This window comes from Phocoena sinus, chromosome 20 (genome assembly GCF_008692025.1).
Source record: "Phocoena sinus isolate mPhoSin1 chromosome 20, mPhoSin1.pri, whole genome shotgun sequence".
Classification (NCBI taxonomy): Eukaryota; Metazoa; Chordata; class Mammalia; order Artiodactyla; family Phocoenidae; genus Phocoena; species Phocoena sinus.
The window spans coordinates 51,506,961-51,735,723 of NC_045782.1; the positions used below are offsets into that span (position 1 = coordinate 51,506,961).

The 228,763-nt window shown below is 55.4% G+C and overlaps 10 protein-coding genes and 1 long non-coding RNA gene across 30 annotated transcripts; 3 read left to right on the forward strand and 8 right to left on the reverse strand.

The window, feature by feature from the left end:
• Positions 1–9,152: 9,152 nt before the first annotated feature.
• Positions 9,153–43,019, reverse strand: SAP30BP (SAP30 binding protein). 2 transcript variants are annotated; one of them, XM_032617690.1, is made up of 11 exons: positions 42,874–43,019; positions 41,318–41,427; positions 38,855–38,902; positions 22,409–22,451; positions 16,992–17,080; positions 14,793–14,884; positions 13,903–13,963; positions 13,470–13,521; positions 12,009–12,067; positions 11,091–11,175; positions 9,153–10,821 (listed from the first exon to the last, which is right to left on the reverse strand). In XM_032617690.1, exons 1-11 carry the CDS (start codon positions 42,977–42,979, stop codon positions 10,640–10,642), a joined length of 927 nt encoding a protein of 308 aa, XP_032473581.1. In that variant the 5' UTR covers positions 42,980–43,019; the 3' UTR covers positions 9,153–10,639. The 2 variants fall into 2 exon arrangements, with proteins under 2 accessions (XP_032473581.1, XP_032473582.1); XM_032617691.1 differs by lacking the exon at positions 12,009–12,067 and having other exon boundaries at positions 9,171–10,821; positions 42,874–43,000.
• Positions 36,276–38,169, reverse strand: LOC116746309 (deoxycytidylate deaminase-like). Its single transcript, XM_032617692.1, is given in 1 exon segment — positions 36,276–38,169. A coding segment is annotated over 1 exon segment (855 nt). The 5' UTR covers positions 37,183–38,169; the 3' UTR covers positions 36,276–36,327.
• Positions 43,020–43,166: 147 nt separating the features above from the next.
• RECQL5 (RecQ like helicase 5) lies at positions 43,167–81,948 on the forward strand. 2 transcript variants are annotated; one of them, XM_032617689.1, is made up of 20 exons: positions 43,167–43,330; positions 43,833–43,969; positions 44,811–44,932; positions 46,537–47,055; positions 47,867–47,972; positions 48,513–48,624; positions 50,016–50,178; positions 59,254–59,333; positions 77,373–77,591; positions 77,843–77,942; positions 78,077–78,113; positions 78,234–78,292; positions 78,381–78,454; positions 78,817–78,910; positions 79,168–79,302; positions 79,632–80,161; positions 80,320–80,413; positions 80,618–80,836; positions 81,065–81,134; positions 81,223–81,948. In XM_032617689.1, the coding sequence occupies exons 2-20, from the start codon at positions 43,843–43,845 to the stop codon at positions 81,321–81,323; spliced, it is 2,961 nt and encodes a 986-aa protein (XP_032473580.1). In that variant the 5' UTR covers positions 43,167–43,330; positions 43,833–43,842; the 3' UTR covers positions 81,324–81,948. The 2 variants fall into 2 exon arrangements, 1 of the variants encoding a protein (XP_032473580.1); XR_004347671.1 differs by lacking the exons at positions 77,843–77,942; positions 78,077–78,113; positions 78,234–78,292; ... (6 more) ...; positions 81,065–81,134; positions 81,223–81,948 and adding an exon at positions 73,430–73,558 and having other exon boundaries at positions 43,175–43,330; positions 77,373–77,502.
• On the reverse strand, positions 61,655–75,147 carry SMIM6 (small integral membrane protein 6). 3 transcript variants are annotated; one of them, XM_032617699.1, is made up of 3 exons: positions 63,126–63,716; positions 62,972–63,045; positions 61,655–62,110 (listed from the first exon to the last, which is right to left on the reverse strand). In XM_032617699.1, the coding sequence occupies exon 3, from the start codon at positions 62,102–62,104 to the stop codon at positions 61,925–61,927; it is 180 nt and encodes a 59-aa protein (XP_032473590.1). In that variant the 5' UTR covers positions 62,105–62,110; positions 62,972–63,045; positions 63,126–63,716; the 3' UTR covers positions 61,655–61,924. The 3 variants fall into 3 exon arrangements, with proteins under 3 accessions (XP_032473590.1, XP_032473591.1, XP_032473589.1); XM_032617700.1 differs by lacking the exons at positions 62,972–63,045; positions 63,126–63,716 and adding an exon at positions 75,019–75,147; XM_032617698.1 differs by having other exon boundaries at positions 62,705–63,716.
• Positions 68,191–75,155, reverse strand: SMIM5 (small integral membrane protein 5). Of its 4 annotated transcripts, none has more exons than XM_032617697.1 (3): positions 75,019–75,155; positions 69,249–69,409; positions 68,191–68,801 (listed from the first exon to the last, which is right to left on the reverse strand). In XM_032617697.1, exons 2-3 carry the CDS (start codon positions 69,373–69,375, stop codon positions 68,692–68,694), a joined length of 237 nt encoding a protein of 78 aa, XP_032473588.1. In that variant the 5' UTR covers positions 69,376–69,409; positions 75,019–75,155; the 3' UTR covers positions 68,191–68,691. The 4 variants fall into 4 exon arrangements, with proteins under 4 accessions (XP_032473588.1, XP_032473586.1, XP_032473587.1 ...); XM_032617695.1 differs by having other exon boundaries at positions 69,249–69,483; positions 75,019–75,154; XM_032617696.1 differs by lacking the exon at positions 75,019–75,155 and adding an exon at positions 71,794–73,423.
• On the reverse strand, positions 81,935–114,850 carry MYO15B (myosin XVB). The gene is given in 63 exon segments (XM_032617515.1): positions 81,935–82,397; positions 82,567–82,707; positions 82,820–82,953; positions 83,134–83,267; positions 83,527–83,642; positions 83,806–83,951; positions 84,131–84,227; positions 84,363–84,440; positions 84,542–84,636; positions 84,729–84,844; positions 84,946–85,019; positions 86,335–86,411; positions 86,791–86,863; positions 86,954–87,017; positions 87,186–87,331; positions 87,719–87,873; positions 87,964–88,075; positions 88,301–88,442; positions 88,513–88,631; positions 88,825–88,943; positions 89,077–89,152; positions 89,727–89,786; positions 90,011–90,123; positions 90,594–90,813; positions 90,928–91,018; positions 91,113–91,368; positions 91,446–91,550; positions 91,721–91,799; positions 91,999–92,211; positions 92,310–92,425; positions 92,574–92,672; positions 92,875–92,959; positions 93,079–93,149; positions 93,247–93,347; positions 93,587–93,748; positions 94,217–94,289; positions 94,504–94,682; positions 94,767–95,002; positions 95,106–95,201; positions 96,452–96,582; positions 96,795–96,852; positions 97,158–97,214; positions 97,881–97,974; positions 101,758–101,915; positions 102,156–102,273; positions 102,701–102,825; positions 102,963–103,008; positions 103,098–103,213; positions 103,403–103,480; positions 106,535–106,660; positions 107,417–107,548; positions 107,800–107,895; positions 109,018–109,150; positions 109,226–109,284; positions 109,398–109,511; positions 110,250–110,411; positions 110,805–110,868; positions 110,993–111,096; positions 111,359–111,481; positions 111,779–111,857; positions 112,012–112,121; positions 112,351–112,414; positions 112,794–114,850. Coding segments are annotated over 63 exon segments (9,270 nt in total). The 3' UTR covers positions 81,935–82,100.
• Positions 114,851–121,762: 6,912 nt separating this feature from the next.
• On the reverse strand, positions 121,763–155,235 carry LLGL2 (LLGL scribble cell polarity complex component 2). Of its 9 annotated transcripts, none has more exons than XM_032617318.1 (26): positions 155,129–155,235; positions 144,233–144,325; positions 135,084–135,181; positions 133,802–133,883; positions 133,392–133,507; positions 132,872–133,030; positions 130,712–130,874; positions 130,445–130,577; positions 130,075–130,129; positions 129,319–129,473; positions 127,414–127,631; positions 127,268–127,335; positions 126,977–127,130; positions 126,783–126,887; positions 126,112–126,404; positions 125,863–126,013; positions 125,366–125,516; positions 124,592–124,708; positions 124,311–124,477; positions 123,676–123,940; positions 123,281–123,434; positions 122,999–123,027; positions 122,738–122,785; positions 122,485–122,527; positions 122,319–122,357; positions 121,763–122,112 (listed from the first exon to the last, which is right to left on the reverse strand). In XM_032617318.1, the coding sequence occupies exons 2-26, from the start codon at positions 144,305–144,307 to the stop codon at positions 121,818–121,820; spliced, it is 3,333 nt and encodes a 1,110-aa protein (XP_032473209.1). In that variant the 5' UTR covers positions 144,308–144,325; positions 155,129–155,235; the 3' UTR covers positions 121,763–121,817. The 9 variants fall into 9 exon arrangements, with proteins under 9 accessions (XP_032473209.1, XP_032473205.1, XP_032473206.1 ...); XM_032617314.1 differs by adding an exon at positions 144,922–145,009 and having other exon boundaries at positions 127,268–127,631; positions 155,129–155,213; XM_032617315.1 differs by lacking the exon at positions 155,129–155,235 and adding exons at positions 144,922–145,009; positions 147,503–147,599 and having other exon boundaries at positions 127,268–127,631.
• Positions 155,236–156,329: 1,094 nt separating this feature from the next.
• On the reverse strand, positions 156,330–164,123 carry TSEN54 (tRNA splicing endonuclease subunit 54). 3 transcript variants are annotated; one of them, XM_032617741.1, is made up of 11 exons: positions 163,273–164,123; positions 162,775–162,939; positions 162,613–162,676; positions 162,445–162,528; positions 162,018–162,116; positions 160,982–161,034; positions 159,336–159,437; positions 158,508–159,154; positions 157,773–157,833; positions 157,348–157,464; positions 156,330–156,840 (listed from the first exon to the last, which is right to left on the reverse strand). In XM_032617741.1, exons 4-11 carry the CDS (start codon positions 162,508–162,510, stop codon positions 156,690–156,692), a joined length of 1,296 nt encoding a protein of 431 aa, XP_032473632.1. In that variant the 5' UTR covers positions 162,511–162,528; positions 162,613–162,676; positions 162,775–162,939; positions 163,273–164,123; the 3' UTR covers positions 156,330–156,689. The 3 variants fall into 3 exon arrangements, 2 of the variants coding, with proteins under 2 accessions (XP_032473632.1, XP_032473631.1); XM_032617740.1 differs by lacking the exon at positions 163,273–164,123 and adding an exon at positions 163,083–163,189; XR_004347676.1 differs by lacking the exon at positions 163,273–164,123 and adding an exon at positions 163,083–163,172 and having other exon boundaries at positions 156,821–156,840; positions 157,761–157,833.
• A 169-nt stretch (positions 164,124–164,292) lies between these two features.
• On the forward strand, positions 164,293–178,144 carry CASKIN2 (CASK interacting protein 2). The gene is made up of 20 exons (XM_032616149.1): positions 164,293–164,426; positions 165,573–166,121; positions 170,157–170,208; positions 170,730–170,827; positions 171,230–171,375; positions 171,478–171,573; positions 171,652–171,782; positions 171,969–172,077; positions 172,454–172,562; positions 172,755–172,849; positions 173,308–173,569; positions 173,692–173,813; positions 173,913–173,973; positions 174,087–174,178; positions 174,377–174,487; positions 174,566–174,667; positions 174,757–174,895; positions 175,033–176,508; positions 176,600–176,822; positions 177,263–178,144. Exons 2-20 carry the CDS (start codon positions 166,028–166,030, stop codon positions 177,351–177,353), a joined length of 3,609 nt encoding a protein of 1,202 aa, XP_032472040.1. The 5' UTR covers positions 164,293–164,426; positions 165,573–166,027; the 3' UTR covers positions 177,354–178,144.
• On the reverse strand, positions 177,954–212,669 carry TMEM94 (transmembrane protein 94). Of its 3 annotated transcripts, none has more exons than XR_004347424.1 (32): positions 212,541–212,669; positions 202,522–202,651; positions 191,683–191,802; positions 191,220–191,347; positions 190,473–190,609; positions 189,708–189,910; positions 189,201–189,352; positions 188,715–188,817; positions 188,413–188,499; positions 188,037–188,153; positions 187,593–187,649; positions 187,187–187,291; positions 186,894–187,058; positions 186,504–186,713; positions 185,523–185,838; positions 184,900–185,073; positions 184,406–184,508; positions 184,067–184,284; positions 183,213–183,394; positions 182,980–183,118; positions 182,617–182,732; positions 182,393–182,492; positions 181,942–182,050; positions 181,558–181,747; positions 181,237–181,314; positions 180,863–180,983; positions 180,521–180,602; positions 180,105–180,253; positions 179,927–180,021; positions 179,740–179,833; positions 179,395–179,565; positions 177,954–179,217 (listed from the first exon to the last, which is right to left on the reverse strand). XR_004347424.1 is itself a non-coding variant. In XM_032616147.1 (32 exons), the coding sequence occupies exons 2-32, from the start codon at positions 202,543–202,545 to the stop codon at positions 179,145–179,147; spliced, it is 4,083 nt and encodes a 1,360-aa protein (XP_032472038.1). In that variant the 5' UTR covers positions 202,546–202,651; positions 212,541–212,669; the 3' UTR covers positions 177,954–179,144. The 3 variants fall into 3 exon arrangements, 2 of the variants coding, with proteins under 2 accessions (XP_032472038.1, XP_032472039.1); XM_032616147.1 differs by having other exon boundaries at positions 180,863–180,948; XM_032616148.1 differs by having other exon boundaries at positions 179,145–179,217; positions 180,863–180,948; positions 183,213–183,391.
• On the forward strand, positions 211,806–225,595 carry LOC116745428. The gene is made up of 3 exons (XR_004347427.1): positions 211,806–211,922; positions 223,521–223,580; positions 225,541–225,595. It is a non-coding gene; the product is annotated as an uncharacterized LOC116745428 (long non-coding RNA).
• The last annotated feature ends 3,168 nt before the right edge of the window (positions 225,596–228,763 follow it).

A 228,763-nucleotide genomic window follows, 5' to 3' on the forward strand; every position in this document is an offset into this window, starting at 1 on the left:
CGAGCTGGACCCTCTCAAGTTGCTCCCTGACCTCAACTGGGTGTATTTCTCTGGCCCCACCTGCCAACAATGCTGGACAAAACCCGATTGCTGGCAGCCCCCCACCAGCCACCAAGCAGCTTCAAGCCAGCATGCTTTTTGCAACCTGGGGCTGTTTTGCACCAGGCTGGTGCCTTTGCTTGGGATCCTCCCACCCCCACCCCAGCCTGGTTTATCCTCCTTATCCTTGAAGGCATTGTGCTGATGTCACATGCTCCAGGGAGCCTCCTTGACCTCCTAGCATGCTGGATTATGTCATGCGTACCCCTGGGGCATGTTTTTTTTCATGTAATTTGCCACATTGATTTGAAATGATCTGTTTGGGGGTCTCTTCCCCGTTGGACTGTGAACCCCAAGGACAGACACAGTCTAGCACATCTTTTGATCCCCAGCACCTACCTCAGTGCCTAGCACATAGCAGGTGCTCAATAAACGTGTGGCTGACCCAAATGGGATTGCCACATCACCTCCCTGAGCCTCGGCACTCTCCTCTGTAAACAGACGCATACACCACCAACTCTGAGTGACCATGGGAGCAGCTGGGACTGGATGCGGACGAGCTGTGGACACCAAGTGCTCACTGCAACTGGGCGAGCCACAGACACCACTCGACCACCTTGCCCAGTCATCTGAGATCTGCTCTGCACGGGCCAGGAGCTCAGAGAGGCTGCCTCCTGGATTCGGGAGCTCTGTGGCAGGAGCCCCAGTTTGGTTGGGGTACCCAGGTCGTGCCCTGTGGACCTGAGTTACTCCAGCAGGCTGGAGAATACGGGCTCAGAGAGCAGCCTGTGACACCACCCATTAGAAGGTTGGGGTAGGGGATATGCACCCCACTGTGGGGGGCGGCTGACACAGCCTCCTAGAGAAGGAGACCCTGGCCCAGAGGCAGCAATGCCACAGACCCCACTGGGCTCAGCAGCCCCTTCCTCTCCTCATTCCAGACCCTTTTAAAAGTGACTAGGGAGACTTCCCTGGAGGTCCAGTAATTAAGACTCCAAGCTTCAAATGCTGGGGGTTCGATCCCTGGTCGGGGAACTAAGATCCCACGTACCCGTGTGGTGTGGCCAAAAAATGAAAAGTTAAAAAAAATTTTTTTTAATAAAAAAAAAAAAGACTAGGGCGGCTGAAGTCTGGTATCTGCTGAGATGAGACATGCACCCCTGGGAGGCCCATAGAAGAGAAGCCGTGAGTTTCTTTCTTTCTTCTTTTTTAAAAATAATTTATTTTTGGCTGCGTTGGGCCTTTGTTGCTACATGTGGGCTTTCTCTAGTTGCGGCGAGCGGGGGCTAATCTTTGTTGCAGTGCTTGGGCTTATTGCAGTGGCTTCTCTTGTTGCAGAGCACGGGCTCTAGGCACGTGGGCTTCCGTAGTTGTGGCACACGGACTTCAGTAGTTGTGGCTCGCAGGCTCTAGAGCACAGGCTCAGTAGTTGTGGCGCACGGGCTTACTTGCTCTGCGGCATGTGGGATCTTCCCGGACCAGGGATCAAACCTGTGTCCCCTGCATTGGCAGGCGGATTCTTTATTTTTTTAAGATGTTGGGGGTAGGAGTTTATTAATTTATTTATTTTTGCTGTGTTGGGTCTTTGTTTCTGTGCGAGGGCTTCCTCTAGTTGTGGCAAGCGGGGGCCACTCTTCATCGTAGTGCGCGGGCCTCTCACTATCGCGGCCTCTCTTATTGCGGAGCACAGGCTCCAGACGCACAGGCTCAGTAGTTGTGGCTCACGGGCCTAGTTGCTCCGCGGCATGTGGGATCTTCCCAGACCAGGGCTCGAACCCGTGTCCTCTGCATTAGCAGGCAGACTCCCAACCACTGCACCACCAGGGAAGCCCCGGCAGGTGGATTCTTAACCACTGCACAACCGGGGAAGTCCAAGCTGTGAGTTTCTTCAGGTCTCTTTGAGTCTGGAGTTTCATTACCTGGAACCTGTGTGTGGACCTTGGGGGTCCATGAACCATTTGAGATCATGTGCAAAACTCAAGGTGTATCTGACATCGGAATGTGGATTTGCTGGCAAGAGGATCCTTCCCTTACACTGAATTCCCAAATAGGTACTGGCCCCCAAAGGGTTAAGGAGCATTGTACTACATATTAATTTTATAAAAAAATAAGACAAAAAAACCCATTGTCTCATTCTGCAGCCTTAGGGCCAGAGTGAGCCCGGTAGGTAGTGGAGTTTCCTTCTGCAGGCTTTGCCAAATAGCTGAGGTTCCTGGAACAGGATGGAGAAGCCCAAGAACCTCAAACTGCAGCTCCTACCTGCCTGTCTCATCCTGTGGCCTCTGGCAGGCCAGACTTGCTCCCTCATTAGTTCAATCGTTTATTCATTTAACAAGCATTTAATGAGCTCTTATGCCAGGTGCTGGGGATCCCCAGAGGAATGATACACACCACCTGCTTGCTTCACGGAGCTCAGTTTAAACCATGGACCTGCAAAGCGGGCTGCATATTCTCCAGGGATATGCCACATGATCCACTATTTTTGGCTTGACAATGTACATCACTTATTGGCACAGTGGTACCCATTTCTATAAATAAACAACTTAAATGATAAATAGACAGTGGATGTGTGACCAGAACAGTTTGGTGACCCGTCTAGAGACCTTGTATCAACCCTCACTACATCTGATTGTTTTATCTTTCTTACTCCTAAGACAGTGTTTCCCCGACCCACCCCCCCAAAAAAATTGACCTTTTATTTTTATTTTTTAAAAATTAATAATTTATTTTTTTGGCTGCGTTGAGTCTTCATTGCTGCGCGCGGGCTTTCTCTAGTTGCGGCGAGCGGGCGCTACTCTTCATTGCGGTGCGTGGACTTCTCATTGTGGTGGCTTCTTTTGTTGTGGAGCACGGGCTCTAGGTACGCGGGCTCAGTAGTTGTGGCTCGTGGGCTCTAGAGCACAGGCTCAGTAGCTGTGGCGCACGGGCTTAGTTGCTCTGCAGCATGTGGGATCTTCCCGGACCGGGGCACGAACCCGTGTCCCCTGCATCGGCAGGCGGACTCTCAACCACTGCGCCACCAGGGAAGCCCTGGACTTGATTTTTTAGCCTCCTGTAAACTGGAAGTTAAGTCTAAAAGCCTGATTAGATTCAGTTTAAACTTTTTTGTTTAAAAAGGATGGTCAGAGGTGGTGCTGTGTTTCATTGGTGGCGTGTGATGTCAGCTGCCCCCTGTTAGTGATGATTGAGGAAGTGACCACCATCTCTCTCCACTGTAAAAATACATTTTCACTTTATGATTAAGAAGTAATTAAGAGGGCTTCCCTGGTGGCGCAGTGGTTGAGAGTCTGCCTGCTGATGCAGGGGACACGGATTCGTGCCCCGGTCCGGGAAGATCCCACATGCCACGGAGCAGCTGGGCCCGTAAGCCATGGCCGCTGAGCCTGCGCATCCGGAGCCTGTGCTCCACAGCAGGAGAGGCCACAGCAGTGAGAGGGCCGCGTACCGAGAAAAAAAAAAAACAAGTAATTAAGAGGGGGTAATGATGTTTTGTCACCCCGCCCGTTTCCCAACAAACTTTCAACTGAATGGGTTTTAGCATCCATTGTTGATCCTTGCTTGAATCAATTATTCTTTGGGGGTTGAAGAGTAGTGATATTCCATTTCTACGTTTAATAGAAGGTATCCTTCTAATTAAAAAAAAAAAAATAGGGCTTCCCTGGTGGCGCAGTGGTTGAGAGTCCGCCTGCCGATGCAGGGGACGCGGGTTCGTGCCCTGGTCCGCGAAGATCCCACATGCCGTGGAGCGGCTGGGCCCGTGAGCCATGGCCACTGAGCCTGCGCGTCCGGAGCCTGTGCTCCACAGCAGTGAGAGGGCCGCGTACCGCAAAAAAAAAAAAAAAAAAAAAGAGGTTTCCTTCATCAACTGGGAATGAATTATGTGCCTCCAAAATACACATGCACAAAGGGTAAATGCTTCTTTTCTTCTTGAGTTATAGAACTTTAAAAAATTACAATGATTGCTACAAAGCAACCCCAAGGGACTTCTTCCCTGGTGGCGCAGTGGTTAAGAATCCGCCTGCCAGTGCAGGAGACACAGATTTGAGCCCTGGTCCTGGAAGATCCCACATGCCGCGGAGCTACTAAGCCCATGCTCCACAACTACTGACCCTGTGCTCTAGAGCCCGCGAGCCACAACTACTGAGCCCGTGTGCCACAACTACTGAAGCCCACACACCTAGAGCCCATGCTCCGCAACAAGAGAAGCCACCACAATCAGAAGCCCACGCACCGCAACGAAGAGTAGCCCCCATTCACTGCAATTAGAGAAAGCCTGCGTGCAGCAATGAAGACCCAACACAGCCAAAAATAAATAAATAAACTTAAAAAAATAAAGCAAGGGCTTCCCTGGTGGCGCAGTGGTTGGGAGTCCGCCTGCCGATGCAGGGGACACGGGTTCGTGCCCCGGCCTGGGAAGATCCCACATGCCGCGGAGCGGCTGGACCCGTGAGCCATGGCCGCTGAGCCTGCGCGTCCGGAGCCTGTGCTCCGCAACGGGAGAGGCCACGGCAGTGAGAGGCCCGCGTACCGCAAAAAACAGAAAAAACAAAAACAAAAACAAACAAACAAACAAAATAAAGCAACCCCCAGAAATGTTTTTACATTGTGCTAAAAACATAACGTATGGACTTCCCTGGCAGTCCAGTGTTTAAGACTCTGTGCTTCCACCACAGGGTACACGGGTTCAGCCTCTGGTCGGGGAGCTAAGATCCCACATACCGAGCGGCACGGCCAAAAACCCCAAAACAAAACAAAAAAACCCACCATTACATAAATATTACCATCTTAATTAGTTTTCTTTCTTTTTTTAAATTTTTTTTAATGTTTTGGCTTGCGGGATCTTTGTTCCCTGACCAGGGATGGAACTCAGGCCACCACAGTGAAAGCGTGGAGTCCTAACCACTGGACCACCAGGGAATTCCCTTAATCTGTTTTAAGTGTGTAGTTCAATAGTGTTAAATATGTACACATTGTTGGGCAACAGATTTCCAGAACTTTTTCATTTTGCACACTGAAACTCTATACCCATTAAATAGCTCCCCATTTCCCCCTCCCCCCAGCCCCTGATTAATTAGCATTCTATTTTCTGTCTCAATGATTTTGGCTACTCTAGGTGTCTCATGTGAGTGGAATCATATACTATGTCTTTTTGTGTTTGGCTTATTTCACTTAGCATAATGCCCACAAGGTTCGTCTGTGTTGTAGCATGTGGCAGGATTTCCTTCCTTTTTAAGGCTGAATAATATTTCATTGTATGTATAGACCACATTTTGTTTATCCACTCATCTGTTGGTGGACATCGGGTAGCTTCCACCTCTTGGTTATTGTAAATAATGCTGCTATGAACATGGGTGTGCACCATACCTTCCAGACCCTGCTTTCAATTTTATCGGACATAAACCCAGAAGTGGTGGATCACACGGCAGTCCTATTTTTAATTTTTTGAGGACCACCATGCTGTTTTCCATAGCAATTGCATAATTTTATAATCCCATCAACAGTGCGCAAGGCTTAATTCTTTTGACTATGAATTTCAGAGTAAAGAGTTGATATATTCAACTCAAAATTTTTTCCTTTCTTTTTTCAAATACGATGCATGCGTGGATTTTCATTTGTTCAATAGTTTACAACTGTGATGTTGTGATATAATAAGTAATACCTATTTGGTCTTCGTCCATGGTTTTTCCGAACAGCTCCGGAGCAATAAAGGTGAAAGGAGAGTCTTTGTTATTCATAACAAGCCCCTTTCAACCACACCAGAGTTTATGTTAATGAGGTGACTTTTGGAAAGCCACTAAGGTTGGGGGGCACTGGTTGTCAGGGGAACCAACCACGTGATTAGAGAGTTGAAACTTTCAGCCTCAACACCGCCCCACCCTCACCCCAACCTCCACCCACCTCCAGAGAAGGGGGATGGGCTAGAGATGGCGTTTCATCGCCAATGGCCAACGATTTAACGAATCATGCCTAGTAATGAAGCCTGCATAAAAATCCTAATCAAAGTGGGTTCAGATTGCTAAATACATGGAGTGCTAGGAGGGTAGTGTGCCCAGAGAGAGCACGGAAGCTCCACACCCCTTACCCCATACTGTTCCCTATGCATCTCTTCCTTCTGGCTGATCCTGAGTTGTATCCTGCTGTAATGAACCAGTAATCTAGTAAGTAAACGGTTTTCCTGAGTTCTGGGAGCCATTCTAGCAGATTATTGAGCCCAAGGAGGAGTCATGGGAACCTCCAATTTATAACCAGTTGGTCAGGAGTAGGGGAGGCCCAGACAGGCAGTTGGCCTCTGAGTAGGGAGCAGTCTTGTGGGACAGACCTGTGGGGTCTGGGCTAACTCCAGGCAGCTGGTGTCAGAACTGCTTGGTTGTGGAAAACCCATACATTTGGTGTCAGAAGCGTTTTATGATGTTGTGAGTAGCAGTGTATAGGAAGCAAGGGAGTTTTTCCTTTTTCACAATAATTGGCCAGTGGGAGATCTCTTCAAACCTGCTCCTTTGACCTTTGAAACACTCCTTGCAGTCCTCCCTGCTTTCTGGGACAAACTGGCCCAGTCCCACTTAGATTTCTAGATAGGCCATTTCTCTCCAAGGAGCCCTGGTTCCTTTTAGTGGGGAATGGTATTAGATATCAAGATTTGGGTGCTACATGTGCTCGTTCCTACTGGGGGCCATTGCTTCTGGGTCCTTTCAAAGGACATAGCTGGGACTTTTTTCTTATTTTTGAATCGTGAGTTCATCATCTTTTTTAAAAAAAATATATTTATTTTATTTATTTATTTTTGGCTGCATTGGGTCTCCATTGCTGCGCATGGGTTTTTCTCTAGTTGCGGTGAGCGGGGGCTACTCTTTGTTGCGGTGCACGGGCTTTTCATTGCGGTGGCTTCTCTTGTTGTGGAGCACGGGCTCTAGGCACGCGGGCTTCAGTAGTTGTGGCATGTGGGCTCAGTAGTTGTGGCTCGCAGGCTCTAGAGCATAGGCTCAGCAGTTGTGGTGCACGGGCTTAGTAGCTCCGCGGCATGTGGGATCTTCCCAGACTAGGGCTCGAACATGTGTCCCCTGCATTGGCAGGCGGATTCTTAGCTCCTGCCAAGATACTTCGTCCCTGAATCATGGGTTCATACTGATGTTTCCAATTCAAATTTAAAATGAAAGATTTTTCTTGTGTCTCTTTCCTCTATTTTTTGTTTTGTATTTCTTCCCTTTCTTACACAGAAGCATATTCTATGTACTGTTCGGCACCTTGCCCTTTTCATTTTCTCTCTCCTGAATATCACGCCAAATTTGGCCACAGAGATCTTCCTCATTCTTTTTTTTCTAATTTATTTATTTTTGCTGTGTTGGGTCTTCGTTTCTGTGCGAGGGCTTTCTCTAGTTGCGGCGAGTGGGGGCCACTCTTCATCGCGGTGCGCGGGCCTCACACTGTCGCGGCCTCTCCCGTTGCGGAGCACAGGCTCCAGATGCGCAGGGTCAGAGGTTGTGGCTCACGGGCCCAGTTGCTCTGCGGCATGTGGGATCTTCCCGGGCCGGGGCTCGAACCCGTGTCCCCTGCATTAGCAGGCAGATTCTTAACCACTGAGCCACCAGGGAAGCCCCTTCCTCATTCTTTATGGTTCAAAGGACCTTACTTTTTTATATTTTTTATTATAGAGATTTTAAACATACATAAAGGCACTCCTCCTCATTAGGGAGGACGCCCACACCCTTTCTCTCTGGGTGTGTATCTTTGCCTTGCTTCTGTCTTGAAAAAAGTTTCTCTGTGTGCTCTCCAAAACAAAAAAACAAACCCACAAAGTTAGAGAGTACCCATCACTGAGCCTTATCAACTGCCAACATGTGGCCAATGTTCAGCGGGAGGCTGTGAGGTTGGCACATGGGTTTGGAATTTTCAGTCCAGTGGCCATGGGGGCAGGGACCACTGCTCCCTCCATCCCTCCAAACACCTGGGCACTTATCTCACACCAAGCACTTGGGACACAGCTTTGTTGGACTGTGTTGTTTCCGCTCATAAGAGAACCGTGTCTCAGCCCAATGTGTGGACAGAAGTGTTAAGGCAGTAGTGTTATCAGAGATGTGGGAGCCCTGAGAAAGGAGCAACTAACGCCCAGGAGAGTCAGGAAGGGGTTAAGAAAATCTGAGCTGCATCTTGAAGGTATCTGGGCACAGGTAGGGAGTGATACAAGGGCAATGGTGAGAAAGTTGGGAGAAGCCAAGGATGGGGGCGTGGGCAGGGTCAGCGGCGGGAGGGGTGTGGAGGCGGGAGACTGGCGAGGTGATGAGAATGCTGGTGGCCTTACCTGCCAGGCTGAAGTGGAAGCTCCTGTGGACAGCGGGAGGGCACATGACGTGGCCAGAGCTGGGATGCAGGAAGATGCTCCCCAGAGCCGGACTGGAGCTTGGATGGGAGTGGGAGAGTGAGAAAGACAGCAGATGAGGCCGAAGCGATCAGTGAACCGAGGCAGCAATAACCATGGTGGGGGAGGGGTTTCTGAAGTGACCCATTGGTTGTGGGGTAGAGCACAGGGGTCCAGGATGCAGCTGTGAGCCCTGGATGACCATGATGCCATCACCCAAGATGAGGACCATAGGAGGAGGGTAGGGGATGTATCGGTGGGTGGGAGTAGGGTTCAGCTTGGACAGGCGGTTTGCAAGCAGGGACAGAGGACTTTGGACCCGCGTGCTGGGGACACACAGTCTCCAGAGAAAGCTGATAATCCGCCCCTGTGGCACCCTCAGTGGAACTAAGGTGGGCAGGCACCAATCCTGTTTTACAGGATAAACTGAAATTCAGCGGTATTAAAGACCTTCACCCCACTCACAAGGCTTCTAAGTGGAACGACTGTCAACTCTGGGCTGCCCAACCCCAGACTGTGTTCATTCCCCAGGGCCCCAGCGGCTGGGCCCCGCGGGGGAAAGTCATTACTGATCCCACCGGACAGCTTGACGGCCAGGATGGGGGTGCCCAGAGCACAGTCAAAGGCCAGGACCCTGGCCAGTTTTATCATCTCGGGAGTTTGCTTCCCTCCTTGGTCTAAAACAAGAAGGAACTGGATCGGCCAACAACAGACATGTGTAGAGTACTTTAGAGTTAATACAACTTTTGCATAAATCATGTCATTGATTCTCCACAACCACCTTGAGAAGCTTTATTACGGTGATCTGACAAAGAAGGCTTACAGAAGTAAGGGCCCAAGACACGACTCAAACTCGTTTTAAACTGGGATCTAGAGCAGAGGTGCTGACCCCGCTCCTGCTGTCTCCACGGTCCCACGCTGCCGCCCACACAAGCTCCACGGTGCCCTTGTGGAATGAGGGGCCCCTGTCGGAGGAGGCTGCAGGGCAGGAAGCCCCTTCTGACCCGGGGGACAGCAGCCCCTCTCTTCAGGGTTGCGATGTCTTCACAAAGGACGAGAGGGGGAGAACCGACCTCTTCTGGTGCCGAGCGTGTGTTTGTGGGGAGGGGGCGAGTGTGACTCGATCTCTATTTTGGGGACCACAGGGCAGGGTTGTCACACCCCTCTGGTCATGCAACAGTATCAGGCACAACCTCGGGACCACCTAACCCCCCGCCCACCTCAGGGAAGCAACCCTGCTCTTCACAGCCCCGCTTCCTTCTCTGAACACAAAGCCCTCCCGCTGGAGGAGGGAGCTGCCAAAGCGCAGGCAAGGCAGACCCGTTCTCTCCAGCCTCGGCCTCGGCCTCCAGGCCTGGCAGCGGCTGGGAAATCTGTTTTGGCCCCAGAAGGAGCCCGGCGGCCACTGGCGCTGCCCGGGTGCTGCTGTGGGGCAGAGATAACCGGCACAGGAAGGGTGGGGTGGCGGGAGCCTCCCAGGAGCCGGGTTTCGCGTAAACAATGAGTGGCTGCCCAGCTGTGCCAGGAGGTGACTAATCTCCCCACACTGGGCCTGCTCACACCTCGCCCCCTCCCTGCATGGGCTGGGGGTCAACCCCAGCCCTCCTGGTCACTGGCTTGACTTCAAAAGCCAGGGTGTGTCCAAGAAGTGGTCTGAGGAGGGCCCAACTGCGCCCAAGGGAGTAGAGGCCTGGGCTCCTGCCTGAGTTGCAGGGTCAGGGTAGCAGACAGTGGGAACTGGGGCCTCCCCTGCTCTCGGGACCCTGCCCGCCCACGCCAAGAGACGTTCTCCGGGAATGACCTCAGTGACCTCCTGGGCCCCCTTCTCTGGGCAGCACCGCAGGCTCTGGTCATCCCAGTCAACCCTGACAGTCCCAGCCAAGAAGATGGGGAGGACACTTGAGCTTTCACGTTTGCCTGAAAACAGACTGTAGAAGAGGCCAGTGCATCCGAGATGCTGAGATGTAAGGATACGGTGCTTTTAACAGGGCGGCAGACCCCACAGCATGGAGGACACTGTCCACAGCGCCCCCCTCTGCTGCAGCAATGTCTCTTCCAGCTGGAAGGCTGCACGGAGTCTCCTCTCGGGGTGGCACCCGGGGAGCAGGTCCCAGTCCTGACATATACAAAGTGGCGCCTCCCAGTGGGCATAGGTCACCGGGCTGCACAGTCTCGTCAAGCCCCAGAGTGGCTCCTCCCCCTGATGGAAAGGAGAATGTCCGAGCCACCCCGAGCTGGTCCCTCAGGTCACTGCTTGGCCTTCTTCACGATGGTGCCCACGGCAGAGATAACGGTGGTCTTGGAGCCACTGGCACTGGTGGTCACTGTGACGACAGCGGGCAGGGTGGCCGTAGTGGTGAGGATGGTGGGCTGGGCTATCGTCGTCACCGGGATGGCCGAGTCCCACTTGCTCTTTCTCTTCTGGGCGTCTGGGGTAAGGCAAGAGAGAAGCCAGATCAACTCCAACCACAAAGCAGCAGCCCTTCCCAGTAGGCCGGCAGTCAGAGCCCAGGGGGCAGACACTGCAGGGCCCCTAGCCTCAGAAAGCCAAGGGGCAGCCAGTGGACCGGGACCCCACCCCAGGCTCCAAAGCGGGCTCAGCACAAACCACAGTGAGGCCAGGCCCTGTTCCCCAGAACAAGGGAGGGAAGCCCTCGCTCCGTCCGTGGAGTAGCTGGGAAGCGGAGCCGCCGTCTACCTGCAACAGCTGTGCTGGCCGTGGCGGTGGTGGCGGCCGCAGCGTTGGTCGTGGTCCCTTTCTTGGTGCCCGTCACAAACTCTATCTGGAGGGCGAGAGACAAGCGTTAAAACCCGTGTAAAGCTGTGTCTCCATATCATTCTGCCACCTGTCTGCTCCCAGGGGACAGGAGATTGGCACCACACAGGAGGCACTGAGAATCAGCTCTGCTCTGACTGTCCGGGGGTAGAGAGGTGCGGGGGAGGCACTTGAACGGGGTTTAATCCCCTGAAGAGAGCTTCCCCAACAGACATCGGGCCCCTCCCAGCACCACTGTGTCTCTGCGCTCGGGCACCCCTGCCCGCCGCCCCACCTCAGGCCCAGGCCCAGGCCCAGGCCCCCGCCCTCACACTCCGTGGGAGGCGGTGCTGCTCGGGAAGCAGCGTACTCAGGATCCTAAAAGGAGGGGTCGCCGGGCCATGAGACATGGGACCTACAGGGAAGCACTAAGGCAGGCTGCAGAGGTCAGCTCTGGAAGCCAAGAAAGGCACAGACCAGAGCGCTCTGGGAAGGAAATCTCTGCCTCCGTTCAGGCCAAGAACACCTAACTTATGACGACAGAGGGAGAAAGCCCCCAGGGGTCTATGGCTGTAACGTGTGTGTGTGTGTGTGTGTGTGTGTGTGTGTGTGTGTGTGTGTGTGTGTAATGCAGCTGATAGATGCCAAGAAACCAAACGGAAGCAAATGGAAAGTGTCTTCAAGCTGACTTAGGGAGCCTTCAAATCCAGCACAGGGCACACCTAAGGCTGCTCAGAGCATCGTCAGGCGATGAACCAGTGGTTGTGGTGAGAGCAGCCTGGACGTCCCAGGACTTAGCCAGCAGGACCCATGCGCTCCAAACAGCTGCTCTCTTCATCAGGACTGCCAGCCACCACTTACTTTGGTTCGCTCCTTTTTGGCCTTTTCCAATTTGTCCATTTCAATCTTCTGGGCTTTGGCTATGAAGACAAGACGGGCAGTTACACAAGCAGCCGAAACAACTCCCACACGAGGAGGTACTTCAGGCCGAAGGACTAGCACCTGCTGCTTCCCCGGGGCTCTTGTCTGAAGCATCCCTTTGTGATGGGCACAGTCAAGTGCCAGCGCCCGGCCAGCAGGAAGCAGGGGCCTCAGCCTCAAAGGCCCCGAGGCTGGGGCTGTGCACGGCCGTCCGGAGGGGTCAGCCGTTCCCAGCTTCGGCTGGCTGGGAGTGCTGGCCTAGCGTGACTACCTTCTCAGCGACCAAGAGCAGCCAGAACCTTGGATTTTTATTTTTTAATGTACGCATTTTTTTATGCATGTATTTTAAAAAATAAATTTATTTATTTTTAATGTATTTTTGGCTGCGTTGGTTCTTTGTTGCTGCGCGCGGGCTTTCTCTAGTTGCGGCGAGCAGGGGCTACTCTGTTGCGGTGCGCGGGCTTCTCATTGCGGTGGCTTTTCTTGTTGCGGAGCATGGGCTCTAGGCGTGCGGGCTTCAGGAGTTGTGGCACGTGGGCTCAGTAGTTGTGGCTCGCGGGCTCTAGAGCGCAGGCTCGGTAGTTGTGGCGCACGGGCTTAGTTGCTCCGCGGCATGTGGGATCTTCCCAGACCAGGGCTCGAACCCGTGTCTCCTGCATTGGCAGGTGGATGCTTAACCACCACGCCACCAGGGAAGTCTCTTAATGTATTTTTTTAATGTACGTATGTATGTATTTATTTGCTGCATCACGCAGCCCATGGGACCTTAGTTTCCTGACCAGGGATTGAACCCACGCCCCCTGCATTGGAAGCTCGGAGTCTTAACCACTGGACCGCCAGGGAAGTCCCTAGATTTTTAGATAAAACGTTGTCAACTAATTCAAATTAGAGCAAGACAAAACTCGTATGGGCCAAACAAAACACACCTACAGGCCAGATCTGGCTCACAGGCTGCTGGTTTGGGACCAGGCATCCGAGGAAATGGGCCCTTTGAAATTCCTCCCAGTTCTCCCAGATGCGCCCCTTCTGAGATTGCTGCACTCCCGCTGGCCCCTGCCTGGGACACCGTCTACACCTGCTCGGCCAGTCTCTGTGCACCTTCAAACCTCGCCTCAGACCTGGTTTCCTCAGTGAGGCCGCCCCACCCCTGGCCCAATTAGGTGGCCCTGCCTGCACGCCCACCATCCCCACACCTGTCATCGCTGGGTCACTCCTTTATTCCTGTCTTCTGTGCTGTACTGTGAGCCTCATGAGTCAGGGGTGGGGTCTGGGCCTTTCAGGGCTGTATACCCAGCTCCTCAGACATGGCCGGACATGGAGGAGACCCTGATATCTGTGCTGCCTGATGACTGGATGGATATACAGACGGATGGGTGAGCAGGCAGACGGACAGCTACGCACCTAATGCCTCATAGTAGGAGTCTTCGGACCAGCCATGGGGGTCAAACATATCCTGAAAAAGAAAAGGTTAAAGCTGCAGTAAAGGTTAAAGTGCCTTCCCTGAGTCTTTCCATGGATCTTCCTGGCCTGGAGTCTCCTGCCTTCAAGAGCACAGGGGCTCAGCTGTCATCCCTGGTCTCTAGCCAGTCCTCCTGAGGATTATGAGGGCAAAGATGCATTTGTGCACAGGCTGTTCTGCAGGGCACAGCGAGTCCACGCTCAGGCCCTGGCCGATCAGAGGCCCCGGGACGCAAACAAGAGAGGCGGGGACTGCGCTCCTCAGCGGACAGTGCTGCAGAGTGGACCTTTCGGTGGTGCCAGGCTGGATCCAGCGGGATGAGTGCAGGGCCCTGGGTACCCTCTCTCACCCTCAGCCTCTGTGGGCGGGACATACCTTCGGGTAGTTGGTGCCGAGCTCATCAATCGCACAGAACTGGATGAGCTTCTCATAGATGCTGAAAGAGGAAAACCACAAGGCGCTGAGCAGGCCTGAGACCCGGGGCCCTGTGTGGCACCAGATTTCAAGAGATCAGAACCATTTGGTGCCTGGGCTCAGGTGAAGCCTTTAAATCCGGCCGAACTGTTCTAAGCAAGCTTCTGGATGGAAGGGGAAATGTCCACTGGCTTGACATTAAAAGTCACTTCTGGCCCTCCAGCCTCCCAGAGAGATGGACTGGGGCCGGCGGCCAGGAAGGATATGGTGTCGAGGTGAGGGCTGCAGTGTCTGTTCTTAACCAGACATCTGACCTTCAGTGTGTGTGGTTTGGTCGGGGCCACCCCACTTAGGCCCAAAGGGGCCAGGGCAGGTCTCGGCTACCCGCACACGAGGCTCTTTCCTGGGTGTGTCACTTGCTAGAGCACTGGACGGAGTAAGACCCAGACACAGTTCTGTTTCTCAAACCTCTCACCTGCGCACAGAATCAACCGCTTTCTAGAGGTGGAAGGGCCTGGGGTGATCATCTGGTCCAATCCCCTCATCGAACAGCAGCGGACACTGAGGCCTTGAGAGGCCACGTGCTTTAGGAGCAGAGTGGGAAGGAGAACCCAGCCAGGCGCCCCCGCCCAGCCCAGGTCTCTCGGCTTCCACTCTGCTTTACGTGTTCAATCTGGCTCTTCCATGGTAAACGGTAAGCCTCGGCGAGGGTAATGCCGAGTGGGTGATGGCGCTTTTGGGCTCAGGTGTGATCTGAGCTGGGCCTCTCCCTGCCACCTCCATGGTGGCGCCCCCGTCCCCCGTCCAATATCAACCACCCAACTGACCCTGCAGGCTCGTGGGAAACTCACCTGGGATTCCGAAATTCCTTCTTCCTTTGGATAATGTAGTTCATATCCATTCCCTCCTTTATCTTCCGCTCATAAAGCTTCTGGATCTTGTCCTGTGGAAGAGAAACAGAAGAATGACTATGACAGAACCCCACTGCCTAATGATCCCAGTCTGTGGTCACACGTGCTGTGTGGACATGAGGACCCAGGAGAGCCACAGAGCCACGTGAAGCCCTGCTCTGGCCATACGGTCTTTCACCACCCAGCCTGTGACCAGCACCGAGCACAGATAAGATAGATGGAGACCAATCTGCTTTTGCTTTGCTCTCTTCTGACCCCCTTTGGGTGGTTAGTAGAGGGAAGAATAAGAAGCTCAAGGCAGAGAAGCCACAGAGAAGACAGTGAGCAAATCCCCACTTGGTTAATCAGTTCCTGAATCACCTGAAGAGGTTTCAGGCTTCAGTGCTGATGGGCAGGGCTGAAGGCTGGTGTTTAATTTTACCATGGGCATGAGTCCTCAGCAGGAGATCCAGGAAGGCGGGAGTAGAGGTGTCACAAGCTTCCCCAGTGTCCTTTGAGGGGCGGCTCACAGATGGCCGGTCCCCACCACTCTATCAAGAGGCACCGTCAGGGGTCAAGAGGTCATTTTTCATCCAAACTCCCCTCCAGCCCCTACCCTGGCTCAATGGGAAACAGAAGAACCACCTGGCAGTGATCTGGGCCAGTGCCACAAGTGTCCCCAGGCCCACAGAGATGAAGTCCACAACAGATGGCATCAGGGCTGTCTGGCGCGTGAAGAGGCCCCAGGAACCCGGGTCTCAGGGCAGAGCCACCTCTGAGGAGCAGTCTTACCCAGGAAGGCTGGCGCTGGCCCAGGTAAGGGTCACTCGGCTGCCTCCCCCACTAGCGGCAGCTAAACACAGACCGTCCAGAAGGAAAACATTTGGGGCACTCTTCACCTGCAAGAGGAGGCGGGCAGGCTGGGAGGGCCTGAGCGAGGCCCTTTGGGCACATCAGGAGAGGTGACCCATTCCCTCTGTCGGAAGCCAAGAATGGCTGGAGGAAGCACTGAACTGCAGAGAGAAGTTCGTGACACATTTACCAGGGCAGGGAGAAGCCAGGTGCACCACGCCTCCATGCTATCTCTTTAAGGGTGACGGAGGGCAGCCTATCCAGAAGGCTCGGCAGATGGAGGAAGATCTGTATTTTACACAAGACTTTTCTGTGTCTCCCGGGCCGTCAGACGGGTCCTCCTGTTTCAGGTGAACTAAAACGTTTGCTCAGTGTCATGGTCTCTACCACTAGGAGGATCGAAAAAGGAGCAATACTCTGGTCTTGAAGGCTGGGCCGCCTGTCTCTGCCTGGTGGACTGCTGGAGAGTTCTTACAGGCTGTGGACTGTTGCCTGGCGCAGGGGTGACTCGATGCTGGGCGGGTGGTAGGTGGTGGTGGTGGGGGACGACCTCAGCAAAGGCAGGAGACTTCCGGGAGGAGAAGACACAGTGATCCGCATCTCCAGCCCCAGGTCCCTTTAGTCACCCGTCCACCAGCGTGCTGCGGGGGCTTGGGGTGTGGCCAGAGGCACCAGTAGAACCTACAGGATCAAAGGTAGAGCAGGTGGACCGGGCACCACTCTGGGGGCAGCCGTGCACGTCTGCCCTACTGTCACAAAGTCTCCTTCACAGCGGAACGTGCAGAGGGACAGGGAGAAACAACCACCGAGGCTGACCAGGAGGTGTAATCCCACTGTCCCCTGAGGTCCTGCTCCCAAGGGAGTGACCGCACTCAACGTTCCATCTCCTCAGGTCAGGTCTGCACCAGGTTTCGTCAAACAAGAAGCCAGTGACGAGGACTGAAGTTTATGCATATCCGTGCTTGTACTTTTGCACTTCTATTTGTTTATTTTACATTCCGACAATCCCTCAGTTTCTTAGCAAAGTTCCTTCCGAGATGGTCCCATTGGCTCAGGGTTGCCCAGAAGAGGCATGTTGTTTTCTCTGGTTAGGACATCACTTAGGGCAGCTAGGGGCCCCGGCTGAAGCAGCAGAGGGTGGCGTTGTGTACAGAGCAAACTCCTGAGAGCAGCCTAAGGGAGGTCACCAGGACTGCAGACTCCTTCCCACTCGGGCTGTCCAGAAGCTTCTTAAAGTCAGACCGAGCCAGACACCTGTCCCAGGCCTCCTGGGCTTCATGGGCCTCAGCAGCCGAGCGCTGTGCTTACCTGTAAGTGATTTGAGCATCTGCCGGGGGGCTCGGGCGGGATCTTGATTTCATCAGGTGACATGTTCCGGACTCTTTCAGAAAAGGAGGCTGTGGAAGGAACAGAGAAGAATTCTGTGGGTGGGTGGGAGGGTTAAGGTGGCGGACAGACATGGACAATAACCCCCCCCCAAAAAAAAGGCCGATAAGACATTTTCGAGGAGGGATACACACTATGAAACAGTAGAACAGGGTGTTTGGAGTAGCACTCCGAGGGGGTGCATGTGAGTTGAGATCAATTGACCAGAAGGAGCCGGCACGTGCCAACCCAGGGGAAGAGAAGGTCAGGCAGAGGGCACGAGCATAAAGATGGCGTGTGGCCAAAGGCTATGTCCTGGGGTGCGCTGGTGGATGTTTAACATCCAGCTGGGAGGTGGGGAGGGGCACAGCCACGACCTGCAGCATCTGCCCATTTCTGTGGTGTAAATTCTCCCCATGGCTAATGTCAAGCTACCAATGTGAGGTCGCTGAACTTGAGGCTGGGAAGAGATGTGCACACCACTGGCTCATAACGTGACCAGCTCCAGCCCCCCAGGGGCTCTGCCCCTGAAACACCCTCCCAGAATTCCGGAAACTCAGAGTTGCTTGGCGCCATCCTTCTCACCTCAGGCTCTCCTACCCAGGCTACAGGAGCAGTTCAGGGTTCCCTAGGCTTCGGGACTCAAAGCACTCAATACTGCCTTGTGCATAGATGACATTTACAAAAGGACCTGTTGGTTATTAGCTCAGGGCCCTTTAATGTTTTCTTAAATTAATTAATTAATTAATTTTCGGCTGCAATGGGTCTTCGTTGTTGCACAGGCTTTCTCTAGTTGTGGCAAGCAGGGGCTACTCTTCGTCCCGGTGCGCGGGCTTCTCATTGTGGTGGCTTCTCTTGTTGCGGAGCTTGGGCTCTAGGCGCACGGGCTCAGTAGTTGTGGCACGTGGGCTCTAGAGCGCAGGCTCAGTAGTTGTGGCGCACGGGCTTAGCTGCTCTGTAGCATGTGGGATCTTCCTGGACTGGGGCTCGAACCCGTGTCCGCTGCACTGGCCGGCGGATTCTTAACCACTGCGCCACCTGGGCAGTCCATGGCCCTTTAATGGTAAACCAATCAACCCGCTCTTGGTCCACTTCGTTCTTGGGAACAAAAGGTCTGATTCTGAAGTGAAGAACCACAACTCCCAGGGAGCAATTCCCTTGGAGATCTGCCCCTGCCCACCCAAGCTTCCTTCTCTCTCCACTCCCCTCCGTGCTGCCTCTGGCCACCCTTGCGACTGCAGAGTTGTGCTCTGGATCACTCAGACAATGCGCTGTTTGTTGTAAGATTCTGTATGTGCTTTTAAAACGTTCTCTCATGAAAAGGACTATACAGTGAGCAAACAGCAGGCGGAGCGGGGTGGGGCAGGATGAAAGCAAAGAATGCAGAATCCAGCACCAGTGACACCCGGCAAGTACTGACTGGGTACCCGCCGTGTGCCTGGCCCCAGGCGAGACTTCTAAGCCCCAAGTGGCTGCCTGGACTGCCTGGGGATGGCCTAGCGAGCCTTCCCCTTCTCTCCCAAAGCTGGGTTAATATTTTCTTAGCAGATAAGGTGCTTTGATTCCTGCTTCGAGCTTCACTAGCCTCAGCTGCTGCCCAAGGAGCCTGCACACACTGTAAACACTGAGGCTGGGGCCCAAGCCCAGGGACAGTCTCCTAACCTGGATACACGTGCCGATTCTCACTGTTGGTGGATTCTCACTGGATGTGCCCCAGGAACAGAGTACTAGATCTGCCATTTTGAGTGAAGGGACGAGGACAGAGACTGGGTGACATATCCTGCTGTGGACTGAGACACCAGTGCAGCCCGGGAGCAGTTTTCACCACAGAACCATGCGCTTCTCTTTGCCTAGCACCCTCCTCCTGTCTCCTGTCTCCTGTCTCCTGAAGCAAGGGACACCCAGATCTGGCAGGAGTTCAATCTCACCCTCACTTCCTCCTTCCTCCCAGCTCTGGGAGAGGCAGGAGGCCTAAGCCTGAGGCTCAAGCAGGCTGCAGAGGCCAGCGGAGAGCGGCATCAGCTGGGGCGCGCCGGTTCTCGCATTTCCTAAGCATCAGCAACAGAAGCGAGGGGGGCTGGGGCAGGCTTTGGGCCGCAGCAAAGAGCGTTAAGGCTTCCCTGGGGTGCAGAGTGTGTGTGCATGTGACAGAGAAGACAAAGAGTGCCCTCTGCCATTTGCCAGGAAAGCCTTTTGGAAAAACAGGGTGTGGCACTGTTGCCATTAGCAACCCAGCCACACTTGGGCTCAAATGGTATACAGTGACAGGGAGAGGGAGAGCCCCTCCTGAGCTCGTGGGCTTGGAACTGGGCTAGGAATGAGAAAATTCCTCGGGAGTAGCTGGCAAATGAAGAGATACATTCAGGAAACTTGATAAAAGTTTACCTCACAGATTTCAGGAGCAATCTTTCTGTGATTCTGCCTTTCCTAAGTCTCAAAATGAATCGAAAGCAGAAGACATCAGACCCACATATATGGCTACTGAGCAGCCAGCCTCAAACCACTTTCCCTGGAAACACACCGAGATGTGTATCCAGGCACATGGGGGCAGCTCGCGTCTGCGGCTGCCTCCCTGGTGGCGCAGTGGTTGGGAGTCTGCCTGCCAACGCAGGGGACACGGGTTCGAGCCCTGGTCCAGGAAGATCCCACATGCTACAGAGCAACTAAGCCCGTGAGCCACAACTACTGAGCCTTGTGCCACAACTACTGAAGCCCGTGCACCTAGAACCCGTGCTCCACAACAAGAGAAACCACCGTGATGAGGAGCCCGCAAGCAGCCACGAAGACCCAACGCAGCCAAAAATAAATAAATAAATAAATAAAATTTAAAGGAAGGGAAAAAAAAAAGGAGCTGAGTTCAGGCAGAGGGGCTGACAACCACGGTCCCATGAGCAGAAGCCACTCTGCACAGGTCAACTACTACCTCCTCAGTGAGAAATGGGAAGAGAAATCCAAACTCTGAGGCTTAGAGCTCCACCTGTGTCCTCTGTGGGTGACTGGATTCAAGAAACTGTGGTGGAACTCTACAACGAGATAATATTAGCAAAAAAAAAAAAACACTATGGATATTCTCAAGGACGTGGATGGGTCTCAAAAACACTATGGGAGGGACTTCCCTGGTGGCGCAGTGGTTGAGAATCTGCCTGCCAATGCAGGGGACGTGGGTTCAAGCCCTGGTCTGGGAGGATCCCACATGCCGCAGAGCAACTGGGCTCGTGAGCCACAACTACTGAGCCTGTGTGTCTGGAGCCTGTGCTCCACAACGGGGGGCCGTGACTGTGAGAGGCCCGCGCACCGCGATGAAGAGTGGCCCCCGCTCGCCGCAACTGGAGAAAGTCCTCGCACAGAAATGAAGACCCAAAACACAGCCAAAAATAAATAAATAAATAAATAAAAAGGTAATGTGAAGTTCTTTAAAAAAAAAAAAAAGTCTAAGAAGTTTATAAAAAAAAACCAAAACACTATGGGAAGTGTAAGAAACTAGAAAAAACAAGGAAACAAACAAAAAAGCAACAGAAAACCCCCCAACAAACTGTGATTCCATTTGTATCAATGGTTCTCAACCAGGGGCGATTCTGCCCCCCCAAGGCTACATCTGGCAGTGTCTGGAAACATTTTTCGTTGTCGTATCTGGCAGGACGAGGGGGTTGCGATTGGCACCTAGTGGGCAGAGACCAGGGATGCTGCTAAAACACTGTACAGTGCACAGGCCAGGCCCCCACTGCAAAGAACTATCCAGCTCGAAATGTCAATCGTGCCGAGGCCAACAAATCCTGATTTATAAGAAATCCTAAAAAAGACAAAACTACAGTGAAGAAAGTAGATCACTGCTTGCCTGAGGCTGAGGGAGGAAATGTCTGCAAGGGGAGGGGTACGGGGGAACACTCTGGAGTCATGGAAATGCTCTACGTCACGACTGTGGTGGGAGTTAACACTAAAAGCTGACGAATCTTACTCTATGCAAGTTACACCTCAACAAAGTTATTTTCAAAAAGTGACAAGGAGAGGAAAAGTGAAAGCTGGCTGTGGAAGAAGTCGGGGCTGAGATGGCTGGTGCCCACACACTTTCCACCGCTCGCTAAGCGCCGCCAGCAAGAGTGGAGGGCACTGCCTTGTTGGGCTCCTGGGCCGGCGCCTCTGACCCCACGCTCCATCCGCAGCGTCCTGGTGGTGAACAGCAGGGACTGGAGGCAAGAGGAGGCTGAGGCTCCAGTCCATCACCCACTTGGAGAAGGCCACGGGCTGCCTGGTGAGGCTGTGCTCTGTTCTCTCTGCCCGTGAAGCCAACTGGGCCACCCCTACAGTGCCATTTTCCAAGAGCAAACTCTAAGGTTTTAGGAAAATTTGGGGTTTTATAGGGTAGGAAAGACTCATACCCCACTCATCAGAAAACTCGGAGATAAAGGCAGGATCCCACTGAGCACTTGGGCTGCTCAGTGTGGTCACGCTGCTACCCAATCCTTCCTCAGAAGACAAATATAATGAACAATTTTCAGTTCTTTCAGTCTGGAAAACCAGAATGGGTCCCTATCTCCCATCACTGGTGAAGGGATCCTATCCGGAGAAAGGTCAGGTTGGAGGGGCTGCAGGAAGCAGCATTTCCAGGCGGAGTCCAGGGCCTCCCAGGGCAGGGTAAGCATGTCTCAAAGGCTCCGTCTGGAAGCAGAGGAGCGGGCTCTGCAGGCCGCCTGAGAAGCAGGAACCTGCTTTGTGAAGACAAGTGGAGCAGGTGGAGAGAGACGGGCACAGTCGCCACAGAGAGGGAGGGCCAATCCCCTCGCCGTGAGGCCGGGCCAGGCCCTGGGAGAGCCCCTCACAAAGTCCGCCGCCAAACTGAAGGGGCTGAGAGGCTTCCTAAAAGGATTAAGAGGCTGAGGTTAGCACGGAACTGGGATGACACGTGTGTCATTTTCCAGAAATGTAACTGCCCTGGCCAGTCCCACAAAGGGCCCCAGACCCCGGGGCTGTGAGGCCTGTTCCCTCCTGGGGACAGAGCAGGGTGCCAGCAGAGGCCACATGTTTGCTCCTTGAGCCCGTGAATATGCCAGCGGAGGGGGCAGTGGGGGGACAAGGCCGGAGGATGGACGCAGGGCACAAGGGAAACGAGCTCCCAGCTGACGGGGGCCCTGAATCCCTCCTGACAACACTGGCAACCGACCAAAGCCCAGTGAAACGCTCCGTGAATCTGTCAAAGAAGAATTGTTCCCTGGGCGTCTTACCCAGACGTCTTAGAAAATGCCAAAGGCCCTGTGAGAGCAGCAGAGCAGCTGCCTTGGCCGAAGCAGAGAGAAGCCACCTGCGTGGCTGGAAGCCGGTTGGTTCTGCGTGAGGCTCCCCGCCCCCCGCACCAGGATACTCACCAACTAATTCCTGGGGATCTCGCTTTTCTACTTCTGGGTTATCCTGCAAAAGAAAAACAGAAACACAAGGAGTAAGCCCGGGCCTGCTGACCCACAGTCACTCTCCTCACTGACACCACTCAGGACTTTTAAGGAAGGAGAAAAGGTGAAAGCACAGTAAAGAGCCCCGAGAGTGAGCGGACACTTTGGGGGATCCTGGGACCCCTGAACCTCCGAATACCCCTTCTTCCTTCATCAGAGCAGCTGGGATGCTCCACACACCTGCTTCAGTCTCTCCTCCACGGCCTCCAGCAGTGACCAGTACCCCTAACGCTGAGGAGAGCAAACACCAGCCATGCGACAGCTGCCCATCTGGATGGACCCTGCTCGCTGCTCTCCCCGGGCCCGGCCAGCCGCCCCAGAACACCAGCGCCTCCAGCTGGTGCCCAGGAAGCAAGAGGTGGCTACTTTACAACACGAGAATCGCAAGACCAGAACGCAAAAGACTGTCTGCTCCCAAGAGATTTTTCTTACTCTCAGTTTCAGCAGAAAAAGAGAGGCTTTATCGCAAGGGGGTAGCTCGTGGAACCCGGGGGCAGGCAGGCAGCGGGCCTTCAACAAGTCACGGCACTGGCCCCAGGAAGGCCCGGCTTGGAGGCAGCCTCACTCTGGCTCTCGCTGGCCCACCTGTCAGCTCTCCTTCCGCTGGCTCACGGTCTCGCCAAAGAAAAGCTTTCTCTGACCCTTCCTGCAAACCCCGGTCCCCAGCACCCACTCCCACACGTCCTTCAGTTCTGGCGGCGTGCAGAGCCCTAGGAGCAGAGGTTTCTCATCGGACTGCTCTGGACTTGCTCTGGATTTCACCGCTCAGAGCAAATGCTTCATCTAAACCAAATCAGCCCGGAGAAGGCACCGTCCCCGTCGTGGTCACACACCCGGGCGCCTCGGGCAGGAAGGCCTTTCCTTGCTTCTGCTGCCCCAAATGCTTCATCTAAACCAAATCAGCCCGGAGAAGGCACCGTCCCCGTCGTGGTCACACACCCGGGCGCCTCGGGCAGGAAGGCCTTTCCTTGCTTCTGCTGCCCCAAATGCACAATGGCAGAAACCGTTTCTGGGGAAACCGAGCCCCTCAGACACAGTTAGGTCAGGGGTCTCAAGTGCCATAACACGGTAATGATCACAGTGGCAGAAGCTGTGCTCATGAGATTGTTGGATCTCACGGCCCACCCCCCCACCCCCGCCTCTGGCTGGTGAGGGAGGAGATAAGACAGTAAAAACTCTGGACCCGATGGGCACATGGAAACGGCCGTGGAGCTCTGTGCACTCCGCTGACACGAAGCAATGTTACACTGAGGTGACGTCTCAGAAGGGAAGGGGCAGGAAGACCACCCTCCCACCCCGGGCTCCACGCCAAGACCAGAGCAGCAGTTCTTAGCCCCCTTCTCCAAAAAGTCCCTTCTGGTTCTGGGACGGGCCAAAACCCCCTCATTCTTCGGCACACTGCAGTTATTCATTCGACCTGGATGGGCATAATGCCCAGGCCAGGTTGCTTAGCAAACGTCTCCTCCAGCCACCCGCCCCCTGCCGATCAGGTGGGCAAAGGAGAGGTGCACCCGAGGGCTGCCGTGCCAAATTCAGGCTGGTTATCCATCAGCTGCTCTCCAGAGAGAGCTGGTCTCCACGGGTCCCACAACAGTCCCTTCGTAGCTGTGACTCTGGAGGAACCGATGTTAAAGAGCATGGCAGTAACAAAACGTTGGACTGTAAAAGTTCCTTAAATTTTCCCTCTAGGGGACAGCTTTCTGGGTGCTAATTGTGGGAAAGTATCAGTTGGGTACATCCTTCCTCCCCTCCCGGGCCATTTGGCTGGTCGTACAGGACTGACCCGTTAATTCTTCAAAGGCCCCCTAGAGCTCTTTCCCAAAGCACTGCCCCAGCCCCTTTCGTGGCCAAAATGCAGAGCAGCGAGGAAAGAGGCAAGATATCCATGTGGGAATTCAGCACATCTGCTCCAGAGGCACAGGAAGTTAGTCGCCAAACAGGCAGCTTCTCTTCAAAGGGGAAAGTACTTGTTCACACCAGGGGCTCCTTGGTGAGACTAAAGGGTGTGAGGCTCCCTGGGGCTCTCCTGTGCCCCAGCGAAGGGAGGGGGAGGGGGAGGGAGAGGTGGGGATTCCTGCGTCTCTCAAGGCCCTGGCCTGGCTTAGCTGAGGTCTGTTTAGTCACGTCTCTGGGAGAAAAAGAAATGATGGGGCAGAGTCACAAACAGGAAGTTCTCTCCACTGCTTTCAGTCTTTCCTTTTCTGGCTCGGCTCCTCATTTCCCCCCAAGTTTATCTTTCTACACACGCCACAAAACAAAAAAAATTAACTGGGTAGTTGGTTTCAACCTGCCAACTAGTCTAGTCTCTGGTTTTCTGCCCTCACAGGGCGCACACACACACACAGACACACATACAGACACACAGACAGAAGGCGGCAGGTAGTGCCCAGAGTGCACCCCAAGTCCCCTGGGGCTATGGCCTCTTATCAATCCCAAACCCAGCACCCACAGAAAGAAGTCGCACCCCACCTTCCCAGCAGCGGAATCCAGCTCCACACTATCCCCAAGCAAAGTATCGACCGATGGGCCATGGACCCAACCGCGAGAAGATTCTCCTGCCTTGAGAGACTCCTGAAAGCTAAACGTATAAATTAGCCTCCACAGACTGGAAGCCATACAATTCTGCACAAAGGTCTCCTGGAAAGACTTTGGAATCTGTCGCTGTTCAGATCCCCCATTCGTGTCACATGTACCCGTGTGACTCCTAAGGCCCTGGAGAATCAAACAATGGGACTCTGTGACTCTTGGTGGCCACACCTTGTTACACTTTAGAATGGAATTCCTCCGCCCTCTGACGTGAACAAGCTGGCCGGGGGCCTGCTGAGCTCCTGGGCATGTGGTGTGGTACGGTACTTCCGGATCCTAAAGCAGCCTAACCCCCCCACCCCCTGCCCTGACCCCGAGAAGAAGGGCTTGGCTCTGCCCCACAACAAAGGGCCTGAGCCACAGCATCACATGCTCTTGGAATGGAGTTGGGTGCAGGACTTCAAGTGATGCTGACGAAAGCCCAGCAAGGAAGGAGAGTCGGGGTGTCCAGTGAGACCACTGAAGACAGGGGTCCAATACCCCAAAGATGCTTTTTAGAACCATTTATGCTCAACCGTCCACTGAAGCAAGTTTCATCCAATGAAAGCAGCCTTGCGGGGAGGAGGGGGGGGGGGGTCCACATTCAAGACAAAGACCCAGAGACAGTCATGCCTCGGATACCAGGAATTCGGCACAAAAATGAACAATGCACCCCGTGATAGTTATCTCGGAAGCCAGCCATGGTGTCAGAAAAAACAACGGATGAAGTATTTAAAAGGACAGAGCTAAGGAGATGGAAGGTTCACACCATTAAACTGCCAGTGGTTCAAGAAACTGGTTTTACAAAACCTGCTATAGAGAGTCTCAGCATGTCCTTAAAGAGGCAGAAAGGGAGCAGCAGAGCGGATACAAGTAAAAAGCAACAAGAACCCACTCTTCCTTTTCTTCCCCCAAAGCGGTGTTTCTGAAGGCACACAGGACACCTGTCCTGACTTGCGTGAATCCACCCTCCCTGGCCTCCAGGTGGATATTCAGTTCTTCAAAGAAATGAACTCAGCCTGGAGATCTATTTACCAGACGGTTGGATGTCTGCGTCAGCCGGGAGGCATGAAGCCCACAGCCCAGAGACCTGGCCAGACCTGGACGTGACAGCACACGCCCCTCAGACACAGCAGGCTGAGCGCTTTTCTTGCCTAGGAGAGCATCTCACATAGCAGTTCCTAGGAGAAAATACCAGGTAAATCGTTTCTGCTCTCTAGTTCAAGTCCAATTAAGACACAAGGAAAAACAAAGCAAAACAAAATCCACATCTTCCTAAGAAGCCTAGTGAGAAGATGGGAAAGGGAGGGGAGGAAAGAGAGCTCTGAGGCTTCTTCAGACTGTCTGCACCCCTCCAACCTCCCTGGGCTTCACTTCAGTCCCACCGACCGGGGCACGAGTGGCTGCTGCGGGCTGGGGGTCGTCCCTGGAGGACTGTGGTCTGAACCCAACACCGTTGACTTCTTAATCAACTGTGCCTGAGACGTGGAAGAATCTAACGGCCATGGAAGGGGCCTTGTCCTCAGGAATTACAGAATCTGAAATGTCGTTCCCCCTGCAGAGAATATAAAAGTCCAGCCACCGGCAAAACTATGACTGGAGCAGAGGAAGGAAGGAAAAACAATATGGCTCCATGAAGCAGGACAAGCTGCCATGTGAGCTGGGAGGATTTACTCAGCAGAGGAGTAGCAGCTTCTAGTGGGGAGAATGGAGGTTTATTTACAGCCAACAATGCTTCATCAACCCTTCCTGGAACCAGCCCCACCAAGTGCACTCAAAGGTCCGGCGTCCAACTTGAGACAAAGCAACGTAGCTTCCGGCAGCTGGATTCTGCCAAACCTCAATGTCGCCTTTTCTCCCCAGTTCTGGGAGCATTAGGCACAGAGAAAGCACTCTGAACAGGGGAAAGAATGCTACAGACTTATGTTTTCTGTTGGATGATGTAAAATCCTGCATCTTAAAACTAGGGGACAGCTGGGGAGGCAGATTAGCAAAACAAAGCCTCCCAAATCTTCTGTCCTCTCAGACCTGGGGCTGCCCCAGGAGTTATAACACCCTAATGACATCTCACTTCATGAGCAGGGTACCCACTTAAAAATGAACCCTCACTGTGGCCTGAGGCGCCGGGGGCTCCCTGCCGGCCATTTCAGCACTCTCCCCACACCCGGATCCTGGCAAAGCTGCTCCCTGGATCATCCCCTCCCCACTCCTGCCTAGTAAGCCCCATTCAGACTTCAGACCTTGGTTCAAGGAAGCTTTCCTCCACCACACCCACAACTGGCCAACAAGACATCTGCCCTATTCTGTGCTCTCACTGTCTTGTTTACCACTGTGTTCCCAGCACCTGCAATAGTCAGTGCCCTGCCCACAACAGGTGCTCAAACACTGATGACAGACAGACAGACACACAAACTTTCTCCCTCTCTCCTTTCTAATCGGTTAACTGCCCAGTGGTCAGTTTTTCTTCAGTCCAGTTTAGGGTTTCAAAGCCACCATCATCTGTAGTGCATTAACCCCCAGACTCCAAACCTGTTCAAGTCCACAGTTAATTTCAATGTGTGGACTCGATATAAGAAAGGGAGGCCATTGTCGGGCTTCCCTCGTGGCGCAGTGCTTGAGAGTTCGCCTGCGGATGCAGGGGACACGGGTCCGTGCCCCGGTGCGGGAAGATCCCACATGCCGCGGAGCGGCTGGGCCCGTGTGCCATGGCCGCTGGGCCTGCGCATCCGGAGCCGGAGAGGCCCGCATACCGCAAAAAAAAAAAAAAAAAAAAAAAAAAAAAAGGAAAAGAAAAGAAAGGGAGGCCAGCGGAGGAGCTAAATAAAGGGGCTAGAGCTGCAATAAAGGTTGATATGGGACAAGCAGGAAGGTGTGCATGTGGAGGCACCAATGCTGAATTAAAAAAAATCCCTTAAATCTACCTTGTTGCTCCTAATCTTAAGACAAAAAAAGAATTACCGTATAGTTCTTAAATAACTTATCAAGCATTTATTATGTACCAGGCAATGGGCCAAATACCGGGCATGTGGGATGAACAAAATTCAGTCTAGGGGGATAAGTTTAGGGATCACGCTAAGCACTTCAGTGAACGATCTCATTTAATTCTCACAACAGGCTCATGAAATCGTGGGCAGACAACCCTGCTGCCCCAGAAGCCACTGGTGCGCCCAGGAAGCCCTCCTGAAAGCTGCAAGCTGATGGTCAAATGAGGTTTTCTGAGGCACATGTGAGTCACTTCAGGTTGCCAAGAAAGCAGCAACTCTGGAACTTTTGTTGAGATACCTCCAAGCTCCAGAATAAAATTACTGTCGTTTGACAGACACGGTTGGGGGCGTGGATCGAGAGTGGCAGTAACCCAAGACTTAGTGGAAGTCACTGAACCCAGTGCCGCGTGGGGGACAGCCCACCCGTGGCACAAATGCCTGGTGTGGGTTGTTCTACCCACACACCCAGGAGAGCCCTGGAGAAAGCCCATCACCCGCACATTTCCTTCGGCTGTATCCTGTTGGTCAGGATTGGGCCACTGCCACGGCAGGCTGCCTGCCTGGGGATGGAAACACTCAACTTATCACAAAAATGGGCGGAAGTCGGTGGGGCCACTTTGGATGCAGTGGACTCGCCTTCACTCCCAGCTCACTGCCGGGAAGGCTCAGCGCCCCAAGCAGAGAGGTTTCTACAGGAAAAGCGTTAAACAGGCATCTGCCAAGACAAACTAAGCCAGCTCTAGAGCTGGCCTTGAAGACTGAAGCAAAGGAGGGGAAGGGGAGAGGAACAGTCTCTCTCCGAAAATCCTGCCTCCAGTGATGCCCACAGGGCTCAGCATGGCGCTGATGCTCTGTCACGTGGAACCAACCAGAATTCACGTGAAGGCAAAGCTCTGGCTGGAGCCACTTCTGAAGGGGAGACTTTATTATCTGACTATAGCAAGCGTAACCACAGATTTGATTCAAGACCCCTGAAGACCCTGAGTTTCTTGAAAGCTGTAGAAGATGCTCAGAGAGGGCCATTCCATTTCTCTCTCTCCCGCCCAGCGTGTCAGGTGGGCTGTGCCTGAGCAGAGACGTTACCTCACGTCAAGGATTTGAGTCAAGTCCTCAGTGGTGAGGCCAGGCTGCACTTTCTTCTTAAGGGTTTTCCACAAAAACAGTGTCTCTATGCTTTGAGTTGGAGAGCTTGGAGCCAGACAAGGACAAAGAAGACAGCTTTGTGAGGCTGAGGACAGCAAAGCCAAGTTTTTGAGACACACCTCGACAGTGCCACCCAATTACGAAAGCATTATCTTGCCTGGGGGGTCAACCGCCAAGCTGCAATGTTAGATTAACATCGGGGCAAAAAGCAGTGAGATGCTAGAAAGCCAGGAGTGTGGACATGCACACTGGTCCTCACGTACATACTGGTAGGAAGAGGATTAACTATCTACAGGGCCAGAGGGAACGCCAGAATCTTTAAGGCACTGCTTAGGGAAAATTTAGTTTTCAATTGTATCCCAATGTTAAGAATACAAACGAGTAAAATCCTGTCAAATCCAGAAATCACACAGTAACATCTCAAGGGACATGGACTGAAACACAGAACGAAGGTGAGAAGTGCTGGATCCCTAAAGACAGGCAGCTTGCCTTCTGCATCATAAATTTCAAAAAGATAAATCATCACTGGGGAAGGCCCCAGCCACGCCTTGGTTAGTAATCCGTGGCATGTAGTCCCGTAGGGAAGGAAGTCTGTCAGGGCTTGCACGGCTGATGGGCAGGCGGACCGGGCACGTAGCAGCTCCTTCTTGGATGGAGAACCACACAGAGGCAGGGTGGGGCTTCTGGGGCTTCAGCTGACTGGGAGCGAGTACAGTCAAGAAGGCCCTGATGGCAGCTGCGGTGCAGCCAAGAGTAGGGGTTAGAGGGAGAATAATGGTCCTTCTTGCTCTTTGCAGGAGACCACAACTTCCAGCAATCACAACATTTCTCCCAGCGGTGTTCAGCTACAGATATTAGCCAGGCCTTCTTCGGGAGGTGGCAAGACAAAGGACCTACCTTGGGTTTCTTTCAATCTGGACAAGACAGCTATTTCCACAGCCCGCCCTGTCTCTGTCTTTCTGTCTGCTGCTCAGTTCAGATCACCACCCAGACAGACTTGTAGACCCCGGCCTGGGGTGGGTGGGTTCTCCCCAGCATGGAAATTCCGTGTCACTCACTCTGCAAGGGCAACCAACACCCGCCTTGCTAAAGACCAGGCCTAAAGAAGGCCACGTGGCTATTCACTGCGGTGAGAGCAAGGAAATGCCAATGTTAAATAAGCCTGGGCATTTTCAACAGTTCAAAGGCCTAATTACAATAGCCAGAAGTTAAGAGTGGATGTGGCTCATCTGTTGCATATTGGCTGAGTGCAGCTTTTTCCATAAATTTTGCACACGCGTATGCACTAACCTGAGTGGCTGCCTAGCAGTCACAGGCGAGAAGATGTTCCACTGAATGTTCAGTTGTTCCCAGGGGCTTTCTGGGCTGTTGCCAGGATTCTGTAGCCTGTAATCTGGGTGGTTATCTCTTTGTAAATGTACATATAACTCAATCACAATAAATACATAGTACTTCCAAAATTCAAAAAAAAGAGTGGATGGCTCACAAGCCAGCAATGGTCAAGGGCCATTTCCTTCTCTGGTCCTAGGTGAGTCATGCTGTCATTTTTTTTTTTTTTCTAATAAGTACTCAAAGGATCATGGGGTATGGGGGGGTGCGGAACATGGGGGGCAGATAGGAAAATAAAACCAACATTGAGGGACCAAGCATATATTCACACTCTAAACAGAACTCAGTAAAAGCTAACATATGTTATTCAAGTCTCATAAAAACCCCATGAAGCAGATTTTATTATTTCCCTTTTACAGACGAGCAAACTGAAGCAAAATACAATGAAGCAGTTTCTTGCCCAATAAATGGCAACGTTGGAATTCAAGCTCCAGCCTGACTCCGAAGCCTAGAGATACCACTTCCCAACTTCTCACTTCCTCCCTTGAGACCAGGAGGCTGTGAATAGTCACAGTTTCTTCGAAGCCCTTGTTTCAACCACTGGGGAAGCCAACATCGAATACCAGAGGTAAAAATTCCTCTCCAGGAATGACTCCATAGCAGATCACAGGCAAAGCAGGTGTTAAACCCTTGACTTTTACCTTTTAACTATAACGATCAGGGGAAAGAGCTCAAGAATCCATGGTGCCCCAGCGAGTAATGTCTGAGTTGACTTGAACGGAAGACAAGGTCCTGAGGACTTAATCATATACACGGTGGGTGCTGCCACCCCGTCCTTAGCCTAGAGATTTCCTGGGGGCTTACAGAAAATACGCTACCAAAACCGAATCCTACGAAGCCAGCCTCCCTTACTGGGTGAACAATCCTGCAGACTTCCAATGAGAACTGAAATTCTGAAGAATGAGTTCTTTCTTTTGACTTGTGTAAAGAGCACGGCACATTTCCTGTCCATCAGGGAATCTCACTGGAAAGAAACTGCCTACATAACACTTTATTCAATAACAGTTACAAAAACATATACACATTTTGCTACTATAATGTACCATTTTTGGATTTTACTTTAGCTATAGCTGAATATATGAGAAGAACTAAGGGAAGTGATGTGAAGAAGTGTGCTGCTACTCACTGGTATTACTGCTAGAACAAAAGCTGGTGAATCTCAATCTTTTCTTCGTCATTCCCCATTTGGAGGTATTTAGAAAATCACACAAAAAATTTCCCTACAGCAGTTTTATTGAGATATAACCCACCACTTAATTTTCAAGTGTTATTTTTTCATCTGTGTCATGCTATTATATAATTACCCAAACTATAGCAACAGTGAAGATGTTTATAATACAAATGAGAACAAAACTGGATACAAAATATATATGCTATTATACAGGTAAACCTAAAAAGACGGAAGAATGAAAATGGCTGCACTGTTATGATCATGGAATTAGGTGATTTTTTTCTTTTCTTAAATATTCAATCTTGCTTCTCTAATAGGCTGACAATAAAATAGGCACAATATAAAAACAACAAAACCCTGACAAGATAACCACTAGGAAGAGTGCTATATGACCCTTTCCATGTCAAAGACCTCTAAGAAAAAGTCCAAGTTTAAGCTCTAACAAGATAACCTTTGCTGTCCCATCCTGAAGAATAATTCTCAATAGAACATTCCTCAAGTGAGGGTTCCCCAGAAGCTCACCAAGCAAAGGCACACAACGACCCATCTCCACTGGCTGGAAAGGGCCTTGGTTCCTCTGCTGCACCCCACAATCTGCCCTCTGAAGTAGCCTTCAGGATGACTAGAACCCATGCTGCTTGTCTGTGAAAAGCTTAGCATCTCCTTTTCCGATTCCAGAGTCCTGGAGGTATAGCAAACACACCCAAAGCCCAAAGAGGAAAACATTTTGCTCTGCATGGATCCTGCGGAAACTGGCAGCCTCTCCCCTTTCGCGGTGAATTAGAGAATGGCTGGCAGGCTCCCGAAAGTGCTTCCTAGAATCAGTTGTCAACAACAGACTCCTGTTGTTGAAACAAGCTCCTCGGGCTGTTTTCGGTCTCCAGATCTTTGATTCTGACATTTTAAAAGATCAATAATAGTGCTGGGTCGGGGCAGGGGGGTGGGGAAGGGCTGGAGAGGAGAGGAAGTTTGGGAATTACCGAGTCAGTTCTTCCCAAGGCAAATCCTTCATCTAAACTCTGAGTCAACTAACAACACACGGCGATGAAGACGCTCGACCTTCTTGAGGGAATTCAGGTGTGTACGTGTAGCCACCGAAGGCAGAGGCCCGTTCACCGCGCTGAGCGAGGACTTCACCAAGCCCCACCGCTCTGGGACTCTAAGAATATCTACCAGCACAGTTCCCAAGCTGTCCATCAAGGCCCCCCAGATCCCCCCTACAAAGGTGCCGGTGATATTTAAAAATTTCAAGGGAAACAGCATTACTTGACATCTGTCAGATACCACACTAATTTATGTATTATTTTTTTCAAGTGGCTACTAAATTGTGAGGACACAGATGCTGACTGCAGGCAGCAAATTACTTAATAAACAGAATTGTTAGGTCATTTCTTTTGGCCTAGGAGTTCTGTGAAAACTTCCTGTGATACCAAGGGTGCCGTGAACTGACAAACTGTGGCAACTTCTGACCTCCAGGATGAGGGCGTAGAATCAGACTGTGTTTGGGTGAGAAGGCTGAGTACTGCTCACAGCTGCATCTTAGGCTGAGAAAAACTTGTTCCTACACGTTCTCTCCTATCACCTGGAACAGTGGGTATCATGGCCCGGACTTCAGCTGAGCTGAGCACAGTTTAAGTTATGTGCCTGTTGGCCACAGCTGGAGGGCAGCTGAGCCAGTGCTCAACCCAGGTCTTCTGACTCCAAACCCACTAGACCGGCTCTGAGTTGTGAACGCCACATTTCTGCACTTCTTTTGGGCTCGAAGGATTTTTTAAATGTTTTCTTTGAGCTGGGGTTGTACATGCCTTTTAAAAAATGCTGGCACAATTTTTTCCCCACCCGATGTCACCTCTTTGACCCAGAGACACTTTTATTTTGACAGATGTTTGCTCCTTGGGCTGAGAGGATTCTTTCCCTGGGTCAAAGCCTGGACCACAGCGCCTCAGGGGGCCGGCCATCCCACCCCGCACCGGGAAGCCGGGCCTCCCAGTCAGCTTGGCAATGGGCTGCTCCAGCTTGCCTGTGCTAGCTCATCAGTGCCCGTGTTTGTTTGCAAAGGAAGAGTGTGTCAGGGACAGTGAGTGAGTGGAAATACCTTTATCCACGGGAACTGTGGGAGTGGGGAAAAAAATAAACAAGGGGAAAAGTTCCAGGGCAACTGAGGTAAAACAAGGACAAAGGAGAGTGGTGAAAAGGGAAGCTCACAGGCCAAGGGCAAACACATGGAGGAAACACTTGATCCTTCGGGCCCCTGGCCCTGTGCTAAGGAGCTGGACAGACGACTGCCACTCCTAGTCCGACTTTTTCTAGGACAGCAGTGCCACCTTCTGCTGAGTAACTGAAACATCTGAGTCGCGCTGCTTACTGAAGAGACCAGAAAGTTGAAGTCAGAGAACAAGATACGGTGGAACAGAAGTGCTGAAGCACTGTTTCCCGTGGGACACTGCCACGTGCTCCAGCTCCTTTTCCCTAGTTTAGGGCAAACTCAGCAACCCGAGGGCCCCATCCCTGCCACCCCGGGCTGATGGATCAGGACCAAAGGCTCCCTACAGAGGGGGGTCTGGAGTTCTCATCTCTTCCTCAAATTCCCAAATATGGGACTTGGCACTCATAGGTAACCCCAAACATCAGAGTGATAAAAATAAGGGCAATTTCCAGTCTTTGTACTCTACATTTGTACTTCCTAAAGTCAACAGATGATACAGTTGGAGAATACTCAACTTTGCTTATCCACAATGCCAAGTCCTTTCCCAGAAACACCCTGGGGGTCTTAGTCCAACCCCACCCTCACATTTCTTTTAGGACATTCGTTCCTGAAAAGGCCAGAAACAGAGCGTTCACTACCTCCTGTGGCACCTTGACTCAATCCTGGCCAGAGACGAAGGGCAGCTCTTCGTTACGCGAAGGCAAACATCTCCTCGTTGCTTTGAGTTCTGCGTGGAGCTGCCACCGCCCTTCCCTCACCAGACCTTCAAACAGCAGACAGAACTTCCCACTCCCAGCTCCTTAACTTTCCCCCACGTGACGTGGCTTTAAGTCTCCTCACCTCTGCTCTCCTTGGAGCACAGTCCGGTTTAAAATGCAGAATCCAATACCCCACAACAGACCCAGTGACATGTACGACCAGCCTGGGAAGCGTGCTGAGGGGGCACTGGTCGTCGCAACTAACGCTGCTGAATGCAGACGGGCCAGACACCAGTAAGCTAAGTATTCATTACATTTACCCAGTGAATCGTCACAAAACAAACGAGGCAGATTTGATTATGCGGTCTCGGTGTCCTCCAGACGCTCTACTGCCTCCAATACGGCTCAAGACCCCATAAGGCTAACAGCTCAATGGACAGGTACAGGGCAATGAAAGCAGCTATCAAATAGTTAATATTACCAACCCAAGAGTTTTGTTTTTGAAGAACAGTAGCTCTTGAAGTTGATCTGTGGACCCCTGGGGGGTCTGCAAGGTCAAAACTGTTTGTGTAATACTAAGACATTATTTGCCCTCTCGCTGTGTTACATTTACAGGGGCAACAATGGGTAAACTTCTTGGCCCTTTAGAATAAATCAAAGCAGCGGCACCAAATTTAGCAGTAGTCATACTCTCGGTTTAAAAAAAGCAAATTTCACTTAAGAATATCCTTGATGAAGCAGTAAAAATGATTCATCTTGATCACTGAGTACATTTTAACATTTTGTGTGACTGAGCTGCAAGCTGAACTAGCTGCTTTCTTCATAGAATATCACTTTTACTTGAAAGAATAACTGACAAACTATGGTTATTCAGACTTACGTAGCTGGCAGGCATTTTCTTAACAACGAAGCCCGCAACTTCAGGGAAAACTCTCACGGTATTTACTGGCAACGATAAAATTCAAGTCCTCAAGCAAAAATTAGAATCTGGGAAAATACATACTTCCCACTGTGAGCATGACAACTTTCTGATACTTAATGGCTTGTTTGATGAGATCAGAAATGTCACTAACAAATAAGATTTTTTTTGGATACTACAGAACAAAATGTGTCAACATTTAGGAGACCTGCATAACTCGGTGAACCAACATTGTCCAAATCACTAGTGTCTGATGATGTAATATCATGTATGGGCAAAAGAGCCATTTAAAGTGCGAGAGACCCGTGCATTTAAGTGAAGCAGAGTCCAAAAAGTTCATTGATTCACATTTTCATTGCAACTAACCTTTAGGAAACTACCACCTATTGAGTTATGATGAAGCATCAAACATCCACAAGTACTTGAAGGGCTATCAAAATACTCTCCTCTTGGGCTTCCCTAGTGGCGCAGTGGTTGAGAGTCTGCCTGCCGATGCAGGGGATGTGGGTTTGTGCCCCAGTCCGGGAAGATCCCACATGCCGCGGAGCGGCTGGGCTCGTGAGCCATGGCCGCTGAGCCTGTGCATCTGGAGCCTGTGCTCCACAACGGGAGAGGCCACAACAGTGAGAGGCCCGCGTACCGCAAAAAAAAAAAAAAAAAAAAAAAAAAAAAAAGAAAGTTATGTCTAACTTTAAGATGAAAGGCATTAGCAGCTTCTTAGAAGAGGATAATCCAATCTTCTGGAGATTTAATGAGATGTAAGTCACTGGAGCTTCTGACCTGGTCTGCTGTTAATTGAATCAAAGTCAATGACAATCCGGCTGCGCTTTGGTGTGAATTTCCTGAAGGAAACCCCAGCCATTTCAAACATGAGCCTCGCGGCTATTGTCTCATTGCTGTCGTGGTATTTATCAGACACGAAAATAACTTCTTTTATCCCTGCCTGGATGATGAGCTTAGCACATTCATTACACGGGAACAAGGCGACATACATGGTACAGCCTTTCACGTCGGCTGAGTTTTTGTTCATAATGGCATTCAGCTCGGCGTGGCACACCTAAGGGTATTTGGTATCCAGTATACTCTCCGCTGTCCTCCTCCAAGGCAAGAGGTCATCACTGCATCCATTTGGCATTCCATTGGACCCAATGCCCACAATCCTGTTTTCTGCATTCACGATGCAGGCTCCCACCTGGGAATTTGGATCTTTGCTCCCCTGTGCCGATAAGAAGGCCACTGCCATGAAATACTCAGGCCATTCCAAATAGTCATCACGTTTTTTACAGGGAAATTCGCTCATGCTGGGTCCACGCGGCCCCGCCGCCCACGTGGCAGCTCCTCTCAGACGCCCCGGAGGCCACCGTGCGCCCTGCGAGGTTGACCAAGCGCCGCTGGCCCCACGCCGCTTCCCCAGCAGCACGTTGGACCGGGAAGGGGCGTCCCCGCGGCCGCCTGCTGCCCCGGCTGCCCCTCCACTCCGGGCCCGCAACCTGCAAGCCGGTGCCCGTCCCCGCTGCCGCCGCCGTCCCGCCCAGGAAGGAAAGAGGGCTGGACTTTGTGTTCTCATTTCTGAGGGCTCCCTAACAGGAACAGAAATTGTTCCTTGAGGACTTTTCATTTCACAGATTGGAAATTCAAACGACTGAATGAAATACAGTAACGCACATCAGTCAACCTCCACGTGGGACCAAGAAGGGGGAGGCTGAACACAGAACGACACTAACCAACTCCCCCATCCTACCCCCTCTCTTCCTTGGCCGTTCTTCCTCTCTCATACAGGAATGTCATTCCCAGGGGATTTGCTGTATTCCAGAAGGGGTGACAGTTAAGGGCATGCACCCTGCTCTCCAGCCAACGTCCCCAGGAGGCTTCAGCTTCAGGCGAAGGCTGGCAGCTGTACACATAAAGGCTCCAGGTCCCACAAATCCTCCTTTCCGTCTACAACTGAAGCCCTGACACTTGGCGACCCCCAAGGCTTATTTTATGCACAGGCTCCAAGGCCCAAATACCCCAAACACTAAGACAGAAGATGGACACTAACACTACTGACCATTTTCTTTCTGTGAGCCCAAGCAGAGCTGGACGGTCCTTGATGCAGGCCACGGGTCTACCCTCCTACTAGTAATGCCTGGCCAGGTTCTGAAGCCTGCATTCCTCACTAGGCACAGAAAGGAGCTGGCATTTGTGGCTTGTAGGACAACATTTCGTTTTCCTCCTGCATGCTGGTGCCTAAACGTTCTTTCTCGGTAAAATTTCTTACTGCATCATCCGCAGCTCTTCGTGAGTTTATTTCAATGGTTGGCACAGTTCTAGCCCATCACAAAATCAGCTCAAATTCGGAACAGCTCGTGCTATATTTTTGGATATACCCCTGCTTTACCTTATAATTGGGGATAGTTCTCCTAAATTCCACTAGGACACCTTAAAGGCCTCAGCTGGTTTTAAAGCAGTTTTTAGACACAAAACTTGGTCCCTATTCCCCAGGCCCAGAGTAATGGAATTACTCTTTTTCTTTGAGAAAAAAAAAAAAAGTTTGTGCCCCAAAGAATGCTTCCTCAACAGGCACATTTGTATTAATGCCCAGCACACAGTACCCAACACTGGGGGGACGGGGTGGTGGTGGTGGTGGGTGGTGGTGGTGGTGGTGGTGGTGGTGGTGGTGGTGTGTGTGCGTGTGTGTGTGTGTGTGTGTATGTATGTATATGTGTGTGCCTTAACCTTCATCACGATGGGGTCAAGGATATGTAAATTACTCTCAGCTGCTACTGGGATGGAAACAGAAGAAGAAATGACTATGTTGTTTCAAAACAAACCATTCTGTGTGGTTTACCCAAGAGTGGAAGGGCACAAGCCTGGAAAAACAAGGCTTAGGCTCAGCATCCCCCATAGCTGGGAGAGGTCTCATTTCGTCTGGCTCTCTATGGCCCTTCTTCACATCTAGACGACTAAAGAGAGCCCATGGTACATGAGGCAGCCTTTATGGCTTCCTCATTCTAAAAACATTCCCACACCTAACCCACCTGCAGGGGCAGTGACCTCCCAGAGCCCACCTGGATTCGGAGCAGAGGTGGGCTGCTGCACTTAGCCAAGCCTCTCACCTTGGCTGCGAGGCTGGAAATTGAGCTGCCTCAGGACAGTCCAGGGTAGTCTCCAGGCTTCTCTCCCCCAACTTACACATGGTTACACAGTACGTTAGTGAGACAGATCTTGACTAGACACACGAACTGAGCCATATTGTTAAAAATGCCTTGTTCGTATCCAGCCACCCCACCACAGCCAACACCAAATACCTTTGGGTCATCAGCCTCAGGTTTTTCAGTCTCTGAATCGTCATCTTCCTACAAGACAAAGAATTTAGAGGATTAAGCTTAAAGGACTGGGCCTGAGGTTCTCACATGCATAACAGGGTTTGGAGCAAACCTACCCAGCCTGGGTTGTCCCACCAAGAACCCCTCCCCTACCATATGACTCAGGCTCTAGAGAAAGAGAAGGGGAAAAAGAGATGTTGCGGGGCGGGGGGAACGACAACGGCAGCTCAAAGTTGTTATGCCAGCAGTGCCATAGCCTATATTAACGAAAATGCCTGAGTTTAAAAACCACAAACACAAAAATGGAGAAAGGTGGCAACATGCTTGAGAAAAGAATAAGATCAGGCGCCACGGGATAAAACAGAAATGGCGTTTCCAGTGAAGTATCGGTGATTTCAAACCCGGTATGAGTCTTTTTTTCCTTCTTTGCCTTTCATGTACACAAATACATCAGACTCAGAGCTCCAATAACATTGTTCGCCCCCGGAGTGCCACGACCCCCACACGCTATACCCCAACGCTTCAACCAGCAACACCTGCACCAACATGAACAGTAGGAAGGTAGGCATCAAACGACCAGGGCGAGTGAGCTGGGAAAGGCAGGACTGAAGGGCAACGCCCAGCCTGTCCTGGGTCCCAGCTGAGTGGGCCCTGCCTCCATGCAAGCGCTCACAGAACTGCCGGTGACCCGTTCCATCCAGCCTTGTTCCCTATCCAAAGGGCCTGCCTGACACAAAGCACCATGCAGGCAAGGCATTTTCCAAAGTGTGCCCTGATCTCACCCAAGCTAGCCCACCATTCCACTAAATGCTAATGAAGGTCAAAGATCAGCTACCCTGTTAGGTAGCTATAATCCATATCCGTTCCACTACCCAGCACACCCCAATACGCGGGAGCCATGATTTAACATCCAACAGAAAACTGTTTCATTTGAAACTGCTTTTTTCAATCACTTTAACCCCCAAATTAAAAAGCCTGCCAGATGTTAATATAAACACCACCTGAGAGACTTGAACTACACTGATGGCTTTGAGATTTAACTGTCCTGCAAGGCATCAGTGAGCCACAGGTTTTAAACGCAATCTCCAAAATCTCCTCCAAATGAAACCCATCAGGCCAAATAATCAGAGATGTAGCTCAGCCAAGTACAATCACATTTTAGAATGTCTATATTGGGACTGGATGCGAGGATTTTACTAAAATTTGAAATAAAGCTTAAATCTGGTAAAAATTCTATGCAAAGCAAATATAGAATAACACTTCAAAAACACACATTGTGCAAATTTGCTGAAGAAAAGAGTTATGGATGTTAAGCCACTATGTATGCACTTAAGAAAAGCAGAAAAACGAAATAACTTACAAAGCTTTTCTAAACAATTTTAGTCAATTCTGAATTATCAGCAATCATGGGGGAGGGGAGGCCTAAGGGGATAAAAAGGTCTTCCAAAACAACAGAAAATACAAAACGCGTTTTTGTTTAATTTGTAAAGCATTTTATCCCCGCCCTCCCCCCACCCCCCGCTTTTTTTGGCCGCACCTCGCGGCTTGTGGGATCTTAGTTCCCCAACCAGGGATTGAACCTGGGCCCTCGCAGTGAAAGCACAGAGTCCTAACCACTGGACCGCCAGGCAATTCCCTGTGAAGCATTTTAATGTTAACATTTAAGTATCAACGAGTAACAAAATTTTCAAACAAATAATACAGAACACTGAGCGTTTTAATTAGAGCTGTTGCTAAATAACCAGATTTTATATCGAGATTCAACTTTGTATGTCTTTGTGTTAAGCACCAGCCTGAATCCTTGTTTTTCTCCAAACTATAAAATTCTGGCCCATGATGCTCAGGTGACAGTGTACCTAAAGTCTTTCTGATTAATTAAGATGCAAGTTCTCTTTCCTTTGATAGTCAGCACATACTAAACATCAGGCAAGATTTGTGATCAAGAACACTTTGATAAAAAGTGCCAAGTAAAAAGTCAAGAAAGGAGTTAATAAGGATCAAAGCACAAATAACTGTCCTTCCTCGTCTTTCTAATAAACTGAAAAATTTGAATGAACCCCAACCAAGATTACAAATAACACAGAATTGAGTGCAGATATAAATGATACACCAATTAGGATGAATGCACTGTTACAAATGGAATAAATTATCTAAATAGGGAAAACCAACATAAAACACCCATTGATATCTGTGTTAAATAAAATTGCCCACTATCTTTCCCCCCAAGTTTCAATTCAAAGGTTAATACAAAATGGTTCAGGTGAAAACGAACTTGATTTTCAAATAGAACTACTGATATCCAACCCAGTTTCCTCAACTGATACTAAAGAAAATAAAAGTTGGGGAGGGGATGAAATTAGGCATGGAACACTGTCGGTACAGGTCAGAAGGTTTCTGATAAATGGTCCTCTGAGCAGCTCTGGATTTGGGAACAGACTTACTTACCGACTGTTTGCTATTCTCATCCTCCTCTTCTTCATAGCCATCTTCATCACCCCCGAGGCGAGAAAAATCATCCTCTCCATAGGCTTCAGATACCAATCCGCCTTTCTCCTCTGAAACAGAAGAGAAAAATAAAATGAACGAATGGGGAAAAGAATGCAAAAAAACACCACCTGAGTGATCTGAGTTGCCAGGACTATCTCTGAAGAGAAAAGGAAACCTAAGTCTCATGTAAGTGACCTTAGGCCCAGATTCTGCTTTTCGGAAGATCGCAGAATTTAGTGCCTGAATTCGTTAAAAGAACAGGGAAGAAAACCGAGTAATATTAAATTCCGTTTCTAATGCTTCCGATCCGCCTATTATGCCAACTGAAGCCTTCCCTTCTCTGAACTATTATACCATGTTGTTTAAACATCTCTTTTGAACAAACGTATGGACACCAAGGGGGGAAAGTGGCGGGGGTGGGGTGGGGGTGGGTGGAGGGGGTGGGATGACTTGGGAGATTGGGATTGACATATATACACTAATATGTATAAAACAGATAACTAATAAGAACCTGCTGTACAAAAAATAAAATAAAATTCCAGAAAAAAACCCCATCTATTTTTATCTGCATATGTCTACCTTGTATCATAGGCACCAATGAACTTGTCTTCTCATCAAGACAAGGACTCTGTCATTCTCGTTTTTGTGTGTCCTCCCTTAGGAACAGGACCTTAAATGGGGGCACCTGGAGAGGTTCCCAGTCATACCCACTTGAGAAACAAAATCTTTTCCTACGTTTAAAACAAAAACAACAACAAAGCCCCAAAACAAAACAAATTACTGGGAAACCACCAGAGAACTTCCTGACAGGCAGAGACCACACAAAACTGAGAGGATCTAACCCAGTCCAAGGCCCCCCGAACCCCATCACTTTCCAAATGAGGAAACCAAGGCCCAGACACGTTGGGTAACTTGCTGCCTCTCTATGTCCCCAATAGACCTGTTCCCATTTCTTAACACTGTGATTCTTAACCAGGGTGGAACAACAAAATCACCGATGGGCTTTAACAACTCACAAAGTAATGGAATCACCAAGAAGCCTTGGAAAGCTCACAAATGCCCAGGTCCTTCTCCAGATCTACTAAATTAGACTCCCTCGCAGTGGAGACAGGATGGATGTATTTTTAAAAGCTCCAAGATATGGCTAAAGCATATTGTTAATTAAAAGTTTCGCTCTCCCCCACCAAACAAGAAGGCCGGAGAAAATAGGTGGTGGTTCAGTAGCCTTGGACCCTCTCCACCCTTCGTCCATCCTTCTGCCCAGCACAATACCCAGCAGGGAGAAGACTTTCAGTAAGTTTCGGAAGAATAATCCAATCAAAAGAAGGAGACGGTCCATTCTTGCTACAGAGCATCTAACGCTCCGTCTATCCTAGGACCCTGAACGCCCTTCGGGGCTCCAGAGCCCGATACTTGGGGCACAATGACCATCTCTTTCCCTCCCGCCTGCTAGGGGAGCAGCATTCCGAGCAGACATCCGATTCTCCCCTTCCAGCTCCCTACTCGGGCCTCACCAGCTGCGCCGCCCGCCGTTTCAACTCCTGCTTCGCCGTCAGACTCGGGCTCTGAATCTTCCGCGTAAACTGCGAGAGACGACAGAACACTCTTCTTCCCCGCCATCTTATTCCCACAGCCCCGGCGTGGCTCACTCCTATGACTCCGAAGAGCCGACTTCCGGGCGGAAAGGCAACTACTTCCGGATCCCAGGAGACCCCGCGCCCGTTTCAGACCTAGAACCAATCAAAACGGCCGTTTCCGCGTCTGGCTCCGCCCCTCGCGCCAACGCTTGCGCAACGTCATCACTGCACGACGGACACAAGCTTGTGAGGGTTTACCTGACGTTGCGTTCCCAGCAGTTTGGCTTTTGAGAGTTACCTGTGGCTTACGGGGGTCTTCGAGTAGTTCCCGAGCCAGCGGGCAGCAACTGCCCGACAAGAGCCCCTCGCTCCTTGGGGCCCACGGCCGGCTCTGATATCTTTGGGTGAAGAGAGGGAGGCTTCGGCTGGGGAAGGGAGGGAAGAACAGATCTAGGGTTCAGAGGAGGAAAAGGGAAGAGCTCTCCTCTGGGCGCGGGGGTCGTGGGGGGAAGAAGGGGTCGGGGTCCTGGGGGGAAGAATGGTCGTCATGGCTGTGCTTATAGAGCAGAGGGTGGATCTTAGAAGAAAATTCCATCTTCTCCAAACTGTTCTGAAGACATTTGTGTTTTTAATCGTGATCTGATTTCTAGCTCTGCGCTATACCGTGGCCTGGGATAGCTGGGTGTTTTTATTTTCACCGAGCATAAATTTGGAGATAATTACCCAGGAATGTATTGCTTGAGGCTGTTCACCTGGAGCTATATTATTTGAAAATAATATAGTTTGAGTGTAATAAAGCAAACTTATAGAAAAAATAAGTAGGCTTTGAAAAGCAGAACAGAGGGTTCTCCTTGCAACCATATATGCTCATCACCTTTGCCTTAACCTTTGGCCACTGTCGTCAAGATGAGTACCAACTCTTCCTCTCCTTTTGACCCTGAGCGTCGAGTCCGGAGCACGTTGAAGAAGGTCTTTGGGTTTGACTCTTTTAAGACGCCTTTGCAGGAGAGGGCAACCATGGCTGTAGTGAAAGGTAATGTTGCCAAACTACCTGCATTTATGTTTGTGCTGGCTATACCATAGCGCTGCCACTACAGAAGGAAGAACACCTTCCTTCTGACCCTTCCTTCCTCCCCACCCTTGGGCCATATTTGGTTTTGGAGCTCTTGTAGATCTGTCACCCAAAACTTGCAGTTTTATTGGCAGAACCACCCAGCTGTTCTGGTTCTGATATTTCGTAGACAAAGCTAAGGTTGTCTTTGAAAACAGCTCATAAATTTCCATTCTCCTTTTTGTGTAGGCAGTGAGGTGGAGGTGGGGTGGGGGCATGGCAGGAATAGCCGAAGCCAGTCACCTTCTAGGTAATTCCTGTGTTGAAGATTGAGTGGTCTGGGTCCCAAATAGGGAAGGAAGGAGTAATAATATTATAAAACTGAGATATGTTGACAAATGCTGGTTGTCAAGAGGGGAGCAGCAGTGTCATGTTAATTACATTATAACACTTATAAACAAAAGCCCTCTAAGTGATGTTGTTTCCATGTCTATACCGATATGCCCACTCATCCAGGAGTATTCAGCTTTCATGGATGTTCAGTTCAATCATCCATAGCCCAGCAGACTCAGACTTCTTACCCTTGTAGTTGTTATTGCCACTACTGGAAATGGTTTGTGTGCATTGCCAGATCTCCCTGGACCGCTTCCCTTTTCGTAGAAAGGAAGGGAAGAGAATTGAGGTTATATTGAGACCCTTGTACGTGCCAGACACTCTGCGAGGAGTTTTTCCTACATTCTTGTTTAATTTTCAACAGCCTTGATGAAGGGGAGAGATTAAAAGGCAGGAAGCATTGAGATGTTGCCTTCTTGTATTTTTGCAGGCGACAAGGATGTCTTTGTGTGCATGCCCACAGGGGCAGGAAAATCACTCTGCTATCAGCTCCCTGCTCTGTTGGCCAAAGGCATCACCATCGTGATCTCTCCTCTCATTGCTTTGATTCAGGTGAGGCTCAGGGGAATGAAGGTGGCAGCCCAGAAAGTTTAGAGGAAGGTGTTTTTTTTTGGGGGGTGGTTAATAGCTGGAAATTTTACTTCTCCTTTCTTTGGTCTTTTTTAAAAAATTAATTTATTAATTAATTTATTTTATTTTGCGCTGTGTTGCATCTTTGTTGCTGCACGTGGGCTTTCTCTAGTTGCAGCAAGTGGGGGCTACTCTTTGTTGTGCTTGGACTCTAGGCGCGCAGGCTTCAGTAGTTGTGGCACGCGGGCTCAGTAGTTGTGGCTTGCGGCCTCTAGCGCACGGGCTCACTAGTTGTGGCGCACGGGTTTAGTTGCTCCGCAGCATGTGGGATCTTCCCCGACCAGGGATCGAACCTGTGTCCCCTGCATTGGCAGGCGGATTTTTAACTACTGCACCACCAGGGAAGTCCACCCTTCTTTGGTCTTTTGCCTCTTATTTTTCTTTGATTTGCCTATATCCCTCTCTGTATTGGGTTTCTGAATCACCCAAATGTGGGGTTCTCCACTAGTGCATATCACTCTGGTGGGTTATGAATGAGTCTTCTGTGTTTTGATGGCCTGAGGTCTCTCACCCTCCTTTGTAACTTTTTGCCTGGAGGAATATGGAACTGTATGTGTATGCACGTACACACTCTCGTATGTACACATGTGCACTCTTTTTTTTAAATCTTCATAAACTTTTTTTTTCCCCCTTTTTGCGGTACGCGGACCTCTCACTGTTGTGGCCTCTCCCGTTGCGGAGCACAGGCTCCGGACGCACAGGCTCAGCGGCCACGGCTCACAGGCCCAGCCGCTCCACGGCATGTGGGATCTTCCCCGACTGGGGCACAAACCCATCATCCCCAGCATCGGCAGGCGGACTCTCAATCACTGTGCCACCAGGGAAGCCCACATGTGCACTCTTGATGTTATAGAAGATGCAGGTGGATAGAGAGGTATAAATCAATATAGGGGAATCCCTGGTATATTCTGCTTTATTCTGGCGAGAGCGCAGCCATGAGATAGAAAATAAGATGAGAAACTTATTGGGATGTCGTTAACATCTGTTCTGTGCTTCTGACTATATTTAAGGCCTGCAGATGGACTGCTAGAATCAGAAATGAGGAAGTGTGGCCGTTGGTTAAGAGCCATCCACCATGAAGAAAAGGAGAGAGAGAGAGAGAGGATAGAGAACAACAGTAACAATGCTTAGTGAGTGTGTACCAGTCTCAGGCTCTGTGCTAAGTGTTTAGGGGCATTAACGTACCTTCCAAGTATAAAATTTCGTTTAATTCTTAAAACAATCCTATTAGGTAGTTTTACTCTTTTTATAGCAAAGTGAAAGAACGAGAGTGAGAAAATTGAAAGGTTAAGGTTAAGAACCAGCTGAAGAGCATGTGGTAATTGAACCGGGATTAAATCCACATTTACCTGGCTCCACACATCAACCACTTCACCTTCTGTACTTCTTTTTATGCAAAGAGAAGACACGTTAGAGGGTAGGAGAAGGATGTTTTATGGCTGTGAAATACCCCAGGGAGTCACAGTGACGTTTACCACTGAGGCCTGAGGGCCACTTATAGTCCCCTCTCCCGCTTCTGCCCTCAGGACCAAGTGGACCACTTGCTGGCCCTGAAGGTCCAAGTGAGTACGCTGAACTCAAAGCTCTCGGCACAGCAGAAGAAGGAGCTGCTCTGTGACCTGGAGCAGGAAAAGCCCTGGACCAAGCTTCTGTACATCACGCCAGAGATGGCGGCTTCTGCCTCCTTCCAGCCCGCCCTAAACTCCTTGGCGTCTCGCCACCTGCTCTCCTACCTCGTGGTGGATGAAGCTCATTGTGTTTCCCAGTGGGGGCACGACTTCCGTCCTGACTACTTGCGTCTGGGAGCCCTGCGCCCCCGCCTGGCCCACGCCCCCTGTGTGGCTCTCACTGCCACAGCCACCCCGCAGGTCCGAGAGGATGTGTTTGCCGCCCTGCAGCTGAAGCAGCCAGTTGCCACCTTCAAAACTCCCTGCTTCCGGGCCAACCTCTTCTATGATGTGCAGTTCAAGGAACTGCTTCCTGATCCCTACGGGAACCTGAGGGACTTCTGCCTTAAGGCTCTCGGACAGAAGGCTGATAAAGGGGTGAGGGCATTGAGGTTGGGGGGCCGAGGTACATCAGGGGCGGCGGGCTGCTGTGTGCGGCCTAGAGAAGGATTCTCATTTCCAAGCTCTTTGCTTTGCTAGCTTCCTCAGCCAGGACTAGCCATAGCTTCTTAAAACTCGTGCACAGAGTTGTCCCTTTGGTTTCCTGGCCTTGTCCCCCTTACTGGGGTTCCCGTATCCTGGAGTCCTCCTCTGGGGGGGCCTTTGCAGACCTATCCAAGGCTCATGGGGAGGAGGCAAGGGTTAGAAAAGTTGGGTTTTTTTTTTTTTTTTTTTTTGCGGTACGCGGGCCTCCCACAGCTGTGGCCTCTCCCGTTGCGGAGCACAGGCTCCGGACACGCAGGCTCAGCGGCCATGGCTCACGGGCCCAGCCGCTCCGCGGCATGTGGGATCCTCCCATACCGGGGCACGAACCCGTGTCCCCTGCATCGGCAGGCGGACTCTCAACCACTGCGCCACCAGGGAAGCCCCAAAAGTTGGGTTTTGAGCTGCTTTGGTCCTGCCTTGTTAGAAAGTAGCAGGGCTGTGCTAGGTGGTCTGCCTCAGAGGAGACCGTGAGCCTGACGAGAGAGAGTTAGAGCTGCTTTTAAAGCAGGGACTTCCCCGGCGGACCAGTGGTTGGGACCTGGCTCTTTCACTGCTGGGGCGTGAGTTCAGTCCCTGGTCAGAGAACTAAGGTCGTACAAGCCGCGTGATGCGGCCAATAAATAAATAAAAAGAGCAGGCTGCAGTGGGATGGGTTGTTTTGTTCTTCCCAATGCTTATTTTCTTCCCGTGTCTCCCCTTTCAGTTGTTGTCTGGCTGCGGCATTGTCTACTGCAGGACCAGGGAGGCCTGTGAACAGCTGGCTATAGAGCTCAGTTACAGGGGCGTGAATGCCAAGGCGTACCACGCAGGTAAGGGGCACCTGGGCCACGTGGCCCTCCTTACTCTCAGAAGCCTCTTAGCTGGTCTTTTGTTCCTTAAGAATCCTGGATAATCAGGTGGTCCATCATCTTTTTCCAGATACCCAGGCAGAGCTAAAGTGATTCACTTAAATTCACAAAAAGGAGTCTAGACCCAAATGAGATCTAAAAGGAGAATTGTGACTCCTGAATTCTTATTGTCACCCTGTGCCCACCCAGCAGCAGATGATGAGTTTTTTTTAGCCCAGGCATTGGTATCATGGAAAGAGCACAGGCTCTGGAGGCCAATGGACTTGGGTTTGAATCCTGGCTGTCACGTTTATGGAGTGCTCTGTGCCACACACAGGCCTGGGTCTCTATGTTTACTGGCTCAGGCTTGGTGGGTTAAGTGCCTGGCCTGAGGTCATACAGCTGGTAAGTGATGGATTCAGTGTGTGTACTGTGCCCAGCACAGCGTCAGACCCAAGGGAGACCTCAGGGGAAACCCAAGGGAAATGCAAGTTCCCTTCTTCACCTTCCCCTCTTTTCTAGGACTGAAGGCTCCTGAAAGAACGCTGGTGCAGAACGAGTGGATGGAGGAGAAGGTCCCTGTAATTGTTGCAACTGTTAGTTTTGGAATGGGAGTGGACAAAGCCAATGTCAGGTGAGCCCTTGTTCTTGTCTGACTTTGCCAGTTGGGGCCTGGCTCCGGGGGGGGGGTGGGCCTCCTGGTGCTCTGTCTGGGGAGCCAGGTCTGTGTGTCCTTCTAGGGCCAGAGGGGAAGGAGGCCCTAGGATAGAGTCCCTGGTACATAGTCCAAACGCTGACAGGTTCTGTGCACAGTTCCTCTGCTCCCTGGTGATGGCACAGCACGGTTCTTCCATCCCCCAGAAGAGGGGGCAGCATGCAGACCATCAGGCTCACCCTTTAACACAGCCCCGCTCACTCCCACCTTAGCATCTGGAGCCTGTGAGGGGGTGGAATGAGCTATCTTAAAACTGCTCCCTGTGCAAAACTGAAGGCAAAGATCTCGTTACCGTCACTCCTTGTTACTGTTTACTGGACAGTCCAGAAGAGATGGGTACATCCCAGCCTCCTAGCCCCACACTGGCCACTGTTGGGAAGTCTTTTACCTCCAGGCATGCTTGACCTTCCGGAGACATTTTGGGCTGCAGCCTGAAGCCCTTTGCTCTGATTAACACCAACAGTAATGCCTTGTGTGATTTACAGAGCACTTTTGCATACGTGGTCTTGTTAAGCCTCATAGTGACCCTGAGTTGGTCAGGGTAGGAATTAGACTGTGAACTATACTTGAGATAACGTGGACTTTGGAATCAGGGTTTGACTCCTGGGTCAGCTGTGTCTTATAACGGATCAACTTTGGAGTCAGACACTCCTAGGCTCAAATCCTAGCTCTGCTGTACCCTTGTACAAATTTACCTCTCTGAATCCCACATTCATTGTCTATAAAATGAGACTACCTCACATGATGGTGACTGTAATGATTTTTTTTTTTTTTGCGGTACGCGGGTCTGTCACTGTTGTGGCCTCTCCAGTTGCGGAGCACAGGCTCTGGACGCGCAGGCTCAGCGGCCATGGCTCACGGGCCTAGCGGCATGTGGGATCTTCCCAGACCGGGGCACAAACCCGTGTCCCCTGCATCGGCAGGCGGACTCTCAACCACTGCGCCACCAGGGAAGCCCCACTGTAATGATTTAACAAGACAAATATATACACTGGCTCATAGTAGGGGCTTCATAAGTATTATCCTTTTTCCACTTCAAAGATGTTATAAAGGACTTACCCAGCTCATAAGTGTCCTAATCTTGTTTCGTTAAGTCCGCTAGTTTTTCCATGAGCTGCTCCATGGTGAGAAGGCCTGCTGAAGGACTGCAGGGTCCTAGCCATGCTTACTCTGGGGCCTATCTCTTCCTCTCTGCCTGCCAGCCTCCTACTCCTGGTCCCTGTGGAGACCCCTGCTCCGCTGACTGGGAGTCATTTCTCCCCTCAGCTTTTCTGCCACATCTCATGCTGCTTGACCCTTGGATCTTACAGGTTTGTCGCCCACTGGAATATTGCCAAGTCTATGGCTGGGTACTACCAGGAGTCTGGCCGGGCGGGCAGAGACGGAAAGCTTTCCTGGTGCCGTCTGTATTACTCTAGGAATGACCGGGACCAAGTCAGCTTCCTGATCAGGAAGGAAGTAGCAAAACTCCAGGTAAGTCCTGGGCAGTAGGAGCCCTTCTTGTCCGAACCCACCGCTCTGCAATTTCCGAACCCAGATGGAGCTTCTGTAATCTGGAGGGGTGCTCCTGAGGCTAGAAGGTATAGCAAGGTGGGGAATGGGGTGTTGGTGGATAGCTTATAACTAGGTTAGACTTTTTTCTTTATACTTAATTGATCTTCGTACAGTCTGTTGTGTGTGTGTTATTTTACATAGTCAAGATCAATCCTGCCTTGATTTAAATTAGCATTGTTACATAAGCATTTTCCCATATTGTTGTAAGTTCTTTGATTTTAGCCTTTTTTAAAAACTGGTTGCATATTCTTTGTAGAGAACCTAGACACAGACTCAGGAATATAACAGAACTTGGTGTATGATAGGTGGCATTAGAAATCAACAGGAAAATGACGAACTGTTGAATAATTTATTCTAGAAAAAGATAAAATAGAACGCTACCTCCCATGCCATATACATATGAATTACAGGTGGATTAAAGACCTCAAAAAACTGTAAAACTGGGGAGAAAATATTTCATGGCCTTGAGGAAGGGAACAGTATGTCAAGGTTTTTTTTTTTTTTAATTAATTAATTTATTTTGGCTGCACCGGTCTTAGTTGCAGCATGTGGAATCTTCATTGCGGCATGTGAGCTCTTAGTTGTGGCATATGTGCAGGATCTAGTTCCCTGACCAGGGATCGAACCTGGGCCTCCAGCATTGGAAGCACAGAGTCTTACCCACTGGACCACCAGGGAAGTCCCTATGTCAGGATTTTTAAAAGCAGAAATCATCAAAGAAGACTTGATCTGTTTGAGACTAAATTCGAGCTAAAAATTTCTTTATAGTGACAGACACCATAAACAAAGTGAAAAAATGAGCCATTTGGGGATTTCATCATGATAGACATCATTGGCTGGCTGTATAGAACTACTGCAGGTAAAACAGTAAAAGGCAAACAGCTACATAGCAAAAAGGATGGATTTCACAGAAGGGGAAGCCAGAATATCTAATAAACATACAAAGAGAAAAAAAAAAACATACAAAGAGATGCTCAGCCTCACTTAGGAATCAGAGAAATGCAAATCAGATGACAAGCTATCATTTTATACCTATCAGACTGGCCAAAGTGTAAAACATCTTCATAGTCACTGTTGGCAAGGATGTGGGGAGAGGGCAGCTCATGACATGGTCAGGATTATAAGCTAGAACGGCTTCTTTGAAGGGAGACGAGGTGACACGTGTACGTGGAGGGGCCTGGTGCACTGCGACTCAGCAGTTCCACATCTAGGTAGACAGGGTGTCAGTGCACATGATGGACTGTACGAGGGTATACAGGGATGTTGGCTACAGCAACATAGTGGGGAAATAAAACTCTTCCTCTGTGGGTTGTGGGATAAGTAAACAGTGGGCTAGTCACACAGTGGAATGGTCCAGAGCAGTTAAAAATGAAGCAGTAACTCTACATGAATCAACATGGATTAAACCCCCCAAAACATAATGTGTGACGTTGCAAAAGGATGCACATCAACTTTTCCTTATAAGAAAGATTGAACACGAGGGCTTATTCCTGATCCCCACCAAAAGGACGATAAAAGGATGAAAAGTATATAAACTCACAGGGACAAGGAGAGAAGACACCAGCAGATAGAAATTTTAACAAATGTCTGCCTAGAAAACCCCAAAGACTCTACTAGAAATCTACTAGGATTCATAAGAAAACTTGGCAAGATGGCTGAACATAAGAGAAACATTACTGTAAATACCTAGGAATAGAAATGAAAACATGTTTAATTTGCAAGAATAAAACTTATAAAATACCTAGAAGTAAATGTTACAGGTTCTTATCAAGAGAATTTTTTTTAAACCTCCCCAGTTGATGTTAATATGCAGCCAGGGATGAGAGCCACTGATTTAGATGAGAAAACTAAAACCTCATTGAAAGAAAACAAACTCTGTACAGATACAAAAGTGATTGGGAAGACTTAAAACTGTCTTTTCTCCTCAAAGTTAATATAAGTATTTCATGAAGTCCCAATTGAAATCCCAAAAGACTTCTATTGGGAAGTAGAATCTTAGAATTTATGTGCAAGAATAAGTGCTGAAGAACAGCCAGGAAAAGTATGAAAAAGGAGAATGATGAAAGGGGTGTGCTTAACCCAGCATCAGAATATGCTGTGCTGCTACCCCGAACAAATCCATGTAATACAGTAACAGTCATTGGAACAGATGAGAGAATTAATAAGAGAGAATTAATAAGTCCTAGAAATAAGTCCTAGAGAAAACAACAAATAACATACAAGGGAACTCCCATAAGGTTAACAGCTGATTTCTCAGCAGAAACTCTACAAGCCAGAAGGGAGTGGCACGATATATTTAAAGTAATGAAAGGGAAGAACCTACAACCAAGATTACTCTACCCAGCAAGGATCTCATTCAGGTTCGATGGAGAAATCAAAAGCTTTACAGACAAGCAAAAGCTAAGAGAATGCAGCACTACCAAACCAGCTCTACAACAAATGCTAAAGGAACTTCTCTAAGTGGGAAACACAAGAGAAGAAAAGGACCTACAAAAACAAACCCAAAACAATTAAGAAAATGGTGATAGGAACATACATATCGATAATTACCTTAAATGTCAACGGGTTAAACGCTCCAACAAAAGACACAGGCTTGCTGAATGGATACAAAAACAAGACCCATATATATGCTGTCTACAAGAGACCCACTTCAGACCTAGGGACACATACAGACTGAAAGTGAGGGGATGGAAAAAGATATTCCATGCAAATGGAAATCAAAAGAAAGCTGGAGTACCAATCTCATATTAGATAAAATAGACTTTAAAGAATGTTACAAGAGACAATGAAGGACACTGCATAATGATCAAGGTATATGTACCCAACATAGGAGCACCTCAATTCGTAAGGCAAATGCTAACAGCTGTAAAAGAGGAAATTGACAGTAACACAATAATAGTGGGGGACTTTAACACCTCACTTACACCGATGGACAGATCATCCAGACAGAAAATTAATGAGGAAACACAACCTTTAAATGACACAATAGACCAGATAGATTTAATTGATATTTATAGGACATTCCATCTGAAAACAGCAGATTACACTTTCTTCTCAAGTGCACACGGAACATTCTCCAAGATAGATCACATCTTGGGTCACAAATCAAGCCTCGGTAAATTTAAGAAAATTGAAATCTTATCATGCATCTTTTCTGACCACAACACTATGAGATTAGAAATCAGTTACAGGGAAAAAACGTAAAAAACACAAACACATGGAGGCTACATAATATGTCACTAAATAACCAAGAGATCACTGAAGAAGTCAAAGAGGAAATCAGAAAATACCTAGAAACAAATGACAAGGAAAACACGATGATCAAAAACCTATGGGGGCTTCCCTGGTGGTGCAGTGGTTGAGAGTCCGCCTGCTGATGCAGGGGACACGGGTTCGTGCCCTGGTCCGGGAGGATCCCGCATGCCGCGGAGCGGCTGGGCCCGTGAGCCGTGGCCGCTGAGCCTGTGCGTCTGGAGCTTGTGTTCCACAACGGGAGAGGCCACAACAGTGAGACGCCCGCGTACCGCAAAAAAAAAAAAAAAAAACCTATGGGATGCAGCAAAAGCAGTTCTAAGAGGGAAGTTTATAGCAATACAGTCCTACCTCAAGAAACAAGAAAAATCTCAAACAATCTAACCTTACACCTAAAGTAACTAGAGAAAGAGGAACAAACAAAACCCAAAGTTAGTAGGAGAAAAGAAATCAAAAGATCAGAGCAGAAATACATGAAATAGAAACAAAGAAAACAGTAGCAAAGATCAATAAAACTAAAAGCTGGGTCTTCCCTGGTGGCACAATGGTTAGGAATCTGCCTGCCAATGCAGGGGACACGGGTTCGAGCCCTGGTCCAGGAAGATCCCACGTGCCGCGGAGCAACTAAGCCCATATGCCACAACTACTGAGCCCGTGTGCTGCAACTACTGAAGCCCGCATGCCAAGAGCCATGCTCCACAACGAGAGGAGCCACCACAATGAGAAGCCCGTGCATCGCAGTGAAGGGTAGCCTGCGCTCACCGCAATTAGAGAAAGCCCGCTTGTAGCAACGAAAGACCCAACACAGCCAATAAATAAATAAATTTAAAAATAAAAATAAAAGCTGGTTTTTTGAGAAGATAAACAAAATTGATGAACCTTTAGCCACACTCTTCAAGAAAAAGAGGGAGAGGACTCAAATTGATAAAATTAGAATAAGAAAGGAGAATTTACAATGGACACTGCAGAAATACAAAGCATCATAAGAGACTACTACAACTCTATGCCAATAAAATGGGCAACCTGGAAGAAATGGACAAATTCTTGGAAAGGTATAACCTTCCAAGACTGAACCAGGGAGAAATAGAAAATATGAACAGACCAAGCACAAGTAATAAAATTGAAACTGTGATTAAAAATCTTCCAACAACAGCAACAAAAATCTTCCCACAAACAAAAATCCAAGACTGGATGGCTTCACAGGTGAATTCTTTCAAACATTTCGAGAAGAGCTAACACCCACCCTTCTCAAACTCTTCCCAAAAATTGCAGAGGAACACTCCCAAACTCATTCTACGAGGCCACCATCATCCTGATACCAAAACCAGACAAAGATGTCACAAAAAAAGAAAATTACAGACCAGCATCACTGATGAACATAGATGCAAAAATTCTCAACAAAATACTAGCAAACAGAATCCAGCAACACATTAAAAGAATCATACACCATGATCAAGTGGGATTTATCTCAGGGATGCAAGGATTCTTCAATATATGCAAAGCAATCAATGTGATACACCTTATTAACAAACTGAAGAATAACCATATGATCATCTCAATAGATGCAGAAAAAGCTTTTGACAAAATTCAACACCGATTTATTATAAAAATGGTACAGATGAACTGGTTTGCAAGGCAGAAATAGAGACACAGATGTAGAGAACAAATGTGTGGACACCAAGGGGGGAAAGTGGCAGGGGGGATGGTGGTGGGATGAATTGGGAGATTGGGATTGACATGTATACACTAATATGTATAAACTAGATAAGAACCTGCTGTATAAAAAATAAATTCAAAGAACAAACAAACCAAAAAAGAAAAAAAAGGTCCTAGAATACATCGTTTAATATTGATGAAGCTGATAATTCAGTTTAATGGGAAAAGAATGAATTGTCTAATAGCTGGTGCTGACACAGCAGGAATAAAATAAAAGTGCCCCATTTGACACCTTATATAAAAGACAGATTAAGGACCTCATGTAAAAACTAAACAAAATTTAGTCCAGTGTGCCACCTAGGGCTGGAGATATGGTGAAGATATTTTTGTAATGAAAATTAAAAATCCAGAAAGCTGTCTTTTAAAAAACCAAATATTTGAATATATAAAAAATCTTAAGCTTCTATAAATCCTGAACCTATGGAAAAAATATACGTGGTGAAAGATACCATAAACAAATAGACTGTAGATCTGGAAAAATATTTAATATAAAACGCAAACAAAAGGTTAAAGTTGAGAATAAATAGTTTTCACCAACTGACAAGAAAAACAAAGCATATGAAAGGAAAGTTCCCAGAAAAGCTCATCCAAATGGCTCGTCTAAAGATGTTCAAATTAGGTAGTAATCAGGTAAATGCAAATTAAAGTAAAATGATTTGACACGTGTGTAAAAGAGCTCAAACTCCTGTTGCTAGTGGGCACGTGAAGGAAAGAGTGCCTACACTTCGCCAAGAGAAAAATGCAGGGTTACAGTCTTTTGTGGGGAAGCAATCTAGCAATATCTATTTAAATTTTAAAATGCAGATACCCTTTGACCTAGATATCCTATTTCTGGAACCAAATCACCTGAAATAAGAGTGGCAGTGGGGACTTGCCTGGGGGTGCAGTGGTTAAGAATCAGCCTGCCAATGCAGGGGACGTGGGTTCAGTCCCTGGTCCGGGTAGATCCCACATGCCACGGAGTAACTAAGCCCGTGTGCCACAGCTACTGAGCCCACGCACCCTAGAGCCTGTGCTCCACAACAAGAGAAGCCACCGCAATGAGAAGCCCACGCACTGCAATGAAGAGTAGCCCCCGCTCGCTGCAACTCGAGAAAGCCTGCATACAGCAAAGAAGACCAAAAAATGCAGCCAAAAATAAATAAGTAAATAAAAGTGGCAGTGCGTAAGTTTATGTGCTCAAGGGCTTGAATGGTAGAATTGATCATGAGGACAGAAAATCGGAAACAAACTAAATATCTAGCAATAGGGAGTGAAGAAGAAATGATAGTAAATACTCCCCATAGGGTAATAGGCATAGCTGGGGGCCCAGGAAATCTTGTATCTTCCTTTTTATAAAAATCATATTTATTACTGTTTCACTTTATAGGTTTGCTATATTGAAATGTAAGTTCCATGACAGCAGGAACCTTTCCTGTGTAGCTGTAATAAATGCCTAGCTCAGTGCTGGGAATGTAGTTTAGTGCTTAATAAGTGTTTATTGAATAAATGAGTAAATTTGAATGACGGGAGAGAAGGTGGATGCAAGTAGTGACTGGGAATGGAGGGGTCTTGCGAGGACCAAGGATGATAGTTTGCCATGACCTAAGGGAGTGTGATTAACTTGTCTGAAGTTCAAATTAGACAAGGAAAAGATTTCGGTAAGGTGATTACGTATAAAGTATTTATTTAAAACTTACTAACACAGTGAATTACAAGAACTCACACTGGGCTCATCATTGAGACATTTGAGATCATCTGAGATAAAGAGATGATCCAGGGGCTTCCCTGGTGGCACAGTGGTTAAGAATCCACCTGCCAATGCAGGGGACACGGGTTCAAGCCCTGGTCCAGGAAGATCCCACATGCCGCAGAGTGACTAAGCCCGTGTGCCACAACTACTGAGCCCGCGTGCCACAGCTACTGAAGCCCATGTGCCTGGAGCCTGTGCTCTGCAACAAGAGAAGCCACCGCAATGAAAAGCCCGTGCACTGCAATGAAGGGTAGCCCCCACTCACTGCAACTTGAGAAAGCCTGTGCACAGCAATGAAGACCCAATGCAGTGGAAACAAAAATTTTTAATAAAAAATAAATAAAAAAGAGATGATCCAGAAAGCTTCCAGAGGGGTGTTACATGGAGGACGGGGAGTCCAAAGAGCACCAGTTTTCACCATTGTAATATTCGAAACAAGAAACAGTGCTTCCAAATGCTAAATAAACCATCCCATCTAGAATTTCCTACCCAGCCAATCAGTTAGTGTGAAAGTAGGATAAAGACATTTTCAGACAGACGATTTTAAGAAACTTTCTCCTTTGGAGAAGCTACTAAAGGATGTTCTCCACTGCAGAGGCTGTCAACTAGGAAAGGAAGATGGAGACCTGACCCAGGAGTGAGGCAAAGGGAGTGTCCTAGGACGAGAGTGAAGGGTAGTCTCGGCTGTGCACCAGGCCTGGAGAGCAGAGGCCCAGGTCGAACATGGGGATGGAAGGCACCAGGAAGGACGTTTCCAAAGATAAAAGTGGACCTTGCCATCATTGGCCCCCGCTTCCCGAAGTGAATTTTTCATTACATCAGAACATTTCGGGGGGGGGGGTATTCATGATGCACTGAAATCTAAGGAAATGAAAAAACAGGTCAGCTATTAATTTCAGGAGAACCAACGTTGTTGAAGGATATGTGATCATGGGAAATAGTAAAAATATAATCACGCGGTTAGCTCTGAAGAATCACCTTAAGGGAAATTGTGATGTAAGAAATCGTGATATAAGTATATTGGGAGAATGGAAGTAGAGGAAGTATGTGGATTTGTGTGTTCGGGAGGTGGGAACCATTCAACTTCCAGAAGCAGAAAGAATAGAGAATGTCTTGGGTATTAGTGTCTGCTATATTTTCTTGGCTCTTCTGTATTTTAAATTTTTTCACAATTTTTTTTTAAGATTTTTGTTTTTTTGATGTGGACCATTTTTTTTTTTTTTGCGGTATGCAGGCCTCTCACTGTTGTGGCCTCTCCCATTGCAGAGCACAGGCTCCGGACGCGCAGGCTCAGCGGCCATGGCTCACGGGCCCAGCTGCTCCGCGGCACGTGGGATCTTCCCGGACCGGGGCATGAACCCGTGTCCCCTGCATCGGCAGGCGGACTCTCAACCACTGCGCCACCAGGGAAGCCCGATGTGGACCATTTTTAAAGTCTTTATTGAATTTGTTACAATATTGCTTCTGTTTTACGTTTTGCTATTTTGGTTGCGAGGCATGTGGGATCTTAGCTCCCCGACCAGGGATCGAACCCACAACCCCTGCATTGGAAGGCGAAGTCTTAACCACTGGACCGCCAGGGAAGTCCCTTCACAGTTTTTTTTTTTTTTTTTTGCGGTACGGGGGCCTCTCACTGCTGTGGCCTCTCCCGTTGCGGAGCACAGGCTCCCGACGCACAGGCTCAGCGGCCATGGCTCACGGGCCCAGCCGCTCCGCGGCATGTGGGATCTTCCCGGACCAGGGCACGAACCCGCATCCCCTGCATCGGCAGGCGGACTCCCAACCACTGCGCCACCAGGGAAGCCCCCTTCAGTTTTTTAAAAGGAAAATTTAACAAATAGCCATGTACCAAGAGGCAAATAACGTATAATCCCAACACTCAGAAGTAATGACTGTCAGCGTTTAGCACATGTCCTTCCACACATACAGGTTAGTATGTTCCTTCACATACTCGTGTATGTATTCAACCCCTATTAAATTAGGTCATATTATACAGTGATTCCCAAATGCCATTCCCCGGGCCCTTTGCATGAGAATCACCTGAGCAGCTTTTTGAAAATATAACCTCCCTGGAGCTCCAGGTTCAGAAAGTTCAATTCAGTAGTCTTGCTGAATTGGACCTCAGGTCTTTTAAAGTTACCCAGGTGATTCCGATGCATGGTCAGGTGTGGGGACTCTGTTTTGTGAATGGCTTTATTAGTGTCATTTGATATTTTTCTCTCTCACCATTTGTTGGGCTACAGGGTAGTCCAACTATGTAAGACTTTTACTGAATGGTCGTTTCTTGTCTCCAGGAAAAGAGAGGGAACAAAGCATCCGATAAAGCTGCTGTCTTGGCCTTTGATGCCCTGGTGGCCTTCTGTGAAGAATTGGGGTGAGTGACTTATCTTGTGTGTGGAAACAAGTGTTAGTGAGATCTTTTCCTCTCCCAGCACTGCTAGTTAACAAGCTAACATAGGACAGTTCTTGGGCCACCAAGGGACCCCTGCCTGCTGAAAGCCATCGTGTGGGAATATTTCCTGTCGGAGCATGGAAGTTGGTACCCTCCCACCTTTCTGTGGAAGGCCCCAGAAACTCTGGCCCTGTGAGGATTCGTTGAGTATTTTGGGTGGTCATCCACCCATCCCACTCCACCCACTTCTGGAGTGGCTGGCACCATGGGTGACTCAGTTCCGAGAGATGTGACCAGTTCTGAGCCTTTGGCATTGTGGTGATAATGTGCCACTGTGCTGTACCACTGCTTCACTTGTGGAGTAGTCACTCTCATCCCAGACCCAAGCAGAGACATGTGGCCCAGTTTATGTCTTGGGAGGGCAGGGGCGGTAATGTGCCTGGAGAGAAATCAACTTTTCTAACATAACACCAGCCTGCCTACTCGGAACCCACTTATCTATTTGATCTGAATCTGCTGGTGGTGGGGGCCGTGAAAGAGCCTGCTAGCTGCTCAGTGACAGGCAGACTGTGGCTGGGAGAGCCCTGGGCACAGCAGCTGTGGGCGCACTGTATGAGGGACACCCAGAGCATTCTGGACAAGCTCGGAGCACTTGCATTTGTGTAGCCCTTTGCTCGAAAAACCTCTTTGATTCCTCTGCTCTCACTGGTCAGATCCCGTTGGACAACCCTGTAAGGTAGATGAGGCAGAATTGATTGCTTCAGACTTAAGAAATGAACAGACCACTGTCCAGAGAGGTCGTGGTTGGGAGTTCCCTGGCGGTCCAGTGGTTAGGACTCGGTGCTTTCACTGCCGAGGGCCGGGGTTCAATCCCTAGTCGGGGAACTAAGATCCTTCATGGATGCCACTAATCCCCCATTTCCCAATTTTTTCAGCGATATGCACGTTTTCATACACATATGCTATCTTGGTTTTTGCAAGACTGGATTCTTGAAGCATGGAGTTGATTAGGTGCATGGTACTGGTGGTGCCCACCAGATGTTTGGGGCTTTCTTCTGGAAACCAGAGAGGCACTTATTTGGGCCATGTGCTCTGATTCCCACCCCCTCCTATTCACCAAGTCTGTGGCTCCTAGGCTGAAGCTACTTCCTTCTCTAAGCTGCCATGTCTCATTTGGCCTCTGTGGCAAGACCACGCCCAGCAGAGGTGGTTGGCACCCTTGCCCACAGCTATTGCAACCAGAGCCCTTTTCAGGCACTAACATAGTGAGTTGCTAAATTAGGCCTTCTTTGGTTCCTTGAGTAAAGCACTTGTCATGAAAGGGCTCAGTGTCCTTGCTAGTTGTCAGAGTCCCCTCTGCTTGAAGTCACCGTGGCTGGACTCTTGTTTGGGGTGAGTATGAGGCTCTGTGGAGCTGTCTGGAAGCTTAGCTCTGCTGTATCCCTCTGGGCTGCAGCAACTCACCAGGCAAGAGGACAGGTCCTCCCAGGGCCCTCTGCTTTCTGTCTCATACCAGAGAGCTGGGGCCTGTTAGAGTGTCAGGAGTCTGGGCATCAGTGGGCCTCCTGTTGCCCCGTGTGCAGTCTCATCTCTTCTATCTCATTTGCTACACATGAGGGCGTCAGATTCCAGGACTTCCAGGCCCTGGGACGGAGTGAACGCAGCTGGTATGGCTGGATTTGAAATTGCTCTTTGAGTAGAAAGGAATGTTTCTTCATTGCATAAATGGTATATAATACGAAGGCAAAGCCCCTTCCTCACCAGATACTTGCCCTTCTTCTAACAATAGCCTGGTTTGAGGTTGACGTTGAAGCAGCTATTTGCAAAGGGAGGGCACTTGGCAGCGAGGACAGCCCTGCTTGATGGCTTTGGCAGAGGCGGGGACATTTCTACAAGGGCTGTGTTGTAGGGTCTGGGGTGCATGGGGGCTGGGGGACCCTGTGAGGGATACCTGGGCATCTCTGGGACCAAGAGAAAAGACACTTGGGTCACATGAATGAGGCCAGCGTGGGGCGTCCAGATGGCTTCCTCTCTTCTTTGCATGCAGCTACTTTCTCTGAGCGTGGCCATGAAATGCATTTGATTATTTATGACAGGGCCAAATTTATCTTTGCGTGTAAAAGGAACAGTAATTAGGTTCAAAGCAACCTTCCTCCAGCCTAGAGGCCTCTGGACCCTGAGATGGGAAAAACAGCTTTGGTTTAGGCCTAGATTGTACTGGGCTCTGTCAACTCCTGGGGTCTCCAGGCTGGGGGAGCCAATGGCCCAGCATCCCTCTGTTTATCCATTCATTTGCTCACTCGTTCATTCATTCATTTATTCAACCAGCAAATATTGATTGATACTGGCTCTGTGCGAGGGCACATCAGAAAAGGGGGTACAATTGGGAACAGAAAGAGACCCAGCCCCTGCTTTTTGTTGCTTGGACCAGTGGGGAAGACAGGCACTTATCAGATAATCAGACATGAAAAACTGTATAATTCCAGACTGTTAGAAGGGCTTTGGAGAAAAGGTACATGGCGTTTTGAGAGTGTATAACAGTGGCCCCCCTTCTTGGCCCACAGAAAGTCAGGTCACGACTCTTCATACTCGTTGACCCTGTCGAGTGCGGGGAGTAAACCAAACACAATAGCAAACAAGATGAGAAACAGGACCGTAATGATGAACAAGCAGATCACTACCAGGCCCCCCTGGTCGAAGGGGTTCTGCCAGAACTCATCCTTCCAGGTGCGTTTTGTTAGTAGTCTGTCCATGTGAACCTGGAAAAGTGGGGACAGAGGCCCTGAGTGCAGGGGCTTCTCCAAGGCCCTGTCCCAGGTGCTACTCCCTGCCCCCAACTTCACCCTCTGGTGCGATCTCAGAGAACGGCAGCCACCTCTGTAGCTAGCAGGCATTGAAGGATGGTGGGTCATTGGGCTCAATGCCTCCAGCAAGCAACAAATGGGCTTTCTTCCTCTGTAGAAGCAAAAGCAGGGACTGGCACCAAGAGAGGGGGGTCCCTTGAGTTCTTCCTGGAGGCTGCCTCTGGCTTCTCCAGTCCTTTCCTGAACAGCCCTGCTGTGAGCAGGACTTTCTCTCCCATCCCTGAGAACTGCTCAGCCAGGATCTAAAAAGCAGCGCTCTAGACCCTTCCTGGGTTTTCCTGCCTCGGTTGCCAAACATTTGGGAAGCATTTTGAGAGATCAGCACAGGAGCCCAGGAGTGGATGGTCTCAAGCTGAGGCCTCTGTAGGCTTCCCTAGAGGCAGGTGAAAACAGAAGGACTAACTAATCTTGAAACACAGCTGAGATGGGCAGGCTGTGAGTCTGTAGCCAGTTGAAGGGAGTAAAGGCGGAGAAGGAAGGAGCCATTACCGGGGTCTGCTGTTTGTACTCCTGTGTCCTAAGCGAGGGCAGGCAGGTCAGGGTAATCCTTCAGGCCCCACGCCTTGGGGGCCTGAGCTGAAGAAGCCGCCAGGTGACCAGAGCTGCACTGTGTCAGAGAAGCAACTCTTGGGAGGAAAAGGTGGCTGCATTGCTGACTGCCCCCGACCAGACCTGCTTGCTGTCACCAGAGCAAACAAAGGTGGGCTAGGGCCCATTGCCTAGCAACCGTGTTCTCTTTCAGCCTTTCACACTTACCCCTCTGCCGCGTTCTGCCCTTTTGTGATGCTGTTTTGGGGGGCTGCTCAGGGGCGTGGGTTGAGGTGTCCTGGCTGAGAGAGGTCAGACTTGGGGTGGGTGGGGGAAGAGACTGGATCCGGGGCCCTTGCCCCAGGCCTCCCGTCCACCTCACCTGTGGTTGGGTCCTGCCCCTCCTCTCAGTCCGGATGACCCGTCTACTGAAAGGACCTGCCCAGAGGTCGGGAGGCCCCAGGGCTGGGGCTGCCACGCATGGCCGCTCACTTCCTGTGGCGCTGGGTTGATGATTAACCACAGCTCCAGCTGGCACCTCCTGGAACCAGCATGTGGGTGTTTATCACCATTGAGGCCCCAGGCTCCTGTGGAGGCCCAGCTTCCCCCTTGGTGTCTTTGTGTGCCGCTTAGGCCCGGCCGCAGCTGCTTCGTGTGGGTTCCCACCCCCTGGTGTGATGGGGCAGCCGGGAAGCAGGAGTGGGGCCTGTGTCCCTTCTCGTGGAACCTGGTGGCTGCCATTCCATCCTTGAAAGACAGAAGTCGAGTGCCCACGGTGGCCAAGAACTGCACCAGGTGCTGCGTGTCCAGTCGTGAGTGAGAGAGGCAGGCCCTGCCCTCCCAGGGGTTACATCATAGGGTACCAGTCTTCAACCCTGCCTGTTCCAGTCATCTGGGAGCTTTTCTGAACGCCGGTGCCCAGGCCCCACCTGGTAGCACAGAGATCAGCCTCTGGGCATGTCAGAGCCCTGTGCTTGGTAAACCTTGTCGGGTGATTCTCCTTTTTTTTTTTCAATTTAGTGGTTTTTTAAAAAATTTATTTATTATTTTAATTTTTGGCTGTGTTGGGTCTTTGTTGCTGTGCGCGGGCTTTCTCTAGTGGCGCGTGGGAGCTACCCTTCGTTGCAGTGCGCGGCTTTCTCATTGCGGTGGCTTCTCTTGTTGTGGAGTGCGGGCTTTAGGCACGCAGGCTTCGGCAGTTGTGACACATGGGCTCAGTAGTTGTGGCTCGCAGGCTCTAGAGCTCAGGGTCAGTAGTTGTGGTGCGCGAGCTTAGTTGCTCTGTGGCAGGTGGGATCTTCCTGGGCCAGGGCTCGAACCTGTGCTTGAGGATCCACCTGCATTGGCAGGCGGATTCTTAACCACCGCGGCACCAGGGAAGCCATCATCGTGGGATTCTGACATGCAGCCGGGGCTGGAGGAGATGATGGGAAAGTTCCTTGAAGTCCTTCTTAACTATCCTGGCTTAATTGACCTTGGCTTACCTGCCGCTTCGCATTTCCTTCTGTAAAACACTCTGACTAATGCCCTTGGCCTGCTGAATGCTCAGAGCCAGCAGGCTGGTCTCAGCGCACCCTCGGACTTCCGCTCCATTAGCTTAGTTGGTTGCTTATTAAGCGTCAGCTGCTTGTTCCCAAACCTGTTTTGTGGCAGTTGTACTTGTAATTACATAATTGCACTTAACATTACATAAAAATGAAGTGGTGATAATAGCTGAAACCCCAGTTTTACAACTGGGGAACAGGCACAGAGTGGTTAAGTAACTTACCCAAGGTCACACAGCTAAGAAGTTACTGCTTTGGGGTTTGGACCCAGCTGTTCCTGTCAAAAATAGATGTGGACAGGACAACTGTAAACATTTCCTAAAAATGCAGAAGTATTTCACGCTCAGGTTTCCTTGCAGATGTCTTCAAGTTCTTATTCCGCCTTAAAGAAATCAAAATTAGCAAATAGACAATTCAGGAACTCTGGTCGGCAAACCCACACTTGGAGAAAAGACCTCGGCCCTGCATCAAAAAGATTGACCAAGGAATGTGAGTCTGTACATTTCAAATGAGAGGTGTAGAGAACGTACGTCTCGGGTACACAAACGTTGCTTTAATTGACTTTTTCAATTAACTTTTGGCCCTGATCGGAAAATCCTTCTGAAATGATCACCACAAAGGGAATGATGTGATGGAAAGAGGTAGAGAATGCTGTTGGTGCCCATGGCATAGTCTGGCCTGGGGCCTGAGGAGACTCCCCTGGGAGGAGCGATGTTGAAGTTGAGATGGGAAGCTGACGTAGGAGTTAGAATGTGGAGACAGTGTTCCAGGGTAGGCAACCGGTTCCCAAGGAGAGCGAGGAGACTTTTCCTAAGGACAAAATTAATTTGTCTTCAGTTTTTTTTTTTTTAACTTTTATTTATTTTTTTTTTTTTTGCGGTACGCGGGCCTCTCACTGTTGTGGCCTCTCCCGTTGCAGAGCACAGGCTCTGGACGCGCAGGCTCAGCGGCCATGGCTCACGGGCCTAGCCGTTCCGCGGTATGTGGGATCTTCCCGGACCGGGGCACGAACCCGTGTCCCCTGCATCGGCAGGCGGACTCTCAACCACTGCGCCACCAGGGAAGCCCTTAACTTTTATTTTTTAAATTATTATCTTGTTATTGCCGTGCAGCTTGAGGGATCTCAGTTCCCTGACCAGGGATTGAACCCGGGGCATGGCAGTGGAAGCCCAGAATCCTAACCACTAGGCCACCAGGGAACACCCTGTCCTCAGTTTTTTATGGTCTGCAATTTGTTATTACCCACAAGCAAATATGTTGTATTGAAGATTGTTATCTGTAGATTGCTTTCAAATGTTAATGTTTGAGAAAACTGTTTTGTCTGCTCTGCCAAGTTTTGCTAATAAGATTCTTGCACCAGTGGCTTTACTGTAGTTTCTAATAAGGCGTAACATATGTACAGTAAACTGCACAGATCTGAGATGTAGAGTGAGACCCTCGTGAGGGACCGAGAGACCACAGTCGAGAGACCGGCTGGGACGCTGCGGCAGTGACTGCAGGCAGGCGCTGCTGGTAGCTTGTTCCAGGGTGGCATGGCGGTGGGAACAGAGAGGTGTGGCGGCCAGAGTCAGCCAGATGTTCTCTGGGGCTCAGACGGCCTGATGGCCGCCCCTTCCACGGTCACCACCTGCCTTGCTGTACCTGTTTATTCTTTGCCGTGATGGGGGAATTGCTGCCTCCTCTCCATGCCCATCTTTCCCAGAGGACCAGCCAGAGTACGTCAGGCTGCCCTTGTGCTGGGGCAGATCTGGTTGGTTGATCCGAGTGGGATTGGAGCCTGCCTGGGACCTGGCGTGACAACTTCAGGAGGGGAGCCATTGGTGGCGGGGCTCAGCGTGCCCCCGTAAGCCCTCCAAGGGGAGGGACAGAATCTTATTTGGGGTCAGCAGTTAAGTACTGCCTGGCCTGGAGGAGGAGAACGCGAATGAACCTCCTGTCAACCTGTCGGTGCCCAGGTCTGCCGACTTCTTGGCAGCTGGACCAGGGAGCCTGAATCTTTTCTAGAAAAGATGCTCAGCCTCAGCCACACTGAGGAAGGATGTTCTTGATGCTGATGTAACTCACGTAAGGAAAAGTCACACGAGGATCAGGCTGCTGCACCGTTGGAGCTTCTCCTGAACTGAGGGCTTCCTGGGGACCCTCCAGCTGTTGGTGCTGGGACTGGCAAGGGCGGGGCTTCACACCCTCCCTCTGTTTTTCTTCTGGGTGGGAGACATAGCTGGGCCCCACCCCAGCTCTTAACTCTTAGGGCACACCCGCTTATAGGGAGGTTACTTTGAGAAGAGTTTGGGGTGCGGCTGTTTGGGATCTGGGGTTGGTATTGTAGGTGGTGGGTAATGGAGTGAGAGCCTTATCAGTACTACAGCTGGAGGCCTGGGGCCCCGGGTGTGGTGAGCAGGGGCTCTGGAGCCAGGTGGGGGGTGCCCAGAGGCTGGCTCTGCCACTTTTCAGCTGGTCGAATTTAGGGAAGTTACCTATTTCCTCATCTTTAAAATGGTGATAATAATGGTACATTTGGCATTGAGGTGGTCATCATAACTAAATGAATTTATCTGCATCAAAATGCTTAAGACACTGCCTGAGCGGGGATGAGTCCTCAGTGAATTTTAGTTATATCTTTATCCTCACCATTGTTGCAAGTATTATTATGGTTATCATTATTTTTCCGAGTCCCATTCTTTTGTGGTGTGGTGGGGGTGGTAGAGAGTACAGACAGATTCTTGAATTTCTTTTATTTTCTATGGAAGCACTCTTCTCTGGGTCTTCAACCCAAACCAAACCCGTCAGAGAAGTCCCTGGGCACCAGGAAGTGAAACCAACCAGAGAGAGCTTCTCCTGCCTGCCTGTCAGCTGGAGATGGTGGGGCCGCAGGGGAGTGGCAGGGCTGGCATCCACTCTCCACTCCCTGTTTTCTGAGTAGATGGAGCTCTGCCTCAAGGCAGGCAGAGCATGGGCTGCATAGGCCAAGATGACAGAGGCGTATAAAAAACGCAGACTTCTTTATGGCCCCGGCGGACCAGGGTTGTATGTGTGTCGGGGCGGGTACCGTGTGAGCCTCTGCCTCCCCTGCCCTCATTCCTGGCTTTGTAGCTCTACCTGGAAAGTTCTGTGGGAGAGAAAGTAAACTGAAGGGAAAGAGGCCAGGCAGTGTTGCATGTCAGCAGGCCCAGTTTTTAAAATGAGGCCACATTGCCCTGGCTTGGCGCCCTATTTAGAGGGGCAGATAATGATGCTTCTTATCAGTGGAGGTCTTAGGATATGCCCAGCACTGTGCCAAGGTCATCTCGGTTTATCCTCACAGGCTTAGCCCAGGAGGTGGGGACCAGGATTAGCCCCATTTCACAGGGGAGGAAACATGGCTTGAAGAGGTTGAGTCACTGACCTCCGGTTTCGTAGCTGGCGGGGGTGGGAGTGTGAGGATTTGAATGCAGACAGTCCGGCACACGTTGGGGAATGGACGGAGCCGTCAGGATGCAGGTTATGGACAATAGTAGGGGCCTCACCTCTCTTACTGCAGAAGTTTGGGAAGACCCAGTGGCCTGAGCCTGGTAGGACGGGGTGTGCTGGCTCTGGTTAATAGCAGTGGTGACCGTGGCGTGGCATTCCTGAGCCCGGCACCTGCCTGGGGCAGACGCAGCCTCCGCCACTGCCGAGCAGGCATCTGGGGAGGGCGGAGCTTGTTAGCAGCTGGTGCTGGGCAGGAACGGTGCCGCAGCCCTCCCCTGGTTCCGCAGCCTTCCCTCTCGTGTGGCATTCCTGCCTGCATGTTTTTCCAGCTTCCGAGAGCACAGGGAGAGCAGAGGCCTGGCAGGGACGGTCACTGGCCATGTCCCTGGGATTCTGGCACGCTGCCCACCTGATGCACGTAACCCAGCCCAGGGAGTCTGGCACCACAGAAACACATAACCAGAAAGCTTTTACTGGGAAAGAAACAGGCAAATACTGGAATGGAACACAGACGTGTCCGTGCTCTGGGGGGAGCTTGGGACTCAGGAGCTGCCGCGCAAAGCCCCTCTCCGATTGGCCTGCTCCTCTTTGGCGTGGGAGCCTTGAGCCAGCTCCCCACACGTGCGGGCTGTTCTCCAGGTGTGGGGACCCCACTTCTGTGTTTTGTTAGAAAGCGCAGGTAGGCACAGAACCCCTGGTGGTTTTCTGTCTTAGAAACAGTCAAGTCCTCCTCGGCACCCTGTGTTCACTGTCAGGTGAGAGTTTTGTGGCCGGCACAGCCCTTATTTCCTTGACGAGGCTCCAGCTCTCAGTCAGTGTCTGGGTTCCTGGGCTAGGCCAGGGCTGGGCCCGTGGATCTTTGTCTTGAGGGTTGAGGGCTGCAGGGCCAGGCTGACGCCCTGGGTCATGGCTTTGGCGGTCTCCTCTCCGGCTCCTCCTCGGCCGCCGCCCTGGCCCTCACGGTGGGGTCGTGGGTCCCACCAGGGCCCTCCTGCCTCCCCGCTTAGGGCGGCAGCACCGGCAGCAGCAGTAGCCGACGGCCATCAGCAGCAGCAGCAGCACGGTGGCTGGGGGGTTGGGGGAGAGAGCAGAGAGCGCCGGAAACTCAGAGGCGAGGAGGAAAAGAACGCCCGCCATACTTCCAAAGAGGCCCCTCTGGGGGCCTGGAGGACCTTCACCAAGGCCCTGGTTTAGTGGTCAGAAATACCCGAGAGTCTGGGAAGAGGTGTGACTGTCCCCATGCTGGCCCCCAGAGCTTTGCTCCCTCCATCTGTGGGTTGGGGTGCCGGAGGCACCTCTGGGCCCTGGTGCCCAGCACACCTGTTTCCTAGAGCAGCATGTCAGGATTAGAGGGGATCCCCTGGCTCCCCCCAGGGGACATCTGCTTCTCCTCCTCTGTCTGGGGGACCACCCAGCCACCTCTGCCAGCCCCGTGGCTGGTACCATGGTCTCGTCTCTCCTGGATGCCAGGAAGAGCCATGGGCGCTGAGGAGACTCTGGGAGCCGCAGCTTACCTATGAAAATGACAAGGACTGAGAAGGCCACGATCTCCACGGGCTCGGCCTGGGGCAGCGTCTGCAGCTTGTACAGCAGCCTCTCGCCTATGGAGCGCATCTCCAGCGCAAGGTTGGAGGCTGCCATGTTGTGTCAGGTCCCTGCCGGGGTTCCTCCTGAGCTGCAGAGCAGGGAGAGGACCTGGAGTCCCCACGGAGCTGCCTCCAGAGAATCTGCCCTCTCACCTACCCCAGCCTGCAGAACGAGTTTGTCAGGTCTCACCCCTCACAGCCCTGGTGGCTCACAGCTCACAAGGGAGGCAGGGAGCCGGCAGGGCCCCTTGCTTACCGCTCCGCTGTGGCTCTCAGCCCCCACCTAGCTGGCACTGCTCGGGCGAGGGAAGCTGGGGATGACAGTGAGCCTGAGGCCCTGCCGCAGGAGGGGTCTGCCAGCCGGCCGAGGTCAGCCACGGTTGCTGACCGTGAAGGAGACTGCATGCTCCTTTGTCTTAGACACCACTCCTAGGTGTTGCCCAGGGTGCCTCAGATGGGCATGGCTCCCCTGGCGGCCCCTGAGTACCTCCCTGGTGGGGACATGGGGCTCCAGGATGCCAGCCTGGCACCCTTGCTTTTCATCATATGTGGGGACAGAAAGGTTGGCTTCTTCCGAGAGCAGGCTCATGGGGGCTTCTGGCCGGGGTCGGCCGTAGTTGAGAGCTGACTGGGGGCAGTGGTCTGAGCCCCCCTGGGGCCCCCCACCTCTCCCACCAGCCTCATTTCTTTACTCATACCGTGTCTTCCTGTGAGAAGGTGGAGGTGACACCGTGTCCTAGTTTTCCCCAAGGGGTCCTCTCTCAGGATGGGACCAGGTGTCCCAGGGGGCGTTTAGCCTCCCTCTCTTGCTGGCTTGGACCTGCCTCTCTGGCTGACCAGGAGAGTCCCCTCCGCTCCCCTCTCCCCCCAACACCCCCTGCCCCCGGCCCCAGGTGAGGGGCAACTGAGCCTACAGGCCCCAGGACCGAGAGCCTCCTCCTGTCTGTCGTGCCCAAGGGGCCAAAGGTGAAGGTCCAGGCCGGGTCAGTGAGTCAGAACACATTATGCCACAGACCTTCTTTCCCCTTCCGCCTCCCCGGTGGGCACGAGGGAGCCAGCGCCTCTTCAGAGAGGGATCAGGGACAGCCTGTGTCAACCCAGAATCAGCCTGTTCCCCGAGGCAGCTCTTAGCCAGGGCAGGGCTGCAGGCGGCCAGGGGCCTGAGCCAGACTGTAAGCTCTCATTACCTCCGCCTCGTCCCTCAGCCAGGCACATTCGCCCCCAGGTGGCTGCGGCCTGTGAGGCCGGTCACTCCTGGCGCCGCCATCACAGCGTAGCGTCCTTAGAGCCGCCTTGAAGGTCATCCGCTCGAGTCCTCTGCACCGCACTTGGCTCCCTGCCCTCCCTCTGGCATGCGGCCTTTGCTCGAGTGGGGAGCCCCCCTGCGGCCCAGCCCGGCCCATTCCTTCTTGGGCAGCTCTGATCGTTAGAAGATGGGATCGCCTGGTGACCTCGTCAGTCCCACCTGTGGTCACTCAGGCCAATTCCGCCCTCTTCTGCCTCACGGTCCTCCAGGGCCTGGACGGCCAGCGCGGATTCCTCCTGCATCTCCTTCCCCACAGGATAACTGCCCTCGTCGGGTCAGATGGCCCCCCCCCCCATAAAATAGCATTCAAATCATCCTGGGTTTGAATACTGCCAGCCTTCTTCCTGCTTTTGTGACACGGGAGTGGCTCCGTCTCTCTGAGTCTGTTCCTTTTCTTGTTTTCCATGAAGATGAGGTGCCCGTCTCTCGAGGCTGTCGGGAGGGTTGAGCACAGGGCCGGGCTCCGGGAGTACCCAGCCCATGTGATTCCCCTCTGGGCGGGGTCCGGCCAGCGCAGCAGAGGCCAGGCGGCCTTGGGGGGTGGTCACACCCCCACACATTCACTGTCAGTGACCTTCCTCCAACACCTTTGGGGAGTTTCGTCTGTGTCCTTCATGCCCGGGATGTTTGTGGTGTGTGAGGTGAAGGAGAGTGGTGGGGGGCCGGCTGGAGATGGGGGGGCTATGTTTTAAGTGATGATGGGGGGTAGCAGGCAGGTGATGGCTCCGTGGAGGATTAGATGGTCTCCTGTCAAAGGGGGAGGCTCCTGAAATTAGAGCCTCCCAGCTTCTCCCATGCCCCACCCCAGGGTCTGCACGTTGCTACAAAGGAGATCAGGATCCCAGTTTTCCAGTGTACTAGGAGGCATAGAATTCTAGAATGCCATGGGTCATCCACTCCTGCCTCCTTTCTTTTGCATATGGGGACACTGAGACCGGAGAGAGGAAGGGACTTCACGGTCACACTGCAGGAGTGGGGCCTGGCAGCGCTGCCTCCGCCATCCCTCCGTGGGCGCCTGTCTCAGGCAGCCTGCTCTTCGACGGGCAAGATAAGTCGGCCCAGGAGCAGCCCACAGAGGGCCTGCGATGGGCTCAGCACAGGGACCAGGGCTCTGCGTGATCAGCCCCACCCCACACGGGAGTCTGGAACACAGCTTTCATCACTCACCAGGCCACACTTGCTCTTTGAGAACCTCCTGTGACTTGTCACCAAAGGCAGATCTTGCGAGTCTTTCTGTCTCAGGCTCGTGAACTCCTTCCCAAGCATAAGACCCCTCTCCTCAGGTCACACCGAACAGACCTCCTCCCACTGACCAGTGGAGCAGGTGTGCACAGGAAGGTGGTCCCCTCCCTTGTTCTGGGGCCTCCGGGCTTCTCGCTCCCCGGGTTTCCAGGAGGACGGGAGCCCACCCGCTGGTCCCATTCCTGGAGGAGGGACCGAGGGACCGGTGGGCCGACCGAAGCCGAGGGGGAGCTTGCCCGGGGCTCAGGAGCTGGGCTGCTTTCCCCTCCCCTCTTCGGCTACTTGGCCTGGCTTTTTCAGCCTGATTGGCCCAGGGCCTGCACTGCCTAATGTAGCCATCAGAGACACTCCTTCACAGAGAAGGCGGAGGCGAGCGGGTCGGTGGGGGGCTTTTTCACCTGTGCCCCCCACGCCCAAAGACCCAGGAGGGATTGCAGAGGGTCGCGCCTCCGCTTGTGAGTGAGAGGTTGCGTGGAGACCCTGGTCAGTTGGGGCGTGATCTCCAGAGCAGGGAGGGGGAAGGTGGGGCCGGGCTGAACTGCTGTGCCGGAAAGGCGGGGCCTGTTGATCCGGAGCTTCTCCTCTAAAGTCAGCCGTCCTCCAGGGGTTAGGAAGTCTGAAAGCTGCAGACTCACGCCCAGGGGACCCGGGCCCCACTCTGGGAAGAGTGTCAGTCCACTCCAGCGGGCCACGGACGTGGACAGCCAGGGCCTCTAGGGACTTGGATTGGCCCCAGGGCTGCTCACTGCATCCTGTCTGCAGGAGTGGGGCTGCTGGACACGGCTGTTCTGCCCCAAAGGCTGAAGCCCCCTTTGCTTTTCAGTTGCTGTTTTATCATTTCCAGCTTGGCCTTGAGCAGAGGAGCCTTAGTGGGGACTGTGGGGGGCTGGGAGGGGCCTGTTCTCCTAAGAGGGCGGAGGCACATTCCAGCAGGTCCCAGGCGGGCTTTCCAGCACGCTATTTAAAGCGAGGCCAAGGGGTGCCTGACGCCTGGTGCCCGATATAACCAGCCGTCGTCAGGTGACCGTGAGGCCTGTGCCCCAGCTGTTGCGTTGTAGGGAGCCCTGAGTGTTCCCAGCTGTGGCCCAGGGAGGGTGGGCATCCTAAGGCTGGCTGCCTCTTGTTTTCTTAACCTTCCCAGGTTTGGAGAGCGGAGGGCAGGGAAGCCCAGTGGGGCTACTGGTGAATCTCTATATTTTTCCAGTCTTTCTATCTCGGCTCCACCACACTCCTTCCCAAACTGTACTTTCTGCCTGTGAATGAGGATCTCCCCCAACCCCATGCTCGGTAGCACCTCGGTTAGAAGCAGCCAGAGCAAGTGGTGGCTTCCCCTGGCCTGGCTGCCCGCACGGCCCTTCTCGGCACCTTCGGAGGGTGCTCCCCGGCTGGAGTGGCAGCCAGTGGAGGGGGAAGGTGAGCCGGGCTGGAGGGAAGGCTGGCAGAGCTGGAGGGACTAGAAAACATGCCTTTGTGTGGCATCTCCTGGCACAGAGCCGGCAGGCCGCTTGCCGGCCCGACAACTGCCACTTGGTACTGAAGCGTCCCTGTTTCCTCTTTGCAGAACTGACACTCCAACTCCAGATGCAGCTGCGTGGGGAGAGCCCAGGCAGCGGATGTGTGCTGTCTGATAAGGGTGTGTTGATGGCTCAGGGCCCAAGGGCTTCTTGCCTTGCCCTGTTATTTTGTCAAGGTGGGTTTCAGCCACCCCTGCCCCCTGGGCAACGTCTTGTTCGAGAAAGAACTAGAATGAGGCATAACTGAAGGTTGGGGGAGTCTTGCGGGGTCCGGTGGCCTAACCAGCAAGGCAGAGATGCCCACTGTGCGCTGCGCTTTCTGCCTTGGCCCCGCCTTCCAGTGGGGTCCAATGACACTTGAACCCTCAGCAGCCCCTTAGCTTCTCCAGGACAGGAGGAGGCACTTCCTGCTGCCGCTGATTCCTCCTGCAGCCCCAGAAGCTGGGCATCACCCTTCTGTCCCCGCTCAGGGATTGTGTTTGGGGGTCCCCATCCACCTGTGTCCTCTGGATCTAGGGACTCTGACCCCTGCCTGCCTGCCTGGGCCGTCTTACAGATAAGAGCCGGCAGGGGTAGCCATGGGCTCATCACTGCGTCCCTCCCTTACCCGGTGTCTGTCCCCTCTGTGCCATCACTGCTCATCGCTGCCGGGCTTTTAGTCTCCCCAGCCACCAACCCAGACCAAATCCCACAGCCTCTGCCGAGCCAAGAACACGTCGACTGATCCCTGGTTTCCACTTTAACCTGGGTGGTTGTTTTTCTAAGTAGATACTAGCTTGTTCGCTTTGGGGAGAACATCTGGGGGGCTGGGGAAGGGGACTGTAACGCTGGCGTGAGGACAGGGAGGCAGGAGGGGTAAGCAGCCAGCCTCGACTCGAGACTCTCGGGGCCCTGCCCACGGGAGCTGATCTCAGTGCACCGAGAACTATCAGCGTTCTGATGGCAGAGGGCCAAGTACGGGGCGGGGCAGCCCCTTCCCAAGCCTCACTTCCCCCCCCACCCCGGGTTTAGGGCCCTCATGCTTCTGGCGTGGCATTCAGGGAGATTTGGGGGATCCTGGGGATCTCTGTGGGCCCAGGGAGGAGCACCCGGGCCTGGCTCCGAGCTGAGAACTCCGAGACCCCCGTAAGAGGTAGCAGCTGCTGCTTTTGTCCAGGACACAATGGGCAGAGCTGCCACAGTTTCGCATCCTGGGAGGTGTGAGGTGGCCGGGCAGACCCTGCCCTGAGCCTCCTTGCCTGGGAGAAAGCAGGGACTTGATCCCCGGAAAAAGGGAGGCTCAGTGGCAGGCGATGGTTCTCCCCTAGGCCAGGCCAGCCAGATCCCTCGTTTAAGCCCCCTGCATAGGAAAAGCTTAAACTAACTTGCCGAGTAAGCAGGCACTCCAGGCCCCTCTGCCTGCTCAGCAAGCCAGCAGAGGGCTGCAGCCTCGGCCTGTGCCCCATGCTGGGTCCCAGCAAGAGAAGGGGGAGCCTGAGTTCGAAAGGGAGGCTCTCCAGAGACTACAACCAAGCGTGTCCCCCAGGACCCTCCTCTCCGTGCTTGTGGTAGATTGTGGCCCTCCACCCTTGAGACAGGGGACCCTGGCGGCTCCCTTCCCTTCGTCCCCGCCTCATCTGTGAGCGGAGCCACTCACCTGGGAGCTCAGGTGCTGGGGTTGGGGGGCAACCGCAGGTGCTGGGGAGCCCAGCAGCCTCCGCGTGCCTCTCCTCCGGCCTCCTCTCCAGCGGGGCTCACACCTCTTCCTTCCTTTGCGGACGCCTCTTTCCTGACCCGCGGCTGCTCCCCGGGTGCCTCTCCTCAGCGCAGCGGAGCTCCTGGCTGCTGACAGCCAGCTGCTGTCTCGGCCTTAGCTTTTTTGTTGTTGGTCGTCCTGGAGATTCAAGTGTCACATTACATGGGGCGGCTGCCGAAGTAGGGAGCCAATGCCACCGCTGCCCCCGCAGGCGAGGGAATCCCTGCTGGGAACTGGTCCTGCGGCTGCAGGTTCCTGCCTGCTCCCTGCCCCGAAGGTCTGCACGGCCCTCCTCTGTTCCTCCTCCTCTTCTCTCCTCCCTCCTGGCGGGTGTGGGCTGGGCCTGGGCTGTGAGCTGATGAAAGAGGAGGTCGGCTCTCACGTTCCCTGGCAAAGATGACCCCTGGGAGGTTCCACCTGAGCGGTGGAGTCAGGAGGGAGGGAGCGAGGGAGGGGGCCTACACCCCTCCCAGTTCTTTGCCTCCCGCCCCGCCCTCAGGAGCACCTTTGGGCCCATGTCCCTCAACCCCCAACCTGTCCCTCAGGCGACTCCCTGGCAGGTTCCTCTCTGTTTTCCCTGGGAAGGAAAGTAAATAGTGGGGGAGCTGCTGGACCACCCAAGCAGTCAGCCCTCTGGGGAGGCATCTTGGGGAAGAACTTGGGAGTCCCGAGTGACTTGGGAGTGGCCTGGCCTTAGCCTGTTCCTGGGGGCGGCCCCGGGAGGAGGAGAGAGGACACTGCTGATCTCGTTCTTGCCAGAGTATCGGCTGGGGCTGTCTCCACGCTCCGGGCCCGGCTGTGCCCGGAGCAGGACAGGAGCCGACCCCAGCCCGCATCTGCGAGCTGTCAATGGAGCCCTTTGAATGTGAGCACAAAACGCCAGTGAGTTGGGGCTTGGGGGAGGTGCGGGGGGAAGGAAGCCAGCCTTGTGGCCGCACCACTTGGATGCCAGAGCCTCCCAGAGGCCGGACAGGCAGCCACTGTGCGGTCGCACAGGCTTGAGCCCTGGAATGAGTTACACATCGGTTTTGGGTGTGGCGGGAATAGCGCCCTCTGGTGGCCTCCATGCCCTCCTTGCCGGCTCCAGCCGTTCTCTCCTCAGCTAAACAAGGCAGCCAGCCCGCGCTTCCTGGGGGCTGTGTCGCAACCTGTTGTCATTTCTGGAGGCTGGCCCTCGGGGTCCTGGCTCCTCAAAGTGTTTCTTGCAGCCCCAGGCAGGGCTCATGTTGAGAGGTGTTCTGGTTAGAGCAGTGACGCCCACTCTTCTTGTCTTTGGGATGTGGTGACTAGACAGCCCTACCTCTGCTCTGGCATCTCCCCTCGGGTTCCCCCACCCCGTGCCACATTCCTGCTGCAGGAATGGCTGTTTGTAACAGCCCTGATAGAACTGTGGCCCCCCGGGCCTCTGCATCTGCCCCGGTGATCGACTGTGCCCCCAGCCTGGGGGGGGTTCATTCTTCCAGCCTGGAAGGTACGACGAGGAAGACTCCGGCCACGGCTGCCTCTCCTCGCTGCCCTCACCAGTGCCAGCTCTACGGTGCTGGCCCTGAGCTGCCCAGTTCCTGCTCTCAGGCAGTCCCCCCGGTCCCGGGCTGTGTACACTGGGCTGGGTACACACAGGCTTGTCGGGGACAACAAGGAAGAGGTCACCAGGAGACAGAAGTAGAGCAGAGTGCTGAGGTGGGGTAGGGCCACTTCCTGCTGTTCTCTCCCTCCCTCCCCATCAGAAAAAAGTGAAGAGTGATAATAAGAGCCGTGTCCTGGGCACCGTGCAGCTCACTTCAGAGCGTCATCCTGGCCCTTATGCAGCCCAAGGGGCCAGTGGTCCTCTTGCACCGGCTTGTAGGCAGGAGTGCATAGGCTTTAGGAGGTCAGATGCTGTCCCCAAGGACACAGCCTCAGCAGCAGAGTCAGCGTCTGCACCCAGAGTCCGTGCTTCTTCCAGGGTGCCCCACTGCCGAAGGATGGAGAGGGGGCTGGGGCCCGGAGGAGTACTCCATAGAGAAGCAGGACAGAATGGGGTCCGTGGCCTGGCTCCTCTGGATACGTGTGTTCCATGACTTTGAGAAAGCTCTCAGCTCACTGCCCTCATCTGTAAAATGGGCACCCCAGCGATGCCTTGTGAGACTCGCATGAGATGCCTGCCACAGTGCCAGACGTGTAGCTGTGCTCAACCAGAGTTTCGGGATCGGGTGAACGAACGCTGGCCGACGTGGGTCCCTCACCCCTTGCCTGTGTTATGCTGCCTGCTCCAGGTGCCGCCACGCTGCCATCGCTAAGTACTTCGGGGATGCGCCCCCCGCCTGCACCAAAGGCTGTGACCACTGCCAGAACCCTGCAGCTGTGCGGAAGCAGCTGGACGCTTTGGAGCAAAGCTGCAGCTGGAGCAAGACCTCCATTGGGCCCTCCCAGGGGAACGGCTTTGACCCTGAGCTGTATGAGGGAGGCCGCAGGGGTTATGGGGGCTTTAGCAGGTGAGGGGCCATGAGGCCAGGGGCCCCCAACCCACTGGAAATAGTCTGGCATTCTCTCCCTGATGCTAAGGCCAGACCAGAGGCGACACAGTGCCGTAGTCCATCACCCGGCCCTGAGGGCCACACTGGGGCCAGGACTTCGGTGTTGCCCATGAGCTGCCAGGGCCTCAGAGACATCACTGTCCCGGCAGACACGTGACAGGAGGGCAGAGCCCAGACCCAGGACTGCTCATGCCCAGCCTGTCTCCTAGGTACAACGAAGGCTCTGAGGGCAGCGGGGATGAGGGCAGAGACGAGGCCCACAAGCGGGAATGGAATCTCTTCTACCAGAAGCAGATGCGCCTGCGCAAGGTGAAGGGGATGGGGGCTCAGTGGAGTCCAGGTGGCCCCCTGCTCACACCCTCTCAGCCCCTTCCCTGGGGCTGGACTGGGAGCTGTCTTGCTGTGGGGCAGGATGCCTTATGGGCCCTCATGTCATCTTCCAGGGCAAAGACCCCAAGATAGAAGAATTCGTACCCCCAGGTCAGTACAGAGATGCCCCCTGGGCTGGTCTCGGGGTATGGTGGAGGATGCCTCACTGAGGGGTTGGGGATGCCAGAGAGCAGAAAGTAGAGTGGAAGGACTTGCCTCTGCTCCCCCCAGATGCAGACTGTCCCCTGAAAGAGGCTTCTAGTAGGAAGATCCCCAGACTCACTGTGAAGGTAAGAGGTGGGCAGCTCGTCACACCTGCCCCCCCAGGATCTCCCCCCCAACCTGAGACTGTTTGACCAACTTCCCTCCCCTGTGCAGGCCCGTGAGCACTGCCTGGGGCTCCTGGAGGAGGCTCTGAGCAACAACCGCCAGGCCGCAGGTTCCACTGATGGGTGAGTGTCGTCAGGGCCGAGGAGCGGTCCCCGGGCTCCTATTCCTTTGGAGGCCGCAGGAACCCCAGCCCCCCTGGCTTATTTGGGCACCCCTCCCCAAATTGGGACTCATCTTACTCCCAGGGGGTGTGAGTCTCCACAGCCTCACCAGGGGGCAGGCTTGGCCACAAGCGAGGGGCTGCCAGGAGCTGCTGAGGGACAGTAAACCACAGGGGGCCCAGACAGTCCAGGTCGGAATCCCTGTGCCCAAGGCCGTTCCTGCCAGGCCGTTCCTGAAGCCATCTCCAGGGTCCCCAGGGGGGAATCTAACAGGGAGGGGGCCTCAGGTCTACCTGACACCTTAACCTTGTTCCTACCCTCAGATCTGACCTCCAGGCCAAGGCAGTGGAGCTGGAACACGAGACATTCCGAAATGCCAAGGTGGCCAACCTGTACAAGGCCAGCGTGCTGAAGAAGGTGGGCACGGGGCGGGGTGGGTGGGGCGTGCTCCAGGCTCTGGGTGGGAGAGGCAGCCCGCCACACAGGGCGCACTTATTCCCGGGGGAGCCTGACTTCCCTCCTTTCCCGGCTGGAAGTATTTCTAGCCAACCCCGTGTGGACTAGAACTTGTCTAGTGCCCAGGTGCCGCGGAACCCACTCGTGGGAAGCCTGGGCTGGGGGCTGTTGGGAGCTAGGGGTGCCGACCATGGCGTTCCCACCTGTCCCTGCCCCAGGTGGCTGAGATCCACAAAGCCTCCAAGGATGGGCAGCTCTACGATGTGGGAGGTGGTGCCAGGAGCTGCAGCACCCAGGCCGAGCCCCCAGAGCCCACCGAGTATGACATCCGGCCGGCCTCCCAGGTGTACTCGGTGAGTGGCGTCCTGGTGTCCCCCCCAAACCTGGGTCCAGGAAAGGCGCCACGGCCCCTTGCCCTCAGCGAGGGCATAGTCCTTGCTCTCCTGGCATCACAGCCCTGGCCCTATGGCGCACCAGGGCAGGCCTTCGCGCTTCCGTACTCTGCCAGCTACGCCTCTGCAGCCCCCCACAGCGCCTGTCTCCACAGCCCAACCCCCAAGCCTTGTCCCGCCCAGCTTTTCCCGCCCCCACTCCCAGGAGCCCCACCCACGCGGCCATCCCTGGGCCCTCTAGAGAGTGCCCTGGAGGCACCTGGGGTCAGAAGCCTCTCTCCTCCTCACAGCTCAAACCCAAGCGGGTGGGAGCTGGTTTCCCGAAGGGCTCCTGCACATTCCACACGGCCCCTCAGCTGATGGAGAAGACGCGGCTCAAGGAGCAAGACCCCCGGCCGGTGCAAGGAGACGAGCAGGAGCCGCCCGGCCAGCCTCGTGGCCGCCAGGATGAGGACCACGCTGAGCCCCTCCCTGGGCCCAGAGCAGAGGCCCCCGGGAGCGGTGCTCATTGTGGGGCGCCCTCCCCCGAGAAGAAGGCAAAAGGCCCTTCTCCGGGCAGTCCTACTGCCAAGGCCCGGGTTGGCAAGAAGCAGCAACTCCTGGCCGCAGCGGCCCTCAAGGACTCCCAGAACATCGCCCGCTTCTTCTACCAAAGGACCGAGAGCTCTCCTCCGCTCACTTCAGCCCCAGGGGCAGAAGGTGCCAGCCCTTCCCGTGATGGGGCGCGGGGACCCCTGACGGCCCCAGAGAAGTGCACAGGGGAGGAGGATGGAGCCATGGGACATTTGGCTGCCCACCCCCAGACCGAGGAGGGGCCAAGGTGAGGTCACGGGCAGTCCTGGAATCCTCTAGAATCCCCTCTGCTAACTGGGCCTCTGAAACTCGGGGCCTGTTCCCATGATGGGCTTCACTGGGCCACCTGGGCTGAGGGCGCGGCTGGCATCTGGAGCTCTGATGCCTGCTCTCCCTTCCGGCCAGTGCCTGCCTGCTGCTCAGAGACCAGAGGCCCCCAGAAGGCCAGCCCACCCCCACGAAGGAGGCACAGAGAGGCAAGCGGCCCAGACCCCAGCAGGTACTGAGAGGGGGGAAGATACCTGTCTATCAGGCTGGTGTCTGCTCCGGGTAGGGGTTTGGGAAAATCATGTCTTCTTTCCACATCCCAGGGCAGATGGGCTGGGCTAGAGGGAGCCAGGAGGTGCTGAGGCCCAGTCTTCCAGGAGGGGAGGGGCCAGTAACAGGGAGCCCAAGAGTGACCCTCCACTGTGGCCCTGCCCAGGAGAACCCAGAGAGCCAGGCTCAGAAGAGGCCATGCCCCTCAGCCAAGGTCTCCATCTTAGCTGAGACCAAGGGCAGCGTCTCAGCCAGCGATCAGGGCAGCTTGAAGCCCCAAGGCTCCTGCCAGCTCTTGGCTCCTGGCATCTCGCTGAAGGAGGCTGCGAACATCGTGGTCAAGTGTCTGACCCCCTTCTACAAGGAGGGCAAGTTTGCGTCCAAGGTAGGGTAGGTGCATGGGCTCTGTTCTCCTCTGAGCCTGGGGCACTTGGGTGCAGTGTGTGGGTGGGTAGGGAGCGTGAGCCCCAGTGAAAAGCAGGGCGGAAGCAGGCCAGTCCAGAGGCCCGCTGCCCGCTCCCTGGGTCTGCCTCGCTCTTGGGTCACAGCTGTGGGTCGCTCAGAGCAGGGTGAGGTTCTGCGCTCTCTGCTCCTCTCCACTCTCTGTCCCCAGGAGCTGTTTAAAGCCTTCGCCCGCCACCTCTCACACTCGCTGACCCAGAATCCGTCTCCGGGAAGGAGCGGTGAGTGCCTGCGTCACCGGCCAGGAGGTGCTTGTGGGGGCCCTGTAGTGGGGAGACTGGCTCTCACGCTCCCCCATCCCGAATCCAGTGAAGGAAGAGGCCCAGAACGTCATCAAGCAGTTTTTCCACGGCCGAGCCCGGTGCGAGAGTGAAGCTGACTGGCACGGCCTGTGTGGCCTGCAGAGATGACCGAGAGCTGCCCGACGGGGCCGGTGTCCTCCCCGGACTCCACTGCGGCCCAGCCCGGGCCTCGCTCAGTAACGGGGAAGGTGGGCGGCCTGCTGCTGCTGGGACATCGTCTGCTCTCAGGCTCTTCCCCCTTCCAGCCATGCCTTGCTTTGGAAATGGGCCTGGACACCTCCCAAATCAAGGTCAGAGGTCAGCCCACTTTTCTCTTTGCTCGCGAAGCCTGAGGTCCTCTTTCTCCTAGCCTCCCTGCCTCCCCGGCCCTCGTGGCTGGGTTTTCTGGGCCAGATCCACAGATCAGAAAGTGACAGGTGGTGTGGCTGCTGCCAGAGGAACAGAAGGAAGGAAGGTCCCTCCACCTCGTGTACTTAGCATGTTTTCAGCCGGGGGCGAGGCCCACCAGTCTGAGGCCTTGGGGCCTACTCAGAAAGAGCTTGGGCTGGTCCCAGGTCCGCCCCCACCACCGTCTTCCCTCGCGATGCCAGCCTCCAGCCCGGCCCAGGTGCAGAGCTCGTGGGCAGACGGGCAGCAGCCAGGCCCTGCTCCCTCTCAGCCCCTGGCCGGGAAGGCCAGGCGGGGCTTCGGCAGTTACCAGGGGAATAAAGTCCTGTTGGTTCTCATGCACACAGCCCTGTTCTCTCAGGAGTTTTATTTCCTCAGCAGCTGCTGCTCCCAGGGCTGGGCTCATGCTCGTGTCGGGCCAGGGCCCAGGTGGGCATCTCCCCCAGACTGGGCAACATCGGACGCCCAAGCCGAGTTCCTGCAGCGCCCACCCCAGGCTCAGGCCCAGGCCCACCCCAGAGGGAGTCTCGTGACTCCCAGCTGGAGTCGCTGTAGCAGCCCCTCCCCGTGGGCCAGCTGGGCTGTGCTGCGGCAGGTTCCAGAACCAAGCGGTGAAGTCCAGGCCAGACTGGCCTGACAGCACCCAAAGGAGACTGTCCGGGTGAGACTTGGCCAGAGAGGCTTCCTGTCCTCGTCTCTGCCCCTCCCCCACTCCTCTTGGGTGAAGGCCGGCCACTAAGTGGAAGGAGAGTTGCGGTCCAGCAGGAAGGTGATGGTGTGCTTCAGCTCCTGGGCCTGTGCGGGCACAGGCATGTGAGGCCAGGGCTCCCCAGCCAGCCCCCTGCCTCTGCCCCCAGCCCCACCACGCCGGAGCAGTGGGCGGAGGCCTGGGCCCAGGCTCTCGGGCACACCAGGCCTGGGTGAGGCGCTTTTGCCACCTTCTCAGGGCGCAGAGGCCACCCACCTGCGGCAGCTCAAACCAGATGGTCTGGGGGTTGTCAGCCGAGCCATAGTTGAGTTCCAGGCCAGGGGAGTCCTCAGGCCCCAGTGGGCTCAGCACGCGGAGCCGCCGCAGGTCCCTCAGGGCGATGGAGCAGCACAGTTCCTGGGGGCGGGGGGGGGGGGGTGGACAGGGGGAGAGAGAGCGGAGCTTGGTCCCTCTGGGGGAGGGGTCGCTGTAGGTGGAGGGAGACAAGCGGCCCCGGAGCCTGGCCCACCTGAGAGCTGGGGTCCATGAGGATGAGGCGCTGGCGGTTCAGCCCCAGCAGGCCAGGGCCGGGCAGGGCCGGCTTGCTCACTCTCAGCACCATGTAGACGCTGTAGCCAAAGAGCGGCAGCTCGCTCACCGCCTCTGCGGATGGGGGGTCGGGCAGGAGTTCTGACCGCTGGGGCCCTGCGACCTGCCGGACTTTGCCCCCAGGACAGAGGAGAGGGCAGGGCAGGTGGAGAGCTTCCTCAGCCCCTCCACCCTCACCCCTTCCTTGCTGGGGCTCCCGCCTCCGCCCCAGCTGCCCCCTAGCCCCAGACCCACCTATGAAGCTGATCTGCGCTTCCTGAGAGCTGCATCCTCGCAACTGCCACAGCTCCTGGCCCATCAGGCTCGTCACAGCGGCCACGTTCATCTGACACAGCAGCTGCTTCGGCAAGTAAGCCAGTAGGTCTTGCCTAGGACACAGCCTGGTCAGTCAAAGCCGGGCATACAGCAGGTGCTAAGTAGATGAGCCAGTGGCTACCGTGGGTGAGACCGGGGATCCAGACACATGAATGAGGCATGGGTTCTGCCCCTGAGGAGCGTGGAGGGGTGGGCAGGTGTACCCAGCCCCCATTTGGTTAGGGCCGCAAAGGGTACAAGTGGCCTTGACCTTGGAGGCGGGGGTAGGGGTAGTGGGGTGACAGGAGGCGTGAGGGCTGTGTTCACACTCACTCTGAGGGGGGCTCCTCGTGGTTCCTGCTGAGGTGCTGCAAGGCAGCCAGCCTGGCAAGCCGGGCATCTTCCTGGGCGCTGACCAGCAGCTTCCCCTGCAGGTAGTCCCGCAGCACCTGAGGGGGGAGCAGTGAGGGGGCAGCTGTGCCCCAAAGCCCCACCTAGTGGGTGGCTCCTGAGCCTCAAGCCCTCCCCCCACCCAGGGAGGGACTCTCCCTCAAGCTGCAGCCTAGGTTCCAACCACCAGCGGCGCGGCAGCGTGGGGCGAGTGGGGCTGACCTGGCCGTAGTGGGTGCTGACGTAGGTGGGATTATCGAAGTGCAGCGGGGTCTCCCAGCTGAGCCGCCGGCTGTGCAGGCTCACGTCCAGACCCACCACCTCGCTGGTGAGGTACTCCCGGGGCCACAGGGGCCGCACCAGCTGGCCTGCGCGGGGAGCCTGGGTCCACAGCCTGCCCTGCCGCCCGGGGCCAGCCCCGCCCACGGCCCTGCCAGCCCCAGTGTGGGAGCTGCCTCCCCCGTGGCCAGAAGAGCAGACTTGGCAGGCAAGGCCATGTCCCTGAGTCCAGCCGGGCCACGCTTCCTCCCCAGGCCAGGTGGCCTACCTTCCCCTTTGATGAGGAAGAGGGCAAATTCCTGCACTTCATGGGGGTCTGTGATGCCCATCTGCCCACACATCTCCTCCAGCACTTCTGCTGCCACCTGGACATGCGGACAGGGCCGTGACGGGGGTGCTGGGGAGGGAAGGAGGCTGCAGCAGGGGAGGGATGTGCCCAGAACTGATGCCCACGGCTTCCCTGGGTCTCCCCAGCCCCTCCTCTGTGTCCCTGTGCTCACCGTGAAAGTGTGGGTGTTGGTCTTGTACTCCACACCCCCGGGCAGGTGAATTAGGAGCAGGTGGACTACTTGTCCTTTCTGCCAAAGCAGGTACGGGGTCAGCCCCCCAGTGGGCAGAGGCCCCGGCTCCCCCACCCAGAGGGAGTCCCAGAACACCCAGCCGCCTGCACCCCCTGTACCAGGAAAGCCTGCATTTCGCCTGGGGAGGGCAGCTGCCGGCGACCCCCGTACTTGACTGTGTGCTGGAGGTGCCCCTGGCAGCGCCGGGCCAGCTCTGCAGAGAGGAGCCAGGCTGGGGTCATGAGCATCCCCAAACCCCTCCCCAAGCAGCCGAGACCCCAGCCTGGAAGCCCCTCCCACCGGCACCTTGGCTCCGGGCTGAGTGCTGCAGAAACTTGGTCACGTAGGGCATCAGCAAGGTTGATGGGGGAAAGTAGCCTGTGAGGAGGCTGAGGAAAGTCCACCCTCGAGCGCAGAGTCTCCTGCAGGGCAGAGAGCCTGGGCTTTGGGCCGGCCGGGCAGCAGCACTTTGGGCCGCCCCCGAGAGGCCCACGACCGACCCCCGCCCGTCCCCCACTCTCACGGCCGGGGGTGTCCTGTGATCTGCTTCAGGGCCTGGCAGTAAATCTCATCCCTGAGGTTCTCCTCCTGGCACAGCTGTGGGGAGAGGAAGGGCAGGGGGCAGCGGGTCGGGGGCAGAGCTGCAGTGCAGTGCAGTGCAGTGCGGTGGAGTGAGGGATGGCGTGGGATCTGAAGTCGGAGAAGTCCTGCCAGTGGCCGTGGGCTGGGGGCCAAGTCAGGGTGACAGCCCACCGTCATCTCTCGGTCTTGGTTTCACTCGGCTTAATAGCATCTGCACAGCTGGCCACTCAGTAAGTCGCCGTCTTTCCCTGCTTCCAGGCCGCGCTCGGCCCTGTCCTCTTTCTCTGGTCCCTCTGTCTTAGTCCTCTCTGCTGACCCCCCTCATCTCCCTGACTCCTAAGGGCTGCAGTGCCCTTGGGCCTCTGTCTGCTGATGACTCCCGGTGCCTGCCTCCAGCCCAGACTTCTCCCACGAAGCCCAGACCTTCCACTTGGCAGACTGGGACTTCAGACTTCACGCATCCCAAACAGATTCCTCCACCAGGCCGGCCCCATCCTCACTCAGGCTTCCTTGTGGCGACCAGCATTGCTCTGGCCTAGGCCCCCGTGTCCCCCTCGGCCCCTCGCTCTCACACCCCACGTGCACTTCACAGCAAGCCCTGCTGCTTGGGGTCCTTCTTCTCCCCTCTGCTGCTGCCTCTGGGCCTGGGCCAGCCACGTCTCACCTGGGATCGTGGCAGGAACCCTCTCCTTGCCCTTAAACTCCCAGAATCGCAAACGACCGCCAGAGCGACCCCACGAAATGTAAGCCACGTCTCTCCTCAAAACCCTCCAGTGTTTTCCCAGATCTCAAAAAATCGAAGTCCTGACAGTGGACCACAAGGCCTCCCGTGACCCGGACCCTCTGTCCCTCCTGGTCCTCGCCTCCACTCTCCCCCTTGCTCACTGGGCTCCAGCCACGCTGGCCCTGCTGGGGCTGAGGCTCACCCCCGCCTCTGCCTGCGTGTGTGCCCCCATGCCCTGCCCCCATGCATACGTGCCTCACTCCCTGGCCGCCTTCAGGTTTCTGCTCCAGGGTCACCTTGTCACCAAGCCTTCTGCACTGAAGCAGCCCCTCCCCTGCTTTATCACTCCACAGCACTCTTTGCCCTGGACACGTTGCCTCAGGGTTTACCGAGTGTCTCCTCTAATCAGGCTGCAAGCTCTGCAGGGACTCGGCCTGCTTGGTTCACTGCCCTGCCGCCAGCACGTAGGTGCTCGATAACTCATTTTGGATGCGTTGAATGTATAGTGACCAGGGGACAGGGGGTCCCATGGAGGCCCAGGCAGGAGGACAGGAAGGGACCCTCAGGGCTCACTGACTCCCCACAGCTTCCGGCTCACTTTCCTACCTTCAGCAGCCCGTAGAGGAGATCCAGGTCGTTCTTGCCCCGGGGCTTGGACTGGTCCCCCATAAACTGCATCAGAGCTGCGGGCAGGATGAAAAGCACGGTGAGCTGGGCTGGGGGCCTGGCCCTGGGCCATCTCATGCCTTGCTCTCAGAATGCGTGTGAGCCAGGCGGAGCAGCAGTCTCAGCTGTACCGATGAGGAGACAGGGTTCAGAGAGATCCTGTGGCCACCCAGGGCTACACCAAGCGCATAGCAAGCCAGACCCACCGCTGCCTTCCAGCCCAGACTCCACACAACCCACAGCCCCCTGGGCATGAGTAGAAGTGGGTGAGGGCCATGTGGTATAGGAGCCACCGGTGAGCTCTCCCGAGTCGGCGAACTCAAGGACAGAAGGCGACCAGGTGCCTGGGTCCCGGGCACTGCAGACATGGCGACCCAGGACACTGTGCCTACTTACCCTGGAAGCTTCCCACAGCCTGCCTGTTCACGTCCTCGTCACTGACGCTGATGAGTGATGCCTGGATGGGAGCCTGCGGCCAAAGAGGCTGCCTGTGGGTCTGGGGCCATGGGGGCCAGGGGCCAGGTCTGCTGTCCCGGCTCCTCCCCACCGTCCCCCTTACCTTGCTGTACTGCACCAGGCTGGCCATGGCCTTCCTCTCGGCATCTCCACCTGTCTGGCCCAGCCTGAGGGGGCGGAGGGGAGGACAGCCCTGCTTGCTCAGCCCTCCCACCCCCATCCCAGGCTGGGTAGGGAGGGTGCTAAGAGCCCTGGCCCAGTGGCTCTGAGCAGGGAGTGTCCCACTTCAGGGACACTGAGGATGGGCAGGCATGGGGCGGGCCCAGGGCACTCACAGAGTCTGGGGCTTCCGGAAGTAGCGCAGGGCAAATTCCTGCATGGTGTAGTCGGAGTCCGTGGGCAGGGTGACGCAGGCCACAGACGGGGACGGGCTGGTGGCCAAGTTGTCACTGTGTGCCTGGCTCCAGGGGTGGGTGGAGAACTTAGGAGCACAGGAGACCTCGCGCCACCCGAGTGTCCCCTGGCCTGTCCAGCGGCCCTGCCCAAGCCCCCGCCCCAGCCCAGCCCAAGAGAAGCAGGCAGAGTAGCTGCAGTGAGCACACCACCAGAAGCCGGGACAGTCAAGAGCTGTTTATTGAGCACCTTCCAGGTGGCGCTGAACTAGCTACCACGAGGGCCACACGAGAGGCAGACCGCCCAGCCCTGCTGGGGAGACAGGACGAGACATCGGGAGCGGGCAGAGAGGCGGCATCAGACCCAGCGCTGCCCGCCAGGTGTGGGGTGGCCCTCCGCCGCTCCGGGGCAGTCGAGCCCTTTCTTTCCTCCACTCCTAGTTAGGCCTCGCCTCGGCGTCTCCCGTCTTCCTCACCTCCGACGCTTTATCCCACTCCCTGTGCTGCAGCTGACTCTTGTGCCGGCCACTCCTCTGCTCCATCGAGAAGGAAAAGTCCGGAGCAGCAGCCGGCTGCACTCTGTCAGCAGGAAAGAGTCCGGACCGGCCCCCGGCGGAGCCAAACTGCCAGCCTGGGGGAAACATCCGAGGACGGTGCCTTACCCTCCTGGGCCCTCTGCCCGCCCACCGGGTGCCAGCCGCCCTGCTTGCCCCGGGGATACCTGGCTCCGGAGTGGCCACCGGCAACAGCTTGATGAGGTCCCCCCGTTGGAAGCTGAGGAGGCTGTGGTCGTCAGTGAGGTAGCTTCGCAGGGCAATGACGTAGCCGGAGTCCTGCAGGCGGGCGGGTGAGCAGCCAGCCCGCTTATGACTCCGTCCTGCCCGTCCCACCTGCCCCCCCTTTGGCGTCACTCTCCACCAAGCGCCCCCAAGTTCCAGCCCCACCCCAGGCAGCTTGAAGGAGCTTGGCTGACGGCCCCGAGTCCAGGCAAACCAGACGGGGTACGACGCAGCGGTGCTGGAGGCCCCCCGCCCGGCGCCCTGCCGGCCCGCACTTGCCTTCCTGAGCTCGCTCAGGAGCAGCTCAACCATGGCCTTGATGGCTCCCGCCCGGACTGTGTGCAGCAGCAGCTGTTCACTCTTCAGTGACAGCTCCAGGGTGGAGCCAGCCAGGCACTCTACACCCAGTACCTCAGCAAAGCTGTGCAGAGGGTGGGGCGTGAGCTGGGGGCCGTCTCGCCGGCCCACGCCACACCCCAGCCCAGGCTCACCTGTACGAGCGGAGAGTCTTCAGCTGGTCGGGATGGAAGCTGGGGCCTTGGGTCACCTTGAGCAGTCTCAGCCCCCGGTGGGACACGGCCAGCAGCTGCACGTCGCTGCCACCCTCGCCCTGCCCGGAAGGTGGTGGGCTCACGGACAGGCTCCGGGCTCTCCGCCACCGGCTAAGACACCCTGGGGCTGCTCAGGCCAGTGCTATTCTTCGTTGGTTCCACTGGGGCCCAGCCCACCCCCAGCTCTAATCCTGCTGCGGAAGGCCAAGCTGGCCTCCAGCCCCGGGCGCTGCCATCCCCAGCCTCACTGACCGAGACGGGGAAGATGCGGGAGAAGTAATTGGCCCAGTTGTCCCTGGCGGCCATCACGATGCGCTTCCTGACACTGTCCTCAGCTGTGTCCAGGGAGTCCAGGCCCACCTCCAGGTCTCCTGTTGGGCAGAAATGGCCCCAGGCCGTCCTCAGGCTCCCTCACAGCGGGGACCCCAGAGTCTACTCCCTCCCTCTGGGCAGGCCCAACCCCCAGCACTCCGGCTCCCCGACTCCAGGGCCCCTGGACCCTACGCAGCAGGTCTTTCATCCTGTGCCTCTCGTCCTGGGAGATCCGGATGCAGGACTCCGCAAAGGTGTCCCTCAGGATCTGGGGGCAAAGCCAGGCGGTCACCACCAGGTCCTGAGGCCACAGCCCACCCCAGAAGCAGCCACGCATGGAGGAAAAACTGGAGAGCCCCATAGGCACGTGGGTGGAGCAGGGAGGGATGCCTGGCCTTCCAAGCCCAGGGCCACGTCCACCCGGAGCTCCCACCTGCCTCCCCCAAGCTGCCGGCACTAGTCGGGCTGCTGCTCCTCTGTCAGCTGAGATAAGCTTCCCTGAAGGAACACGGGACTTGGGAGGGGGAGGGGGAGGGGGAGGGGGGGGCAGCTACTGTAGAACTGGGGAGAACAGACACAGGCCTTGGGAGCATCTAGAGGTGGCAAAGGGACAAGCACGAGCGAGCACCTGCTGTGTGCCAGGCCTGTGTTGGGTGCTGTATACGCTTTATTTTTAATCCTCGTCATAAGTCAAAGATGGCCCTTATTCTGAGGGATGTTGGGAGGATTAAATAAACGAAGGCAGGGCTTGAAACACACCAGCGTCCCGCAAGCGCGGCTGCTCTCCTGCCTGGGGTGCGGGCGGTCTGCCTGTACAGGGCCCAGGTGGGCTGGGCTCTCACCTGCTCACAGAGGAGCCTGAGGCAGTAGGGGTGGCTGAAGTTCTCCCGCGGGTAGAACACCTGGGCGAGGGCAGGGGCGTGTGAGAGTGCGCCCAGCCAGTGCCCCCGCCAGCCCCCCTCCCGCCCTACCTCTGCCTCCTGGGCCGGAGGAGGTGGGGCTGGGGAAGCGGCCCCCAGTGTCTGTGTGTGGAGAGGAGTTGCTGGGGCCCCAGGCTGGCGCCCCTACGGCCAGCACCCCGTCCCCCACCCAGGGAGGCCAGGCTGCGGCCCGCCCTCGCGCCCACCTCCTTGCGCAGGAACAACCTCCAGGGGGCGCCGGCGTAGGAGAAGCACACGCTGCCCGAGGGCACGAGCAGCTGGGTGGAGATCCCCTGGTCCCCCATGGGCTCCACAAAGCCTGGCGGATAGAGGGGCCGAAGGGCATCAGGCGAGGAGCTGCCCAAGCCGGAATGATGCAGGCACGGAGAGAGAAGACCCTCGGCCCACTAGGGCCCCACGTGGCCCAGCTCAGTCCACCCCCGCTGCCTCCCTCCCCCCGCTCCGTCCCATCGCCGGCCTCCATCTCCAGCTTCCCACGTTCCCCACTGTCCCTGACGTGCGTGGGCCCCCCCCCCCCCGACTACGTCAGCGGGGTCACTAAACTCCTGACGAGGCCCACGCCCCGTGACGGTCCCTCCGTGCCAGACAGGCCCCAGGGGTGCCCGCGCCCTGCCCCCCGCAGGAACGCGGAAGCTGGGGCTCCTCACCCACGGCTCCAAAGTCCGGAAGTGCAAGCAGCTGACCTCGACCGTGAGCGCTGAGAGGCCCTTGGGAATCCTGCCCCCGCCCCCCACCAAGCCCACCGCCCGGGGATATGGGGTTTCTCACTGTGCGGCTCAGCTGGAGGGGTCGCTGGGTCCAAGGGTGGAGGCAGTGGAGGTGCTGGTGGAGGCGGGGGTCTCTGGGCAGTGGGTGGGTTCTGGCCAAACAGCTCTTGAAGGGGCCCCTGCTTCTCCTTGATGGAGTTGGAGGGCACACGCCGTGGCTGGCCCTCGGGTCGAGGGGCCACAGCTGGTGGGGGGCCCTTCCCTGGGCTGGGGGACAGCGTCTGGGGAGGCACGGAGAATACACCCAGGCTGTGACTAGCGGCCAGGTCTCCCCCGGGGAGCCTCAGGAGGGCTCTGGCGTGGAGCAGCGCGCTCTGGTCAGGACGGGGCCTCACCGAGGGCAGCGAGGAGGCACCACTGATCCCCAGCTTAGCCAGAGCCTCATCCTTAGGGTTGTTTTTCTTCAGGAAGATCTGGGGGGGCTTCCTGAGAGAAGGAAGAGGTCAGGAGTCCACACGGTGGCTCTGGGCAGCAGGCAGTCCTGGCCATCCTCCCCCTCCCCACCACTGCCGGGGTGCACCTGGGCGGCTGCACGGGCACGGGCACGGGGCCTGGGCGGCTCTGGTATATGCGGATGATGTTGCGGATCTCCCTGCTGGGCTCTGCCTGCCGGGGCTCAGGGTTCGAGCTACGCACCACGGCTCTGCCCTCTGCCGGCCGGCGACCACTGCCAGGCCCCGCCTCTGTGGCTGGCTCAGCCTCAGCCTCCTGTGCAGCTTTGGCCCCATCTCGTGTCAGTGGCTTTTTCACTACTGGGGGAGGAGGAGGTGACGGCACTGACCAGAAAGAGAGGAAAGATGTGAGACCCTGTGCAGAACCACAAAGCCTGCCCCCCCACCCCGCTCCCCACCACCTGCTCTCGGTTCCTCTTCTTCCGGCTCCTCCTCCTGCTCCTCCCCCTGGGGGATCTTCACCTTGGCCGGAGGCCTCATCGTCTCCACCTTGATCTGCTGCTGCCCTGTAAATGCCCCAGATGGCCCTCGCTATTACTCTCCACCTGGCCCGCCTGTCTGGGCTCCTGGACAGGCCACACTGACCTAGAGGAACAGAGTACACCCCGCCGTCCCCTGGCCAGGATGGGGCAGTGGCTGAGTTTCTGTGTGGGATTGCCACCCCAAGGGCCCTCACCCAACTTCTGGAAATAGTCCCGTTTCTGCTGGAAGCTCTTGGGCCGCCGGGGCCTGTCTTCAGCCTCCTGTGAGGTCTCCTGCGGCAGGAGGGGAAAGAGAAGGAGCTGCCCTGCCAGACAGGTTGCCACTCAAACCCACCCGGATCCATGGGGCTGGAGCCCGGCAGCATCTTTTCTGCATCTTCCCACACCCCCCACGCCATGTCTCCCACGTCTGTGGCCCTGGAGCCTGCTGCCCCACCCCAGCCCTGCCACCTGCCTGGCCTCGGCTCTTCACCCTCAGGCAGGCACCTACCAGTTCCAGGTCACGCTCTGGCTCCTTCTGGGGGGTGGGTGTCTTCTTGGGCTTGGGGGCGATGGCTGGGGGTGGAGTCAGGGAGGCAGCTCCAGGGGCCTGGGCCTGGGCGTGATGCTCCAGGGGCTGGCTCTGGCGCTGCTTTGCCTGCTGCTCAAGGGACAAGGTCATGGCCTGGGTGGTCATCTGCTGGGCCTGACGGAGGAAGGGTGGTGTGCCAGGTAAGAGCTGGCCTAGCCTCGCCCCACAGGTCTGTACCCAGTAGGCAATCCATGGGCCCTGCCTATCCTCACCAGGATCAGCGCCTGCTGGTTGATGAAGTTCTGCTGCTGGACTGCCAGCTGCCTCGCGTCCACGCTGGGAAGCAGGGGCTGTGGCTGTGGCTGTGGCTGTGGTGGCACCACAACGGCTGCGAGTATGGCAGGCAGTCAGGGTGGACGAGCGCCATGGCTGAGCTCCCAGCCCTCTGCCCACTGTGCCCTCTAGGCCCCAGGCAACACCCTCCCTCCTCCAGTCCCTACCTGAGAAGGGACACAGTGGCTATAGTCCAGTCTTACCTGGCATGGCGGGGACCGCCCCCATTGCTGGCATCATGGGCACGGGTGCAGGCATCATGGCTGGCTGGTATCCGGGCATCTGCATCATCCCTGAGTACACTGAGGGAACAGCCCCCCCCCCGCAGGTCAGTCCCTACTTGGGCCCACAGACAGCCTCCCTTTAGCCCCAGGCAAAGAGAAGAGTACGGGCCACCAGGGTGCTGGCCAGAGCTCTGATTGCAGCTGCGTGGGGATCCCAGACCGTGCTTGCCTGTGTTGCTGGGCAGGGAGGCCCTGGATGGGTGCTCAGCCCCACACTCACCCATGGGATAGCTGCCTTGCTGCATGGGCCCCATGGCGCCCCCTCCCTTCATGCGGCCACTCAGAGCCCTGCCTTGCTCCAGATCCTGAAGGGACAAAAGTCACAGGTCCCAAGGTCAGAGCTAGAGCCCTAGGAGGGATGGGAGGGGCAGCAGAGGCCCCAGGGGCGTAGGGGCAGCAGTGGGGTGGGGTCTGCGTGCAGGACACTCACGCTGAGGCACGGGGAGAAGAGGTGGTCCAGGAAGCCATCCAGACTCCCTGAGGTCCGGGACTCACCTGTGGAGGGTTACTGTCACCTGCCTGGGGCGTGGGGCTTCTGGCACCCCCATTCCCAGCGCTCTGCCAACCTCAGTGTGCCCACTCCCAGCCTTACCTGTGCGACCCCTGCTGGGCAGAGTTGGGGCTGGGCCTGGAGGGGGACCTGGGGGCAGTGAGGGGGCCTGGATGCCAGGGGCCGGGGGGATGTCCTCGGCTCTGCAGGAGATAGTGGGCCCAGCTGAGGAGGTGCCCTGGCCGGGGGGGTTCCCAGGTTGAGGCAAGGTGTAGAAGCTGCTGTAGGGGTCATCCCCCTGTGGTGGGCGGAGGCTTGGGGGCGGGCGGGCTGGGCCTGTGGCAGCACCTGTGAACCCCCGCGGATGACAGGGTGGCTGAGGGGGTCACCTACGACAGGATAGGGACAGGAGCAGGCCAGGGGTGCTGTGGGTGGCACCTACAAGCCACGGGGGGCGATTGGGTAGCTGTGGGGACCGGCCGGGTCCCCCAGATCCTCGGTCTGGCCGATCAGGTCCAACACGAAGTCGCAGCCAGCCAAGTCCTGCCAGGAGTCCTTAGAGTGCAGTGACACAGACCAGCCACGCGGGGGCGGATCCAGGCCTCTGGGTGAGACAAGGGCATGTAGCAGAGGGTGGTCAGCCAGGCAGGCAGACGACCATCCGGAAGGGACAAGGACCTGAGGGTGGGCTGGGGGGAGGGGGTTGTGGAAGGGGACAGGAACCTGGCTGAGGACCCAGTGCAACTCACAGCCCTCTACTTTATCTGCAGCTCACAGCCCTCTACTTCTACAGTGGCTCTGATGCATTTATTCATTCAATTTGATGAGAATCTGGACCAGATCTAGCAGGTATACTCTCTACTTGCTCTCCGTCTTGAATCTACTGTCTGGACCCTGCCCACCTACCCCGACCCCTCGCCCCCATCCCGCCCCCCGGGGAGCAGGTTTTGGCCTTGGAGCAGCCGCAGGAGGTGCTTGGCGGGAGAGCGGGCTGGGAGCATGAGGAAAACCAGGAGGCGGACAGGACAATGGCCAGTGTGGGCTGCGCTCGCCCATCCCAGGCCCCGCACACCTGCTCTGCAGAATCCGCCCGGCCAGTTGCTCCCCTGTGGTCCAGGACTCCACCTCGGCCGAGAAGCACTCCTCTGCAGGGACGAGGGGTAGGGGCAAGAGTGAGGGACAGCAGGGTCCACCCGGACGGGAAGGGAATACTGTCCCGTGGCGGTTCCGAAAGCAGGAGAGCAGGGAGGTCAGGGTCACATGGGGAGGGCTGAGGAGGGAAGGGGGTCGAGGGAGGGCGAGAGTGCCGGGCAGGCTGCGGCGTGGGCCTGGGGAGGCCCGAGAGGAGGCAGGCGTCACCGGTGAAGGTGAAGACATCCAGCACCATGCGGCCCTGCCTCCATCCGGCCGTCCACTCGAGCTGGGTGGGTGGGTGGGTCCGCTCGGACCCGGGGGCCTGCTGCGTCTGCTGCAGGGCTCCCAGCAGCCTGTGCTGGCACAGTGCTGCCATGCCCCCGGGGGCCTGGTCGGACACGAATCTGCGGGCACAGCACAGGGCTGCCGTGGGTATGGGGTGGCCCGCTGAGCACACCCACGGGGCCCCCGCCTGCCGGGGCCCTTACTTGAGCAGCGGCTTCTGCAGGGTGGACACTGGGGGGAAGGCGCCGAGCAGAACAGCCAGGAGGGCCCAGCCGCGCTGCTTCTGCTGCTCGTCCGGCTGGTGCCAGAGCTGGGCTGCGAGCTGACTGAAGAGCTCGTTGCGCAGCCCCGGCCGGCGCTGCCCCTGCCGCACCAGGTACTGGCCCATGGTCTGCTCCTGCCAGGGCTCCAGGGACGCGTCCCCCAGGAACCGCAGCATCTGCAAACACAGAGCGAGGGGAGGCAGGACGTGCGGGGCTCCCGGTGCCCGGCCAGCACCCCTTGCACGGGCCCACCCTGCCCCTCCCCAGTGTGTCACTCACCACCTTGTTGATATCCAGGGCATGCTGAGGGTTCTCACTGTCCAGCCGGGTCAGGGGTTTGGTCAGCAGCTGCCCAGGTCTGGGCAGGGATGGCTCCTGCAAGGAAGGAGGGCGACACGGTACCTGAGCAGGGCCTGTTGTGTGCTGACCTGCCAGACACAGCCGCGGGGGAGCCCCACGGGAGCACGCGCCCTGCGAGAGGAAGAGGGGCCGGTGAGGAAAACCATCTTAATACATCTCGGGGGGCTTCCCTGGTGGCGCAGCGGTTAAGAACTCGCCTGCCAGTGTAGGAGACACGGGTTCGAGCCCTGGTCAGGGAAGATCCCACATGCCGCGGAGCAGCTAAGTCTGTGCCCCACAGCTGCTGAGCCTGCGCTCTCTAGAGCCCGCGAGCCACAACTACTGAAGCCCGCGTGCCTAGAGCCCGTGCTCCGCAACAAGAGAAGCCACCGCAATGAGAAGCCCGCGCACCGCAACGAAGAGTAGCCCCCGCCTGCCCCAACTAGAGAAAGCCTGCGCGCAGCAACAAAGACCCAATGCAGCCAAAAATAAATAAATAAATAAATTTATTAAAAGAAAAATACATCTTGGGACTTCCCTGGTGGTCCAGCGGTTAAAAGTCCCACGCTCCCAACGCAGGGGGCTGGGGTTTGATCCCTGGTCAGGGAACTAGATCCTGCATGCCGCAACTAAAAAGGGTCCCGCATGCCGCAACTAAAAAGGGTCCCGCATGCCGCAACTAAAGATCCTGCACAGGCAACAAAGATCCCGTGTGCCGCAGCTAAGACCTGGCGCAGCCAAATAAATAAATATTAAGAAAAAAAAACCTCTCAATCACTCCTTCTGATTAGAAAACTAAAGCTCCTGCATGCGGAAAACTCAGAAAACACGGAAAAGGATGAAGAATAAGAACCACCATTAACATTCCACTGCCAGATAAAACCACAGTTAACATTTTCGCCTCTTTGTTTCTAATCTTACTTTCTACGTGTAGGTACACACGTCATCTCCGCACCCTCCCTGTTAACAAAATTGGGATCGTACTCTACGTGCAGTTTTGAATCCCGCTTTTGCTGCCAACACTGTAGCCTGGACACTTTGCCTTGTCGTTCAACATGCTTTAACGACATGGCTTCAATGGCAGGGCAGTGCCACAGGTGTAACAAAGGTGTGGCACTGCAGATAAGCAACCAGCAACACGTTTAGGTTCAACGGTTTCCGAGCAACGCAGTTGCATCCACAGCCCCGCAACAGGAGAGGGAGGAGGGGACTGGAGACAGAAGGACAGACACAGCTTCTGCCTGACGGGGGCATCAGCCGTGTAGAGCTAAGGCCTGGGGGCCCACCTGAAAGCCGATGGAGATGAAGCTGGAGAAGGGGAATTGGTCGATGTCGGGTGGGAGGGTCAGGCTGGGCCGTGCGGGAACTTCCGGGGGCATGGCCTCGGTGATGCTCTCGGCCAGGGTGTGCTGACAGCCTGGGATGACGTAGGCGGCAGCCCAGAAACGCCCAGGTAAGGCGCCTGGCTCTGGCGCCGCCTCCACCTCTCAGCATCAGCCCCCAGCTCCAGTGCAGAGGGAGCCGGGCAGTGAGCTGGGGGGGACCCAGAGCATCAGGGGGAGGGACCACAGGGACAGAGCCTCCGCCCAGGAGGGGGTCATGGCAAGAGCAACGCCCATCAGGACTCACCTTCCGCTGTCTTCAGCATGACAGCCAGCTCAGCCGGGATCTCCAAGTGCCCCAGCTCCTAGCAGGGAGGAGCAATTGACCAGGAACTAAGGGAAGGGGCATAGGAACCCAGGGGCCCTCCTCACCCCCAGGGCTGTAAGCTTCCCCTCCAAAGACCAAGGATTCTAGTCCTGGACACTCAAACAAATAAAGCCCCCAGAGGGAAACCAAGAGCACCCCAGGCCTCTTCTTGGGGGACAATGGATGGGCCTGAGGGACAGGACCCATCTCGGCACCCCTGGAACCCCACGCTCCCCCTCAAGCCAGGCCAGGTTCAGCAGGCTCACAACCCAGCAGACACCCTCCAGCTTCCAGGCCACCTACCATGCTTGGCCCCTTCTTGGAGGCCCCGACGCTGTGCCAGCTGCACCGATGCCCAAGCTGTTGGGGGAGATGCAGGAGGAGACGATGCCCCCGTGAGGTGCCACCAGGAGCTCCCTAGGGGCCCCTCCCCCGCTCAGCAGTGCAGCTGCCCCCTCCTCCTCCCAGGAGGACCCCACACCAGTGGAGGAAGGGGTGCAGACCCAGGGGGCCAGCTGTCTGCCCCCAGCCCTCCAGAGCCCTCACTAGCCTTAGCGCTGTGGCTGTCTCTGCCCGTCTGCCAGGGTACCGGGAAGAGGAGGGAAGAAGGGAAGGAATGGTCCCAAGGGACAAAGTCCAGCCAGGGAGGGGCCAGAGAGTGGGGCAGTACGTAGGCATTGACCTTTGAGCTGTTTTATGGCCCTCAGGTTGGAGTCACAGGGCAAGAGGGGAACAGTCCAAGGGAGGCCTGGAGGGGATGGGAGGCACCCCCAGCCAGCAGGGGAGAGTCAGGCCCTGGCAGTGGGCAGGCATGAAGGAAGGCGACAGCCTCCTGGAGGCCCTAGGCTACCCTGGCCAGGCAGAGGGGGACGGAAGGAGCTCCACCAGCAATGGTCTCCGAGGCCTCGGTCCTCGTGCGGCTACACTTGGAGGGTGGACACTGTCGGGATTTGGCCAATGTGGCCGGCAAGGCTGCCTGGCTTCTCCCCTGAGCTGCCCTGGGCAGGACCCATCCATGTGCTTCACCTGCCCTCTCCGCTGTCTCCAGAGCAGGCGCCGGCCCGCCAGCAGGATGGTGTTCAGCTGCCCCAGAGCTGCCCGCCGCCGGAGGTACCACTTCCTGGAGGCCGGGAAGGGGGTTGGTGAGGAGTCCAAACTCACAGCCGATACCTGAATCCTCCAAGCCAAGACATGAATGTAAAATCGGACCCCAGTGAAGCTCCCGGCTGCCGAAGGGAAGCAACAGGGAAAGGACGCGACACTTCGAAAGACCAGCAGGTAAACTGAGATGCTGCTGTGTCCAAGGATCCAGATCTGGGACTCTGGCGCCGACCATCCAGGCTCGTCCCCCCACCGCTCAGTCACTGCGGTCTTGGATAAGTTACTTTCCCTCTCTGGGGTTTATCTGCTTTTGTTTTTTGGCCACGCCGCGTGGCATGTGGAATCTGAGTTCCCCGACCAGGGATCAAACCCGGCCCTGGCAGTGAAAGCGCCGAGTCCTGGACTTCCCTAGTGGCGCAGTGGTCAAGAATCCGCCTGCCAATGCGGGGGACACAGGTTCGAGCCCTAGTCCGGGAAGATCCCACATGCCGCAGAGCAACTAAGCCCGTGCGCCACAACTGCTGAGCCTGCGCTCTAGAGCCCACGTGCCACAACTACTGAAGCCCGTGCGCCTGGAGCCCGTGCTCCGTGACAAGAGAAGCCACCGTAATGAGAAGCCCGCGCACCACAAGGAAGAGTAGCCCCCGCTCGCCGCAGCTAGAGAAAGCCCGCACGCAGCAAGGAAGACCCAACGCAGCCAAAAATAAATAAATAAATAAATTTATTTAAAAAAAAAAAAAAAAGAAAGAAAGAAAGAAAGCGCTGAGTCCTAACCACTGGACCGCCAGGGAATTCCCTACTTTACCTCTGTATTTTATTTTCATCATCTCTAAATTGAGAAGTATTGTAATGCCTGCCCCACAATAAGATGAAATGAATAGAGTCTGGCATATTATTATTTAAGAAGCAGAACTTCTAAAAAATGAAAAAATAACATTCACTGGAAGTCTAACAGGAGATCCCGGAAAAGACAATATCTTTGAGAATTTTCCAGATATAAGAAAGACCAGACTCCTCAATGAAGGAGCCCTGAGCATGATAAATATTTAAAAATAAATCTATATATACTACTAGACATAACATAGATAAACAAGGATCTACTGTATAGCACAGGGAACTATATTTAATATCTTGTAATTACCTATAATGGAAAAAAATCTGAAAAAGCGTATATATATGTATTATGTATGTATGTATATATTTGTAACTGAATCATTTTGCTGTACACCTGAAACATCGTAAATCACTATACTTCAATAAAAACATAAATAAATCTATAGCTTTTGTACATAAAAGGACACTTTCTGGTGACACAGTGGTTGGGAATCCACCTGCCAATGCAAGGGACATGGGTTCGAGCCCTGGTCCGGGAAGATCCCACATGCTGTGGAGCAACTAAGCCCGTGCACCACAATTACTGGGCCTGTGCTCTAGAGCCCGTGAGCCAAAACTACTCAGCCCACATGCCACAATCACTGAAGCCCGCGTGCCTAGAGCCCATGCTCCACAACACGACAAGCCACTGCAATGAGAAGCCAGCACACCACAACAAAGAGTAGCCCCCGCTTGCCGCAACTAGAGAAAGCCCATGTGCAGCAACGAAGACCCAATGCAGCCAAAAATGAATAATAAATAAATTAAAATTTTTTAATTTAAAAAAGAGAATGAGGGCTTCCCTGGTGGCGCAGTGGTTGAGAGTCCGCCTGCCGATGCAGGGGACACGGGTTCGTGCCCCGGTGTGGGAGGATCCCACATGCCGCGGAGCGGCTGGGCCCGTGAGCCATGGCCACTGAGCCTGCGCGTCCGGAGCCTGTTGCTCCGCAACGGGAGAGGCCACAACAGTGAGAGGCCCGCGTACCGCAAAAAAAAAGAGAATGAAAAGACAACCCACGTAATGGGAGACTACTTGCAAATCACACATTTGATAAAGGTTTAATATCCAGAACATATAAAGAACTCCTACAACTCAATGAAAAAAAAAAAACAACCCAATTAAAAAGCAGGCAGAGGGGGACTTCCCTGGTGGCATAGTGGTTAAGAAATCGCCTGCCAACACAGGGGACAAGGGTTCGAGCCCTGGTCCGGGAAGATCCCACATGCTGCGGAGCAACTAAGCCTGTGCACCACAACTACTGAGCCTGCGCTCTAGAGCCCACAAGCCACAACTACTGAGACCACAAGCCACAACTACTGAACCCGTGTGCCACAACTACTGAAGCCCGCGCACCTAGAGCCCGTGCTCCGCAACAAGAGAAGCCACCGCAATGAGAAGCCCGCGCACTGCAACGAAGAGCAGCCCCTGCTCACTGCAACTAGAGAAAGCCCACGCACAGCAACGAAGACTCGACACAGCCAAAAATAAATAAATAAATAAATTCCCAAAGGGAAAAAAAAAGCAGGCAGAGGACTTGGATATTTCCCCAAAGAGATACACAAATGGCCAAGAAGTACATGAAAAGATGCTCAACATCATTAGTCATTAAAGAAATGCAAATCAAAACCACAATGAGATACCACCTCACACCCACTAGGATGGCTATCATTTAAAAAGCAGAAAATAACAAGTATTGGCAAAGATGCAGAGAAATTGGAACCTTCACACATTGCTGGTAGGAATATAAAATGGTGCAGCCGCTGTGGAAAACAGTTTGGCAATTCCTCAAAAAGGTAAAGACAGAGTTACCGTATAACTCAGGATTTCCACTCCCAGATAGAGACCCAAAAGAACCAAAAGCAGAAACTTAAACAGTTACTTGTACACTTGTGTTGATAGCAGCCTTATTCACAATAAGCCAAAAGGTAGAAACAACCCACTGACAGATAAGTGGATAAACAAAATGCGGTCCATCCACACAATGGAACAATTTTCAGCCATAAAAAAGACATGAAGTTCTGACACATGTTACGACAGGGACGAACCCTGAAAACGCTATGGTTAGTGCAGTAATGTAAAAGGAATTTCTAGGAGTCAACTTAGACGGCATATCTAGAATAGGCAAATTCACAGCAATGGAAAGCAAACTGGAGGTTACCAGGGGCGGGAGGGAAGGGACAGTGAGGCATCATTGCTGAATGGGTATAGAGTTCCCGCTGGTGATGAAAACGTTTTGGAAACATATAGTGGTGACGGGTGCCCCCTTCTCCGAGGCTTCCCTGGTGTCCATGGTACTGCCTTCATTTTGTTCTCAGTCCTTAAACAATCCCCTTTGGGGCAACTGGAAGCTGGTTTACTGTCTGCATCTGACTCCCCAGCTAGCCTGGAAGGCACCATCTCTGTGCCTGTGTGAAGATGCTGGCACCTTCCTCCCTGTGTTGCCAGCACCTGGCCCAGGGTAGATGGAGAAGATGGTCAACCAACAGCTGTTGGATGGATGAGTGAAGACGGGCAGTGAAGGGTGAGTGGGGATGGAGCTAATGAGGCGAGAAGGGTGAGGGGAGCATCGTAGGACCACGAAGCCCAAAGAGCCTGGAGTGTAAAATTCCTGTCTACATCGAGGCTGGAGAAGTAGGCAGGGCCTCACACAACCTGATTCACGCTTTTAAAAGAGTATTCTTGCTGCAGAGTGGAGAACAGACTAGAAAAAAGAACAGTCAAGGAGTCAAGACCGCAGGTTTGACTGGCCTAGCAGGTAATGAGCTTCTCGTGGCTGGGGGTATTCAAGCAGAGACGGCATGGTGGGGATGCCAGCAAGGAGAGTCCGGTGCTGATGGGAAGAAGGCAGACTAGCCTTGAGGCCCTATGCCCCCCCGACCCTGCCCCACCACCGTGAGGAGGCCTACAGTCTCGCCCCACTCTGCACACCTGGCCTGGAGCCCACGCACGCGAATCCGTGGTAGGAGGCGAAGGCGTTGACAGGAGAGGCTGGTGCAGAGGCCTCGGTGCAGGGTGAGCAGGGCCTGGGCGCGCTGCTGGGCCCGGTGCCGCTCCAGCTGCTGCCAGCCCAGCTCCCGCAGTAGCACCTGGGGGCAGAGGTTTGGGCTGGGGGCAGACCAGGTGGCTGGAGACCACCCTGCCCTTCTCCCGAGGCCTCAGCCTCCTCCTTTCTGCCAAACTATTGATTCTACTGGGGTGCCCGGGACACCTGGCCCACTCCATCTCCCTACCACCCAGAAGGACCACCAAATCATGAGTTGGTCCCAAAATGTTCCTCCCACTTTCCAGCCATACCTGCTGCTTCCCTGCTCATACACACCACCCACCTGGGTGGCTCCCAGGTGACAGAGGGGCGACTCAGCCCCAAACACCTGGTTCAGGATGGCGCCACATCTTTCCCGGTCAGAGAGTTCTTCCTGTCCCTCTGTCCCCAGGGCCCGGAACCTGCCCCAAGGACAGAGAACCTTGCGGAGGTCGGAACAAGCACAGCGGGGACCTCCCTCCACGCTCATTTGACCCCTGAATCCCTCGGGGTCTATTCAGTCTATAAGCAATTCAACAATGATTTGGAAAGCACCTACTATGTGCCAGGCACTAAGGAGAGTTTTGCTGAGAGGACAATGCACAGAGCCGTGGAGAGGTGTGCGGATGACGAACAGTGAAAGGAGACGCAGATGGCGGGAGAGAAGGAGAGACAGAGAGAAAGGAAGGAGGGCGGGTTGGACGTCAGGCCCAGGGTCCCTGGGAAGGTGTGTCCATCCCCCGCTCCCGAAAAAGCCCCAGGTCCGCGAGCCACTCCAGGGGGCCTTCCTAGTGAGCCCTGGCCCTGAGGTGCCTGCGCCCCGGGGCTGCCCGCATCCTGGGCCCCTACCTGGCCAGGAAGGCCTGGAAAGGCACGCGAACGGGGAAGTTGGCGCTGCGGGTACACACGGCCTCCAGGATGCCCGCCTGGCGCAGTTGCTCTGCCACGTGACCCACATCAAAGAGGCCCGGAAGCTGTGGCCACGGGGCAGAGCCAAGGAGAGCTGAACTGAGGGGCTCAGAGCTGTGGGGAAGGTGGGGCAGGGCCGAGGAGGGCTGAGGGGGCGGGCAGGGGTGGGAGGGCTCTGGCGCCAGGTGTTGGGAGAGCTCACCTTTCCCGGGTTGGGGTTGAGGCACTGGATGAAATGGACATGGCTCCTGGTGGGTGGAAGGGGCGGTCACTTGAGCACAGACTGGCCCCTCCATTCAAACTCCCTGGGGTTGAGTGTGGGGGGCCCTATTCTCACCTGCCCAGCCGGGCTAGGAGGTCCCCCAGGGAATGCTGGAAGCGAGAGGTCAGCGTGGGTTTGCCTGGTCCGTCCCCAGACTCGGGCTCTGCTTCCTGGAACAGGCTACCCACCAGCTGTGGGGTGAGAGGGGGCCAAGCCAGCTCACCTGGGCCTGTCCAGCCTGCCCCTCACCCCGACCCCCAGGGAGCCAGGATGGGCCGGCCAAAGGTTCAGGTTGCCAGGGGCTTGAAGACCAGCTCCTTGGGCAAGGCTGTCAGGGTGGAGAGGGCAGAATGGGGGGACAGGGCAGCCGGCAGGGGCACCTGGAGCTGGCTCTGGGCAAGCATTTCCACCACAGCAGGGTCAAGATGATCCTGGTTTCTGTTTAAAAACTTGTGAACCTGCAAGAGATAATGTGGGGGTGGGGGGAGGGGAAGCCAAGGAGAGAAGGCTGGGTGTGGAAGTCAGTCCCTTTGCAAAATAATCCAGCCTCTCCCCTCTGAGTTATAAGGCCACCTTTGACACAACACTGTAAATCAACTACACTTCATTAAAAAAAAATGTTTTATAAAGGCCCCCTTTGAAGTTGGACTCATCTCACACCACGTACCAAAATTAACTCAAAATGAATGGATCAAAGACCCAGATGTAAGACCTGAAACTATAAAACTCTTAGAAGAAAACAAAGGGAGAAAGCTTCATGACATTGGACTTGGCAATGATTTCCTGAATATGACACTAAAAGCACAGGCAACAAAGGAAAAATAGATAAACTGGATTTCATTAAAATGAAAAACTTTTGTGTATCAAAATACAGTACTAAGAGGGTGAAAAGACAGCCTACAAAATGGGAGAAAATATCACATATAGTGGGTTAATATGCAGATTATGTAAAGAACTCCCACAACTTAACAACAACAAAAAAATAAAACAACTCAATTCAGGACTTCCCTGGTGGCACAGTGGTTAAGGATCCGCCTGCCAATGCAGGGGGCACTGGTTCGATCCCTGATCCAGGAAGACCCCACATGCCGCGTAGCAACTAAGCCCATGCACCACAACTACTGAGCCCACATGCCACAACTACTGAAGCCCACACACCTAGAGCCCGTGCTCCGCAACAAGAGAAGCCACCACAATGAGAAGGCCGTGCACCGCAATGAAGAGTAGCCCCCTGCTCGCTGCAACTAGAGAAAGCCTGCGTGTGGCAACGAAGACCCAAGGCAGCCGAAAATAAATAAATAAACCCCAAACCAACTCAATTCAAAAATGGGCAAAGGACTTGAATAGATATTTCTCCAAAGCAGATACACAAATGGCCAAGAAGCACATGAAAAGATGCTTGACATCGTTAGTCATTAGAGAAATGCAAATCAAAACCACAATGAAAAAAAAACCCAGGGCTTCCCTGGTGGCGCAGTGGTTGAGAGTCCGCCTGCCGATGCAGGGGACACCGGTTCGTGCCCCGGTCCGGGAGGATCCCACATGCCGCGGAGCGGCTGGGCCCGTGAGCCATGGCCGCTGAGCCTGCGCGTCCGGAGCCTGTGCTCCGCAACGGGAGAGGCCACAACAGTGAGAGGCCCGCATATCGCAAAAAAAAAAAAAAAAAAAAAAACCCAATGAGATACCACTTCACACCCACTAGGATGACTATAATTTTCAAAAATGGAAAATAACAAGTATTTGCAAGGATGTAGAAAAACTGGAACCCCCAATACATTGCTGGTGGGACTATAAAATGGTGCAATCACTGAGGAATAGTTTGGTGGCTCGTCAAAAAGGTAAACATAGCATTACCATATGACCCAGCAAACCTACTCTTAGGCAGATACCCAAAAGAATTGAAAGCGGCGACTCAAACAGTTACTTGTACACCCATGTTCACAGCAGCGTTATTCACAATAGCCAAAAAGGTGGAAACAATTCATGTCCATCAGCAGATGAATGGATAAACAAAATGTGGTCTATACATACAACGGAATATTATTCAGCCATAAAAAGGAAGGAAATTCTGACACAGGCTACAACATGGATGAACCTTGGAAGCATTATGCTTAATGCAATGAGTCAGACACATAAGGATTTTGTGTGTGTGTGTGTTATGATTCCACTTACATAAGAATAGGCAAATTTATAGATACAGAAAGTAGATTAGATATTGCCAGAGTCTGAGGAAGGGGGAATTGCAGCTTAAGGTTTAATGGGTAAGTTGTTTCTGTTTGGGATAATGAAAACGTACTGGAAATGGATAGCAGTGATGGTTACACAACATTTTGAATGTAAAGACACTGAAATGTACACTTAAAAATGGTTAGAATGGGAAATTTTATGTTGTGTATACTTTACCACATTTTTTTAAAGGCCGCCTTTGTCACATACCCAGTTCTTTGTTACACTTTTGGGTCTGTTTATTGGGTTTTCACTTCTGTCTCATTGATGGGTCTGCTCCTTATCAATACCATACTCTTTTAATTGCTAGAGCTTTAAAATATGTTTTAATACCTGATAGAGCAAATTCCTCCATAATCATTTGCTTTTTATCTTATTAGCTATTCTTATGCATTTATTTTCCATATAATACTTCAGAATAATTTTGTTAAAATCCACCTCTCCTTCTCTCATAAAAGCCCCATTGGAGTATTGTCTGGAATTACATGACTTTTCTAGATTAACTGGGAAAGAGTGAACATTATAGGGCTCCCCAACAGGAATGTGGCTTTTCCCTCCATTTTTAAGTCTTCTTTTGTGACCTTCAATACAATTTTATAGTTTTCTTTAGTCAATCTCCTTCTGTTTCTTCCTTTTTTCTTTTAGATGTGATTTTTTTTGAGGTATAATTGACATATACTCCTTGTGTTTCACGTGTGGATAACTCCTGTGTAGTTTGTATGTTTTCTTCTACAACCAGAGCATGTCACCTCCTCCAGGAAGCCTTACCTGACTTGCCCCACCTCAAACCAGTCACCTGGTCCTAGCCTTTAAACCAGGCCCCCTCCCCTCAGCAGCTCTCCTCCTGGGTAGGTGTGCAGTAGTCATGAAACTCATAAAGGGGAGAGGAGAATCCCTTCAGTGAGCACCTAGTATCTGCCAGGCACCTGACCCGCCATTTCCATGTAATTGCATTAATCCTCAGGACAATGCTATAGGCTGGACTCCCATTCCCCTTTTACAGATGAGGAAATGGAGGCTCAGAAGGAGAAGTAGACTGCCTGAGGTTATCAGAGCCAGGTCCCATGCATACACTCTGCCCCTCTTGGACTGGAGGGTCCCAAGGCCTTGACCCTCCCCACCCCATAATGCCCACCCAGAACTCAGTAAGTCATGCACTAGGTGAGGCCAAGGGGCCAGGTGGGGACAGATGGCCAAGCCTTGGAAGGGGCCTCCCCACACCTACCCCTCTCACCCGTCAGGTGACTCCCCAGGGTCACATTGCCCTCACTGATTCACCCTGATACCTGGTAGGTGACGGTCCCAGCGTAATGCCGCACGGTGAAGATGGGAAGGGGCAGCTGGGGCTTGGTGTAATGCGGGTGGTCGCCGTGGTGGTAGTGGCACTTCTGCAGGAAGGTGTGGTCCGTGGCCTGAGGAGAGGAAGAGCTTCTCAGGCCTTTGCAGGTGCCATTCCCCTGCTGGGACTGTGCTTCCCTCCCCTGCCCCCGAAAACCACATGCACTGAACAGAAGGTGAGCTTTGGTTTTGGTCCCCAAACTTGTTTTTCAGGAAGAGTCACTCCACATCTGAGTCCTTATAAAGGGCACAGCTTCTATCCCAGGGACTATTTTGAACAATTGGTTCCCATTTGAGAAAAAACACAGTAGCCTTGTATACCTCAGTCAATAAGATTTGGCGGCTTAGGGGACCCTTGATGAAATCATTTAAAAGAAATGGGGCTAGGGGAACTTTAAGGCAGATTTAGCAATCACTCCTGGGAGTCTGGTCTCACAGTTACATGTGTTTCTGAACAAGTCTTTCAAAGATACTTTTTAAAAGCCATCCGGTAAGAGATTATTTTATAGTGCTAAGGAACTTATAACAACAAATACTTGGGGAAACCCTCACAAGCCCCTCATGGGGCCTGCACAGTCCCCACCACCCTGCCCCTCAGGCACAATTTTCCCCCTTCTGCAGGAGGACTCTTGGAGAAGTCGGGAATCTCACTCAGGATCACCCAGAGACAGGATGTGAAGCCAGTCTGGCCACTGCTTTCCCAAGCTGCGCTGAGGGCCTGTGGGCAGGGTCCCAGGACCTCAGCTCTTTATTGTTACCCTGGGAGTTCCTGCTGGCTCTGGCCTGGCCACCAGGGCCCCCACTCCTTGTCCCCGACACTGAGGGCTCACCTGGGACAGCCATGTCTGGGCATCCAGGATACTCAGGAGGCTGTGGGGCTGGTCTACCAGGAGATCCAGGCAGGACTCCTGTGGAGGCTGGGGGATGGGCACCCAGGGCAACAACTCCCTCCGACACTCCTCCTGGGAACAGCCAGCATTTAGTTTACAGAGACCACCCATGTTCATGGGGGGACCTCATCTGCGCCAGAGCAAGGATGGCCCTCCCACTTTACAGATGAGTAAACTGAGCCTCAGAAGGACTGAGGCGGCCCATAGCAAGGGGGCTTTGGGGCAGAGCTCTCGGTGTAGTGCCTTCTCTTTACCAGGGATGGCCTCTGTTCTGGGAAACAGCTGGGTGTCCCCCTGCCACCTCCATGCCCAGCTCCCCATACCTCCTCCTGGGCCAGAAGCATCTGGCTAGAGAAGAGCTGCAGGCGCTCGCTGGCGAGATTGTTGCACAGCTGCTCCAGGCCGTTGACCTGCAGTGCCTGGGGGGGCGCGTGGGCAGTGAGGTGGGCACCCACACGAGGTGGGGGCACAGGGCAGCTGGTCGGGGGTCTAGCACACAGGCCTGGTTCCCTTCATCCCCCTCCCACAGCTGCCCCCATTCTCCCCAGCACTAGGCGGGAGTGGTGCACTAGGGCTGATGCTTCCTCCTCCAGGGACAAGACCAAAGATCCTGACACAGCATGCAGGCCGCCTCAGCCCGGTCCCAGCCTCGATCATGCTTCCTCCCTCCAACAACCCACACCCCTGCCTTCTGCCTTAGCACCGCTGTGAGCCTTCGGGCCTCTGATCATAGCCATCCTGTGGTCTAGAAGACACCTCTTGCTACAGCCTAACTCGCTGGCTCTCAGAATGCCACATCCTCGTAAGCAGAGCTCCAGGCTGCCGCCTCCAAGAAGCCTTCCAGCATCCCTTCTGTTGGAATTACAGGCTCCTTCCTCTGTGCCCCTCAGCACTTTCCTAGTAAGCCCAGCAGAGCCCCCGCTTCGTGTAGCTTTGTACAGTTTTGACATGTTCTAAAATACACACAAGAGCACGCATGTGCGTACATGCGCGCGCACACACACACACACACACACACACACACACACAGGCAACGGTCATCCCCTCCTCAGAGAGCGGATAGTCACCAAGGGCACACTGGAGAGGAGGAGAGAGCAGAGGACTGGGCACAGTGCCCATCCAAGGACTGAGGTGGGGGCCACCTCCCCTTGCTCTCGCCCCTCCTCCCTGCCTTGAGGAAACAGGATGTTCTGGAAAGGGGTGAAGAGCTTATGAAAAACTCAGTGTGATTTGGGGGATTCCCTCTCTTCCCTCTCCTCTGGGTACACAGCAGGCGAGGCTGACCCATCCGAGGGTCTTTCATTGTCTTAAGGGCTCCCGTGAGACTCAAGGCCAAGCAGGCAGAACTCTCCAGAGCCGACGTCAGGGCTGGACAGGGCAGATGGGTGTACCTATGGAGCACGCAGCTGTCTCGTGGACCATCTTATGGTCAGAAAGGCCAGCAGCGCACGAGCGCCCCCACAAAGGGAAGCTGCTGGGCTCCCCAGAAATAACCAGGATGAGGTGGGCACCCCGTCCTGGGCCCCGCCCCCAGGGGTGACCTCAAAGCCGTAGACATCGACGACAGTGACAGTGACCACGCTGCCTCCCTCCCCGGGGGGTGCCAGCCGCACATTGGTTCTCCTCAGAAGCCAGGTGAAGAGCCGCGAGTACAGGGCCTTGGCCAGGGCGTCCCTGTGGGCATGGGGAGTGAGCCTCGTGCAGCAGGGGCCAGGCCTGCTCACAGCTCTCTCCTGTCCCCAGGGCCACCTGGCATTGATGGCACTTTCCACGGGCAGGGATCTCGAGACCCGGCCATAGGGCGTCTCCTGAGGGCAGAGGATGTGCATGTGGTACGTCAGGCCCAAGGTCCACACTAGTGCTCCCCAAGCCTTCGGGTGGACTGGTCAGGCCCCCGCCTCCCCAGGACCCCCGAGCTCACCATGACCCTCCTGGTGACAGCCCCCTCCAGGCGCTCGGGCGGCACCCGCAGCAACCGGGCTGCTGTGTGGATCTCAGCCCAGCTGGACACGGCAGCCACCTCCTGTGACTCCCTCTGGACAGGCGGGAGGGGGCAGGGAGAGCTCTGCTTGTGGACTGGCTGCTTCCCATGGGGCAGGGGCAGGGCCTTGCTTTGCCTGGCAAGGTGCCCTGTTACCCAAAGGTAGATCTGGGCAGGTAGGAGCTGGCTCCGGAGTCTGAGGGCCTGAGCGTGAATCCTGACTTTACCTCTCCACTAACTGGCGGCCCTGACAAGTCTCTTTCCTTCTCCGAGTCTCCACTGTCTTATTGTTAAAGGCGAAACAACAATTTTTATGTTATGGTGTTCTCAGGAGCAATGAATTAGAAAATATATGCAGGGAATTCCTCAGCGGTCCAGCGGTTATAGGACTCGGCACATTCACTGCCGGGGGCCCGGGTTCAATCCCTGGTCAGGGAACTAAGATCCCGCAAGCTGCGCGGTGTGGCCAAAAGAAAAAAAAAAAAAGAAAAGAAAATATATGTAGAGTGATCTACACAGTGCCAGGTACATAATAGCTGCTCGATTAATGCCAAGCATCCTCCTTAGGGTGGCAGTTTAGTGGGACAGGATCGGTATAGATGCAGAAGACCCTGGTTTCAGTTTTCTCATCTGTACGATGGGAGTTCATCTGCTTTCTGGGGCAGTGGTGAGGCCCTGATGGTGGCCCGGGGCCTTACTGTCTCCTACACACAAGTGTTTGGCATTGTTATTTCTGCCCTCGTGATGATGCAAACAAGCCACCACCAATCCAGTGTCTCAGAGGGAGCTCACCTCTGAAGAGGAGAAGCAGATGTTGCCCAGCTGCAGGACAGAGGCCAGCACAGCCCAGACGGCAGTCAACTCCACGGTGCACAAGCCCAGCACCTGCAGGGCCTTCACCAGTCCTGTGAAGTCCTGGGCATCCTCCTTGCCCCGGAGCCTGCAGGCCCGGCCCTGCAGAGCACAGCAGGGGTGAGGGGTGAGGAGTCTGGCCACCCACAGCTTCCCTCTCCTCAGACCCTCCCCTGGGCAGGCCCCGTTGTCCAGCACCGAGGGGGCCTTCCCCCACCTGGTTGAGGTAGTAGTAGGTCTCCGGCCCCTGTAGGGAGAGCCGTTCCCGTTCCATGGGGTCCAGCCCCGCCAGCAGCTCATAAAAAACATGGAAGCTCCGCTCAGCCTGGGCCTCAGGGGAGAAGGACTGGCTTAGGGGGAGCAACGGCCTGGTCCTGTGCCCCAGGGGAGCAAGGACAAGTCCTGGGGAAGGCAGGCTTGGGGGCTGAGGGACCACAGCCGCTCACAGCGGCCCCTCCCTCTTTCCCGCTCTGGGAGCAGCGGGCCAGGTCATACCTGAAACACCACCCTCGAGGTCTCAAGCAGATAATGTGACACAGAGGCTCCCAGGATGACCCCTCTGTGGACACAGGACACTGAGTGAGGGACCCACCGTGGGCTGGACCCAAGGGCAGCAGTCTCAGCTTCCCAGTAAGGGAAACTGATCATGGGTGACCCTGCCCACCTGGACCCCCGTCACTCACTGCTTCAGGCAGAGGCCTAAGACCTGGCCAAAGCGGCTGGCGTTGGCGTTGAGGACTGTCTTGGCGTGGCCAAAGCTGCTGAGCACGGACAGCACGTGGTCCAGCTGGATGGGGGAGGGGCATTCAAGTACCCCTGGGAGCAGCAGTGGTGCCCACCGATCAGGCATCCCGGCCGAGGACACTATGTCCCTGGCAGCTCTGTTGGTCCATGGAGGGGTCAGTCACCCCAGCCCTCCCTGCCCCCGCAGTAGGCAATGCCTTGGGCTGCCCCCGAGGGGAAGCCAGAGGCCTGAAGACCACCCTTCTGGCCCAAAGGAGTAGCATGGTCCCTCTTGGATCCCTGGGAAATGGCGAGCTGCCCCTCACCTGACATCCTCTGTCCCTTGTCTGCCCCTGCTCCAGGCTGCTTAGGAACTGCACAATCTTTCTGGAAGCTTCTGTCTTCCCAGAGCCGCTGTGCCCACTGCAGGAGGGAGAGGCTGGCAGGGTCTCCAGGAAGGGGCACATAGGACAATCCCATTGAGCCCGAAAGTGGGGATATGCCCACCTGGAAGTGATACCTGCCCTAGAGGAGACTCCCAGAAATGCAGAAACATAGACCTGGGGCATAGAGACCAAACAGAAAAAAGTCCCCAAGATGCCTCGTTCAAGGGGCACAGTCTTAGGAAGTCCAGAGCTGTTGCCCAGCAGTGGACCAGACAGGCAGTTTCAAATGCAGACCTCACATCCCCTTCCTCCTGGCCTTCAGTGTGGCCTGAAGGTTCAGCCAAGCAGGGCAGCCACCACTCACCCCAAGAGGATGCAGGTGCCCTGCCCAGTGCTCTGAGACAGGCTATAGGCTGCTGCCACGATGGCAAAGATGTGTCTGGGGGAGGAGGGTGGAAGCAGATGAGAAGGTTACCAGAGATGGGCATCTGGGGCCTCCTGGGCGTAGGCAGGTCGTGCCTGCCATGCCCTGGACCTCAGTCAGTGGGACATGCTGGGGGTGAGCAGAGGGCTGGTGGGGCAAATTCACGTACGGGGTGGTGTTAGGGGTCTTCCTAGGGTGGTAGCTGGCCAGGACCTCAGGTGAGAAGAGAGGCAGGGGCCGGCGGGGGTTCAGAGCGAGCAGGAGGGGCCCCCCAAAGGTCTGGGAGGAAAGTGGAAGCTCTCATCAGAACATGGAGGGAGCAGGTGATGCAAATAGAGTGGAGCTCTGATGCCCCCGGCCCCTCCCCGCTCTGCAGGACCCCAGAGAGGGTTCAGCACCCAGCCCAGGGAGGAGAGAGATGGAGGGGAAAGCTCTCCAGGGGTGCCCGGAGGGCCCTCTGATCCCTAAGGGAATCCCAGCCCACCATCCCCTCTTGGGTCTCCCGTACATAGATTCGGCCCAGGTAAAACCTCTCCTTGAGGCACAGCAGTACGGAGCTGTCGCACACCGGCCTGTAGGGAAGCAGGGTGGAGAAGCAGGGAGTTGGGGGCAGAAGATCCTGGGTTAGCGCTGCCACTGGCTGCAGAGACACTTCCACCAAGTCATGCACCCTCTCCGAGCTGGTCCATAATACAGGGGTCCGGCTGCTAAGCAAATTACCAGCGCCGTGGGCGCTACAAGTGGGACCAGGCTGCTGACCCAGCGGGAAGCTTTGTGCCAATTAGAGAAGGAAGGAGCACCTGATTCTCACCCCTCACCTGCCCCTTCCAACCAGACGACCTTGTGTGGCAAAATCCCACGTAAGGATACAATTCATAAAAGAACGGGGGTAGGATGGGATACGAGTAAGTGTGACCCAGGCATGGCAGGTTTGGGACCGCGCCCGCTCACCGCAGCCGGGCCAGGTCCTCGGTGTCTTCCAGGCCTTCCCCGAGGCTCCTGTCCTCGGCGCCGGGAAAGGGCGGCGCCTCCAGGCCCGGCCCGAGGCTCAGCTCCAGGTCCTTCTCCAGCGCCTCCTCCGTCTCATCCTCCGGCTCCCATCGATCCCTCAGGAACCTGCAGGGGCTCGGGCTCCTCTCCTGCCGCAGGCGGGTCTCCAAGATGAGTCGGGGCAGCAGTGCTTCGGTGCCAAACCCAGGGTCCTCCCGGGGGTCCTCGCCCTGTGCCCAGTGCACCGGAGCCTCGGCTCCCAAGGTCTCCGGCTCCGCTTCGCTGCTGGAGCCTCTCTCGAGTGGGGGCTCGTCGGAGGGAGTCGGGCCGAGAGAGCCGTGGCGGCGCCCGGCCACCCCTTCTCCACTCGCCCTGCGCCCCTCACTATCCCCTGAAGCCCCCGCACAAGACGAAAAGTGCCCCTCCCCAGCGGGGGCGTCCGCGGACGCTTCCTCTGAGTTCTGGCTGCTCGAGGTCCTCCCTGCCCTGTGGATCCTGGGGAACATGACCGCAAACTTGGGATCTGGAGTCGGGTCCGCGTCCTCAGAAGGGTCGTCGGGGGCTGGCCTTTCCGCAACCTGCGGGGAACTCGAGCCGCCACCAGGGGGAGCCCTCGGTCGCCCGCCCAGCCCAGCTACGCCCGCCAGGCTCAGCACTAGACCGCGGCTCAGCCCCGGCCCGCGGCCCCGCCCCTCGCCCGCCGCCCGCGCCCCGCCCGCCCGCGGCCGGAGCTGCAGCCACCGCAGGAGGCCCAGGCCCCGTGCCACCCGCAGGAGCCGGTCCTTGAGGCCCGAGCGGCAGGGACCCGCGGCCTGGGGAGCAGGCCCTGGCGGGGGCCTCGCGCGAAGCCTGCCGAGCGCCACTAGGGCCACCAGCGGCGCTGGGTCCCTGGACCCTTCTTCTCCAGCCCCCGCTTCGCTCACGCCCTCCTCCTCTTGCACCTTCCCCACCCCCTCTCCGACCTGGGTACGCTGACCCCGGGCGGTCGAGGCCTCGGCTCTAACGGCCTCGGGGCCCCTCGGCTCAGCCTCAGGCTGCACCCCACTGTTTCTCGCGTCCCGGGCCCGCCTGGGATCTCGAGAAGCCCGCGAGCTCCGGGGAACGCACGCGCGGCTGCCCTCGAGGGGACTGGAGGCCGCGGCTTTACTGGCCGCGTCAGCCTCTTCGGCCTCAGTGGACCCGCTTGTCGTTCCTGGGGCTGCCCGTAGGCTCCGTCCAGGCCCGGCTCCCTCCAGACTCAAGTCTGTGTCAGTCTCGGAATCCTCGGTTTCTCCCTGGGGCCTCGCCCCCGACGATCCTTCCGGGCTCCGGGGCCCGGCGGGGGGCTTGTCACCGCCTCTGCCGTCGCTGCCCAGGCCGTCGCTGCTCGGGCGTTCTCTCGGCGCCTCCAGCGCTGACTCCGGACCGGTTTGGGTGCTTCCCGAGCCCATGTCCGTTTGCTCCGAGTTGGGCCGCCGCTCTGGGGCCCCACCGCTCTGGCTGCCGCTCTCCAGGGCCTCGCGGGCTTCGCTGTCCGGGCAGGAGCTGGCCCCGTCTCCATCCGACGTGTCCCCATTGAGGCTGCGGGTCTCTTGGCGGCCCCGCTGAACCGAGCGTCCCCGCCCTTTTCCTCCTCTCCTGCGGCGGTCGCGCCCGCGTGTCCTTCCTCCTCCGAGGAGACTCTTCTCCTCCAGGCGCCCCCCACGGCCGTCCCCAGGCTTGTGGTTCTCCTTAGGCCGGCATCCCCGACGCCAAGCGCTGCCTCGTCTCCCCGCAGCCTCCGGTGGCGGCCCAGCCTCTGGCCGTCTGCAGTCGCCGTTCTCCTCTACGGTGGGCTTCCTGCGGCCACCGGGGGTCTCCTGGCCCCCCGCGGTGCAGGGCTCCAAGAGTGGTCTTGCCCCGTGGGCTTTACCGCGGCCCTGTCGGCGCTCCCGGCTGGGCGCGCTGTCGGCGCTGGCCGACCCGGATTCCTGCTCCCTGGAGGTCGGCCTCCCGGGTCCCTCCGGCCGCTGGGGCGTTTTGCCCTTGCTCCTGACCATGGTTTGTTTCCCGGCGTCTCCCTCCTGTCCTCTTCCCTAGGAGCTGGCTGCCCGCAGGTGCCCTCGGCAGCACATCACAGGTTACGGCTACAGGCTCAATCTACCCGCCCCCGCATCTCCCGCTTTATGCGTGAGCATCAATAATGCAGGTGGCTGCGGGTCCTGACCTCCTCGGCCAACAATAGAGTGGAGGCCACCCAGGAAAGAGGAGCTGCAACTGCGGACAAAGGCCGTGGACAGGGCAACCGTGCCGCCTGGAGTTGCTGCCGGCCAGGTCAGCCTGGCACCACGCCAAATCGAGGGGGCGCATGCTCTGCTCCCGCCTCACCGCTTCTTCAGCAGGGCGTGAGGGGGTGCCAAAAGAACCGTCCTCCTCGTCCTGGGGTCTCTAGGGGAATCCACCCTCCCTCCCCTGCATTGGCAGGCGGATTCTTAACCACTGCGCCACCAGGGAAGTCCAGGTTACCCATTTCTTGTATTGCCTTCAAGAGCTATCCACGCACAGAAAAGCAAGTATTCGTTTTCCCTTTGAGCACAGGTGGAAGCTTTTCTAGCTCATGGCTCTCCACTCTGCTTTTTCCAATCTAACAGATTAACTTGGAGATTTCATAATAGTACATAATGATCTTCTTTTTCTTTTCTTTTAACAACTGCATAATAATCCAGCAAATGAACGTGCCATAGTTTAACCAATTCTTTATTGATAGTGTGAAAATTAATCAAGGGAAACCTTACTAAAATGGAGTCCAGAGGCCAGAAGGGGGAGCTCTTACACGCTTACCCCTCCACCTCAATGCAGATCCCGAGGGAAAGAAATGTACTTTGTACTACAGCCAGCTGGAGGAAAAAAGATTTTCTCCTTGCCTGGCACAGCTCAGCCAATGAGAAACTGTCAAACTAAGACAATGAAAAGCCACTGTGCTTCAAATTCCCAATTTCCTCCAATGGTCTTTTTGTTTATAGCAGCCTTTCCCAACTTCCCCTTCTCCTCTATAAAAAAGTTTCCTCTCTGCTTTAGCAGGGTTGCGTGTTGCTGGCCATAGTCGCTATCCTGTGTTGTAATTCTTTGCTGCTCTTGAATAAACCTGTTTTCCTGGTAAAATAACTGACTTTTTAAAATTGCTTTAGGCTAACAGACTTTTATGTCTGAAACGGAGGATGCCTTCATCTCAGCTTTTGCTTCAGTTACAAACAACATTGACTCCACCTGTGTCCAAGCAGAATCAATTCCTAGAAGTAGAATTGCTGGGCCATAGGGTATGTGTATTTGTAATTTGGAGTGCTCCAAATTTTCCTCCATGGAGGCTGTATCAATTTACACTCCCACAAACAAGATAGGAGACCACCCATTTTAACATGGCACTGAGGCATGGTGTTACCTAACATTTTTGCCACTCTGAAACGTGACAAATCTCAGTGTCTTTTAAATTCATTTCTCTGTGAAAATAAGCAGCTTTCCTCCATCTTACAGCCTTTTTTTTTTTTTTTTTTCCTGAGACCTGTCTTTTCTCATTCTTTACCCCTCTTCGTATCGATGCGGATCTGTTTCTTGACGGTTATACTGTAGTTAAACCCAGGCAGGATTCATGAGCCCTTTTTGGATGGCCCCAGGGCTCCGGGGCACCCAAGATGGAGTCAGATGAGATCTCCAGCCAGGGCCTGTGACCTGCCCCGCAGGGCTCCGTGCCCCTGCTGACCACTCACTCTGGCCTCTCCTCACCAGCAGCCCCGCCCAGAACCAGAGTGGGGGAGGTAACATTCCAGATTGTGGCCCTTTCCTTGGTATGCTCTCCAGTTGGCTTGTACCTGCCTTGTACCCACCTCTCTGCACATCTCCTGGAGCCAGCCTCAGACCTGGGTGGAGCAGCTGCAAGCACTCACGTTACCCAGGAGGGCCACTCACAGCCCAGAGGCCTGGTCTGAGCAAGGAGTTGAAAGTGACTTGGCCTTTGCCGAGGAAGCAGCCTTCTAGTGAAGGAAGCAGCTGTCCCAAAGGAACACAAGCTCATGGGTAACGTCAGTCACCGTGTAGCTCATAAAACTGGTGTCTTTGTGAAAGTCTGTAAGCTGTGCTTCCCCGCCACCAATACTGACCAAGGCAAAGGGCGATGAGACTCATAGGGCTTGTTTCACCTGCAGAAAGCAGGAAGTGGGGTGATGTACTCGCACCGTGGATCATTACACAGCACTGTCAGCAACACATGTGGGTTATTTCACAAACGTAATGGCGAGTGAAGAAGCCAGAAAGAGTTATAGAGTCACTGTATGATTCCATTTACATAAAGTACGAAAAGAGCAAACTGAGCTATTTATAGAGTGGTGCCTGGGGTGGGGGGTGGGAGGTTGGTAGTGACTAGAAGGGTCACAAGGGAGCCTGTTCAGTTGGTGGAGGTTTATCGGGTTGTACTCCTATGACTTGTGCTATTCTGTATGCGTTTTATAATTTAAAAGGTAATGCAGAGAAAGAGCTCACTGTTTTGCCCTGGACTAATAATAATGATGACGATGATGATGTGCTAGGTACCGTTCTAAGTACTACACTTAATTTTTTTTTTTTTCTTTTGGCCACGCCCTGCAGCCTGTGGGATCTTAGTTCCCCAGCCAGGGATTGAACCCAGGCCCTCAGCAGTGAAAGCACGGAGTCCTAACCACTGGACCGCCAGGGAATTCCCTGAATTCACTTAATTCTTGAAAACACTCTAGGAGGTTGGTGCTCTAAGGATTCCCATTTTATGGATGAGACCGAGGCACACAGCTGAGTGTCAGAACTGGAATGCCAGGAATTCCCTGGCGGGCCAGTGCTTAGGACTCTGTGCTTTCACTGCTGAGGGCCTGGGTTCAATCCCTGGTCAGGGAACTAAGATCCCACAAGCTGCACAGCGCGGCCAAAAATAAATATATTATTATATATATATAAAAAAGAAGTGGGATGCCCACTCAGGCAGTCTGGCTCCCAAGACCTGGCAAAAGAACATGTGTGAGGAGCTACCATCAGCTACACACAGAACTTCCATTTGTCCAGCCCATTACAATGTGTCCTGTGAGCTCTGGGGGCAGAGGGAGAGCTCCACACCTGTCTCTAATCTCCTACCTTCTCCCCTGCCCTCCTCTCCCTCTGGTTGATCCAGGACAGAGCTCGGATCTCACTCAGCTCCGTGGGCGTGGCCACTTCTGATCCTCTGAGTCTCAGTTCTCTTCCCAAGCTTCATTTCATTCAAACCCCCCAAAACCCTAGGAAGGAGATATGGTCTCATTTCACAGATGGGGAAACGGCTCTGAGAGGGTAAGTGGCTTAAAGACACACAGCCAGTAAGTGAGAAATTGGGGACCCAATTCAAGGGTCCCGCTGTTCTTTTTCTTTAATTAATTAATTAATTTATTGGCTGCATTGGGTCTTCGTTGCTGCACGCGGGCTTTCTCTAGTGGCTAGCGGGGGCTACTTTCCGTTGCGGTGCGCGGGCTTCTCATTGTCGTGGCTTCTCTTGGTGCAGAGCATGGGCTGTAGGCGCGCAGGCTTCAGTAGTTGTGGCATGTGGGCTCACTAGTTTTGCTTGCGGGCTCTAGAGCACAGGCTCACTAGTTGTGGTGCACGGGCTCAGTTGCTCCACGGCATGTGGGATCTTCCCGAACCAGGGCTCAAACCCATGTCTCCTGCATTGGCAGGTGGATTCTTAACCACTGCGCCACCAGGGAAGCCCGGGTCCCGCTATTCTGCTCCATGACACTTCTGCTGAGAATTGGCTTCAGAACCAGACAGGCTTGGTCCCTCCCCTGTCCCACTTCCTGGCTGTGTGATTTCCAACAATCTCCGGGGAACTCCCCTGGACAAACCTGATAGCAGGGCAGAGGGGCCCCAGCCCCAAGCCCAGTTCTCCCCTTTGCCTCCTCCTTCCCACTCATCCCTTCATCTGCTTTGCTCACAAGGACTGTGAGCTCCTCCTCTGGTCTGTGCAAGCCCTCTTCTGACTCCACTCCACACTCCTTCCCTCCCTCCTGATCCATTTCCTCCTCTCCTGGCCTCACCCACCTCACAGTAACTTTCACCTCCTTTGGTTGGGTGTTTACTTGGAGCCAGCTGCTGTGGGATGTTACAGATTCTCATTTAATCCTTTCAGTCCTCTGAGGTCGGCCCTATTATCACAGCCCATTTTGGAGATAAGTAAACAAAGGCGCAGGAGTGAGGTCATCTATCCAAGGTCACACAGCCGGTCACAGGCAAAGCCAGTGATGGAGGAGGGTTGGATCCGCCCGACTTTCAGATGTAGGTGAACACTGTCTTCCACCGCTGGATGCCGAAGGCCCTCAGATCTAAGTCTCCAGACTGGCTGCCTGTGGTACGTCTCCAGGGCCTTTGGTTTTTTTTTTTTTTTTTTTTTTGCGGTACGCGGGCCTCTCACTGTTCTGGCCTCTCCCGTTGCGGAGCACAGGCTCCAGACGCGCAGGCTCGGCGGCCATGGCTCACGGGCCCAGCCGCTCCGTGGCACCTTCCCAGACCGGGGCACAAACCCGCGTCCCCTGCATCGGCAGGCGGACTCTCAACCACTGCGCCACCAGGGAAGCCCCCTCCAGGGCCTTTGGAATTGGCAGTGACTCCTCCCACTCACTCACCGGTCTATCTGGCAGCCATCCTGGTCAACTCAACCTCTCAATACTTCCGTTTCACCACTCCCATCACCTCTCCCTGGACACCCCACTTCTCCCTCGGGGCCAGCCCAGCTTCCGTCAATCCCCTTTCTAGAGCACGCCTATCCATAAAAATGGTTGGTCTCACACTCCTAATATGAGAACTTTTCTTCTGAACTATTTGAACCACCAGCGTAAGCTAACGCTTCAAAGCGTAGTGTACGTAAGGCAAATCTCGTCCTTAATGCGTGCGGGGTAAATCCATTTTCAAAGAGCCCTCCCGGATTTTCAGGTGCGTGTGTGCTTGTTGACTTCTTGTTCGAGCTGATTAGCTGGATCATTGCGGCAGCCACGAAGCCATGGAGGTGTTGGCTCTGCCATTTTCTTCTCATTTGTTGGCCTTTGCATCGTTACTGTGATCTTCAAGTCTTGGTTTCTTGGCAGGAAACTTCGTGTCGCTTGTCCATTAGTGTGAGGTAATTTAGGCCAACTGGATAAAAGACATGGAAGCCCCCCTAAACTGGCAGTCACAAAACCATACCTGTGTCCCTAGGTGGGGAGCCCAGCTCTCTGGGTGTGATGTTCCCACTCCTTCCTTGGCACCCACTTTTCGCGCAGGATCCTCTGACCCACAGACTGAGGGCCCCAGTGCCAACCCAAGTTAGAGAAGACATCCTATGCATCAAACTCTAAGATGTTCTCCCTGACCCTGACAGAGGGCCTCCCCCATCATTAGCCCATTGACCTCGAGGTCTCATAGGAACCTGGCAACAGATCACGAGGGAATACTGTTATCCCGTTTCCCAGGAGAAACTGATGCAGAGCAGGTAAGTAATTTGCCTGAGTGGAACTCGGCTGCCGTAGCTGCGGCTGAAGCGACAGTAGTCTTTAGAAGAATAAATCTCCTCATGGAACTTCCCTGCTTAAAGCCCTCCAGAAGGGACTTCCCTGGCGGTCCAGCACTTCCATTGCAGGGGGCGTGGGTTCGATCCCTGGTCTGGGAACTAAGATCCCACGTGCCACGCAGCGCGGCAGAAAAAAAACGTCCTTCAAAGGCTTCCGCTGTCTCAGGATGGAGTCCAGACTGTCTTGCAGAGGGAGCAGTTCTCCCCACCTCCCCCACGCCTGTGGCTTTGCCTTTATCTGCCCAGCATCCTTTCTCCACTTCTTCCCAGGACAGCATTTTCTTCCTTTGGGGAGCTGTCCCTCCCACTCCTCGCGGCTCTTGGGGCTCCATCTCAGTAAGCCCCCGCTATTCCTCTAAGGAGAAACAAGGGATGCTCGAGTGGTCCAAGTTCCAAAATGCAGCGACTCTTGAGCTGGACGTGCTGGGCCGGAGGGTGGGTGCAGAGGATGCTACCACAGTGTGTCCGTCCTGGGACCTGGGCCTCAGCTCCTCCTCTGCTCCCTGAGTAATCCGTGTCCTTCCAACAGGCCCTTTCCGCACTCAGGCCAGGGTGGGTTCCTGCGGCCCGTGGCGGTGCCCTCACCCTCACGAGGCTCCTGGACTGGCCCTGGCATTTTCAGCTCATTTCCTGCTAGCCACCCTCAGCTCTTCACTCGTTCTACGGCGAGCAGAACACTCCCTCTCGTGCTGCTGTACCTCCCCGCCCCCAGTCCTCTGCACAGAACAGTCTGCCCAGCCAGCTCCCGGTCACCTCTCCCGTCACACTTAACGTCACCTCCCCCGGCACATTTCTCACAAGCCCCCGGATCTCCCTCGTCTTAACACTTCCTGCACTCGTAAGGACCCCGCGAGGGCAGGGATCACATTGTCTTGGCCACCTCTGAACCCCAAGCACCTGGCATATAGCTGGTGCTCAGTGAAGACAGGTGAATAAAGATGTAGCCCAAGTAGAATCAAACCCCGGGCTTATAAAGACCTTAACTGCCCCCCACGCCTCAGCAGCACCCCATAGTCCTTCCCCGAAGTCCGGAAGAAGCCATCGGGCCTGAGATACCGTGTGCACCTTCCCCTCCTAACAGCAAGGGAAGGCCAGCCAGGGGCAGCTAGGGGCCTCCCACTGCCCCCCACCCAGGGATGCAGTCAGACCCAATTCAGTTAACTTTTACCACTTATTCCCAAAGAGAGAAGGCATATAGCGTTCGGACACAACCAGATACAGTTTGACCTGATTCCAAGAGCTTAAAAAACAGATTCTCCTGAGCACCAGCCTGGTCCAGGGGACGGACCCCAGGGGCAAAGGCAAGGGACCAGCTAACGATCATTTCTATTTACGTGGAAAATCTCTGCACAATTAAAAAAGTAAAGTCGTTGGGCCAGTCCAGTGAAGAGGTAATAAGGTGTTTATTAAAAACTTTTTCACCCAGAGGCAGTTAACATTTATAATTTAAAACCCAGCCCACTACAAAAAGCGGGGAGACGGGGATAAAAACTGTGCAACATTGACAAAAGGACCGAGAGGGTCAAGGCCCGAGGAGGGAGAGCCCCAGGGGCCTGGGGTCCCTCCTCTCCCAAGGCCAGGAGCAGCAGCAGGGTGGGCACTGGGGGTGCCCCCAGCCCCTGCACGGCCCAGTGTACGGGCCTCTCCAGGTGGGGCAGTGCCCCCAGGAAGAGCCGTCGGTAGTGTGTGTTCATCGTGCAGAAGGAGATAGAGCCACAGCAACTCAGGAGCATCCTGGGCGGGACGGGGGCCTCAGTCACCCGCCTGAGCCCAGACACGGAGGTTTTCGGGCAAGTGGGGGTGTGTGTCAGGGCTGGGATAGGCCTAAGGGCCTTGGGGAGCGGGGACTCCTGTCCCTCCTATCCCTCCCTAGGAGCGTGCCCCACCCCACCGTGCAGCAGCACCCAGAGCCCCTACCTCCCCCATTGCTGAGGCCGTACCCCACGGCCACTCGCTGAGAACGCCAATCACCACAGCTCCTGCGTGGGCAAAGACAGGGCCGTCACCGTCCACGGGGGCTGCAGACAAGGACCCTCATTCCCAGAGCTCCCCTGGAACGTCTCCCGGCACCAGGGGCCCAGCCCTGCAAGCCTGAGAGTCACTCACCCTCGGTCTCCCTCCAGCGTGCTCTGGATCTCCTTCAGGACTCCTGCGGGGCAGGGGGGCAGGGGTGGGGAGCAGAGGCGTGGTGAGGCAAGCTGGGGCTGGGCCAGACACCCCCCTTTCTGCCCCTTCTACTGATGGGGTGAACGGGCCTGCCCTCCTTCAGGAAAACGGCCCTCGTTCCCACCCCGGCTCCCGCCCCCCGCCCCGCACATCCCCCCTGCCAGCCAGCCCACCGGCACCTGCCCTGACTCACTCTCGTCGTTGAGCAGAGCGTGCTCCATCACAGGGCCCGACCTCCTCTCTGGAAGGCAGAGGCCAGGCCAGTTGAGCCTTGGGCCCTCCTCTGCCCCAGCTCCCTGCTTCTGCGGGTGGGGCTGCGGAAGCCTGAGCCCGGGACTGGAAGGGAAGCCCAGCCCGAACACCACCTGCTCACCTGGGATCCCCTTCCCTCCCCAGGCGTGCTCACAACGCCTCGGCCCCCACACGCCCCTGGCCGCCAAGAGGCCTGTCTTACCCTCTCCATCACTCTGGCTCCCTGAGTTCCTGTGGAGAAGAGACAGTAAGGATGGGGGGCCACTAGGCTCCCCGTTCTGGAAAGCCCTGGTCCCGTGAAGAATGAGGTCGACTGACGAACTTGCGTGGGAGGGTGGGGCATACAAAGGGGGGCAAGGAGGCAGAGCTGGGAGGGTGGGCTGAGTTCACGGGGGAAGGGGACTCTGACCAGCCCCCAGGGGGCACCCCAGGGAGGGTGGGGTGAGGAGGGGCTGGAGCAAAGGCCACCTGTCCTCCTACCCACCTGGCTTTGCCCGAGGCCTTTTCAGGGCCCGATCTGTCGCGGAGACGGCTGTGGTTCCTCGTTTCTGCTGAATCCACCAGGCACCGGGGCTCAACCAGCCACTTGGTGGAGAGAGAGAAGCGCTCAAACTCGGAGGGTGAGATCAGGTAGAAACCTGGTGGGTGGAGAAGCCTGGCAGGTGAGGCCAGCCTGAGTCTCCCAGACCTTGTGGCTGCCAACAGAGCTGCCCCCCCAGGGGGGATTAGGGGCCAGAAGCTCCCGAAGTTCTCTGCCTGAGGAGCCTGGCCTTGACCGGAATACCCCCGACTGCCCTTCCCAGCAGCCCTCGCAGCAGAGCAGGAGCCCCAAACGCAGCCCTGCGGGCAGAGGTCCCGACGTGCCCACCGCCTGCACACCTTGGCCATATTTGGTGAAGACGCAGGAGGCGATGCCGCTGACGTCCTCCCGGCGGATGCAGCTGTACCGCACCTGGGGCTTGAGCAGGGGCAGCGAGACCACCTGGATGTCGCCCAGGTTGGTGAGGACAGCCAGGTGATGTTCCCCGTAGTCCTCGGTTCGACAGCTGCCGAAGCGGGCCGCACTGACCCGCCGCACCCGCGAGCCCTCCAGGGCGGTCAGCTTCAGCTTCAGCCTGGCACTGACCTTGGGCAGCGTGAACACCTAGGGCACAGGGCAGCCGGTCATACCTGCAGCCAGACCAGTTTGCAGAGCTTCATCCAGTCAAACGAGGACTTCCCGCTTCCCTGCCCGATGCTGCCGCTGGGCCTGGCCCTCAGATGTGTGGTCGCTGCACTCAGACTGCGAGGACGCCAGTCCCTGTCTGTGTTTTCTGTCCCTTGCCCAGACACAGGTCCTGCTTCAGTGTCCCCACCACTGACCCTGGGGCCCGGGGGCTCCATCAAGACCCCGCTTCCTTCCTGTGCCTCTGCAGCCCTCACACAGCAACTACAAACACTACGTTAAGTGAGTCCCAGCCATCGTCATTTGTGCTGGGGATTCCCGGGGGACCCCACCTCCTCCCATAAGGCACCTTGAACTGCTCCTCCGACACAACAAGCAGCTGGTGGCTTCCCTGCATGTCGGGGCTCTTTGACAGGTCGTGGGCCACTTCCAGGGGCTCGGGAAGGGGCACACTGTGTCCGTCCAGCACCAGGATCCCCACCACGGGCGCTCGGTGCATTAGCTGGATCTCCTTGGCTGCAGGGACGGAGGTAGGCGACGGGGCTGGTGGTTGGGCGGAGCTCGAGGCTGGAGACACCATCCCGCTCCCAGCCGAGGCAGACAAGTGCTCTCCCCCTGGCCAGCACTCACCCTGCTCCGCCCGCACCGGCTCATCCATTCTCCGCTCGGCGGGGGGCACGCGCAGGGCAAAGGCGTAGACGGTACCTCCATTGGTGCCAGCCCACAGCGAGGGGCAGTGGCGGGAGCCTGCCAAGGAGGCAAAGGTTTACATCTAACCCCTGGCTCTGGGGGTCAGGGGGAGCCAGGAGACCTGGCTCACTACCTGTGTGACTCCAAGGTCAAGTCAGCAAACTTTCATAAACCTCAATTTCTTCCTCTGTAAAATGGAGCTGCTGTGGGCCCTGCCTACCTCCTGGGTGTAGACGAAAAAGGCTGGGAAGGCTCTCTGACAACCCAGAGCCCCATGCAGATAATCCCAAACCCGGGACAGCTCGGCCCTCGAGATGCAGCAGCAGACAGCCCTCAGCCCACCCATGCCCTGGCAGGAGAAGAGAAACAGCCAGAGAGCTTCTAGAGGGCCTACTGGGTACCAGCAGGCACGTGGCACGTCCCAACGCTCGCAGCCACTCTAGGAGGAAGCTATCCCTCCATTTTACAGGGGGAGAAGCGAGACCCAGAAAGGCTAAGTGACACGTCTAAGGTCACACTTCTAGAGAGTGGTAGAGCCTGGATACGAAGCCAGGGCCATCAGACTCGGAGACCCAGGCACGGGAGGAAAAGGGGCGGGTGAGGGCTCCAGTCTCCTCTTGCTCACAGGGGGAACCCCTCTTAGGGGTGCACCAGCCAGCAGCCTCTGACACGCCCTCACGCCAGAGGGCCCCCCACCTCAAGCTGGCCACTCACTGTCCCGCAGGTAGGTGTCAGCGAAGTAGAGGGTCCGGACAAAGCCCGTGAAGGAGTCCTCCGCCGAGCGGGCCTCGATCTTGCGCTGCACTGGCGCCAGCTCCATGTTCTGCAGGCCAGTCCTCTCTGCCCTGCTGCTCCCCTCCTGCACCTGCAGTCGCGTGGGCCAGGCCTGAGGGTGGGCTCTCTCGCCTTCCTTCCCGGGGGCATCAGATCGCTCAACAGCGAGCCTTCCGGGAAGACTGGCCACGGCCCCTGCCACCGCCTGCCTGGTAATACTGAGGACGTGGCCCTGAGGCATTACACACTTTCACACTTAGGGAAGCCGAGGCACAGAGAAGCAGTGCGACGGATCCGAGGTCACAGGGTTGGTGGGGGTCGGGGGTGGCCCAGAGCCCGTGTCTGTGGCCAAAGCAGGCGGGGCAGGGAGGGGTGGTGGGGACCTGCCGCTGGCTGCTCCGGGCTCTGCCCGGGCTCGTGGCCGGCCCCGGCCTCACCTCTCCTGGAGGGCCAGCAGGCCGCCGCTTCCTGCTGGACACCCGGCTGCGACGTATCCGGCGGAAGGACTGGCGCAGGGACTTCTTTAGGGACTTCACACGGGACAGCGGGCCCTCCAAGGCTAGCTGGTCATTGGGGTGCAGCGTGCACCTGGGGGGACGATGGGCCATCAGCGTGGCCAGGGCCTGAGGGACCTTGCCAATCCAGGCACCAATCCCAGACCCGGCCACCCCGGGAGGTCTGCTCACTTGACAAAGACCTGCCGCCGCTGCTGGTGGTCGAAGAGGCCAAAGCCGTGGCTGGTGCCGAAGGCCACGAGCCGCCACTCGGAGTGCAGGGCCAAGGAGGTGACCACAGCCGGGGGCTGGCACTGCACCAACACAAAGGGCTGGAAGCCGGGCTCGAAGTGCACGGGCCCTGGGCGGGCACACAGGCGCTCGTGCCCCTTCCAGCGGTAGCCCTCCTGGTCCTGCAGCAAGTCGGCCTCCACCTGCTCCACTGCGTGCTCCGCCGCCTCGTCATTCAGCTCCAGCACCAGCACCTGGACAGGGCGGCAGATGGGCTGAACCACCCCCCGGCACCAAGGGACGGACGGCAGCACCTCAGGGACCCTAACGGCAGGGGCGGCAAAGGACCCAAGATCCACGCCAAGGCCAAGGGTCAGAAGTGCCCAACCTCTGGCTCTTAATCCTGATTTCTGGAGGAGAAAGGCCTCCCTCTAATGGGATCAGGGAACTTCTATTCACTGGGAGAAGTCAGAGCCACAGGGGCAGGTGATGCGCCAGGGGGGCGCTCAGGAAGCTGGTTCCTGGCCCTGCTGCCCCCCAAGACTGAGAAGGAAGCTCGTGGGCCTGGATGCTGCCCAAAGTCATCTGATCGGCCCTCCCCACGGCTCCGCACGCCCAGCCTGGCCTGCTACCTGCCCTGCTGTGCCGGCCACAGCCAGGTAGCCACTGTATCTGCAGAGGAAAATCTTCTGGATGCCCAGCCGAGGATCGTCGCTGTAGGGGTCGAAAGAGCCCACCTGACAAGGGAGAAGAGCTCCGTGAGGGGCCATAAGCGCTGGACCTGGCCCATCCCCGCCCTCCCTGGTTCCCAGGCTCCGGGCCTCACCTTGCGGAGGGGGGGCCACTCGTCCTCACCCTGGGCACTGAGGCTCTCGTTGGGGTCTGTGTCGGTGAGGAACACCCGTACCGTGCTGAGTTTGTAGAGCAGCCGCAAGCAGACGCCCGAGGCATCCCAGAACCGCACTGTGCCGTCCTCGTGCCTGTGGGCAGAGCCCGCCTGCCGCCCGTGAGAAGGATGCCGGGCCAGAGGTGCCCGGGACTGGCACGCACACCCCCCGAGCTCTGCTCCCACCCCACACATCCCACTAGGCAGGAGAGTACGATCAACGTCACCTACCCCGTGAGCAGCAGGTCCCTCTGGGGTGGGGCCGGGGCCAGGCTGGTGCCACCGTCAATGGGCCACTCCTGGAGGAGATGACGGAGAAGTTCATGGGCGAGCCTGGCTCTGGGCTGGGGCAGGGCTGGGGCCGGGGCCAGACCTACCATGGTGGAGAAGTGTGTGTTCTGTCGGCTGCCAGCAGCGATGATGCGCTCCCACAGCTTCAGGGGGATGTTGGAGACATGGTGGGAGCAGGTGATGGCGGAGCAGTGCAGGGAGGCCAGGTAGGGAGGCTGGACCGGCGGCCAACCAGCCGTCTGCAGGTCAATCACGACCAGCTCCTCCTCAGCCAGCACTACCAGGGCATAGGGGTCATCAAGGGCTGTGGGGACAGGCCAAGGGTCAGGGGCTGCAGGAGCCACTGGGAAGCAGTCTGTCCAGCCTGGCCCTGTAGAATCTGAGGCTCTAGGGTTGGAGCCAGGGCATCCACATTTTAAAAGCAAGCTCCAAATCCAACAATGCATAAAAAGAATTATATGCCATGACTAAGTGGGATTTATCCCAGGTATGCAAGGCTGCGTCAACTTTCGAAAAACAATTAATGAAACCCATTGCATCAAGAGGCTAAAAAAGAGAAATTGGGAACTCCCTGGCAGTCCAGTGATTAGGACTCTATGCTCTCACTGCCAAGGGTCTGGGTTCAATTCCTGGTCGGGGAACTAAGATCCCACAAGCCGTGTGGTGTGGCCAAAAAAAAAGAAAAATCACATGATCATAGCGATAGATGCAGAAAAACTATTTGACAAAACCCAACATCCATTTATGATTAAAAAAAAAACTCTCAGTAAACTAGGAATAGAGGGGAACTGCCTCAACTTGATAAAGAATATCTACAAAAAACCTACGGCAGGCTTCCCTGGTGGCGCAGTGGTTGAGACTCTGCCTGCCAATGCAGGGGACGTGGGTTCGTGCCCCAGTCCGGGAAGATGCGCGGAGCGGCTGGGCCCGTGAGCCATGGCTGCTGAGCCTGTGCGTCCGGAGCCTGTGCTCCGCAACGGAAGAGGCCACAAACAGTGAGAGGCCCGTGTACCGCTAAAAAAAACAAAAAAACCCAAAAAACCTATGGCTAATGTAATACTTAATGGTGAGAAACGTGAAGCTTTCCCACTGAGATCAGGAACAAGGCAAGGTTGCCTCCTCTCACCACTCATTTTCAAGTACTAGCTAATGCAATAAAACAAGAAAAGGAAATAGAAGGCATACAGATTGGGAAGAAAGAAGTAAAACCGTCTTTGTTCACAGATGACATGATCATCAATATAGAAAATCTAAAAGAATCGACCAAAAACTGGCCCTGGCTCCCACCATGCTGTCAGGTAGGAGGAGGGAAGAAGAGGCTGAGAAAGGAGGAAAAGCAGGCTCAGAGTCTCCCTCCAAAGGGCCACTGGTGAGGCTGGGAGAACACAGCTCAGGGTGTCCTGAGCAGGCCTGCCTCCCTCACCTGGAGGCCTCGGGCCTGTCAGGTCAGAGTCATCTAGGGAGGAGGCCCGCCCTCCTGGAGATCTCCCGCCAGGCCTCCTCTCTAGGTTTTGACACCAGCCCTTTCTGGTCTTGCCTGTCACCCAATTTAGAAAGCTGACTCAGGGCTTTCTTGGCCTGGCTGAGTTCCAGGAGACCAGCTCAGCTGGCCCACACTGCTACCTGCCCCACCCCACAAGGAGGGCTTCACCATGTCCAGGCCAGGAGCCCTTTGCCTCAGCCAGGTGGGTGTTAAGCCCAACAGTGCAGATCTGCCCACCTTTGGGCCAAGTCCCAGCTAAGCTGGGGAAGGGCAAAGAGAGCTTGGGGTGGATGGGAGGCATGGCCAGCAAGGACAAGCCACAGGCCAGCAGGGAAGGAGAGGGAGCAGCCTCGGGGACACAAAGAAGAGGTGCAGTGGGACTTAGGGACTCAGGGGTGGCAGCTTTGGGAATGCCTGCAGGCCCTTCCTCTTTGTTTATGGATGGGGGTGGGCCGGATCCCCACACCTCCTGGTGGCCTGCCCTTCACACTCACTCCCGCTCACCTACCAGCCTCAGGGTTCGCCTCAATGAGGACAGTGAAGTCGATGACGCGGGAGGTGAAGTCAAAGGCTGTCTGCTGGCCGTTGTGGATCACTGAGATGCAGTGGCGGTCCCCATAGCTGGCCCGTGGCATGCCGCCCTGGAAGATGGTGAAGGGCAACCTGGCAGGCACAGAAGAGCAGGGGGTGGGCCGCTGATGCCGCCCCAGAAGCCAAGGGCTGAGCCAGCCGTGGGGTGGCCCTGTGACTGGCCTCTGCAGCAGGGCCTGGCATGAAGGCTGGCCTCAGTGTAAGTGCTCACTCAAGGTTCCCAGGAGGGGCTGGAGCGGACCCCCGTCTCTTCCCAACTCAACAGCCCTGGAGAACTTGGGGGCCGGCAGCGGAGCACGCGGGCTGCAGGCTTTGAGTCTCTGCCACCACTCCCGTTTCAACCAGAGTGCCCTCTGTCCCCCTTTTCTGCTTATACATCAGGTCTCCCTGTATGATTCTGTTTGAGGAAACAGGTCCAATCCTAAGACAGAGTTTAGAACCTGCTGATCTGAATCATCTCTCCAGGAGGGTAGAAGGGGAAGAATGGGAATGAGTTTTCAGGAATTAGTCGGAGAGAGGTATGAACAGCACCCCCCTCCCTTCCCTGGAGACCCGGATATGAGACCTAAAGGCAGTAACTAGGCACCATCTCCCCCAGGCAGAGGTTTGAGCAGCCTTTCCAGCTCCCCAGGAAAGCTCTAGAAAGGGAACAGGACAGAGCACTGATACCTACCCCTGCTTGGTGGTCAGCCAGAAGATTTTGGTAATAGCTTTGCAAGGAAAAGGGCCTAAAAGAAAAGGAAATACCTTGAACGGCCCTCCCGCTCTCAGAGGCCCGCGGGTCTGCAGCACAGATCCCGCAAACCTGCGGAGCAGATCTAGGCTTGGGAGTCTTGCTGTGAGCAGTTCCCAGAGAAAGTCACAGTGCGTGTCAGAAAACCCGCTGTGTGGCTTCGGACACAGCCTTCACCATCTCTGGGCCCCAGGTTTTGTTTCTATGAGTTGGACACCTACACCTGAAAGCGGGAGAGACCGACTGGGGCCAGAGAGGACAGCGCCTTGCTCACTGGAAGGCGGTCCCAGGTGGCGGGCAGAGCACTGACCATAAGGCACACAGCTGCGCAGGGGCTCCGGTTGCAGGGTGTCACTGGACACGGGCCACTGGCAGTAGCTGCCGTCAGAATGGCAGCTGACAATCAGATGGCCGTCCCGCTGCCAGCAGACGCTCTCCAGTTGCTTCACGGTGGGAAAGGAGAGAGAGTGCACGAAGGCTGGGATCAGGGGTGCGGCTCCATCGCCTGCACCCCCAGGCCTCAGACGGGGGCTGGATGTGTTGTGTGGGGCCTGGGAGAGCCATGTGGCACCCCTACCTGGCTGCTGAGGAAATGACAGAGCACACAGCTGCCCTGTAGGTCCCAGATGACGACAAGGCCCCGGCTGTAGCCAACGAGGATCTGCTTGGGGTCCCGAGGATGTTCCCGCAGAGCCTCCACCATCTCAAATGCCCGCCTGTGGCGGACCTCCTCTGGCAACCTGGGCGAGGGGAGCACCGTGAGCCCACGTCACCGTCCACCGATGGGGCATGGCTGAGAGCATGGCACAGCCATGCCCGGCATCCCCGAAGCAGCTGGCACGGAATGCGCCAGCATGGAAAGGCTGCCAGGATACATCATCAAGGGGAGAGAGAAGCAACGCATAGAACAGGGCAGCGATAGAGAAAACCCCGTAAGGATGCAAACGCAGGTGGCACAACTATAAGGAAAAGCAAGGAAGTGGTTTCCAGAAAAGTCGATGTGGTGGTTGCCTCTGGGGGAGGGAGGGAGCTGTGACAGAGAAGGGCAGGTGGGGGACCCTGGGGGGCTGGCAAAATTTTGTGTTTGCCCAGAGTTGGCTGCAGAGACGCTCACTTAACAAGAATCCACTAAACTGTACCTTCAACCCTAGTGCATTCTGGCAAGGTGTTGGTGTTTCATAAAAAAAAAGAAAGTTTTTAAGACCTACAAAACAAAACTCTCTATATCAGTTGGCCTGGCCTTGAGCCTTGACCCCCCTCCTCCTTTTCTGGGCCTGGAATGCTGATGCGAAATTTGGAGGTGCTACACCAACAGAAGACCGTGAGGTGGCAGGCACAGGACCAAACGCCAATACCGAGCAGGGCGAGTAGGAAATGGAAACAGCCTGGATCCCAAGGGCATTTCTACGCTCAAACCCAAACCAAACCCTCTACATTTAGAACAAGATTTAGACCAACAGGAGGGGTTCCCAGGGCACCCAGGCTGGGAAAGCCCAGCAGGGGCTCCTCCTCGACTAGACTCCCACCGGTGCGGGTACGGTGGGCACTGGTACCGCCACACACTGAGGAGCAGGTCCTTCCACCGTCCTGCCCACAGGCCAGGCGCCCCGGCTGAGCACCAGCTGGGCCTGCCACCCTGTAGACAGTCCTGCTCTGACCATGGTCACGCTGCCCTGACTCTACCATGCCCAGTGCTCAGAAGGACCCGGCCCCAAGCAGGAATCCTCCCAACCCAGCAATGCCCAGCCCTGCTTGACCATCACCCGGGGCCTGATGACTATGAGTGTTATAAGCCTGGTCCAGAGCCCTTAGGAAGGTCGGGCATGAAGCAGCTCCACAGCCCAGCACACTGGCCTCCTCCCTGCCCTTTTTTTTTTTTTTTTTTTTGTGGTACGCGGGCCTCTCACTGTTGCGGCCTCTCCCGTTGCGGAGCACAGGCTCCGGACGCGCAGGCTCAGCGGCCACGGCTCACAGGCCCAGCCGCTCCGCGGCATGTGGGATCTTCCCGGACCGGGGCACGAACCCGTGTCCCCTGCATCGGCAGGCGGACTCTCAACCACTGCGCCACCAGGGAAGCCCTCTCCCTGCCCTTCTTCACTGCAGAACACTCCACGGCCATCAACCTGGCTCCCGTGGGCTCCTGCTGGAGTCCTCCATCCCCTCCTGTTTTGGGCCCTGGCCCCCCTCCACACCCAGACCTGATCTGACTCCCTCTCTCCCACGGACACCACCATTAACGAGCAAAGATTCTGAAACGATCTCAAGAAACCTACAGGTCGTGGCCGCCGGGGATTCGGGGCCATGGAGCCTGCATGCAAACGAACGTGTGGCAGAGACTCCGAAGCACAAGCACCAGCAGAAGCTGATGCAGGGAGGTCTGGGCCCGTCTGCCCCCCTGTGGAGCCCCGGGGCTCTGAAAGAGGCGGTATCCGTGCCAAGAACGCTGGACCGAGAGTTGGTATCGTTGCACAATCATTTTGAGCCTTGTTTTCCTTTTAAATGAGGTGACAAGTTACTCCAAGACCCCTTTTAGTGCTGGGATGCTAACTCTTTTTTGGGGGTGAGATTCTCAATTGGGGGGACAGGTGGAGGAGAGCTGAGAGTCTGTCCTCCCATCCCTACAGACCTCCCAGGAGAGAAATCATAAGCTCCTGAGGCATAACCGGGATGGAAAGGAGAAGGCCACTCGAGGGGACAGGTTCCTTAGGGCACGAGGGTCTCCGGGCCTGGGGCTCACCGCTGCAGCACAGCATCTGAGCTGATCGTCTGGTCCTCCAGCGCGCGGAAAGCCGGCAGCTGCACCACGAACACACTGCCGCTCTCGGTGCCCAGGTAGAGCAGCTGGCAGGAGGAATGCGGCAGGACCACGGTGATCTGCGTGGCACTGGGGGAGGCCCTGCAGAGGGAATGATGGCCCGTGAGCTGGCCCTGCCCAGGCAGGGGGGACCCACAGATAGGATCCCCCACTCCCTCAGCGGCCCCAGGGAAGGCCATGCCTGCGGTGGGGAGGCAGGCCGGTGAGGTCCTTTGATGGGGTCCAGCTACTCAGGCCCGGACAAACATACTGTTTTTTTTTCTGCCGAGACAGGAGACAGATGGCAGAGAGCTGAGGCTAAGAAGCAGAAAAAAATCCCTTGGCGCCTCCCACGTAGGGGATGGGGGGAGGCAGGCCACAGCCCTGCCAGCTCCTCCCAGGGCACCCTGGAGTTGGTGCACGGGTCAGGCTGGCTAGGAGAGCAAGAAGACTGAGTTCTTACCCTGGGGGGCCACGCAGCGTGAAACTCTCATCTTCCTGCAGCTCCGACACCCCGCCTTTGACCTTCAGGCTCCACAGGTGCAGGCTGTTGTCGTCCAGCAGGGTGACCAGCTGGCACTAGGCAGGAAACGGGGCAGAAGTGTGCTGTCTCGTTAACCAGGGAGGGACAGCATTCACCGTGACCTTTACACACTGGGGAGGCCCAGCCTGTGCGGGTCATTTCCAAGAGCCCCAGAACCAAGAGACCCCCGGCTCCTGTTAGGGTGGCCGTGAACCGCAGCTGGGGAAAGGCGGGTTTGTCCCGGGTCCTCCCATCAGCACCAAACCCAGGGCCACCAAACGACTGCCTTTCCATACGTCCTTTCTGGAAGATGGGGAAGTAAGAAGGGCGCGGGGGCAGGGGGGCCTCACCTGGCCAGGCAGGAAGTGGATCTGCACTACTGCATTGTTCTCATGGTGCAACCCCATGAACTCCACCCCTGGGGCACCGTAGCTGGGAGTAGCAGGCTCAGGAAAAGCTCCACAAGGCGGGACCCCACCCCTCGGCCTGCCCGCTGGGCCCACGTGGCAAGAAGTGTAAATACCCAGCAGCAGAGAAGGGCTGCTGGGGGCGGTGGGGGGGGGGGTGTTTAGGGTGGGGAGGGGACAGCAGGGGGCCTGCCCTGAAGGCACCGGGCCAGTAACCTGACCCCTGAGGGTAAAGCGAGCCAACCAGGGAGAGCTGTCGCAGCCAGGAGGGGTGAAGCATTATCCTGGCAACTGTTAGGCTGTTCACTGTACCCCTGTCCCCCCCCACCACTGAAACCCATAACCTGAACTGCAACAGACGGTCAGCTACCACGTGGTGGCACCTGTGAGAAGACGCACAGGGCACCCGTGGGCCCACCTAGGGCAGCCATGGCTGTGAGCCTTGGTGCTGAGAATCGTAACCAGGATATGGCCGTGGCCTGGCAATGATTAACCACCTAAGGGAGGGCTGAGTCGGTGGAAGCCGGGCCTCTGCCCTCCTGTGCTGCTGACTTGCACCCCCAGGCTCCCTGTACCTGCCCTGCAGCGGTGGAGGGAGTTACAGCTTTACTGGAGGAGGTGGCGGCTGGGCTCTCCACGGGTGGTCCCCCACCTCCCAATTCCCCTAGGTCCCACCCTCGCTCACCCTGGAGGCTCAGGCCAGATTCAGGGGTGGGACTCCCAGACGCGTAGCGCAGCCTAGGCCAGAGGACCCAAGCAGCGATTCTCCATCCTGGGACCTGTGGGCTTGCCTCTGAAATGGACCCACTGGACCACGTCCAGCCTCAGGCCAGGGAAGGACCGTCCCCACCAACTAGGAGTCCACTCTCCTCTCCGGTGTGTGTGTGTGTACGCGGGGTGTGTGCAGGGTCGGGGGTAGAATCTGGAAGAGCATCTGGCTTAGCACAGCTCCTCTAACCCAAGGCCACCCCGTCTCTGGTTTGGACTGAGCCCTGGGCCCAGTCTACTGATCCTTTGGAGGTGGGGCCCATCCCCGGCCTCCACTTACTGCATTCGGGGCTGACTCCTAAAAGGGTATTTGGAACGTCCCGGGAACAAGAGGGGTCATCTGCAACTTGCTTTTCTATGGAGAGTTGGGGGAGTCCTTCCTGAATCTCACCAATGCCAAGGCCCCTGGCCCTTCCAGGGCATCCCTGGGTGGGAGCTGGGAGAACGGAAAGGATACAGCTTGATGGCTCCGGAGCGGGTGCCAATGGCCAGGATGCGCAGAGAGGGGCTGTAGCCGAGGGCGCTGGGCTGGTGCGGGAAGCCATGCTCCACCGTCTGCAACGAGAACCAGGCGGGCATGGGCCTGTAGACACGTCCCCTCTGCCCCTCCATGGCCGGGGGCAGGGGGTCAGTGCCGGAGGGAGGAGCCGCAGCAGAGAGCCACCCCCAGCAGGAAGAAGGAATTCAGTCTCGTTCAGGTGCCCACCCGGACCCACCTGGGCCCCACCCTCAGTCCATTCCTGACCCGGTCCTTGGCCACCTGATGCTCCCTGGGAGCGCATTCTCCCGGGACACCGTGCTGGCCCCTTGCTCTCCAGGAACTCTGACCTGGTTCCTCCACCACCCGTACTGTGGGCCACCCACCCAGCCCTCCTGCAGGAGTGCGGGGGAAGCTCCGGGGGGCTGGCACAGGAGAGGCACCAGGTGGCTCAGGAAGCCCAGCTGCACTGCAGCTCCAGGCGGGCCCCTGGGGTCCGACGGAACCCACAGCTGCCCTTCCCGACTCTGGGCCACCCGAGGCTCCTCCAGCACTGAACATTTGCTCTGTCTCAAGTGCCTCGTTGCCACTATGAGTTCCCTTCCACCATCTTCCCAGGGAGGAAGCTTCTGGAGTGTTGTTGCAGACACATGCCTTGGCTCAGTTCTTCTTATAGAAATACACATTGTAGAAAACTTGGAACATATAAAGGAGTTTGAAAAAGAAGACAAAATCACCCACACTCCCCAAACTGGAGTAACCCTTCCTAACAAGGGTGTGTATCCGACTGTAAGCGTGTATGGGCCTATACTTAAAAACAGACACCTCAGAGAAAGACAAATACTGTATGATATCACTTATATGTGGAATCTAAAAAATACAACAAGCTAGTGAATATAACAAAAAAGAAGCAGACCCACAGATATAGCGAACAAACTAGTGATTACCAGGGGGAAGGGTATTAAAATTTTTTTTAGATTTTGGGACTTCCCTGGTGGTCCTAGTGGTTAAGACTTGGCACTTCCACTGCAGGGGGTGGAGGTTCAATCCCTGAACTAAGATCCTGCATGTAGCGTGGTATGGCCAAAAAAAAAATTATATATATATATATATATATATATATATATATATATATATATATATATAATTTTTTAATGTTTTAAATAAAAAATATGAATAAAATAAAAACATATAGGAAAGGACAAAAAAAAAACCCCAGAGACCTATCTGGGACCATGCCACATGAATATACATACAGACACATAGCTCTGTGGTCTGTCTTTCCACCTATAGCCAGCCCAGGCTGTTAAAAGCAGTAAAACGACTTTTATTTTTCATTTTCGTCGCACGGTATCGGTATGGCTTGCAGGATCTCAGTTTGCCAACCAGGGATTGAACCCGGGCCACGGGCAGTGCCGAGTCCTAACCACTAGACCACCAGGGAACTCCCTAAAACGACTTTTAAACGGCTGAAGAATATTCCTCAGGGGGAGGTGCCCTAACGCACCAGGCCTCTGTTATTGAACATTTACTTTGTTTTCAGAGGTTTTGTAATTGCCAGTTGCATCGATGACTATTCTTGGGCTCCAATCTCTGCCTGCAACTCAGTATTTCCTTAGGCAGGTGTCCCAGGGGTGGAATTACAGATTAAAGAGGTATGGATGTAAGCACTAGAGATTGAGATTGACAAACCATCATCGGGAAGGTTTTCAGTTGTTTCTCAGTCAGCTAACCCCACTCTGCCCCACCCCATCCAACCCACCAGGGGATAATGAACCTGTAGAGCTATAGATTCGAGCAGGACAGAGGATGCCAGCCAGCGATTTCAAAGTTTGTGGTTTTTTTTTTAAACCATGGAGACTGCCCTGCAGAAAAAGGGTGTCCCAATGAGGCAGCTCTCCTTAGGCCCAAGGCTCTACTCTGGGCTTCACTTGGCCTCCAAGGAGCAGAAACAGATAAGTCCTGGTGACAGCTGGAGCGACAGCTTAGCAGACCCAACTGCTTTGCTGCCTGCCTGCCCACCCAGGCCAGTGGCTCGTGGAAGAGGGGCCCTGTGCTGGGGTTGGCCCAGGGATGAGAGCTCCAAAGAGTGCCTATTCTGGGGACACGTAGGTGTGAGGGCCCCACAGGCTTGGTTCTCTGCCAGGAACACAGTCTGCCCTGCAAATGGCTGTACCTGGAAGGGTCAGCTGGGAGGGCAGCAGCACACCAGCAGGGGCCCCCCCCCCACCCCCCCAGGTTTCTGTTCAGCTATGTAAAAAATGCAGAGCCTGGAAAAGCCTTGGGGAGATAGCAGGGTATCTGGAATGTAAACATTTCCCAGGAAAAGGAGGGCAGGGCTCCTGACTCGGTGTGGGACGAGCTTCCCCAGGAGCCCCCACTAGGCCTTGGCTGGCCCCAGGCTGCTGGGGCCTCGGGAAGTCAGAGGCCCGAGCTCCAGAGAAGGTTCGTGGGATGACAGCATTCTCCCATCATCCCCAGCAGCCGCAGCTCAGGACGACAGTGTCTGGAATTTGGAAGACTCTGGGGGAAACACCCAGCAGGAGCCTGGTGGCCAGTATAACAGCCACAAGCCGTGTGTAGATCCTGAGCACTTGCAATGTGGCAAGTGCCACAAAGGAACTGAACTTTTAATTTTATTTAATTTCTATTAACTTAAATTCAAGGATGGACCCTTAACTCAGTAATTAGAAAACTTCCCAGGTATGTTCTTGGGTTCCAAAGGAACAGGGGCTGGAGTCAAGCAGACCAAAGCTTTGAATCTCCTCTTTCAACTGTAAATCTTCCAAACTCTAAACATAGATCACATATTCCTAAAGAAAATTTAATGGCCAAATTGAGATGTGCTGTAAGTAAAAAATGTACCTTTGTATTAACAACAACAAAAAAATACTAAGAAAAAAATCTAATATCTATTGACTGCATGTTGAAACAATAATATTTTGGATATATTGGATTAAACAGAATATGTTATCAAAATAATGCTACTTGTTTAAAAAATTTTATAATGCGCTTCTACAACATTTTAAATTACATATGTCTCATATTATATTCCTATGGGACCGAGGTGCTACCCTAGACATTTTTACCTCGGGCATCAGCAGGAAAGTCAAGCCAAAGAGAAAACAGTCTGCAGCTTTTTGCCAGGTGCTCAGGCCACACGTTATCCTATCAACTCGCTGGCAGGAAGTTCTCCTAACATCTCACCTGAGTCATACCTGCTGCGGATCAGCTCTTTTCCCTAACCCAGAGGGAGACACAGGTCAGGCCCACCGTTCAGTCACTCATACTCATTCCTCATTTCTTCAGGGTCCTGAGGACACTGTGCCACCCCTCACTCCCGAACCACCTTCCTTTCCATAGGCTGGTTTAGAAAGAACAGGAACTGAGTCAGGCCCACGAAACTTAGAATCCCCAATACCACTTAAAAGGTGACAGGACGAGCTGCTTTGCCTCATTTCACGGTAACCGGGATGATGCGAAGGACTGCGCTGAGCGGGGCTGTCCTTGGCTCCAACAAGACGAGCCTCAGGACAACCACCTGACCGCCGCTGGAGGGCTCAGCTGGCCTCAAGGCGCACACAAGCCTTGCCTTCCTTCAAAGGTTCTCCCTCATGCCTTCCTTCAAAGCTTCTCCCTCATTCCCTCATATCCCTCAGGGCATCTTCTCCAAGTTGACCAAGGCTCCCTCAAAATCAAAATAAGGGGAGGGAACTTCATGGTGACCCTAACTGGCTGGGGCCAAGAGGGTGGATTCAAATGTAAATAGCGTGGTGACAGGGGATTCCCCAGGTCCTAGAGGGGAAGCGACCCGGCTTCAACATGCAAATAAGACCCACAATCCCTGAATGAGGCAACATGATATGACGTAAAGCGAGTCATGAGGTCAGGGAACTGGTCAAGAAAGGAGATGCGGGGACCCCAGGCCAGTTACGAGAGGCCCAGGGGGTCTTGCTGGGAATGAGGAAGGGAGTGATTTGGATATGGGGAGAGAAGACAGGTCAGTTAATTGAGGGGAACGGGGAGGAGCTGGACGCCCAGGGCCCGAGAAGCCTGGGGGAGCAGGAAGTTTCCACGAGGCCCCTCTGCCTGCGCTCCGGCTGCCTCCCAAGGTGGGGTGCCCTTCCCATCCCCTGGTTCCCCCTCCCTCCGACTCCTAACAGCCTTTTAAGACGTGGTTCCCCCCACTGGAGCAGCAGGTCCACGTGGACAGGGACCCCTCCAGGCTGGTTTAGGGTTTAGGCACAGTTCCAGGACCCCGGAGCGTAGAAGGTATCTGACCTCCCTTAAAGAAAGCAGCCCCCGGGACACAGGAGGTGCTCAGCCCCAGGGGGGTCCTGCTGTGGACTTCCAAGGCACACAGCGACCCCGATCAGCCCTCCGCCCAGGACAGCGGGCCCGGGTTCCAGGGCCGGCCCTCCCAGCCAGAGACCCCAGCCGCCTCCAGCTCAGGTTCAAGCTAGGAGGCTGACCAAAGTGGGGTGTCCTCCCCTACCTCCTGAGCTCAGCATCCAGCCTACCTGGCACTGCCCCCACCCTGCTACCTGGCTCAGGTGACCTCTGCCAAGGGAAGAGAGAACAATGAACTCTTTTGACAGAGAGCTGGGAAAGCAGAGATTTCTGGGAGCCGCCCAACAGCGACATTAGCCTGGTGTGGGAGAGAGAGAGCCCGTCTGTCTCACACCGGCTCCGGGACCCCATTTCAGGTTCCCGGAAGGGAGACGGCAAAGGTGGTTTGTCTGAGAGCGAGGGGGCCCTTCGTCCTGCCCCCAGCAAGGGGGGACCCTGTCCAAGATGGAGGGCTGAGGAGTCCCTAGCACTTGCTGGGGGGGCAGGAAGGAAGGCTGCCCAGGGGCACGGGGTGGGAGGGTGTGCAGGGGGTGGGCTGGGGGACAGGGAGGCACTGCCCCATACTGGGTGTGGTCAGCCCAGATTCCTGGCGGTGGCAGCAACCTGGCCCTCCCTGTGCGGCTGTCACCTGACACCAGGGGCCCAGCCATGCAAAAGCCAAGACCAAACCGCCTGGCCCTGGACGGGGCAGCTGGTCAGGAACACACTGTTTGTTCAGGGCCTGGGGTGGGGGAGGGTGGCCCAGGCAGGAAGGGCGGCCAGCGGGTTTCACCAGGGGAGGCAGGGCCTCAAGGGTATTTTCAAGGAAGGGGTTTTAATTTAACATGAGCTTAATGTCCCCTTGTCTCCTCGGAGTCACTTCCTCCCTCCTGAGGCGCCCAGTGGGTCCCGCAGTCCCCTCATTTGGTCCTCAGTGGCCCTGCTGGCACTGCCAGCTGACCTCTGTCTTCCCAACAGGCCTGAGGACCCGGCATCCGGCACAGGTGAAGAGACGGAAGGCCGCACCCTGAGGCCACACGGCTGTGGGCAGATGGAACCGGCAGCCGCATCCCCAGCTGGTGCCCCCTCCAGGTACTCAGGCTGTGCACGCCTGGAGGCCTCAGTTTCCTCACCTGCAGAGTGGGAACAGCGCCCACCTGAGTCGTCAGGAGGCTGAGGCGAAGGTGAGGCAGACCTTGTAGGGCATCAGCTGTGTGTGGGTGCCATTCAAAGCAATTTAACTCACTCAGCCCACCAATCTGGGTGTAGGGGTGATTTCAACGCCCACTTTACAGATGAGGAAACTGAGGAGCAGAGAGGTTAAGTAACGTTTCTGCAGTCACTCAGTGATGAGGAAGCAGCACAGCTGGCATCTAGACCCAGGCCGCCTGGCTCCAGGGTCCCCGCCCCAACCACTGCACCACCTGGCCCCTTTGCTGCTTGGCATGGAGCCCGTGGTGAACCAGAGCTGCCCCTCGGACAATCAGTCCCCAGCAGGGGGTTCAGAGCATCTGTCCACAGACACAGCTCCTTCCCAGGTACCGAAGCCGAAGAAACAGGACATGCTGCTCTCGGCCCGCCGGGGGCCATGTCCCTGCTCTCTCTGAGGCACCTCGCTTGGTGTGGGTATCAAGGAGTTGGGCCAGATGGTACTGGAGGGAGAGGCCCAGCTGGTGTCTGCAAGCCTCTTGGACTGGCCTATGATGGTGCCACCGTCCCACCTCCCAGCTCACTGCCCTGCAGACCGGCACCTCCGGGATGGACACTGCCTGCTTCCCCAGACGTGAGGCTTTGAGCTCCAGCTCTGTGTATCCCACTGTCTGCTGGGACCTGCCCTCACCTGAGGGTGCCAAGATTCTCCAAACTGAACCTCGAGCCAGATAACATTCACAGAGCTGTGCTGATACTGGAACCCCTAGCCACTTAGGCCCTTCAACTCATACACTAACTCGTTTAATCCTCACACCAACACTGTGGGGTGGCTTCTGTTACCCTCTCCACTTAGAGATGAGTGACTTGTCCAAGGTCACCCAGCTGGTGAACCCAGGCAGTCAGGTGCCGAGGCTGGCGCCACTCACCCCTGGGCAAGACTGCCTCTCGATAAGTGGGTGATCATAATTGTTGCTATTCTGTCGGAATCGAATGTATCACTTGCCTCAACCATGCTCCCCGCCCCTCCTGGGTTCCCCAACCCAGGGGGTGGCACCACTACCCAGCCAGGATGCAGGACAGCTGCCTCCCTTCCCTCCTACGCTCCGTCTATTACCAGGTCTCATCAACCTCTCGCCCTAAATAAGCTCTCAACCAGGGGCTATTTCACTGGCCAGGGGACACTGGGCAGTGTCTGGAACATTTTTGGGGAGGCAGGGCCAGGGATGCTGCTAGACAGCTTCACAACTCAGTGGGCCCCAAAGGCCCCAAATGTCAACGGTCAAGCCCTGCGCCCCAACCCCACTGCTGGGCCCCAGTCAGTCAATGCAACGTCTCCTAAGTGCTCTGAGCTTACCTGCTCCTGACTGAAAGGTAGGGGAAAAAAAAAAAAAGGTCCCAGAGTTACCTCCTCTAAGTCATAAATGAGATCGCTCACTCCCCTGCTCAAAACTCACCAGGCTCTGGCGTGTCAGACCCAGATTCCCAGGTTCCAGCCTCCCTTGATCCCACAGCTGAACTCACAGCCAGGGGGCCGGGGCAGGGCTGGCGTGGGTAGGACCACCCAGGCTCCCAAACCTTCCGGGATCTGGACTCACCCTCCAAGCCCAACCCTTCGGGCTCCACCATTCACCCAGAACCTAGATGAGATGAGTCTAAGCCCCACCCCTCCCCAACAGCCCCCCCAAGACATTCCCCTCCCAGGAAGTGGAATTTTAGACCATCAGCCCCCTTCCTTCCACCAGACTATAAATGTCCTGGAGGGCAAAGGTCTTGTCTGAGATTCCCAAAGCCCCAGCGCTGGGCTGTGTAGGTACTCAATGCATGTTTCTTGGAAGTGAATGGGAGGAAGAAGGAATTCCAGGAGCCTCCCCTCCCCCTCCCCAGCCAGGCCTGGGGGTGGGGCAGTCCAGTTTGGGGGCACGGGGTGGAGGGGCAGGCATGATTCTTCTGCCCCAGCCCCACCCCAGCCCCACCCTGCTGCTGCAGTTGGAACTTGGGGCGGGGGTTCATCCCTCTTCACTGAGCCTGTCTATCCGGTTTCCACTGGAATTGGCCACCTTTTGAGGGTGTGAGATCCCAGCATCATCAAGGGCAATGGAAGGCGACAGGGGTCACCCAGGCGCCGAGGCGGATGCTGTGGTTCTGAGACCCATACCCAACACCCATGGGCTGCTCCCTTGTAAGTGAGAGTGGCAGGCCGCTGGGGCCCAGAGATCCCCCATTCATAACATAGGCACGCCCACATCCCAAGGCCCAAAAGCCGTGCCCACAGCTTCCTTCCCCCAGTGGGAGGAAGTGTTCATTTAGGGAAGCCCTGATCCCAGAGGCAGTAGCCTCACAGCCATAGGTCAAGAAAATCAGAGGAAACCTGCAGAGCAGGTTGGGACCCTGACTCGCCTTGAACAAGCCCCCGGGAGCTCTCTCTCCCTGGCAGGCAGGCAGCCCCTGAAAACAGCACCTGACACTCCTGGACCACTGTGCTTAGCACTTCAATGATCTAATTCCGTGTAATCCTCATAGCAAGCCTACGCAGTGGGTGACGGGCACAGGGTCATCCAGCTTCTAAGTGGCTAAGCTGGATTTGAACCCCCCCCCAGCATGTCCGGGAGGGGTCCTGGGACCCCTGAGGGGAAGAGCACCTTGCTGCTCCCCTTCCTGCAGTCCGCCTTCCAGGGTGGAGGGAAGCTGAGGCACGGAGGCCAAGGGCCTAGATCAAAGCAGAGGTGAGAGGAGCGAATTACCCCGAACCGGCTGAGGATTGCTAGGTGGCCTCGGAGCTAATAAACCACCCTGTGTTCCTTCCCCTTTACAGGCCAGCCCCCAGGGAAGCCCCATGATCGTGGGTAAGAGGACACCCGCTTGGGGGGCCTTAGGAGCAGGTGTGGAGCTGGGGTGGTCAAATGCCAACCCCCCCCCACCCCCCTACCCCCCCGCCGACACCTTCTCCCAGGTGCCTCTCCCCACTCACCCAGGCCTACAGCCGGCCAGAAGGAATTATGTGTTCTGCCTGCAGGGAAAGCTGTGTTTTCCTTTGAGGGTAATTTGAGGAGGGAGGGAACAGCCATGGCCTGTGGCCCCAGGGCTCCAAGGAAACTGGCATCACAGGAACATCCTTATACTTCGCAGGGTTCAACGCACTTTCACCTTTCCCGGCCCTAGGCCTGCTCCATAACCCCGTGAGGAGGGAGGCAGGACAGGTCGTTTTATCCCCATTTTACAGGTGGGGAAAACTAGGCTGGAAGAGGCGGGGTGACCTGCAGAGGTCACACAGCCAGCGAGAGACATGGGACAAGGAGAGCTGACTCCTGGGCGTCCTGTCACCCTTTCCCAGGAAAGCCTCTAACCAGACCCCATTTCCAAAATCCAATTCCCAGGAGGCATAGCAGGCAGTGCCAAGTAAGTACCTTAGTCCAGGTAAAAGCGACCCCAGCGCCAGCCCCAGCCTGTGGGGAGGGTGATACCTTTTGTTTGTTTGTTTGGCCACGCAGCGCAGCTTGCGGAATCTTAGTTCTCCAACCAGGGATCGAACCCGCGGCCTCGGCAGTGGGAGCGTGGCGTCCTAACCACCGGACCGTCAGGGAATTCCCTGGGCGCGTGACAGCTTCGTGCCTGCCATAAACGCCCAGCTGGCCCTCCACTCCCCTTACCTTGTTAAACTGGAAGAGGTCCCGCTTGAGCCTCTCCCTCGCAGGGTCATGTCCCGGCCTCAGGAACCTCCTCATCTTGCTGCGCGCAGCCCCCTAGGGAAAGGGAGGCAGCTGCTGAGCACCGGCCAAAGGAGGCCCGGCACCCCAGAGCCCGACCCGGCGCCCAGGTCCGCTCGCCCAGCTTAGGCAGCCTCTCCCCAAGCACAGCAGGCGGCCGTCCCCGGGGCCGGGCCAGCTTCACCCTCGGCTTCCCCACGCCTCACGCCCCATCCGTGGAGCGCGGTTCCCTGAGAGGAAACTGGAGGGGGCTCTGGACCTGGAGGCCGGAGCTGGTTAATGCTCTGACGCTTGCTCCCGGCCACCTGTGGCCTAATAAAGCCAACAGGAGAAGCCGGGGGAGGAAGCCATTTAGCCCAGCTTTATGGGAACAAGGAGGGCCAGAGGCCCTGAGGTTTTAAAGCTTAATTGTTAACCTGTTTTCTGAAAAACCATAAAACTCTGGCTAAACAGAAAGGGCAACTTCACAAGCCTCTGTCTCCAGAGCCGGCTGGAAGGTGGGAATGCAAAGGCTGTCCACCTGGGCTCCCAGATCAGAACCCCGATGGGGGAGGGGAAATGCGCCGACAACTCCAGGCCAGGGCCCAGCAGAGCTCCCTGCGGGGGGTATGGGGTGGGGGGGGGCTGCACACCTGGGCAGATTCTTCCTTCTAACTTCAGGGAAGGCTCTCCAGCGACTCTGGGCTTAGGCTGCTCCCACCCGCCACAGCCGTCCGGAACCTGAGTGAGTGAGGCGCAGAGCACACAGTCGGGGGGTGCTGGCCCATCCCACCCCACAGCCGGGGCCCATGGTGGAGCTGGGTCCGCCCGCACGGCTGCTGGGGGTCTGTCTCTGGAAGCCCAGGCTTCCAGGCTGCCCCACCTCCCACCCTCAGCTCTGGCTCTCTGGTTCCAGCTCCCCTGGGCTCTGATGGGGTGTGCTCGGAAAGGCTCCCTTTCCCAGGGGCCCAATGGAGAGTAATCAGGAGAAGAAATCTGCTCCCAATAAAGAAACCAGCTCCAGGCCCCAAAACTGTCCTCCCACCGTAGAATGCATTCCCAATCCAAGGGGAACTATTTCTGGCTCATCCTTGGGGGAAGGGGGTGGGATCACATGTGCTCCAGCTTCCGGCTTCCAGGAGCACAACCTCCCACTGACCACAGGACACCAAGGTCCGTCCTTGGAAACACAGGGGCTCAGGCCCACCCTGGAAATGGCCCCATTCACACCTGACACTATAAGGGAAGGAGGCAGAGCCAGTCCCTGCGCTGGAGGAGCTTACTCTGGGGTAGGGGCAGGTAAAGACAGGACAGCGCACAGTGCCAAGTGCCCTGATGGGGAGGCACAGGGGTACCCGGCCCAGACTGGGCAGCAGGGGAGTGTCCTACTGGAGAAGAAGGTAGTTAAGCTGAGACCCAAAGGATGCCCTGAAGTTTCTGGCTTCTTGAAAGGTGACAAAAATTAACCATCAGGCCAGGACTTTGCATATGAATGGACCCTGGCAGGCACGTGCGTGGCAGAGTTGGAGGGACTTTCTGGCAGAGAGGCATGTCCCAGGGCGATCCAAGCATCTCCAGCTGGGAACAGGCGGAGACCAGCCCTCTGCACGCCTCACCTTCTGGGGACCCCGAAAAGGCCGCCACTTGCGAGAGGGTTGGAGAGTAGAGGTTTGTGCCTTCACATTTTGGGGGAGCCAGAGCAGAACGGGGAGCCCCACTTCTCCAAGGAACAGCAGGTAGTCGGGAAACTCCCAGGTGCTCACTTGACCCGAGGCCCCGCAGTGGGTTCAGGGAACAAACACGGGAAAGTCCCAGAGGCTCCTGGGCCTGGGAGTGAAAACAGACTCGGGGCCTGCGGCGACCTCGGCCTCCTGGACAAACAGCTGGGCTGGTGGCCTCGCATTCCAGCCATGGGGGAGGGTAGCGCCAGCTCATCAATCTGCCACCCCAGGCTCCTGGCGATGCCCCGTCTCCCTCTCCCGGCCCAGGTCACCGGGTCAGAAGCCAGAGGAGGCTGGGAGGGACGCCCTGGAGGAGGAAACAGGCCTGCAGACTCCAGGGAGAGGCCACCCTGGGCTCTGCCCCGGGGACCCTCTCAGGCTGCAGGGTGGGGACAAGCGGGCACAGGGCCATCTGTGCCAAGGACCCACACAGGCTCAAGGGTGACACCGCCCAGTCCCAGGGGGCAGACGTGCAGGTAGGAGGGAGGGAGACAGGATGCAGAGCTGGGTGGGAGAAAGCCCCACTCGGGGAGGGAGGGCGGGCACTCCATCTACCCGGCTGCCCCTTGGAGCCCCTGCTGCCTACCAGGCGCTGAACCAAACCTTTGTGCGTTAGAACAAGATGCACCTAAACCTCATCCTGGATGTTCGTTCTCCTTCCAGAAGCCTCCCTGGAAGGTGAGTGGAACATCCCCACGCGGCAGACATGGCAAGAAGACCACAGAGGCTGGGCAGCTCATCCAGTCACTAAGAAGGTACCAACAGAACTGAGATTTGCCCCCAGGTGTGGTGAACTCCCCAGTCTTAGGTCTCTGGGAGGTAGCAAAGGATGCAGACAGGACAGAGGATGCCTAGTCACAGCCGTGCAGTTCCAAGGCGCAGACACATGCAGACACACTCCCACATGCCTTCAGCTCAGAGCCCAGCAAGCAGTGTGGGTCCTGGCCTCTGGTGAGGTCCGGCTGGGCAGAGCCGGGGACCCTTGCCTGGACCTGCCACTCATTCCAGCCGGGGGCTGGAACACCACTGGCCTGGGGTGACGGAGCCAGGACCCTCAGCGTAGCTCCCAGTACAGAAAAACTGCCCATGTCAAGGCATAAAAAAGTGCCATTGCTTCTTGAAGGCGGACAGGTCTGGGACTGGCTGGACTTACCTCCAAGCAAACCCTCAGCTCCACTCACCCCAGGCAAGAAGTTCTCTGCGGAGAAGCTTCAGGAACCTGAGCCTGGAGCTTCCTGGTGTGGAACAGATCCTACCTACTCAACCCACTCCTGACGGGGGTGGGGAGACGTAAGGGAAAGAGCCCAGGGCTTGGGACCCACAGCCAGGGCTCAAGCACCACAGCTCGGCTCCTCCAAGCTGGGTGGCAGCTCCTCGAGGTCCAGAGAGCTTGTCTGCTGCAAGCAGTGGGAGCAACGGCAGAAGCCATTGCCTGGCGCGGAGCAAACACTGTCTGAGGACCGGGCATACGACCGTGACAGACAGACAAGATCCTCCAGTTCACCAAGCTTACATCCTGTCAGGGGAGCGCGATGACTAAGAGGTACACAAATCAGTCAGCGGGATGGTTTCAGAGAAAGCTCAGAGCCTACAAGAAAATAAGGGAAGATGCTCAGCTCGAGTGACCAGGGTTTGGTGGTCAGAAGGACTCAGCGAACCTTCCCGAGTCTGGGTCTGCGCATTTGCCGTTCCTCCTGCCTGGGGTTCTTTTCCTCCAAATACTCACGAGCCTCCCTCCCTCGCCTGCACTCCAACGTGCCCACACTGAATGAACGAACAGAGGTGATAATACCTCCACCCAGTCCTGAATGGTAGGAAGTGGTCAGCCGCGGGAGGATTCGGGGCAGGGCGTGTCAGGCAGCAGGCTTCCGTGGCACAAGGGGCTGGGCGCAGGCAACAAGGAGGGATGACATGGGTCGGAAGGGGGGCCTGGTGGGCCACAACAAAGAGCTTCAGTTTGACTCTACTGGGAACCCCCTGACAGTCCTGGACAGGGGCCTGATGTGGTCCGCCCTCCCCTCCCCCACCCCATGTCCCCTTCTGCTTGGCCCTGTGTCCATCTCCTCAGCCCCCACACCAGCCCCATTCACTGTGGTCTCCGTGCTTTTGTCTCCACGTTTCTCTCTGATATAACCTTGCCCCTCAAGCAGCATACAAAAACTCACCTTCCCAAAATCATCTCCCCGACTCCATCCGGACCACGTTCACCGTGCTCCCTCAGCGCCTGACCGTGCCTTATGCTAAAATGATGCCTAAAACCACTGTGGACTCGGGCACTCGTCTAGCTCTGTGGACGGTCTCCCCCGCCTTGTCGTGCTTGTCATTAAGCTGCTAGGAAAAATCAGAAGCAGCCTAAGCGGCCAACAACAGGGGGCAGGTGAAGGGTGCTCAGCCCAACGATGGAAAGGGTACAGTCATGAAAAGAGCAGGAGACGATGGCCATGGAAACATATGTCCTATGTATCCAAGAGTCAGGTAGAGTCTATTAAAAATCTTTACATAAGTCGACAACACAGTGGAAGGGTTATGGGATTACTCGTGATGCTTTTTCTTCTTTCTGTTTATCTGCCTCCCAGGCAGGGGAAATAAGAGGATCACACGGGAGGGGCCCAGGTGCTGGTCAGGTGTGAGGGCGGCCCTGCGCTCACAGTTGGCACTCAGTCCTTCTGGGGGATCGCTCCTGCCCCGCCCACGGCTATGGACACCAAATGGGCACAGAGGCAGGGAGTAGACAGGTGGGTGGAACCAGCTGTGTGGCTTCATGTTTCAGGCACCCCTGGTCCGGGGCGAAAGGATGTTACTACTTTGCAGGCTATGACCGGTGAGGCGGCTGTGAGCTTCAACAGGAAGGCCTGGGAGGAGCTGGCAAGCTCTCAGGTGCTGTATGCTTCAATGACGCTTTTACCGTGAGGGATGTGGGGTAAGAGAGTTCAGGGGCCCCCCAGGCTGAGAAGCCCCCCAAGCCTGACGCCAAGAAGGGTCTGAGGCAAAGACTGGGGAAGGAAGGAGCTCCGAGGGTCCCGGCTTCCTGCGCTGGGGGTGCCACCTGGCTAGAGCACAACCCGTGCCGGGGGCGCTTCCTGAGAAGAAACACCTTCTCCATCCGCTGAACTTCCAAAGATTGCCCAACCTCGGCCTCCATTCCTGTCCACTGTGCCCTCCGTCCGTGTCCAGACCTACCTCTGAGCCGCCCTCCCTGCTCTGCTGGGCTCTCTGGTCCCTCGGTGGTGGTGGTGGGGGGCGCGTAGGGTACAGGGCTGGCTGGGCCACGAGGCTTGCTGACCTGTGGCTGATTCGTACTCATTCTCCCCACAGGTCTGTGCCGCGTGCGTGGAGCTGGCCTGAAGAGTCCCCCGCGGACAGCTGACCTGGCGATTCCCTTCGCTCTCACTGCTCTAATCATCCAACACTGTTGCGCGCCAGCGAAACATACCAGGGCCTAGAATTGGTCTCCCCACACCCTGATGCCCACCCCGGAAAAAAACAGGAGAGCTGCGTACTTGGCAACAGGCTAGCAAATTCACACCCTGTCTCTCCTTCCCATCCTCTGCACAGACCCTGTGGCAGGGACGCACATACACCCTGACCCCACCCCTGCATCTCAGGAGCTCAGGGCTCCTGAGTGGAGGCAGTGGAGGCAGAGAAGAAATAAGTGCAGGCGAGCGGGCTTGTCTTGGCTCCCCGCTCTAAGCAGCAGGTCTGATTGTGTCACAGGGAGGAAGACGGGGGTCCCCAGAGCAGATGGCTCATCCCACGCTGGCACTGTTTGGGGTGCATGGGCTAATCTATCCCCAGGAGACCAAGGCTTGGCCAAGCTGCGTCAGCCTGTGCTGGAGGTGTGTGATGGGCCAGCCCCCTAGAAGGTCCCTCCACAGCCTGGGCACTTCCACTGAGCTGCTAAGAGAGGCTACATCCGGAAGCAGGACTCTGGACATCTCAGGCCCACGGGAGAGAAGGCTCTTGGAGTCACACTAGCACCTGCTCGTGTTCACGATCTCCGGGGGCACGCACGGCATGAGGTGCAGTCCCAGGCTCCCCTCTGCTCGTGCTTCCCACAGCCGGCTGCTGCTAAGCTGCCCTCCCTTCCTCGACATCCCGCGTGTAGCTTTGGCCTCCGTCCGCCGGGTGTGAGTTCGCCCCTGCACCTCCCACGGCGGGGAGTGGTAAGAGAGGGCTGTAAGCAGCTGGGGCAGCTGCTGACCCTTGGGCACCTGTCCGTCCCAACTCAGATGCCCACGGCTGCTTTGCCAGCGCCTGAGTTATCCTGGGAAACCCAATCTCCCAGAGGCACTGGGCAGCCCCTGGCCAGCAGCTTAGCAACCAAACCTTGGCAGAAAGGGCACCTCTGTGGAGGTGGGACTAGAACACCCGAGAGCGAGGGGGTGGGAACCACAGAATTGTTGTCGTTGCTGTTAGGTAATGAAAGGGATTGAGAGGGACTGTGGCCAGATGCTACTTGAAGAACTTTACAAGCGTCATCTCATGTAATTCTTACAATTACTTACGAAATAGCCAACTCTGAGAGCTACGGAGCCCGGGCAGTAAGAGTCCAAGTCCCAGTCTGAACGCCAACCAGGCTGCAGACCGTCTGCTCAGTTCAAGCCTCCCTCCCAGGACAAAGGGGCTCGCCAAGAGCAGGCTGGATGGGACCACCTGGGGTCAGCAACTAGAGCCTGACCTGGCCCTCCACCCCTCACTGTCCGTCCCACGGAGCCACAGGCCAGTCCCACAGCCCTGGGAGGGCCCTCCTGCCACCACCAGGCTCTTCCTGCAGGGTGGAGTGGGAAGTCGGAATGCGTGCGTCCTCCCCACATCCCCATCCTGGGGGCCTCAGTCCCCTTCTGCAATCCAACACCAGACTCTCTCCAGGGAAGTGACAGACTGGATGTGGTCAAGCACAAGGAAAAGCAAAGCAGTTCTGGGGAGAACACTGACGACTTGCCCGGGGTGGGCAGGCTGCCTGGCTCATCCCATCAAGCTCCATCCCACAGCCTCCGACTTGCCTCGAGACTTGAACGGCTGAGCCAAGCAGCTTCCAGGCTACGTCATCTCCAGGGGGGAGGGACCGGACCCCGCCTGACCTGTCCATGGTTGTATCTCCTGTGCTGAAATGTGATCTTTTTGACGAGGCCCATCCCGACCACTGTTTAAAGTTGCAACCTGCCCCCCTCCCAAGGGGTCTTGAGCCCCGGCTTTAGTGCTTACTCTATAGCTCGTATTGCCTTTTAACAGATTATTTACTGCCTACACTCATTTCCGGTCACTCACACTTCCCATCCTTTAGAATTTGAGCCCTGTGACGGCAGAGACCTTTGCTTGGTGCAGGGATTATGCCTGGTGTCTATACCACACCGCACATACAGAGGCACCAATAAATACTTGTTGAATAAATGAACAGCTGGGACTGAATGGGGATCAGGTAGGCAAAGGTGTTCTCCAGTCAGGAGCCACGGACCCTAAAGAGTACTGGGCTGGGGCCCCGCGGGGTCCTCAGGGAACTTCCCCGTCCTGTTCTCAAGTCTCTGACCAAGGCCAGGACCATGTGCCTATCATGCCTGACATCCTGCTTGGGGATACCCTTACAGGTCCTGCCTCAGCCCCAGGCTCCAGGACACCCAGCTCCTTGGCAAGTAGATCCAACAATAACATTATTTACTAGAATCAAACAGTCCTGTACCCAGTCCCTCTCATCAAACCCTGGGAACACCGAGTCAGGTGTCTCGAGAAAAGTCTCCCGTCTCTGCTGAGTTCCTGAAGGGTACAGTCAGGGATCTAGCAGCTTCCCTGTCCCCACGCCCAGAGGAGCCTCTCCTAGCTCACAAGAATTCACTGTGGTCCCTGGGAAGGGGAAGGGGAAGGAGTGGGGTGACTCTTCAAAGGACCAGTTTCCTCTGAGAGGCAGGGCGGGGAGGGAAGGCCACCCCCAAGGGAGCTGGGCAAGCCCCATGCTGACAGGGCACAGGGAGAGGAGGCTTTCCCGGGGGATCCTAGGGAGCCAGGGCTGGAGAAGAGTGAACAGTACTGGTGGCCCTACTGGGGGACGCCCATCTTCCATCCCATACCCCACTTTCTCCCTGAAAACTACTCCTGGGCAGGGGAAAACAAAGTTGCCAAACAGACCTGGCATGCCTCAGGAGACCCAGGGGGAGCCCTGATAATGATATCGCCTGATGAGATAAGAAGGTCTCTCCGAGCTGAGTACTCAGGATAAGTGAGTCCAGGCAGCCAGTGCTCTTCAAGGCAGCCAACCCAGGAGCAAGGGCCATTGGCTTCTCGGGCCTCCACCCTGGCCCCCGATCCAGGTGTCTCAAAAGCTGCCTCTGCCACGTCAGGAAGGACCCCCTTCAGGGAACACCACATGGCCCCTGGAGACTCTTGCCAGGGATGCTCAATGTCTCCAATGCGGTAGATGGGGGGTCACAGACTGATGGCAGAGAAGCCAAACTTTCCAGCTCCGTGTACCATTTTCTCTATGGGAGGGAGGGTCCTGGGGCCAGGAAGTCCTGGCAGGAAAGGATACCCCTTCCCTAAATGAGGTTGAAAGGAGGCACTATGGAGTTCACAGAAAATCTCCTTAATTACAACAGAGCAGTGCAGGAATGAGCTACCCCAACCTATCCGCCCACCAGGGTGCAGAATGTATACAGCCAAGCCTTCCCCCAAGCAGAAAGCAAAGCAGATTAGATTGTACACACACACTCCTCCCAGGAAAGGCCTGCCAGCGGGGGTCCGGCCGTTAGGCCTCACTCCTGGCTTTTCCAAGGAGCAGCAGAAGTCCCAAGGGCCCCTGGAACCCGAAGTGAGGTTAGGAGAGGCCACTGCCCTCTACCTCTGCTCTCCAAGGAGCAACATCCTCATTCTAAAAGTTCTGATCTCCAGAGGCTTTCAGAAATCAGGATTTCTGGACAGAGAAGCCAAATTCCCTCACAGCCCGTCAGGCACATCCGAAAGGCCCAGGCATCTGCCCAAGTTCCCGCAAGTGACCACGCTCTGTATGCTTCGTGGGGACGCTAAGCAGCCCACCCTCACCTGGCGCCAGCTATGTGCCAGGCCACACGTGTTTATGACGTTTTTCATCCTCTCGTCAACAGCTGTTAAAATAAGGCTGGCTGAGTTCTGGTTAAGTGACAGAGCCAGGGTCCTCCAGCAAGAAACCGGCAAGGCACAATTCAAAACTACACCTGAGTCGAAAGACACTAAAAAACTTAATGAGCGCTATATCTGAGGAAAGACCGTGAGGCTCGAGGGAGAAGTTGTTTTCTGTCTTATTTTACACTTTCTAAAACACTTCATTTGCCCCAGGGGGCTCCTATTACCATTTTTATTTTTTAAACCAATGGGGTCAGCTGGGATTAAGGGCCTTTTTCTTTCTTTTAATGCTTCTGTGCATTAAAGCGCTACTAAGTCACTAAGTCACTAAAATTATATTAATCTGGAACCTCCCTGGTGGCGCAGTGGTTAAGAATCCACCTGCCAAAAAAAAAAAAAAAAAAAAAAAAAAAAGAATCCACCTGCCAATGCAGGGGACACGGGTTCGAGCCCTGGTCCGGGAAGATCCCACATGCCGCGGAGCAACTAAGCCCGTGCGCCATGACTACTGAGCCCGCGTGCCTATAGCCTGAGCTCCGCAACAAGAGAAGCCACTGCAATGAGAAGCCCGCGCACCAACAAACAGTAGCCCCCGCTCGCCGCAACTAGAGAAAGCCCACACACAGCAACAAAGACCCAGTGCAGCCAAAAAAAAAATTATATTAATCTGCTGCTAAAGGGGATACTCCATTGCCTCAAGGAAAAGTAGGGATGCAGGATGACCCCAGACTTTGGAAACACTGCCCAGTGGCTCCCACAGACAGTGACCCAGTCTAACTTCAGAGAATAGGAGCAAGCACTGGTCAGAGCCCCCAGAGCTGGGTTTGAGCCCTCACTTGACATAAGTGAGCACTGGGGGCAGATAGTTGAAGAAAACCAAATCTGAATCCCCTGTGCATAAAATAAAGAGGTTGGACCATTCCCATGCTTCAGCTCACAAAGACCCAGACTGTTCCTCAGAAGCCACTTCTGACTTTGGCTTCCCCTGGGCTGGGCTAGGGCTCTTCTGTTCCGCTGCTCTATTCCTCCCACCTGGGGTTTCCTGTCTCCCTGACACACTCCTCCCCTCCCTGCTCAGAATCCCCTCTGCAGCCTGACAGGACCTTGAGTTGTAAACTCTGCAGAGGCTCCCTAGAGCCCAGGTTAAGACGCCCTGCATCTGGCACATGGATCCCCATGGGGACGGCGCCGAGTCTACGCCCCGCCCACCTCACCCAAAGCTCACCTGTCTCAGGTGAGAGCCTCAGGAGGCCACACCACGGCTCTCCTAGTTACAGTCAGTTCTCCCCACAGCCAAAACTTGGTGTGTCTGTGAACCGTCCAGCCTGAGCAAACCAAGAGCAAACTTTGCACACTTTCTTTGGCAAGACGGTATTTTTCACTTCTTGCCAAGCCCCAGTGTCCCGCAGCGCAACCCAACCCCCGTGGTCTTGGAAAAGAGACTGGGTCTCCGTAACGTCCCCTAAAGGTATCCAAAGCCGCCTGAGGCGGAGAAAGGCCCCAAGACCCAAGTCCCTTCCGCGGGCTTCCTGTGTCCGGGGATTAGGAGGCACAAAGGGCCGGCAGGGAGAAGGCCCAGATGGCAGGAGCAGGGGCTAAGCCGCCAACGTAAAGCGCTCCGGCCCCCGCTCGCGGAGAGAGGGCCACTCTGGAGACGCGCGTCGCCTGCCTTTCCGGCCAGGCGCCTTACACGTGGGGCCCGAGACCCGGGGACTCCGTCTCCGCCCGCAGTGACCCTCGCGCCCAGCCGGGCCGAGCACCTGTTTCCCTGCTCTCCAAAGCCAACACTATTGTGCAAACCCGAAACCCAAATTCTGTAATCGCGGGCGGATCAGGCACAGAAAAGTTCCCAGCGGCACTTTCTACAGGTGTCTTTCTCCCAGACGAGCGGAGCGACAGGATCCGGAGTGAGGCGAGCGGATCTGCGCGCAGCCCTCCCCGCCCAGCCCGGAGAAGCCAGGGGTCCCGGCTCTCCCCTGCCTCCCCGCCCCGAGTGGCGGGCGCCCCGAGGGGGCGGGCTCGACTAGGTGGGTCCCGGCCCTCACCTCACCTGGAACTTCAGGCCAGCCCCCGTCCGAGGCCTCCGCGTCCCTCGGCGCCGGCCACCGGCTCCGCTCGCTCCGCCGCGCGCCCACGGGCTGCTGGGCGGCAGTCTCCTTCCTGCTCACCTCCGGCGCGGCGAGCAGGGGGCGGAGCCGCCGCTATTTACATAAAGGGTGAGCCGGCCGGGCCCGCGGAACCCGGAGCGCAGCGCCCCAGCGGCCCGCCCCCTGGGCCTGGCCCCGCCCCCGGTAGCGCAACGCCTTAGAGGCCGAGCGCAGCGCGGGCGCCCTCGGGGAGGGCGGGGGCCGTGCTCCGGCCAATCCGCGGCTCCGTGCACCGCGGGGGCGGGGCCGAGGCCCGCGTGAATATGTACGAGGCACTGCCGGCCCGCCCTCGGCCTCACCTGGGCGCACCTGATCGCAGGACGCCGCGCCGCGCCCAGTGTCCCGCCGCCTCCCGGAGGAGGAAATAGTTCCCGGAACGCGCGGCTGCCCCGGGCTACCTCCTAAACCAGGGGAACGGTCCCTCCCACAACCTGGCCCCGAGCTGCCCCGGAGGGAGGGGCATAGCCCGGCCGGCTCTTCCTGTCCGGGTCCCTCGGAACAGACCCCAATCAGAGAGGGTGACCGGCGAACACAGGGCCAAGTTTCGGGACCCAAGAACTAGGTGGTTTGGGGACTGGGGTGTCGCCGAGGCGCCTCCTCTCTGGGCGGCCTCCAAGCCTGGACCTTCCTCCGAGTCACCGGCAGCAACAGCGACCGGAGTTTTCAGCACGACGAGGGAGGGGATTAGGAACGAGGAGAGACAGGAGCAGAAGGGGCGCGGAGGCCAGGCCCGAGGCCTAGGCGTGAACTGCACGCTCCACTGCACAGCTCAGAAAGACTAGGATTCAAGCCACACCGACATGTCGCCTCTCGGCCGCCCCTCTACCCGGACCTGGCTGCGTTCAGGGAAGGAGCAGTGGAATGCCATCTTCCCTCTTCGGACCACCCTTCTGAAAGCCAAGCTAGCTAGAAGTCAGTGACTTCCCAGAGAAAGGGTCGGGTCGCATTCCTGCCCTCCCGAGGGCTGCTCTTAGCTCTAGCACCAGAGGACGAAGTACTCTCTGTGGGTGGATACAGCAGGGGTGAGTGCCTGGGGGCCAGTTCCACGGACAATGGGATGGTGGGTAGGGAGGACTCATCCAGTATATCCAGCCACAGCAAAAAAGGGATCTATTTTTTAATGGCTTTGGCTTTATCGCAAGAAGCAGGCACCCTCTCATTTAAAGGCACAGAGTCCTCTCTTCTGCCCCGCCTCGCTGGTCTCTGAAATCTAGTCCTGAGTTCCAAGGGGATTTACTGCAAGGCAGCAATCTCAGGCCTGGGGCATGGAAGTGCTGCAGCAGCCAGGTAGTGGGGGGCAAAGCTCCCCTCTCCTGCAAGCATCAGACACCCAGGGCCAAGGCCCAGACTAGCCTCTGAAGCTACAGGTCAGAGTCTGGGTGTAGGAGGCAACTGAGATGGTCCCTGAGAGCAGACAGTCCAGGTCCCTCAGAGCAGACCCCTGGCCCGGCCAGAGCTGCGTGGTCAGTGCTCCAGATCCCTGGGTAGCGTGAAGTCCCTGAAGCTGTAGAAGGAGATGTCTCCGTGATCCACCAGGGCAAAGATCAGAGGAACATCCCCGCTCTGGTAGGACAACCGCTTGAGGGTGCAGAGGTCTGGGACTGGCTCATCAAATCTGCGAGAATCAAGGTTAGACTGAGACCTGAACAGAGCCCACCCATAGGCTTTGAGAACCCAGCCCTCTGAGGCTCCCAGGGAAGGGCAATTGTAAGACAGGAGTTGGGGGTACAAGAAGTCTGGCCCCTGTGCTCTCCTGTCTGCAAACTGCACGGCTCTGATTAAGTTCTCCAAGTAACACCCAGAGCCCTGGTTGGGTAAGGGGACTAGGAAGAGTAAGGTTCTCGCCACTCTTGGCCTGGAAATCCCTCTGATTCACATCCCTTCTGCTGGGTGAGCCTGGGACTAAAGTGGCACAGGAGAGAGACTACTCGAAAATGCCAGGCATGAGAGGTGAGGATTGGGAAGCCTGGGTTCCTGTAGCACTAACTGGCTATGGGGCCTCTCTCTGGACCGCTGGTTCTTCTCAGGGACTGACGAACTAGCCAGGGGCATGGAGAGGAGGTCCAGCTGGTTTACAAGAGAACTGGCAGCAGCCCGGGGGAAATGCTCACTGGTCCCGTACCCACTAATGCACATCCGGACGTAGGGCTTGCCAGGGTTATTCTTTCGGAAGGTGGCCACGGCATCGGCCTGGTAAACATCAAAGCTGATCTCCAAGCCCCCAGACTTCTCCACCAGCCTGAGGACAGAGTGAGAAACCTTAGGAAACAGGGGCTCTCCTCCCCCATCTTTTCTTTCCACACCACCCTTTCGCTCCCCCAGTTCGTCCAGGGGGACTAAGGAGGGACGGCTACCTTATCTGAGAACCTGGAGAAAAATCTACTCTTGTCTCTCCCTCTCCCCTAGATATACATGAATATTAGCCCAGGGTAGGGGTCTCTAGAATGATTCCCCCAGCTCGTGCCCAACTTCAGGAGTAAAATCCCAGCTACCAACTCCTGCCGGCACCCAAAGTACTGTGGAGACAGGCACTACCTGGAAACTCACCGCGCGCCTCCATCAGCAAGGTGTGTCGTCTGCAGTACAGAGATATGCTGAAGGACTGTGGCTACAAGGATGGTGAAAATAAGGCGCTGGTGAGGGGAGTCAACCCTCCAGACTCCCCCTGACACTTCTGAATCTGCCATCTAGTTTGGGGTTGCCAGATTTAGCAGATTTCTTTTTTTTAGTATAGGTATGCCCCATGCAACTTCTGGAATATACATATACTAAAAACATTAGTTGTTTATGTGAAATTCAAATTTAACTGCTCTGACAACACTGCTCTAGTTCCTTACAACTCACCGCGTTCCCGTTAAGGACGGTCGTTCGAATTCGTTAACACAATTCTTGCCTATTAGTTCTCTATTCTTAACATGCAGGGCATACGAGAAGCTTTCTGTTTATTTGACCAATATGTCACCCCCTTGTTCTCCTCTGACAGAGGTGGGAGAACAGGGAACCACAGCCAGTTGGTGGCAGAGCCACTCCACATGCATCTCGTTTATGATTTTAAGGATGTGGTTGTAGTTTTCATTCCTCCTCGCCTCTCCTTGGGCACTGACTTGCCATTTCTAAACCTTCCCACCTGGGTCTCTTTGCTGCCTCCCAGAATGGACTATCTTTGTGGGTTCCACTCCACTGACAGCTCTCTCCTCCCCCATCTTCCTTAAGCCTCCATCAGTTGTGGTCAATCCATGCCCCCTTCAAAGTCTTGTGGCCTATGGCAGGATGAGGGGGTACCTGGGGAGTCTGCCTGACCGGGACTCAGCAAGGGTGTGACAGGCTGGTCCCACAGGTGTGGGGGGCGGCTCTGGGTCTTCTGCAGGTGCCGTCCCTGCAGCAGCTGCTTGTACTCCTGCCAGCAGGAGCAGCGCTGCACCTCGGGATCCGAGTTTACATCCTCCCGGAAGTGCTGGGCCTCCTCTGCCTGTTGCTCCCGATCCCGCCTGGAGAGCTTCTCCTTCCGCTGGTTTAGCTTCTGGCACCAGGACTCAGCGTCTGTCTCCCGCCCTGCCACGTTGGCCGGGAGCAGCTCTGGGGCGGGGGCAAGCAGGAGGGTATGGCGACTATCTGAAGCCATGTTGGGGAAGGAGATCTGCTCAAAGTTCCAGCGTGGCTTGCAAGCCCCCTTGACCCCGTTCTCCATTTTGCCAGTCTCCTGGCTGCACCGCAACCCCTCCCTGGCCAGCCCAGGGCAGGGCTCCAGGGACCCCAGAAGCTGAAAGGGGCCCATGGGGCCCTTTACGGGGCTTGACTCCTGGGATTTCTCCTCTGGGCATCGGCTGTTCTGGTTGCGGGGAGGTGGGCTGGAGGTCACCAGGCTCTCGGGTGTCCTATCCACCCCCTGCAGGGGGTTCTCCAGGGCCTTGGGCTTCTTATTAATGGACCTGAGGGACGTGGGGAGGAAATGCAGCACATCTGCTCCTGACTGCTGAGGTGCACGCGACCCACACGTGCCCTACTGCCTCCCTGAGCCCAAGCCCAGCTCTTAAGCCCGGGCATTCTCCAAGGCCCAAACACCAGCACTCCCTCAAGGCTCGGAGGGAGTGGCCATGTGGGGAGCATTACTGAGAGCTGGAGCTCCTCCTCTTCCTCTTGCCATTCCGATCCTCCAAGCGCTGGACACTGCCATCCAAGTTCAGCTGCCTCTCGTAAGGGGACAGGACAGAGCTGTGGGTGAGAATGGGGCAGGCAACAGATCCACCTCCTCAGTCTGGTGCTCCCCGCGGAATGTGTGAGGGACTGGCTCAGAGTAAGTCATGGGCCAGGGCTAGAGCCATAACCAAGGGCTAAGGCCCCAGGCAGACCTGCACACGGGGTACGTGGGGGCAGACACGGGGGCCTGTCCATGCAACTTTGTCCAGGCCTCTGGGTCTCACCAATGGCACCTTTGAACAGAGGTTCCCTGAAACCAGGGCTCCTGAAGAGCCAGCAATAAATAATTAAGCCCTAGTGAGAAAAATCAGGAGGACGAGAAAACTTGGAAAATCAAGAAAAATGAAAATAAAACCCATAGATACTACTGCAACGTTGTTTCTTACAAACACGCATACTGTCTTTCTCTGTGTTTCTCCCTCTCAAAAATGACATTGTACTAACATGCTACTGTGTAGTCTTTTTTTACACTCAACAGTATATTATGGACATTATTCATTCTTCCCTGCCATGATTTTTTTATGCCTGTGAGGCTGTACTGTCCAATACGGTAGCCCTAGACAAAAGGGACTATTTAAGTTAAATTTAAATCTATTAAAATTAAACAAAATTAAAAATTCAGTCCCATGGTTACACAAGCCACGTATACTGGATAACACAGACACAGACCATTTTTGTCCCTACAGAAAGTTCTATCAAATAGCATTGCTCTAAGGGATAAACTGTAATCTGTATGACCATGCTTTCCCTGTTGGGCTTATAGTATGTTTCCAAAATCACTGATTTCGCAAAGTGATGGTGTTTCATGTAAGCTCCCCACTAAATACAAGTTCTGTGGGGGCAGTGATTTTGCTCTCTGCTATTCCTCAGCAACCAGCATAGGGCCTGGCACCCAGTAGATAGTCAATAAATATTGGTGAACAAATGACTGAATGAATAAACACGTTTCACAGGTGAACTTACACACACATCTGTGACTGTTTCCTTAAGATATGTTCCACTTTCAAGAATTAAAGGATGTGCTTGTTCTACAGCATCTGTGACATACTGTGAACCTGCAAAGGCTGTACCAGTTTCTCCTCCTGAGTCTGAAAGTCTCTGTGGCTCTTAGCTGTGCTGGATTACTAAGGTGCTGATGCTCAGAAGACCCAGAAGGAAAGAACATTTAACCTAGCAAAAGGAATGTGAAACCCTACTCAGCTGTTAATTCCTCACTTGGTCCTTCATTCATATTTTCACTTAACAAATCTGCTTGCACACCTACTAAGTGCCAGGCACTGTTCCGGTACTGTATCTTCATTCTCACGCTGAGCTGTAGGTGCTCAGTAGTTATCTGTGGAGTGAACGGGCTGAAGATGGGGCTCAATCTGATAGCCCAGGATAAGGTGAAATGACCCAGATTTGTCCCAACATGCTTCTCAACAGAGCACCTCCAGCCTGTTCAGAAAGCTGCAGTTCCCCAAGGATTCCAGGTAAGGAGAGGCCACTTTCTACTCTGGGGCCAGTCAGCCAGGTTCCAGGACTAGAATAAATTCGAGGGAAATAAGATAGGGATTTACCTTGCTTGGAATCGCCGAAGCACATAGCCCAGTCTCTTCAGGTGACTGAAGACCTCAAAAGATAAAAAAGTAGAGGTCAGACGTCCACTTTTGAAAACAAGTAGTTTCCCCAGACAGAAGCCATTCACCACACCCCCAGATTCCAAACCCTGGGACTGGTAGGACCATACTCCATTATAAACGCTTTCCCCAAACTAAGGTCTCAAGTCTCTGAATTCCTGTCTCTCACTTACTGTGGGCACAGACGACATTTAGCGGTTTCTTAATTTAAACGCAAATCCCAAAAAGCTGATAGTTGACGGGCCAGGAAAAAAAACTACACCCTAGAATATTCTGATACCAAAGCTGTCACCAGTGAAGCTCCTGACTACAATAAAGACAAGATAGCAGAAGGTGGTGGACACCTGGCCGCCCCGCAGCACCTCCATAGATGGGTGGGATGGGGGGGAATAGTCTTTGGGTGAACCACATGTTCATCCTTGTGTCCCTGTATCCATATCTGAGAGATGTAGGCAGGAATGCCCCAAGCTTGCTTGATCTCTCAAGCCTTCAACATAGCCAAGCACTTCTTCCTGGAAAGACCTTCTCTTGGCGTCTGTGATGCCACCTCTCCTGGTTTTTCTCCTGCATTGCCAGACCCTCTTCAGTTCCCTTATCTTCCCCCTGACCTCCTCAGGTTAGAGTGCCCCCGGTCTCAGACACAGCCCTCTACTCTGGCCACACCTCCATACAGCCCAGTGGGCTTTGAAATACCATCCATGCCATCATGGTGTCCACATTTCTGTATCTAGCCTGGTGCCCCTCCTCCTCTTTGTCTTTTTCCTGGCACTCAGCTGTGAAGTCAATCATCCATTTGCTTGCTTACTTATATATTACCCAAGTGCCACCACTAGGATGTAAGCACCATGACAACAGAGCCCTTGCAGGTCTTGTAGCCTCAGCACATGGCTCTGTGCCTAGTACCTCGGAGGTACTTATAAATACTCATTAGTTCAGTGGATGGGTGGCTTCTCTCCCGCAAGAGGATGGCAGATACCTGGTACTGCAGGAAAGTCACAGTGTCCTCAGTCAGCAGCAGCTGGTAGGCTTCTTGGATAGACAGTGGAAGGTCTTGGTGGAAGAGCTGGATAGAGCCCTGGAAGCAGGGCCAACAGCTCAGCCTGTGAACCGTCCCTGCAGTGGCACAGCCAATGAGGCAACTTCCCTGCTCTGATATCCGTGTGCTACGCCCCCCTCATCACAGCAAGAATAGGGCCAACCAGGAAGGGGAGCGGGGAGAGGGAGGCAGCATCAATAACTTCGACTGGAATGCCTGCTCTCTGCGTGGTATTCTTGTCTCCTGCTCTAGAAATCAGGTTACAAGCTCCCTGAATACTCAGTTGTATATACTTTTTCTCCAATAAAAACGTCCTTCCGGTTCCTTGGTCCCAACCCCTTCTCCACTCTCCCAGGGCCCCACTCACACACTCCAGCAGATACAAGGCCTCTTCCGGGTGAAGCCGCTGCCGGCCCTGCTCTGAGAAGCCCATGGTCTGCCAAAATTTACCCTGCGTGGGATCCAGACCAAATGTCACAAAGGAGCCAGGAGGGCAGAGAAGGCGGGTCCCCTGTCTCTGAACCCCACCGCTCACCGCAGGAGACTTCAACTCCACGAAGCCTTCTTCCGGTCTCCACTCGGCGGCCACCAAACTGCCCCTGGCGAGGAGTAGGGAGGGGTCCGTCTCAGTCTACCGGATTAGTCTACCGGGTCCGTCCGCCCCGGCTTTGCCCCCACCCCAGCCCGGCCCCCTCACAGACGCTCCACGCGCTCCTCCGCCAGCAGCTGCCAGAGCTCCTCGCGGCACACTCGCAGTCGCTCAGCCTGGGCCGCTGAGCCGTCGGGGAGGAAGTCCTTGGGGCCATGCGAGCGCTGGGGCAGCTTCTGGGACCTGGAACGGGCAGCGAAGAGCTCCGGGGCACTGGGGAAGGAAGAGACGAGGGGTTAGCGCCGCGCAGTCGGGGCCGCTCGGCCCAGGCCTGGATCCCCGTCCCAGGTGCCCGGGCCCTTCCCGGCGCCCACTCCGCTGTCCCGGCGCCTCCCCCGGGCCGGGCCGCGCCGCACCTGAGCACGCGCCCGGCAGGCACCTCCACCGAGGCTGACTCGGGTTCGGGCTCCATGGGGTTGCTGTCTGCCGCTGCGCGCGCGCGCGCGCGCGCGCGCCCCGCCCACGCCCCGCCCACCGCCGGAACTCCGCGCGGCCCTAGCGCCCGCGGATCCTACCTCTGCTCCTCGGGTCTCCGGATCAACCTACCTGCTTTCCACCTTCCTGGGTGTCCTGGGTCCTAGAGGCTGCCCACAAACATGTGCCTCGATTCCGGGGGCGGAGAGCTTGCAGGTTTCTGGATTGGGAGGCGCTCCCCTCTCCTATCCCCAGCCCGCCTCTGGGCTTCTCTCTAGTAAAACTTGAGGAGCCCGGCGTTAGAAAAGTGTAGTATGAAGAGTCAAATGCGTGACCCTTCCCTCCGCAGCCCTGGGCTGCTTAGTCCCCACCACCCAAGCTGGACAGGGAGGTTAGAAGAGGGGGTTTAGAGAAGGGAGAGCTTTGGGTTCCTGAATTCCACCTTCACAAACTGAAGGTCACCGAGGGCTGTCAGGTGCAGTCTAGGGAGGTTCGGAGTTCCTTCAGGGTCTTCCGTTAGGTCCCTTCCTAGGGGGTCCGAAGCCGGGTTTCCAGGGCCGGGGCGGGTTGGGGGGAGGCGCTGTCCGACCCACGATGGTGCTGAAGCGCCACCCCAGCCCGTCATTAGCACCTCCTCAAGGCTGGGGTCCCCGCCGCCGCCACCGTGGGTCGTTCCGACACAGTCCGCTAGGTGGCACCATTGCTCCGACCAGTGGCTGTCGGTCGGCGACTCTGGCCGCGGGCGGAGGTCGCCGCGGGAGTCCCGGGGAGGGCGAGGGTCAAAGAGGAAGGGGGTCTTCCCAAGTGGGATTCCTGGGTCTCGGTTCCCAGATCCCTTCACATCACGTCTTCTGTCCCACCCAGTCACAAACAGGGTATCTCACCATTCGATCTGAACTCTAGAGCCCCGGGTCGCCCGGGGCTCCACAGCCAGGAGGCAGCTGCGCGCACTCTCGGCCCCACCCACGCCGCTTCACCTGGGCGCATGCGCTGACCCGGCCAGCGTCCTCGGTCCGGACCAGAGGGGGGGGGCGGGGCCTGACGCGGATCGGGGCGGGGCCGTAGGCACTGACTGACAGTCCGACTGCGCTGCCGGGACGGTCCCTCCGCTCCCGATCCGGCCGGAGGGAGGGGGGAGGGGCGGGATTTCCTGCGGGAGGCGCCGAGCCGGCCTTGGAAAAGGAGAAGGAGGAGAAAAAGGATAAGGGGGGGCAGTGGGAGCCGCCGTCCAGAGTGCCAGGGACCGAGCAGGACCTGCCGGACCCCCGGCGGGGAGGCTGGGAGAGGTGAGACTGCGGGGACTGATCTGGGGGTCAGCACGCTTGAGGGCGGGCACAAACTAACTTTTCTTGCGGGATCCGCGGGCGCCTTCATCTGTCGTGTCCTTCCGTCCTCCTCGCTCCCCTGTACCGTCTTCCCGCATCAATTCCTCCGGCGCTTGGCCCTCCCGGTCCCTCCCGCCGCTTTGTTCCCCGGTCCGCCTGGGCTGGGCTGGGTTGGGGGGTTGCGCGGCGCTGGACTGGCATTCCGGGGGGCGGGGGAGCCAGCCCGACCCCATGCACTGCCAGGGGCGCCCTCCCCCAATGTCGGCCGCGGGCCTTGAGCTGGAGTGCCATCTGGTTTGGGCTTGGGACTTTTGGGGAGTAAGAGGACCCCAGCTAGGGCCCCAGGCCTGCACAGGTCTCATGCCACAGGACTCGGGCAACAAATTCTCGGCCACCTAGGAACTGACGTAAGCTTTTCCAAAGTGAAGTCTGGGCTCTGGGCCTCAGATTCAGGCTTGGGAGGGCAGGCAGCCCCATTTACCAGCAGTGCCCCGGCTCTCACCTCTGTTCTCCACCCAGCTGCTTCCCCATCCCACACAAGGGGTGAGGATGGGTCAACAACAGGTGCTGTAAAGCCTCCCTGTCCTGCAGGCAGACACCCCGCCAGAGATGGGGGGCCCTAACTCCCCAGTCCACCCTCTGAATTCATAAAGAGCCCTGGGGCTAGGGCATCTTGCTATTACAGCAAAGCTTGGATAGGGGAGGTTCTGGGGGCAGGCACCTTCCACAGGGGGTGACCCCTGCCCGTCTGCCTGTGCCTGACCCTCCCAGGCCCCACCTCCTGGCCCACCAGTTGTCTGTGGGTGTCAGAGCCTCAGGCTGTGGAGAACAGGCTGCTGGCCCGACCTGCCCCAGTGTCGTGCTGCCAGGGCCCCTCCTGCCCCAGGTTGAGGTGCTGCCAGGCCCTGGGGCCTCAGTGACTCAGCCTCCCCCTCCCAGAACACCACCTCCCCGCTTCCAAATACTCCTCTCATGCATGGCGGCTCCCTCCCCCTTTTGAGTGGCTCAGCCCCTCCCTTGACTCAGAAGGGCAGCCAGGGTGATTGGGGGACTCCCTGGAAGCCCTGTCTGTTCTTTCTCTGAGCCCTGCTTCTGGGACCCTTACAGACTCTGGCCCAGCCTTCAGCAGACCTTCAGCGGACCACACCTTCTGCAGACCCCTGAGACATGTCCACCGCTGCTGACTGAGGTGTGAGGGAATGCTGACTGCTCTCTGGGTGGGCACTGGTGCTCCTGAGCCACGTTGGAAAGATTGGCGCCCCCAGTCCTGGCCCATCCCTGGGCTGTCGGAAGCTGCAAGCTGATATCCGTTCAGATTTCCACACAGCCTCTGCCCCCTCAGAGATCAGCTTTCCCGCTTGTGGTGGCAGCTCACGAAGCACCTTGAGGGGGTACCCATCAGCGCCTAACAAGAAGCCCACTGCCTGGGACACCAGACACACTCCCCCTGGACGCCTGGCCCTCCAGAGGGCCAAGGGATGGCACCCTGACACCTCGGCTTAGACCCGTTTCCCTGCCTCTGCCCTGGACTCCTGAGCTCAGAGCCCAGCCCAGGGACCAGGATGGGTCGAGAACAGGACCTGATCCTCGCTGTCAAGAATGGAGATGTGACTGGTGTGCAGAAACTGGTGGCTAAGGTCAAGGCCACAAAGACAAGTGAGTACTTGACGGGGTGACTATCCAGCTAAGACCCTCCCCGGAGAGCCAGGCTGTGTAGAGAGGCCTGGGCGGTCACTCCGACCTGGGGACTTGGGGTGGGAGTGCCTCTGTGTGGGAGAGCCAGTGAGGAAGTTGGGTCCCCCTTGCTGTGAACCCTTAGGCAAGTCACTTTACCTCTCTGGGCCTCAGTTTCCTCACCTGTAAAGTAAAAGGATTGAAGTACATTCATTCTAAGTTTTTTGAGTGCCTATTGTGTGCCAGGCTCTAAGCACTGAGCCACAGCAGTGAACAAGACAAATGAGAAGTCCTGCCCTCATGGAGTTGCCTTTAGCAGGTGGTTTTTCCAGTGTGTTCTTTGGAGCCGTGGGGTTTCTGGCAGTGAGTTGGGAAAGACTGAATAGCTAGAGCTCAACCTCCACGCCCACCCCCCAGTTCAACCAGAGCATCTCTGTGTTTTTGTCAGCTTGATGGAGATATCTGTAAGATAGCTTTTTAAAGGGAATTCTGCTTAAAACAAAGTTCAACATTATCTAACTGCTTACTAAAGCCCCCATCCCCCTGACTTATCTGCCTGTGTCCCCTGGCGGGGGGTGTCCAAAGTTAATTTTCTGGAGGTCTCTCTGCAGCCTGGGGTCTCTAGTCGACAAGGTTGTGGGAGCTCTGTGCACAGGTGGCCACACCTGACTTCCATCTCCTGAGTATCTCTGCAGTGAGACCCTGCAAGGAGAGTAGACCTCTGGGCTCCAGGGCAAGCTCTCTGGACTGTCCCAGGAGGACACTGGACTTGTCCCCTTGAGTTCCTGGACCAGCAGGGACAGGAGATGGCTCCTGCCACCAGATTTGGGCTGGGGGAGAGAGGGTCCTTCTGGAGTGCTGGGGCTCTAGCCCAAGACACAGCTTGGCCCTCTGCACAGGAAGGAGTCCCCCAGGCTACCTGAAGATGTCCAATTATCCCCACCCACACCTGGGAGTGTGGGGTGCCGGAAGGAAGGATTTTAAGGGCCTGGGAGTTGTGCACGTGTGTGAGTGTCGCCACTTACACGCCAGGGCAGGACACCCGGGGTGTAGGGAGATGGAATCGTGAGGGGTGCTCTCTGTGCCCTGGGGGAGTGGATGCAGGGTGAGCCCGATGGGGGAAGGTGCCAAGGAGGGTCCAGGGAGGGCCCTGGAGGCCCCAGGGTGGGAGCCACTGCCCCTCCTCCCCTCACCTCTGTGTTGCTTTTGGCAACCTGCCCAGTAGGGCCTTGGTTGAGCTGCTGCCGGCCTCACAGCCCTGGGGCCTCAGACCTCAAAGTGAGGCCCTCAGGAGGGCAAGTGGCTGGAGGCTGGTGGCAGAAACCTTGCAGCCAGGCTCCTAGGCTCCGGGAAGGTCCCCTGTGCCCAGAGGGGGGAAACATCTGTGGAGGGAGATGATCCTTCCCCCGACTCCCCAGGGGACTTGCACAGAGTGTAGGCACAGGCACAGAGCGATAGGGTCCTGGAACCACCTGTCCCCCCTCCCAGTCCTCTGAGAAGCTGGGAAAGCTAGTGACAAAAAGGAGATCACAAGGTGACCTTTGCAGACCCTACAGTTTATGAAATATTGTAATCCCCTCTATTCCCTGGGAGATGGGTACTTCTACATGCACTTTACAGATAAGGAAACTGACACTCAGAGAGGGTTAGTGATTTGCCCAAGGTCACATGGCCATTGTGTGGCAGATCAAAGACAAGCCTGAGCCCTCTGCCCTGTGCTGCCGCACTCGGCTGCCCATCAGAATTATCTAGGGATACTTCTGCAAGTACAGACTCCCCGGTCTCTCCCAGAATTACAGAATCATCACAGAGAGCCTGGGACTCTGCAAATCCGAAAGTTCTTCAGGTGATTCTGGAGCAGTTCTGAGAAGGGAGGCTGGAAACCCCTGCTCCATACCCAGAAAGGCAAAGGAAACTGCTGGAAGGGAGGTGGCAGGGCTCCCTCTTTTTTCCCTCTGCCGGTGGCTAAAGCTTTCTGGCTGTCCAGAGAGAGGTGCTCCCTCGGCCTGCTGCATCTGATATCTGGTCACTGGGGGATGGCTTTCCCTGCCTACCCAGGTCCTCTTCAGGGAGCAGGTGGCTGGGAGGAGAGGGCTGCAGTTGCCCTGGTCTTGCCTCTGCCCTTCCTCCCACCCTCCCCTGCCCCCTTTTTTGAGCTGTCTCCTTCTCTGGCCAGAGGAAATGGAGTGGGCTGGGGGCGGCCTGCTGAGCTCACATCCTCTGCCCGAGCCTAAATCAGGAGGAGCGACCCTTCCACCCGCAGAGCCAGGCCTGGGAAGAAGGTTGTACCGCAGGGGAAGTGCCGGGAGCCACTGCCAAGAACCTAGGACCCTCCACCCTGAAGGTCCCCAGTTCAGTCACTCTGAGCCTCTCCCCACCGCCTTTCCGGCCATTGTTCTGGAAAGAACAGAGCCACCCAGCCTGGCCCTGCCCCTGTTCCTGTCCCTTCTGTCATGTTGTCCTGCCACTCCCCGGAGGGGCTGCCTCTCACCGCGGAGCTGCCCCAGCCCAGGCTGTCCAGGCTGGCAGTAGCTGGAGGGACTTTCTGTGCCTCTTCCCTGCTTGACCTCGTTGTCTTCACTGAGGCTCAGAGAGGTACCAGGGCTGGCCAAGGTCACACAGCCAGTAAGAGGGAGAAGAATTTGAATCACGCACTTCCTGCTTCTAGGGCCCCTGTTCTTTCCACTGCCCTGAATGGTTCTGTGTGACAAGGACTTTCCAAGGGGGCTACAGGAAGGCTGGGAGGCCTGGGTTTCTTTCCCGTGGCCCCCACCCCCTCACCTCTTCCGTCACTCTTTGACTCCGTATTTACCTTTTCGCTGTAACGCACTCGCCTCAGCCCTAAGCGTAGCTGTCTCCCCCTTCCCATCCTGTGCTCCTCACTGCAGGCTTGGTCCCTCCCTACTGGAATGAGGCCCTGTCTTGCTGGGGTATTCAGGGGCCCACCAGGGCCTGGGGGGCAGGCCTGGACCAGCATGCTTGGCGCCCTGCCCAGCCGGGTTGAGCCAGGCCTCCTCCTTCCCGGCAGGGGTGGGTTCCAGCAGGAGGCAGGGGCCCGCCTGTGACAGGCACTCTCCTTCCCCTCCGCAACACTCCTCGGGGCCCACCCCCTCCCACACCCTGGCTCACACGTGAAGCACACCTGTCTGAACCCCGTCCCTGTCGCCGAGAGGGGGATGAACCAGCATCCTCCCCTTGCTCCCCGGGGCACAGAGCTCTCTGCTAGGAGCCTGTGGGTGCAGAGTCAGCAGTTACTCCCCTGACAGGGGCCCTGGGGGGACTGTACCAGCTTTCGCTGGAGGACAGCCTCTTGGTAATAATGGCTAACATGTAAGGAGTGCTGAATGGTGAGAGCTCCCGTCTTTCACAAGGGTCAGGCATTGTACTCGCAACCCCCGTGAGCAACTTGTGTGATCAGCCCATTTTACAGATGAGGACACAACCCGAGAGGTCAAGTGACTTGTCCAAGATCACACCGCTAGTATGTGGCAGAGCCAGGGCGTGGTGAGGTCTATGTGAGGCCACCTTCCCCACTATGCTCCGCTTAGGGATGACCCAGGGCCGGGCAGTGTGGCCTTTGAGTCCAGCCCTGGCATCCGCCCTCTACTCTCGAGCTTCTGGTACCCTCTCCTTTCTCTCCCAGCCCCCTCGGCCCGTGGGACAATGAGGCTCACTCCTTGGCCCATTCAGGCAGGAATGCCAACCATGCGCTCGTGGGACCGTCCTCTGAGGGCACAGCATGCCAGTCCCCCCCATCTCCGCCCCCTTTGACCCTATAAACAAGCGGGGCTGGGGGCCCAGGGAAGCCAGGCCACTGCTGCAGCGGCGCCCTCCAGCTGATGGGCCAGGGTGGGAAGCCATAGGGACTGACAGCTAAAGGGCCATGGGGCAGGTGCTTTCCTGCACTCCAAGAGGTCAGCTGGAGGCGGGAGGTGGGCAGGGAGGGGGCGCTGGGTCAGGTGTGGGCAAGGGCGGCTCATTCGAGGGTGCCCTGATGCCTCCTGCTCTGACCCCCAGAGCTCCTTGGCTCCACGAAGAGACTCAACGTCAACTACCAGGATGCTGATGGGTGAGCGGGAGCCCCCGTCCCTCTTGAAAACTGTGGGGGGGGGAGGGGCAGTGGAAAGACCTGGGGCCTAGAGTCCCTTCCCCTCAAACTTGGCCCTTGAAGCGTGTTTGCCGAGAGCTCAGGGCCCTGCCTGCGCGCCTGCCCGTGGAGCTATCCCTGAGGGAGGGGAGGGGGCCCTGGTGCCTCTCTGAGAGGCCTCCTTGGGTCAGATTCCTGCTGGGCCCCCCTTTCTCCCTGGAGGGTAGGAGCCCTCGGGCTCCTGCTCCCACGGCCCCCTCCCCTGGGCCGGCTGTGAGGGAGGCCAGACAAACAGGCCTCTCAGCGCAGACACTGAGCCCTTTCATGCTGCAGCCCGGCTGCTCTGTGCTCCCGTGGCAGGGCTGGCAGGGTGGGGGGCCGGGGGTGCAGTGGCAAATAACTCATCCCTGACAGCCCCCAGGATGGGTCTGCTGTGGAAGACCAGGATTTGGGGGCGGGGGGCTGCTCCCTGACACCCCCGACCTTGTGTCCCACCACACCAGGTTCTCGGCTCTCCACCACGCCGCCCTGGGGGGCAGCCTGGAGCTCATAGCCTTGCTGCTGGAGGCTCAGGCCACCGTTGACATCAAGGACAGCAACGGTGAGAGCCCAGTGTACCCGCACCCCAGACCCTGTGGTCAGAGTTTGCCCCTGCTACATCGTAGCCATGCTAATAGATGTTGGCATAGCTTCTCTGAACTTGCAAATGCTTTACCTCTTCAGTCTTCACAGCCTTCTGGGGTAGTGGGTGGTACTGACATCCCATTATCCAGGTAAGGAAGCTGAGGTTACATCACCATTACAAGGTCACCAGATCATCCGTGGTGGACAAGGTGGGATTCTGGCTTCAGCCCCAGACAGTGGGACCTCTCCCTGACCAAACCCGGGTGAAGCCAGCTTCGCTTCTCCCCTCCAGCTGGGGTGGCTCCAGACTCTGCTCGGTTCCCTCCTCCGGCCCCACGCCATCCCTCGACCGCCTTTAGAAACCCCTTCCCTCTGACAGGCATGCGTCCGCTGCACTATGCAGCCTGGCAGGGCCGGCTGGAGCCCGTGAGGCTGCTGCTGCGGGCCTCTGCGGCCGTGAACGCCGCCTCACTGGATGGGCAGATCCCGCTGCACCTGGCTGCCCAGTATGGACACTATGAAGTGGTACGTGACCCTGCCAGCCTACAGGGGCACGGGAGCAGGGAGAGGGGGGCTGGCATGGGGGGCGGCCAGGCCAGACCCCTCACTTGGCTCCCTCCACCCCAGTCAGAAATGCTCCTCCAGCATCAGTCCAACCCGTGCCTGGTCAACAAGGCCAAGAAGACGCCCTTGGACCTGGCCTGCGAATTTGGACGGCTCAAGGTAGGGCCTGCTGCCCTTGGGGTACTGGGTTCTGGGGGGTCTCAGGAGGAGGCCCTACCTGAGTGCTGGTTGCTGCAGGTGGCCCAGCTGTTACTGAACAGCCATTTATGTGTGGCACTGCTGGAGGGTGAGGCCAAGGACCCGTGTGACCCCAACTATACCACACCCCTGCACTTGGCTGCCAAGAACGGCCACAGAGAGGTCATCAGGTACCCACCGGGGCCCCCCCAACATCCTCATCCTCTTCCGCTGGGACTGGCGACGTCCCCTCAGTGCCCCGCCCTGCTGCCCTCTTCACTCTCGCTCTGGGTCTCTCTCCCAGCCCCCGGCAATCGGCTTCCTCTCCTTCCCCACCCCCTGCCCTCTGCCCCAGTAACTCACCCTCCCCTCCACAGGCAGCTCCTGAGAGCTGGGATTGAGATCAACCGCCAGACCAAGACAGGCACGGCTCTCCACGAGGCCGCGCTGTATGGCAAGACCGAGGTGGTGCGGCTGCTCCTGGAGGTGCGTGTGGGCCCCTGGTCAGCCCGCGGGTGTGGACCCCTGGTCAGCCCGCGGGTGTGGACGGGTCCCCAGCGGGTGCCAGGTCCAAGACCGGCTGGGGAGGCAAGGGAGGGGGTCTCCACTGGCAACGTGGTGTTTTGCATATGGGTGGGGGCCGTGCAAAGTGGCTGGAGAGCAGATGGACCTGGTTCAAGCCCCGGTTCCGCCTTTTACTAGCTGAGTGACCTTGAGCTCATCCATGACCCTATCTCTGAGCTTCCACTTCCTCATCTGTAAAATCTGAAAATAGTTAACTACCTGCTGGGTAGCTGTGAGAACTGGGAGACGCGACAAACCAGGCACTCAGCACAGGCTTACCCCGCACTGTTGCACCCAGGGTGGGGTGGACGTGAACATCCGGAATACGTATAACCAGACGGCGCTGGACATCGTCAATCAGTTCACCACCTCCCAGGCCAGCCGTGAAATCAAGCAGCTACTGCGGGGTGAGCGTGTGGGGGAGAAGACCCAGCCCAGGGCATCCGGAGCCGCTCCAGAGGGTCCCAGGAAGCGGAGCAGGAGAGGATGCCATGCTTCTGGGCCCCGGGCTGGTCTGGGGGGTCATGAACAGGGGACTGGAGGGGTGGGAAGATGCCCTAAGGACCCTCAGATGACACCTGTCCTCCTTTTTCTTCTAGAGGCCTCAGGGATCCTGAAGGTCCGAGCACTCAAGGATTTCTGGAACCTCCACGATCCCACTGCCCTCAATGTCCGGGCAGGGGACGTCATCACGGTGAGGACCCAATGCAGGCATTCCTTTGAGAACACAAATGATTGCTGTCACCTCCTTGGGCACCTACTGTGGATCAGGCTCTGTGTTAGGGTCTTTATATGCACGACCTCGTTGAATTCTTCCCAATCCAGGTAAGGTAGGTGCTCTTACCATTTCCTTTCGGGAGCTGACAAAATTGAGGCTTAGAGGATGAAAGCAGTTTGTCCAAAGTCACAAGCTAGCAAGCAGTGGAGCTGGGATCTGAACCCAGGCTGACTCCAGCCTCTTGTTGGTATGCCCTGGAGGCACCCAGGGGATTGGGCTGGATGCTGGCGGCAGGGCCAGAGCTGTGGGCCAACTTGGGCACCAGAGGCCAGCTTCCCGGGGGGAGGGGAAGAGCTGGACCGCAGCTGCAGGGCTGGGCGCTTGGTGCAGCATGTGACCATGGCCTCGTCCGTCCCCCGGCCCATCTGCCACAGGTGCTTGAGCAGCATCCCGATGGCCGCTGGAAGGGCCACATCCACGAGAGCCAGAGGGGCACGGACCGTGTGGGCTACTTTCCCCCGGGCATCGTTGAAGTGGTCAGCAAGCGGGTGGGCGTCCTTGCACCCCGCCTCCCCTGTGCGTCCACCACCCTGCGCCCAGGCCTCTCCAGGACACCACAGCCCCCTGCTGATGACTCCCTGCACCCCCTTAGCTATGGCCAGCTGCCTCGGGTGGGCCTCAGCCCAGACAGCCCAGGTACCTCCTCCTGGGGGGGGCAGTGCTGGGTACTGGGGTAGACATCTGGCTCTGGCAAGCTGCCAGTCAGCTGTTGGCAGGGCCAACTGGGGCTCTAACCCCTTGGCTTCTGCCCCCCACAGCAGGTGACAGGAACAGCGTGGGCAGCGAGGGCAGCGTGGGCAGCATCCGCAGTGCTGGCAGCGGACAGAGTTCCGAGGGCACCAACGGCCACAGCACCGGCCTCCTTATTGAGAATGCCCAGGTGGGGGGGCGGGGGGGGGCGTTGGTTGGGACCAGGGCCGGGCCCCCCACACCCACTGCCAGTTCCCCAAGTGAGAGTCAGCTCCTTCCCTGTCTCCAGCCACTGCCCTCTGCTGGAGAGGACCAGGTGCTGCCGGGACTGCACCCCCCGTCCCTGGCAGGTAGGAAGGGAGACTGGGACCTGGGTGGGCTAGGAGCGGTGCAGGTGGGGAGGCTGAGGGCTTGGCACCCCTTCGTCCTGCCACCCTGATTCCATTTCTCTCCCTCCTCGAAGACAACCCAAACCACCGCCCTCTAGCCAACTACCGCTCCGGGGAGCAGCTCTTCACCCAGGACGTGAGGCCGGAGCAGCTGCTGGAGGGGAAGGTGTGACCTGCACTGGGGAGGGGGCTGCGGGTAGGGGTTGGGATGGGCCTCAGTGTGGACTTAAGTCCCTTCTCAGACCAGGCCCCTGGGGAGGCTGGGGTCAGTGGCAGGTCTGTGGCCTTGGCACCCCACCCCCGCCCCTGCCCCCGCCCCAGCAGACTCAGCTCCATTACCTTCACCCCTCCCCCCACACCACAGGATGCTCAGGCCATTCATAACTGGCTCAGCGAGTTCCAGCTGGAGGGCTACACTGCCCACTTTCTGCAGGCTGGCTATGACGTGCCAACTATCAGCCGCATGACACCCGAGGTAGGTGCTGCAGCGGGAGGGCAGTGCAGGAACCAGCGGGCAGAGGAGGAGGCCTGATGGCATGACTCTGTGTGGCAGGACCTGACGGCCATCGGGGTGACCAAGCCCGGGCACAGGAAGAAGATCGCCTCAGAGATCGCCCAGCTCAGCATCGCCGAGTGGTTACCCAACTACATCCCGGTGAGTGGGCGAGGGGCACGGGCTCCCACCGTCAGCTGTGGCTTTGCACTGCCTTCCTGGCTTGGGGGCTGACGGTGCTGCTTTTGCAGGCAGACCTGCTGGAGTGGCTGTGCGCGCTGGGGCTGCCGCAGTACCACAAGCAGCTGGCGAGCAGCGGCTACGATTCCATGGGGCTGGTGGCCGACCTCACCTGGGAGGAGCTGCAGGAGATCGGAGTCAACAAGCTCGGTGAGGACTGCCCTGGGCCTCTGGCTGGGCCCCCGCGTGCCCTGGAGGGTCTGCAGAATGTTTCGGGGGTCCAGGAGGGATGAGGGTGGCCCTTCCCAGCCCCAGCTAACCCTTCCGCCTCTGTCCACCCCTCTCAGGTCACCAGAAGAAGCTCATGCTGGGGGTGAAGCGGCTGGCTGAGCTTCGGCGGGGCCTACTGCAGGGGGAGGCCCCAGGTGACGGCAGCCGCCGGCTGGCCAGGGGCCCGGAGCTGATGGCCATCGAGGGGCTGGAGAATGGGGACGGTCCGGCTGTGGCTGGCCCGCGCCTCCTCACCTTCCAGGGCAGCGAGCTGAGCCCAGAGCTACAGGCGGCCATGGCAGGGGGTGGCCCCGAGCCGCTCCCCCTGCCCCCTGCCCGCTCCCCCAGCCAGGAGAGCATCGGGGCACGCTCACGGGGGTCCGGGCACTCGCAGGAACAGCCTGCCTCCCAGCCCGGTGGCGGAGACCCCAACACCCCACAGGAGAGGAACCTTCCAGAGGGCACAGAGCGGCCCCCTAAGCTTTGTTCCCCACTTCCTGGCCAAGGGGCCCCCCCTTATGTTTTTATGTACCCCCAGGGCTCACCCTCCAGCCCAGCCCCAGGGCCGCCTCCTGGCGCACCCCGGGCCTTCTCCTACTTGGCCGGGCCCCTGGCCGCTCCTCCAGACCCGCCTCGGCCCAAGCGCCGGTCCCACAGCCTGAGCCGCCCCAGCCCGGCCGAGGGGGAAGCCAAGGGGGAGGCCGAAGGGCCAGTGGATAGTGCCTTGGGCAGTTACGCCACCCTCACTCGGCGACCAGGACGCAGCGCCCTCGCCCGGACCAGCCCCAGCCCGACCCCAACCCGAGGGGCGCCCCGCAGCCAGTCCTTCGCCCTGCGGGCCCGCCGCAAAGGCCCCCCGCCCCCGCCCCCCAAGCGCCTCAGCTCCGTCTCCGGCCCCACCCTGGAGCCGCCGCCGCCGCCGCCGCCAGATGGAAGCCCGGCGCCCAAGGAGGGGGGGGCCCTGGGGCCCCGGAGGCGAACACTCAGTGAACCCACGGGCCCCTCGGAGCCCCCCGGCCTGCCCGCCCCGGCTGGTGCCTCATCGGACACGGAGGAGGAGGACCCAGGGCCCGAGGGGACACCCCCGTCTCGGGGCAGCTCAGGGGAGGGGCTCCCGTTCGCGGAGGAGGGGAACCTGACGATCAAACAGAGGCCCAAGCCGGCGGGCCCCCCACCCCGGGAGACGCCTGTGCCTGCTGGCCTCGACTTCAACCTCACAGAGTCAGACACTGTTAAGCGGAGGCCCAAATGCCGGGAGAGGGAGCCACTGCAGACGGCACTCCTGGCCTTCGGGGTGGCCAGCGCCACGCCCGGCCCCCCTGCCGCCCTGTCCCCGCAGACCCCCGGCGAGTCCCCCTCGGCCTCTGCCAGCCCTCCCCGGCCTGACCCTAGCAGCCTCCCAAACCCCGGAGCTCCAGCCCCTCTCTCTCCCAGCCCCCCGACGCAGCCCCCCGTGGCTCCCTGCCCGGGGCCGGCTCTGGAAAACAGTCGGCGGCCCGGGGAGATGGAGCCTCCGGCTCCCCCTGCTGCCCTCCTCAAGGTGCCCGGAGCAGGTATGAGGCGGGACCTGCGGGGAGAGGGTGGTGTTGGCAGGGCTCGTGCCCAGCCCAGCTGAGTCACGAGCCAACCTCTTTGTCTCTGCAGGAACAGCCCCCAAGCCTGTGTCTGTGGCCTGCACCCAGCTGGCATTTTCCGGCCCTAAGCTGGCTCCCCGGCTCGGCCCCCGCCCTGTGCCCCCTCCAAGGCCAGAGAACACTGGGGCCACGGGCGCAGGCCGGGCCCAGCAGAGACTGGAGCAGACCAGCTCATCCCTGGCAGCTGCCTTGCGGGCCGCGGAGAAGAGCATTGGTGCTGAGGAGCGAGAGGGGTGAGGGGTGCTGGGTGCTTCGAGGGGGAGAAGGCGGCCTAAGAGCAGCTCCACCCGAATCCTGAAGCCTTTTCCCAGGGTTCTGGGAATGATGGGAGGGGGATGTCACCGTCACGTTGGGCAGATCCTCAGGCTGGGGGGCCCCTATCGGGATGGGAGGAGCCTGGGCCTGGGGTCACCCGGATCTGACCTGCAGGGAATCCTGGTGGCCGCCACTTAGAGGCACGTGAGCTTGGGCAAGTCACTTCTCCCTGTGAGCCCCAGCGTCTCTGTGCAAGGAAGGGAACGGTAACTCCTACTGCCTCGGGAAGTTGTGAGAATTAGGAGGAGACGCACACAAAGTGCGCGCACCAGCCACGCTCTCGGTAGCAGCCCCCTTGCCCAGGGCCAGCAGGGTGCAGACCGCTGGCTGATCTGACCTGCTCCTTCCCCTGCTGCAGCCCCCCGGGCACCTCCACCAAGCACATCCTGGATGACATCAGCACCATGTTCGACGCCCTGGCTAACCAGCTGGATGCCATGCTGGACTGAGCCGGACCTGCTGGCAGCTCGCAGCAGTGCCCACCGTGACCTTCCTCAGCCACTGCCTTTCCCCCGGCACGGACTCCGCCCCTGCCGCCCTAGCGGGGTCCCTCCTGCTGCTCCAAGCCAACGGCTGTCGGCCCTAGGGCTCTGGGAGGCAGCCCCCAGGGGAGCTGAGGGGACTCGTCAGAACCTGACACCTCAGCAGAGCCCCCTCCCAGTGTGTAACCTGACGGGACGGCCCTGCCTTTTGGACAGGGACCCTGGTGAGAGCTTCCTCTCCAGGAAGAAGGAGGTGGTGGCCGGGCTTCTGGGGTACCTCCTCTGTCCCCCCAGTGTCTCGATCAAGCCCCTGTGCCAAGGCCCTCTGGCCACCCACTGTGCCGTCCTGGCGCCGAGAGGCTGGAGGAGGCGGTGTGTCTGCCCTGGTCCCCCGCATGTCTTCCCAGGACATGTAAACAAGCGGCCAGGCCAGTCTCCGCCGCCGCCCCTGCCTGCCCTCAGTGAGGCAAAGCTGGTGGGGGGTGGGAACAGTGGGATTCACAGGTCCCCCGAAGTCCAGACTTTCCCAACTGTAAATGTTATTTTTTAAGCAGAGAGAAATGCATATATTTTAAATGGAATTTATTCTATCTATAACTGCCTGAGAGGACGCAGTGGGGGAGGGGCGTCGGACCACAGCAAGAGCACCCACTGCCCGCCTTGGGGCTGGAAGCCTGACCTGGTTGGCCCAGGCCCCGGCTCTGTAACCATTAACCTCTTCCCCCAACTAACACCAATGAAAGTGTCATTCCACGTGATCAGGCTGTGTGTTTGGATCTGCGCCACGGACCTCTGAGCCAGGGGTCGCGCCTGAGCCGGACCCGAGCGCTCCCACTGATGCGCAAGGAGGAAGGCTTGGGCCCTCCCCTCCTCACCTTTGCGGAGGGGCTCGGTCACTGGCCGAAGCCCTGGGTAGGTCCGTTAGTGGCTGCCTCGTGGACCAGCCACAGGTTTTTCTTCAGGAATTTATCAGTTTTAATACAAACCAGTCTGTATTCATTCCTAAAAGGCTCATTTCCAGTAAAAAATAATACACCAGTGAAAACATTCTCACAGGATAACTAGGGCCGGGGCTGAAAGGAGCCCTGGGCTGTACCCCAGGACTGGCTCTCTCCGCCAGCTTGAGGGCAGGCACAGGAGAAGGTTCCAGGGCCAGGCGGGGGCTCTGCCGCATCTTCAGATCTCTGTGTGAGGCTCCCCCCCGCAACAGAGGAAGGGAGGGAAAGTACTCAGGGCCAAATCCAGGCCCCTGCCCCAGGAATACAGGATGAGAGGGGCACAGGGAGGATGAACCACCACCCCTGCCTTCAACAGTGGCCTAGAGAGCTGTTTGGACCTCCCACGGCTGCTCTCTCACAAAAGGTGGCAGCTCAGCCCCATGGCTCATAGCCCTGCCTGAAAACCCAAGAGCAGAGGGCGCTGCATTCGGTGACCCTGAAGGGGCGCGGCCCACAGGTGGAGGGGGCTGAGGGCCCCTCTTTTAAGCGCACGAGGTCGTACATTCAAGAGTCCAGGGGTGCTCCCCCTGGTGAGGAAGAGCCAGACTGTCCTGATGCCAAGGCCACAGCTCAGCATCTGTTCAGTAATTCCCAGGGGGGCAGGACGACAGCTGGGTCTGACACCGGGAGTTGGGCCTCCAATGCCATAGGGCGCAAGAGCAAACCCTGAAACATTCATGATATCAACTCCCCAGACTCAGAAATGGGTCTGGCTTTAGCCCTAGGATCCAGGGCAACTATGACCACCACGGCCAGTGGCTCAGAAGGGAGAGTTCATGCCCAGCTTAGTTTCAAACTGCAGTTTCTGTCGCTTCTGGTAGCGGACCCGGACCCTGGTAGGGCGGGAGATTAAAGTCCAGGTTAGCGCAGACCTCCAGACCAGGGGACGGGCAGGACACCCGAGGAGGAGGGCGGGACGGCAGTGGGAAGGCAGGGGAACGGTGCCCCTGGAGGTGACGGGCTTAGGGAACACACCCAGGCCCAGAGGGGGCACCTAGCCGGCGGCTCACCGAATCTCGTGCAGCTTCACGATCTCGTTGGTGACCACCACGAGGACCAGGGAGAGGCAGCCCAGGAGCCACGTCAGCAGAGGCACGTCCTCCAGGCCAAAGTGGACGTGGCTGTCCCTGTGCGTCCACAGCTGCAGGTCCACTGCTGTCTGGACCACCTGCCCCAGCAACCTGCAGGAGGTGGCAGCCCTGCGTCAGCGGGGTCTCTTGCTTCCTTCCCTGCTTTTCTCAGCAGGAACAGCTTAAGGAGGGCACCCTTCAACCTCTGGCCCCAAGCCCGCCCTCAAATCACAGCCCCGCTGCAGCCACTCCCCTGCTCCCACCCTCCATCCCAGAAAGACTCACACCACGGGCACGGTCACCGCCCACCAGAGGTTTGTCAAGGGGCTCTTTCTCCACAGGGGCTTGGTGCGATGCACGTGGGTGATGGAGATGAAGACTGGAGAAAATGGGGTCAGTGGTGGGTGTCAGACTTCTCACGGCCAGAGGCCTGGTCCCCAGGGTGCCTCACCAGCCCCGGGGAGCCCCTCACCAGTGTGCAGGACGGTCAGGGCGGCGGCGAGCTTCTGAGCCGGCAGCAGCCCGTTGGCGAAGTCGTCAAACCAGGCTGGAGCCGTGTCGGCGTGGCTGCCAAAGCAAGGTGTGGGCTCAGCTTTTCCTCTGGGCCCCGGGGAGGGAAACCAGGGCGGGGGTGTCAGGATGGGACCCACCTGGGCAGCATGACGGAGGAGCAGTTGGTGAGGTTACGGACCCGGGAGCTGTCGCAGAAGCTCTGCAGTGTGAAGCCAAAGCAGATGAGGCACGAGCTGATGGTGAGGCTGAACTTGAGCAAGAAGCAGAGCAGGAAGTAGTGCTGGGTCTGCGGGAAGAGGAGGCCCGTCACTGCTGTGGCAGCCGCCCCTCTGGCGCACGGATTCAACGGGGTCCTCAGTCAGTGGGCGGGCCCGGGGGATAAGGAGCAAGGATCTTGCCCAGCTCTTGTACCACCCCTCCCCCTTGGTCTGGGGAAGTTCGGATGGAATTCCTCCCCCTGCCCCAACCCCACTTCCCTCCCCCAAGGCTCAGTCCCCTCCATACCGACATTCCTCAGGAAAAGCCCAGGCTCACAGGGCTCCACGTTGCTTACCTTCTTAGGAATGGACTGAAGGTTTTTCCCCGTTGCCATAGACATGATGGAGCTATGGGGGGGCTTCCCCAGCAAAGAGATGCTGAAAAGCAGGAACTTCAGTGAAGGGTGGTGACTGTGACCCTCTGTCCCCCAATTCTCATGTGGGAAGGACTTAGGGAGTCCTGAGAGTGAGGGCAAGTCTGCTGGGCAGATGGGATAAGACAAGGGAGACAGTGCCCCCGGGCCTCCTGTACCAGAAGTGAGCACTGAGCATGGCTTCCTGAACCTGGGCTCCTGGGGACACGCGGTGACATCCCAACCCTGCCTGCCTGGGCACGGAGGGGCGGCCCGGCCTCTCACCTGAGCAGAGGGTAGCAAAAGCAGGACAGCCACAGGATATCGGTGGTGCTCAGGATTGGCGGCAGCTGGACGAGGCAAGAGAGGAACTGGACCAGGAGAAGCCAGGAAGCACGATGAGATTCTGGCAAAGAGTAAGACACTGGGAGCCCCAGGGCTGACTCGCCCTGTGCCCAGACGGAGACTCACGTCCTGGCTGAGAGGAGACGGCGCTGGAGGGGTCACTATTCTGCCGGCGGGGTCATCTCCAAAAGCCCAGGGGGTTCACAGAGGCTGTGGGGGCCCCCCAGCTGTGCTGCATCCTCCCAGCCTCTCAACCGGCCCTTGAGTGAAGGAGTGAGCAGGGAGGGGCGATGCCCGTGCTGGCCCCACCTCACCTGGATGACCACGAGAGTCAGCTGGCACTGCAGCAGGAAGAGGAAGCACTTGCGAATGCCGTAGGTGGCGTGCCGAGCCTAGGGAGCGGGAGGGGCAGGTTGTGGTCTCTTTCAGGCCCCACAGCTGATAAGCTTCAGCCAAGAGCCAGATGCCCCAAATGTTCCCGCTAGGGAGGGGCGGAGGCGAACTCAACCGCCTGGGAGAGCTTCGCCTGGAGGTGAACCACCCTTGGGAGCTCAGGCCGGTCCTGCGTCACGACTGCCCGCCCCGAGCAGGACCTGCGCCCCTGCCCCCGAGCGCCCCCAACCCCGAGCCCCCACCTGCTCGATGAGCCGGATGACGCTGATGGTCTCCTCCTGGCGGAAGGTCAGGGAGCAGGGCAGGCTGTTGAGCTGCCCCGAGAGCTGCAGAGGAGAAAGGCCGTCCGAGGCCTGGGCCATGCTGGTGCTGGTGGCGTAGCCAAAGGTCTCCCAGGAGCAGCGGGACGGGTACAGGGGATCCAGGGCAATGCTGCTCAGCGTACGGGGGGAAGCATACCCATCAGCTGAAGCGTGCCGAGACCCCGTCTCCCACGGGACTGAGCAAGCACCCGCTCCCTCTTCTCCCCGCCAAGTCCAGGTTCCTTGGTCCCGACCAGGGCAAGATCCGTTGTGGGGTCTCCGGGAGGAAGAGGCTGGCCTCCGGCCCTGGGGTGTCACGCTGACCTGATATCACTCTGGAGGAAGAGGCAGCTGTTCCGCAGGTTGGCAGAGCTGCCCAGGCAGCAGGTCACCTCCCCATATTCCTGCATGATCTTGATCATCTCACACATGGCTGAAGCAGAGTCGGGGGGCACGAGAGTCAGGCAGGCGAGCCCCACGTGGGGTGCTGGGCAGAGACCCCCAGGACAAAGCAGGAGACAAGGGAAAACAGGCCCCTCTTTGGGACCATCCTGCCCCCAATTTCGTGAACATCGTATGAATACTGTCACTTCTGACTCCCTAGAACGGGCCACCAAGGCTCCAGCCCGCAAGACCCCCAGCTCCTCCCAGCCCAGGTTCCTCCGCTCCCTGCGTGGGAAACCAACATCGCTCCGGAGCCCGCGGGGTGCCCACGCACCGGCAGCGCTCCACACAAGGGCCGGGCTGGCCGAGTAGCCGCCACCACGGTACTCACTCTCGGGGGTGCAGTCGGTGAAGAGGGGCACGAGCAGGGGCACATTGTCGATGTTCTGCAGGTGGGGCCGCACCTGGTGGATGCCCCGGGGCAGCTTGGCCTGCAGAGAGCAGAGGTGCCAGTTGCCTCAGGGTCCCTCCTCCCTCACTCCCCTGCCCTGGACAAGCCACGGGCCAACCCCAGGGCTCTGGGGACACAGACACCCCACCACCACCACATCGTACCCGGTTGCAGTCCTCCAGGAAGCTGGGGAGGTCGCTGTCCGTGGGCTGGAAGCTAATGAGGTCCGAGCGACCCTCCTCCTCCATTAGGAGGAGCCCTTCCGCATCATCTCGGGACACTGTGGGGACAAGAGCCTGCCCCTCACCTTGGGGCCAGACTTCTGGGGGCCTTTCCTCGCCTTGCAGATGACGCAAAACTTCCTGTTTCGAGGGGTCCTCCCCCCCACCCCATCGACTGCCGTTGCCGCGGGGAGATCAGAGCCATCTTCCAAGGGAGGGATCCGTGGAGGCTCTTTCTAGTTGTAGCCCCAAGGAAGGGGAATGACCCACACCCACCTCGTGTCCACACCAAACCTTTGCCCTCACCCTGATTCAGGTCATCGTGCAGGGATCCAGTGTGGCTTGGACTGGAGGGGGGGATCTCAGAGCCGGGCATGTCACCATTGGGCGTGAGGGAGATGTGACAATTCCAGCCCGTCTCCAGGCCCATCTTTTCTGCAAACACCTGCACCGGGAAGATGGCAATGAACAGATGGGCCCAAAGGGTCGCGTGGGGAAAAGGGTCAGTGGGAGCAGTGGTGCGGGGGGGGCTCCCCCACCTTGCTTTTGAGCTCATCCTCCAAAGAGAAGTAGACGAAGCGGATGCAGGCATTGACCAGCCCGTCGATGAGGCGCACGATGTCCAGCCGGGCCTGGTACTGGGAGGACACCATGCCCATGAAGATCTGCCCGCTCAGGGCCTGCATGCAGTCTTCCTTCTCCAGCACCTCCCCGATCCCTTCTTCAGGAGGCATAAGGCACAGAGCCCGGCCAGGACACGGCCCAGGCAGGACACCCAGGAACCGGCAGATCGCAGGAGGCAGCCCGGGGCCACGCATGCAGACGCCATGCCCAAATCAACAAGCACATGGGCCCCAGGGGACCACACACGCAGCCACACACATGCACAACCAAGACATCGAGAAGCCAACAGACACAGGGGAAAAGACAAGGAAAGGTACTCATCAGTCAGGTGACAATCCCTGGTCCAGGGCTAGGGGGCGGGCCCCACCCTCAGCAATGGCTTCGGTTCATGGTCTCTGGGGTCATGAGACCCCAGAAGGCTGTGTGTTTGGCGGAGTGGGGAGGGGTGGGTGGAGCTCTGAGTCCCTCTGCTCCAGCAGGCTTTGTGACCCGGTCCTTTGTCTGACTCAAATAAGGCTAATGCTCTATACACGCTACTGCTTTATAACCTTCAAAGAAAGCACTTCGCTATCTGTCATCCCACTGGAGCGGCACAATGAACCCGTGAGCAGGGCAGACAAAGCACCTGGTTATAGATGAGAATAAGGGACTCGCCCACGTCACCAGACAGTGAGAGCCACCGCGGTGTTCCAGGTCCTCTGCTACGGTCTGGTCCAGGCCACTGGAAGCCCTCCCGGCCCCCGGCCCCCAGGCACAGGGCCCACAGTACCGTCTGAGCTCCAGCTGCCGCGGCGGGCACTCAGCTTGATGGGAACGGTGCTGGGCAGCTCACACGTGGTGAAGATGCTGCTCCGGCCGGGCGCCTGCACCAGCTCGATGCACTTGCCGTTGAGCTGGGACGACAGGGCACAGCTCATGGGCTTGTAGGCGAAGGCAGAGCAGTAACCAGACAGGCAGGCTCGCTGGTAGAAATCCAGCACTTTCTTTCTGCCGGGGAACCGGGGTGGAAGTGAGGTGAGTGGTCCTGGGATGCCCCACCCCTGGGAGCCGGGCAGGCAGACCACCAGAGCTGACTGCTCCCGCCCCTGGCATCTGCTTCCTTACCTACCTGTCGGAACCCGAAAGAGGGTAGATGTCGGCTCCATCCCAGAAGTCTGTGCAGGCCTCCAAGACCACGTCGGCCGTGCCGTGGGACAGCATCTGTTCTGTGCCTGAGGGCGGTGGCGGGGAGAGGAAGGCCAAGCCATGAGTGCCCAAGCCACCTCACCTCCGGGGACATACTGCCACCCTTGAGAAGGGCACTAAAGGAGCCCCTGGGGGATGGGAACTCCCCAGGCCTCATGGCAGCAAACCTGTAGGCAAGGCCACTGGGTGCATAACGCAGGCTCTAAGCTGCCGGTCCTCCAGACAGTCCCATCATCTGTGGCCACCACCATCCCAGCCCCCGTCCCCGAAGCCAATCTCTGCCACGTTTGAGATCTCGGCAGGAATCTAATGCTCGTCGGCCCAGCGCTCCCTAAAAAAAGACACCCTAAAAAGAGCCCCGCCCCACCCAGCTCCTGGGAGGTTTGGCCTGATGCGGGCGGAGCCGGGGAGGCTCACTGGTGGTGGTGTCCTTGATGAAGAGGCTGATCATGTGGCTGAGCGGGGGCCGCCGCTTGGTGACACAGGAGAGCCTCCCCAGCGAGGTCTCCTTCATGGTATCGGCGCTGGGGAGGCGGTAGAGCGCAAGGTGGTTTCCCTGCTTGAAGAGCTCCTTGGCCCCGGGAGTGAAGCCTGCAGGAGGAGGGATAGCACGGGGCCTCTGGGAGGAAGCCCACCCCCACACAACACCCTCCCTGGCAGGGAGGGAACCCCAGTCAGGCTGGGCGGCTTCCCTCCACGCATCCATCCCACAGGCAGTTATCTTCCCGGATGAGGAAGCGCCGTCAAGCGGCGGAGCCTGGTTAAAGGGGATGATCAGGGAATTCCCTGGCGGTCCAGTGGCTAGGACTCTGCGTTCTCATGGCTGAGGGCCCAGGTTCGATCCCTGGTCGGGGAACTAAAATCCCACAAGCCTCGTGGCACGGCCCAGAAGAAAAAGGGGGGTCGATCAGAAGCCCAAAGGGTTGCTGGTGCTCTTGAGCAAGGCCACGCCCGGGCCTGGCACGTTTGGAGCCAGGGGCCCAGCCTCTTGGAAGAGGCCGGCAGCTAGCCCAGCCGCCACCCCTGCGGTGGCCACGTACCAATGAGGCGGGCGAGCTCGCAGAGGCCCCAGGGCACGTGCACGGGCAGCACGGTGCCGTGGCTCTCCTGCAGGGCAATGTTGCACAGGTGGTCTGAGAACCGGCACAGCCGCTCGGTGACGCTGGCGTTGCACAGGTTCAGCAGCACGTTGAGGCCCAGGGGCTTGAGGGAGGTGAGGTGGAGCTGCCAGTTGGAGTCATCAAACTGGATGCAGGAGGGATTCTGCTGGTCCTGGGACAGGCTCAGCATCTCCAGGTGGTAGTCACACACGAAGTCCTCGGCCTCATAGGGCTCGCCCTCCAGCCCGTGCTGGGTCTGGAGGAGATGTGGAGGGGAAGAGGGGCCTCAGGCTGGGAGGGGTGCGGCGGGTGCCCCCGAGGGAAGGCAGCGCCTCCCAGCAGGGCGTGCTCGAGCTCGCGCTCTCCCATCCCTCTCGAAAGCCCTTCCCTGTCCTTCCCGGCTCCTGGCTGCTTCTAGGATCTGTGCCCAACAACACTGTCACCAGCTCAGAGGAGGTTGTCCAGACCAAGCAAGGAACAACGAAGCACCTTTCTCAGCCAGGGGAAACATTTTTAGAAGGAGCCACTGGCTTTCTGTCTTTTGTACTTTTTTTTTTGTTTTTGGCCGAGTGGCATGTAGGATCTTGGCTCGATGGAACCCGCGACTCCTGCAGTGGAAGTGCTGGCACCACTGGACCGCCAGGGAAGTCCCGGCTCTCTGTCTCTTGAAGGTTGTGATTAGGAGGAAGGGGCTTGCCCCAACCAATTACCACCATCAGAGAAACACGGAAAATGGGGAAGGGCCTACTTCACGGAAAAGCCGTGGGCGAGGCCTCAGGAGGTCCGAGAACAGAGGCCAAGACGGCTGTGCTTCAGGCTCCATCCATCCAGGCCGGGCTGCACCCCTGTGGCCCCTTCGGCAGGGGAGGCCAGGACGCCCTGCAGCTGACAAGCGGGCTGCTCTCCGCCCTCTCCCCTCACCTTGCCGGGGTCTTCTTCACCGCCTTCTATGTCCCTGCTGAAGCTCACGCTGGAGCCGGACAGGTGTTTGCTGCGGCCGTAAGCTCTGTGGTGAGAGGAGGGCTCGGGGGCCTTGGGGCCATCGCCTGGCCAGTTGCCGCGCTCCTGCTCATTGGAAAGGTGCAGGGTAGGGTTCAGGGAGCCGGCCAGGAGGGCGTCTCGTTCACGGGGCTGAGGAGAGCAAGGAACACAGGCCTCGGACCGGCGTCCCGACGGCTGCCACAGGCCAGTGAGGCAAGGCTGTTTCGTCCCCTCAGGGCGTCATCTCCGAAGCAGATCCTGAGGCCTGAGCCCTCCTCCCCGCTCCTCGCCTCGCCCTCCCTGAGGCTACCAGCCGGGCCCAGGCCATACCTCCTCCTCCACCTCGGGATGGCAAAAGGAGCGCGTGGACAGGTCATCCGTTAGGTCCTCGTGGCTGCTGTGCGGGGGCTCCACCTTTCCGCTGAAGAACAGCACGGTCTCCGGGCTGGGGTTGGGCCATGACAGGATCCCCTGTTTGTCCACACAGCACAGGACCTGCAGGGAGAGAAGAGGACCGGGAAGGGGCCTTGGAGGCCCCCAAGCCGCCAGGGGCCGCTTAAGTGACCAGACACGGCCAGAGAGCAGCCTGTCGAGGCCAGGTCCTCCCACGGGGCCCCCCTCACCGTGACGGAGCCCAGGCTGTGCAGCAGGCTGGAGCTGTGGCTCAGCGTAGGAGACGTCCCCTGGATCACCCGCAGGAAGTGGCCCCAAATGCAGCGCAGCATCTCCTGAGGGCAGAGACAAAGCCCGCGAGGCCGGCTGGGGCTTGGCCGTATTTCCCTGGAGATGGCCTCTGGGGCCGACAGAGGAAACGGTCCCGGGAGCACCAGGAAGTTGGGTGGAAATGCCTGTGTCCAGCACGGCAGTGACACATTACCCATGTGGGACGGGTGGACTGAGGGGCTCCAGGAGCCCGTGGGAGGCTCAAAGGCCATAAAGTAGGGGAGTCCCAGGGTTCCAGCAGGGGCCCTAGGGAGCGCGGGCTGGGGGTACGGGGCCTGGAGCAGAATCCATCCTGGGTGAGTGTACCTGAGAGGAGACGGCTTCGGTATAGCTGCTCAGAGTGTCCTCCGAGAACTTGGCCAGCTGTGCGGAGAAGAGGGTGTAAGACTCGGGGAGGAATCCGCCGGCCTCTCACAGGCCTCCGAGCTGGCGGGTGGGGCCTCGTGCCAGCAAGGCTCCCGACGCCTTTGGTGAAGGACTCCCGGGCAGCCCTTGAATCCCCCGTCTGCTGACAGCCCGGGTGGACACTCAGCCACCCCCAGGGCCTGGTCTGGAGACCCGTCTGGCTGGAGAGGGCAAAGCACTCGGAGAGCTGTCCAGGCCCTGCCTGTCGCTGGGCCACGGGGTAGGGGTGGGGCTGGACTTCTGCCCTGTCTGCTGGGGCACAGCCGACTCTTTTCATTCCTGTCTTTGGTTCTTTTTGCACTGTCCCCCGACCCCCACCCGCCCCGATGCCTCGGAACAACCTACCAGGGAGCTGGGGGAAGCCTTGCTCATCTGGGCCAGGACACGGGCTTCTCCACAGGCAGTTGCCAGGACCCAGAGCACAGGGAAGAGCAAGGGGAGGATGGGCAGGACGCCATTCACCTGGGAAGGAGCGAGCCACACAGGCTCCCTGAGATGTGCTGGCGGCCGGACAGAGGGAAGGGCTTCCCCGGCCCTGGGGCCCTCCCCTGAGTAAAAAGGACAGCTAGGGGCAGGAAGGGAGGAAGGGAAGCAGGCGTTCTGAAGCTAAGCCTAAGAGACCCCTGGGCTGCAGAGAGGGAGGGGCAGTCAGGGCACCACGAGGGGACGCAGTCTTAGGGGAAAGAGGAAAGCACCACAGAGAGGAGAGGGCGGTCGTCACCTGCAGCTGGAGGAGGGTGTACTGCCAGGTCGTGACACCAGGGGCATTCAGCACGAAGCGCAGGGCGTTGGTGATGAGGAAGCCAGCCTGTCGGGAACAGGAGAGATGCTGCCTTATCCCCCACAGAGAGGGACCCAGGCTCTAAGGCTCCCCGTCTTCTGCCCACTCACAGCCCCGCCCCCGGCACTGGCCGGCTCACGCTGGGACCCTCTAGTCTTCACTCACACGCTCGTCCGAGTCTGGCCCCCAGGCTGCCCCACTTCCTGGCCCTCCCCCGCCCTGTGCGGCCCCGCCTCGCGCACCAGGACCACGGGCACCGCGCAGTGCAGCATCACTGACTGCACCGTGAACCTCTCGTTGTCCAGAGCGGTGACTGGGCGGGACAGGGCCATGTCCAGGCACCACCTGCAGAAAGAGGGGATACTACACTCAGGCGAGCCCTGCTCGGGGAGAGGCCAGAAGCCCACCCCTTCACCTAGCATCACTGGGTCCTGCAATTCCCTCCTATTCCTTGGCCCCGGCCGAGTGGCCTCCTGGTCACTGTGGCCAGGGACTCGTGGCAGCCTCTGAAGCTGCCCCCTCGGAGTTCAGACTGAGAGGGGGTCAATCACCCAGTCGAAGAATTCTCACAAGACACTAAAGAGAAGACCTTCCGGAGATGCCTGCGCTACGGGACCTCAGTATGGACAAGGCGCCTTCCTGTCACCGGCCCCACCACGCCCCCTGCTCACAGGAGGCACCGGGCTGAGAAGTCAGGGGACAGGAGGAAGGCAGGGCGGCGCCCTCACCTGATGTTGTCAATCACAGGGGTCTCGAGGACGCGGAAGAGCCGGTGCTGCTGGGGGTTCTGTGGCCCTTTCTTCACTTCTCCCCGGGGGGAGGGGGGCGGAGAGAAAGGTGGAAACAGGTCTCCCGGCTCCAAGACGATGTGCTCATCATCCTGCCAGCGACGAAGGGGAGGAGGTCGAGGGTAATTAATGGGTTCCATGGAAGCCACTCTTCCTTGACCGTTCTAGCTAAGTGGAGACATCTCATTGGGTTAGGGACCATCAGTTAGCATGGAGTCAGTTAGGGTGGGGCCTGGGGGACTGGATTCCTAGCAGCTTGAGGATCAGACAGAAGAAAGAAGAGGACAAGGAGAAAGATGTTCCAGCTTTTCTCCATTCTCCTGGAGCCCTTGCCAAGAAACCCAGGAGCTGGGCTGGAAGCATCAGCATTAAGCCCAGGGACCCTCCCACCATTGCCGGTGGACACTCCCACAGCATTTCCAGGGAAGGAGAAAAGCCTGCAGCTACCTTGATCCCCCTCAGGGAAGCAAACGATTCTTGGCCAGGCCTCAGAGCTATGATGTCTCCTTCCACCAACAGGCTAACCGGCAGGTTGACGAGATGTCCATCTCTGTAGGCCCAGTGTAGGGACCAGGATGGTGCAAAGGGCATGTGAAGGTCTGGGTACATGGCATCTAGCCACTTGATCTCCTTGCCATCCCTGAGGGCATCTGATGAGAACGGAAAGAGGGAAACAGCCTCACCCACCGGATCCACACACCAGCCAGATCCAGCACACAGCTACGAAGCTCTGTCTGCTCTTCTCCCTTCCCCAGACGGCCTGCGTCAACCCACGCCGCTCATTCCAACACTTCCCCTCTACGAGGTCACCTCCCCACCACCCCAGCGCGGGCACTTGCACCTCCTCTGAACACCTGAAGCTCTTATTCTTTGTACCCCGCTTCCATTCAAACACATTTTGCTAACTTTGCTAAGGGCTCTGAGGGGTGTGCTGAGCTTCATGAGGGGTACAAACGTCAAAGATTAAGCCGATTTGGTCCCTGGCTTTGAGGAGCCATTAGCCTTCCTGTCCGCCCCAGGCCACTGCCTGGGTACCCATAGCCATCCCACGGCTCTCACTGCACAACTGAGAAGAAAGCAGGGCATCCTTATCCCCCGCAGGCAATGCCAATGTGCTGGGGCTCCTGGCTGGGGCTCAGGACGGGAGCTCCACGGCTCTGACACACCCCAGGGCACCTTTTCCCACCTGACTCGCCTGCCCCTTGGCCTCACCTTGGATTTGGTCAATGATCCCTCGGAGTCTCCGTTCTACCTCTCGGCGCTTCAGGCGATCTTGCCGCCCAATGAGGACAAGGTTGAGGAGCAGCAAGAGGAAGAGCGCAGAGGCGTTCACCAGCTCCACCCCGTGGCTGGCAGGGAGAAGAGGGGGCACTGGCGGCGGGGGGGGCGGGCTGGGGGGTCTCCAGCCCACCAGCTCCACCCCGTGGCTGGCAGGGAGAAGAGGGGGCACTGGCGGCGGGGGGGGGGCGGGCCGGGGGGTCTCCAGCCCACCAGCTCCACCCCGTGGCTGGCAGGGAGAAGAGGGGGCACTGGCGGCGGGGGGGCGGGCCGGGGGGTCTCCAGCCCACCAGCTCCACCCCGTGGCTGGCAGGGAGAAGACGGGGCACTGGCGGCGGCGGGGCGGGCTGGGGGGTCTCCAGCCCACCAGCTCCACCCCGTGGCTGGCAGGGAGAAGAGGGGGCACTGGCGGGGCGCGGGCCAGGGGGTCTCCAGCCCAGCCAACCCAGGGCCCCACACTCCCCTCCCCAGTCCCTTCTGAAAAGAGGGTCTCCTTCTGGTTCTGACCCCAGCCGGCCAAGGGACTGTGGATCCCTACATGACCCAGGCGCTGACTCTGGGGGCATCTCCCCTCTCCCCGGGGTTTTCCCAGGCGGGTGTGGAGGCAGGAGGGGGACAAGCCCAGACCCTGCCGCTGGGAGAGGTGGGAAGGAGCCCCTCCCAGGGCCTCGGGCCGCGTACCTGCCAGCCGGCTGGCCCCCGTAGCAGCCCAGCAGCAGCAGCACGGCCAGGAGCATGAGCGAGGCGCCGGGCCAGTGGAAACAGGAGCAGCGGTTACTGTGGTGCAGGAAGCTGCTTCTCCACAGCTCCTGAGGAGGGAGGGGCAGGAGGCCAGGGAGTGAGAGGCCAGGGGACCAAGAGAGAAGGGAGGAGCCAAGATTCTCTGTCCCGCATCCTAGCTGCCTTCCTCCCTCACCCACCCGACTGGAGAGCCCAGGTGGCCACCTCTGTCTTCTCGCTTTGGTCTCGGCTGGGGTCAGGACATCACTCTGAAAGGAACCCCGGCCTCTTTCTGATTTTTAGTGATGCCTCAGTCGGGTCACACCGTCCAGGGTGACAGGGAGAGTCATGGCCCCGAGAATGTGCTTCCCAAGCTTTTCCACTGCCCCAACTAGGCTCTGGACTCCCCTTGAGGATGTGTCACCTTCCATGTGAGACATTTCTTCCGTTCTTTTAGGTGTCCGTCCAGCACCGCCTCCAGCTGCTCCTTCAGGATGCTGAGGGCCTTCTGGGTGGACAGGCCCAGGGCCAAGGGAGCCTCGCCCTGGAGGGAAGCAGGAGGCACTCAGCATCCCTCAAGCAGGAGGCACTCAGCATCCCTCAGGAGGCCCTCCCCGCCCACCTCCCCAGAACCTTCCTTCCTTCTCCCAAATCCTCACCCTCCCTCCCTCCACTAGCCCTGACTCCTCAGGGCGTGAGCATGTTCAGATCTCCAGCAAATTAAAAGACGTTCAAGTACACAGTGCCCTGCTCCTCAAAGCCAAGTTTAAAACAAAACCAGAGGGCTTCCCTGGTGGCGCAGTGGTTGGGAATCTGCCTGCCAGTGCGGGGAGCACGGGTTCGGACCCTGGTCTGGGAGGATCCCACATGCCGTGGAGCAACTAAGCCCGTGCGCCACAACTACTGAGCCTGCGCTCTAGAGCCCGCGAGCCACAACTACTGAGCCCACGGGCCACAGCTACCGAAGCCCGCGAGCCACAACTACTGAAGCCCACGCACCTAGAGCCCGTGCTCTGCAACAAGAGAAGCCACCCAATGAGAAGCCCGTGCACCACAATGAAGAGTAGCCCCTGCTCGCCGCAACTAGAGAAAAGCCCGCACGCAGCAACAAAGACCCAAGGCAGCCAAAAACAAAAATAAATTAATTAATTAAAAACAAAACAAGGGCTTCCCTGATGGCGCAGTGGTTGAGAATCTGCCTGCCAATGCAGGGGACACGGGTTCGAGCCCTGGTCTGGGAAGATCCCACATGCCGTGGAGCAACTAGGCCTGAGAGCCACAACTACTGAGCCTGCACGTCTGGAGCTTGTGCTCCACAACAAGAGAGGCCGCGACAGTGAGAGGCCCATGCACCGCGATGAAGAGTGGATCCCGCTTGCTGCAACTAGAGAAAGCCCTCGCACAGAAACGAAGACCCGGGCTTCCCTGGTGGTGCAGCGGTTAGGAACTCGCCTGCCAATGCAGGGGACATGGATTCGAGCCCTGGTCCGGGAAGATCCCACATGCTGCGGAGCAACTAAGCCTGCAAGCCACAACTACTGAAGCCTGCACGCCTTAGAGCCCGTGCTCCACAACAGGAGAGGCCACCGCAATGAGAAGCCCGTGCACTGCAACAGAGACCCAATGCAGCCAAAAATAAATAAATCATTAATTTTTTTTAAAAAAGCAACAAGAAGAGATAGTCTGGTCTTATAAAAAATTTAAAATAAAAGAAACGAAGACCCAACACAGCCAAAAATAAATAAATAAATAAAATAAAAACCAAAAAAAAACCCCCAAAAACAAAATCAGAAACAAACCTTTCTTTACTCAGTGTCTTCTAACTCACCTTTCACTCAACTCCCAACCCACCACCAACAGCATCCCCCAGCCCCACTCAGACTGTGCTCACCACTGAGCTCCCGACTTATTGCACTGGGGCCATCTTTCGGATTTCCCGGGCCAGAAAATATGTATTGTTTACGTGGGGAGAAGAGAACTAACCTGGAGATTCTGGCTTCACGTTGTTCCTAGTAAAAAACATTAAGGAAAAACCCCACCGACTTCTGTTACCACCATTTCATAAAAGGGAGGCTATTGTAACCCTACAACATTGGGAAGGACACAGTCTCAGAAAAAAAGACAGCTGCTGCCAGGAAAGGACCTGCACTGACCGCACTACACTCTCATCTCACCGCGGGTGGGTGGAACGTGGCATGGACAGGGGTGGTTCCCAGCACATTGTCCTATGTGACCCCATGGCCTGACATCTCCCATTGAGACCCCTTGTTCCTGGGCTTCTCTCCTGTTTTGTCCTGTCCGTCTACCCCACAGTCCATCCTACGACATCTTCTCCACAACTTTATGTACGTTTCCAGGGCAACCTCAGCCACATGGATTCATCTGCCACCAATAAGCTTACAACTGCTAAATTTCACCTCTAGCCTGACCGCCACCCCGAATTCTGACCCGTTCCCTAAACCGCCGCACAGCTGTTTCATGGGTACCTATGAGTTGACACATCCAAACCCCCGAAATTACCACCTGGCCCTCCCCGCCCGAGCCAGCACCCCTCCTACAGTTACCATCACCCAGGCACCCCAGCCCCTCCCCGCAACCTCTGCCTCCCCCTCCCACCTCCCAGTCCCCACCTTTTCCAAACCAACCGCTGCACCCCAGCCAGTGAGCGCATGTCTGATGAACTGACCCTGTTTACCTTTAAAATCTAGCCCAGACTCCTGAGCGTGGTCTGGGATCTGCCAGCTTCTCCAGCCTCCTTTCCTGCCATTCCTGTCACATGCCGGACTCCCCCAGCTCATGTGTCCGCACCTTTATGGATTTTCCTAGCCAAGAACACACTCCCTGCCCCAGACAACTCTTACTTCTCCTTCGAGACTCAGCTCAAACACCACCCGCTCTGGGTAATCTTCCCAAAACCCAGGGCTGCACATACAGGGGGAGGTTTGTATTCCAAAGGCAGCCCGGGCAACCTCGCTCACAGGCGGCATCACGGAGGACTGTCGGTATAGATTTGCCTGTCTGGCTCTCCCACCAGACTGCCAATGCCTTGAAGAGGGTACTAAATTCTTCCATCTCCACACCCCTCCACCAACCACTAAGACAGTACCTATCACAGGGCAGCAGCTCAGTGAATGCTTGCTGACTGATTGAATGAAGGAATGAACGCCCATGTAGTTTCACTGGTCCCAATGACACCTTCGTCAGGGTTGTCAACCCAGGATCTATAGCAGAAACACCTGGAGCTTTTACAAACGTGGCTGTCCAGGCCCCACCCAGACCTAGTGAATCAAAACTTCTGGAGGTGAGGCCCAGCCCAGATTGGATCTGATGCACAGATCCCCAGTTGGGGGGCCTGGAAAAAGAAGGCCCCCAGGAAAGGCAGGGCCTGGGGGAGGAGTGAGTGTTTCTCAGGGGCCACCTGAAGAGCACCAATGTGGAAAGTTCCTGAGCAAGAGGCACAAAGGCCTGGACCTGGGGCACCAAGAAAGGGACTGGGCTTATCTACTGAGTCCTGGCCAAGGGTCACTGAGCCAGCGATGCTCTGGCTGCCTGGGCTCACGCCCTACCCTCTTCCCTCCTATCCCCGGGGTCCTGCCCCGGCTTTGCCCACCAACGTTCTGGATTTCCTCCTCCCTGCCAGTCTCCACGTCCACCCACCCCCTTGGCAGGCTTGACCCTCGCCAGACACACATCTCCACGACTAGGAGTTGATGGACTGGGGGCCATATCCCCTGGCTGCAGACCTGGCATGGTGGGAGGCCCCTGAGTGGAGACCCCATGCTGGCCTGTCGCCAGCTCCCTCGGCATGAGGAATGAGGACGGGCTTCAGAGTGGGCCCGGCCCAAAGACCTCCCAGAGCCCTTGCCTAAATCTCACCTAATCCCTGCTCTCCATGGTGGCTTTGGGGGATTATGAGGATGAGAGCTGCTGCATCTCCGAGGGGATCACTGGTTATTTCAGCTCAGGAAGACATGGCCCTCTGGGCAGGGAGCCGACACCCCGCAAGGGTAAACACTGTAGTCCAAAGCACCCACCTCCCTCTGGCAGGGATCCGGGGGCCTCCCTGAGAGGCCATGGTCCAGGACAAAGGAGTGTCAGGCAAGGCCTGCATCTCTGCCTCCTTGGCTCCTGGCATGAGGGAAGAAAGCCTCCAGGGGCGGGAAGGAGGAAGAGAAAAGCAAAGGGGGACCACAGGCCTTCTCATGTCCAAGGCAGGATGCCTGCCCCTCTCAGCCCAAGAAGGCTCAAGAAGAACAGCGTTTGGGAGGCCCAGCCTCCCCTCCCCTTTCTCCTTCCTCCCTCAGGCTCAACCTGCTGAGCTCCCTCCCTCCCCGCAGTGGGATGTGCAGGTTCCCAGGGTGGACTTGCCTAGGCCAGGTCTCCAGAAATGATAAAGTGAGCAAACCTCCTGCGGGCAGGGAAGGGCTGGTCCGCAGAGGTGGAAAGGCTGCACGCCAAAGGGCGGAAGAAAGGAAGAGCTGACAAATCCCACAGGGCTGCACAATCACCCGGGAAGCTGCTCGGTCTGGAATGAGCGCCAGGCTCAGGAAGGCAGGGAAAGGCTAAGGGGAGCAGCCAGAAAGCCCGGGCGGCGGGCTCCCTCCAGCCAGGCCTTTAGACCGAGGACACTCAGGAACTGCCCTCTGCTTGCCCTGTGGCTGCCCTGCACCTGCTGCCTTATTTCCGGCACCCCCAACCCCCCTGGGCAACCCCACCCAGCAACTGTTTCTGCTCCTTCTCTTCCTCCAGGGTCTGAGAACCTGTCCTGTGCTCCTCTCCAGGTGTGGGAGGAGGGGCCAGAGGGCGGCAGATGCTTCCAGGCAGGGCCGGCAGAGGCGGGAGGGGCCCTGCAGAGCTGAGGGCGTGCATCTGCCCCCGCAGGCACGTTGTGTCTGGCTTGGAGCACCAACTCCAGACTGGAGATTAAAGACAGCACAACAGAGGCAAAATAAGCCATTCTGTAATTATACACCTCCTGAAGAAAGTGCCTGCCCGCACAGGCCCCGGGGCCAGGGACACAGCCCTCAAGGCCAGCCAACCCTCCACGGCCCCAACCCCACTTCCCACTTATCCAACTGCCGTGGCCGCCCGCTGAGGCCTGATGGCAACTCTTCACTCAGTCTCCGGCAGGAGGGTCCCGGGTATGGGTAAAATCACTGTTTCTCTCATTACCCCATGGCTTTTCCCCCACGTGGTATGAGAACTGAAGCTGAGGAAATTGGTGAGAGACGTTCACGTTTTCCAAAGGAAATTCAGAAAGGGCTCATGCGTGAGCTAGGTGGCCTTTCTCAAAGCATAGAGATAGGCTGGCACCCAGCGTGCCCGGGCACCCATGGCAGGGCGGGCAGGGTGGGGGGCGGTCTGTGCAAGGATGGGGATGGTGTGAGAAATAAGAACGCAAGTCATACACGTGCCATCTGAGGTCTGCTCTTCTTGCCTAGCAGGGCCAAGAAGGGTGAGGAAAATCTGCCCCAGACTTAAGTACCCAAAGGCAGGAAGCAATTTTTCCTACTTCCCAGATGCTCAGAAACTCCCACTCCCCAGCCCCAGGCACCTCCAGGAGATTCCTGGAGCCAAGGAGCCAAGGCTAAGCAAGGCCTCTACACCAGAGGGGAGGCGTGGCCCTGCTTCTCCCCTGACACTGAAGCTTTTCGGGAAGAAGCAACCCCATCCCACTGTTTTAAGTGCTCAACCTCAACTGAACCCAACAGAGGAACTCGAGGCCATAGGAGATGTGGGCTCAGGAGAGGCTGCCAGCACGTGCCCATCGCGCCCCGCTTCATCGTTAAAGGGGGACACGGGCGGGGCCTGGGGGCTGGAGGAGCAGCAGGTGATGACAAAATTCTATCTGCTAAATCAGAACTGCAAGGAATCTGCTACCGAACAGAACCAGCTCCCCAGGGCCCAAAGCTAAGCATCTGGGTCCGTCTAATGAGGCTTTAAGAGCCAACACGACTGGGCTGTCCTGTGCCACCTCGGTCAGGTTTCCCAGATGGCCCAGAACCAGAAGCCCCCAGCCCCCAGTCCCTGTCCTTTCGGGACTCCCCTGAGGTTCCCTCAGCACAGCAGCTGTTTTCCTTCCCATCCTACCTGTTTCGGGAGAAAGTGGAATCTAGGTCCCCTAGGCTCAGGTAGGCAGCCTGTGAATTGGCCTTGGCCACAGCAGATAACCACTAATTAGAACCAGCTGGCCCCTTCGCCAGGTTTCCCCACGGTCACAGCCTCCTTGGCCAGTGCAGGTGAGCGGGGAACCACAGCTGGACTCCACGAGGTCTGAACCAGTGAAGCAGAGATTCGGCCACTATCCACCAGGGTCTATTATAGACGTCACCATAAATCTCTTCCGAGTTTGGCCAGACACAAATCGACTCTGTCTACAGACAAGCAGCTCAAAGCCTCAAGCAGAAGCACCTCCTCCTCTTCCTCACTCTTCCCAGCTCATGCTGACCTGGGCACTTTCACCTGTCTTCTTTCTCACCTCCTGCAGCCAAGACCTAGGAAGAAATCACCCCAGCCCCGTTGGCTCCCGCCTCAGTGACTCATGTGGTCCGGCGAGAAAAGCCTCCTTAATGGCCCTGAGGAGGGGTGGCATCCAAGCCTTGTGCCTGGAGACCCGGGTCCCAGCACACCTTGACAGGATGCTCCACGGGGAAACTTGGGCTCTGGTCCCGCTCTGGGTGACTCAGGAGCCTGCCAGGCAGCTACACACATGGGCTTTCTGGCTCCCATCCCCAGCCTCCTTCCACGGTCCTCGCTACCTCGTAATCCAAGCCGCCTCCGGCCCAGCTTCCATCTTCAACTGTTAACCCAAAGCCTCCGACACAAAGCGGGGAAGCGGGCGTGTGGAACGGGGGCATCAAGCCCAGCTGACATACTCACTTTGTTGCCCTTGCCCTGGTGGGCAATCCATAGCTCTGCCCGTTTAAAGAGCATGGGGTACAGCCTGAGCCACAGCGAGTCAGCCACAGAAATGCCAACACTGCTCTAGGAGAGGAAGAGAAGGAGACAGAGAAAGACAGAGAGGGAAAGAGTGAAGAAAGAGAAGAGAGAAGAGAGCTGGAGCGCGTGTGAGCGAGGAGCGGGGCGGCAGCGGCAGCAGAGTGGAGCTTCAATCTGCTGATTAATTTAGCCTATTTCCAGTCACGCTGCAGATTTAGGGAGGGAGGAGGAGGAGACCGGCTGCCGGTACAGGAGGGAAGGACGGAAGGAGGGAGAGGCTGCGCAGAGGGAGGGAGGAGGGAAGGGGTTGAGAGGAGAAAGTTGGTAGGGGCTCTGCCAACTGTCCAAGGGCTGGGCCCATTCATCAGAGGAGGCGCTGGAGGGTAAGCAGAGGGCGACGTGCCTCCCAGGGGTTCGGATGCGCCCACCACCCACCCCCACCAGAGGAGAGGCTGTGCAGGAAGTGGCTGCCGTCGGCCCGGAGCCCCCAGGGCACCCGCCAGCATCGAGGAGTACTTGGCCTCTCCCCCCCGGACTCCCTTTCCTGGGCAAGGTGAGGAGCCCCACTTGGGGGAGCCCCCCAGATCCCTTAGAGACTCCAGCATGGAGTCACGCCAACAACAGCTCTCTCCACAGTCAGAGCTGCGGGAGGCAGGGGGGCTGCTTATTAATAGCAACACATCCTACGTGGAGGGGGAAGGACCGGCAATTGAGAAAACTGGAGCAGTGACTTCTCGGAGGGCAGAGCAGGGGGCTGGGAAGTGAGAGAGCAGAGGAAGCCAGTGGAAGAGGGAAGAGCCAGCTGAAAGGAAGGGCTCTTCCAACACCTAGGACCCAACATCTTCCCACCAGGTGGGAAGGGGGCTCCAAGAGCCGCTAATCAAGGCGAGTGCAGAGCTCAGCCAGGAGCCGATACCGCCCAGCCGCATCCAGACACACCTGCCCAGGTGCTGCTGGGACCAGGACACTGCCTGCAGATGCCGGGCCTCATCCCAGGAAGAAAGAGGAGGCCGGTGACCTGGGCTCCCATCTCCTCCCGGGGCTTCAAGCAGAGCCTGGGCATCACTCTGCAACCCCGGCTTTGACATACGGGAAGCTGTCAGAACAGATCCCCCTGGGTGATGTTGGGGCAGGAAACTTCTCTGGCTCCATCCAGGCCACCCTGAGGATGGGGCTGGAAAACCTCGAGGGAGAGGAAATGGCCTAACAGGTCCAGTAACCGGAGCACGGGCTGGAGCCTGAGACCATTTCTCCAGGGCCCTGTTTCCTAGACGACACCATCTCATCGGCAGGGAAGGGAAGAGAAAAGAGAGCCTCTACCGAGTTCCAGCCGGCCTCTCCCCTCCCCCTTCTTCAGCACAGCTCCCTGTGGGCGCAGATGCACTGCTTGCACGTGCGTGCGTGCGCGCGCGCACACACACACACACACACACACACACACACACACACACACACACACACACCGCCAAACCCTGAACTGAATGGGAACAGGAAAGGAGGGGTCCAGGCAGTCCAGAGGTTAAGGGCAGGAAGTCTCCGTGAGGCCAGGGAAGGAGGGGTCGGCTTCTGAGACAGTCACTCTGAGGACAGCTGCCACCTGTGTAGTTGGGCTGCAGTCTCAGCAAACTGCCAAGGAGACTGCTGTCCCTTGCTCCCAGGTCACACTCCCCTTTAGCTTTCTACCAAGGCACTGCTCTGGGGGAACCACACCCAAGCAAACACTCTCCCTCCTGTGCAACAGGCCCTAGAAGAACAGCTCATAGGGTCTAACCCAGGTATTCCGCAGCGCCCCCCAACACAGCCCTCTGGCATCTGGCCCCCCTCTGACACTACCCACTTCAGCAAGTGAAAAGGGAAGCTCTGCATCTGGGGAGAAACCCAGACCACCACTGCCACGGCACATCCACCATGGGCTGGAGGATGGGAGACGGGAGAGGAGGGTCTGCAGGGGACACTGAGGACAGGTAGGTCACAAAGAGAAGGGGGGCAAGGTGCAAAGGATCAACCAGCAACAGCCAAACTGATCCTGGGCTGCAGCCAGGTGACGAAAGGCCATCTTACCATCAACTCCCAGCACGCCAGCTTGCCCACTCCTACGTCTCCAAGAAGGCTTCCACTGTTGGAGGCCCCAGGGATGCACTTTAGAAGCCCATATTTACACAACTCGCAAGGTACCTCAGGTAGAGACACCGTCAGATCTGTTGCTTAGCTGCTTGTCCTATTAATTCCTCAACTAGACAGTAAGCCTCTCCAAGCCAGAGGCCATCCCCCAGGGCCTAGGGTTCTACCACCTGAAGGAAGCATTCTATAAATATGGCTGACGATGGTGGTAATGGTGCTTTCTAGGTCAGGAAAGCAACTATCCAGAAAGAAAAAGAAGAGGATGAAGAAGAACTCTCCCCGACAAATGCCCCTGAGAGATATCCAGCCTGGGTTCACAAGTGTTCTTCCTCGGGCTTGAGAGAGAAGCCAGCTGCTGGACCACAGAACTTTGTTTCCCCGATTCACTAGGAATGGGTGTTTCAGCCACAGCCTGGAACCGGAGGACAACACTGTCCTTTGTTTTGGGACATTCAGCCCCACCCTAGGCAGGCCACCACATTGCACAGCCTTTGTGTGTGTGGGTGCTCCCTGGAACTGAGTAGTGCACAGCTCTTGCAACTACGCAGCAGCCCTGCACCCAGGTTAGGGGACGGGCAAGTGTAGCTTTCCCTGTGCTCCAATCACTGCTAGGATGGACACCTGCAGAGCAGCCAGAGGCATCTGTGAACAGGAGGCTGAACACCTCAGCAGTCAGCCGGGCACCAGGTCTGTGTGGACCCTCAGCTCCTCCCTCAGTCCTCCCCAGACCTCCCCATATCTCTTTGGCAGGAAGATCACTATCCATAAGTTCAAGTCAATAAATATTTACTAAGCCCTTGCTACATGCCAGGCTCTGTGCTAGGAGCCAGGGACACTGAGATAAAGTGGGACAGACAGATGGTGCCAACACAGCGTAGCAAGTGTGATGGTGGAGGTGCTATGGATGCTGAAAGGAGGGACCCTGGAGGGATGAGGAGGACGTATCTGGAGAAGGTCATGCCTAAACCGGGTCTTTGTTTTTTTTTTTAATTTGGGCTGTGCCGGGTCTTAGTTGCGGCATGTGGGATCTACTTCCCTGACCAGGGATCGAACCCGGGTCCCCTTCATGGGGAGCGTGGAGTCTTAGCCACTGGAGCACCAGGGAAGTCCCTAAACTGGGTCTTGAAGAAAGAAAAGTAGGAGTTTGGCAGGAAAAAGGTTGGGGGGGGGATTTAGGGGTAACGGCCTAAACGTGGAGCGTGTGCCCAAACTCTGAAGCGTTCAGAATTACCCGTGGTAAAGGCCGAGGCAGGGGAGGTGAGGGGTGCTGGGCCGATGGGCAGCAGTCGGATTATGGAGGGCTCTGGACCCCACGCTAAAGGTTGCGGCAGGTGGTGTGATGCCTTTTAAGCAGGGGCGACAAAAGGCCAGCTCTGCGTGTTGGAGAGCCTTCCCCGCCCGCCGAGTGGAGGCAGGGGTCAGAGACAGAGGGACCTGTTAGGAAGGTGTGGCAGAAGGCCAGACAAGGTGGGGACTTCCCTGGCGGTCCAGCAGTTCAGACTTCGCGCTTCCACTGCAAGGGGCACGGGTTCGATCCCTCGTTGGGGAACTACCATCCCACATGCTGTGCAGCGCAGCCAAAAAAAAAAAAAAGAAGGCCAGGCAAGGACCTAGAGGAAGGACATCCCCTAGGGCAATCCTCGTCCCAGGAGAGGGACGCTCTGTTGGATGGCAAATCTAACTCCACGTAAAGATGGTATGCCTGGAGGCTGGGGTGCCTGAGCCAGGCTGGGGGAGGATGCCTGGACCCCTGGGCTGCTTACCCCCAGCTGATTCAGCAGTGTGTCTGGAGTCTGGCTGGGGAGCTCTTCTCTAACCACAGAGAGGGTGCCCAACTGAGTACTCAACCCAGCTCAGCAGGCTGGAGCAGAGCCCAGCAAAGGGCAAACACGTGAAATTACACACCCCTGGGCAATGAGTGGAAGACTGGCTCAGAGCCAACCCCAATCAGAAACCAGCTCCCATGCGGCTGTGTTAACTGGTCCACCTTTGTCTTTGAGTCCCAGCTCCCTGAGCCTGTGTGTTCCACCCAAGCAATAGTACCGTCCAGGGATCAGATCACGTACCCCAAGCCTCAGAGCTATGCCCCCTCCCTCACTTTTGGTGTAAAGCCTCCACATGGGACCTCCCAGGCAAACACAGGTAGGGAGAGTCCAACAGAGACACACAGACAATCCCAGTTAGGGAACCGATCATGGCCTACCACGTGCTTCTCCTTCAGGTCCATGGGCCCAGGGCACTGCAGGCATGCCCAGAGGAAGGTGGTCACCCCCGAAAGGAAGGCTCCTCCCCAACATGTACGAACCCCAGTGACTCTGTCACAGTCACAGCATCTGGGGAAAAAAAAGAAAGAGGTCCCGTAAGGCCGGGTTGCTGGAAGGGGCAGCTACTGTGAAACAGTCGAGCAGGACATGGAGAAGACGGTGCTGGTGACCTCCAGGGCCCCGGCCTGTCCTGGCAGCAGTCAGCTTTACAAATTCCACTCTCTGTGGCCAGTCCCATACCTTCACTTTTAAAGAGGTGATGAGGGACTTCCCTGGCGGTCCAGTGGTTAAGACTCCGTGCTTCCACTGCAGGGGGCATGGGTTCAATCCCTAGTCGGGGAACTAAAATCCCACAGGCTGGGCACGGCGTGGCCAAATTAAAAAAAAAGTGAAGGTAAACTGGAATCTAGATACAACTTGAATAATCAGGTAAATGGTGGGAAGAGCAGCAGAGATGATCAAAGTAGAGACATGCTCACTTCACCACCACCAGGAGCACAGCTGGGAAACACACGCCACACATGCCAACGCATACATGCCCACAGTCAGCGGGCCTCTCGAGCGGTCGGCCAACAAGGAGTGCTCAACAGGGACCTGGACGGGTGTCCACGAGGATGGGGGATCCAAGGCGACAACAATCTAGAAAATGAAGATTAGCCTAACCTCCCCACCCACCACTCCCTCCCCACATAACCCCAACTCTCACCCATCCATCCTGGCGGCCAACACACCTTAAATGATTTCAGATCAGTGTTTGGGCAAAGAGTGCCACTGAGTAATCTGGTCCGGTGCCAGCTGACTACTTGAGGAGAAAGAACTAACCTGCTAACTGGGGCAGTTCTTTTGGGGGCCTGCAGCAAAACCTACGTTAAGAGGAGCTGGTCAGAAGCCCAGGAGAACTGATCCATAAAAGAGCTGTCTAGAAACAATTAAAAAAAGAAAAAAGCTGTGTCCAGAGGACCCCAGGCAGGAGGCCCAGGCTCTGCAGGCACTAAATCCGACCCACGATCCCGTCCAATTCCTCGCAAGACGTCACAGCCCTGCACTGCCAGATCTGTCCCTACCTCTGCTTTTCCAGCCAGGGCCCTCAAAGCTGAGCTAGCCCCGGAGGGTCAGAGACAGACAGTGGCGCTGGGAGCAGCACCGCTGTGCAGTGACATTTGGTTTTTGGCAGCTGACTGAAATGGGATCCTGAGAGGCTGAATGCCCTTCTGCCTAAGGCCACTCTGACTCAGGCACCCTGGCCCTGTTTACGAGTACAGCTCAAGGTCCCCATGACATCCCATGCCAGCAGGGGCTGGATGAGGCAGTCACCACACAGGGAAAGGCACCAGGAGCCAGACGGGGATCATGCTTAACTCCTTCTGCCAACACTACAGGAGTGAAATAACTCTGCGGCCGGATGGAACCACAGCAGTTCCAAAAGGGCAGCCAGGAGCATGACATTTTTCTAAGAGTCTCTGTTTTCCCATCACTCCATACATGGGATTCTGGGAGAGAGTTGTCCTTAGCTGTCTGATCTGAAACCAGCAGCTGTATCCTTAAAAGGCCAGGTCCACTCCCCGCCCATTGTGAAAAAAAGCACAGGCTTCAAAGCCAAACACTCGTGGGTTCAAATCCTGGCTCCATCACGTATCTAGTGCCAAATGACCTTGGCAAATCACTTGTCTCTCTGAGCCTCGGTGTCCTTGTTCATTGAATGGAAGTGACGATACCTATTTCACAGCTATGCAACAGGAATTATGTAAAATAATATATGCGGAGGGCCTAATACAGTATTTGGTACATGATACGTCTTAATAGTCGCCATTACTATCATCTACTATCATCAGCAAACAAGAAATATGAAGAAAGAGTCACCAAAGTCAAGAATGAGAACTCAAAAGTAAGGAGAAAAAAAAGAAATAAAAGGCATAAAGATTGTAAAGAGGGAATTCCCTGGCAGGGCAGTGGTTAGGACTTGGTGCTTTCACTTCAAAGGCCTGGGTTCAATCCCTGGTCAGGAACTAAGATCCTGCAAGCTGCGGGCATGGCCAAAAAACAAAAAAAGATTGTAGAGAAATAAGTAACACTGTCTTTATTTGCAGAAGACTCGATCATACATGTAGAAAATCCTAAGGAATCTACAGATAAGATATTAGAACAAATAAGTGTGCAAGGTTGCATGATACAAGGTCAAAATATAAGATGCAAATATAAATTAAATTTCTATATGCTATAATGAAATATAGGAAAATAAAAATGTGTAAATATCACTTATAGTACCAAAAAAAAAGAAATACTTAGAGATGACTTTAATGAAAATACACATAAGTCCTATACACTGCTGAGAGAAATTAAAGACCTAAACAAAGAGAGAGCTATACCATGTTCATGGAATGGAAGACTTAATGTTAACATTAATGTTTTAATATTTAAATTAAATAATATTCATATTCATACATTTCTATTTATCAGTATTAATATTAATAGGCACCCATCAGAATGACTAAAATGAAAATGACCGACAGTACATAGTGTTGGTGAGGATATGAACTGATAAACTGCTGGTGGGAATATAACATGGTATAACCATTTAGGAAACCATTTTGGCTGTTTCGGATAAAGTACAGGTGACTCTTTAACAAGGCAGGAGTTAGAGACACTGACCCCTGACACCACCCTCCCACCCCACGAGCGCAGTGTTAAATCCACATGTAACTTTACAGTCAGCCCTCCAAATCTACAGTTCTGCATTTGTGGATTCAACCAACCATGGATCATGTAGCATTCTGGTACGTATTTAGTGAAAGAAATCCACATATAAGTGGACTCATGCAGTTCAAGGGTCAACTATATACACTTATTATATGACCCAGTAATGGAAAAATTACATACAAATGTTCATAGCAACTTTATTCAAAATAGCCCCAAACTGGAAATAATCCAAATGTCCACTCAGGTGAATGGATGAACACACTGTGGTAAATCCATACAATGGAATTCTACCCAGCAACAAAACAGAATAAAGTACTGATATACACAACAATATGGCTGAATCTCAAAAACATTTGATGAGTGAAAGAAGCTGCACATAGGGCTTCCCTGATGGCGCAGTGGTTGAGAATCCACCTTCCAATGCAGGGGACACGGGTTCAAGCCCTGGTCCGGGAAGATCCCACATGCCACGGAGCAGCTAAGCCCGTGTGCCACAACTATTGAGCCTGTGTTATAGAGCCCGCAAGCCACAACTACTGAGCCTGCATGCCACAACTGCTGAAGCCCGTGCACCTAGACCCCATGCTCCGCAACAGAAGCCACCACAATGAGAAGCCCGCACACTGCAACGAAGAGTAGCCCCCGCTCACCACAACTAGAGAAAGCCCATGCGCAGCAACGAAGACCCAACACAGCCAAAGAAAAAAAGCCACACACGAAAGAGCGCCTAGTGTATGATTCAATTAATATAAAATTCAGAACAGGCAAAACTAATCGATAGTGGCAGCAAGCAGATCAGGGGTTGCCTGGGGGCAGGGGAGGGAATGACTGCAAAGGGCACAGGGATCTTTTGTTTAATATCTTGACTGTGGGTGGTGACTACAGGGGTATATACATTTGTCAACATTTTTTGAACTATATACTTAAATAGGTGCATATCATTGTATGGAAATAGAGTTGCCTCCATAGAGCTGATTTTCCAAAAGTACAGGGGAATCCGAGCTCAACTAACCTCTAAAATGCCTAGCACGTGCAAGATTTGGCAGATATAAAAGAGAAGGGACAATGAAGCAAACATTTATCCAGCACCTGTAGTGTGTTACAATAGCAGATACTTAGTAAGTATAAGGAATGGTCCTGTCTTCAAAGAAGTATAAGATGCGGTCCCTTCCCTAGAGGGATTTATAATATAGCGGTTTGGGCTATTATGAAAAAAGATAACAGTTCGAGTTGGCATTGACATACTAAATGAGAATTGTAAACGGGTGCTTAGGAGTAGGAAGAGGAAGGGCTACCCAAGCAAGAGCCACAAGTCCCAACCAAGGCACCAGGGAAGAAATGCAGGAGGCTTTTTTTCTTTTTAAATTGGGGTATAATTTACAATGTTGTGCTAGTTTCAGGTGTACAGCAAACTGAATCTGTTATACATACACATATATCCACTCTTTTTTAGCTTCTTTTCCCATACAGGCCATTCAAGTATTGAGTAGTGTCCCTGGTGCTATAGAGTTGGTCCTTATTAGTTATCTATTTTATATACAGTAGTGTGTATGTGTCAACCCAATCTCCCAATTTATCCCTCCCCCCAGGAGCCTTTTTGAAAGATAGTGATCTGACCTATTTGGTTAGAGCAGAAGGCCTGAGTAGGTCAGACTGAAGAAATAAACGACCACATAGGACAGGGAATCAGGGGCCCTTGAAACAAAGACACCCTGAGGAGTCACTTAAGGTTTCTGAGTAGGTCCCACGATTTTAAAAGGGTGGAGAATGGATCAGAGGGGAAAGGGAAAGAAATTACAGGCAGAAGAGTTAGAAGAAAATTACAATAACCCTGGTTTGCCATGACGGGTATCTAGACAAAGGCGGCAATGAGAACGAAGGGGTCAATGCTTCTTGCTGCCAAGCTCAGAACCAACATCAAAAAGAACTAGCGCGGGGACTTTCCTGGTGGTGCAGTGGTTAAGACTCCACCCTCCCAATGCAGGGGGCCTGGGCTGGATCCCGGATCAGGGAACTAGATCCCACATGCATGGTGCAACTAAGAGTTTGCAAGCTGTAACTAAGAGTTTGCAAGCCACAACTAAGGAGCCCACCTGCTGCAACTAAGACCCGGTGCAGCCAAATAAATAAATATTTTTTAAAAAAAGAAAACAAAGGAAAAAGAATGGGTGTCCAAGGTTCAGGTTGAGGGTGAGCTGAGGAGTTGGCTGTCCTTACCTCTTCCAACACAATCTTCATGAGCTCTGCTGGCACTCTAGGCACGCCCAACACACCAAAAACACAATTTGGTGGACTCTACTCAGCTGAAAGTGTGCTGATGGATGCATGGATATTCAGTGGGAGGGAGGTTTTTAATCACAAGTCTCGGGGTTCTATCCTTGGTGGCATCCTAGTCAATATCTTTATCAATAACTTGGGTGAGGAAACAGATGGTATGCTAAACAAATTCTTGGATAGCACAAACCTGGAAAGGAGATCAAAGTCAAGCTCCAGGAAGATCTCGACAGGCAGAAACGATGGGCCAAATCTAATAGATTCAATTTAACTGTAAGAGATTCGATATTAACTCCTACCCTTAGGTTCAAAAACTACTGTAGTAAACTGCTACAAATGGCTTAATTAAATGCATTTTCAAAATAAACGGCATGGCCGCCCAGAGTTCACTCACATTTAGTCTGCATTAACAGATATGCCAAGTCCCCCCAAAGACAGGGTTAAGTCTCATTCCAGTGCATTTAAGAGCACACCTGAAATATTTTGTGCATCACACACTTTAAGAAGGACACTGACTAAAATGCAAGGCTTCCAGAAAACAGCAATCAGTCTGGACATGAGGATTAATGGAAGGGACAGAAGATGCTTGGCCAGGACACCAAAAACACATCAGGTTAGAGCAGAGACAGAAAGGCATGATGGCTGCCAGGGGAAAGAAGGGCCAGGCTTACTCTGGGAGGCTCCAAAAACAGGGACTAGATTAGGGGGAGGAAGCTATACGGAGGCCGACTGGGACTTAATATGAGCAATATCTTTTTTTTTTTTTTTTTTTGGCTGCGTGGCTTTTGGGATCTCAGTCCCCATCAGGGATTGAATCCGTGCCATGGCAGTGAAAGCCTGGAATCCTAACAACTAGGCCACCAGGGAACTCCCAAGCAATATCTTTTATACATATTAGAACTGCATAAAAAAAATGGAAGAGGCCACGCTGAGAGGCAATGAGCTCCCCATCACTAGAGGGATCCAAGTAGAGGTGGGGAATTATGGAGCTAATAAATACATCAGGTAGCAAATAAGAAAGAGACGGCTTTTTATGGTCTCTTCTAACTCCGAGACCCTATGAAATCAAGAAATCCTGTAGCATCTACCCATGAAAAGATGCTCAACTCTACCCACAATAAGAGACATTCAAATTAGACTACCCCAGGGGAACAAAGCTGGAATATTTCCACCACTGGACATCAAGGTTTTATAAAGCTACAGTAATCGATGCAGTGTGGTATTGGCCTGGTAACAGAGTCTAGAAATAGACCCAGACATATATGGTCAATTGATTTTCGAAAAAAGGTATAAAGGCAATTCAGTGGAAAAAAAAGTCTCTTCAACAAATTGTGCTGGAACAATTGAATATACAGATGCAAAAAAAAAAAAACCTTGTAAATATAGCTTGCAGCACATACAAGAGTTAACTAAAAATGGATCTAGAGGAGGGGGGAATAGGAAACTAAGTGTTTAATGGGGACACAGTTTCAGTTTGGGAAAATAAAAAAGTTCTGGAAAAGGCTGTGTAACACTGTGAATGTACTTAATGCCACATAACTGGTTAAAATGGTAAATTTTGTATTACGTATATTTTACCACAATAAAAAAAAATCAGCAACTTCTGGGAATTCCCTGGCAGTCCAGTGGTTAGGACTTGGCGCTTTCACTGCCGAGGCCGAGGTTCGATCCCTGGTTGGGGAACTAGGATCCCACAAGCCACGCGGTGTGGCAAAAAAAAAAAAAAATCAGCAACTTCTGATTTTGCAATTGGTTCTGGCTTACATTACAAGGAATATTCACCCACTGCATTCCATGTCAACTTTAGGGATGTTTATGTTCTTTTTTCAAATATTTATTTATTTAGGCTGCTCCTGGTCTTGACTGGGGCATGCGAACTTCTTAGTTGAGGCATGCATGCAGGATCTAGTTCCCCGACCAGGGATTGAATCCAGGCCCCCTGCATTGGGATCGTGGAGTCCTACCCACTGGACCACTAGGGAAGTCCCTATGCTCTTTTCAGTACACCTTTGAGTCTCTCTCCAGTATATATCTTTTTGCAGGTGTTTCCCAATATTTTTCTCTTCACCTTCCTACTAAGGAAGACTGCTATCAGGAATCTCTTTTTCAAGATGATCCTGAAATTAAGAGAACTGGGTTCATATCATTACACTATTTCTAGTTTCCCAAAGGCCGCTGTGAGCCCTGAAAGGGTCTCCTTCCCTTGGGCACCCCTCATTCCCCATCACTCTAGGCCTTTGGATGCAGGCATCAGGCCGGGTCTAAATCTGGTCCTTAACCTACTTGCCACGCCATGTGATCCTGTTTACTACTGGCTCGGCAACCACAGACAAAGCTTATTATTACACGAACCCCTGGTCACCAAACCACACATTTCTGGCTGGCTGGTCCCTTCGGAAGAAAAACATTCCTGCTGCAGCCCCGGCTTAGCCTTTAGTTCACCTGTGTACTCTAAACAAATCTGGGCCTGCTCAGAAACCAGAGTTCAAACAATATTTTTAAAGGAGCCTAGCTTTTAGGTCAAGAAAGACGCTCTCGTGAAACCAACGCTGATCCAATAACCAGATAAAAAAGATTAGCACACGTTGACCGGCAGAGAAGTGCCAACCACGACTGGGAACATTCTCACTTAAACACCAGGAATGGATTTGAGAAAGGCTATTCTCAGAGCTCAAACTCGACTCAGGTGAGGTTAAGTCAAGCCTTGGGTGTAGGTCACATTGACAATAGCGCTACTCCCTCGCCCCATAGAAATTGTTTCCCAAGCCCAACACTGAGGAAGCAGCAGTGGGAGGAACCGAAGGATAGCGACTTTCATTTCTCCTGAATTCTGCAGGAGTTAAGCTTTCCGAAAGGCTGATTTTCAGCACTTGGAGCTGGCACTCCCTAGCAGCTTCTCAAAATAGAAATGTGAAGGGCTTTCTGTTTTCTTCCATCTCACCGCCCAGCCCTGGCTCTCCCAGACTAATCTTCTGATGTCAGGTCACCACAAACAAGGGGTGGGAGTGGGGGGTAGGGTAGGGGTTCAAGGGCAGTTAACTCTCAATTCTTTGGTGTTTGGTTATCCAAGGGGATGGTCTGTACTCCAACTCCCTGGCCAATGCACTTCTCCATGGTCTCCACCAGTTTCCCTGTTTGTCGTTCTGACAAAAACCAGCGAGCAAGGAAGTTACAGCTGACATGGCAGTTGAAATAAGCCTTGCAGAGTACATACAGTATGTGGATTTTATGTGAACATTTACCCCCAGTTCCAGTTCCAGTAAATGACAGTCTACGTTCTGATGTCTTCTGATCTTCACAGTTTTTTTTAACTCCATGGACCATTTTTATTTGACTTTTTAGAAAATGAACCTTACTTGTGCCATTTAAAAAAAAATTAAAACTACCTCGTTGGATTACTAAGATCAGCTCTTCTTTTACCAGGATCACCATAAAGACATACCACCATGGTATTTCTTCTTTCTTCAGTGCTTCTTAACCTTTTTCTGCCTCTGCACTATTCTTAAACACAATCACACTCTCATTCATAACACCTCTAATGACACTACAGTGGTTTCCCCAAATGGAGGAAGGGCTACCTTGTCCTGACTCTGCCCCTCCCTGCCTTTCCTGAGAACCACTAATTTCCACCCACAAACAGAGACCACAATAAATATTAATACAAGAAATCAGCCAGTGAACTACCTGCTGGTTACTTAAAATTAAAAAATGCAAAAATATATTGAGAACCTAGTAAGTCCTAGACCCCATCCAAGGGATCCTTATATATAGACCACCTCATTTAATGCCCACAACCGCCCTGCAAAGGCTGAGAGAAGTTAGGGTACTTGGTTTTCTCAGATCACACCTAGGAAACAACCAGCTCTAGTGGATAAAGGACTCAAGAATCTGGACTTCAGAGTTCCAATCCTGGGACCTTGATGACCCTGGCCCTTTGCCTCTCCCAACAGCTAGTCTCCACATCTGTAAAATAAAACGTTAAAATTCCCTCCTGACTTCCATCTTCTAAGAGTACCCAGGCTTAACTGAACTGTGTCACTACAGCTGAGTAAAGCATGAGAAAACTACCATCGTCCCCAGTACCCAAAATCACACACAAGAAGGAAAAGGGATTCGATACAGAGCTCCCTCCTTTTCTTCCCCAAGAGCCACACACACAAAAAAAGAGGGTGGGATGTAGCAGCACGTGACCAAATCAATGAACACGCCAAAGTGCAGCCCGTGGTCACACACCAATGAAAGAGCAGGGTTTCCCTCGTAACTGGCACCGGGCAGGGGCTCACACGGCAGCACACGAGGGACTTTAAGAACTGGCTTCAGCGGTGAGCAGCAGAGGAACGAGAGCACAGCAGAGAGATCAGTTTCTAGGGTAGGAAGTAATGTTCCTCTGGTTGCTTCTAAGGAGTCTTTAAACAACTTTTTGGAAAGGCGGAAGGGGGCGGGGGCTGGTGGGGGGGTGGCAGGCAGGGCATGCTCCAAGCTGCAACGTCGCTGCTCAGGGTTGAAAAGCCCCTCCGGCTCCATCCACCTGGACACAGGGGACGTAGTCAGCACGAGGGCCCGGACGGCAGCTGAGAGCGCGCGCAGGGGAGGCAACCGTATGAATTGGGGGCGGGATGGGGACTCCCAGAGACCTATAAATAAACTGAACACCAGCGCTGGAAGCCTTCTGGGCCGGGGCCCAGGCACCGCAATCCTGGGGCAGGGAGTCTTTGTTGGCGGGAGGCTTCGATTTCCGACGCCGGACCCCCAGAGGGCCAAGCCAGGGCCGAGGGCAAGTGTGAGCACCTGGGGGAAGGAAATGGCCAAGAGCTGGAGGCAAGAGCCAGTCCCTTGACTCCTCCACCGAAGGGATTCCCCCGAGACCGTTACCTGGGTGCAGACCCCAGACTCCCTCCCCTCACCCAAGAATCCCGAGGACGCGGAAGGCCGAGCCCCACGCCCCTTTGCTCCCCTTGCTTCGGGCCACGGGCCTTCTAGTACTTACCGGGCCCGGGGACCAGTCTTCCTCGCCCGCGTCCTCTCCCCTCCCTACCCCCTCCTCACTTCGCGTCCCCTCCTCCAGGGGCCGCAGCCATGTCCGTTACTGGCAACTCCAAGGGGGTTTGCCTCCTTTCTCGGACAGCGGAGTCGCGGGCTCGCAAGCTAAAGTCCTGGGTGTCGATTGGTCGCAATCCGAGACGGGCGGGGATTCTTGGCTTTTTATTGGCTGAGCGAGCACTAGGCTGTAGCCACAACCTCCCCTCCGGGAGCCTGGCGGAATTAAGTGCCAAGTGATGCCGGCGGGAGAGCGTGCAACCACTGTCCATCCTTTTTTTTTTTTTTTTTCCCACTGTCCATCCTTGAACGTCATGCCGTAGCGTTTTCTGATCCAGAGTTCCTGACCAGAGACGAGGGCACGGCTTTCACCTAGGTTAGTTTTCCTATGGAATTATCGTAAAAAGATCAACGGGCCGTCCCGCCCCGCGCCTTTCTTTTTAGCCCTTTGCAGAGCGCCTGTGTCTCCAAAGCTCCCTCCTTGTTGCTGGGAACAAGTGCCTCGAGACACCTCGCTCAGAGACCTTGGGGGGAGTCCCTCTGGGACCGATACTGCTTCGAAACCGAAGCTGGAGAATCTAAGGCAATACTGCAGTTTTTCTCCTCAGCTCGGCTGAACTCTAAAGGGAAAAACAAGTTTAAAAAAATTTTTTTTCTAAATAATTAGAGAAGTCGCCTGGGAGACCTCTCTTGGGAAAACAAAGCAAGCCTGTGTCAGTATTTACTTCTGTTTTCCCAGAGATCTAAGTCTGGAGAGTTGTTTTTTTTGTTTTTTAGGCTGTTTATAAAACTAGAAGAAGGTCATGGCTGGTCCTGGGAAGTAAGAGCCCCTTCTCCCTGTTAATGAATTTGATTATGTAATTAAATCTCTCTTGCTTTTCAGCTGGACAAGAAGGTGCCATTTCAGTGCCTAATCTTGTATGTTTGAACTGTTTTAGATGTTGTCTAAAACTGGTAGAATCATGTCCCTTTCCTGAACACAAAAATCTGCTGTTTATCTTCGCCAATAGAAAAAGTCCAAATCTCTCTGCCTGACATCCAAAGCCCCTCATAAATCGACTCAGGCATACATTTCCAGGCTTAACTCCCCACAAACCAAACTACTCCTGCAGCCACATAGATTCACCACCATCCCCTAAATGCCTCTGGGACCCTCCCACCTCTGCTTCTTTGCCCAAGAGTTTCCCTGTGCTTTGTAGGTTCCTTCCTACCAATAAAATCAATGTTCAAATCCACACCCATCCTAAAAGTCTACCCCAAACACTACCTGCCCAAAAGCCTTCCCTAACTTTTAGTCATTGAAACTCTGTAGCACTGAGCTTTTCTGTGTGTCTCCACTGCTGCCTTTACAAAAGTATGCTTTGCACAGAATTATTTTTGTAAGACTTCAAGCAACCTGAAGGCAGCTGGCTTATCCTGGCAGTCCACACAGCACCTTGTTTGGAGGCTGGTACCCAGTAAATGTTTGCTGAACTGAACTAGTCAATTGCCTGTATCTAATGTCTTTTCACTTCATCCCAGAAGGTTTATATGGCTGCATTTGGAAGGTTAGCAGGTGTAACATAGTCATCCTGCCCTGCTCCACTTTGTACCCCAGTCGCCTCTGGCCATACTTGTTTCTCTGTTCCGTTGGGTTTTATGAATATCACTCAACAAATTTGAACTGAGTGCCTACCAGTTTCAGGGGCTGTGCCACAGTCCTTCACTGTGCACTGACCATCCCCTCTGTCAATCCCCCCAGCTATAAAACTTTGCCTAAGATGGGACTTCCCTGGCGTTCCAGTGGTTAAGACTCCTTGCTTCTACTGCAGGGGGCACAGGTTCCATCCCTGGTCAGGGAACTAGGATCCAGCATGCTGCACAGCATGGCCTAAAAAATAAAAATTAAAAAAAAAAAAAAAAAAAAAAAACAACTTTGCCTAAGAAGTAAATCAAATCACTCGATCCAGGGCTTCCCTGGTGGCGCAGTGGTTGAGAGTCTGCCTGCCGATGCAGGGGATGCCGGTTCGTGCCCCGGTCTGGGAAGATCCCACATGCCGCAGAGCAGCTGGGCCTGTCAGCCATGGCCGCTGAGCCTGCGCGTCCCGAGCCTGTGCTCTGCAACGGGAGAGGCCACAACAGTGAGAGGCCTGCGTACCGCAAAAAAAAAAAAAAAAAAAATCACTCGATCCAAAACATACTGATATACCCACTCTAAATTCACCCTGGCTAGACTTTTTGTGGCTTTGAGGTCTCTATGGCCATGTCTTCTTGGTTGTCTAGTAACCCCAGGCAGCTGTACCAATCCTTCTTCACTTTTCTGGAGCTTTCCCTATCTCTCCCTACCAAAATGACCTTGATGGGAAGACCAAGGGCTGCCAGTGGAGATGTCTCATCCAATTCATCTATTCCTATTCCCCTTTCAACATTCTTCCAGGGAAGAGATACTCCTCTTCCTTTCCCCATCTGTATCCTCAATCCCTTGCCTCACCCCAGCCTATTTCCCATCTCTAGGCTTAGCTTATGCTGTTTGCGGTGCCTGAAATGCCCTTCTCCTTTCTTTCGAACTCCCGATCATCCTTTAAGATCAGATTGGCTTGTCCCTGCTCTGTAGATAACTGTATCACTTCACTTACCACATTGTTTTATATCTTCGACAGCAAAATAATATTAATAATACATTAGTATCCAAGGTCTCTTTCTCTCCTCCTGGATTCTGTCTGTGCCTGTTAGGTTGCCAGATCATTGCACAGTATCAGAAGAGTAGAGGAAAGGTAGGACTGAGAAAGGCAAGCCTTGAGTGATTGGGTTTACTTTGGATAGGATGCAGAGTTACCGGCAAATGAGAGCAGTTGGGTTTGAAAAGGGAGCAGGAGAAAGTGAAGAGAGAAGAGCCAGGAAGGTGCGGGGTTAGGGAAGAGCCGGAGGAAGTTTGGAGAGAGGAAAAAGAGAAGCTTTAGAGCAGAGTGAGAAATGCCTTAGGGGAGTAGGTGGAATACGTTTCCCCTGTTAGTCTGATACTGTACAGTGAATGACCTGGGAACCTAACAGGTAAAGACAGAATCCCCCTTAGCGGAGAGGAGGAGGGAAAGAGAAACGAATAATAGGATTTTAGGAGGGCTTCTCGTAAATCATTTATGTAATTCCCCCTTTGACGTCTTTCTCAAGAGACTACAGTAAGATCTGAAGTTGCTTTGCAATTACTTTTGAATGCCAATTATCATCTCTTTGTATGATTCTGTATAGATACTGGACGTATCCATCCCTAGGCTTTATGTAGTTAATAACATTGTCTAATTATATGTCATTTCTCTTCCTGTGAGCCCCTTGTGTCCAAGGACAATGTCTTCTTCACCTTTGTGTCACTGTTGATTAACAGAGTGCCTGGCACACAGTAGGTGTCTGATAAATGTTTGTTGAATGAGTGGGCTGGTGCTCAATTGTCCTCTCTAGCATCTTTAGTTGCTTCCTGTCCATTGGATCCTTTCCCCTAGCTGTATAGACTTTCATAGTTCTCATCTCTCCTTAGAACAAAGAGGGAGGGGGAACAGTAGAGGGAAAAGAGAAGGAGAAGGGGAGAAGAAAGAAAGAGAGAAAGAAGGAGGAGGAAGAAGAGACCTTCAGTACTAAATGGTCTCGGCTATGTGACGCTTCTCTGCCATATAGCTAATGAATCAACGAGCAAGAAGCTCCCTCTCTGTGAACCTAAAACTGCTGTAAAAATACGAAATCTTAATAAAAAATTAATTAGAAAAAAAGGGGACTTCCCTGCCTATCCAGTGGTTAAGACTCCATGCTTCCACGGCAGGGGGCACAGCCAAAAGAAAAAAAAAAAAAGCTCCCTCTCTGTCTGTGATGTTATGTCTCTGTTAGACTAGCCAGTGTAGTAACACCTGATGACTTCACCTTAGCTACTACAGTCAACAGAGAATCACTGCTTCATTTATTATATTTTGTGGCCCTGGGGGATATTTAAGAGATGTAGCTGAGGGGCTTCCCTGGTGGCGCGGTGGTTGGGAGTCCACCTGCCGATGCAGGGGACACGGGTTCGTGCTCCAGTCCGGGAGGATGCCACATGCCGCGGAGCAGCTGGGCCCGTGAGCCATGGCCGCTGAGCCTGCGCGTCCGGAGCCTGTGCTCCGCAATGGGAGAGGCCACAACAGTGAGAGGCCCGCGTACCGCAAAATAAAAAAAAAAAAAAAAAAGAGACGTACCTGAAAAACTCAATGTCGTGTGACTCTAAGAACCATGTTTCAAATATTGTTAAATCAGCCTGGAATAAACTCCTTCAAGACTGACCAACGTGGGCTTCCCTGGTGGCGCAGTGGTTAAGAATCCACCTGCCAATGCAGGGGACACGGGTTCGAGCCCTGGTCCAGGAAGATCCCACATGCCACGGAGCAACTAAGCCCATGCGCCACAACTACTGAGCCTGTGCTCTAGGGCCCATGTGCCACAGCTACTGAGCCCACGTGCCACAGCTACTGAAGCCCATGTGCCTAGATCCTGTGCTCCGCAACAAGAGAAGCCACCGCAATGAGAAGCCCACACACCGCAACGAAGAGTAGCCCCCGCTCACCGCAACTAGAGAAAGCCTGCATGCAGCAACGAAGACCCAATGCAGCCAAACAAAAATTACTGACCAACGACGTCATGCTGTGTTGGTCTACCTGCCAGTCGGTCAGCAGTGTTTACTGAGTTCCCTGCATGTGCCAGGCCTGGGCCTGGATGCTGGGCATAGGTGGAAAAAAACCTGTCAGGATCACTGCCCTCAAGTGGTTATATTCTACTGGAGGAGACAAGACCTTAAGCAAGTAAATAATTATGTCATCTCAAGTGTGCAAAATGCAGCAAATGAGCATCTCTAATGGGATCCTGGTGACCACATCTTGGGTGGCTGGGGAAGGTGAGGGAGGAGGTGGCATGTGCAAAGGCCCTGAGGAAGGAGGGTATGAGACTGAGGAACTAAAGGGGATTCCTGCAGGAAAGGGGAAGAGTGGAGTGATGAGAGATGAAGCTGGAGAAGTAGGTGGCAACTCATTCGGGGTCTTCTGCACCACGTTAAGGGTTTTGACCTTTATTCTGAGAGCATCAAAAAGCCATCGGAGGAACTTCCCTGGTGGCGCAAGAATCTGCCTGCCAATGCAGGGAACACGGATTCGAGCCCTGGTCCAGGAAGATCCCACACACTGCGGAGCAACTAAGCCCGTGCGCCACAACTACTGAGCCTGCACTCTAGAGCCCCCAAGCCACAACTACTGAAGCCCGTGTGCCACAACCACTGAAGCCCGCGTGCCTAGAGCCCGTGCTCCACCACAAGAGAAGCCACCGCAATGAGAAGCCCACGCACAGCAACGAAGACCCAACGCAGCCATAAATTAATTAATTAATTAGAAAAGGAAAAGCCATTGGAGCGTTTTAAGCGAAAGAGTACCTGCGATCTGATTGGTGTTTATAAAAATACTCAGGTTGGCTACTGAGTAGAGAATGGATCGTAAGGAAGCAAGAACAGCTTTGAGAGGCCCAGAGAGGAAGCCTGGCAATAGTGTGAGCAACACTGTCCCTGTGCTAAACTGGTGGCTGCCTGGGTGGTGAGTAGACGTCTTAAGAGATCTTTAGCAGGTAAACTAGGCAAAACTTAGTGATTGATTGGACTTAAGGTCTGGGGAGAAAGAGGGAAGGGTGACTCCTAGGTTTCTACGCCCTTGACCTCATATAGTGTCAGTTATAACGACAAAGCACCTGTTCAGCTCCAGGTGCTTCAGAAAGGCTAATTTAGAGCAAAGGACTGAACACAGCATCAGCCAGAAGACATCGCTGTTTGTTTGTGACTTCACTTCACCTCGATGGAAACATGGGAGGTGAGTAAGAAAACGTGAGCAACTCGGCAGGGCTGATTCAGGTTCTGGAACAAGGAGTGACACGCTGAATCCCATCCATGCAGAAACACGCTCCTCTCCCCTCGCACTGGAGCGTCCTTCGTCTTGCGCCATCCTTTCAGCCTCATCAGGTGTTTAAAAGTGACCGGGTGAAATGGTGATTGTTTAGATTCCTGGGCTGAAATTCTTTTAACTTGTCTGAGCTAAACGCCACAATCAATTAGAGTCCCTTGCCAGAAATCATACTTTCGGGGTCGACATTCTGCAAATGGCTAAGTGCTGATTGTTGCTGCAGCCGAAGCTTCAGACCCACCTATGGACACTTCCAGGCTCTTTGAAAGGAGGGACCAAATGATCAAAGGACGTGAGCAGACAAGTTACATAGGAGAAACCAAATATTAGGAATTGTTATTTTGGAAGAAAGATTCAATCTCACTAATAAGCAAAGAACGTTAAATTAAAACAAATCCAAGGAATTCCCTGGTGGTCCAGTGGTTAGGATTCGGCACTTTCACTGCCGAGGGCCCAGGTTCGTTCCCTGATCAGGGAGCTAAGATCCCGCAAGCTGCGCGGTGTGGGACAGCCCCACAGAAAAAGAAAAATGAAAACAAATCCAGAGGAGCCATTTCCCATTTGTTCAATTAAATAAAATAATCAAATTTAATAATGCTGAAACTGTAGTGAAACTGGTAGGTTTAAGCATTACTTTTTGATTGCAATCTACATTTTTATAATGTCTGTACTGGGCAATCTGACAGCAGGTGATAAAGAACCATAAAAGGATCAACTCTTGATTATCTCTTTTTATGGCAGTACAGCTTTAGGAAATGATTCCAAAGCTTTGTTTGGGTGGGTGGCAGATACAGCAATGAACAAGTAGATAAAAATCCCTCCCCTCACGGAGCTCCCATTGTAGTTGGAGACATGGGGGAGGGTTGCTGACAGATGAGTGCGTCAGATGATGGTAAATGATATACAGAGAAATAGTTGGGGAGGTGAATGGAGAACACCGAGGGTTGGGATAGTTTGAGATGCGGTGACAAGAGAAGGCTTCACTGAGAACATATATTTGAGCAAACAGCTGATTTAATGCATTTTGCACTTACTCTCGTCTATAAGTATCATTGTATATACAGCAGGGCTCTGAATGGTGTTGGTCTGGACTTTGGGAATATAATTCAGCCCCTACCTGAATTCTCTGGATAACTTTTACAACCTTCTGGACTTTATTAGAAGTTATTTTGAACAGTGTGTATGTGTGTGTGTGTTTTAACATAGTCGTTTCTCTTGCAGGATCTGATGGCCAACACCTTGAATCTGTTAGCAGAGTGGGGTGGATATAAGCGGGGGGGGGGCTTGTGGTATAAGTGGGGACTTGATATGTCTCAACTCCTAAATATATTTGGTTTTTTGTTTCTTTGTTTATTCAAATGATGACAAAGTCCAGGGTGTGGCATGGGAGTCAAGGGCTGAAATAACATGGATGTTAGGGATTCTTATCATCTAAGAGGGCAGGAGACTTAGTAGCTAACCTGCAACTACAAGATAGTTGAGTTCTAGATATCGAAAGCACAACACCATGATCATAGTCAGCAATACTGTGTCATATAATTCCACTTGCTAAGAGACTAGAATTTTTTTTCTTTTGGCCGAGCTGCACAGCTTGAAGGATCCTAGTTCCCCAACCAGAGGCTGAACCCAGGCCCTCAGCAGTGAAAGCGAAGAGTCCTAACCACTGGACCGCCAGGGAATTCTCTAAGAGACTAGATCTTAAATGTTCTCAACACAAAAAAAGAAATGATAATTATATGAGTTGATAGAGGTATTAAGTAACGCTACTATGGTGATCATCATTGCAATATATAAATGTATTAACTCAACATGTTGTACCCTTTAAACTTACACAATGTCATCTGTCAAGTATATCTCAATTAACAACAAAAAAAACTTGACATCTAAGCTCTTGGATGGATTGTCCATACAGGGTCATGGTAGAACTTGGAGCAGAGTATGAAATGTGGGGTCACAGATGATTGCCAGATGGCATGCACCTCAAGAGAGGGAGTTTTCATGAGGAAGGAACCAGAATGGCCTGGAAGCAGTCAGGAAAAAAAAGCAAGGAAAACCACGCAGCTGCTTCCCTTCCCAACTTGAGTTTGGGAGAATTCCGCCTCCCCTCAAGAGCTGCAGGAGAAGTGGCCTCTTCATGGGAAAGCCACTCCGTGGGTGAAGGAGGGGTTAGCACGAGTATCCTTTGAAGATGCTGAGGCTGTTAGAGATTTCCTCCTCGAAGAAACAAGGGCTTCAGATCACACAGGAGGAAGGTTTGAAGGGAGGTAGCAGTGGAGGAAATGGCTCAGACTGGTATTTGGGGTTGTGCCTGAGGATAACTGGTATGTGAGGCCAGGTAAAATTATCTGGGATGTTGATTCTTGAGTGGGCAGCTCCTATGTTCCTTCCTCAGCTGCCAAGAGCCTTTTGCCTCTAAGTTGTGAGTGATATTTTTAGGAGAAGCTGCTCCTCTAATATCTGCAGAAAGCCGTAGTGACGTCTCACTGACGAGGACCTTCTCTTGAGCCCTTTGACTCACTCAAGAGATCCTCTGGGGAAACTTTGTTGTAAATACTGAGAATGAGGCAATTCTGACACTCGTTTGTCCTCCTGAAGAGCAATCCTGAAACAGGGACACAACTTTACAACACAATATGAACATCTGGCTGCATTCCCTTCCCGAGACTTAAATCTCCGGATGACGGTGAATATCCACACAAAGACTTGGTTCATAATACAGCAAATCCCCTACATACGAACAAGTTCTGTTCTGAGAGTGCGTTCGTAAATCCAATTTCTTCATAAGTCCAACAAAGCTAGCTTAGGTATCCAACTAACATAACCGGCTATATAGTACTGTACTGTAAAAGGTTTATAATACTTTTCACACACACAATACATAAAAAACAAATAAAAAATAAAACATTTTTAATCTTACAGTACAGTACCTTGAAAAGTACAGTAGTACCGTACAACAGGTGGCACACAGGGGCACGTTCACATCTTTGAAAGTTGCATACAACTTGAAGGTTCGTATGCAGGGGACTTACTGTAGCTCCAAATGGGAGACTACTCAAATGTCCATCAGCAGGAGAATGGATAAACAATGGTGGTATGTTCACAAAAGGGAACACCCTGCAGCAGTAAAATAAACAAACCACCGATACACAATATAAATGAATTTCACAGACATAGTGAAGGCAAGAAGTCAGACCGAGGAGATTACATACCATACAATTCCATTTATATGAACATCTAGGACAGGGATGGGGATGTGGATGAGGACCGACTTCAAAGGGGCATGAGGGAAATTTGAGGGGATGAAGCAAATGTTCTATATCTGGATTCGAGTACAGAGCTACATAGGTTTATCTATCAAAACTCATCAAACTATACACTTAATATCTGTATGTTTTAGTGTATCTAAATTATACCTCAGTAAGAAATACATATATATGTATATATTCTTATTGAGGTGTAAGTTAATAAATATAGATATATATGTATCTATAGATAAAGATACATTATAGATATATACATATCTATATCTTTAAATACAAATATATCAATATAGTTAGAGGTATATGTGTATATATATGCATATGCCTATGTATAAGTATATATATATATAAAACAATCTCCTCAACTGGGTGTGATTGTTGCCCCCAGGGTCATTTAGCAATGTCTGGAGACATTTTTGGTTGTCACGATTGGGGACTGCTATTGGCATCTAACGTGTAGAGGCCAGAAATGTTGCTAAGCAAGCCACAAGGCACAGGACAGCCCCCAAAACAGAGTTATCTGGTCCAAAACGTCAGTGGTACGAAGGCTGAGAAATCCCCTGTAGCCTTAGGTGAAAAACCATCATTGTGTCATCTTACTGATCTCTGGGTTTCCACGTAGGAGAGGCCTCTGTGTTGTTTGCTTTCCAGAAATAACAGCAATTGACTGACGTCCAGGTCTTCTGTGTGCCGCAAAGCAGCCGTTTTAATCTTCCAGAGTGAAAGCCATATTTCACTGCTTATCGGTGGGAATTGAGACAGATCTACTCTGCCTGTTGTGGTCAGAGAGTCTGGTGCGTTTCATGGAGGGGCTGCAGCAGAAAATCCTGTTAGAGGAGGTTGGGTCCGTTTTCTGAGGATCCATGAAAGTTATTATTACCTGAAGAAAAAGGAGAATGCTCCCTCCCCTCAAGCTTTTAAACAGAGAAATGAGACGGTCAGGTTTGGGAGGAAGAAAGATGAATTTGTAGAAGATGAACTCGAAAGAGGAGCCAGTGGAGACAGGAAGCCATCGGAGGTGGTCCAGATGTCAGGTGACAGGGCAGCCACCATCCTTACCCCCCACCCCAACCCCAGGCACCATCACCAGCACTTTACTTCCCAAACACCAATGCCAGGCTTCTCTGTCTGGCATTCTAGACTCCTTTTTGCACTGCTTCTTAGCACTTTAGGTGTAAATATCATGTCATTAACTAACTTTTAAGCTCTCTGAGAGCATGGACAGCACCTTACTGCTTTATAATTCCTCACAGATTATCACAATGACTGTTTACATGTACATTCATGTCCTTACAGTGACACCAAAAGTCCTGAAAAGGAAGGAAACTGTCTTCGTTTAGGAAAATACTTGATAAATATTTTAAGGAAAGATGAGACCCAAAAGGCCTAGGTCAGCAAGGCCAAACAATAAGAGAATGAACCTAAATACTCTGCATGAAAAAGATGAACATCAGAATTGGAGCTGGATGAGAAATAAAGGAAAGAGCAGAGAGGAAGGCTGAACGATGTGAAGGCAGGTTGGAGCCTGAGAGGGCTTTTAGGAAAAAAACATACCCTGGTATGGATTTAAAGTTGCTCATGTTTCGGGACTTTCCTGGCGGTCCAGTGGTTAGGACTCCGCGCTCTCACTGCCGAGGGCCCAGTTCAATCCCTGGTCAGGGAACTAAGATCCTGCAAGCCGCATGGCGAGGCCAATAAATAAATAAATTAAATTAAATAAAGTTGCTTGTGTTTCTACAGTGTAAACCCCTGCATCTCCCCAGTCCGTCAACAGAGAGATCTACTCATACGGATGCCTGTGTGAGTGTTTGGTTTAGTGAAAATTAAGGCACAAGCGTATGGGTAACAGGAAGTACACCAGTGGGATTGTGGGAGAATCCCGGAAGTAAACCAGTTCAGCTGGGGACCAGAAAAGCTCATGAGAACATAAGACCCTGCAGAGGATTCTTTCGAACGGGGTTCAGGTTAATGTTGTCTAGATCTAAAAGGACCAAGGAAGCCCCCTGCTGATATCTGAACTACATTTACATCGCTGTCACAGGGGTCCTCTACCCTGGTAGGTATGCTCACAGGAGAAGGCAGCCAGCTTCCACCCAGTCCAAGAGAACATTGGCTTACCTACAGAGGGGGCCATATTAGTCAAACAGAGTGGAGCCCGTTAAAGAAACAGTAAAACATCTTGCAGAGGAGTGCTCTTTGTTAGTGAGCAGTCAGGACTGCAGAGGATAACAGACATGCTTCCTGGAACATAAACAGCTACTCCTGGCCCTCTCCTCTCTCTCGGAAGAATACATTTTTCTGCTGGCTTCTGGGTCACTCTGGTTTACCTCCTGCCTCACTTGTTACTCCTTCTCAATCCCCCTTACCAGCTCCTCCTCTGACCAGCCTCCAGATATTGGAGTGGGGAGGGCCTCCTCTCTTCTCTGCTAGAGTATCTCTCTAGGTGGCCAAATTCAGTCTTATGGTCCTAAATACCATGTACATGCTGATGGGTCCCACACTTACATCAGTCTTAATCTCTACTCTTAATCCCAGCTTCACTTACTTGACACCTTCACTTGGATGTCTAACAGACATCTCAAATTTAAAGCATCCAGGGACTTCCCTGGTGGTGCAGTGGTTAAGAATCCACCTGCCAATGCAGGGGACACGGGTTCAAGCCCTGGTTCGGGAAGATCCCACATGCTGCGGAGCAACTAAGCCCGTGCGCTACAACTACTGAGCCTGCGTTCTAGAGCCTGCGAGCCACAACTGCTGAAGCCCACACGCCTAGAGCCTGTGCTCTGAAACAAGAGAAGCCCGCGCACCCCAACAAAGAGTAGCACCCGCTCGCCGCAACTAGAGAAGCCTGCGCAGGAACGCAGGCCCAACGCAGCCAGAAATAAACAAATAAATAAATAAATTTATGGAAAAAAATAATAAAGCCTCCAAAGTCAAGTTCATAGCATCTTCCCTATACCAGCTTCCTTCTTCCAGTCCCCACCACCACCACCACGCAGTAAGTGGTACTAGCAAATACCCAGCTGCTCCAGCCAAAACCTATCATCTTTGATTCCTTCCTTTTCCTTGCTTTCTGTATTTGATTATCAGCAAGGTTTATGGGCTCTAACTCCAAACTACAACCCTAATCTGTCTACTTCTCACTTCCAACTCTACCACCCTGGTTCAGGCCACTATCAACACCTGCTCTACTATTGCAACAACTCCTAATTATTGACAGGACCCTGCTTCTTCTCCGGCTGCCCCCACCAATGCAGTCTCTGCACAGTGGCTAGAGGGATCTTTTTTTTTTTTTAATATTTATTTATTTAGGCTGCGCCAGGTCTTAGTTGTGGCACGCGGGATTTTCGTTGTGGCGTGAGGGCTCTTTAGTTGTGGCATGCTGACTTCTTAGTTGCAGCATGCATGTGGGATCTAGTTCCCCGACCAGGGATCGAACCCAGACTCCCTGCATTGGGAGCGCAGAGTCTTACCCACTGGACCAAGAGGGAAGTCCCTAGAGGGATCTTTTTACAACATAAGTCACAACATGTTGCTCCCTTGCTTGAACTCCTTGAATGGCTTTCCATCATACTTAGACTAAAATCTCATGTCCTTACTATGATGTATTAGTTATCTATTGCTGTGTAACAAATTGCCCCCAAATTTGGTATTTTAAAAACAATAAGCATCTATTATCTCAGACAGTTTCTATGAGTTGGGAATATGGGAGAAGCTTGGCTGCATGATTCTGACTCTGGGGTCTCTCATGATGTTGCAGTCAAGATGCTGGCCGGTCATCTGAAGGCTTGATCGGGGCTACAAGACCCAAGGTGCCTGACTCATGTGTCTGGTAAGTTAATGCTGGTTGTTGGCAGGAGACCTCAGTTCCTCATCACATGGACCCTCCATAGGGCTGTATGAGTGACCTCAGGACATGGCTGCTGGCTTCTCCCCAGAGCAAATGATCCAAGGCAGAACAAGGCAGAAGCTCCAATGTCTTTTGTGACCTCTCCTTGGAAGTCATGCTCCATCATTTCTACAATAGCCTACAGGTTACACAAGATAGCCCCACTCAATGTGGGAGGGACGACACAGGAAGTTAATACCAAGATGCAGGGATCACCGGGGACCACCTTGGAGGCTGCTGTCACACATGTCCTACAAGGCCTTACATACTCTGATCCCTACTTCTATTTCCAATCTTATTTCCCACCACTACCACCTTGCTGTTCAGCATGCTCCAGCCACACTGGCCTTTCTTTTTCTCCGACACGCCTGGTATGTTCCTGCTTCAGGACCTTTGCACTTGCTGTTCCCAGAATGCCCTTCCCCAATAGGTTTTCTTTTATAAATTTATTTATTTATATTTACTTTTGGCTACATTGTGTCTTCATTGCTGCACACAGGCTTTTCTCTAGTTGCAGCGAGTGGGGGCCACTCTTTGTTGTGGCGTGCGGGCTTCTCGTTGTGGTGGCCTCTCTTGTTGCGGAGCACAGGCTCTAGGTGCACAGACTTCAGTAGTCGGGGCACGTGGGCTCAGTAGTTGTGGCTCATGGGCTCCAGAGCACAGGCTCAGTAGTTGTGGCGCACTGGCTTTGTTGCTCCGCGGCATGTGGGATCTTCCCGGACCAGGGCTCGAACCTGTGTACCCTGCATTGGCAGGCGGATTCTTAACCACTGTGCCACCAGAGAAGTCCCCCAAGAGGTTGTCATAAGCAGAATGTCCCTTTCTCTGAGGGGACTCCCCTGACCCCCAATTTAACATGCCCCCAGTCACTATCCCACTAGCTTTTTGGGTTTTTTTTTAGAGTACTGGTCTCTATCTGCTATATTTTCTTGTTTATTTGTTCATTGTCAGTCTCCTCCACTAGGATACATGCCTCATCTGAACAGGAAATTGAATCTATTTTGGTCATCACTGCCTTCCCAGCACTTAGAACAGTGCCTGGCACATAGTCATGACTTTGACAAATGAGTGAATGAAGGGCTTTCCAAGGTCTGATGAAGTATCCACAAGAATAGCCACCTGCTTCTGACTTCATGCTTTCTAAGCATCCTTCTGACAGCTTCTTGAGTCTCAGAACCAGCTAGGGGATGTCCAGGGAGACACATGTGACTAATAATAATATTAGCAATAGTTAACCCTTGTGTAGGGTTTACTATGTACTATGCACTGTCTGAAGTTCTCTACATAACTCATAATAACCCTATGAGGATAGAAATACTATCATTCCCATTTAAGAGGTGAGAAAAGTGAGGCCCAGAGCGTCCAAGTAGCTTACCATAAGATCACCTAGCTAATAAGTGATAGAGCAGGATTCAACCAGGCAGTCTGTCTCCAGAGGCCAAGTTTTTTTTTTTTTTCAAACAGCTTTATTGAGATATAATTCATATGTCATGCAATTCAACCATTTAAAGGGTATCATTCAGTGGCTTTTAGTATATTCACAGAGCTGTGCAACCATCACCACACCAATTAGAGAACATTTTCAGCACCTCAGAAAGAAACCCTAGGGCTTCCCTGGTGGCTCAATGGTTAAGAATCTGCCTGCCAATGCAGGGGACACGTGTTCGAGCCCTGGTTCGGGAAGATCCCACATGCTGCAGAGCAACTAAGCCCATGTGCCACAACTGCTGAGCCTGTGCTCTAGAGCCTGCGAACCACAACTACTGAGCCCACATGGCACAACTACTGAAGCCTGCGTGCCTAGAGCCTGTGCTCGCAACAAGAGAGGCCACTGCAGTGAGAAGCCCACACACCGCAATGAGGAGTGGCCCCCACTCGCCGCAACTAGAGAGAGCCTGCACGCAGCAACGAAGACCCAACGCAGCCAAAAATAAATAAATAATTTTCTTTTTTGCGGTACGCGGGCCTCTCGCTGTTGTGGCCTTTCCTGTTGCGGAGCACAGGCTCCGGATGCACAGGCTCAGCGGCCATGGCTCACGGGCCCAGCTGCTCCGCGGCATGTGAGATCCTCCCCGACCAGGGCACAAACCCGTGTCCCCCACATCGGCAGGCGGACTCTCAACCACTGTGCCACCAGGGAAGCCCTAAATAAAATTTTTTTTAACTTATAAAAAAAGAAACCCTGTTACCCCCTAGCACTCAATTCCATTTGTCCCCAACCTCCTCCCCCAGTCGTAGGCAACCCCTAATCTACTTTCTATCTTTATGGATATGTCTATTCTGGACATTTCACATAAATGGAATCACATAACCTGTGGTATTTTGTGACTGACTTATTTCACTCAGCACAATGTTTTCAAGGTTCATCTGTGTTGTGATGTGTATCGGCACTCCATTCCTTGTTTTTCCTTTTTAAATATTTGTTTATTTACTTGTTTGCGCCAGGTCTTAGTTGCGGAATGCGGGCTCCTTAGTTGTGGCATGCGAAATCTTAGTTGCAGCATGCGAACTCTTAGTTGCAGCATGCACGTGGGATCTAGTTTCCTGGCCAGGGATCAAACCCGGGCCCTCTGCACTGGGAGCATGGAGTCTTAATCACTGCGCCACCATTCCACCATTAAAAGTTCCTCCATTCCTTTTAATTACTGAGTAATATTCCAGTATGGATAGACCACATTTTGTTTATCCATTCATCAGTTGGTGGCATTTGAGTTATTTCCACTCTTTGACTATTATGAACAATGTCGCTATGAACATGTGTGTTCATTTTTGTGTGGATGTGTGTTTTCATTTCTTGAGTAGATAGACACCTAGGAGTGAAATTGCTGGGTCATGTGGATACAGAGACCAGGCTCTTAAATGCTTTGCTGTACAGCCTCCTGTAGCAAATGAATACCTCGAACCAGATGGTCAGTTTGGCTTAAACTCTATCAGTCTTGAGGGTCTTAGCACAACTGACACCTGCCAGACCCTAGGGCCTGATCACTTCTGGGTAACCTAAAACCCAAGCGGTGAGGGGTTGGCCTGAGAATGACAGAAAATTCCCCCAGAGGAAAAACCATTGCCAGTTGCAGATTCCTATATAAGGTCCTTC

Coding starts and splice junctions, on each gene's coding strand:
- SAP30BP (XM_032617690.1), bottom strand. CDS start 42,979: ATGGCGGGGAAGAAGAGTGTTCTGTCGTCTCTCGCAGTTTACGCGGAA. Junction 17,081..22,408: donor AGATCCCCAGGAATTAGTTG/GTGAGTATCCTG, acceptor TTCCTTCCACAG/CCTCCTTTTCTGAAAGAGTC. Junction 11,176..12,008: donor CCAAAAAGGAGCGAACCAAA/GTAAGTGGTGGC, acceptor CTCGCCCTCCAG/ATAGAGTTTGTGACGGGCAC.
- RECQL5 (XM_032617689.1), top strand. CDS start 43,843: ATGAGTACCAACTCTTCCTCTCCTTTTGACCCTGAGCGTCGAGTCCGG. Junction 43,970..44,810: donor AACCATGGCTGTAGTGAAAG/GTAATGTTGCCA, acceptor GTATTTTTGCAG/GCGACAAGGATGTCTTTGTG. Junction 77,943..78,076: donor AGCAGATGCGCCTGCGCAAG/GTGAAGGGGATG, acceptor GTCATCTTCCAG/GGCAAAGACCCCAAGATAGA.
- SMIM6 (XM_032617700.1), bottom strand. CDS start 62,104: ATGGACAGACTACTAACAAAACGCACCTGGAAGGATGAGTTCTGGCAG.
- SMIM5 (XM_032617697.1), bottom strand. CDS start 69,375: ATGGCAGCCTCCAACCTTGCGCTGGAGATGCGCTCCATAGGCGAGAGG. Junction 68,802..69,248: donor AGTCCTTGTCATTTTCATAG/GTAAGCTGCGGC, acceptor CCAACCCCCCAG/CCACCGTGCTGCTGCTGCTG.
- LLGL2 (XM_032617312.1), bottom strand. CDS start 144,307: ATGAGGAGGTTCCTGAGGCCGGGACATGACCCTGCGAGGGAGAGGCTC. Junction 133,031..133,391: donor ACGCTGCGTGGCCCCCCAGG/GTAAGAACTCAG, acceptor TTCCCTCTGCAG/GGCCTCCCCCAGTGCCACGC. Junction 130,578..130,711: donor GTCATTTCCTCAGCAGCCAG/GTAGGGGTGCCA, acceptor CCCACCGTGAAG/CAACTGGAGAGCGTCTGCTG.
- TSEN54 (XM_032617740.1), bottom strand. CDS start 163,138: ATGGAGCCCGAACCCGAGTCAGCCTCGGTGGAGGTGCCTGCCGGGCGC. Junction 162,529..162,612: donor TGGAGTTGAAGTCTCCTGCG/GTGAGCGGTGGG, acceptor GATCCCACGCAG/GGTAAATTTTGGCAGACCAT. Junction 157,834..158,507: donor CGGTCAGGCAGACTCCCCAG/GTACCCCCTCAT, acceptor CCATCCTTGTAG/CCACAGTCCTTCAGCATATC.
- CASKIN2 (XM_032616149.1), top strand. CDS start 166,028: ATGGGTCGAGAACAGGACCTGATCCTCGCTGTCAAGAATGGAGATGTG. Junction 171,376..171,477: donor AGTATGGACACTATGAAGTG/GTACGTGACCCT, acceptor CCTCCACCCCAG/TCAGAAATGCTCCTCCAGCA. Junction 174,896..175,032: donor GATCGGAGTCAACAAGCTCG/GTGAGGACTGCC, acceptor CACCCCTCTCAG/GTCACCAGAAGAAGCTCATG.
- TMEM94 (XM_032616147.1), bottom strand. CDS start 202,545: ATGGACCTGAAGGAGAAGCACGTG. Junction 179,566..179,739: donor GCGGTGACCGTGCCCGTGGT/GTGAGTCTTTCT, acceptor CACCTCCTGCAG/GTTGCTGGGGCAGGTGGTCC. Junction 179,218..179,394: donor GTGAAGCTGCACGAGATTCG/GTGAGCCGCCGG, acceptor CCGCCCTACCAG/GGTCCGGGTCCGCTACCAGA.